Here is a 257,937-nt window from a genome sequence, read left to right on the forward strand (position 1 = left end):
AGCTGCAGAGGTGGCTCAGAGCTTCCGCGAATTAGAGGGCCAGGGGCTCTGGCCGCTGCAGAGCTCCAGGTCCTTTCAATCACTGCGGGAGCCCTGCTGCCACTACCCTGGAGTGGCTGGGCTTCAGCGGTGCTTTAAAGAGCCTGGGGCGCCCTGCAGTGGCAGGAGAACCAGGCACTTTAAATCCCCGGCAGCCAGGCTCCAGCGCTGATTTAAAGGGCCAGGGGCTACCTGCAGCGGCCCTTTAAATCAACGCCAAGGAAGCCGGTCCAGTCTGGCACGGCATACCAGCTTACTTTCACCTCTGATATGCAAACAAAGATTCAAGTTTTTTTCCAAATTAATTAATATCTCCCTAGTATCAATCATCATAGCAGGTGATTTTAATGCAGTGTTAAACCCTTCTTCAGACAAGTCAGGCTGGCACCAGCGTACTTAATCACATGCTAGAAACACTATAAAAGATTATATAGAAGAATTGGGGTTAAAAGATATATGGCCATTGCAGAACCCTACCATAAAGGAGTTTACTTCTCCCCCTTCCCACATATTCACAAATAGATTTCTGCCTGATGTCTATGAACCTGGTGGACACCATGCTTAATAATGAAATCAACTCTATGATGATGTCTGCTCATACACCAGTAATACTCCAATTTTCCCCTCCCAAGGCAAAATTTGAATTGGAAAGATGGAGATTGAATGCTCTTGTAAAGGTTTGTCTCAGCAGAAATTCTGTTTTTCTTCTAAACAAATGACACGTGAAATATCGTAGTCCACCCAATGGAATACTCTGAATGCTTTTTTTAGGAGCAGGATTGTTCCCTACTCAGTGGGTAGGGAGAAGGCTGGGCAGAGTCTGCCCCTGGAATTAACTGAGCAACTCCAAGCTACAAAATTAGAATGTGCAAACTATGCCCCCCCAAGAAAGTTTTAACAAATTAAGTATCTTCACTATGAAGCAAATAGACTGACTTCAACACAAGCCAAATTTATTCTTTTTAGACTCAAACACACTGGAAGTGGGGAAGAGAGCAGGGAATTCTTGCTTATATATTGAGAGAGGTTAAACATTCTGAACAGTATTACTCAAATCAGAACAAGGGCAGGTAATCAAAAGAGATCAATGATCAATTTTTTAAAATTCTACCAGGCTCTTTACAATAACAATTCACAACCTGATCCAGAAGACCTGAATAATTATATTCAAACTCTTAACCTCCCACAAATCTCAGAAAAGCAGCAGGCCAAGCTGGCTTTTCCTTTGTAATCAGAGGAAATAATCAAGGCCCTGAAGGAAACAAGTGAGGGCAAGACCTGACCCTGGTGCTGATGACCTATCGGTAGAATTCTATCAAACTTCCAAAGAAATTCTGGCCCCTAAGCAGTTATACATTTGCAAAGATGCCTTAAAAAAAAAAAAAAAGTATGTTACCTTCTATTATGAGGGAAGCCCTTATTACCATACTAATTATACTAAGTGAGAATGCACAAAAGCTTAACAGCTGTAGACACATCTTTCATTAATACTAATAAAAATGCTTTTAAAAAAATTAGCTAAAAAGCTTGAAAAAAGAGAGTGATATGCTTAACCCCAGTCAGCTAGGATTTATTAAAAAAATAATGTTATTGTATTCTACCACCACTCTAGAAATTCCCGTGCAATCATTTCATTTGATGCAGAGAAAGCTTTTGACAGAGTGAACTGGCAAAACCTGTTTCTTACCTGGGATAAATTTGGGTTGGGAAAATCCTTTATTTCATGGATAAACAGTTATATTCTAATCCAAACTCTTGTATCCTAACAAATAACACAACATCCTCCTCCCTGGATCTGTTTTAGGGAAGTAGACAGAGATGCCCCCTCTTCCCCTCCTGTTCAATCTGGCATTAGAACCACTTAAAAACACTAAGGTATTGAACGGCTCAAATCAGAGACTCAGGAGACAAAAATCCTTCTATATGTAGACAATGTCCTTTCCTCCTGTTTATTAAAAATCCAGCTCAATCCATTCCTAATATCCTACAAACAATAGATAACTTTGATATATTCTTTGGCTTGAAGATAAATTGGGATAAGTCAGAAGCAATGAAGAGCTCATTGGCTCTAGTTGGAAGAGCACCTTAGATCTCACACCAAAGACACTGCTTGTAGCTAATCCTAGAATATATATCAACGGATTAATTAATAAAAAAAGAAAATGAGTTATTTAAGAGGTTAAAGCAGGTGTAAACACATACACAAATGAGTTGCAATCAAGTTTCAAAAGCTAATAGAAGCATCTATAATAAATAAGCTCTATATGTCCTTTATGACTAACCCAGGGTAAGCAGCTGGGGATCCCTTACTTATACCTAGAGACCTTGCTGCTGAGTCTCCAAGCAGCACAAAGGTCTAGTTCCTTCTTGTTAGGGGTTTTTATCTCCCTCCCCCCCCATTGCTCTGAGCCACAAACTCAGCTGACAGGAGGAATTCACTTACATGACTCAACTTCAGGAGGCAGGTGGAATAGCAGAACAAACTCTTTTGTCTTTTTTAATGTCCCACAATAGCCAATGTGGCGTTATTGGCCTTTTCCTCTTGGGAAGGACATAACACCTTCTGTTGGAGATCAGCACTTCACACTCATTAATTCTCTCTCCTGTTTGATTTACACAGTTACAGAGATATACAAATGCTTAAATATTACCTTACAATATGGGATATAGATGTTGTAAGAGAGATTAATGCATGCAGTAACTCAAATATTCAATAAAGTCCAAACACATTTTTATAATCCTAATACCTATTTTAACAATACTAACACACAGATGAGCCAGAGTGATTCCAGCTGTATTTGTCAGTATTCAGGTCAGACATGGGGACTCTGCCTTGAGCTAGTACCTGGTCTGCCAGCATCACGATGGATGTTCTTCCTAGGATAATTTTTATTCTGAATTCCCTTCCTGTTGATAGTCCTCCCTTTTATTTTACCAAAATTGACAATATGTTCAGATCCTTCTTGTGGGGTGCTAGCAACAATCTCCTTAAAGCTCCCTATCAAAACAGGTGGGTTTAGATTTCCCAACTTTAAACTTTAGCATCAGGCAATAATTCTTAACCAAGCAACACAGTGGCTCATTCTCTCATGCTGCAGAGCCCCAGATTGGCTCCAGCTAGAGGCAGAATTGGTTGCTTCTTTTCCTGTTTCCATTGCACTGCACTCTGATTACTACTGATTCCCTAAAGAACAATTACCAACTATTGTGGCAGCCAGAAATACTTGGTGTACTATGTCTATTAAATTTAAAAATCACTCATTTCTACATACCAAGGCCTCTATCTGTGGTAACTTGAAACTCTGTACAGTAGGCAACCCCATCATTTGTCCAGGCTGCATTAGGAAAGGGATTTTGACCATCAGTCAATTTGTTGAAAATAATATCTTCCTCCTTTTTCGAAAATTAAATGAAAGGTTCAATCTAGAGACTAAGAAGGAGTGGAAATATATCCAATGTAAACATGCCATATCCCACCTATTTAGCCTCAATGCCTGTGCTACCCTGACCCACCTGAACTCCTTTCATTTCTCCAAATATTACAGATTGCAAAAAACCTATGGCAACACTATATACAGTCTTGGCCAGCAAATTTGAATTAAACACAGATTCCCTAAAAAAGAATTAGGAGGAAGACCTCGGCCAATTATTTTCTGCTAACCAATGGAAACACATTTTAACCTGTGCTCTGAACTGTTACTTGGATTTTTGTTTAAGATTCATCCATCAGAAAATTATATGGAGAATGCACTGGACCGTTCTCTGACTGTTCAAAACACATGCTGCTAAATCAGACAAATGTATGATTCAGCTTGTGCTAATTTAACCCATATGCTCTGGATACCCTAAAACCCCTATATCTGTATGTTTTGGGCAGAGCTTCATTGCAGAGTAAATTTCTCCCTAACAAATAAAATTGTGTGTTACAAGCTAAACATGTAATTTTAAACCTAATGGATGTTAACTGGAAGCCGAACAAATTTGGAAAACTTGCTCAACAGAGCAATAATAATTGCGAACAGATTAGTACTACAACAATTCAGAGTGGTAGTCATGTTACTCTGTATCAGCAAAAATAAGGAGTCCTCCTTATTTTTACTACAAAAATAGAAATCCAAATAGAGCCCAACAATTGAAGACTGGAGCATAGACACTGTAGGCTTGACCGCCCTGGAAAGAATGGAATATCATCACAAAAATATACAAAGAAAAATCCTTAGAATACGGGAAACTTTTCTGGAAGTATCTGAATGGTCCTATCAAAGGATGATAAAGGATGACCCAACACTCTCACAAGTCTTGGGAGACAGGCCAGTCCTTGCCTACAGACAGCCCCGCAACCTGAAGCAAATACTCACCAACAACCACATACCACACAACAGAACCACTAACCCAGGAACTTATCCTTGCAACAAAGCCCGTTGCCAATTGTGCCCACATATCTATTCAGGGGACACCATCACAGGGCCTAATAACATCAGCCACACTATCAGAGGCTCGTTCACCTGCACATCCACCAATGTGATATATGCCATCATGTGCCAGCAATGCCCCTCTGCCATGTACATTGGTCAAACTGGACAGTCTCTACGTAAAAGAATAAATGGACACAAATCAGATGTCAAGAATTATAACATTCATAAACCAGTCGGAGAACACTTCAATCTCTCTGGTCACGCAATCACAGACATGAAGGTCGCTATCTTAAAACAAAAAAACTTCAAATCCAGACTCCAGCGAGAAACTGCTGAATTGGAATTCATTTGCAAATTGGATACTATTAATTTAGGCTTAAATAGAGACTGGGAGTGGCTAAGTCATTATGCAAGGTAGCCTGTTTCCTCTTGGTTTTTCCTACCCCCCTCCCCCAGATGTTCTGGTTTAACTTGGATTTAAACTTGGAGAGTGGTCAGTTTAGATGAGCTATTACCAGCAGGAGAGTGAGTTTGTGTGTGTATGGGGGTGAGGGGGAAGTGAGAAAACCTGGATCTATGCAGGAAATAGCCCGACTTGATTATGTAAAGAGTTGTCACTTTGGATGGGCTAGCACCAGCAGGAGAGTGAATTTGTGTGGGGGGGTGGAGGGTGAGAAAACCTGGATTTGTGCTGGAAATGGCCCACCTGCTGATCACTTTAGATAAGCTATTACCAGCAGGACAGTGGGGTGGGAGGAGGTATTGTTTCATATTCTCTGTGTGTATATAAAGTCTGCTGCAGTTTCCACGGTACACATCTGATGAAGTGAGCTGTGGCTCACGAAAGCTCATGCTCAAATAAATTGGTTAGTCTCTAAGGTGCCACAAGTACTCCTTTTCTTTTTGCGAATACAGACTAACACGGCTGTTCCTCTGAAACCTATCAAATACATTCCCCAGCCAACCCCTCCTCTCTACCCACTTCCTTCCTTCCCCATCTCTATCCCTCTCCTCCGATTTTTGCCTCTACTCTTTATCTTTTTTCGAACTAGCTGGATTTCTAAAAACAAAAGTTGTTTCTTCCTAAACTTCTGTAATACCAAATAACTGATTTGCTTTGTAACCCGTCATATATAGCATTAAATGTTTCAGGTATAGCTAGGGTGAGCTAGCAAAGAGTTAATATATTATGAAGCGTTTAAGCATCGTTTGTTATGTTAGTTTTTCTTTACAGATTTTTAAAAGCTTAATAAAAAAGAAAATGTTTCGGCCCATTAGCCTGTTGCTAGGAGCAGAACCCCTAGAGCGGAACTTTTCAGTTCCACCTTAAAGCGGACAGGCTCAGCTGGCTTGACCGGGAAACGGAAGTGGTTGCCCCGGGAGGTCGGGGATTGAGGAGTAAGGTGACGTTTTCCAGGCTGAGTGGCGGCGCTGGCGCTCGCTGTGTTGTGAGCCCGAGCAGCGAGGGGCAGACGGGGTGAGAGAGAGGAGCGTGGCCCCCGCGGGCCCGGTCTGCACCGCGGCCTCTCTGGGCCCGCCGCCTCCCGCGGGACCGCTCTGCGCGTGTGCGCTCTGGTGAGTCCCGTGGGCGGCCGGGCTGGGAGTCCTGGACACGGGCCCGTTCTCATCCCCGAGCGCAGGTTCCCTCTGCGGTACCTCTCCCCGGCGCAGCCCGGCTGTCGGCCTCTCACCGCGCTCCCGGCGGCAGGGCCCTGCCGGTGAGCTCCCGTCTGGCCCGCGGTCACCGGCCGGGTCTGCCCCTGTCCCGCACTCTCCAGCCGGGGAAAGTCTCAAGCCGAGACTGAGGCGGGGTGTCGCCTGCCTGGCAGCCTGCGCAGATTCGAAGGAAGACACACATCGTTCCGGCCACCAGCCTGTCCCTGGTTCCGGCCCATCCCCGTAGCTCTCGGGCCGCGCTCTCGTTCTTAAGCGGTCCGGTTTCTGCTCTAAAGATCCACACAGAGTGGGGCGGGTGGGTGTCTGGTCTCCGCTTCTAGCAAAAATCCGGACCGTCACCTGTTTGTAACGGCAGGTAGGAAGGTTGGGTATAAACTTTCTTTTTTTGTGTCGCTGGTGTTCCAGACTAAATGTGGCTTTGTTGTATTATGCGAAATAATTTCTAGTTGGCCACTGATTTGTTCATAAAACCCTGCATGACTACTTATGTTTGCCATTCTGTATTTTAAAGTATTGACACATGTTCTTTCAGCAGTACCAAATATTTCTCATTAACCATACAACTTCGAATTGCGTTATGTATTTCTACAGAAAACAAAGCAGCAGAGAAGACTCCATAAATATCACCTTAAATAGATTGTATTCCATAGACTAGAAAACAATATTTTAATCCTTGGGATAAATTTAATCAGCCATGGGCACTAGTAAATAGGATATTTCGATGTTTACATATCAACATTTCTATGAGTGCTTTCTTAATCTCAGTACAACAATCAATCGTAACAACCCTGTTCCCTATGCTCGCTAACCCAAGAGTAGAAATTATTTGGGGCTTTCAAGCGTGCAGCGTGGTTCTCACCTGAAGGTTTATACTGCTGGATTTGAAACTACATTGTTTTGAAAGAGCCTGCATTTGTTATGCCTTGCAATGTGACTGGAAGATCATCTGCTCATTTAGACTTTGAGGGTGCTATGGAGGAGAGTTCTACTGTTGGAGATTATAACAATTTAAATTTAATGTGATATGTTTTCAGAGAGAACTACAAATTAAATTTTGTGAAAGGTTTTTTTACAGAATGCAAAACAAAAAATGTATTCATGATTTTTAAAATTACAGCTAGAAAAAAACAAAAAACCCAGAGAAACAAAGTGGGTGAGGTAATATCTTTTAATGGAACAACTTTTGTTGGTGAAAGAGACAAGCCTCCAAGCTACTCAGACATCTTCAGGTCTGAGAAAAGTACCTGGGGTTTGTCTACACTGAAGCGCTACAGCAGCTTTAAGTGTAGACATTACCTACCCCAACGGGAGAGATTCTCCCATCAGCGTAGGTAATCCACCTCCCCAAGAGGCAGTAGCTAGGTCAATGAAAGAATTCTTCACTTGACCTAGTGTTGTCTACACTGGGATTTAGGTCATCTTAACCACGCTGCTCAGGAGCGTGGATTTTTCAGCAGTCTTTCACTCATAATCTAAGAGACCATGTGAGGTCAAGTAGCCTGTTAACACTCTTGTAGTCATAGGAAAATAAAGGGGAGGGTTAGTGGGTACAGATTGTTGTAATAAGCCATAAATCCATTGTCCTTATTAAGACCATGAATTCATAACTAACAAAGTTATGAATTTAAGCGCCCAGGTTTATTTTTTAAAGGTGTTATGTGCAGATTTCCTTTGAAGATGAGGACTGAGAGGTCAGATATGGAGTGATGGTTTTGTGAAAAGTGTTCGCCCATGCGTGATTTTGTCTTTTATTATTTTCCTGCAGGAGTTCATTCACCCCCCTTTTTTGCCTGTGACTGCAAAGGCATTAACAGGCTACTTCACTGTAAATGTTCCCTGAGAATACGTGTTAACTACTTATGCCGAATAGTCTGTTCCACCTTGTTTTTAGCTGTGATACTATCTTTCTTAGACCTGAAGAAGAGCTCTGTGTAGCTTTAAAGCTTGTCTCTTTCACCAACAGAAGTTGACCCATTAGACGATATTACCTCACCCATCTTGTCTCTCAGATCTGTCTGTGCTACTGACCTATATCGGTATAATTACGTTGCACAGAAGTGTAAAAAATCCATAATCCTGAGCAACGTAGTTGTACTGACCTAGCCGTGTAGACAGCACTATATCGGTGAGTTTCTCCCATAGACATAGGCTGTGTCTACACTAGCACTTTTGTTGGTCAGAGATGTGGAAAAAAAGCCCCCCTGAATGACATAAGTTTCACCGACAGAAGCACCAGTGTGGACCGCTGTGTCTGCAGGAGATGTTCTCCCTCCGATATAGCTACCCCCGCTTCTTGGGGGTGGTTTAATTAGGCTGATGGGAGAGCTCTCTTCTTTTGGCATAGAGTGGCTACACAGGAGACCTTACAATGGCGCAGCTGCAGCAGTATAAGCTGTGCCACTGTAAGGTCTGTAGTAGACATAGCTGTTATCTCTCAAGGTGAATTAACTATGCTCACTGGAGAGCTCTCTCCCATCAGCATAGGGCGTCTTTATTAAAGTGCTACAGCAGTGCAGCTGCATCAGTGTAGCACTTTAAGTGTAGACTTGGACCAACACAGCTACAACAGAAAACGCTGTTTAAATAAACAGTCTCCTGCAATGTTTGTGACATTAAAGGGACTATTAACAAAAGTAGAGCAGACTTCGCTGATTTTCATGGTACAAGCTGTGAGAAATGCAAAAAAGAAACATGGTGAAAAGAGATCTGTATTTAACATTTTTTTTCCATTCTTAATAATCCAACATGTTGGTAACGTAAGCAAATAAATGTTTGCTTACAGTGTTACTTGAGTCCCTCGATTTGAGTGTTCACGTACGTGCCTAACTTTAAAGTGTATAAACTTTTACAAACATTTAAAAAAAAATCCCCATGAAGTTTTCCACTATAAAAGAATGAGTTGAGTAGTATTTTTTTACTAATACCAAGACTTTTTCAAAGAATTTTACAAAAGTAAATATTTGGATTCTCTACCATATGAGATACTTCCCTCTGAAAAATAGGTGTCTACTTTATGATGATGAAGAAGGAATAAAACAAGTTTATTAAAGTCTTCTTTCCCCATCTCATCTTTGTTAGTTGTATCCAAATTTCTGTGAAATATTCGCAAAAAGAAAAGGAGTACTTGTGGCACCTTAGAGACTAACCAATTTATTTGAGCATGAGCTTTCGTGAGCTACAGCTCACTTCATCGGACCTGAGCTGTAGCTCACGAAAGCTCATGCTCAAATAAATTGGTTAGTCTCTAAGGTGCCACAAGTACTCCTTTTCTTTTTGCGAATATAGACTAACACGGCTGTTACTCTGAAACCTGTGAAATATTCATGGTTTCTTTGAGCCTCGGATTCCTGTAGTATCATTAGACTTCAGCAGTTCCCAGCCCTTCTGTTGAAATGTGCTGTCTATGTTAATGGCTGGTAACTCGTGAGAGAATGGCAGTTGGAACTAAAAATGCTGAAGTTGAAATGTAGAGTCTTTTGGCCTCCCCATCCCCAGTTACTTAGCTGTGGGCTCACTGTAATGCTGTTACAAGCTGAGCCACTTGATTTCTTTAGTTTTTGTTTCGAATTTCTGTGGCAAAAATAACACTTTGTCAGGAAACAATGTGTAACATCTGCACTTGCAGATGTGCAGAATTCTGAAAGCTTATTTTAAATTCTATAAATATAAATGTGGTCATGAGTAGCCCCATCAAACCTGACATATAAAATAAAGCACTTGTGTAAATGTCTGCAGGATTGGGGCTTTGATTGCTAATAACAGTAAGCTATTAAAATGTAACTTTAAAAAGTAGATCTTTTCTATTTAAGATGTGGATTTCACAGAAGTTGGACAAGGAAAATAGTCTAGTCAAATTTTGAGTTGTACCTCTACCTGGCAGAATCAAAATCAGAAGGTGTATTGAAAGATGAGGGTTTACTCATCAAAACTGTGCTTTCCTATCTTATATACATGATTCAACTTTCACATGGCTTTTGTCATACTATTTTTCCTTCCTAGAGATTTCTTCTTGACAGGTTGTCAGATATATATTGTAAGGCAAGATTTATGATCTAATTCTGGTGTTTTCCTAGTGTCATTTGGCTCACTGAGGGAGATCTAGATTTGAACATGGGTCTCTTACTTGGTATATTTCTCTGGAACAATTTTTCACCTCAAAGTTTGAGTTTGTTCATATCCTCTTCTTCCTTGCCATAACTCAAATCTGGTTGTGACATCACAGCTAGTTGCTTGGAAATGCTCTAAAGAGAATTCTAGGACTTGAGATGAGAAATGAGCAGCAATAACAAACTCCAAAATAACCTGTTTTTCATGAAAGCGTCCTCAGGAAATGAGAAATTTAGACTGATACAGAGCAGCAAAACTATCTAAATAGTCTTAGAACAAAGCTGATTATGAGACAGACTTTCTTTTCCCACTATATAAACATCAAGATGACATCATGGTAATGTACCTCACCTAAAAATCAAAGACCTACTTACTTTTTCTTGTAACAGAATATTTCCTAAAATTAAAGCTTGTTTACCTTTTCTTAATGCTTTACAGATTGTTGTGTGAGATTTCTCTGAAGCCGCCAAAATGGTGTTAGCAGACCTTGGAAGAAAAATAACCTCAGCATTGCGCTCGCTGAGCAACGCTACAATTATCAATGAAGAGGTATGTAATATTTGTGTACATTATAGCTCTCATCATCGAGAAGGCAAAATATTACCATGATGGACTAGACTGGTCTTGCTTAAAAACTACTGGAATTTAGTCACCCCAAAGTCAATGGCCAAACTAACGCATCAGCTTGAAGATACCCCAATTATTTAATTTTAACTAAGTGTGCAAGGCATGGGCAGGGGATCAAACTGTCTTCCTAAGAGGAAATGAGCCAGGGAAGAAGGTAAGCAGCTGAAATCAAAGGAGTAAATGACAGAAATAAAAGAAACACATTAAGTTTGGGTCTGCCAGCTGGTAGAAGGTACTGAGGCACATCAGTAAGGGAGTATAAATCTTTTGCATCAACTTTGCTGGATAGAATTAATAATTTGTATGCTTAATAGTATATAAATTATTAATTCTGTGTTCTGAAGCTTATTTGGGTATCCTCTGTATGATTTTGGGTGACTTAGTAGTTACGGTGTATGTTTAACAAAACGTAGTTGAACAGGTCTCGTAGACATTAAGATCAGAAGGGTCCACTGTGATCATCTAGTCTGACCTCCTACACATTGCCCACCTACTCTTGAAATAGACCCCTAACCTCTTGCTGAGTTACTGACGTCCTCAAATCATGATTTAAAGACATCAAGTTACAGCGAATTCTCCATCACTGGTTTTAAACCTTCTTGTGACCCAGGCTTCAGAGGAAGCCATAAAACTCCCAGGTCTCTGCCAGTCAGACCTGGGGGAAAATTCCTTTCTGACCCTAAGTAGGTGATCAATTAGATTCTGAGCAAGTGGGCAAGACCCACCAGGCAAATGCTTGGGGAAGAATTCTCTGTAATAATGCAGAGCCTTCCCCGTTTAGTGTCCTATCTCCAGCCGTTGGGGATTTTTGCTACTGGCAGTCACTGATGGACCACATGCCATCATAGGCAGTCCCATCATACCATCTCCTCAAACTTAACAAGCTGAGTCTTGAAGCCAGTTCGGTTCTCTCTTCTCTTCTCCTCCTCCCTCATGCGTGCACACACACACACCTCCTGCTTCCCTTGGAAGGCTGTTCTAGAACTTCACTGCTCTGGTGGTTAGAAATCTTTGCCTAATGTTGAGTCTAAATTTGTTGATGGCCAGTTTGTATCTATTTGTTCTTGTGTCCACATTGGCACTTACCTTAAATAACTCATCTTCCTCCCTGGTATTTATCCCTGTGATGTATTTATAGAGCGCAATCATATCTCCCCTTGGCCACCTTTTGCTTAGGCTAAACAAGTCAAGTTCTTTGAGTCTCCTTTCATAAGGTAGATTTTCATTCCTCTGATCATCCTAGTAGCTCTTCTCTGCACCTGTTCCAGTTTGAATTCATCTTTCTTAAACATAGGAGACCAGAATTGCACAGAGTGTTCTAGATGAGGTCTCACCAGTGCCTGGTATGATGGTACTAACACTTTTCTGTCTCTGTTGGAAATACCTCACCTGATGCATCCTAGGACTGTGACTGCATTAGCCTTTTTTCAATGTAAATTTTTGGAATAATTGGTTAAGCATGCATCTATTACATATTGAAATAGAGTTAAACTTTTTCCCACCCAATAACAATCCAATAGCTTTTTTAATGTAAGTGCAGGTTCTTTTAGCAAAAAAGAAGTTAAACAGCTATTTCTTTAAAGTGACTGAATTACAGTGCTTGTGAAACTAATAACATTGCTATAGGCAGCCATAATGTAGCCAGGAGCTGTGTAAATTTTACATTGGCTGAAACTCTGGATCTTATTCCTTACTGCGTGGCACCTTTTTCATTAAACTTTTAAGTCTGAGCATTTTGTTAGATGACCAAAAAAGCCACAAGCCCATAATTTTGAGAGAGAGAGAAGGCGACAATGATTAAAAAACAATCCTGGCTTAGAAGGGAAGTGAAAGTTAAATAAAACAAATGGAAATAAGCGGAAGTTGATAGCAATGAATATGAATTAGAAGCTGTGAATAGCAGAAAACTGATGTAGGAAGCAGAAAGGACACAGACAGATATCTGTGGCCAGCAGAATTAAGGACAATAAGGAGTTTAATTATATTAGGTACAAAAGGAATCCTAACAATGGTATTGGTTCATTACTAGATGAAAATGATAGAATTGTCAATAATGCAGAAGAGACAGAAATGTTCAATAAATATTTCTGTTCTATATTTGAGAAGCTTGAAATAAATGCATTAGAAAGCAATAGGCCTCACACAATAGAATCAATAGCAAGTTATGATGTATTATGCATAAAGTAATATACGTAGGAGTAAGATGTATGTGTTTTTATGGTTAATTGAAGTAGGAGCAAGCTTAATGTATGTATCAGCTAAAATACAAAACCATATTGTATGCAAATCATTAAAAGGAAGTAGGAGTGAATATGTTTAAATCTTTAATATATGCAATGAAGTTAAATGTGTTTGAAGTGTTTTAAGATATGCTAGGTTAATATATGCTGCAAGAAAAGGCAAGTGGCTCTGACTGCAACATATGCACTCAAGTCAAATAGTCATAGCAATGTAGGAAACTGCATAAATTAGTAAAAGCAAACAATATTCTAATTTGGCCACTTGATAACTCCGAATTGAAAGTAAAGCTGGGCCCAGACCTTTAAATGTCAGCTGAAAACAGCTAAGCAGTGTGACAGAACTAACAAGGGTCTCCTAAGGGAGCCTCCTTGCTCTGTCTCCCCTACCAATCAATCTCCCGAAAGAATCGACGTGCCAACCGGCTCTGAGGCCCTGGCCAGGTCTCGTTCGGAGTGAAGGTCACCTTAGTCGGACTGTCTCGGACGAGGTGACGCGATTAGGTAAGCAAACCAGAAAAAACAGCTTTAAAGAAATAGAAAAACAATTAATCCTAGGTATAAAATAGCATGCAAATAAGAGAATAATAGAAGTCTTGAGTGCTTGAGTTGTGGTTAACCTATTCCTTTTTCTGCGTTGCAACAAATATTATAATACATAAAATATTACATAAAATTTGCCGTAGAATTGTATCAATAATTTCTCCGCATACCTTTGTAATGAAGAATTCCCTATAAATAAATATTCATTTTAATTTTCAACGAACAAACTTGGGTCCTCTTCTTGGTGATAGGTGAATAGTGATAACGAACCAAATTTAATTGTGAGCTACCTCTCAGGCTCATTCCACCTGACTGAGGGTAGGGGCAAGGCCCTTATCAGGGCTTCCCAGCAAATTCACCGTAGTGAATTTTCCTCTTACATGGCATAGTCGGCAGGATTTCCTTTTTCCGCCTTTATTCTCCAACTAGAGGGTGTGAGGTTTTTGTTCTTGTTCCTGATTTTACATATACAATTATAATGAAATATTTTAACGGAGTGACCTTTAAACAGGACTTTTCCTCTAGAGGACACCTGTATGTGTACATATCACCTCTGCCTTCCTGGGGTCGGTATATTTCATTATCTCACCTACAGGGTGAGGGAAATCATACTACAGGGGAAGAAGCAAGATGATGTATTCATATTATATGATGAAATACTTATAATTCAATCAGTAACTAAAGAGGATGTTAAACAGTAGCCAATAAAGACAGATGATTTTTAATCAGCAGGCTTGGATAATTTACAGGAGAATTAAAGAGCTGTTCAAAGAACTCTCTGGAACGTTATATTTTTTTCAATGAGTTTTGGAACACTGGAGAAGTTCCAAAGGACTGGAAAAAAGCTAACGTTGTTGTCAATACTTAAAGGGTAAATGGGATGATGATGGTAACTATAGGCTTCTCAGTTTGACAGGAATCCTGTGGCTTTTTTTTTCTTCTTCCTAAATGGCTGATACAGGACTCAGTTGATAAAGAATTAAAGTAGGGTAACTAATGCCAATCCAAACAACATGGTTTTATGGAAAATAGATCTTGTCAAACTAAATATCTTTTGATAATAGCATTGATGTAATATGGTTAATTTCTGTAGGTGTTTGATTTGGTACTGCACAATGTTTTGATTAAGAAACTAGAATGATACATAATCAGTGTGGCACACATTAAGTAGATTAAAACCTGGCTAACAGGACTCAAAATGTAATTGTAAACAGAAAGTAGCTATTGAGCAGATGTGTTTGTAGTGGCATTCCCTACTGAGCGTTTCTTGGTGCTATGCTATTTAACATTTTTATCAATGATCTGAAAAAAATAAAACCATCAGTGATAAAGTTTGCAAATGACCCAAAGATTGGAGGAGTGGTAAATAATGAAGAGGACAGCTCACTCATACAGAGAAATCTATATCTTGGTAAGCTGGGCACAAGCAAACAATATGTGTCTCAGTATGGCCAAATGTAAGGTTATACATCAAGGAACAAAGAATGTACGCCATAGATACAGGATGGGGGAACTCCAGAACTGGACACACTATTGCAGGGACTGGAAACAGTGACTCTGAAAAAGATTTCGTGTTATGGTGGATAAACAACTGAATATGTGCCCTCTGTGCAAAGCTGCATCCAAAAGAGCTAATGTGATCCTTACATGTGTAAAGAGGGGAATATCAAGTTAGAATAGAGGTTTCATTACCTCTGTACTTGGCACTGGTGCGACTGCTACTGTGAATATTGAATATGCAGTTCTGGTGGCTACGCTTAAGGATCAATTGGAGAGGGCTCAGAGAAGAGCCATGAGAATGATTCAAAACATGCCTTAGAGACTCAAGCAGCTCAGTCAATCTGGCTTAACAAAGAGAAGGTAAAGGATACATAAATATCTGCATGGGGAATAGAAATTTGGTGATAGAAGGGTCTTCAATCTAGGAGGTTTCTGTCTAGTTATAACAAGATCTAGTGGCTGGAATTTGAAGCTAGATAAATTCAGACTGGAAGTAAGGCCTCACTAACCATTGGAACAATTTACCAAAGTTGTGGTGGATTTATATCACTGTAAATCAAGATTGGATGTTTTTCTAAAATAGGGTTTGGTTTAACCACAGCTATTGGACTTAAAGCAGGAATTAATCCAGAGAATTCTGTGGCTGGTGTTTTGCGGAAATCCAGTTACATAATCACAATGATCCCTTCTGGCCTTACTCTTTATGAATAGTTTGCCAATTATCCTAAATTTTATCATGTGTTGTGTTGTTTTCTTTATATAACAAATTATCAGATTTGATTAAGACCATAAACTTTTCATCTTATCCCAAGCTTGTATCTGTCTGAAGATGTATAATACCTCAGACAAAATTCTCAAACCTGGGTGCTTAAGTTAGGCAGTTAAATAGGTAACCTGTTTTTTCCAGAGGGGCGAGCATCCATATCTCCTGTTTTCTCCAGTGAGAACTACAAGAGTTCAGTGTCTCAGAAAATCAGGCCCCTGAGAAAGCTGTGTAGAGTATGGATTAGTGGTAAAAATTTTAAATGCACCAACTCCTTAAAATTTAACCACCTTCTGAACTCTAGCCACCCTGGTTTGAAAACACTGGCCAAAGTGAATCATAGAATCATAGAATATCAGAGTTGGAAGGGACCTCAGGAGGTCATCTAGTCCAACCCCCGTGTGTGAATCATGGTGTACCTTCTTAATGAAATGTGCTTATTTTGGTTCTAGGGAATGCTTTTATTTATGGATGTTTGATGTTTGTTCTTCACTTTTGTCTGTGACTGGATACAAACTGTTCTTGTCAATCTCATTTCATCTGCTGTTTGTCATAACTATTTTATGCACATCTATAATTACTTTTACAGTACAATTCTTCCAATTAACTTGAGTTTACCTTTACATGAGGCTGAATTATCTCTTGTTATGAAATTATGGTAATTTCGCTGGTGAGGGGGAAGGAACACATTCTTTTAATATAGTAGAGTAAAAGTTGCATGATGATATAAACTGATCAGCTGTGCTTTTCATACCTGAATATTTTTTTTCATAGAACTACAGTAGAACCTCCATTATGAACACTTCGGGAATGGAGGTTTTTTGTAACTTTGAAATGTTCATAACTCTGAACAAAACCTTATGGTTGTGCTTTCAGAAGTTTACAACTGAACATTAACTTAATATAGCATTGAAACTTTACTATGGAGAAGGAAAATGCTGATTTTAATCATCTTAATTTAAATGAAACAAGCACAGAAAGGTTCCTTACTTGAAAAAAAGATGTCAAACTTTCCATTTTTTTTTTTTTAGTAGTTTGTTTAACACAACACTGTACCATATTTGTGGGTTTTTTTGTTTTTGGTCTCTGCTAATTGCATACTTCCAATTCTAAATGAGGTGTGAGGTTGACCGGTCAGATCATAATTCTGATGTTCGTAGTTCTGGGGTTCTACTGTAGTACTTTTGTTTTATTCCTGTGTTTACACAATTGAATCAAATATTTTTAATTTATAAATCGGTGTGTTCCAGTAAGACACCTCTAAAATCATCAACTTCCACTTCAAGGACTATCCATTCTGTCTGTGGTTTACATCAGATTCAAGGATTGCTTTAAGTATTAATTATTTTATGTTTACCGAACACTAAAACAAAAATGCCATTGTTTTCATGATACAGATATGAACAAACTTGATTTCTGTACAATCGTAAATTTTAAATGCCCTTTTTTTTTTTTTTTTTAAATCCTCCCAAAGGTTTTAAATGCTATGTTAAAAGAAGTATGTACGGCACTACTGGAAGCTGATGTTAACATTAAATTAGTGAAACAGCTGAGAGAAAATGTCAAGTAAGTCAAATAATCAAAATACATTAAATTGACTAGTTCTATTATGTTTGTATGGAGGTTGCAGACGAGTGAGATGTGTAGAGTAACTTACATGATGCCTTTTTAAAGGAACAAAAATACGTGATTTTCATTTAATTATTTTCCCCCATCATTCCACTTCTCCTTCACTAGAGAAATTTAGTCTGAGCATTTAAATGTCAGTGTCAATCCAGTTTTACCTAAGACCTCTTTCCTCAAGTTAACTAGTTGATGATGATGTTTTTCTAAAGAAGAAAATAGATTTTATATATGCTATCTGTTTTTATATCAAATTTAATATTTCATAAAGTTTCCATGAGAAGTAATGAGGTCAAATTAGACATTTTAGTGCAGTGAAACTCCTTCAGAGTTTAATTAGTTGGCCATACATCATACCTTTTAATAGTAACCATACTGATGCCTCTTAAGGTTTGCCTGTTTCATTCTGTATTTGATATAAATACAGAATGAAATACAAAGGTCTGTTTACATGTGACAGTACTGTTCAAATATGTTTAACTTTTAGTGTACTTTACTTGAGTTGCTCTCTAAAATAGTCAAGTATACTGGAAAGCTGGTAATCTACCCTAAATATGAGGATAATGTTTCTACTGTACGTTTCTTTATGTTTAAGAAAATATGGACAGTTCAAGACACTTAGAGAATGTAGGGCATTTTTGTCTGTTCATATAAACTAAGACATACTTATGATCCTCTTCTCAAGGTTTGCTTAAACTATACTGACATTCCTTATCTTGTTTTGATTTTATTTTAACAACTTTTAAAAACTTAGGTCTGCTATTGATCTTGAAGAGATGGCATCTGGTCTTAACAAAAGGAAAATGATTCAGCATGCTGTCTTTAAAGAACTTGTCAAGGTAAAACTGTATGAGATTTGCATATTTTTATTTTGGATTTTTATCTCTCTTTTTGTGTAAATAACCATCCAGTCCAAATAACAGTTCAGGTATGAACATACTGTACAAACATCTCACAGTTACAAAATCTGAGCTACTGTTATGTATTAAAATAGATTTGTGTTGGTAAACATTGTTCCTGTTTGGATACATCGCATTTACCTGTGCCAGGACATTAAATCCAAAGATGTTTAACATTGTTATTAAAAATAAAAAATCTATAACATTATTTTTTTTGAATTGTGATTGAACAACGGGGAAAAAAGTCTTAGTAACTAGAGAGATTAGAAAAATGGTTTCTGTATGAAATTGTTTCTGTTGAATTGTGAAAGAATGTAGGATTAGGTAACTGGAGTCCTTTCAAACTCTAGTGCTCACACAAGCTATTTCTGATTGTAACTGGAGCTTGAAAAATTTGTCCAACATCTACAAGGCTGAGAAATAAGACTATGAGCAAGTGGAAAAGAGCTGTTCTGCAATGCCCCCCAACCAAGCCACGCAGCAATTTAAAGGAATAAAGCAGTTGTGTATTGTTTTTATTCTTTAATTGACCGTATGTTACAATGTGTCTGTCTAATAAAATTTTTTAATGTAATCAACTAAATTTCTCTTGCTTTCTTAGGGTAGGTCTACACTTAAAACTCTGCGCTGAAGTGCTGTAGCACTTCAATGAAGATGTTACTACACCAACAGGAGGGCTTCTCACATAGGTGGATTATGTCGATTGGAGAAGCCCTCCTGTTGGCATAGCACTTTCTATACAGGGGTTAGGTTGGCATAATTGCATTGCTTATGTGTGTGGATTTTTCTCACCCATGTAACGATGTAGTTATACCGATGGTAAGTTGTTTATAGTGTTGATCTGGCCTTAGACATTTTCTCCCTTCCTGGCTTCACTCCACTTCTTTCTTTTTCCCCTCACTAGATCACTTTTTATATTATTCTTGCTGACTTCAAAGTTTCTTCCAGTTCTCTACTGTTTTCTGCTTCTCCTCCTCCTTTTTTCCCCTCCATTTTTTTCTCAACTTTTCTAACTTATCCCATCATTCTTTCTTGTTTACTCCCCTAGCATGTTTTTTGTTCCCATTTGCACATATTCCCTTCCTCCATCCACTTTTACGTAGGGTTTGATATTTTTACAAGACTCTTAACAACCTAATGTTACTAGCCAAAGACCAAGTGATAGGGAAGAGAGGGATAGAGGTATTGTTTGTGAAGAACACCTACATCAGAAACCAACACACCTCTGCTTCTGGGAAAGAAAAGGGTGCAATGATTTCTCCCTTATTGTTGTGGTGTCCTGGGATGCTGCTTGAGGGCATGGGGCTGGGCCTGGGTTCCATCTAGAAGACATCTGACAAATCTGAAGTATACAAATCCTCCCCAAGGCTGCAGGGGTAAGGAGCGTTCTTCCTCTGGGTACCTTCCTCCCACAACCTCTTGGCTGCTGCATATTGGGTATCGCTAGTAGTCTTACCCCTTTTGGTCTCCATTTGTGAGTTGTTGCCGTCGTTTAATAACTTCAGTGCCTGTTTGCACAGTTACTCAGCTTTTCCCAGCCAGAAGCATCAAAGTGAAATTAGCCAGATTCCTTTCAGTTTCACATCTCCCAAGAGGGCTTTGAGTAGAAGCAGCGAAAATTGATGTTTGTGTCTTGTTTTCACTTTGGAGCACATTAGCAAAGCTGTGAACGTCTGCAGACTCAGGAAGAGGGCACTGCATCAGTTAATTTTCTTCTCTTGCTTATAAGATAGAAACTGGAGCCATAAAAGTTATGTTTCTAACTCTTATTAAAAAGCTTAAATTCTGCACAAATTGGTTGTGGTTCTGTTGGTAAGCTTCCTACTTGCCATGGGTAGGTGGATTGTTCAAGCACTGACAGGTTTCTGCTATCAGCTGTGAATAGGGTGTTCCGTTTGTTTATAGGGTTATAAAGTCAAATTAGTCTTGTCTATCCTTTCTTTAGTCCATAACAGAAATCAGAATTCACCTTGATCGATTGGTCTATCAACCGTCTCAGAGAGCATGCCCATCACAACATGACATTTGTGGTGTTCTAGCCAGTCCTTCAGCCACCTGTTGGCCAGGTTGTCAGTGACACCACATACCTAAAAATCAGAATTAAAATTGTTTAAATATTTTGTTTCAAATTAAGCAAACTAAACCAAACAAATTTAAAATCTGAACTCAAGGAAATTTTGCGTGTATGTATTTAAGGACTAGCCAAATCTACCTTGACTTAGACCTGTGAAATGTGTAATTAATAGCAGTGCTCAATCAGTTAGCCTTTTAAAAGACCAAGTTCAGACACACAGTTGGGGTATGTAAGTCAAGCCACCCCTCTGCATAGGGACTTGGGTGAAGGTAGGAGCATAGTATGTCCTCTAACAATTCCACACTTCTGACGTTTAACTTTCTTTCATTTATTATTATGCTTTGTCTTACAGCTTGTAGATCCTGGAGTCAAAGCCTGGACACCAACTAAAGGAAAACAGAACATTATAATGTTTGTTGGGCTGCAGGGAAGTGGTAAAACCACAACATGTTCAAAGGTAAATTATACTGAATCCTTTTACAATATTTAGGCCTGATCTACACTGCAGCGGGGTGTGTGTGAATCGATCTAAGTTAGGCAACTTTAGCTATGTGAATAACATCGCTGAAGTTGACATACTTAGATCTACTCACCGCGGTGTCTTCACTGCGGTGAGTCGACCGCTGAGCGCTCTCCCGTCGACTCCGCCTGCGCCTCTCGCTCCAATGGAGTACCGGAGTCGACGGGAGAGCGCTCAGCGGTCGATTTATCACGTCTAGACTAGATGCGATAAATCGACCCCTGGGGGATCGATCACTGCCCATCGATCCTGCAGGTAATGTAGACAAGCCCTTAATAGAGAGAATAGTAAAAATTAAACTGTGTGAAACACAGATTTCTGTTAGATGTTACTGTTGGCTTGTGTACTTCCATGGTTATTAATATAGTTTGCTGAATACAAAATTTATTTACAAAATTCCTATTTAATACAAATATTATACAAATACAAAATTCCTATTTATATAAGAGACTTACTGCAGCAGAGATACAATCTCTGCAGAAAGTTTTTTCTACACAATTCATAATTTAAAAGAAATGATAAGAACATTAATTTATATTTGATGGGATTAAAGAGAGAAGAGAAACCTTGATAAATGAAAGTTGAAACCAGCCACCAGCTGATGAGATTTGGAAAGAAATCCCCCTCCCCCATGGCATGGGCAGGTTATTCCATAATTGTTCACTGAGTGGTGGTGGTTGTACCTTCTTCTGAATCATTGGGGTATTGGCTACTGTTGGAGATGGGGTACTAGACTAGATAGACCAGTGGTCTGATCTAGTTAGGTAATTCAGGTTCTGACAGAGGGACTGCATAGTGGAAGTGTTTTCTTTCTCTAATTGAGTCACCCTAATGTTCTCTGACATTTGCTTTGCACTGTTGCAGTTTATAGTGTCAGTGTTACAGTAAGGGGCAAATTGTTCCAGCTCTTATTAAAGTGTTTATGGAGTGGAGGAGATATATTTTTCTGAAATGGATACATGAAAAATAATTGACTACTGTCACATCTGAATGTTAATGGGGTAGAGTGGGATGAATGTATATAATGAGGGCTTTCATTTAACAAAGACAAGTATTTAAAGCAATGGGGCTCGCTTCAAAAGCTGTTCTGTTATCAGTTGAAAGGTTCAGGACCAAGCAACCAGTCTGCAGGATATTACATTGGTTGTTCACCTTTCCATTCTCCACATGTACTTTTACATATTGCTTGACCATCACTAGCTCAGGAAATAAAAATTACATGTCCCATTCCAAACCTGCCTAGTACATGATAAGGCAAAGCCAATGAGTCACAGGGTAGAAAAGTTTTGCTTTAAATACTAAATAAAGGCAATAACCTCTGATAATGCCTTACATTTTTACTGTCGCTAATACATGACCAAAGGTCTCTGGTTGCAGGCAGCGTGGTCCAGGAAAAGTGTCTTGACTCCTGTCATTTAGAAAATACCAGTACAGGACTTCAGTGACTTATTTAGCTTTTTTATAAATCTAACTTTCTATTTTTAAGAAAAGGATTTTTCATCACCTAAATCACTAAAATGCTTGGTATTGTAATCACATTTTGTATTTCCTTTTAACAGTTAGCCTACTATTACCAGAGGAAAGGTTGGAAGACATGTTTGATATGTGCAGACACATACAGAGCAGGTATTATGAGTGACTTTAAATAGGTTTGTTCCATTTTTTGCACACTTATACATTGCAGATGGTCCACTGACAATATTTCTATTTTACAGGTGCTTTTGACCAGCTAAAACAGAATGCAACAAAAGCAAGAATTCCATTTTATGGGAGGTACGCACCTTTGGTTTTGGGAACAGTTCAACTCATTCTATTGTTACACATTTGGAAAAGATATATAGGGGATCAGTGTGCTGTCAAACAGATTTTAACAAGAACAGAACCATTATAAAAGAGTAAGCTACTGACACATTCAGGTCTTCAGGGAGACATGCATACATCCTTTTTGATCTTCAGATACGTTAGAAAGCACTTAATCTCTATCCCCAAATATAAACAGTGATAGGAGGCTCACAATAAGATGGCAATTCTGTAGAGCAAAAAAAGTGGATCATTCTTCTGAATCATGCTTTGAATGAGTTCTCAGTGCTTTCCTATCTTGCTACTGTGTGCACACTGATGGAAGAATATAGATTTTAAACCTGCTTCAGCTCTATATCCGTAGAGCTGAGATAAGGCACAGTGTATAAATTATGCTTTTCAATGCAAGAGATGCCAAAGGAAAGAGGTTAGATATAAAATCTCCAGATGCTCTAACATATAAACAACCAGTACTCTCTAACTAAGAATGTCTACATCTAGAAATTTGGGATGGATTTGAAGTTACTTGATTGCATATATATGAGTTAATTAAAAGTTAGTTTCCTAAAAATAGATTCTTGGGATGGGGGTGCATGGACACAAAGTTATTTCATGTAATTTAGACATGTCTTTACCTTTTGAACAGTTACACAGAAATGGATCCTGTGATTATTGCCTCAGAAGGTGTTGAGAAATTTAAAAATGAAAACTTTGAGATAATCATTGTTGATACAAGTGGGCGTCACAAACAGGAAGACTCTTTGTTTGAAGAAATGTTACAAGTTGCCAATGCTATAGTGAGTAACTACTGAAAATGTAAAAATGGTTCTCAATTGTCTTTTGTTTTTATAGTCATTTGAATACAACATCACTATCCAAATGTTTTACATAGATGCTGTCTATTATAGAACATGTCAGGAGTTTCTGAAATATGGGGACAGTTCTGACCACTGTAACAGCAAGGATAAATGAAGTCTGAAACTTACTAGCCTTCAGTTGGTGAAAGTTCAGTAAAACTTCTTAATTTTAAACTGTTCTTCTGCTCATTTATATAATTAGTCATTGAATTAAAGTTGGCTTGCATATATCAAGGGACGTTATCACTTCAAACAATATGCTCTTTTCCTTGGTGATCTTTGCATACACAGATTAAAAGAAAAAAGACTGATGTGTATTTACAACATTACAGAAATTCTAGCAAATGTGCCTGGGTTTCTTCTGCCACTTCTTCACATGTCTGATTTATGTGAGATAGATGAGGTGATCATAGGTCATGCTGATGAACAAATGAATTTACGCTCTCACGTGGATTAAGGAACAGTCTTCATGAAGTAACAAAACTGACAGCCTCAGCTTGGTCACCAGACTTGGGATCAAATGGAAGATATTCTTTGGCATCTTTTATTAGTAAGCCTAATACTTAATAAGTGGAGTGTAGGAGGACAGCATGGACAAATATTGGCTTAACATTGCTCGGCATAAACAATAATGTTTACAAATATTTTAATAGTCCATATTAAGTAGAGGATTATAACTTGTGAAAAAATCCATTATTATAGCAAGTAGGCCATCTTTGGAAGTAAATATCCATAGTTTTCCTGAATTTTCTTCGGGGAATGAAGTGGAAAAAATGTATTTTCAAGTTGCTGTATTTCTTGCTTATTGTTCAGTCTTGATTCACTCTTGAAATACTTTCTAGATTTGTACCATTTCTTTAAAAATTTCAGTGTACTTAAAAGAGTCTACTACAGAACATAATACATAGATACAGAGTTAAGACCCGGAAATAACTCATGTTAATTTTTCCAGCAACCAGATAACATTGTTTACGTTATGGATGCCTCCATTGGTCAAGCTTGTGAAGCTCAGGCGAAGGCTTTCAAAGATAAAGTAGATGTAGCCTCTGTTATTGTGACAAAACTTGATGGCCATGCAAAAGGAGGTGGCGCTCTCAGTGCGTAAGTATTGTGTGGTAATGGGGTTTCAGTACTTTTGTAGCTGCATGTTATGTCTAAACTACCAGAAGAGTTGTTAAAGTTCTCTTGTTGTTTTTGTCACATGCAATTAGGTGTGCTGATTCTTAGCTCAGTGAGTAACACTGGCCTTGATGCAAACCACTTATGGCTTGATCCTGACTTCAGGGGGAGTTATGGGTGCTTTCAGTATCAGACTGTGGCACTTTTTGATATTATACATCTTTCTGTAAGCGTCAACTTGTTTTCTCAGGATAGTATCACTAGTCTCTCTGTACACTTGAGAGGGGTGTTAAGTTACTGTGAGTTTGTCTTCATACCCTTAAAAAAATTAAGATGCCTTACAGACATGGTTCAGGTGAAAAGATTGCTTCCCATTAAGAGTCTAAGATGACATACCCAAAAAAGATAAAACTGAAACTTCAGATTTTTGTGAGGCAATGCTGGATGAGACTCATATCAGTGGAATGCAAGTCAAATCTCTGAATGCTAAAAGTCCAGAAAATGGTCAAAGAACCCACTTATAAATTCCTCAGTTACATTATCTTTGATTCTGGGCTTCTGTCGAAAGCCAGGCAGCACAGCATCCTGAAACTGAAGCCAGTCCTAAAGTTATTAGAACACATCAGAAATATGATATCTAAGCATCTGTCTTTATACAGGCAGACATGACAAACACACTTGTGGAAATAATGGTTAGAAATTAGGTTGGTTATAGACACCATGGAAAATATTGGCAGACCAATCTGGTCTGTTTTTGATGCCAGCTCTTTAAGTCAGTGTCTGACTGAACTGAAAAGTTAAGATGCTTAAATGCCTATAAATATTCTGTTCTGTCAGTAAAAATAAAGTTGGCAGAAGACGAAGCATACTAGCCGGAAATAGACACTGAAGGTGAGAGCTGCACCTTGCAGGTCCTGGGCCATACTAATAAGATGACCAGGTGCCTTCTTTTTCCTTACACCCCACCTCTCCAGCTGCTGGGAATTCAGAGTGCAGAATTTCTAGCAGAGTGGTCCCTGCTCTAGAGTTTTGCCTTTCACATCTCTTGCTAGTAGGTGTCTGACCACCTTGAAGCTCCCACCTTCCTCTACTTTCTGGAAGGGAGAAGCTTTATCTGTCTCCCCATTTGGAAGCCTCCTGGCTGCTTTAAGATATGGAAGAAAAAGAGAGGTCTCCACGATTCTCCATTTTGTTGGCTGCTCCTCCATGAATAACTTAGGTACTTGCCTCTGTTGGCTTCCCAGCAGCAGGAAGAAATGGACAGGGTTAAGTTTTAGGTGCCCACAAAGTTCTGAATGTGAACAGTGAAACTGACCATCTTAATTTCCCATTAGTGGTGCTTGTTAAAGCTATCAGCAGTGGTACAGGCACTGAGTCTGTCTGAAGATTCAGGAATACATCTATTTAAAGTTTGTTCATATTTTGAAGGTTCTATTTATAATCATAGGGAATAGTAACTTTTTTTTTAAATATTACAAGCCTAAAATGATGACTTAAATCTCTGAGCTTATTAGGGAATGATTCCCAATTGCTACTGGCAAGTAGCTGTTTCAAATCCTGTATAGTGAAGCCTTTTGCACTGGTAGTTTGAGGAGATACTAGAATATTGCAGGCAAATAAAATCTCACTAGTGTCATTACATTCATTAATTTTAATATAATGGAGCAGAATTTGGGTCATATTGATTTTTTGTTTAGAGACAGTCTTATTACTTATACTTCATTGCAGAGTTGCTGCCACAAAAAGTCCTATCATTTTTATTGGTACTGGAGAGCACATAGATGACTTTGAACCATTCAAAACACAGCCTTTCATCAGCAAGCTCCTTGGTATGTACTATTTATAACTACAGACTACACAAGTGTTCTCAAAAATGTCACTGTCACAGAAAAAAATTGGAGCATAATTTTCCTCACAAATTTTGAAGAAGGCTTTCTGTTTTCCAGGTATGGGTGATATTGAAGGATTGATAGATAAAGTAAACGAATTAAAGTTGGATGATAACGAGGCACTCATAGAGAAGCTGAAACATGGTAAGCTAGTCCTCCCCCCCCAAAAAAATTATGTAACAGAGCTAACCTTTTGAGTAATCTTCAGTTTGTAGAAAATTTATTTGAAGTAACTATTCAACTTTTTTTTCCCTGTCATGGTAAACTAAGTAATTGAAAGAGAAATATAAATTTAAATCATACAGGTAAAAAAAAAAAAAAAATCCAGACTTCTCATGAACAGTTGAAATGTGAAAGTAAATGGATTGCTCCTCTGACATAGCGTTATTTGCATGCTTTCTCAACACAATTGCAATTTACCTAAGGTTCTTAAATGTGTTATGCAAAGTGAGATACAGCCAAATAATAGAAGAATATGCAGAAGAAGTATCTTTGCATCTGACACTATTTGGTTCTGTCTGTTCTCGTCATAAAGTGTAATCAGAGATGGGTGGGCAGGATCAGTCTACATAAAAATGTAATCGTGTGATCATCTTCACTAACCTTCCATTTCTGTTGTGCTTCAGGTCAGTTTACATTGAGAGATATGTATGAACAATTCCAAAACATCATGAAAATGGGACCCTTCAGTCAGATCTTGGTTAGTTATCCTGAAAATTTTCTATCCAAACTTCTCCAGCACTTTCTACAAAAATTGAAAATGAGTGAACTCTTTTTTGAATTTTAAGGAATTCTTCCCATTGAATAGCTGCCTGAAATGCTACCAGATAATTTTAATGGCTTCTAGTAAACATGAATAACTTGCCTTTTTCTGCATTTGAACATGTTCAAATTTGCTGAATAAAATATTTAAAATATATAGCGCTATCAATTTCACAGGTCACTCAAACAGTAGTCTCTTGTAATTTGCAAAACGGACACAATTAACTCTTTTAACTGTACTATTTTATAGGGTATGATCCCTGGTTTTGGAACAGATTTTATGAGTAAAGGCAATGAACAGGAATCAATGGCAAGGCTAAAGAAATTGATGACTATAATGGACAGTATGAATGATCAAGGTAAAACAAGTTCCAGTAATAGAAAGTTAAGAACAGTTACTTAAATAATTCATAGCTGTGTTCATTATTTTATTGGAACAAGTCAGGGAAACAAGTATTGGGGAGGGTGGGAAGAAACAGGAGAGTACTAATTTATCATGACAGGTTTTAGAGTATCAGCCGTGTTAGTCTGTATCCACAAAAAGAAAAGGAGTACTTGTGGCATCATAGAGACTAACAAATTTATTTGAGCATTTATTACTTACCTGATCACTCTCGTTACAGTGTGTATGGTAACACCCATTGTTTCATGTTCTCTGTATATATAAAATCTCCCCACTGTATTTTCCACTGCATGCATCCGATGAAGTGAGCTGTAGCTCATGAAAGCTTATGCTCAAATATATTTTAGTCTCTAAGATGCCACAAGTACTCCTTTTCTAATTTATCATGTTGTTCGTATAAATATCCATACATAACTGAAACAATTGGAAACAATCCAATGAAACAATTGGAAAACCCACAACAGAATTGAAGTGCACATAACATATAGGCTTTCAAAAATAAGACTGAGTAGAGGATCCAGATACTGCTTGATCCAAAGTACATTATTTGGAAGGGATATTTTATTACCTAGAGGAGATTTCTAAGCATACTTTTGCAGCTGGAGTAGACACAGTCCATACACTCATTATCTCTAATGACTGACAATCACTTCCTTAAAGTCATTGTCAGGGTAGAATTGCCTGCAAAAATGTCTGTGTGAGGTTGCATATTTATTATCTAATATCCGTATAAAACTTTATCTGTTTGCAAGTAAAAAGATTGTTTTCCACCTGTCAGACCCACCAGCTCACCCTGGTCTCTGGCACTCAGGTTGGTTTGTTTTCATCTTGCACATCAACATTAGTCATAGAAGCTTAACTGGCAGATTATGCCCTCAGTTATACCTGTGCAAACTGCAGTAGTCTTCAGTGGGATTGCACACATGTAGTTAGGGGCATAATTTGTTATGCAGAACATCTGTTGCTAATGGCGATGCACAAGAATAAAGGAAATCCAGCTTGAGTATCTAGTAGTTGGAAAAATTATAGAAATCATTGAGATACAATGTATATGGAAGTCCACTACCACTTACAGTCAATTTTCAGGGTAGAACCACACTTTAAAAATGAAAACAATTCTTAGTGACTGAGTTCTCATTAAAACCTGTATTACATCCAGATAATGTTAATAAGTTCACATACGATTAAGTATAAATATTTTGCATTGTTTTTAATCGCAGAACTAGATAGTACAGATGGTGCAAAGGTTTTCAGTAAACAACCAGGAAGAATCCAAAGAGTAGCAAGAGGTTCGGGTGTTTCTACCAGAGATGTACAGGAGCTTTTGACACAGTACACAAAGTTTGCACAGATGGTGAAAAAGATGGGAGGCATCAAGGGTCTTTTCAAAGGTAAGTAAAACATCCATCTATTTGGCAATTACTCAGCTGTAGGAAAGGCATTGTGGTGGTGGTCGCTAGTGGGAATAGGGCAAAAGATGAGGGGGTTTAAAAATGTAGTTTGAGGTCTGAGGGAGAAAAGGCAATAAGTGTGGCTGCAGAATGAAAGTGGGCTATGGCGCCTTCTGTTACTCTATGGACAGTTGAGTTACATAATGAGCCTAGATCAGAAATTGGTATTTCTGATTTGAAGTTAGTTAATAAAGGCAAAGTACTGTTAGTGTTCATTCAATGGAAGTGGACAAGATTGAGAAATCTGATTAATGAGGATTCCCTTCGGTCCCCAAATAATAAGGAAAAAAATCTTGATTTTTTTCCTATAATCTTTTATTGGTCAGAAACATCATTTACCAAACAGTTCCCAAGTCCTGTTTATAAGCTAATTTTTGCTCTACATGATAAATTCAACCCAGCTGTGACTGCTGCATGTAGATTCAATTTAAAGGGAAATTATTTTAGAGGAGTGCACCTGGAATTGCCATTCTGCTAACCCCTGGAAAATATTTTGAATAGCTTTATGTACATCTAAAATGTGTTCACTTTCATTTTATATAAAATTCTTTACTAGCTGTATTGCTGCTTATGCCAGTTATGTGACAGTTAACATGCAGTTGGCCAGAGAGATAAAGCACTCATGCCTTGTGAATTTAAGTGTGGAGTTCATGAACAGTTTCAGCCTGGCAGTAAAGATTTTCTGTTGATGAGGAGAAAACTCTCTCCGCTACAAATATACAGACTGCTGGTTTGTTTGTTTTTCCCACAAGTACTGCCAAACACATACAGATCATCAACCACTTAGCAGGTGGCAGCGTCACTTTTGATCATGGTTAACTTAAGCTGGTTTGAATCGAGCAACTAGAAGGGGGAAGCTTTTACATTATCAGTTTCCTGAGTAATGCATTTTTCTTGTCACTTTCTGTATTTAAGGAGGTGACATGTCAAAGAATGTAAATCCATCTCAAATGGCAAAACTGAACCAACAGATGGCAAAGATGATGGATCCAAGAGTTCTTCATCACATGGGTAAGTGTTACATTTTTGCAGTATAAACTAGGCAATTTGCAAGGAATTATGGGGGAGCATTTGACAGCATATTTCAGTGTTCCTTCTCTATCTCTCCTTTTAAAACCCACCTTAAATCTAGTCTTCAGTTGCCGATTTTCTCTGACCATCTACTCCCACTCACATACTACTTGGATTGAATATCCATCCAAACTAGACAATGAGCTCTTCTGGGCTATGCCTATTGTGTTTGTAAAGCACAGCTGAACACCTATGGTGCTGTGCATTAGTGGTGAAGTATGAGGTTTCTTTACCAAAAAGAGTTACTACTAATTGAATTGCCAGGCTAGTTACCTACCCAATACTCACTGACCTCTCTTCTCTAGGTGGGATGGCAGGATTGCAGTCAATGATGAGACAGTTTCAACAAGGTGCTGCTGGAAACATGAAAGGCATGATGGGATTCAATAATATGTAAAGAAGCCTTAATAAAAACTGACTTGGCTGAGGACTTTTGCTGTGACTTCTGTAAAAGGATTTGATTTCTTCCTTTTTACAGTGAGAGAGGAGTGTCGATGGGGGGTGAAGGAAGTGACCTTTTGAAACTTCTATTTGGGCTTCTCAAGAAGATTCTAAATTGATTTCTGGAAAACAGTTATATTTTTGCTTAGTTCCTTCCCATCAAAAGATGTTCTTAAGTTTAATAAATAAAAATCATGATGTAAAATTTTAATATGTAGAGACACTTTTTAATTGTTTGCATTAAATGGCAGCCATTATATTTGTAAACAAGCCAGATATTTGGTTAATAGTAACATAAAATGTCCCAAGAAATACGTTGTAAAATAAACTTAAATGGTTGTAAATGAAGGATGTGCTTATTTCTTTGATTTTTAAAACTATCACTAGGAATGCATCTTTTTATGCGATGTAGTGTAGATGGCCACTGCTCGCTGATAGCAGTACTTAAATAACAGTTACGAGAAAGATGATCAGAGGAAATATATGCCTTTGATATCCATGCATTTGAGGTGTTGAGTTGCCTGCAGACTGAAATTGGGGTGGAAGGGCTGCTCGTTAGTGTGCGTCTACCTCCTTTGCTGCGCGTTCTCAGAGACTGGTTTTGGGGGGAACTGCTGCTCCTTGCCGTAGACATCCTGTGCAGGATCTCACAAGCTTGCTTCTTATCTTTCCTCCTGTTTAGTAGATATAGGAGTCTGTTGAGAGGGTTATTGAGTTTCAAGTATCTTCAGTACACTCATGACATCTAACTTTGTGTTCATCTCACCAGACTCCTAATTAAGCAGTGTATTTTGCTGTGAGCATACACTGGTGCTCTTAATCTGCACTAAATGGAATTTAAAATATTGACCATAAAGCTCTAAATGGCCAGGGACTGATGAACTAGGAGACTACCTTTCTCCCAAAACAGTAGAACCCCATTTATTTGACCCTCCATTATGCGGCTCTGTGTATTAACCGAACAACCTGCCCACACAGGTCCAGAAGCGGGTGATCTCTCCATGCCCGCTAGATGGTGCTGCAGCCTTGCATTTTCCCATTCTCCAGATTATCTGATTAGATCGGATAAATGATGTTCTGCAGTGTCATACTGACACGGTGAGCAGGGGTGCTTGATCTGGAACTCCCTTTGTATAAAAGAGAAGGAATAGCTGGCAATTGTGTGAGGATCTTTTGGAACTTAATTGACTTTGGAACTTAATCCTCAACCATGGTCTGAAACGGGCAGAATCTACTGACCTTCGGGCATGCTTCAAAGTTCATCTATTATCCCTGACTTCTGGAGTCATGGAAGAATTTTTGAGGGGGTGGGAGAGAGGCGGCAAGGACAAACTTTTCAATATCTATTTTCTTTCTATCAATTGACTGGGAAGGGGGTGTTTGTATTAATTTCAGTGGAATATATGGGCCCAAAGAGTCAAAGGTGTTAATGTCACTGCCCAATGTTAAAGAGTGTTAAACAAGGCTTGGGGTTTGGTATACGGAAACATCAGCCTGCTTAGTACCACTGCAAATACCTTATTAAAAAATCTTTTAAAACTTTAATTAAAGATTCTGATTTACAGGCAAAAACATGAGACATTGAGTACAGCACTAAGAGGCCAATGAGGATTTGTTTACATTGTACAACTGTATTGTTCTGTTTCCCGAGGTGACAAGTGTCGTTTCTCCCAAGTGTGAAATCTGTAGTAAAACGTACCTTAACCTGTTCTTCCTCTTATTACCCTATTTACACTGGAGGTAAGTCAGTGAAAAACCATGTTGTGCTGAAACTAGGTCTCTGATTATGGAAGTATTTATAATGTAGACAGGGCCTTACAGTGAAAAGACAAAATGTTGACATTGAGCTGTGCAAGAGATTAATCAAGACTTCCTGCCAAGATTTGTAGGAAAGAATAGTATGCGAGGAAGCCGTCAATCTTATCAGCATGTGGGGAAGTGTTCGCTATACAGCAACAATGTTCATCTTTTTGTATGGTTTTGTCTAAAGTGTGACAGGCTCTTACATCCTGCTTTGAATGCTGGTGCTTGTAGTAATTGTGGCTTTACACACTCCATCTCTTCAAGTGTAGTCTGAGATATGCAGCCTAAACAGAATAGTAATAATCACCTAAATATTGTGCAAGTGTAACTAGGAATACATACAAACATAATTCCACTGCTCAGTCAATTTTCCACATCTTGTGGAGTATGTATTGTAGGAGGTGATATCAAAATTAGTTACAGCATGGGAGAATTAAATTCATAGTGGCCTTATATCATTTGTCCTTGCACATGAGACCATCTACAGCCCTTCTCACCTTTTTCCCATTTTAGTGGTTTTTGTGCTTCTGTGTAACATTTGGCATTCCTCTATCTGAACCCAGGAATGCTTTTCCTTCTACAAGCTTTAACTTTTTAGCATATATTCACATCTTCAGCTTCCCTTGCTCCCTGTTGGTAGTAGGATCCTTTTTGTGTGAAGAGGTTTCTCTTACTATCTCTCAGATCCTGGTCCTTTCCTGACATCTGTCTTGTCAAGTTGGCTTCTGAGCTTGCTCCCCCTCTGTTTTATAGCACCCACCATCTTTATCTCTGAGTATGAAATGGAAGTAGGGTTCTGTGTTGTATGTGGATTCCCTAAGTTGGTTGACTGTAATTTGGAAAGGCCCTTTATACAAAAAGAACAAAACTCGATTTCCTTTTCTCCTTTTTTTTTTTTTTTTAAGTAACAGGACCCAAATGAACTTCTGTGGATAAGGTTAATTTTTTGTAAAATTAGGATGATATATCATAGCAAAGATCTGTTTTGGGGACATGTCAGCCAATTGTCTCCTGAGAAAAATAAAGATACTTTGGGTGGGCTCTAATCCATACCCCCAAATGCGACATGTTCAGTATACACCTAGATGCTAAGGGCTTTGAGTGGATGATAAGAGGTTTGGGCAAAAACACATGGCAAGCCTACAGTGTAGACAAATCCAAAGAAAACTGATGCTGAGGAGTGTTGTTGACCCAGCTGACTGCAAGGCAAAGTGACAGGATGGGTTGGTTTTATACTATGGGGGGAATTCTGCATCAAAAAATTAAAAATTCTGCACACTATTTTAAAATTCTGCAAAATTCTTCATATTTTATTTGTCAAAATAACAATATAATCACACCAGTTTAAATTATTTTGGTAATTTATATCAAAATACATGTCAGCAAATATGTCTGTAACAAAATAGATGATAAAGATTCAGGAAATGTGTTTTGACAGATTCCATACAAGGTATAATAATACTGAACTGAGTAATAATTCATTTAAACTACAGAACAGAACCATATTTCCCATCCCCTCAGAAGCAATGCAAAGGCTTGTGGGGGAGGGAAGTAATTGGTGGGTGTGAACTTGGAGGGTTGTTGGATATGGGTAGGAAAAGTAAGGAAGGGGTTTGTTTTTCTTTTGAGGGGGAGTGATTGTAAAGGAGTTGGGGAGCTTCACCCATGCAGACCCTGGCTGACTCCTAACCTCTCCCATTCAGTCAGGGCACATCTGCTCCTGTCCACGTGTCCCTCCACCCCCACTCAGGCACCCACTCTCCCCATCCCATGTCTCTCTGCCCCCACAGCTAGCCCTCTCCCCATGTGTCCCTGTACCCCCTCATGTGTATCTGTGCCCCCACTCAGTCATCTCCCTTCCCCTTGTAGCTCTGCACCCTCTGCCTATGTGGCCCTGCATCTCCCTCACCCCTGTGGCTCCACTCCCATTCAGCCCTTGCCCCGGTCTATCCTCCCCCACTAGCCCTTATGATCCCCTGTCTGGCCCCCAGCCTGTCTCCCCATATTCCCTGTCTCCTGACCTGGCCTGACAGGTGCTGTGAAGAAGCCAATGCAGGCTCTTTCTCTTCCTTATCCTAGCTAGGACTGGCCAGGAGCGGCGGCTGAGTTCTAGCACCCCAGTGCCCTCTGGTGGGCAAAAGGAACTGTAGCAACTTTTCAGCAGAAGCTATTTTCTGGGGGAAAAAAATGCATGGCCCATGAAATATGCACACATGCAGTGGTGCAGAATTCCCCCAGGCGTATTTCTATTTATAGCTTTGACCTACAGTAATGATCTTGGCATTGTCAGCATAGTTCATATTCATGGGATGATTTAACTGGGAATTGGTCCTGCTTCGAGCAGGGGGTTGGACTAGATGACCTTCTGGGGTCCCTTCCAACCCTTATATTCTATGATTCAATGCATCAGATGTGTAGTATCTTAGTAAACTTGGCATGCAGTTCCTCAGTTGGAAACACTACATATTTTCCCTTTTCTGTCATCCCTCTGAGCGATCTTGTACAACTGTTCCTTTGTCTAAAAATAAATAAACAAACAAACGAACTACCTGTATCAAAACTATGGACACTTGTGTTACCATTTTACATGAGAGTAGTCCTGCAGTTGCACTGGTCTATTTTCAAATATCTGTAAAGGTATCGAACAAGTGACTCAAACTACCTATTCTGGTTCATTACAAACAGTGATCAAAATCAATGTAATCTATAAAATGTTGAAAAGGTAATCTGTTTTCTGTTTTAGCAACCAAAGACGATTCATATAACCATCTTCTCAACCAGAACTCTGTATGCAAGAGTTTAGATATAGAGTTGAATGCCCTTAATGAAAATGAAACATACAAAGAAGGAGTATATTGAACAGGAACAGAGGAGCATTGTACTTCTGTACAGGCCAATCCACAGAGACAAATGATTCGTTATTTCTATTTTCAACTCAATGCACAACTGTGGCTTTCTTACACTTTTACGGTTGTCTCAAATCTCAGTTACTGCCACTAGACAGTGACAGTCAGGTCAAGACACTGGTGAAATCTTCCAGCAGCAGCATGTGTAATAGGCGTTTCCTACCCTACTGGGTATGTGAACCGGTCTTCAAATAGACATACACATCACTGTGCACAAATTGCTAGTTCAGTCATGAAATGTAGGTGACTTCTTATCTTTTTATTTTTAATATAAGCTTTTGTTTTGAAATAAGAGTTTGTAATAATGGCATCAAGACATGAGCTGAAAAGTGATAAGTAAGTGGGCTATGAAAAGATACCTTTCCTTCTGGCAAGTGTAGTAGTTCACCGTTATAAAGAAGCTAAGACTCTTAGGCTGTTGAAGGAGGGAGCTTGTTATAGGGGGATGGAGAGGAAGTTATCCAGTGTTGGTTTAGTTCTTAAACATGACCTGCAAATGAGAATACACTGCGTCTGACTTGTATTGACTTCTCCATGATACAGCAGTTTAAAACTGGATCCTGTGAAATAATGGATCCTGAAAAGGGAGATGTGTAGGAGACACTGCTACAGTGCTGCCTCGACAGCCAAATTAATTTGCTGGCTCCATTGTCTGCAGTTCCTCCATGCATCCTCTTGTTGGGACCATGGTCCAGAGCCATACTCATGAAACTTAGTTACCCACCAGACATGGGGAAGCTCGGTGAAAGCACTGCACCTATAGAAGTCAGTAGTAGCAACTCCTACACCCCTTCCCCATGCAGAGCCCATCGTGCCCCTCCCTGCACCCTTTCTCCTCCCCTTCTTCCTCCCTATTCTGCACAAGGAGCATTTCTATTCTTTCTATTTATAAAGAAGGCCTGATATTTTAAAGAAGCAAAAAGACTTAAACCAATGTTTTGGTTGTGCGGTTCACCTTTCCATGGAGATTCTTGTAACTGTAGTGCATTGAAAGAACTACTAGAGAGCAAGGCAGCAGCACATTAAGTTGGTGAGTAGGTAATGTACAAAACTGGTTTATCTCTTTATACTCAGCTATTGCTAGAAGCATCTTGTCTAATTTGCATAAATTAGAGCAGCAGTTCTCAAATTGTGGGTTAGGACTCCATTTTAATGGGGGCATCAGGGTTGGTTGAGATTTGCTGAAGCCCAACCCCCACTGCCTGGAGCTGAAGCCTGAGGGCAATGAAGTTTGAGAACTCCTGGATTAGTTAAAATACATAACTTTATATTTCTACTGAATTCAAACTGATGGCCAGGACAGCTGAGAGTTTGCAAATAATGGACACCCTGAGAAAATTTGAGTCAGTAATGCCTAGTGACCTAAAAGTAGGCACCTCCCAAAAATAAACACTTGGAGATAAGTCATCTAGAATTTCAGGAGCATGGCCTCAAGATTCTGGCTAAGGGCAGGCAGCTGGAGGTTGTCAAGAATTTTATTTTAAAAGTAACTTTTGCAGACTTTTATTTCTTGCTAACTCTAGAACCTCTGTTAATATGACCGAGGTATGTGTTTTGTACATTTCTCTTATATTTTTATTAGAGAAGCGAAAGTCCATTAAAGGGGCTAGAGCGCCAGGCTTGGCAAGTCCAGTTCTTGAAGTGCTGGTCCCTGTGTGTATTCTATGGTAGGTATCCATGTGCTCCAGGCACCTTAGATTGGAGAACTCTTGCAAGCAGTGTCCATTGGTCTGCACCTGTGCCTTTACTCTCCCTGTGCTCTGCTCAGAGGATATAAGGGGTAGTGTAGACCAACTACTTCTCCAGTTCCTTGTTCCCACTGCATGGCCTGTGTTGGAATCTCCAGCGTCCAGAGCTTCTCCTTTCTTTTCAGCTTAATCCTTGTCTCCAAACCTATAAATATTTCAAAGTTTTATATAATTTTAGATCATTAGTGTAGATAGCGTTAATAGTCTTATTAGGATAACTAGTGAATAGTTGAATTTGTAATCCAGGGGGAAACTTCCCACCTCCCTGGTACAGGAATTAGCTTGTGCCCAGAATACCAGGCTTTGAAAACTCTCTCCCATCCCCAGTCTTTCTTAGTCAGCCTTTAGTCTCAGAGAAATGCATATCTCCACTGAGTACAGTATCTGTTGCCTTTTCCCCCCAGCCACAGCTGACAGACACAAGAACTCCAGCTTAAAAAGTACCTTCTGGAGAAAGCTGAGGCTTCAGTCAGACTCAGGCTGGGAGGACCTCCCTGTACATTGGCCAGAGTCATTGAGGAGCACGCTTCCTAACAGAATGTCTGATGCAGAAGCGGGAAAGGGCAAAGCCAGAGACTCTTCTTTGTGGTTTCCTCCTGAGAATGAGGGATACTTTCATAAGCACAAGAGCAGATCCCTGTTTAAGTCCACTTTGAAGAGGATAAATCCCTCCCTGAGCCTATCCAAGTTGGGTGAGTCTTTGCACCCAAGTTCTAAAGACTTGGAATGTCCTAAGCCTCAGAAGTATGGTAAGAAGGTGCACAGGAGCAAGGCTCTCCTGATACGGGACTTACCCCAGGCAGCATTACTGCCCATGCAACCATCCAGGTCAAGGGTCCAAGAACCACCAATAAATGACAAAGAGCACTAGACGGGAGACTCATATTGACAGTACTGCAATGACTCCAAATAGATCTGCCAGTCAAGAGTCTTCCCACATCAACTCTGATGGGACAGGCAGACAAGGCCCTGTGTGCACCACTCTGGAGGACATAATTGTTCTCTCAGATCTGCAATCTCCCCTGTTGCTGGGGCCAATCCTTACAAGGGAGATTTTGACCCCCCCCACCAGGAGACACAAACTCTGGGAAAAGAAGTCTAGCCCCCATACTGTCTACTAGCCATGACTTTCCTTCAAGGGAACTGACAGCACCACCAACTGAGCTGGATCTCACCTGCTTGTCATTGGGGAAAGCAGCTGCACTGGAGGAACCACCATCACCTCCACCAAGGGAATTTAGTCCAGCTAAGAGATTGAGAACTTCCTGGAACCAGCCTTATCCACCCAAACCAGGAAATGCAGGATCTGTGCAATTTAATAGAGTGTCATATCACCCCTCCCCTCCAAGACAACAACCAATACTTCCTCCTGAAGTCAGAAGAAAAGGGGAATGAGCCAGTTCCGCTGGTACCAATGAATCTCTCCTCATCTCCAGGTGAGGTGGCTGCTCCACGTCACCATCTCCTTTGGATGACCACAAACAATTCCAGAACCTGCTACAGAGGGTGGTGGAAGAGCTCCAAATTTCCTTTTGGAGGTCCCGGACACATGGTATCAGCTCTTGGACATCAGATCCAGCTAGATAGCACTTCCAGTGAATGAAACCATACTAGAAGTAGCAAGGGCTTCCTGGCATACACCGGCAACATGAGCCCCTATCCCCAAGAGGGCTGACAAGTGTTACTTCATCTTGGCAAAAGGAGTAGAGTTTTTATTTACCCACCCTACACAAATCTCCCTGGTTGTTCAGGCTGCCACTGTCATGTACTTCTGTACCAGATATGGACTGGTCACAGAGATTCTTCACACACAGCAGATGTGTTCATCATACCATCCTTTAATGCTCTGCCAGGTACGGCTGACATTCATTTAAATAAGATATGTTTTACAGTGCCACCTTGTGGCAGAACAGTATAATACAGTTTAGCATTCCATTATAGCCACAGAAAAATACAGGCAGCAGCACCCAAGAACCATCCCCACTGATAAAGAGGCCAAATGTCTGGGCCTTCTGAGGAGGAAGATATTTACATTTACTAGCCTCCAGTTTAGAATAGCAGACTATCAAAAGCTGTTGATATGATTAAATATGTTAAATATGATTTTCTAAATTATTCAAAGCTCCTAGATTTCAAAGACAAATTACCACAGCAGGACACGGCTCAGTTTCAGGGCCTTACTGATGAAGGCAAGCTGGTGGCCAGAACTTCATTACAGGCTGTGGTCAATGCCACCAATACAGCATCAAGATCAATGGCAACTGCCATTGAGATGGGCTGGGACTCATGGCTATACTCTTTACAGTGTTCCAGACATCACTGGGAAACTAGAGAGTACTGGCCCTTAGAGACCAGTCTTAAACAAAAAGACAGATAAGTCTTTGCACTCACTAAAAGACCCTAGGGCAATCTTCCACTCCCTGGTGTGTGTGTGTGTGTGTGTGTATATATATAGACACACACTGGCCCTGAAGAGGAAATGCCATAAGCAAACCAATGCCTGTGACTCAGCCATTTTACAATCCGTGCTGTTACGAAGCACATCGCAAATGACAGAAGATGCAAAGAACATGATACCCACCTCCTTCCACTTCAATAACATTAACCCGACTGTCTAAAAGATATTTGATGAGATGCTTGGGAGTTGCAAACCAATATTGATGCCATTGCCACCTCATCCTCAGGTCTCCTGTCATGGCCACCTAGCACTTTTTTCCTACAACTGGAAGGCACTAACAATGGACAAGTGGGTGCTGGATATCATCCATTCCAACTATACCATAGATTTTCTCCCCCCTTTCCCTCCAAAACTTCCTTCCCTGGTCCTCTTCAGGAATCACTCTCAGGAGATGATCCTCCTTCAAGAAATAGAACTCTCTCCTCCAGTGGGAAGCAGGAGCAAATACCTCTAACACCAGGGAAAAGGGGTGTATTCAATATATTTTCTAGTTCCCAAGAAGGAGGGAGGATAGAGACCCATTCTCAACCCGCAACAACTCAATATGTTTATTTGCAAACAAAAATTCTGCTTTGTTACACTGGCATTGATAAAACCAACTCTGGAAAAGGACACATGGTTCACAGCTCTTGATATGAAAGATACATACTTTCACATCGTTCACCCTTTCCAGAGAAGACTTCTCATGTTTGTGGTGGCTTCCAACCACTATTAATACAGGGCACTCCCATTCTGTCTAGCAACACAACCCAAGGTCTTCACTAAAGTGTTTTCAGTAACAGCAGCACAGCTCAGAAGGGGCAGCTCCATCATCTTCCCATATTTAGATGACTGGCTTCTCACAGGCAGGGCATGCCTAGAAATCCTGACATGCTGCATCTCTCAATATCCCTGGGAATCTGTGTAAACATGGAACAGTCTACCCTGATTCCAATGTAGACTACAGAATTAATAGGAGCAACTTTAGACTCAGTCAGGGTGAGGACTTCTCTCCCTATGCACAATAATATTGCTTAATATTTTCAGATTCTTATTAATTGTATGTTTTTAGTATGTTAGAAAATAGTGAATGATATATTGTTTATTTACAAAAAATAACTTTTTAGTCATGATTTGTATCAAGTTACATTAGGATGGTAAGTGAAATTTAATTAGACACACAAAACAGAATATAAACTTTATTTTTATTAAACAAAAGAAGCCCTTTAAACAGTACATGACCAGTTATGTCATACTTAAAAAGCTCGACCTCAAAACTTAGAAGTTTTTCCCCCGATTCTTCCTTTATATAGAAAAACAGCCTTTAATTCAAAGTTTTTGGTAGAGGCCCATGGATTCAGCATATTTATTTTTTATTTAACTGTGATAAGAGATAAGTTTATAATAAGTTTAGCCCTTAACATATTTTCTATTAATTCAGATTTAATTTTAAACAGATGTTTTAAAAGAAAAATTTATAATTTAAATAGAAACATTAAAAAAATAAAAAATCTGATTTTTAATTTTTTTTAAATTGTTTTTATCCACCCTGTAATCCTCCTCTGTGGCTTGCAAGCTTGGTTTTGAACAATATCTACACAAAGCAAACACAGCATGAACACCGTAGTGACAATTCCCATCAAAGTGTGAGTCTCAACTGACTTGCTGGAAAGCTCCAGGACAAGTGTGTGTCGGTATTCCTTTGCTATCCCTGACAAGATAATTATAGACACCTCCCTATTAGGCTGTGGGGCTCATGCAGCCCAGAGCTCTTAGATGCCACAGGAAACTAGAATGCATATAAATCTTCTGGAACGCAGAGCGGTCTAAGAAGCCTGCTGCAAAGCATTCTTACCATTCATCCAATTTCATTATAATCCTCTTAATATTGGACAATAAGACAACCGTATTCTACATAAACAAGCAGGAAGGAGTAAGATCCATGTCCCTGTGAATAGAAGCAGTCAACTTGTGGAATTGGTGCATCAGGAACCACATCATCCTATCAGCAGAGTACTTTCCAGGTATTTCATTGTCAATCACGAATGGGAGTTATACTGTTCTGTGGTAAACAGCATCTTCACGGAGTCGGGAACTCCCACTTTGTATCTGTTCACCTCCCAGGAGAACAGGAGAAGCAACACATATTGCTCCATAGGAGCCCAAGGCTGGTACTCCAGAGACAATGCTCTCCTACTCCCTTGAACAAACCACCTGAACTATGCCTTTCCTTCTGTTCCACTGCTACCTTGGGTTCTTTGGAAAATGCGACAGGACAGAGCACAAGTCATCCTCAAATGTCCCATGCAGTTCTGGTTACCAAGTCTCCTAGGAATATCAACCCATCAGCATCCAGCTCTTCCTGAATCTCTTGACTCAAGAGAACAGCAAGGTCAGTCATCTCACCTGGATGCTCTTCATCTCACTGCTTGGTATTTGGATGGGTGTCAAACCTAAAACATTCCTGCTCCAAAGCTGTACAACCCATTCTCAATAATAGCAGAAAGGACTCCACCCAAAAATGTTATCTAGCCAACTGGAAGAGTTTCTCTCTCTGGGCCCAGCAGAATCATGTGTCTCCAGAAACAGCAAGTATTCTCACTATCTTGGATTACCTCTTTAACTTCAAGATGATGGATCTTTCCCTTAGCTTGCTACAGGTTCACCTGATGGCAAACAACAAGTCACCCACCAATGGACTGATACTCTGACTTGACTCACCCAGTAATGTCTAGGTTCTTAAAAGAAGGAATAGGTGAACTTGGTGCCCTAATGGCAGACCCACCATACACAATATTCCATAAAGACACTTTCACTATGACTACACTCAAAACTGACCCATAAGTAGTTTTGGAATTTCACATAAATCAGATTATCAACTTACCTGTTTTGTTCCCAAAGCTCCATGCTTCCAGCAAGGAGAAGAGGCTTCATTCCCTCAATGTGAGGACAGCATTGGCATTTTACCTGCAAAGGACAAAACAGATGAGAGAATGCAGTTGTGGAATGAATCTGAAAACAAACTATTTCCTCACAAAGAATTTCTAAATGAATCTCTGGGCATATCCTGCTTTATCGGTTGGCACATCTGCCCCCTGACCAGCTACATAGGGTAAGGGGTCTGTAGCGAGGCGAAGACTCACTGGTGCAGTGCCTCCTGCTGGTCATCCAAGGAATTAGCTCTCCAGCAACAGAGCGCCTCCTCCTGGCTGGTGTCTCGCCTGCCACTGGCCCCTTACACCAGTATGTCATTCTGCTCCAGCAGTAGCCTCTCACTCTGTGGGGGTCCCCTCCCAGGGGAACCCCCAATCCTCTAAACCCACCTTGCTTCAGTGGCTACTGCCAGTCGTTATCTAGCCCCCACTCACTGGGGCAAACTGCAGTCTGTAAAGGCCACTCGTCACTGGCAAGGAGGTTAGGGCCTGCTGCCTTTGTCTAACCCCAGGCTGCCCCTCTGCAGCCCCAGTACGTTTCCTAGGCCTTCACCAAGGCCTGTGAGTTTACCAGGCTGGAACACCCCTTGCCCTTGCCCTTGCCCTTGCCCTTCTCTGGATATCCTCCTCTCAGGTAGCTAGCCCTTCCCACTTCAGGATTCCTTCAGCTCCTGGTCCACAGCCTCTTTTATCCAGGCCAGCTGTGGCCTGATTAAGCCAGCCACACCTGTGGCCAGCTATTCACTCAGCTGCTTTTCCCAGCTGCATATCCCCTGTTCTGCAGAAATGGGGCAGCTGCCCCACTACAGGTCACTCTATGAAAGCACAAGCATCCTCAGTAGCATCACTTCACAAGGCATCTTAGCTTGATATTTGCAAGGCAGCAACATGGAGTTCCATCCACACATCTACAAGACATTAGGTCTTGGGCCAAGCCTTCTCTATTGATGCATCCTTTTGGACAGCAGTTCTATTAGCAGTCATACCACCTACATCCTTGCAAACTCCTCCTCTCTGAAGTGCTGCTCATTAGTCACCCACAGTGGAATACACATAGGGACCAGCACTTGAAGAAGAAAGGGAATTTACTTACCATCTTGTAACTGGAGTTCTTCAAGATGTGTGGTCCATATCTGTATTCCACTACCTGCCCTCATTCTTCTCTGCTTTGGATCATGTCTGGATTCACCGTAGAGTAGGACCTTGAGAAGCGGTTGGTCTGAACTGTCCATTATGCCCTCAGAGTAGAGAATGAGGAGAGCATACAAACAGTGGAACACAGATAGGGACCAGACATCTTGAACAACCATTATAATTGGGTAAACTTCCCTTTTTCACTCTCTTCACAAATGGGTAGAGTACAGGCAGCTCTTATGTGAGCTTTGATCTCAAAGGATGAAAGAGTAACGCAGTTTCCATGGCATTCTTTTTTTAGCCTTTTTGCTGAGATTGCCAACACAGGAAGCAGTTGTAATGGTGGACAGACACCTGTTCATTAGCAACTGCATAATTAATTCATGTAGGCAACAAAACAGCTATTAAAGGGCATGGGTGCATGCAAGCATTTGGAGGATGTTGAATTCTTGATTTTCTAATAGCTGCCTTTCTACTCTCCATTGGGACTTTCAATACACTGCTAAATTAAAACACACTAACCTCCTGTGTTAGTGGGCACATTGGTGGAAGGCCAGGCAAAATGCTACTGTACAAGGGCTATGGTTATAGTACTGGCAGGGGGCAGCAAGCTGGCTGCTGACACCATCTGCTGAGCATAGCCAGGGTTTAAATTCTCAGAGATCATTTCCCAGAGGCTCCCCCACACTCCCTTGTTCGGGGCTCCTGGCTTCAGCTGTGGGGCGGGGGGTGGGTCTTGGGGCTTTAGCACTGTGGGGAGGGGGAGGGGGTGATGCTGGGTCTCAGGGCTTCAGCCCCGTGGGGGGCAGTGGGGCTCCTGCAGGTTTGAAAATATTTACTGGAGCTCCACTCCAGACAGCTCCAGCTGAATTTAAGCTCTGAGCATAGCTAATGCTTTTCTGAATGCATCCGATGAAGTGAGCCGTAGCTCATGAAAGCTTATGCTCAAATAACTTTGTTAGTCTCTAATGTGCCACAAGTCCTCCTTTTATTTTTGCGGATACAGACGAACACAACTGCTACTCTGAAACCTGTCATAATGTTTTTTTGTTAGCACTGACCTAAGTAGGATTTAAACTGGCAACGTAGAGGTGAAGTCATTTTTATTTTCCTATATAGGGCTCATCATAGTGTTTCTGTTCAGTTTTAAACTACACTACTTTATCTGAACAAAAACACTAGGGATTTTTATACTTTTGTTATCTGAAAGTCGAGGGAGCACTTAACAGTTGCTATAAATATAATCATTTGGGGTTTTCTTTCTTTCCCTAATTCAGTTTTACTCTCCTAGGGTATGTCTACACTACGGAATAAGGTCGAATTTATAGAAGTCGGTTTTTTAGAAATCAGTTTTATATATTCGAGTGTGTGTGTCCCCACAGAAAATGCTCTAAGTGCATTAAGTGCATTAACTCGGCGGAGCGCTTCCACAGTACCGAGGCTAGAGTCGACTTCCGGAGCGTTGCAATGTGGGTAGCTATCCCACAGTTCCCGCAGTCTCCGCTGCCCATTGGAATTCTGGGTTGAGATCCCAATGCCTGATGGGGCTAAAACATTGTCGCGGGTGGTTCTGGGTACATATCGTCAGGCCCCCGTTCCCTCCCTCCCTCCGTGAAAGCAAGGGCAGACAATCATTTCGCGCCTTTTTTCCTGAGTTACCTGTGCAGACGCCATACCACTGCAAGCATGGAGCCCGCTCAGGTAACCGTCACCCTATGTCTCCTGGGTGCTGGCAGACGCAGTACGGCATTGCTACACAGTAGCAGCAACCCCTTGCCTTGTGGCAGCAGACGGTACAGTACGACTGGTAGCCGTCATCGTCATGTCCGAGGTGCTCCTGGCCACGTTGGCTGGGAGCGCCTGGGCAGACATGGGTGCAGGGACTAAAATTGGAGTGACTTGACCAGGTCATTCTCTTTAGTCCTGCCTGCAGTCAGTCCTATTGAACCGTCTTATGGTGAGCGGGCAGGCGATACGGACTGCTAGCAGTCGTACTGTACCATCTTCTGCCGAGCAGCCATGAGATGTGGATGGCATGCAGTCCTTCTGCACCGTCTGCTGCCAGCCAAAGATGTAAAAGATAGATGGAGTGGGTCAAAACAAGAAATAGACCAGATTTGTTTTGTACTCATTTGCCTCCTCCCCTGTCTAGGGGACTCATTCCTCTAGGTCACACTGCAGTCACTCACAGAGAAGGTGCAGCGAGGTAAATCTAGGCATGTATCAGTCAGAGGCCAGGCTAACCTCCTTGTTCCAATAAGAACAATAACTTAGGTGCACCATTTCTTATTGGAACCCTCCGTGCAGTCCTGCCTGAAATACTCCTTGATGTACAGGCACCCCCTTTGTTGATTTTAGCTCCCTGAAGCCAACCCTGTAAGCCGTGTCGTCAGTCGCCCCTCCCTCCGTCAGAGCAACGGCAGACAATCGTTCCGCGCCTTTTTTCTGTGCGGACGCCATACCAAGGCAAGCATGGAGGCCGCTCAGCTCACTTTGGCAATTAGGAGCACATTAAACACCACATGCATTATCCAGCAGTATATGCAGCACCAGAACCTGGCAAAGCGATACCGGGCGAGGAGGCGACGTCAGCGCGGTCACGTGAGTGATCAGGACATGGACACAGATTTCTCTGAAAGCATGGGCCCTGCCAATGCATGCATCATGGTGCTAATGGGGCAGGTTCATGCTGTGGAACGCCGATTCTGGGCTCGGGAAACAAGCACAGACTGGTGGGACCGCATAGTGTTGCAGGTCTGGGACGATTCCCAGTGGCTGCGAAACTTTCGCATGCGTAAGGGCACTTTCATGGAACTTTGTGACTTGCTTTCCCCTGCCCTGAGGTGCATGAATACCAAGATGAGAGCAGCCCTCACAGTTGAGAAGCGAGTGGCGATAGCCCTGTGGAAGCTTGCAACGCCAGACAGCTACCGGTCAGTTGGGAATCAATTTGGAGTGGGCAAATCTACTGTGGGGGCTGCTGTGATGCAAGTAGCCCACGCAATCAAAGATCTGCTGATATCAAGGGTAGTGACCCTGGGAAATGTGCAGGTCATAGTGGATGGCTTTGCTGCAATGGGATTTCCTAACTGTGGTGGGGCTATAAACGGAACCCATATCCCTATCTTGGCACCGGAGCACCAAGCCGCCGAGTACATAAACCGCAAGGGGTACTTTTCGATAGTGCTGCAAGCTCTGGTGGATCACAAGGGACGTTTCACCAACATTAACGTGGGATGGCCGGGAAAGGTGCATGATGCTCGCATCTTCAGGAACTCTGGTCTGTTTCAAAAGCTGCAGGAAGGGCAGTTAGAAGAGCACAGGAGGGCGCGGTACGCATCAGAGAAGCTTTGAAAACCAGTTTCATGACTGGCCAGGCTACGGTGTGAAAGTTCTGTTTGTTTCTCCTTGATGAAACCCCCCGCCCCTTGGTTCACTCTACTTCCCTGTAAGCTAACCACCCGCCCCTCCTCCCTTCAATCACCGCTTGCAGAGGCAATAAAGTCATTGTTTCTTCACATTCATGCATTCTTTATTCATTCATCACACAAATAGGGGGATGACTACCAAGGTAGCCCAGGAGGGGTGGTAGAGGAGGGAAGGAAAATGCCACACAGCACTTTAAGCACAGCACTTTAAAAGTTTACAACTTTAAAATTTATTGAATGACAGCCTTCTTTTTTTTGGGCAATCCTCTGTGGTGGAGTGGCTGGTTGGCCGGAGGCCCCCCCACCGCGTTCTTGGGCGTCTGGGTGTGGAGGCTATGGAACTTGGGGAGGAGGGCGGTTGGTTACAGAGGGGCAGCAGTGGCAGTCTGTGCTCCAGCTGCCTTTGCTGCAGCTCAACCATACACTGGAGCATACTGGTTTGGTCCTGCAGCAGCCTCAGCATTGAATCCTGCCTCCTCTCATCACGCTGCCGTCACATTTGAGCTTCAGCCCTGTCTTCAGCCCACCACTTACTCTCTTCAGCCCGCCACCTCTCCTCCCGGTCATTTTGTGCTTTCCTGCACTCTGACATTATTTGCCTCCACACATTCGTCTGTGCTCTGTCAGTGTGGGAGGACAGCATGAGCTCAGAGAACATTTCATCGCGAGTGCGTTTTTTTTTCTTTCTAAGCTTCACTAGCCTCTGGGAAGGAGAAGATCCTGTGATCATTGAAACACATGCAGCTGGTGGAGAAAAAAAAAGGGACAGCGTTATTTAAAAAGACACATTTTATAAAACAGTGGCTACACTCTTTCAGGGTAAACCTTGCTGTTAACATTACATACATAGCACATGTGCTTTCGTTACAAGGTCGCATTTTGCCTCCTCCCACCGCGTGACTACCCCCTCAACCTTCCCCCCTCCCTGTGGCTAACAGCGGGGAACATTTCTGTTTAGCCACAGGCAAACAGCCCATCAGAAATGGGCTCCTCTGAGTGTCCCCTGAAGAAAAGCACTCTATTTCAACCAGGTGACCATGAATTATATCTCACTCTCCTGAGGATAACACAGAGAGATAAAGAACGGATGTTGTTTGAATGCCAGCAAACATACACTGCAATGCTTTGTTCTACAATGATTCCTGAGTACGTGTTACTGGCCTGGAGTGGTAAAGTGTCCTACCATGAAGGACGCAATAAGGCTGCCCTCCCCAGAAACCTTTTGCAAAGGCTTTAGGACTACATCTAGGAGAACCGCAAATGCCAGGGCAAAGTAATCCTTTCACATGCTTGCTTTTAAACCATGTATAGTATTTTAAAAGGTACACTCACCAGAGGTCCCTTCTCCGCCTGCTGGGTCCAGGAGGCAGCCTTGGGTGGGTTCGGGGGGTACTGGCTCCAGGTCTAGGGTGAGAAACAGTTCCTGGCTGTCGGGAAAACCGGTTTCTCCGCTTGCTTGCTGTGAGCTATCTACAACCTCCTCCTCCTCCTCATCTTCTTCGTCCCCAAAACCTGCTTCCGTATTGCCTCCATCTCCATTGAAGGAGTCAAACAACACGGCTGGGGTAGTGGTGGCTGAACCCCCTAAAATGGCATGCAGCTCATCATAGAAGCGGCATGTTTGGGGCTCTGACCCAGAGCGGCTGTTCGCCTCTCTGGTTTTCTGGTAGGCTTGCCTCAGCTCCTTCAGTTTCACGCGGCACTGCTTCGGGTCCCTGTTATGGCCTCTGTCCTTCATGCCCTGGGAGATTTTCACAAAGGTTTTGGCATTTCGAAAACTGGAACGGAGTTCTGATAGCACGGATTCCTCTCCCCAAACAGCGATCAGATCCCGTACCTCCCGTTCGGTCCATGCTGGAGCTCTTTTGCGATTCTGGGACTCCATCATGGTCACCTGTGCTGATGAGCTCTGCATGGTCACCTGCAGCTTGCCATGCTGGCCAAACAGGAAATGAGATTCAAAAGTTCGCGGTTCTTTTCCTGTCTACCTGGCCAGTGCATCTGAGTTGAGAGTGCTGTCCAGAGCGGTCACAATGGAGCACTCTGGGATAGCTCCCGGAGGCCAATACCATCGAATTGTGTCCACAGTACCCCAAATTCGAGCCGGCAACATCGATTTAAGCGCTAATCCACTTGTCAGGGGTGGAGTAAGGAAATCGATTTTAAGAGCCCTTTAAGTCGAAATAAAGGGCTTCATTGTGTGGACGGGTGCAGGTTTACATCGATTTAACGATGCCAAATTCAACCTAAAGTCCTAGTGTAGACCAGGGCTTAGTTCACTAGAAGTGGGTTCTGTGGAATAATACATCTTTAAAAAGGAGATAACAGCTCTTTTTAGAATTCACAACCAATCATTATGACCTAAATGGATCTCTGTTGTTGAATGCTCTACAATCCTATCCATTACTGACAGCAGAAATGCAGTCTTCCACCTAAGGTTATAGATACTGAAGAAAATTGTCAAGATTCTATCTCCTGCACCATTTCAAGCTGTTTGTTCCATTTTTATTTATTTGTTTACTCTTACAATGTACCCTTCTACAAAGCTTATGTAGGTTTGTACTACGTTTGGGGTCCTTGCCACATGTAATGAAGATCACTGTCTCTAAATATAGACAGCACAGCCCTTGTACTCTTCTCCCATGCCCACACATGAATTCTGTACAGTATGTGTGTGTGTAGGGAGTCAAAGTTCTCCTCCAGCCTCTCTTGCCTTTGTAGTAGTGGTGGTTGCAGCAGCTGTGCTCTTCCTTAAACCATCCTGTCTCAGTTACAGGGCTAGCTACACCTCAGTTGCTTTCCTGGTCTCTTTACATGCTGCCCCTCAGGTGTCAGGCTTTGTGCCTTTACCAGTCCTGGGGTAGAATTCCATAATTCTCCCTCTCCTAGACTGGGCAGTGGGCTACAGTATTCTGTGTATCAACAGTGCTTACCCAGTATCTCCATCTGAGCCCTGGTCTACACTACGGGGTTGGGTCAAATTTAGCCACGTTAGGTCGATTTTAAAATGAATGCGTCTACACAACCAACCTAAAGGACTCTTAAAATCGACTTCTGTACTCCTCCCCGGTGAGGGGAGTAGTGCTAAAATCGACCTTGCTGAGTCGAATTTGAGGTAGTGCAGACGCAATTTGAGGGTATTGGCCTCTGGGAGCTATCCCAGAGTGCTCCAATGTGACCACTCTGGACAGCACTTTGAACTCCAATGCACTAGCCAGGTACACAGGAAAAGCCCCGGGAAATTTTAAATTTCATTTCTTGTTTGGTCAGCGTGGCGAGCTCAGCAGCACAAGTGACCATGCAGTCCCCTCAGCGTCGCAAACGAGCTCCAGCATGGTTCGAAAGGGAGACACTGGAGCTGATTGCTGTATGGGGAGAAGCATCTGTGCAGGCCAAACTCCGATCAAAAAGAAGAAATGTGAATATATTTTCCAAAATCGCACAGGGCATGATGGAGAGAGGCTACAACAGGGACACACAGTAATGCCACGTAAAAGTTAAGGAACACAGGCAAGCCTACCAAAAGACAAAGGAGGCAAACGGTCACTCTGGGTCAGAGCCCCATACATGCTGCTTCTATGATCAGCTGCATGGCATTCTAGCGGGGGACCCTACCACCCCACCACTGTCCATGGACACCTGCAAGGGGGGAGTCTCACCCAACAGGAAGGAGGATTTTGTGGATGAGAAAGAGGAGGAGGAGGAGGAGAATGCACAGCAGGCAAGTGGTGAATCCATTCTCCCCAGCAGCCAGGACCTTTCTATCACCCTGGAGCCAATACCCTCCCAAGGCGGGATCCCTGACTCTGAAGCCGGAGAAGGCAGCTCTGGTGAGTGCACATTTGTAACTACAGTTCAGGGTTTAACAGTAATAGTGTTTAATGTTTGATTTGCCCTGAAGAATTGGGATGCATTTGCGGCCAGTACAGCCACTGGAAAAGTCTGTTAACGTGTCTGGGGATGGAGCGGGAATCCTCCAGGGACATCTCCATGAAGCTCTCCTGGAGACACTCTGAAAGCCTTTGCAGAAGGTTTCTGGGGAGGGCTGCCTTATTTCGTCCTCCACAGTAGGACACTTTACCGCGCCAAGCCAGTAGCAAGTAGTCTGGAATCATTCCAGCACAAAGCATGGCAGCGAATGGTCCTGGGTTTTGGTTGTATTCAAGCAACATTCGGTCTTTATCTTTCTGTGTTAGCCTCAGGAGAGTGATATCATTCATGGTCACCTGGTTGAAATAGGGGAATTTTTGTAAGGGAACAGTAAAAAGACCCCATTCATGCTGGGTTGTTTGCGCTTGGCTAAAAGGGATCATCCCAGAAAATAGCCACGTGGCGGAGGTGGGGGGAGGTATGTGCTGCACATCCACCTGAAAACTGCAGCCCCTCCTTTTAAATGTGAAACCCAAACGGCATTGTTTGCTATGGGAAAGGATGGTGCTGCAGTTTGAAACCATTCCCACATGGTATGAAGGCGTAAGAAGTCAACCCTGTGTACCAAAAGGCTTACTGTGGCTGCCTGGAAACCGAATTCTGTTACCCAGCTGTGTGTGATGTGTCTCCATACTGGCAGGTGCTCAATATAAAAGGCAAAATGTGACCTTGTACCTAAAGCACATGTGCTGTCTGCTGTGAATTGCTTGATTCACTGTGAAAGAGTCTCCCTTCTGTTCTCAGAAATGTATCATCTTAAATTTTACTCTCCCTTTTTATCGCCCCCCAGGTGCAAATGTTTCTATGCTCCCCCTATCATCTCCGTCTCTGAGGTTATCGCAGATTAGAAGGCAAAAAAACCGCACTCGCGATGACATGTTTTCCGAGCTCATGAAGTTGTCCTGCACTGATGGGGCACAGCTTAATGCATAGAGGCATTCAGTGGCAGAGGCCAGGAAAGCATTAAGTGAGCACGAAGAGCAGAGGCAGGAGGCGATGCTGAGGCTAATGGGGGAGCAAACGGACATGATGAGGCATCGGTTGGAACTGCAGGAAAGCCAACAAGAGCACAGACCCCCGCTGCATCCATTGTATAACTGCCTGCCTGCCTCCCCAAGTTCCATATCCTCCTCACCCAGACGCCCAAGAACGTGGGGGGGGGGGGAGGCTCCGGCCACTCCACTCCAGAGGATGGCCCAAGCAACAGAATTCAGAGTAGCAGCCCGTGAGAGTCTGTATCCGCAAAAAAACAGGAGTACTTGTGGCACCTTAGAGAATTACAAATTTATTACAGCATAAGATTTCGTGGGCTACCGCTCACTTCATCGGATGCATAGAATGGAACATAAAGTAAGAAGATATATGTATAAATACAGAGAAGGTGGAAGTTGCCATACAAACTGTGAGAAGCTAATTAGTTAAGATGAGCGATTATGAGCAGGAGAAAAAAACTTTTGTAGTGATAATCAAGATGGCCCATTTAGACAGTTGACAAGCAGGTGTGAGGATACTTAACATGGGGAAATAGATTCAATATGTGTAATGACCCAGCCACTCCCAGTCTCTATTCAAACCCAAGTTAATGGTATCTAGTTGGCAAATTAATTCAAGCTCAGCTGTTTCTCGTTGAAGTCTGTTTTTGAAGCTTTTCTGTTGCAAAATTGCCACCTTTAAATCTTTTACTGAGTGGCCAGAGAGGTTGAAGTGTTCTCCTACCGGTTTTTGAATGTTATGATTCCTGATGTCAGATTTGTGTCCATTTATTCTTTTGCATAGAGACTGTCTGGTTTGGCCAATGTACGTGGCAGAGGGGCATTGCTGGCACATGATGGCATTTATCACATTGGTAGATGTGCAGGTGAACGAGCCCCTGATGGCGTGGCTAATGTGATTAGGTCCAATGATGGTGTCACTTGAAGAAATATGTGGACAGAGTTGGCATCGGGCTTTGTTGCAAGCATAGGTTCCTGGGTTAGTGTTTTTGTTGTGTGGTGTGTGGTTGCTGGGGAGTATTTGCTTCAGGTTGGGGGACTGTCTGTAAGTGAGGTCTGGTCTGTCTCCCAAGATCTGTGAGAGTGAGGGATCATTTTTCAGGATAGGTTGTAAATCTGTGATGATGCGCTGGAGAGGTTTTAGTTGGGGGCTGAAGGTGACAGCTAGTGGCGTTTTGTTATTTTCTTTGTTAGGCTTGTCCTGTAGTAGGTGACTTCTGGGCAGAGGTGAAAGTAAGCTGGTACGCCCCTGTATGGCGTACCGGTAAGAGCTGGTGCGCCGTACCAGGACCGGCTTTCCGAGAGGGCAATTTAAAGCCCTGGGGTAGCAGCAGTGGGAGCCCCGGGGCCCTTTAAATCCCCAATGTAGCCCAGCCACCGCTACCCCAGGGCTCGGGCAGCAGGGCTCAGGCGGGGATTTAAAGGGCTCGGGGATTTAAGGCCCTGCCTCTTCCGGTTGAGGCCATGCCCCCTGCTCAGGACTCCGGCGTACCGGTAAGTCCTCTAACTTACTTTCACCCCTGCTTCTGGGTATTCTTCTGGCTCTGTCAATCTGTTTTTTCACTTCAGCAGGTGGGTATTGTAGTTTTAAGAATACTTGATAGAGATCTTGTAGGTGTCTGTCTCTGTCTGAGGGATTGGAGCAAATGCAGTTGTATCGTAGAGCTTGGCTGTGGACAATGGATCTTGTGGTGTGTCTTGGATGGAAGCTGGAGGCATGCAGGTAAGTATAACGGTCAGTAGGTTTCCGGTATAGGGTGGTGTTTATGTGACCATCGCTTATTAGCACTGTAGTGTCCAGGAAGTGGATCTTGTAGTTTTTCCCACACTACAAGAAGGATGTGTATAAATTGGTAAGAGTCCAGCGAAGGGCAACAAAAATGATTAAGGGTCTGGAACACATGACTTATGAGGAGAGGCTGAGGGAACTGGGATTGTTTAGTCTGCAGAAGAGAAGAATGAGGGGGGATTTGATAGCTGCTTTCAACTACCTGAGAGGTGGTTCCAGAGAGGATGGTTCTAGACTATTCTCAGTGGTGGAAGAGGACAGGACAAGGAGTAATGGTCTCAAGTTGCAGTGGGGGAGGTTTAGGTTGGATATTAGGAAAAACTTTTTCACTAGGAGAGTGGTGAAACACTGGAATGCGTTGCCTAGGGAGGTGGTGGAATCTCCTTCCTTAGAAGTTTTTAAGGTCAGACTGGACAAAGCCCTGGCTGGGATGATTTAATTGGGGATTGGTCCTGCTTTTGAGCAGGGGGTTGGACTAGATGACCTCCTGAGGTCCCTTCCAACCCTGATATTCTATGATTCTCTTGTGTGGACTGGTCCAGGCTGAGGTTGATGGTGGGATGGAAATTGTTGAAATCATGGTGGAATTCCTCAAGGGCTTCTTTTCCATGGGTCTAGATGATGAAGATGTCATCAATGTAGCGCAAGTAGAGCAGGGGGATTAGGGGATGAGAGCTGAGGAAGCGTTGTTCTAAGTCAGCCATAAAAATGTTGGCATACTGTGGGGCCATGCGAGTACCCATAGCAGTGCCGCTGATTTGAAGGTATACATTGTCCCCAAATGTGAAACAGTGATGGGTGAGGACAAAGTCACAAAGTTCAGCCACCAGGTTTGCTGTGACATTATCGGGGATACAGTTCCTGACGGCTTGTAGTCCATCTTTGTGTGGAATGTTGGGGTAGAGGGCTTCTACATCCATAGTGGCCAGGATGGTGTTTTCAGGAAGATCACCGATGGATTGTAGTTTCCTCAGGAAGTCAGTGGTGTCTCGAAGATAGCTGGGAGTGCTGGTAGCGTAGGGCGTGATGAGGGAGTCTACATAGCCAGACAATCCTGCTGTCAGGGTGCCAAAGCCGGAGATGATGGGGTGTCCAGGATTTCCAGGTTTATGGAACTTGGGTAGCAGATAGAATACTCCTCATCGGAGATCTAGGGGTGTTTCTGTGCGGATTTGTTCTTGTGCTTTTTTTTTATTCAAAATGTCTTTCAGGGCAGACCCGGGGTAACCCCTGGGGATCTGTCTTAGTTTAGTGTCTCTGGCCCTGTGAGAATTCGAATAGCAAAAAGATGAAAGATTTTCTTGTGACCTATTTTATCTTTTACATTTAGTCAATGAGATTACTTTCAGTCAATGAGATGAACTCACATTGCACATAGCATTTCCAAGGTGCGATAGGGCCATTCACCAATCCTTTGTCTTGTGATGTTCCTTAATAGCCTGTTTAATTTTGATAGGCCTCCTTAATGAGTGGAGGGGAGGATTTTCTTGCTTGGGTTCACAAGTTCAGAGCAAACATTTTAAAAGTTATAAAGCAAAACATACATGTTTCCTTATAGTACGGAATACAGACATTACAAGTGAGATTAATGCATGCAGCAACTTACAATCATTTCATAGAGTCTAAACACTAAATAAAGTCTTATTAGACTAATAACTATTTGGAACAAAATTAACAAACAGCTGAGCTGGTTTGGTTTCCAGCTATGAGTCTGTGTCACAGGGTCCCGGGCGCAACCTGGACTGTGGGATCACTGAGGCCCCCAAACCCACCAACCTGGCTGCCTGTCACAATGTGATGCTGATGTCAAGCTACAAGCTTCTGAAAGGTAGGGACACATTCGACTGAGTTCCATGAATGATCTCCCAGATGCTCATGAACCATCAATAGAGAAGCTCCAGCCAATTTCCCCCAGTGCACAGTTTTGCACCCCAGAACTGTACCGTCTTACATTGCTCAAGGTTCCCTTGGGCAGTGCAAGTTCATTAAACAATTTGCCACTCCCTCAGTGTGGAATGGACATACACTAGCCTTCATAATCTGAGCTGAGATTTCCCAAGCACTTCTAACAAAACATGCTGTTTTAGGTAAAATATAAAACAGATTTATTAACTACAGAAAGACAGATTTTAAGTGATTATAAGTGGTAGGCACAGAGATCAAAGTTGGTTACTTAAGAAATAAAAATAAATCAGCAGTCTAAATTTTACAGACTAAGCAGGATTTGAATCAAGCAGTGTCTCACCTTGACAGATGATGCAAGCAGGTTAAGGTTCCTCAATACACAGGCTAAGACTACCTTCCAGCCTGGGACCAAACTTCCCCAGTTCGAAGTCTTTGTCTTTCCAAAAAGAACAAGGAGTACTTGTGGCACCTTAGAGACTAACAAATTTATTTGGGCATAAGCTTTCGTGGGCTAAAACCCGCGTCATCAGATGCATCCAGGTGTTGATATGGGGGAGAGGCCAAGTGATGATGTCACTGTCTCTCTTTTTATTCCTTCTTCCAGCTGCTAGAAAAATCCTTGCTGTGATGTGGGGGTCAGTCAGTCTCCATTGGTCAAGCAGTACATACCTTCTTTAAGGAGCCTCTCGGATAGTGGTTTCTTTTTTTGACTGGCCATCAGCACTGTCTGGCCCTCCTTTGTTGTAACTGAAAGGCTGGCTGTGGGTGTTTCCCAACCTCACAACATATTTCAGTAGCACATATAGCAATACTTCATAACTTCACATACAACACTACATACAATGCAACAGGATATTAATGTTCAACAGATCAAGACTTTTAAAATGATGCCTCACAAGGCATAGTTTGTACAAAACATATCATAATCATATCTCAGTGGCAAAAATGGAGGTTCCAGGGTGTTTCTTTGAAGTACCGAGTGTCAACAGTCTGTCAGTGCTCAGCTGATGCCTACAGACTTGACAAGAGATGGCATCAGGTTTACCAGTGTCACGGGGGTTCTGGTCTCTCTGAGTGGAAGTGCGTACAGTAGATGCTCATTAGTAGCAACATACCTGTGCCCTTTTGCTATGTTGCACTCTACATTTTAAACATATGCTCTGTTCTGCATTTGTAGTCTGCTACCATATTGTATCAAGAACTAAAAGTATCGAGTTTTATTTTTATGTTTTAAGAACAATCAGACATCAACTATGACAACAAACAAAACCTCTTGCTCTTATTTGTAAACATTTTTGTACTTGTGCTTAACTATAATACTTTGTATGCACTGTAAGTTGCCCTGGATAAGGGTACCTGCTAAGCAAATAAATAATAATACTGTAATAACCTAAATTAATTATTCCATATCAAAGGGTATTCTATTTATACAGTAAATATGTATCAGCTGTGGGAGGTGGGTGGCGGTGGCTGTGGTGGGTCTGGCTGTGAAGGTGGGTGGTAGTGACTTCAAGTGGTCCAGCTGTGGGTGTGGGTTGCCTGGCTATGGGGGTGGGTTTCTGGCAGCAGAGGTCCTGGCTGTGGGGTCTGGCTGTTGGGATGGCAGCTGGGGGGGATGGTGGTGGTGGTGCATCTATGGGGGTCTCTGGAGGTGGTGGTGGGCTTGGCTGTGAGGGTGGGTCTCTGGCGGCGCGGGGGCTGACTGTGAGTGTGGTGGTGCGGGGCTTGGCTGTGAGGGTGGGTCTCTGCTTGGCAGCAGGGGTCCCGGCTACGGGGGCGGGTCTCTGGTGCCGGCGGGGGGGTGCTGACTGAGGGGGGGGGTCTCTGGCAGTGGGGGAGCCTGGCTCTGGGGGTGGGTCTCTGGCGGCGGGGCGAGGGTCCTGGGTTGAGTGATCTCTGGCGCGCGGGGAGGCCCGGCTATGGGGGGGGTCCTGCGTTCGGGGGATCCCTGGCGCGCGGCGCCCTGGCTGTGCAGCCGGGCCATATCCGGGGTTGCAGGGACGGACGCTGTTCCGCACCCCGCCGCAGGAGGTGCCAGGCCCAGCCGGTTGCTTGGCAACGGCCTCTCTCCCCGCCCTTGCGCCTCGGGGGTGCGTGCGGCGGGCGGGGCCGCTCGTGACCTCACTTCCCAGGGCCGGGCGGACTCCGCGCGCTGGCGGTGGTATGGAGCAGGGTCTCTCCGCTATCACCCTGTACTGCGCCTCCCCAGCCGGGACCGCATCCCCCGTTGCCCCCGGCGCTATGGAACAGGAGCAGGTGAGACCGGCTTCCCCAGGAGCTTAGGCACCGGCTGAGCCCTCATTCCCCGCCCCGCACAAGGGAGGGGCTGGCCGGGCCGGGCCCGGCCCGGCCACCTAACACCACCCCTGGGGGGGACTGGCCGGACCCTGTTCTCTGTTCTTCCGAGGGCCAGTGAGGCAGCTGCTGCTCGCCACAGAGGCTGCCCGGCCCCTAGGGGAGCAAAGGCGGGTGGCGTGGGTCCGTAGCCACAGCCAGGGGCCTGGGAGTCAGGACTCCTGGGTTCTTTTTCCAGCGCTTCCTGTGTGCGGTCCTCAGCAAATCACCTTTCCACGGCTCCATGGCCCGCCTGTCCCACCACAGGGTAGTGATTCCCTGCCCCGCAGGGCTGGCGTGGGAGCGGAGATCGTCAATGTTTGTAAAGTGCTTGGAGAGTCTTGGATAGAAGATGCTACATAACTGCACATTTTTTGTTTATTTTGATGGTAATAAAATAATAACCTCCCAAGCCCTAGACGTTACTTGCCTCTTCCTGTGGCTTAACACAGTTGTCAAATATATATAGACACAACATTGTTTTACCTTGTAATGTATAGCTTGAAGATCCTTTCTATGGCTTTTCCTCCCACCTTTAGAGAATTGGACCTCTTCCATAAATGATTGCTTCAATAACTTCATGATTGATTTGAAATATGGCTGTCCACTCTTGTCAAGGCTTATTTGAAACCCTACAGGGGATGGCTCTGTAGAGTTTAATAGGTGATGGCAAGTGGTCGGTAGGGTTGGATTGTGGGCAAAATATGTCTCTTGGATTTTGATTTAAGTGTGAGAAGCTCAGTATTTCTCCTAGCTTACATTTTGTTTTCTTGCTTGCCAAAGCAGCGCAACAGTTTACTACAATGTATGTCATGCTTTTGCTTCCTTCCCCCCCCCCCCCCCAAAATAGAACTTTAATTTGTTTTCACTCCATTTAGGTTGTGAACAAAGACTTTTTTCTGGCAAAACTAGCTAAACAGTGTAACTGGGTGGGGGTATGCAAGTGAAGTCAATGTAGTTTTTGGCTTTGGTATAATAATGACTGGCTGGTGGGATAGTGTTATCTTGTCAATTTTTTTTTAATCTCTTTCAACAGGGGGCAGCAGCATTGTGGAGGTGGTGGCCCCAAGTGTTACCTGATTCACAGGCCTTATCTTGCAAGCCCTCCAACATAGAATTCCCAGTGAATTCATTAAGAGTTCTGCACATGGAAGATTTTGCAGAATCCAGGCTCATGAGTAGCACTGGGGAAATTGGAAGCTTACTAGGTCTTCACCTGTCTCAGGTTTTATACTAGAATATTAATTGCTTCATTTTGTTCAGAGGGGACAGTGCTCCCTTTTTTTAAACACTTCAGACATCTGCACTGGCCCAGATTTCTTGTGTTTCTCTCAGTAAATAACGCCTGTTACAAATGAGTTTGATAAATTTTAAATTAAGACAGGTTTCAGCTTTCAGCAAGTTGTGGTGCTAACTTGGCAAGTGTATTGAGATATAGCCATCTTACATATAAAGGACATTACTTCTTAAAAATAGTCGTTAACCCGACAAATTTCCTTACCTCTGCTACTAGTGACATCTGAGATGACCAAAAGTGAACATTTACGCCCCCCCAAAGAAACCTAATATGCTCTTTTACTACTCCATGCTTTGTTTACTTTTTGCATTTCAGAGTTTCACTTTTATAGCCAGCCACTAGCTGTTTTCAGTTCTTGTGTTTTGATGGTTGCTGCCCTCAGTAGAAAACTTATTAAATTCAGTTGAAATGTTAAAAAAGATGCAAACCTCCCCCCAAAAACCCAACAACAAAAGAAAATAGGATCAATAAAGGCATTAGAAGGTAGTGTGTATGGAAATATTTCTCACTAAAGCCTGCCAACTTTTTCAGTGTTCCTTTAAGCTTCCTGATCTTTATTTCACTCTCATTTTAGATCTTTTGTCCTATACTGAGGCTTGTGTAGGTTGACAAGTTTTACCTGAAACAAAGTAAGGACGTTCTTTGGTACAGAATTTTTGAGGACTTCTGATCTGAACAAGTGATGAGGCTGATGGATTGAAAAGATTTGATGCACAGCCCTGGTTTACATATTACTTTTTTCTGTTGGCATTTTTCTTTAAATGTGTGAATTGAGTACATGTGAAACTGAGGAGGCCTTGTAGCACTGTCTTAGGTCAGTCATACTATAGCAGGTGCCATGGTAGCTTACTTGCAGCTCTGTTAAAGCACCCAAGTCTTCTATTATTATATATGTGTTCCAGTAACACCTAGGAGCCAGTCACGGATCCTGACCTATTGTGCTAGGCACTGTACAAGCCCAGAACAAAAAGCCCTGCCTAGGGTGACCAGATGTCCCGATTTTATAGGGACAGTCCCGATTTTGGGGTCTTTTTCTTATAGTCTTCTATTACCCACCATCCCATCCTGATTTTTCACACTTGCTGTCTGGTCACCCTATCCCTGCTGCAAATAGCTTACAATCTAGTATAAGACAGATGGATACAGACACAAGGAAACAATGAGATTGTATTGGTCAGCATAATAGGCAGCAGTTTCAGTGTGTCAGGAGCCTAACCATTGTCAAGATTTGTGCAGGTGTCATATTAAAGGAGGGATTTGAAAGAGCACAATGAAGTAGCTTCATAGATGTTTACAAGAAGCTGCTCCCAATTTTGTGGGATAGCATGGGAGAGAGCACAAAGATACTTGTTTGAAAACAAGTAAGGTGGAGAAGGCTGATGGAGCAGAGACAGGAGTTGACATCTTAATAAAGCATATGATAGATGATGGGGGCGGGAATAGGTTGAGAAGGGCCTTGAAGCTGAAGACAAATGCTGTGATTTGATGGAGAAGGGGGAGCCAGTGGTTGGATGCAGAGAGTGAGGTGATATGGTCAAAGTGATGAGCTGGGAGAATGATCTTTGCCTTAGCATTCTGAATGGATATGAGTGGGGGAGGATTGCATTTGTCAAGGCTGGAGCAGAGGTCATTATAGTGATCCAGACACAAGATGATGTGAGCTTGGGTGAGAGTTTTAGCTGTTTGGATGCATAGGAAGGGGTATATGTTGAAGATCACAAGCACAAAGAATTGCCAAGTCTTTATTGCTTCTGCTATTCTGTTCTTGGGCTACTGTTCTTAGCAAACTGCTGGTTGTGTGATGCTTTTATGAAGTGCACGAATGAGATGAGACTACTAAATTAATTTTTGCTTGTGATCCAATTTAAGATTTGAGCTCAGGTATGCCAATGGAAAAGCTAGTGTAATAATCCACTGGTATATTTAGCCCCTTCAAGGTGTACTAATTTAGTCTGAGTCACACTTCCCAAGTTCTTAAATTGTTTAGATACTGATTTCTTTGAGCTATGAACCTCTTAAGAATGGAATTTGAATAACACTAAAAGCAAACTACTGTGTTAATTAAATGTTAAGATTGTAGGATTTTTACTTTATAGATGTAGCAGTGCACAATGCTACATACATACATTTAAGGGTAGTGGAAAAGTGGAATTTAAACATAATAAATATCGAATCATTACAGTTTTACTGTAGGAGTAGCACAGACAAGTGCAGTTCCATTATTATAATTTCTATGGTGTATTGCATTGTCATTGTGTGGATATGTAACAAAGAGCTCTATTGTAACACATATACACAGGAGTTACAGTAAAGGCTACTGTGGAAACTATCTTAGAATTTACTGACTTCTATAATTTAATGCAATGTTAAGGTTTAGATCAGGGGTGGGAAAACTACGGCCCCGGGGGCAGCATCCGGCCCTCCAGATACTTTAAACTGGCCCTCGAGCTCCCGCTGGGGAGCAGGGTCCGGGGCTTGCCCTGCTCCGGCATGCCAGCTGGGAGCGGCGTTGGGGGCTGGCCCCACTCTGCATGGCTCCTGGAAGAGGCAGCATGTCCCCCCTCTGGCTCCTATGTGTATGTTACCCAAAATTGGGTCAGCTAGTAAGCTTAGGGAGGATTAATGACCCACCAGTGTTTGGCAGAAAGCAGCACGTTTATTATACTGTTAGCTAAGCCTCAAAAGAAGGGGTGGGAGAGGGTCTCATGCTCACAGACGCAGACTCACGCTCCCAGGACAGGCAGGGCACTGGAGATGTCAGGATCCTTTAAGGTAAGTGTCCCACAGCACAACGATGGACGGTGCGATGAAAGTAAGTCTTCCTGGGGCACAATGGCAAATCACTGGCCAGGCGGTCTGGGCGAAGGGCCTTCACAGGAGGTACAGGCTTGTGAGTGCACTCCTGAGCACATGGCCCCTTCCCCTTTTAAGGACCTGCTCCTCATGGCCTGCTACTAGATGTGACTTGGCCGTGTCTGGTTGGTCACACTCCACCTTGGACAGTGTCCATGCATTGGGTGTGTGAGCGCTGCCTAATTAGTCCCAGACACCTTGTCTACCTGGGAGCTGTTCAAAAGTGGGGGGGCAGGGGGAGGAAGAGAGATAACAGACCTTTTGAACATACAGGTTATACATAGCATACAGATCACTGCTGCTTCTACAACAGTGTAGGGGCAGCCAGGGGGCTTCATATGCTGCCCTTGCCCCAAGTGCCTAAAGACAGGGCAGCGTACAGAGTCGCCTGGCTGTGCCTCCATGTAGGAGCTGGAGAGGGGACATGCTGCTGCTTTTAGGAGCTGCTTGAGGTAAGCGCCGCCCAGAGCCTGCACCCCGACCCCCTCCTGCACCCCAACCCCCTGCCCCAATTCCCCCTCCCACCTGCCAAACCCCTCAGACCCAGCCTGGAACACCCTCTTGCACCCTGAACTCCTCATTTCTGGTCCCACCCCAGAGCCTGCACCCTAACCCCCAGTTTTGTGAGCATTCATGGTCTGCCATACAATTTCCATACCCAGATGTGGCCCTTGGGCCAAAAAGTTTGCCCACCTCTGTTTTAGATGTTAAGGTAATCTTTTAACTTTAATTAAAAGAAGCCAAAATAGAAAAGCTGTTTCAATAAATACTTTTTCAAATGCACCTGTGTAGTTTAATGTCTGATTCTCAAACAACTGAACAGGTTTTCTTCATTATTCAAAATAGATTACCTATGGGTTGAGAATTAGTAGGAGACCTCATTCATGAGTTGCCAGCTAGCCATTTTTATTCTAAGCATTTGTACCATTTGTAAGCACAGAGATGGGGAAAGGAGAAGAACAACAGTGGAAGAGCATCTGTGTATGTAGACTTTAGACTTACAGGGATTTACATTGTAAATTCTACTAGTTAATGTACAGCAAAACTGTTGAAAAAAATTTGATTTACTTCCTGGTGCTGCAGTGTGTTTTCAAATGACATTCATGTTGCTTTACAGATGCAGTATTTACTAGATCTCTTGTTTAAAGTAGTGAAGGGAATACATTCTTGGTAGATTCAAGTGATTTCATCCCTGACTTCATAATTGTATGGATTTGAAAGAACTGAAGCTAATCTTGAAGTAGCACAAGACAGTGAAGTTATACAAACTAAGCACTTTCACATTAAATATTTTGACATTAGAGACAGCATTTTCATAGGTTTTGACTTATCAAAGTTAAGCTGAGATCATACAACCTGAATGTAATCGTAAAAAAATAAATTGGTTTGTCTTCTCTTCTCCCCCACTTTTTTCCTTTGTCTGTTTAGACTGTAAAAATCTGTGGGATAGGGACTTGTCTTGCATGTCGGTGAAGCATTTAATACATTAGAACAGAATTTCAGTCTAAATGTTGTTTAAAATTTATATAATCATAGAAATGCAGGGCTTGTAAGGGACCTCGAGGTCATCTAGTCCAGCCCTTTGTGCTTAGACAGGACCAAGTATTCTTTCCTGGACCTTTCCTGACAAGTATTGTCTAACCTATTCTTAAAAACCTCTAATGACAGGGATTCCAAAACATCTCTTGAAACCTATCCCAGTGCTTTACTATCCTTATAGTTAAGTTTTTCCTAAAATCTAACCTGTCCCCCTTGCTGCAGATTAAGCTGATTACTTCTTGTCCTACCTTCAGTGGATATAGAGAATAATTGTTGTCTTCTTTATAATAGCCCTGAGTATATTTGAACATTATCAGGTCCCCCTATAGTCGTCTTTTCTCAAGGCTAAACATGCTCAATTTTTGTAACCTTTCCTCACAGGTCAGATTTTCTAAACTTTTTATCATGTGTTGCTGTCCTCTGGACTCTCTTGAATTTGTCCACATCTTTCTTTAAGTGAGGCGCCCAGAATGGGTGCAGTACTCAGCCTGAGGCCTCACCTGTGCCAAGTAGCACAGAAGAGTTACCTCCTGTGTCTTACATACGGGTGTGTATTACTTACTTACATAAATACTGATCAGTGCTTAAAATCCCAAAACATAGGGCACAGTCTTTTTATTCAACAGAATGTTACTGGTTAATTGTGAGGGGCTAGTTTAAGGATAACCCAAACTACACAAACTAACAGGAAGTGATCTTAGAAGGACAGGGATTTCTTATTGTGCCTTTACAGAGATAGGACAAACTTATTTATCCACAAATTTAACTTCCAGATCCTGGAATTTTGGGGAGTGGCTCTGGGAATTGGGATGCAGGATTCCAACATTTTCACTGAATATAACCCCCTTCCCCCCAACCCATTAGACTACTGCCGCTTTAATGTAATTGGTGTAAACTGTGCCACAAACATGCAAAGGAAAATTGACAACTGTTACAAACCAAATGCATAACTACTTGTTTAGCATAAGTAGTTAGAATATGTGCTAAGTGACCATTCAAGGCAGAGTGGCCCCTTAACGCATATGCAGTCATGGGAAGAAAAGAGGGAGGGTTAGTGGATTACAGATTGTAGTAATAAACCATAAATCCAGTGTCTGTCTACTTATGCTAAACAATTTGTTCCACCTGGCATTTAGCTGTGACACTTAGAGTATCTTTCCCAGACTGGAAGAAGAGCTCAGCGTGTCTCTAAAGCTTGTCTCTCTCACCAACAGAAATTGATCCAATAAAAGATATTACCTCACCCATCTTGTGTGTCTCATATCCTAGAACTGACACAGCTAAAATTATGCTGCATTAGCACTAATAAGCTTTATACTGCCAAGGCAGAAGAGATTTTATCTGTTCATGTTAAAGATATGAATCTTGTTTGTATCTGAAAGAATCCTCCAAACCACCTGATAGAAACTCGTCTTTTGTTCAGCCGCATTGTGACTGTAAGGATTTTTTGTTTTTTGAGCATTAGTATGGTGGTGAATATTTCTGTTGCTAGCTTTGGTTAATATTTTAAATAACTACTTTTTTTGTAGAGTAGAGGGACTCTCTCACAACATAATAGGCTGGATTTTTTTTCACTGTACAGAATGTTATGTTTTCTGTAAGCCTTTATGTATGTTGACATTTTTGTGTTCCATTCATGTAATTAACAAATAGTGTTCTAAATGTCACTGCTCAATCATAGAGACAAAGGTGGACCAACTCTTTACTTTACCCACCTTGTCTCTCTAATATCGTGGGACCAACACTGCATGCAACTGTTCAATCATATTGCTTTTTGTTGTATACCGTTCTTGTATGTTGCTCATATAGATTGCTAGCTCTTCATGTCAGAGACCTTGTCTTCCTGTCTCTAAAGGACCTAGTATGTTCCTTCTGTTGTGAAAATGTGTCTAAAACTTACAGATCTATGCAGTCCCATTAAGTGTATGGAAACTCATCTTCTTGCTGGCATCTTCTCTATACGTGTTGGGATTGAGGTGTTGAATTCAGGTTGTTGAGAAATAAAAGCAGCATGAAATTCCTTTCCACTGTTTGGTGGCATGTGTGTTGGAAGATATCTGCTTAACAATTAATTCTGATGGTACCGTAAAGTTCAGCTTTCTCTCTTTCTTTTATATGCTGTGATTTAGTTATTTCAGAATTATTTAGATTTACATTGTGTGTCAGTTTGATCTTTAGACTTGCCTGCTTTTCCAAATCTTTGGAGTTCATTTTCAAACTGATATCTGTTCTGGGATGGAAGTAATGTTATCATTGGGGATAGCAGTAAAAATCTGATCTTTGAAGACCATATTATTGGGTGAGTTTGAATGACTTGGAAACATAATTTTAAAAAAGGTGCTGTTAGTAGATTAGTTCTATTATCTGTAGCTGTGGTCTTGTGAGAGAAGCAAGGGGGCAAGATTTGAGATGTAAAAAATGTTTACTAAGTAGAACAGGGAAGTTTTTAACATCTATTTTGGGGGGAGGGGAAGTAAGAATAATAATGTAGATCATACACTTAACTATCTAGATTTAATATTTTTGATATCTGTATAAAAGGGAATTAGTTTAATCCAGAGTGGATAAAAATAGATTAAAACATTTTTTATTTAAATTGGACTTTTAAATTTAAAATTAAATATAGTTTGTTTTTTTTAATAAGCCTGTTTTCAGATTTGAAATTGACAATTTATGTTAAGGCCTAAGCTTATCTATTGAAATCATTTTTTTTTTGTATTTAATTTAAATATTAAGCAGTAATGTTTGCTGCCAGGTTTTAAAGAGAATCAAACCACTGAACTTGTTGAAGTCGCTGGATAAGCACCTGGTACCAGAATTTGTTGATGTGCTAAACCAGTGTTTGACAGCAATAGCCTTTTTCTGTAGGAGCAGAGAGAATATTCTCTTCATTTCAGCTTATTCAACTAGTTCAGTTCAGTGACTAGCTCATTAATACTTAAAGCCTGGTCTATACTGAGAAAATGAAGTTGGCTTAACTACGTTGCTCAGAGGAGTGAAAAATCCACACCCCCCCCCCGACCGGCGTAGGTAAGCCGACCGAATGCCCAGTGTAGATGGTGTTAGATTGACGGAAGAATTCTTCAGTTGGCCTAGGTACTGCCTCTTGGGGAGGTGGAGTGCCTGTGCTGATGGGAGAACCCCTCCCATCTGCGTAGGTAGTGTCTACACTGAAGCGCTACAGCAGCGCTGCTGCAGCAGCATTTCAAGTGTAGATGAGCCCTAAGATACCAATTGGGAGTTTGAAAAAGCTGAAAAGCTCATTTTCCTCTTCCAATATATGAATGAAAACTAAGTATGAGAGGATGAGATATACTGTTTCTATAATTTGGAAGGACATGGTGAGACCAGAAACAATCAGTTCAATTCACTAACTGCAGATAATAATTCCTAGTTTAATAAATCAGTTGATTCTTAAATGCAAAACATGTTTTGATAACATTTTTTTTCTAGTGTGCGGCAAATTTTAAGGAATTTTATTTAATAATAATTAATAATAAAAAATTAAAATGCTGTTTTGAGCTCTTTTAATTGCATATATTGCAAGTAAAAATAGTCTAGTAATTAAGTGTATAATTTGCTACTTTCTAACATAATAATGTAAAAAATAAGAAATCAAAATTAATTGAAATTGAGCTGTATAATTAAATAAATGTATATAGGCACAGTGTATCCTCCTGGTTTAAAAAAAAAAAATAAGCCTCAGATTTAGTGTAAAGTCTGTTTGCAAATCAACATGTTTTTATAGTTACCAGCCAATGAGAATCAACTATTTTTCTTTAGGAAAAGAACTAACAAGTACAAATACAAAACATGATTAAAATCAAGGTTGTATGGTTGCTGATTTAGGTCATGATGACAATTGGTTATTTAAATGGTTTTCATTTAAATCACTCTATCCTGATTTCATCCCCTACAACAGCATTTTTCAACGCGTGGGTTGTGACCCCTCCTCGGGGTAGGCCTGAAGGACTAAACTGTGTGTGTGTGTGTGAAAGGGGGAGACCATGGACAGGCCTTTCCATTGTTTTTCAGTGTGTCAACCTTAATTCTCATGGTTTTGAAGGATACCTTGCAAACATGAATTGAATGTTATGTGAAAGAGTTGTCTGCCTGAATTTGCAAAGAGCCTGAAACAGTTAAGAATTCTGACCTCCATTCATTTCAATGAGTGTTAACTCAGATGCCAATGATGATATTTTAAATGTCAACATTAAATATTTCATTGTTCACCAAAGCATGTAGAGAAAAGAAAGGATGTGCCATGTAGTGAAGATCTACACAATATAACTTGTAGTGATGGCAGGGTTGAAGTGAATGTGATTAATTTAGCTTTCTTGAAATGGAGAGCTCAGCTTTAATAAGTTTGGGAAATGCTACCTTACAGCTGCATCACTTGAAAAACAAACTCCACCTCAATTTTCAGAAAAGCTCTCAGTGATCTCTGCTACTTTAGATGAGCTGACAGATATTTGAAAGAACCAAGCCTCCAGTTTCACTGCTTGTCCTGCAGAAGCTTGTGTTTTTGAAACCATTATTTTCTTTGTTACAGCTGCACTCAAATGGCGATAGAGGCTTTGAGAATGTGGAACTGGGGATCATAGGAAAAAACAAGAAAATCCCAAGAAGGGTCATTCACTTTGCAAGTGGAGAAACCATGGAAGAATATAGCACAGATGAAGAAGATCCGGTGCAAGAAAAAAAAGACCTCTTGCCTTCTGTTGATCCTGTAGGTTTGTTACAGATAATTCTTTATTTCATTTGCCATTTACTGGAAAAGTGACAACCACTTTTTGCACTTGGAAGAAACAAAAATAATTATTGAATTCAAATCTGACTTCTATTTTATTTTAGCCAATTACAGTTAGGGATGTAAATAGGGTTTAAAAATAGTAACCATGTAACCTATTAAAATTCTATCGGTTAAACGGTTAACCGTTAAGGAGTTCACATAGGCGGGGAACTAGGGATGTGTGGGTGCTGTAGCACCCCCAGGTTTTGCACAGTGAGCAACTCCAGTATAATAAAAGGGAACAGTAGAGAACTTGGAAAAATAAAATAAAAAAATTGAGATGTTTCAGAAAATACCAAAAATATATTTTGAAGTATGTTGTTAGACTACATCAAGTTCAACATCTACATTTTAATTAAACTTTCCATATTTTCCTGATCCCCACTAATTCATGTTGGGTTGGAAGGGTAGAACACTGTCTTTAATACTTTGTCTTGAATAAGTTCACTGTGGTGTCAGTAACCCAGGAAGTATAGGTACACAGGAGGAGATACTTGCTTGTCTCAATCCATTGGAGTGTGTGCTACTATGCTTTAGCCACTGAGTGATGGCACATTGGAGGAACTAACCAGCCAACCATACCACTGTGTCAATACACCCATCACATCTTTAAAGAACTCCGACTCCAATGAAGAGCTTTACTAGTGGGGCTCCCACAAGGAGTATCCTGGTTTTGGTATGGGTATTCTGCTTGTTTCTTCCTGAAAAAGTGTTGTTGCCATAGGGTTTGGTTAATTAGAGGGTAGCTGTGGGAAGGGGCTGTAGATCACATTTCTCTTTTCCATGGGCTTTGAGTTAAACTAGGTGGGAAAGAGAGAAATTGTGGGTATGAGAGAGGCCAGGTTGGAAAACTGGAACTTCAGCAAAAGGGAAGAGGGTATGTGGGGAACAGAAATTGGGACAAACGCAAATTACAAGGGAAACTGTGGAGTTAATCCATAATGGATTTGTAGCTTTGAACTCTGTTATTGGGCTGAAGCTTATCTTCATTTGGGAAAGAGGAACATGAATATTGGCTGGAGTGGACAAAGGATGGGATAAGGAACAAAAACATGTAAAGCGTGCAACTTACTAAAAATGACAGTATATTAAGTAAAAGTGCTTTATTAAAGGGCAGTTCTTAGGCTTGCTCATATCCTGTTTGTTTAGGGAATCTGTGGGGAGCGCAGCATGAGTCACTCAGTACTGGCTAAGGAGGTCACAGATTTATGCCTGTATTCAAGTATTATTCTGAGTCAAAGTTATCCCCAACCACTCAGAATCTATCCTGGTCTTTCCCAATGCAAATCTCTCATTTAAATGTTCCCAACTATCCGCAATCAGCAGGAGGCCAGGCCAGGATGAATGATGGGACATTGTATGCAAGGCTAGGAGTACAGGTGAACTGCCTTCTCCTACATAAAGTACAAAAAGATTGTTTCCTTTTCAGTCCACTCCAGAAAGCCACTTCTTAGCGCATGATCCAAAGCCCACTGAAGTCAGTGAAAAGAGTCCCATGGAATTTAATGGGCTTTGGATAAGGCCTTTAAGAAAAGTACGTGGCCAGTACTTGTATTCCTTTGAATAGCACTCTCCCATCTGTACTGTGTTGAGGGAAGGCACTGGAGAGCCAGCTGTAGTGAGGGTACAGGCTACGTCTACACTAGAAACTTCAAAGCGCTGTCGCGGTAGCTCTCATGGCAGCGCTTTGAAGTGAGAGTGTGGTCACGCGTGAGCGCTGGGAGAGCGCTCTGGTAATCCACCTCCACGAGGGGAACAGCTCCGAGTGCTGGGAGCGCAGTTTCTAGTGCTCGGAGCCTGTCCACACTAGCGCTTTAAAGCACTCAAACTCGCTGCGCTTGGGGGTGATTTTCACACCCTTGAGCCAGCAAGTTAGAGCGCTATAAAATGTAAGCGTAGACAAGCCCAGAGACACACCACTCTACAAACTGACGTGTTCAAAGTACATTCAGAGATGCATGGTAGATGAAAATAGTGTGAAGAGTTCCTTTTCTTGCTTCCTGGTTACAGATTTGTATACACTAAGGAACATGAAGTGTGCCAAAGTTGAGATTGGTTCTCTTCACCCCCCCCCCCCCCCCCCAAATTACTATGTTATCCTTAGTTTTTTATTAACTTTTTTAATTAAAAGAATTCTGTGGCTTGTGGAGCACTGTTTGTTTTCACTCCTTTTTTTCTTTTATGAAAGAAGCTTCATTTTAACAACTTCAATAAAGGTAAACTCGACGAAGGGTTGCTATTATCTGAGGTATGTTTTCTGTATCCCAAATGAGTTGAGGACATACTAGTCCAAGCTGAGCTGTGATGTTTTTGCAAACAGCTGCTTTAAAAATGTTTTGTATTGTAGGATTTCTATACACACAAATAAATAGTCAGTTTGCTGGGACCAGCATGTCTACAACTCATTATCCCAGTTGGGGTACTAAAAACTATGTTGCAAATAATAGCAGCTTCTGGTCCAATTTACCTTATAGAACATTTAGTACTTTGGAAATTCTGCATCATAAAATTTTGGAGCCCAGCTGGTGTTGGCATCTTTACAGCTCCTCTACTGAGTTGTATACTTTCTCTGCAAAATAAAAAAACACTTTTTTTATATTGCAGAGAAAGTATAATTAAGCCAAAACACTTACTGAATGTTTTAGAACTAAACTGAAAATGACCACTTTCCCTTAGCTGACAAGCTTTAAGCTTAGATTTTCAAAGATTATCTGAAGAAATAGCCAAGTCCGAGGAAAGAAACTGTATCAACCCAGTCTCTCTAATTACCCCTTCCTACTCAAAACCCAGAACCAGTACTCCACTCTCATCCTCCTTGACTTACCAGCCACCTTTGACACCATCTCCCATCCTCTTTTCCTTGAAATATTGTCTTCCCTTGACTTCTCTGACTCTGTTTTCTCTGGGTTCTTCTACCTCTCTAATTGCTCCTTCAGCTTCTTGTTTCCAGAGGATCCTCCTAATTTCCCCCCTCCAACTTTGTGTGGTCCACAGGGCTCTCTCCTTGGTTCCCTTTTCTACTCTCTACACCTTATCTCTAGGTAATTTCATGAGTAAATTCAACTGCCACCTCTATGCTGATGACTTCCAGGCCTGCCACCTTCTGTCCTAACTAAAATCTCTGCCTGTCTCTGGCTTCTCTTCAATGATGTCTAATCATAAGGTCATGCTTAACATGGCTAAACCAGAGCTCTGAGTCTTCCCTCAAGCCCTCCCTGCTACTTTCTTTCTCGATCACTGTGGACTTGCACCTCTCTAGGTCCTCGTATCCAGAGTGTCTAAATCTTGCTGGTTTTTTTTCTGTGTATCATCTGTAAGATACATGGCATGTTCTATCCATCTACACAGCTAAAACTCTTATCCACGCTCACATCTTGTTTTACTACATTGTCCTTTTCTCTGGACTTGACAAATGCAATCTTGCTCTACCCATTCTGAATGCTTCTGCAAAGATCATTGTCCTAACCCATTGCTTTGACCATGATGCCTCTGTTTTGTATCCCTCCACTGGCTTTCCCTTCTCTATGCATCAAACATAAGCTGGCTTGTTTTTATTTTCAGGGCCCTTTGTGACGTTTCCCATCCTACCTGTTAACTCTCATTCACTGTCAAAATGTCAGCTCTCGCCTCCAATTGGCTCATGATGCTAGCCTCCATCACCCATTTGTTAAATTTTCAAACAAGCACCTTTGTTCATTCTCTCATGCTGCTGCTTATGCTTGGAAGGAGCTCCCCATAGAATCTTCAAAACTACCTCATTATTCTCCTCCAAAAATGTCCTTAATTTTTTTTGTTTCATATAAAAAGACTTAAGTGGTTAGGCTGCTGATGAGCTCAGGCCACGGTCTATCATACTGACTAATATTGTTTCCTTGTACTTCCTCATCTGTTTGCCTGTCTCTTGTTTGTAGCTTGATTACAAGTTGCTTAGAGCTGGGACATTCTTTTTGTTCTGTGTTTGTACAGCGCCTAGCAGAGTGGGGTCCTAGTCCATCATTAGGGTTCCCAGGCTCTACTACAATACGAATAGTAAATAAATCTGTGTCGGTCAGACAATAAAGTAAAAGCAAAGCCAAGGCCATGCATTGAGTGCACGAGGAAGTCAAAAATAAACTACCCCAAAATAATCATTGGTCTTAAAGATTTTTCAGCTCATGGAAGGAGGGAGTGGGGTGGGGAACCTACACTGTCTAAGTCCTTTACCATAATCTTCAAGGAGTTTGTTTAACTAAAACATTTTACGTTCTAAGCCAAGTAACACTGAAATTCTCTTGGAACGTATCAACAAAAATACAATACACTCCCCATCCTTAGACTCAACACACATTGTTGCTTTGCTTTGGGTAAATGATGTTAGGCTTCTTTTTGATCATTCAGTGTTAAAGTCGTTAGTCCATTACAGTCTGTAGTTACACTAGATTTGTTGGTCTTATTGTCATGACAGGTAGTTTGCTGCCATGTTGTCTCTCCAAAATAATCTGAATGTGTGGGGTTTCTTTTTTAAAAAAAAATAGGTGGGTCCACAATGTGTAGAACTCTTATTAAATGTCCTTTTGAGTCTTTTAGTTACTAGGGCTAATATTTCTTCAAGTGAGTGAGCTTCCTTACTACAATTCAACTTCCTTAGGAATAGAACTGTATACTACTACAGCTGAATATTCCTTGAGATGTTTGTAAATTTTAATTTTAGTTGCATCTTCCTTCTCTGTGTGAATTTAGATAGAGAGGGTATGTGTGTGTATTTAATAGAAATGAAACAAGATTTGCAACATTAATCACTCATTGCATCTTCTAATGCAAATCTGATAAATTCTATTAGAAGAACAAAGTACTTTTCCACCCCCATTCTCTCAGTCAAAGCACTGAGATTTCTTTGAGCATAGGGGATTGGAATGCACTGTCTCAATGCTTGTTAATAAGTCTTATTTTAAGTGCCATTTTTTCTAGTATTATTCAATACGTTTAAAGCTACTTCAGTTAGAGTAAGACTTTTATATAGAGAGAGCTATTCTGTGGTAATTCTGTTCATCTGACTCTGGAAGGTCTCTTAGTCACTTGCAAACTAGCTGTTCTCTATATCCTAGTTTGTATTGCTTTTGGGAACTTTTGGCACCTTTGGAAAATCCTACCCATGTAAACTAAGGGAGCAAGTAAAAAGAAAGGAAAGCAGGATTAATCCCTGTGTGTGTGTTTCCTTGTTCCCAGTGTTTCACTGTGAAAAAACATTTTTCTCTTTTCCTCTTGAATTAGCACAGAATAGCTTCTCTTTTGTCTTTCTCCCTCCTTTGAGACAGTTGAAGGAACAGTTTACCTTTTGGATTATGGGATACAGTGTTTCATATTGACTAGTTATGCTGGTTGTATTGAGGGCACAGTTTGTAACTGAAGCAGGGGCTCTGATAAATAACTCTGTTTTTTCCTAGAATCTTATTAAAACTTTTCATAGAGGTGGTCCTGACTTACTAAATTTGTTTAATTTTGCATTGTGGCAAGATAGTGGAAACTAGAAAATTATGTACATATCATTGAATTAAAAGTACTATTAAATTGTATCTGAATTTGCATTACTTCAATAGTACGTTAAAATACTTCTGCATTTGGTTTATTACATTCCTGTTACTTTGAGAAGTTCAGTTCCTTTTGGTATTTTTAAATGTTAAAGTAATGCTTCTAGCCGCTTGCTCGTTGCTAACCAGCAGCACTCTAAAATGGTTTGTCCTGTGCACTGTGTGAATGCCTTTTTCACCTTACCACGTTGTTTATCTGTATGGTGCCAACCATTACTCCCATTTATAGCAACATCCTTTCCAGCACTCTTCCTGACTAAACAGGCACAAACATGACTGACTACATTAGAAGGACTGCCAATTGAGTACTTAATTAACAAGCATAGGGTGCTTTTGTGTAGCTAGGACAGCAGCCTTTTCGCTTATGCTTGTCACCATAGCAGGACACTTCCTATAAGCCCTGCTAAAAATACATAGTGTCTGGATTCTCAGTTGGCAGTCAACAGAATGATGCAGGTAGTGTGAAAGACGGTCTTGTGTAAGCCAGAGGAACGTTCTATCAGATAAGCACTGAAATCTGGTAATCTGCATACAAACACAAAATGTCATTGTGATGCTTTGTCTTTAAACCATAGAGATTAGTTCTAAAACCTTTGATAGCTATATACATATTAAATAACATATAAAGCAAGAATTTTCACACTTGTTTTAAACAGCATTTGTCAGGAAGACTCGATTTAATCATGGATTTCTACATAAAAGTGCATTCTTGCTGGTTCTTTTAACTTTAATACATATTCTTCACAACTCAGATGTAGGTTTCATTTTTAGAAGGTACACACTATATACATTTTTAAAGTGATTTATTTTGAAAACTTTTCAGATTAGTTTTACAGCTATATCAGAAAATGAAAGATTGGTTATTTCATTTACCAAAGTTAATTGAAGCAGATAGTTCACCTCCCAATGACTTCATAAATATCCCCAATTCAACAGATTAATCATTAATATTTGGAGGATTTTCTTGTTCACTGGTGTGACTTCCTTTAAAACATCAGCAAACACATTTCTTGAATGGTTCACCCTTAGCTCTCAAGTTTGCTATAGTTGAAGGGATAATTGCTGGATGTCCATGTCATAGCCAACTTCTCTTCTTCAGCAGTTAAAGTTTGACCCTGGTACCAAGTATTGAGAATATTTGCAAGAAAATGAGCTGGAGATAGTGCTTGTCCCATTCGTGTTTTTGATGCTTGAAATTTAACTCTGTTGCATATTTCTCTTTAAGATCTCACTCAGTTTCTTCCAGATTTCAACAGTGTCAGCAATAAAACAGCTCTTTCCCTGCATTTTGTTCACGGCTATAGAAATAGGCTTCAGGGTACTCAGCATGTGTTCAACATTTCTCTTAAGCCCAATGTTGAGAACTTTGGCTGTGACAGTGCCATCTATTTTTTCACAATTTTGTTCACAAACTGTCATCAGATTAGGCCAGTTCTTGATATAGTGCCCAAAACAGTCCATTACTGAGTTCCATCGCACGTCTTGTGGGAGAGTTAGCTTAGTTCCTCCCACTTTTTTCAGAGCAGCTGCTGCAAAATGGTTGTTACGGAAGTATCTTGCAATTTCAACGGACTTAGCCTTTATTTCTGGTACACTGAAGTCTTTGTCTAGCAGGTGCATCAAATGAGCACTGCAACCGTACATTATTAGCTTGGGACTCTCTTCTAAATTTCTTCTCATTGTGGATACATTTGCAGCATTGTCTGTGACCAAGCTGCATACTAGACATTTGAGGTTTTTTCAGTTTGTTATAGCTTTTACTGCTGCTACTTGTAAGCATTCTGCTGTGTGTGCATTTCCTGATGTATCAATTGTTTCTTTAATGAAGACATTCCCTTCTTCTGTTGTCTCATAAGCACATACAACAGGATCGTTGTAGACATTGCTCAATCCATCAAGACTTAGGTTAACAATTTCACCCTCTAGAACTTTTGCACGCTGCTCGCTTTCTCTTTCACACACTTTATCCAGCAATTTGCCTGTGACATCTGCTTTGTTGGGTGGATTGTATCCTGGTCTTAATGACTGAACCATGTTAATGGTTAAGTGTGGGTTCTCAATCCTACGGAAAGGAGAGTTCGTTGCATAAACAAATTGCGCAATTTTTTCATCAATTACCTCTTTTTGTAATCCGCTGGTTCTTATCACAAACTTATCTATGGTTGTTTCTGGATGATGGAGATTTTTTTTTCTTTCTGCTACAGGTGATATACTATGGCTATGTGACATACATGATGTGACTGAAACACTATCATTGGCAGATAACTCTGAAACTATAGAAAATGATGGTGATCTTGAAGGTGGATGGTCTTCAGAATCCTGTATGTTGAGGATGGATTCTCTTAAACAAAATAAGTCAATGCAGTTATTTAATTATTATTACCATACTGCTCATTTAGTATTATTCATTGCATTCACTGACACTCAGTACTACTTTAAAGCTGAAATTGTAAAAGGAAGATCTGCCTGTTTTAAACTATTTATTTTTTATCACAACTGCATCTAAAATGATGTTACTCTATGGTACTAACTATATTTTTTGTTCAAACATGAGAATTCAAGAATAGTCCAGAAGGAAGACCAGCAGTCCTTAAGAAAGAAGTATGAAATAAAAAAGTTTACCAACCTGAAGATCCTGCAAGTTCAGACATGTTCCTTTCATCCTCTTCAACGCTGCTTCCTCCTGAGAAGGAACACTTCTCATGATGTTGTTTCATTCAGGCAACCAAGCCTTGCATTTCTTTGTTGCACTGTTTGCATTTTGCATGCATGCTTGTCTTACCCACAGGTAGAGGAACTTCATTAAAATATTCCCAAACTGGGTCTCTTTTATGGCCTGCTGCCATTATAGGTTTTCCCTTCTAGTGAGAGAATGGTATGGTAGATCTCAAATTAATGAAGGCTATGCTCAGAAACACCTTAAGACTTCTGGAATATGCTGCTCAAACAGTTACACTTTTGTTTCTACTGCCTGTGCCTCCCATCTCACGTTTATCTCCAGACATCTTCTCCTTGTCTAGGTCTGTTCCGCCCCCAACAATCTTTTATTCATTGAACTTTTTGAAACTTCTGCACTTTTAGAGAGAGGTAAGGGATTGACTCTATGTACACAAATTTGCAGAGGGACAATAGGGTTGAGGTCTGTTGTTTCTCGCCTCTATATATATATTATTTATTTTAAAACATTTTTGCTGTTAACAAGCATTTTATCTCTGGAGAACAAATCCACAGTTAGAGAACTGCAAAACTAAGCATCTCTGATGGTATCTTCTAGACTGAGCACTGAGTCCCATTGGGAGATAGAAAGATTAACCTAAATAATCTATACAGAAGCCCCTTGAACACCATAAGATTGAGTCCCTAATCCATGAACTATTGGAACTCATTTACAAAACTTTTCTTAAACATTACATGAATATATTGTCTCATACTATAGAATTAGAATTTATAATTGCTATTCCATGATGAGAGATCTTTGAGCTAGGTTTTTTCTCAAAAAAGCATTTTATCAAAAAAATCCGATTTTTATTGTTGTTTTCATTGTAAAATAGCGTCTGAAAATCCTTGCTAAGTAATCCATCATCTACATAGACTCTTTTGTCTGACCAGTGAAATTGTTGCACGCAAACTAGCGTTAGAGTAAGGGTGGTGATTAGTTGAGTTACTTTTGTCACAATGGACAAAGACTCTTGGCATGGAAGAGCTAAATGCTTTACAGTAGCTGAAAACCTCTGCTATTGCACAGGTGTAATTCATAATGTCAAAATGGCTGAGAACTTAAACTGGATGATACAGACTGCAAACCCCAGTGGTGATTGAATCTAGTGTTGTGAACAAAGAGCTCTCAACCATTCTTGTGGCTGTTTCCATCGCTTCACGCTGACTCAGCAGACATTGTAGGCTTCAGAGTGACCATTCTAGAGTCGTCTTTTATAGATAATGGTTCAGGTGTGTCTCAGTAAGAACTACCATTTTACTGGTACTATCCAGCAGAAAGACCCCTCTACTGACAGTTTCTTATTAAAAAACAAACCTCATTTGAATTCAGGAGCTGGAGATTTTCAAAGTTTTATTCAAGCAAACTCTATTATTTACGAGAAACATATCTGTTTTCTAGTTAATCATATAATTTGCCTTTTCACAACGGTCAAAGTCTCTAGCATTGTCATTAGAACTGGTTGGAAATTTTTTGATTTTTCTCCATTCCCCCTCCCCAACAAATTGTATGACCTAGAGGGATGCTCAGCCTTTCTCAGCAGGTTAGAAACCTAGACACAATGCCATGGGATTCCCAAATGCTCCTGAGGTTCTAGATAGTGACATCATCAATGTGTTCTGTATCCATTTGTCCTGAGGTTGCAATATTTCCATTGATGTGCATCTCTCCATAATCATTCATGTTTCTGTTACTTCTAGAGTAGACTGCTGCTAACGCTGTTCTGTGCTCTTGAAGACCACTTGCTGGATCTTATACTAACTGAAGCCAATAGCTAACTGACTTTGCAATACAAGCCACTTGAAGAATTTTTTGACTGCATTATATACTTCTTGGTGCAATTCAAGGTGCTGACTTGGATCTATAAAGCCCTCTAAGATTTGAATCCTGCCTGACTTAGACTGCCTCTCTCCCAGGGACTATCTTGACAACTGATCTTCTAATGGTCCTTGTGTATGAATGAAATGGAAATAGAAGCAGGGAATACTGGTGGAGAGAATTCTACTGGAATTCTGTTTTCCTAGCTGGTCAGAACTCAAGACCTTCAGCATAGTGTGTAAGGCCCATCTATTCATTTTCTCTGATGGAGTGGAGGGTTGAATTTCTTTTGAGGGGGAAGTATAAGCAATAAGACCTCTAGAAATGGCTAGTTTTATAGCCTGTGCAGTGACATCATGCTTTAAAGATCTAAAACCAGAATTAGTATAACTTTCTTAAAACCAAAGCACTGAGCTTAGTATTGACAAAGATAGACAAGGTGGCAGCTTTCTCTTCTGGATCTGTGTTCTTTGTAGGTTACTACACTTCATGTATTTACCACAATTTTATGGTCACAATGCTACTCTTACTAATTTTGTTATCATTACAGACTGCGCTTACCTGGGGACCCTACTTGTGGTTTCATATGCTAAGAGTTGCCACGTCAACCTTATCAGGTATTAGTTCACTTACTTTTTAAGGTAAACTACTCCAAAGAATATTAACTAGCTTTTTGAAAGCTTGTTACATGAAGTGTCACAACTGGGAGGTGACTTATTGGCCATTTGGAACATTCCAAAAGTCTGCCATGCATCTATATTTTGGTTGTGTAACTTTCCATCTCTTCGGTGCCAAGTTATTCATGTTGACAGAAAGAGATGTAATGAAAGAATAAACCAAAATCTCCCTCTTGCTAAATACTAATTTCCTCATCTGTGGCTTGCTAAGGAAACATTTGTTCAGGCGAGTTGTGAGACGTAATGAACCTGTCTTCCTGGGAAGAAATGTGCATGATCTGTCAGTTGTGTGTAGCACTTGGTCACCAATTGGTTGACTTACAAAACCAAGCTAGAATCAAAGCTGCTTTAGACACTTGCAGTTCGTGAGCATTTAATTGATGTGACATATGTCCTGATTTGGTTTAATAGGGAAATATTTTGATGTGCCACCAGACATATAAGAACTTCAGTAGAAGGATATGTGTAAAATAAAGTGTTTTCCAATCAAAGGCCATTAGATCTGTAAGCAAGTAAGTCTGTTTTCTATAGAACTTACCATCTACAGCAGTGATGTCTATAAATCACTGGTGTGACTTGGCCTGAAAAGAACGTTGTTGAGAGAGAGTCAGTATGCATAAGGTTTTAGTTCTTGTCATCTTGAGATTCTGAATATTGTGTTAAATATCTGTATTTACAGTATTTTTGAGATATTTGTTGGATTATCTAATAGCTAGCTTCTGATTTGCTCTTCCCGGAGAGGGTTTAGCAACAGAGCTAACAAGTTCATACTATCCAGTAAGCTTATTTTCCTGAAGAGTCCTGCAGATTTGATGTACATTCTCCTTGGTTTTTCATCCTCCTTGCCCTCAAGGCCCTATACTGCAGCAATCATTTTGGCCAAGGAATTGCCATGAGCATATCTATTCCACTCCCTTGTTAGAAGGGATGCTCTTGAGTAAAGTGATCTTAGCCCCTGGTGACTTATACTGAGAGAACTGAAATCAAACCCTTTTGATCTATGCAGCAGTGTATAGCACAGTGTAGTTAAAACACTGCTAGCCCAGAATCTACATATGTCAATACATACATTCTATAGCACATTCTACATACATACATATATGTATTTGTATGTATATGTAGTATATATACAAATACATATAATTATGTTCTATTTGCTGGCTGCAAACATCATTTACTACAAATACGTGTAATCTAACCATTATTTTACTTAGGCTTATTTTGTTCTGCTTTGGAATCTGTTAAAGCAAAAGTATTGAATTACAAAATTAAAAGTACTTCCTTTGCAGTGAAATTCTCACATTATTTGGTTCCTTTTATTAATTTTCTGTGTAGCTTCCAGTTTTGTCATTCATTCCTGCATTTTTGACTAGTTACCCACAGTTACTGGTAACATTAAATGTGTTAATGAATTAAAATATATAAAGGTACTGTATTTTAAACGCACTGAATTATCAACTTGTTCATTAAAGTGCAGTTTACTCTAAAACTAATGTAAAAATGGGCATTATGGGGTTCTGCTTCTATTTTCCATATTATATGTGCTCATTTGAAGATAATATACTTTTACCATGGGCCCTGGAAGTTGAGCTGGATTCTTTCCTTCTCACATATTGTTGCAGGTTATAAACATTCTGCTGACCAAACTCTGCCCTCTGACATTTATGCAATTGTGTGCAATGCCACTGAAAACACCATGAAAGTGGAACTGACTTGAACTTACTAAATAATATGCATAAGTAACAGAATCCATCTCTTTACCTAGCTAAGTTGGCCCTCCTATGAACAGCAGTAAACAGTAAATGTCACTAAATTGAGCAGTTATGACTGACTACACATGATGATCTTTTTGAGTAAGCAGCTGCTATCTTTTTGAAGTAGAACTGCTCTTAAAACGAAATCTAATGAATTCAGGTAAAGGCCTCTCGTTTTATTTTTAGTGTGTGACTTCCTTGGGGAAAAGATTGCATCCGTTTTGGGCATAAGTACACCAAAATACCAGTATGCCATTGATGAGTATTACAGGATGAAGAAGGAGGTGTGTCTTTCTTTACTATTATCTGTAGTATTTACTAAAGACAGCTCAATCCATTTGGCCTAAACCTCAGCCTTTTCTTTGAATCTTTTTCTTTTTAAAGCAGCTCTCTTCCCATATGCTTCCTCACCTTTAGACTCTTACCACTGGATTAGCAATTTCCAGACCTCTTAGTGAGTCCTGGTCACTGCTGTATTCCAGTCTCTTGCACAGTGCACTTTAAGGACAATTTGCAGATTGTGTGAGAGATGCATGTAGCGGTTATTGGACACTGACTGTATTCTTTAAAGAAATGGTGGAGGCTCAGTTTTTAATGTGCCTTTTTTAAATTGTCCTGTTTCGTACGGTTATTGTTACTCCTGAAAGAACAGCCTAACAAACAGTGAAACACTTTATACTGAAATCTTGCACTCACGATTTCAGAAATATTAAGTAACTTGTCTTTTAATGATCCTTAGGTGTTTTTCATTTGTCTTTATCAAGCTACTTAACTTGTCCCAACTTCCCTGCTTGTGTCCCTTGTTCCCCCTTTCCTATGATGTATCACAAAATTAATGGCTTGAACAAATGTCCTGTGTCTTTGCATTGGCTCCTCTTACCTAGACTATTTCTAGTATTTTAAAACGGTAAAACGTTTCATTCAAAATGACAAATTCCTGAAATTGAGGGTTGACATTTGAAAGCACATGCTGGGGGAAGGTATTTTATAACCAAGTAATGACTCCTGTTTGAACATCTTTTTAAAATGGGGAAAATGCAAACCGTCTTTGAAAAGTAATAGCCAGAAATATTACACATTATTGCTGTTGACAAGTAATTGGCTTATTAAGTCAAAGTTTATCTGTGTGTATCTCGTTTGTATGTGTAGAGAAAGTTCAGCCCTTCAACTTCATTTCTGAGAGGCGTGTGAAGTGATTCAGTGAAAATCAGTGAAGTGATTCTGAATGATTACTGGAATGGACCAGTGACTTGTAACTGATGTTTGCTTTGATTATTATGGCTGAACTATCAATGAAAGCAAACGTTTTTGTGAGTGCAGAGATGTGCTTGGATGCTTGTAATTGAAATTGATGTGTTCTTGCAAAAGGAGTTGTGAGGAATACAGGTTGCAGAAAGTATTGTATTTTGTGGACATTTTTTCTTAGGAGGAAGAGGAGGAGGAAGAAAACAAAATGTCAGAAGAGGCGGAGAGACGATATCAAGAGCAGCAGAGCAAGCCACAAGATGAGACTACTGTCCAGACAGACCAACCTGAGGCAACAGCATGTAATGCATTTGTGAATCTCAATTTTGAAACTGAGGGAGACTGCCAATCTGTTGCAGAAAGTAAACAAGACTTAACTACTGTCCCTACTTAAAATATAAGGTTCTGTATAATGCCAAAATTTTTAAATTGGCAGCAAAAGTGTGGGAAAAATCTTGCTATACTTTTCCAGTGGAATGTAACTCACTTAAAACTCTGGCCAGGAGAGAGCTAAATAATGTCTGTTCAGTCCACAGCTATCCTGCCAAACTGACATTTCTGTTAAAATAAAAATTTTGGACAACAAAAAAAATCAGTTGAGTATAAATTAAATATGCTAGACCTCTCATCTTTTTCTGCACAGTGTAGGTAAAAATGTCTCTAATCTTTTCCCTGAACATCTGGTGCCTGTCTGACACTTGTGGATTGAAGAAAGTGCTATTTTATACTTTTAAAAACCTATTTTGTATTTATAAAATCCTTATTGAGAATTAGCTCTCTCTGAATAGATTGTCTGACTAATTAGTGGCTTCACAAGGCATCTCAGTTCACAATAATGTCCTTATTTATTGTCACCATATTATGTATTTATTTTTTTAGACACTAGCTTTAACCTAGAGGTGTCTGAGTGCCTGTTGAAATAATTTCCTCTTTTTAAAAGGAGGTTGTAAGCACTATTAGAACTTGCTCAGCTAAAGCTACATCAATTGTGGAGATTAGCAGTGCTCAGACAACGAATTCTGTTGTCTAGGAAAGAACAGTATGAGCAGCAGCTGTGTGAAGCACATTCTCACTCCATTTATGAGAGACACTTCTCCTAGCCAGTTAAATACATAGTTTCAGTAGGTTCTAATAAGGTCCTAGGAAGTAAATTGAAATCTGATTCCTCGGCTTGAATTAAACACTCCAATTGTCAACATTTTAAAGACATAGGGTACCAATCTATAGCTAAAAGTGTGCTATTTGACTGTTTGGTCTACTCTAGAGCACTTATATGATGCTGTAGAGTCTCCATATTATTACTTGAATGGAATATTTGTGTATATCATGCAAAAATAACTTGCAAAAGAGAAATAGTTTATTTCCCGGCACTCATACCTGAGCCCTCTAGGTAGGGAAGGAAGGAACTGTAGTATTCCCCAAGCTCTTGCAGTGCAGAATGTTGGTAGGTAAATAAAATAGTGTATCGTTTCTGCTCCACCAGCATACATCATGTAATAATTTCAAATGAAAACCTTACTATCTTTAGGTGAGACTTCTAAAATTTAAGAAAACATTAGAAATCCCGAGTGAGATTCTCGTGGGCTGCAGCCCACAAGGGGAAAAGTTACCACCTTAAGGGCTTCCTGATTCTGGATACTTTTAGGGGACCGTCGGACCTGTGACAATCCTCTGGGGCTGTGGCCCTACCACAAATGCCTATAGCACTCTGAGCTTGCCTGCTGTGCCCCCTACCCTGGGACTTGTTTCAGATCCATTGCAGAACTACACAGGGTAGTTTTGTACTGTGCTTGTGCTGAGGGAATTCTTGCTCTGCCAGGTATGGGTCTTTTCTGGTCTCTTCATAGTGCTTCAGCAGCGGTCTTAATCAACTGTCCTTTTTTGCTTTGATGCTCTGTCCTTTGCCTCTTTTCAGCTTTTGATGAATGTAAATCAGCAACATCCTTAGCATTGAACATCTGCAAGAGGTAGCTTGAGTCAATTGTGAGTGAAACAAAGAACACATTGGTAATAGATGAACTGCTTAGAGCCTACATCATTTAAAATTGGTATTTGTTCAGGGCAAAAGCCTACAGTAACTTATGAATAAAATCTTTATTAATGGAGAGAAGGATGTTTTAGCTTTTTCTGCCAGAAATTTATCAACTGTGACTGCACTATTGTCTATTTTCTTGTACTTTCTGTTGCAGTGAGCAAGGAATGCTTACTGTCATCGTGTTTAAAGTTCTTTGTATAAAATGTATTACTCACTGTGCCTTAATACTTAATCCTTTCTTCAGTTTATGCACAATGTATGAAAGTGGTTACTTTAACATTTGCTGTAAATGCATATTACTGGTTATTTTATATTTAATATAATTTTGAACTTTACCTTGGCTCTGTTTTTCTTTGATAGTGTAGACCCAGCCCCTTTGTAGATGTGTGCATGGATCTGGGGTGCTTAAGTTACTCCGTGCTTTCAGAAGAGAACAATAAGATGCATGCCCACTAAGTCCATGTCCTCTTAAGGGCATCTATTTAGACACTGAAACTCCAAGGGTGTCTCACTTCCCCCAAGCCACAAAATGCACCTCGAGCTGAACTCTGCACCTATGTGTAATTGGGATGTTATACATTTCATCATCTGACTTGGGAGGCTTAGTACTACTTAGAGATAAATATGTATCAATCCAAGGGCAGCATTAAGTCATTTTAGCTTAAATCACCACATTTTGGAAGGAGTTATGTCTATAGCGATAGGGCAACGATAGTGAAAGCGTCTCTGTACTCAACTCAGCCTTCTGAGGTAATATACAGGAGTGAAAGTAGAGCCTTGTGTTGTATAAAAACTGTTCCAGTTTGACTCGTGGTATGATTTAATTAAACCAGTGAAAACCCTGCTGTACATACTTGCACTTAGCTTAACTCTATTAAGAAATTTATTTAAGCTAAGCAACAATAGACCACTCTTTAAATTGCTGTAAACCCCTCTGAAGATATACTAATATTGTTTTGAAACATTCAAGTTAAACCAGTGCAACTTTCTCATATTGACAAGACACCATTCACTTATGCCATTCAGTACTGTGTATGTCTACCACAGATGCTAGTGTGTGTGTTAACTGCTTATTCTCCCTCCTACTAAAATAAAAATTCAAACTTTTATTTATACAAAACCTTCATTTATAGTTGAATAATAGGGGGGGGGAGGAAACTCCATATTGCATACATAACATACTTAAGATTTTTTTTTCTTAACACTTAGTTGCTAGTGAACACTACATGTGACAGGTTTAAAAACTCTGACAGCAGTTAGACCAATCCCAAGATTCCTACTGGCTTCAGCAGTAGCAGAGACAGGCCAACACTGAGCATTTTTGGAAATCCCATCCTTAATATTCTACAGGTTTAATAAAACAAAATGTTGAAAGAGAAATGTTACTTGCTACTGTAGGTTGAAGAAAGATTCCAAACAGTCTCTTCAGCTTACTAGGATCAAACCACTGCCTCTTAAATAGCATGGTAGCTATTTTGGCTTCACCATTTGTCAATTTGATAATCCCTATACAAAGTTTTAATACCACCCATCTGGGGGAAGATGGAAGTGTCTCATCTGGATAAGGAATAGGCCTGCAGCTTCAGCGTTTGTGCACATTTAGGCACATCTCCATGAATACAGTGTATTCCTGTTATGTATCATCAATATCTGTAGTATTGTCATTATCACTTGCTACAAGAACCTCTCTGTTCTCATAGGTCCAGAAGCCATTCAGATCAATTAGAATGCTAGTAACAGTGTCTCCTTGGCTACTGTTGATTAAGTCTTGAAGGGAGATCTTGTACGGATCCTTAGGCTTCACCATATCAAAGATTTCATCCTAAGAAAGGAAAACCATAGAATTAAAAGGCACATTTATAAGCAAAATAGTGATTACTTTATCTACAGCATGTACGGAATGATCATTTGGGCAGTCTATGCCCCCCACTCATGAAGATTTGATCTAAAATAAGATTGCATCGTAAGTACAGAGTTGGTAGCTGAGTACACTGCCCTTCTAGTAAAGGTCTTACTCAGCCAGAGAGGCAGTATGGTGGGCTCAGAAAGGTAGCCTGAAGCCCTGCCTCTTTAAAAAACTACAACAAAATGCAAAGAAATCAGGTAAATCCCTACCTAATGTTATGGAATTTTCTCTTCATTAAACATGAGTCACTTGCAGTATTTCAAGACTTCTGAAACTAAATAGGGAACTGCTAGCTAATATTATGTTAGAATGGTATCAATAAGATGTAGTATGCTTTTAGTTACTGACAGTTCTCGAGGTAGAGCTATTTGATTTCTTTATCAGCAAGATAAACTTCCAATTATTGTCAAGCATCTAAAACCAAAGGCAAGGCTCCATTTGTGCTTATTGTAGGTACTTGCATCAGAAAAATCTAAGAGAAGTTGAGTACTAAAAACTTTGCTTTCAGCATAATTACACTTTAGAATGAAGGGGAATTTCCAAAGTCACATTACTAATGAGCTAACTTTGCCATGCTATAAAAAAATGATGATTTAACACCCCCACAAATACCCAGTGGCTACAATACTGTGCAAGTAAAATTTCAAATCTGTTTAACTCAAAAATTCCAGTTATGCACACACTTTACTTTCTATATTTAGGGAAAGCTAACCTTGACATCTTGAAAAGAAACTGGTTCTTGTCCATGGATTTTCATTTGTTCCTGAATAGCCTATAGGAAAAGAAAAGCTCAGTTTCAGAGCAGTAGAAACCTAAGAAACAAAACTGATAATTTAGTGTTCTACAGCTGCTCAGTACTAGATTTAAAAAAAATATTTTTAATTGTCTAAAAGAGACCAGGTGGGTCAGATCTTTTATTGGACCAACTTCTAGTGGTGAGAGACAAGCTTTCAAGCCACACAGAGCTCTTCTTCAGGTCAAAAGCTTTTCTGTCTCTCCAACAGAAGTTGGTCCGATAAAAGATATTACTTCACCCACCTTTACTCTCTAATATCCGGGGACCAACACAGCTACACTACATATTTAAAGAAAGAGATGTGAACCGGAGTGGCTGCAACCCATCCTTCCTTCCATGACTAGAGTGAGCAATCCAAATGATTAAAGCAACTGGAATTCTATCATCCACAAAGGCAGGATTAGATTAAGGTCAATCACTATGGGTATGTCTACACTGCGATTGGAAGCATGCACAGCAGAAGAAATGCAACCGGATAAATAGACATATGCTAGCTCTGTCTGAGCTAGTCTGGTAAAAATAGTATTGTGGCCATTGCAGCACAGGTGGCAGCATAGGCTAGCCACTCAACAAGTACCAGCCACCTAACGCTGGGTTGGTAGCCTGTGCCGCAACATCCACACTGCTATTTTTAGCATGCTAGTTCAAGCAGAGCTAGTGCAAGTCTGTTCACCCAGACAGGGAGACATGCTCCCTGATCCAGTGTAAACATACCCTATATGCCTGGGCCCTCAGCGTCTGGAGTGACATGATGAGCTCAGTCTTAACTTTCATTTAAAAAAAAAAAGTTTCTAACCCTCACAGATGCAACAAAAACATTGAAAATGTGACCCAAGTGTAATTGAGGCCTGCCTAGTCTGCAGATAGCCTAAAAGTGTGAAGTTCCCCATTCATCTTAGCTATGAAAGCACCTATCACGAAAATGAGGGACGTGGCTGAGGCAGGATCACAGGGGCCCCAATCCTGAAGGCCCCAGATTGCCTTAATTTGGTCCTGCACAAAGGCCACACTGCTAGTGACCTGGTAAGAGCACACGTAGGACATGTCCACATTTGAAATGCTAGAGCTGCACCCCTGCAGCTGGGCTGTTGTAGTGCTTCAGTATGGACACCATCTATGCTGACAGCAAGGGTTCTCCCTTTGGCATAGGTGATCCATCTTCCCAAGACGAAGTAGCTAAATCAACAGAAGAATTCTTCCATTGACTTAGCATTGTCTACATTGGGGCTCAGGTTTGCTTAACTATACCACTCAGGGGTGTGGATTTTTCCTGAGCAACATAGTCACGCTGACTTAACTCTTAGTGTAGAACAGGCCTTAATATTTTTCTCTGTAGCCCACTTTGATAAACGTAAGACAATAGATTTACTGCTGTGGATAAGAAAGACCAATTCAAAGTTTGATACTGACAATTGAAGGGCATTACTGACATTATTGCAAAAGCAGGGAGTGACCTGTATGGAGAAAGGGTGCAGATGACCACACAACCTAATAAAAATTTATTGTATTTATGTAGGATTTCTGAATACTAGATGTACCCCAATTGCCTGCCACCCCTCATTACAGAGGTGACTGCATTATAGTGGTACTGTACAAAGATTATATAGTTTGTAAAGTGTTTTGGGACAAAGGGTGTTACATAAACTATTATGCTGATTTAAATGTTTAGCTTCCACAGCAAAAAATACAACCGGTTCTGTATTTACTGAATGAAACCTTGCAGATTAAAGAAATGAATAATCTGAACAAAAAGCAATTTTGCAGTGTAAAATGTATTTGAACTTAACATCACATGGAACTACACCCTAGCACAGCCAATTTGAAGCAAAACACAGGTTTTTATTCTCTAGATTTTTTATTAGACAAAATTTGAGATAGCACTATACCTATTAAATTTAGAAACTCAGTGAATAAAGACAGTAATTCCTTGCCATAGGGGAGATTTCAACTGAGGCACAGAACGTGTTTCATTCACTACATAATTTTGTCCAAACATTGGAGTGGATCTATGTAAATTATACAGTAGGGGGGAAAAAAATAATCAGAAGATAAAGGACCGATCAATGTCTGTGACAGAGTTCTGTATCTATTTTCTATAGCAAGCTACTTTGAAAGATGGAACCTGGATTCTGGTTGGTTAAAATAATGCACAGCAGTAGCTAAACTAAACCACAAGATGGGAAGGGAAAGTCAGAATCTTTGTACAACGCACTAACAAATTTAGTAAGTTAATTAAATGAAGCCATACAACATGGTGATATCCTACCCAACAGTTAGCAACAGAAAACACATGGCACCAATAGGTTGAGGGAGTTCAACTTAAGGGCCTCATCAAATGTCCCCTGAAGTCAAGGAGAGTCTTTCCACTGATTTCAATAGGCATTGGATCAGACAGTGAGGACAGAGAACATGATGCACGGACTAGCAAAGAATGCCAATTCATGCAGATTTACCTTGTGAAATTGGCAATCATGCTTTATGCAATTTAAGAACTACTATAAGTGGTTTTCTGTCAAAACTGTCACCAAGTTCTTTTATTACAATTCTATGGCACCACCAGCAACAAGCCAATACTGAAGTGAACCTGTTTCACGCTCTGTACAGAATACAGCTCAGGCTGGATTCTGTACCAGCACCGCACTTACTGAAAAAGCTTTGAAACTGTTCCAGTGTTTATTTGGAAGACTTCTGTTGAAAGATCATGCTTTTCCAGAATGATATAACTGAAGTCACCATCAGTAAAGGCTTTTTGTTTAATAGACAGGAGGTTTATTATTGAACAACAGCAAAGGGCATAAGACTATAAATAAGACTTTATGAGCCATATCTGAATGCTTAATGAACTGAATGAATATGTACTTGTTCTTGATTTGGTTAGTGCAGGCTTGAGTACAGTGAAATGCAATTGATTTTAGAATCTTGGTACAAAATACCATGTGCAGATAAAGTTAGAATCACAAATATTTTTAGTTATCTGACACAACTGTTGCTGAAAAAGGATCTTATGCCTGAGAACAGGATCAGGCAAATAATTCCCTTTGACATCAATCAAAGCCAGGACTGACCCCCAAGCTATCAACACCAAAAATAATTGATAACTTTTCTTACTTACAGTCTATTTTCTGCAAATATAGGCACTGCATAAGTTTTCAAGGAGATTCAACCATGTGGAAAGATTGAAGGGAGAGTTGCAAGCCAAAGGGAGATAAAGTTACAGAAAAGTAAATTTGGAATTAGAGTAATTTTAATGACTTTTTTTTTTAATGGAAGCTTAACTATGGGAACCTTCCTCACAGCTAAATATTGAGAAAAATATTTATGATTCACAGAGCCTAAGAAAGTGCAATGAGTTATTAGTGTGCAATCTTGAAATGCTAGTTAATAAATGAAATGCTTGAAAATGCAAGTTAATAAACACAGGTCTGTCAGTTGGCATCACAGAGACTTTGTGGGATAATAAACATGACTGGAATATTGGTACAGAAGAGTACAGCTTGCTCAGGAAGGACAGGCAGGGGAATAAAGGGAGGAGGTGTTGCCTTATATATTAAAAATGTATATGCTTGGACTGAGGTTGAGATGGAAATAGGAGACAGACTTGTTGAAAGTCTCTGGATAAGGATAAAAGGGGTAAAAAACAAGGATGATGTCATGGTAGGGGTCTACTACAGACCACCTAACTAAGAAGAAGAGGTGGAGGAGGGTTTTTTAAAACAACTAACAAAATCATCCAAAGCACATGACTTGATGGTGATGGGTAAGGCTCCGTGTTTGTCATGGAGGTCACGGAAATCATGGATTCCATGATTTCTGCAGCAGCCCTGTGTAGCTGGCCCAGGAGCCACCTGAGCAGCTCAGGCAGCCCCCAGGTCAGTCACACTAGCTGCTCCTGGGGAAGTCTTGGGGCCCCCTGCCTCTCAGCAGCAGGAGTTTGGGGGGGGGAGGGGTTCCTTCCTTGCTCCATATGCTGCCTCTGCTGACAGCTGGGCACCGCCCCCGCAATGCTTCCCGAGGCTGCGTCCCCCTCCCCAGCACCTGCGGCACCTCCCGAGTCCTTCCCCTCAGTTTTAGTTAGGGGTATTTTTAGTAAAAGTCATGGACAGGTCACGGGCCGTGAATTTTTGTTTACTGCCCGTGACCTGTCCATGACTTTTACCAAAAATACCCGTGACTAAAACGTATCCTTAGTGATGGGGGACTTCAACTACCAGGCATCTGTTGGGAAAATAATACAGCAGGGCAAAGACTATTCAACAAGTTCTTGGAATATATTGGAGACAATTTTTTATTTCAGAAGGTGGAGAAAGCTACTAAGGGAGAGGCTGTTCTAGATTTGATTTTGACAAATAGGGAAGAACTGGTAGAGAATTTAAAAGTGAAAGGCAGCCTAAGTGAAAGTGATCATGAAATGGTAGAGTTCATGATTCTAAGTAGGAGGGAAAACAGCGACTTTATAGGTAAGTTCCCCTGGGAAGCAAGTTTAAGGGGAAAAACAGTTCAAGAGAGTTGGCAGTTTTTCAAAGCCACATTATTAAGGGCACAAGAGCAAACTATCCCACTGCATAGGAAAGATAGGAAGTATGGCAAGAGACCACGATGGCTTAACTAGGACATATTCAATGATCTAACTCAAAGAAGAGTCCTACATAAAGTGGAAACGAGGTCAAATTACGAAGGATGAATATAAACAAATAACACAGGTATGTAGGGACAAAATTAGAAAGACCAAGGCACAAAATGAAATTAAACTCGCTAGAGACATAAAGGGTAACAAGAAAACATTCTTCAAATACATTAGAAGCAAGAGGAAGACCAAGGACAAGGTAGGCCCATTACTCAATGAGGGGGGAAAAACAATAACAGAAAATGTGGAAAAGGCAGAAGTGCTAAATGACTTTTTTGTTTTGGTTTTATCACAAAGGTTAGCAGCGATTGGATGACTAACATAGTTAATGACAGTGAAAACGAGGTAGGATCAGAGGCTAATATAGGGAAAGAACAAGTTAAAAATTACTTAGACAAGTTAGATGTCTTCAAGTTACCAGGGCCTGATGAAATACATCCTAGAATACTCAAGCAACTGACTGAGGAGATATCTGAGCCATTAGTGATTATCTTTGAAAAGTCATGGAAGACTGGAGAAGGGCAAATATATTGCCAATCTATAAAAAGGAAAATAAGGACAACCTGGGGAATTACAGACCAGTCAGCTTAACTTCAGTACCCTGAAAGATAATGGAGCAAATCGTTAAGCAATCAATTTGCAAATACCCAGAAGATAATAAAGTGTTAAGTAAGAGTCAGCATGGATTTGTCAAGAACAAATTGTGTCAAACCAACCTAATCATAGAATCTTAGGGTTGGAAGAGACCTCAGGAGGTCATCTAGTCCAACCCCCTGCTCAAAGCAGGACCAATACCAACTAAATCATCCCAGCCAGGGCTTTGTCAAGCCGAGCCTTAAAAACCTCTAAGGATGGAGATTCCACCCTCCCTAGGTAACCCGTTCCAGTGCTTCACCACCCTCCTAGTGAAATAGTGTTTTCTAATATCCAACCTAGACCTCCCACACTGCAACTGGAGACCACTGCTCCTTGTTCTGTCATCTGCCACCACTCAGAACAGCTGAGTTCCATCCTCTTTGGAACCCCACTTCAGGTAGTTTAAGGCTGCTATCAAATCCCCCCTCACTCTTCTCTTCTGCAGACTACACAAGCCCAGTTCCCTCAGCCTCTCCTTGTAAGTCATGAGCCCCAGCCTCCTAATCATTTTCGTGCCCTCCTAATAGCTTTCTTTGACAGGGTAACAAGCCTCGTGGACAGGAAGCAGTAGATGTGGTATATCTTGACTTTAGGAAGGCTTCTGATACTGTCTCGCATGACCTTCTCATAAACAAACTAGGAAGATACAACCTAGATGTAGCTACTATAAGGTGGCTGCATAACTGGTTGGAAAATTGTTCCCAGAGAGTAGAGATCAGTGGTTCACAGTCAAGCTGGAAGGGCATAATGAGCGGGGTCCCATAGGGATCGGTTCTGGCTCTGGTTCTGTTCAATATCTTCAATGATTTTGATAATGGCATAGAGAGTACACTTATAAAGTTTGAGGATGATAACAAGCTGGGAGGGGTTGCAAGTACTTTGGAGGATAGAATTAAAATTCCAAATGATCTGGACAAACTGGAGAAATGGTCCGAAGTAAACAGGATGAAATTCAATAAGGACAAATGCAGAGTACTCCACTTAGGAAGGAACAATCAGTTGCACACATACAAAATGGGAAATGACTGCCTAGGAAGGAGTACTACAGAAAGGGATGTGGGGGGTCATAGTGGATCACAAGCTAAATATGAGTCAACAGCGTAACGCTGTTGCAAAAAAAGCAAACATTGTCCTGGGATGTATTAGCAGGAGTATGAGACATGAGAAGTAATTCTTCTGCTCTACTCCGCACTGATTAGGCCTCAACTGGAGTACTGTGTCCAGTTCTGGGCACCACATTTCAGGAAAGATGTGGACAAATTGGAGCAAATCCAGATAAGAGTAACAAAAATGATTAAAGGTCTAGAAAACATGACCAAGGAGGGAAGATTGAAAAAATTCGGTTTGTTTAGTCTGGAGAAGAGAAGATTGAGGGGGGACATGATAACAGTTTTCAAGTACATAAAAGGTTGTTACAAGGAAGAGGGAGAAAAATTATTCTCCTTAACCTCTGAGGATAGGATAAGAAGCAATGGGCTTAAATTGCGGAAAGGGAAGTTTAGGTTGGATATTAGGAAAAACTTCCTAATTGTCAGGGTGGTTAAGCACTAGAATAAATTGCCTAGGGAGGTTGTGGAATCTCCATAATTGGAGATTTTTAAAATCAAGTTAGAGAAACACCTGTCAGGGATGGTCTAGATAATACTTAGTCCTGCCATGAGTGCAGGGGACTGGACTAGATGACCTCTCGAGGTCCTTTCCAATCCTATGATTCTGTGATCTGCACATTAAATATAAAATCCCTTAAGTGACTGCAGAGAACTACCATTGCATTTTCTATTACTTATAATGAATTTTGAATCCTCTGAGGCACTGAAACTCTGTGTATTAAGAAATTAAGACCATCCCATACAGTTGTCTTTATTTTTTTACCTTGTAAGTACGTCTTCATTATACGGCAATTTCAACTATTGGAAAACCAAAATTATTTTCTATTGATTTATATTAAATCAAAGCAGTTTAGTTTCTAATGTAGGAAAGATGTTGAAAATGCCTTTTGAATTCTTTCCAAGTTTTAGAATGTGGGGTTTTAACATTTTAAATCTTTTTTCAAGTTGACAAAAACCTCACAGTGGGCATAGGTAATTTAAAGTGACCCCCTGCAGATTTGGAAATAGAAGCACAGAGACTATAACAACACACATATAGAGACTTACCCTAAAGAAATAATTCAGGGAAAAAACATTCAGGTATCCTTTGTTCTCTATATCAAGCAGTTTGAAAATATATTGTAGAGCTGCAGGTTCCTTTCTGTTTTCTAATGCAAGCACAAAGTCCAGGTAGGTCTTATAGTCCTAAAAGCAAATACAATCATGATTATTACAGTCATCTTTTTAAATTGATTTTGCAAGCAGGAACATTGTAATTGGTGGCTATTTCACTGCAGGGTAGCAGTTAGGTTTTTTTGGAAGACGACAACATGAAACAGAAAATAGTTGCTGCCACTGAAGTGAATGGAGGAGTTTGTTTCTATGATTTACTGAGGCAGCATACCCATACTTTTTCACTGACATTTTATTTGTAAACTAAGGAGTCTGTCCAGAAATCCAAATGAAACAGGCTATATACATTTAAACAATACTTGCTTATTACATCCTTAGATTGCCAAGCATAGTCCAGTTGGCTGAGATGGGAACCATATGACAAGATAGTTTCCACAAATTTCCTCCACTTCTAGTTAATAGTTTATAGCACTAAAATATTGATAGACTTGCCATTGGCTGAGAGTGGACCACATGACCAATGGACCTAAAACACAGGACTCTCAGAACAGGGTAACTAATGCTGCAGGACTTATAGGACCAAACAGACCCTAGGTTGAGACATTAAATATAGTAGAATTTGGATCATACTTTCTTTTTTTTCTGTTAGTGCCACTGCTTTGGTTTCTTGATCACAATGCAACAATTAACTATAGCTACCTACATACGTTACATATACACTGTATTTCTATGTATTCATCACAACCCTATCCACATTAGCTTAAAATTGGAGCCCCAGAACACAGACCACTAGGGTGAACTCACAATTAACTAAATTTGCATTTTATAAACCATCTCAACATAAACACAATGAACAGTGATACACTATAAATGAAGTGTTTCACGATAAAACAATATACACATACGTTTTCACTGATTGTCTTTGTCCATCCTAAGTCTTTAGTTTTAGTTTATAGGCTCCTCACTATTCACTCTCATAGCTGTAGGAGGCACACAGCAAAACCACCACAGTCTTCTGTCTCACATTAACTTCACAATGAGGTTTATTATTTAACTAGCTGCTGGATCAGCTCTCTAATGAACATTGTTCAGTTACTTGCCATTTGGATTTCATTCTTTGTTTAAAGAGAGAGAGCCAAAATCATTCGAGAAACATTCCTGCTTCTCCACATTTAGTTAACATTACTTCCTTCAGTTATTGGAGAGGAAAATTTATACTGGATTATCTTGGTTTGTTACAATGGTACCTCATCTCCTTTCACTAAAATATACTGGAATAACACATGCTTTTTGGTAATAATCAGATAATTATATTTTCTAAGCTTCTGCTCTGTTCTATTTGCAGAAGCAGGTACTAAATAAAATAGTCATATTACTTTAATTTGTTCTTTGATTTAAAGATAATGCTTATGCTAATATATCTATCATAGTTTTAGAACAGAACTTGCACATCGGAGTGCAAGCTAGAGATACACGATTACCATTTCTCCATCATAAGTCAGACATTCCTGGAAGACACGATCTAAAAATATATTGGTCAGAGTCCCTGTTCCATAGCGGGATAGTTCCTCTTTGCTGAGCATACCATTGTGATCTTTGTCAAGATTTAAATACTGGCCTAGGAAGAAAAAAATAGACTGAAAATACAATAAAATCTCCCTACATCATAGAAGAACTAAATTTTAATGTGACAACACACAGGAGTGCCAAGTTCATTTAATATATTTCACATTCTTTTGGATTAAATGTATAAGTAAAGTTATTAAATTACAATGTTCTAACTCCGTTAGAATATTTATAGTGCACCCTAAGCATATACAGAATGTAGAAAGACAAGGTCCCTGCCCCAAGACACTAACAGCATAAGTCAGATGAAGATGGTACATGGAATAGAACAAGCCTCAGAACAGAAATGGAGAGCAACAATGTAAGAAAGTTTAGTGGCAAAAGTGGTTTTAAAGAAGGAATGATAGGTGATTGGCACTCAAGGAGGAGGTTGTTTCTGGCGTAAAGAAGAGATGCACAGGTAAGAGTGGGAAGGGACATAGGCAGCAGTTAGGACAGAAGGTAGGGAAGAGTCTAAGGAGCATGAAGAGAGATGTAAGGGATAATGAATTTGAGGACCAAAATCATGAACATGATGCAGAAGGTGAGAGGGATGTAGTGAAAAGTGGAGGAAGCAGGAGAGGAAGATTATCTAAGCAGTGGGGTTTTACACAGATATGGGGACACAGAGGAAAGGTAATACTGAGTCTCTGACTAAATTATGCAAACTAGTGAATACAAATGACTGTGCATGTAAGAACATACCGTAAACCCTCAATGCAGACGGAGCAGAAAACCAATTTGTTTCTTGACTTTCTTTAGAAAGTTCTTCATCCCTTAACTAAATGAAAAGGAAGCGTACAGTTAGAATTCGGGAAGTGCAAAGTGAAATAACAAAACATGTCAAGAGATTTTTACCTCCAATAAGTCATCCAGAAAGCTGCAAGCTAAAATATCTTGTATCTTTATCTTGCCTGCAGGAAAAGAAAAAAAAAAAATCTGTAACACGGTCACCTAGTTACATATCAACCTGACCTTACTCACTTGAGAGGTTCCATTTACTTTAGTGGTACTGAGTGAATAAGGTTACCAGGATTGGGTCCTAAAGATTACCAGGAAAAACAATGCAAACGTTTTATCAATTATGCTTCCTAACCCCTCAAAAAGAGAATCAATAAAAAAGCTTATCACACAGACACAAGTTAAACAGTTAAATTTAAGGATCAAACACAAGTCATTTTTTTAAAAATACAAATTAGCTGTTACAGTGACAGCGTAAAACAAAGCCTGACATTTGTAAACTGTGTCTCAGTTCAAAAAGGAATCATTATGGAATTACACAATTTTAAAGACAGGAAGTTAGGATCAAAATTATGAGTGTTTATTACAGAGTCACAAGTGAAACAACTAGTGTTTGTCCATTTGTGAAAGTTATACGCCAGGTCTATAACAAAAACTTTTAACAGGACAGTAACATTGGTTGGGTGTGATTTTTTTCTTTAATACAACATTTTTTATACTTGTAAAAGGCCTAATGTAGGCGTAGTTTTAGTGCCAAAACAGTGGTTTTGCCAAAACAGCTTATTTTATTCAGTGAACTGGTATATGCTATACCAGCAAAAGCACTCTTTTGATGGTGTAAGCTCTGTCTACACTAGGAGGGTTTGCTGGTATAGCTATACCACAAACCTTTTCTAGTGTAGACTAGGCCAGAGATACTCAAAAATCCAACCAAGGAGAGGTATATCAGGCTGACAGTAAGATCTCTGGTTTGTGTTTTATGAGAAGAATTACTTGACAGAATACCATCAGAGCTGAGGTATTTGTTGTGCTGCACTTAACTGTAGTAGGGATTAATATAAAGCTAATCCTAGTTCATTTACTTTTGCAGCAATATGGCCCAACATATTATTTTTAATTTCTAAGCAAGTAGTCTGGAGTACAACACTGAGGTGGTATTTCATTAGGACTCGTTCTGACTCTGATCCTGCAATCTGATCTGTGCAGACACACCATTAAACTCATGCAGAACCCCGTAATCTTCAGTGGAGTTCAGTCCGCACAGATCAGATTGCAGGATTGGGGCCTATGAAAATATTTGTACAATGTTATGAAGATAGAAACAATTTCAGTATTCATATTTTAAAAGTAAAAACATTTCCACATATGTTTGAGAGTTTGAAAACATGAATTTACCTGTTCTGAGAGGGTCTAAAAAGAAGAAGAACTTTCTAACCGCAGTGCAGACATAGAACGAGTAAAATGATTTTTCTAAACCATCCAACTGTGGCAAAGTAGGGATAAGTTCCAAAATATAATTTTCTAAATCCTGCAAAATTAAAAAAGGAAAGAAAATATGCTTTGAGATTATAAACATTGCCATTGTTCAATTTAAATTAATTGTTTAAATTATTCTTTTGATTTACAAGTTTTATTTGTTGAAAATATCCTGCAGCAATATCACTGTACTGCTTGAGTTATTTAATTACCTAAAACCTCTCCCTTTCTTCCCATTTTTAAACCTGAGTTTGACCAATGATGATCTCTTCCTCTACAAATTTCAGAAATTTACTGCACCTAGTAAATTAGATGGTATTTTCAATAATTAGAGACTAATTAAAACCTCTATTCAGATGGCTTACACCATTGCCAGTAAAAGTGACAGGAGAAGAGCATGTGACAGTACAGGAGCAGTTTTTTTGGTTTCAAAATTAAAAGACACCAGGAACAACAGGAAGAATAGAGGGTGCTGAGACAGCGCTCCCTCATATGATGAAACATACATTTCTGTACACTTGAGGTTGTTTCTTCAAGATGAGCACCATGTAAAATGCATACCTGGCATTGTGACTGGCACTGGTCCATTAGTAAAATGGGGGGGAGGGGGAAATACATGTGAATATGTGGTAAACCAAATCTTTACCGAATGCCAGTGCACAATTATGGGGTCTGGATGTTCTTTTTGCTTAATATTCGATCACAGATTTGATTTGATTTTTTAAGACTGCTACATGTGTAAAGATAAAATAATCTGAATAGCATCTTCAGCTTTTACATCATCTCTTAATCAATAAATATAATAGAATATCAGTTATCTGAAATCTTAGTATTCAAACCTCCCTAATGAACTTCCAGTATGTCTCCCAAACTAGCGATTCTCTTGCCATTAAATCTCTATTACTCTGTATAAGCTCCTCTTTATCCAAACAATTTTGGTGTCACCCAAGATGTATGGACTATTGGGATCTTACTCTAATGTAGAAACATTAAAGTACAAGTCATCTTTATCCTCTCTGTTGATTTAAGCTACCCCAGATAAAGTACATTAAATTTACCAAGTGGGCAGTACTTACCGATTCTCTGAGGTAACCCTGTCCTGCCACATCATATAAACTGAGGCCTATTCTTGTCTGGTGAAGCCATACTGTAAAAAAGGATTTAGAATCAAGATATAGGATCCTTTTTTTGGGCAAAGAATAAATACTTAGTTAACACAGAGTTAAAGTTGACTGATAGTGCCTTGTACCCCTTCCAAACGTCAAATGCACCTATACTTAATCCTCTGAAAACTAGGAATTACAAGATATACACCAATTCTGCCCCACAACCTTTACCCTACCACCCGCATTAACAAGAGTCACTGGGGATATACTGTAAGTATGTTTCAGCCAAGGTTGCCCCACATGCAACTATGAGGAATGAATAAGTAAATGTGCCATTTTATGTGGTATGTTGTGTCCCATGGAATTGTATTCTCTAATTTATCGGCATGTACTTATTACTCCTGAGGGAATTCTGTGCCAAAAAATTAAAAATGTGTTTTTGAGTGATGGGTTTGATGAAAAATCTCAGCTCAGTTAACAAGGGCGTGCGCATCGTCCTCCACACATTGAGGGAGGGGCGGACTGGGTAATAAATTCATACTGGTCAAGTTTTGACCAGGGCAGGATGGTACAAATCCAGGTCCTAGGCTGGGGAGCTGCGGGTATTTTGGCTGGAGCCTATCTATTGTTGGTTCACGCAGTGACTGGCAGCGTATCCATGAACGCAGCTGGGTGTGACCCCGTCAGCGGATGTTGGTGTGAGCACAAGCTTGGAGGGCTTTGCAGCTTGTCACAAATCACAGTGTGAGAGGGAACCCAGGTTGCTAGAACAGAAGGCTCAGGTGTATCCCACTTCCAGGTGGCACCCTGGAGGGGACAGTCACAGGGATATGGCTCAAAGTGGGCAGAGTTACGACTGCAGTATGCCTGAATGGTGTGTGCCTGAACTCTGTGTTTCCTGGTTTGCAGAGGTTTAAGTGTACATGCATTTGATGTTCTGAAAGGATACAAGGTTCTGCAGGTCAACCTTAACTCTGTGTAAATGAAGTTTTTGGGCAGTGAATTTCTCTTGGTTTTTGAGGAAGTGGTGTTAGTAAGGAAGGTATGATTCAGGGGCACGAGGAGGCTTCCTCGGAACACCTCCCTACTATTTAGATACCACTTCTGCCCTCCTCCTGGCTCCTCCATGCTCTCAGTAGGGCTGGGAAGGTATGGGGAGAAAGGAAAGTTGTAGCTGATGGGCTGTGAGGAGCACATCTACCATCTGGAAGCAGTAAGGCAGAGTGGAGGGGAGTTCCAGATTCCACTCTGGGGGCTAATGTAAGGGGAAGGTGCTCTGCACAATCTTCTGCAACATAGGAGTGCAGAGGTGTGAAGGATTCATTCTTCTTAATAAGACACTTTCAGATTAATCAGAATATTCCCTGGAGAAGAATATAGCTTGACACAATAGCTTTGAGAGGTGTGAACTGATCTATTCACAAGAGGGTGCCACACAGACAACCTGCTTACACCGAAGTCGTAATGGAAGAAACCCCAAACTAACAAAAAAAGCTTGTTGCGGAACTCAGGGCTGGTCTACACTAGAAGTGCTACAGCAACACAGCTGCACTGATGCAGCTGCGCCACTGTAGCACATATAGTGAAGACGCTCTATGCCAACAGGAGACCTCTCATCACAAAGCCACCTCCACAAGAGGTGGTAGCTATATTGGCGAGAGAAGCTGACACATCTCTGTCCTCACTGGCGCTTAGGTCAGTGGCTTACTCACACCCCAGAACGACATAAGTTATACTGACATACGTGGTAATGTGTACAAGCCCTCGGTTGCTTAAAGAAAAGCATAAGGCATCTTAAATAGTTACGCATTCACTAGTTTTCCTTGTGTGGTGTCAAATCTGCAACAGTAACTTGGAACAGTCTTAGCAGGAAGGCAAGGTGTGAGTAAGCAGGAAGGCAAATGACTTTCAAAAGCTTTATTTCAAAGCCATAAGGAACCTGCTATTGATATTTCAGGAGTCTGAATCTTTTTTCCTATAAAACAATACTCAGGAAAAAAAGGTGGAACAGGAAAACAGGATTTGTAATCTAAGGGCCAGATATTGCTCCTGTTGAAGAGAACTGCAAGTGTCCTGTTAGACTTCAACAGGTGCAGGGCCATACACTAGGAATATAATACAACTTAAATACTCCTGAAAATAAAATGATCTTCAATATCACAGAAGAAATATCAACTCACCTTTTCTCATCACATAATTGAAGAACTGCATGATAGATATCCTTCCATAGGGATCATTGTGGAGTAATTTAGCAAAGACTTTTGCTGTAAAGAACTGCCTATGAAACACAAGAACGACAACACTAAGGCTTTGTCTACACTAAAGGCTTGAAATGTGACAGTTTCAATCTAGACACTACCTATGGAATGAATTCTTCCATCAACCTACTGCCGTCTACACTAGGGGTTAGGTCATCTTAACTAGGTCGCTCAGGGGTGTGGATTTTGCACACCCCTGAGTGACATAGCTGGGTCGATCTAACTTTTTACTGTAGACCAGGCCTCAGACTGTGCAAACCTAATATAATGACACCAGTTGACTGGCTGATCCAGCTACAGTATATAAAACAACTAACATTCTTCTGAATATTATTTCATGACAGGATAGGATATGTTATTTTTCTGGAAGTGGATAAAAATAATAGAAGACACTGGGCCAGATCTTAATCTCAGTCATGCTATCCAGGTGCCTCAGAAAATCTGTAACATGAATGAATTGCACAAGCAAAGTAAGAGATTTTAAGAGAGATGCGCAGTGCCATACAATGGATATAAGAGATCAGAAAATGAACCAGAATTTTCAGAGGTGCCTGATTTTCTACAACAAAAACAAAATATAAAATGTAATGTCCTGATACTGCAGTCGCTCCCTGTCCAATTTTCCTCATTGGTTTAAAGAGCAGTTTCCCACATTATAATATCAAACCCCTTGTTTCTATTTACAGAAAGTAAACTATGCACCACTTAACTAGGACAGCTCAGATTTAAGTTCAATAATGAACAGCATCAACTGCTGCTTAGTGGAGATGCCTTCTGATGATTTAATGGTCTTTTGTGTATTTCAATTCTAGTTAAATCTATTTACCCTTTTAGCAGCTTCCAAGTCCTTTTAACTAGGATGATGTATGAAGAAACTGTATGAACTGCCTGACTACTACTGCTCCTGACTATTTGTTTGCTCCTGCCAAACCAAGCAAACTAACTGGGCTGCTATGCTGGGTGTAAAAGAGAGGCTTCTGACACTGGAGAGGCACCATGTGAGCTCTGCAGTTTCCTGGACAGTAGCATTACTATTAGAATGGTATTTCTGTTTATAAGAACTTTCTCTTAATTAAAATGAAACAGGATCTACCAGGGGCATCTCAATCAAAAGGATCCTACCATGTCTGACATTAACTTTTTTGTAGGGGTGCAAATTGAAGAGTCCAGTGACAATTTTCTTATATAATACCATTTGCTCACCCTTAATTAAACTTCCTATAACTTTAAACAGTTACATAGCTTATAGCATTATGATCTTAAATAGCTGTTTAACTTTAGTAAGCATGAACTAGATGAAGGAGCCTTACTTGCACTTGGGTCCAGCTTTCTCACCAACTTTCAAGAAGCTCTCATAATTGATCATTGCTTCCTCCCCAACCATAGGTGATGTCTGATGTTTGTCCAGCAGAAACCATAAATTCTTAAAGGGGATTTAGATTTGGTTAGGGAAATATCACATAACAAATGTTAACATGCTCAGACAGGTTACTCATATCTAGGGCTCTTTGTCTGTCAAGATCGCGGAAGTCACGGATTTTGTGACTTTCCACGACCTCCATGACTTCTGCAGGGGCCAGTGTGGCTGACCCCAAGGCCGCCAAAGCAGCTAGCTCCAGGGCCAGCTGCTCAGGTGGCCCTTGGGACAGCCACACCAGCCGCTGCTGGAGAGGCCCCAGGGACAGCCACTGCTCCGGCGGACCACGGCAGTGGTCCTGGGGCAGATGGAGCAGCCGCGATCTGCGGCCCCCAGCAGCTGGTGCCACTGGACCCTTACCCACCCACTCCTATAATAGACCCATAACCTCTGGCTGAGTTACTGAAGTCCTCAAATCATGGTTTAAAGACTTAATGTTACAGAGAATCCACCACTTACACTAGTTTAAACCTGCAAGTGACTTGTGCCCCATGCTGCAGAGGAAGGCGAAAACCCCCTAGGGTCTCTGCCAATCTGACTCAGGGGAAAATTCCTTCCCGACCCCAAATATGGTGATCAGTTAGACCCTGAGCACATGGGCAAGACCCAGCAGCCAGACAACTGGGAAAGAATTCTCTATAGTAACTCAGATCCCTCCCCATCTTCTGTCCCATCACCAGCCATTGGAGATATTTGTGGCTCGCAGTCGCAGACCAGCTACATGCGATTGTAGGCAGTCTCATCAGACCATCCCCTCCATAAATTTACCAAGCTCAGTCTTGAAGCCAGTTAGTTTTCTTGCCCCCTCTGCTGCCCTTGGAAGGCTGTTCCAGAACTTCACTCCAACTCAACTCCGATGGTTAGATTAAGAAATGATACATTCTTAGTGCCTTCTTACCTGCAGCTCTTCATTATCTAACAGCTCTCTACTTTTTCTCTGTAGAAAGACTGCTCTAGATTCTTCTCTTAATTTCTGCAGTAAGACTTCATCCTCAGCTGGTAGCTAAAAATATCACAATGTTATTATTTGTATTGCATTCCTTAAGCCCCAATCATGATCAGGGTCCTGTTTTGCTAGGTGTTCTACAAGCACATCAGAATACAAGTTTCTGTCTTACAAAGAGTTTACAGTCTAATCTGTAACAATATGCAATCTACCAAAAAATAGGACAGAAGGAAGGGGGATGTTTTTATCGTGTATTATATATATCCTAAATATTTCCATAGTGATATTATAAACTTTGTAATATGAACTGGAATTATGTTTGCTATGGAGCCAAAACCACTGCAAGATCTCAGTTTCTGATCTCATGAAAGACAAACAACTGCAAAATGTCTCAAGTCACTGTCTCCTATTACTTCTTGGTTTATAGCCCAACTTTGATTGATGCATAAAAATACCTTTTCATATCTTTTGCATGGTATAACTATTGCCAAACATCTGACACTGAGCAATATCCTGGTCAATGTAACCTAAAATCCTTAATATAGTTCCTGTGAATTTACAAGCATTTTCAATGTGTAAATTTCATATTGCTGCTTCATTAAGTACTTTTGCAAACAGTACCCTCAGATGTATGCCATGGATGTTACTAGACCCTGAGGATGTATGGGATGTCAGTGCAATCTATATTTCAGTAAGAGCATCTTCAATCCCCAGCAATACTGTAATTAGGAAGATACTATTTTATATAATGGATACATATGTGAAAAAGTAGACCAAAATAGTTTTTACTGATTACTTAAAGGTCTAGGACAGACAATTCTATTTTTATTGTAAGGTTAATAATTCTTATTTCATTTTCTGGTAACTTTTTCCCCCCTGCTTTCAAGTTTATTACCTTTGGTAGGAAAAAAAGTATTAATTACTACTTTGCATTGAAGAGTCTGATTTTTTTTTTCAAATAATGAAGTGCTTCAAGAAAACTAACACAAATACAAGGCTGACATGAGCATTCTATGCTATAATACGAAGGGCGACTGTCAAAAAAACGTGGCTCTGGACTGACCACTGGTTTCTTTCTTACAGAGGTGAAGTGCTTGACCAACTCCTTCTGTTGGATAATATAAGCAACAACTCTACCCTTAGTCTACAAGACCAGTGACCCATCCTTTTGGCAAAATGAGTATCTTATTCATGGCTAATGAGACAGGAATGCAGAAAATAAAATAGAAAAGGTGGTTTCCAGATCACAGGGCTTGATATGACATTGTCATAGGGAGAGAGCGCTCAATCATTCATCCAAGAAAGGTTGGGAAGCGTAGAGAAAAAAAATCACACAATAGGCTGTTGTGACAAATGTATAACTATTGTCAAACTAATTGTGTGACACCTTCTGCAAATGCTCAGGAAACTAGGTAGGGACTTCACGATACTGGCATTCCAGGGTCATGAATTGCGTGTAAAGGTTGGAAAAGATGGGAAGTAGGCTTTCAAGTTTTGAAAAGAGAGAAAATACATATTTTATGTTGCTCAATGGCTAACGTAATTAACCAATTGTCTACAGCATTAGCAAACTATTTCATGGGTTAATAAGATCCTCCTCAGCAGCTGTATGAGATTCATTAAATCCACAACTAGAAGTGAAAAACACTCACAACACAGCTCTCACAAATTCTGACCCAATGTAGCTTTTGCTACTAAAATGCCAGTATTAAATAGGTAAAGTTTTTCTGCTTTGAGTGGTATATTCTTAGGTTTAAGTAGCTCTCGATATACCACTTACCCTGTAATAAAACCGTGGTATATTCATGTAGGATGTATTAACGCTTTTTCTTCCTCCTTTCCATTCCATGTAGTATTTTGTAAACAACTCCATTTCTTCATCCTTTAGCTCTTGTTCACTTTTTTTAGCTGCTTAACACAGAACAGAATATCTTACATTTTACCCCCAGGTAGACTGATTTTAACAAAGTGTTCGGTTAAAGGAAATCCATTTTGCTTTTATATAATTGCATTTTTTAACCACCAGTGTCACTATAATCTGTATAATCCGCAGAGGGCATCAAGTAAAAAGCATAAATGCCTGGAAAACAGCAGGCATACATCATGTTTGTCTGCTCCCTAAAGGCTTGCAGAAGACCCTCTCCGCTAACACCATGTGGTCGGAAAGCTTTGAGTGGAGGAGGGCAGGGCTGTGGCTGGCAAAGGCAGGGAGCAGCAAGTTCTCTGGTGCTAAGTGTTTAAATGTAATTCTGCTACAGCACTGAGTCACCTCTGAGTCTTAATATGCATTCACAAGGGAGGCCTTTGTGGCAACATGACTCCCTCAAGAGTAGCACTACTACTGGATGAGGCAAAGTAGGTGCAGGCTCCTACCATAGATGACCCAGAATCTGTGTGGCTGGCTTGGAGCCCAATTTCCCTGCAGATGCACACGTTCCTTAGGGTTTCAGGATCCTGTTTGTTTCATCATAAAGTGAAAGTCAAGGTTCTTGTGGTTTTTTCCCCTCACAGGAATAGTGCATGTTCTACATTTGCATTTAGCATAACTTTCTGCACATATCTAACTAAAGACTAATGAAAGCTTAGCAGTTGCTAAAACATATTTATATTAATTTAATCTATAATTTTTGCATTTACTATTTGTAGAAATTATAGATTAACTATCATGAAAAACTTGGCTTCAACCCCCACTTGTCTTTTGGGCTAGGACTATTTCTCCCTCTTTCTTCATGTCATTAATTGAAGAGAAATTACTGCTGTACATTGCACATGTATTTCTTTTTAATTAAAGTTTGTGTAGAACTAAGGGGGCTCCACTCCATTCCCATGCAGTATTTAAGCAAAGTTCAAAGTGTCAGAAACTATCTCTGGACATGTCTAAGTAATTGCTAATAAAGTGGTAAAATCTGATCTTTGAAGAAAACTGTAAGAATACCAACCTCCTCACTAATGTGAATTGGAAATAAAAAGCACTACATTTTATTCAGTTACAACTAAATAAAAGTACAAATTACTACACATTTATTTGAATTTATTCTTAATACAAAAGGTATGCAAATATACTAATTAGGCACTAAGATACCACAGCAAGGGGCTGGGTATATGTGCCTGAATACATTAGATAGGCATATCTCCTTGTCTATCAAAGATACCAACCAAGCTGAGGTCCTTGATATAAACAAAGGTTTGTCACTATTGTTCTAAAGCTGATTCTGTGGCCGTAAAAGCCTGCAAGTTGTTCCTGGGATTCATGCAATAGTTCAAGCTACATTCTACTTGGGGCCAAGTGTTTTTTTGAAAGTCATTTCTTTAGCTTGCATCAGTCAATGATATGGTATCGATTTCACTGTACACACTTTAACAGTATATTGTGGTGGGGAGAGAAAGAAAACATTACAAGCATACAGTGCAGACCCAAAAGCACTTGGACTTGGAATTTGCCTTCCCATCACCCTAGCACACTCTGTCCCTAACATGCAAGGTAAAACATCCTATGGGTAGCATCATTTTCAGCAGGAATGTTTTATGTGTCAAAGACGAGAGGGCTTTTTTAAACGCACAGAGCTGAAATGCGGTATGTGTGAGACCTTAGCTCTAGCTCCAGGTGTGGGCCTCGCAGTCCTGGAGGCATCTAATAAACTGGTTAGTCTCTAAGGTGCCACAAGTACTCCTTTTCTTTCTGCAAATACAGACTAACACGGCTGCTACTCTGAAACCTGTCAAATGGGCACAGAGAGCTCCAGTGGGGCTACACTAGACCTTCAGATGTGGTAGGTAGCAAATGTTAGCTAATGCCACACCCTAGACGAGGCCTGTGTGACCTCACCCCGATCTGCAGGGATCGGGCTCCAGGGCCTGTTCAGGCTTTACCCCTACCCCCACTGAGGCAGCCTACCGGGGCGGGACTGGCACCTACTAGTCACGGTGGTTTGTCACAAGGACGCCCGTCTGCACAGGGCGCTGGGCTCACGGCACTGAGGGCCCGAACAGAGACAGTTTGGGAGCGGCTGGTTCCAGGGCAGGGCCAGGCTGTCAGCACAGCCCCTGAGCTCCGCGCTGGATCGAGCCTAAGTCAGAGCCAGAGACGCTGCCGCCCTCTCTCTGTGGGACCCCGCCGCCTCTGCGCCCCCCTTCCCGCTCGCTCTATGTTTCCCGCGCACTCACGGCCGGTGCAGACGGCCAGCCGGCCCCGCAACGCCTGCTTCCACTCCATGCCCCACAACGCCCCGCCCCAACGGCCACACAGCCGGGTTACTGTTCCTCCACCATCTAACCACCATGCTAGGTGCGGGTACGAAGCTGCTAAGGGCCCTGGCAATTACTTCCGACGCCTGCGACCTCTCCCACACACTCCGTACGTCCCCGGCCGACTAAAGCGACTGGCGCTGACACCCTGCCCGTAACCAATATGGCGGCCACGGCCAACTAAGGCCGCTTTACTGTGCTCTGCTCTCATTGGATCCCTGTGATCACATGCGACACACGAGCACGCAGTCTGGACAGTGCTGAGCCTCATACAGAGCCCTGATTGGCGGAGGGACCGTGGACAGAGAGCAAGTCCAGAGGAAAAGCTCTTCCCTGCGTAGAGCGACTGGCCGGCGCGGCTCCGCCATTACGGGACCCGCCCCCTGCGGCGGTGAGTGGCATCCTCCAGAGCCGCTCCGCGCTGCGATACTGACACCGGCAGCGCCTCGCCTGAGACTGGTCCGCATGGGGAAGGCAGAAAAGGCATGGCCCGCAATTGGACCACAGAGACTACGTCCCCCGCCCCGGTGCGTGCTGCGCGCCCTGCACAGGCAGCCGGGTTGCACTGCATGCTGGGAGCTGCAGTTTTCAGCGTGCGGGCAGCAGTCGTCACGGGGGCCAGGGCACGTGAGGTGTGAGCTGCAGCGAACCGTCGCCCCGCTGCCAGGGGTAGGTGGCTCCCACGGGCTCCCGCTGAGTCCAAAGGAGGCCGCTGCCTGCGCTCTGGCTCTGGATGCGGCTGAGCCGGCCCAGCTTGTGCGGGGGGTCTTAGCCCCGCGGCTCACTGCAGCGTCTCGGGGCGGCTCGGGGTGCACGTCCCGGGGGGCAGCGATCCTCTCCCGGGTCTGCGGAGAGGACGCGCACGTTGTGCTGTTGCCACAGGCCCAAGCACTCAGCCCTCACTAGTCAGGCCCAGATACTGTGAGACTGGCTTGTCAGCGTGAGGTTGGAAACGTGCAGAGCTGCTGGAGTTAGGAAGTTATTGCTGTGATGGTTTTGCCTTTGGGTGCCCAGGCTTCACATTTTCCAGCTAGTCTCTATAATCGTGCTGGCTAGAAGCTTTTTTTAAAAGTGAAAGCTGAATCCCTTGCCTAATTACACCCCTTCAGCAGTGGGGGCTTTAAGACATACACCAAATAGCGTGAAACTTGTGATAAAAATCACAAGAGTTGGCAACAAAGGTCTCTCACAAGGATCCTTTCTGCCTCCTCCAAACGCATAAGAACAGTAATGGGTCAAACTAGTGGTCCATCTAGCACCAGTATCCTGTCTTGACCGGGGCCAATGCCAGGTGCTTCAGAGGGAATGAACAGAACAGGTAATCATCAAATGATGCATCCCCTGTTGCCCATTCTGGCCCACACACCCCTTCTCTTATGGTTACACTTGCTGGATCCCAGCTATCACTATCCTTTGTGTACTTTTTAGGAAATAATAGCTTACTGGGAGGTGCCCATATTAAAAAACTTGCTTGCAGAATGGTATTGTCTCCCTCCTGAGCTATGGTTATCACTGGGAAAGCAGGTTTTGTTTAAATGGTGAGAAAAATTAATCGTCCTTTATGTTTGCAGCATGTGAATGCCTGCCTTCCCGGATGTTTATCACAAGCTATAAGTCATGAGGGAGCTTTGGTAGAAGTCCCATGTTAAAATACTGGCAGTTTATCATTGGCTTCTAGGTAAGCAAATTTTGGGTGCCAGACCATAAAATAGGTTAGGTAGGTCACTTTTTTGGTTGTAAAAATGTAAACTGAATTGTAATGTTGAAGTTACTACTCTAGAGATGTAAGTACTAATAGTGTATTGTTTGTGGTCTGTTTTCTGTAGGTAATTTCCTGATCTGATTTGGATGAAAGCGGCAGAACAGCTCTTAGTTCTTAGGAAGTTCACATCGCTGCTCCCCATTTTTATAGCACATATTTATGATAAACCTTAAACAGCCTCAGCCGTTGAGCAGGCACAATAAAGTACAGAACCGTCAAGTCTTTTTCCTGGGAAGAGAGATGCTCCTTCACCCTTTGTATTAATAGTTTGGTAGTTTAAAATATTTCTTTCTTTGGTGATTGAAGGATTTTGCTATTTTTGTTTTAATGAGAGTCTTAAAAGCTCCCTTGTGACCTTTATTCAAAAACTTTCACCGCTTGACACCCCTTAAGACTTTTACTGTAAACTTCCTCACACAAACTTCACTTCCCACTAGATCTCTCCTGGGGAGTGTTCCCCGTATATGCATTCTCCTTATCATGGCTTTCTTCCTTCCCACTAGCTTCTTGGGTTTGCAGACTTTGGGGAAATACCACATGTTTTGGCCTGTTCCAAGGCACCAACAGCTGTTTGCTGTCATCTTCCAACTTCTGAACAGGGAACATGTTAAATGTTTCCCTTTTACTACCACTTCTCCATCTGCAGTACCAGTGGATCCCAAAGCAACTCATATGCTGTCTACTAAGACCAGATCTGAAGGTAGAAATGGAGAGGAGAGGGGGGGCAAAGACAGAACAGACACCTCTTCTCCTCATCCGTTTTCCCTGTTCTCTGCTGGAGCTGCCAAGAGGAGATCAAAGAATCAAGAGGAACTGCTCATGATATCTAAAAAGAATGGTATCCGGCCACCAGAAAAACCTTTGAGTGTGGCGGAATGGGAAGAGCTGAGGGGAGAATTTAAGGGAATTAGCAAGTTTGAAGATGTAATGCTAGAGCAAATGATCAAATGCAACAGCTCCATAGATGTGGCCAAGTCCTTGTTGTCTATGGTGGCAATGAGAAAAGGTGACATCAGTTATAATTTATTGGTCAAGTACCTGGCTCTGTGTGTCCGGCAGGAGCAGATGGCAGAAGTTTGTGATGTCTATGATATAATGAAAGTCAGATTTAAGACTTTAGAAACGGGGGCCTACAGCCTTCTGATCAAGGGGCTGAATGGTTCCGATCGGTGGAGAGAGGCCTTGTTGCTACTGGAAGAGATAAAAAAAGTCATGACCCCGTCAAAAGGGAACTATGGAAATTGTATCAAAGGGGCTCTCAATAACCAAGAAATAAACTTGGCATGTGAACTGTATCATGAAATGCTGGCTAAGGATTTGATACCAAACTTGGATACGCTGCAAGTCTTTTTTGATACTGGCAAATGTGTGAAGGATAATCAGTTAAAAAGTGAACTCTTAGGAATTCTCTTGTATCTGAGAGAAAATCAACTATATCCTGGAGAAGCTCTTATGCAAAGCATAAAGCTATGGTTTGAAAGGTAAATATTATTTCAAAAGCTGTTACTGGTTAATGGGAATTGACTCTGTGATCCATTAAGACCGAAGTCCAAAAGCCAGTGTAAATCCCTGAAACCTTTTATCATTTTATGTTGTTTTTCCTTTTTTTTTTAAAAAAAAAGCACTGTCATAATCTCTTTATTTCTACTGTAAGTAGAAAATTTTGCCAGGTCTGAATTTCCTATCACAATTTTTACCTTTTCATTTTGCATTTTTCGTATAGGGTATAGGTGTAGCATATTCTGATGAGTCCCACATTTTTGTCTTCACCAGTTCTCATCCTTGGTTTGTTATGTTTAATAGCAAATACTGAACGTTGATGAGTGTCAGAATTGCCTCTGATGTACTAGGGGAGAGAAGTGGTAAATTGTACAAAATTGAGACAGTTTTCCTCTCTGGTACAAGAAAACAGCAAATGCCATGAGAAAACAAATTCTGGCTCATTCCTTCTAATATGTGTTGGCTCAGAGGGTAACCAGAGTAATTTCAGTAGAAGGCCCTGAAGTCAGCAGATGTTAGTACACAAGAATGAGATCTGTACACACAAGAATGAGATCTGTTGAATAAGAAAGTGCAGTTTTTGCATAATTGCTTCTCAGAGCAGAACTGTAATTTTAAAAAAAAAATCTTGTTAGTGGGAATAAAAGAGGACAGCCTCATCATATTTTGGTCAGGGGGAAAGCCTGCTCATGTACAGAGTTGAGTTGATGGGAGGAAGGGTAATAGGGTTTCCTGTTTTCTCTTATCTTTCAAGACAGGTAAAGAACCTCATATATCATTGTGGCCAATGCAGTGTAGTGGTGTGTGTGTTGGCACTGTGATGATGCAGTGTCAAAAGGTCCCAATGCAAGCACTGCAGAGTCAAGTTGCAGTGACTTTGTGTGGGATCCATAAAGAGACTTAGGCCTTGTAATGCTTAGTGTCACAGTGCCTAATGTCTAGGCACAGGAACAACATGGTGATCCACGAAACCAAGTTATTTGCCTAGGCTCCCTATTCAGTGAATGGGGAGAGATGGTCACCTAAGAAGTGCAATCCATAAAAGCCAGCACTGGATGGAGGGCTAGTCGACAATGGCAATGTTAAAGCACTGCTGCAGCAGCACTTTAATGTGGCTCGTGTGGTCGCGGCAGAATGCTGGGAGACAGCTCTCCCAGCGTTCTAGAAAAACCACTTCCACGAGGGGCGTAGCTCCCAGCGCTAGGGCACTGTCTACACTGGCGCTTTACAGCACTGAAACTTGCTACACTCGGGGGTGTTTTTTCACACCTGAGCAAGAATGTTGCAGTTCTGTAAAGTGTCACTGTAGACAAGCCCTTGATTAGCCAGTTGGAGATGCTGATGACGGGGTGTGTGCTAAGCCCCACTCCTCTCTCAGAGAGAGGTTCCTAAATCTGGGCTGTAGGGAGGTGCCTATATCTGCTTAATGATGCATGGATGGGAACCAGCTACCTTGAGTTAGTGGGTTTAGGTGCCTAAGCCTTTTTTTTTTTTTAATTAATTAGGCACCTGCCTCACTACGTGCAAACTGGCCAGAGGAAGTGGTGCTGGTTCCCATGCCCACTTTATAACTTTTAGTCCAGTGGTTAGCACACTTGCCTGGGATATGGAAGACTCAGGTTCAATTCCCCACTCTCTGCCAGAGGGGAAGAAAGGATTTGAACAGCAGATCTGCTTTTCAGGACGGTGCTGTAACTCGTAAGCTATTGGGTATTCTGATGCGGGGCTAACTCAAACTCTCCTAAAAGAAAAGGAGTGCTTGTGGCACCTTAGAGACTAACAAATTTATTTGAGCATAAGCTTTCGGGAGCTACAGCTCGCTGTAGCTCCCGAAAGCTTATGCTCAAATAAATTTGTTAGTCTCTAAGGTGCCACAAGTACTACTCTTCTTTTTGCGAATACAGACTAACACGGCTGCTACTCTGAAACCTGTCAAACTCTCCTGTTGAAGCTGTTCCGCTTCAAAGAGTCATTGGAGCAGAGGGACTGGACCAAAGTATTCCACCTCCGGGGGGTGTGTGCTTTAACCATTGGACTGCAGAGTTTTTGTTCTCTCTCTCTGTCTCTGTCTGGCCCAAGGCCTGTTCCACTGTGGATAAATGCTTAAGTAGTCATATGTAGGGTGTTGCACATAAGCAGGTATAACAGATGAGCCTTCATATAATTTCTCCTTATATGTAAACAGTTATTATTTTTATTTCTAGATGCAGACCAGAAAAAAATCTCTTGGCTGTACTGTAGTTAAAAAAATGATGACACAGAAGTCTAACATTATTTATATTCTATATATTTTTGTTTTTAGTATTCCAGGAGAGAAATGGGAAGGACGCTTAACTACCATTAAAAATAGGTAAATACAATATTTTATGTAAAAACTTAATAAATAATGTGTTTGGTTTTTTTTGCCATGAACTTTACTTTGATAAAACAAAGCAAAAGGACTATTTCTATTCTGTCATTTCAAATTTCTTTTTGAAATAAATTCTTTGATCATAATTTCTAACACACACTTTTTGGCGGGTGTACAGGACTTCTCAAACCCCTGAGGTGATGCCATGGATCTGCAATCCCACCCCGACAGTGCCCTTAGGAAGACTCTGAACCTGACAGTGTATGTGTCTGGTGATGGGTTTATTTATTTTGAGTTAACTTTCAGGCAGGGTTCAAAGACAGGTCTAGGGATTGCTCTTAGCTGGGAGCTAATTAGGGCCTGCATCTTAAAGAGGGTCTGGGATACACCTGTAGCAGGAGGAGAAAGCTATTTTGTTGACTATAGTGGGAAGGAAATGAGCTGCTCTGTTTGTAGGGCTGTTTGTTTATTTACTGACTGTAAACCTGTATGGGAGGTGGTTAGGAGCCAGAGACCCTTGCCAAAATTATTATTTTGGTTTAAGTAAACTGTCCCTATGTAATTGCTCAGAACCTGGCCCTACCACAGAGATTTGCACACACAAAAATGTTAATTTGCAGTATGGACAAAATCAAGGAATTGCAAAGTATTTTCCTTCATAGACAATTTAGATACATATTTCTTCAAAATATAATATACAAATATTTGTAACTTTGTGAATGTGTCTTACATATTGTCAGTCTAATTTGAAGGCCAGATTTGTCTTTCATGTGTATTGGAATTGTGTCAAAGATAGGAACATCTTTGAGTTATATGCTGCTTAGGGTTTGTAATAAAAATAGAGTGTACAGGTGCTAACTCTTTAACATTTCTCTTAGCTTTTCTTAAATGTGAGTATGTATTGCATCTGCTGCTACTGAAGTCGGGGCGGGGGGGAGGGGAGGAAACATTGACTGCTGTGGGAGCAGGAGTGGGCTGCTGTAAAGTCTGATTTTCAGCATACAGGCTGCTTGTTTTCTTCCTCCTCTAGCTTCCTGGAGCTTGTAGCTTCTTCTAGTCCTGATAATCAGGAGCTTCAGACTTAGACACTTCTGACTATTAATTTTTCTTTGAGAGTTAGAAAGGCTGTTTGACTTCCCAAGGTCAGTTATGGAAAGCTCTAATTCTCTTCCACTTAGGGATTCCACATGGCAATTGGTATGCTGGATCCAAACATCAGCTTGTTAAGTCTGATGTTATCCCTACCACTCCAGAAAATAATTGAACAGTGCACCTAACTGTCAGGGAACGGTGTGTGTGGGAGAGAAAAAACGTTCTTTCCTAAACCATGCAGAGGTGTAATCAGCTTTAATTCCTGAGGGGAATGTATGCTACTTTTACCCTGCAGGACCCTGCATCCAACTGTGTGCTAAAAACAATGTTACCCTGAATTGTCACTGAAATTTACCTCATAGGAGGTTCGTTGGTTATGCTGCTCTTAGAACACCTACTCAGCAGGCTTTGGCTCTTGGGGAAACAATGTTATGAATTTGTTAAACAAAGCATAATGTGACTTTACTTTATTCTACGATTAGATCTTTCTAACTAATATAAAGTGATACTGGAAAAAGATTCAAGGTTTAAATATGCCAGCTGTAACAAAGTCTGTAAATGATAACTTTAATAATTTTGGTGGAGACTCAATAATTTTTGGGGTCTTTCTTGTGGGCTCTTAAATTGTGGAGTTTTAACAAGGTCGTTCTAATTTTTGCCTGTTGTATTTAGAATTATTTATCAGGAGTTTAGATTATTTAAATAGCCAGACATCTGATTAATATAGATGTGTGGCTTAGGCCTGTGATAGCAACCAGTGGGTTGAGTATGTGGAATGTATTAAAAGTTGCTCATTGTTAGTGTGTGAAGTCAGCAAATACACTGTCCGCACAGTAATTTATGCAATCTTGGAATATTTTTTGCTTATGGTCTGTGTTTTGATATAGACCAGAAGTCTGGTTGTTGTGCCAATTAGGTATTTGTGGTTGTGTTGGGTAAGAAATATACTTCGGCTCACTCTTCGCTTTTCTCTGTGCAAAAATCAGGGGAGAATGACTTGCTGTTTCTTAACATTTAAAGCTCAAAATCTATGGCAGTGTTCTAGGACTATGCAGATCAGAACTTCACAAATTGATTGATGTAAAAAAGAATGATCCCTCCTTCAGTTCAAAGCATGCACAGCTGGATGAATGTAAGCCTCTGAACAGAGCATCGTAGAGGGGAAAATGTGAAACATCAACATTCTACTTTGCATCTATGAAAAGACTTAAGTGAGAGGAGGCAAGGAAAAATCCTTTTGTCTGGCAGCCTGGAACAACCAAAGAACTGGTCAGGATAAATGACATTTTATGTACTGCCTACTGGACAACCTGCTGACTTGTACTTAAAAATCCTGGAGACAGTGGTTGGCATGTGCAATCTGAGGATGAAAACAGGTCTTCTACCTCATATTTTTTATAAAAGCCCTCAAAGTTTTCAGGGAGAGATCAGACATGATTAGCTTAGTTCCCCCTGTACCTACCTGGCCAAGCAACACTAAAGGGGGAATTAAGCAAAAAAAAAAGCTGATCCTTTGTTTCTTTATCCACTGCCACCTTTTACCAAAAAAGCTAAGGTTGGAATTGGTTGTAATTTTCATCCACAATCAGACATATAAGTTAGGTGGTTCACCAAGGATTTTTAAGAGTGTTAGATCATTAGTTTGTCTTTGAGGCAGGGATAGGCAACACAACTTAATTAAAAAACGTCAACAAAAACCTCATTCTGATTTCAAAGAAATTGGGGCAATCACATTTTAGTTGGGCAAATTAACTTGAGATCCGGGGTGTTCTTGTACATGGGGCATGGCTACACTTGCAGATGTAGAGTGCTTTTGAATTAAACCCGCCTTCGGAAAGCGCTGCAGTCTGTCCACATTTTTGGCACTTGCAGCAGCATTGGGAGTGGTGCATTATGGGCAGCTATCCCACAGAGTACCTCTTCCCATTCTGGCGCTGTGGCTTGTGGGAAGGGGGTGTAAGGGTGGGGCATTCTGGGTCCTGTCCCAACGCCCCGTGATGCATCGGTTCATATCCCGGAAATCCCTGTGCTTCTGTCCACATTTGGTGCCATCTTTCAACATTTTTTGTACTGCGTGCTCTGTCTTCCCTTTCGGTCTGCGGGAATGGAGCCCGAACTGCTGAGGAGTATGTTGATGAGTCTCGCAACACGTCCCGTTTGGCAGGCGAGTTATTCCTTATGAGCCAAGTGACAGTGAGGGCTCCGATGATATTGACTCGAGGAACGCATATGACACAAGTTTGTTTGTGGCATTCACGGACATGCTCACCACCATGGAATGCTGCTTTTGGGCTTGGGAAACAAGCACTGAGTGGTGGGATCACATCGTCATGCAAGTCTGGGATGACGAGCAGTGGCTACAGAACTTTTGGATGAAAAAAGCCACTTTCATGGGACTGTGTGAGGAGCTCGCCCCCACCCTACGGTGCAAGGACACGAGATTGAGAGCTGCCCTGACGGTGGAGAAGCGGCTAGCTATTGCAGTCTGGAAGCTGGAAACTCCAGACAGCTACCGATCGTTTGCTTACCAGTTTGGAGTGGGAAAGTCGACTGTTGGAATCGTGTTGATGTAAGTTTGTAGGGCCATTAACCGCATCCTGCTCAGAAGAACCATGACTCTGGGTAACATGCATGACGTTGTGGATGGCTTTGCACAAATGGGTTTCCCTACCTGCGGAGGGGCGATAGATGGCACACACATTCCAATTCTGGCACCAGCCCACCTAGCGTCCGAGTACGTTCATCGGAAGGGGTATTTCTCTATGGTTCTCCAGGCGCTTGTGGATCACCATGGATGTTTCATTGACATTAACGCAGGCTGGCCCGGAAAGGTGCATGACGCACGCATCTTTCGGAACACTGGCCTATTCAGGAAGCTGTAAGCCGGGACTTTTTTCCCAGACTAGAAGATCACCGTAGGGGAAGTTGAAATGCCCACTGTGCTCTGTGGAGACCCCGCTTACCCTTTAATGCCGTGGCTCCTGAAACCCTACACAGGGAGCCTTGAGAGCAGCAAGGAGCGGTTCAACAACAGGCTGAGCCGGTGCAGAATGACTGTGGAGTGTGCTTTTGGCTGTTTAAAGGGCTGTTGGCGCTGTCTGTATGGGAAGCTGGACCTGGCCGATGACAGCATCCCTGTGATTATATCCGCGTGCTGTACCCTTCATAACATTTGTGAAGAGAAGGGTGAACGATTCACTCAGGCATGGAACTCGGAGGTTCAACACCTGGAGGCTGAATTTGAACAGCCAGAGAGCAGGGCTATTAGAGGGGCCCAATGCAGGGCTGCAAGGATTAGGGATGCCTTGAGGGAGCAATTTGAGGCAGAAAGCCACCAGTAATGCCCTGTGCGGGAGTGAAGTGTAGTGGTTCCAATGTTAATAGGAATCTGTGTTTGCTACGTTGGCTTACAATGCCGGTTTCTTTCCTAGGCTAAGGTATCTTCTACTTTATGCAATAATAAAGAATGTTTTCAAAGCCAAAAAATCCATTTATTGAAAAGAAACACAACTACTTGGGAAACAGAAAGGGCAAGGGGTTGGGGTGGGGAACAGTACAATCACAGATTTGCGTATGTCCTGTTATCATAGTCAGCCTTCATGTCTGGAGTGCTGTACAATGAGTGCTGCACTTCAGGATGGCTATACTGCATGGTGATGGGGGTTGAGTGCAGTGAGTAAGGGTCATAGTTTTCAGGGCTGGGTGGTGAAGCTACAGATGATGGAGGCAGCTGGTGGCGGTAAGAACCCAGATGTTGGGGAAAGTGGGTTGGAGGTGACATGGGGGCACAAGGGAAAGAGTTTTGGGACAAGGGCTGCAGGAGGGGTGGGCGTGGTAGTGCTCCGCCTGCATGGCTACGAGCTCCTGGATAGAGTCCGCTTGGCACGCCATTATCAGCCGATCCATGCTTTGCTGCCAGAGCACCACGCTTTTATGTCAGTGCTCCTCATTCTGCTGGCGGATCCTCCTTTTACTGTCCCGCTACTCCTGCACTTTTTGATTTTCATTACTTGAATGCTGCATTACTTCATGCAACATGTCTTCCTTGCTTCTACGTGGCCTCTTTCTGATTCTTTGGAGTCTTCTGGCCGATGTTAACACGGACGGCTGAGATCTCAAGGTTGCATTTGTAAAGGCAAAATGCAACACTTAACAGGCAGCATTGTTCACACCAGACAGAGCAATGATTCCCCCATACTTAAGAGCAAGCACTGTCTACACAATAGCATAATTTGCCTGTCTCAAAGCGAGCGCACATAACCCATGGGAGCCCCAAAATGGTGAGTAAGCACAGGGTCAAGTGTGACTGATTGTTTCACGGCTGTACTGTCCTCTGGGTTTCTGTGCCTTGGAGAGAGCCAACTGTGGCAGGGGGCCCCCAATACTGAACACCATCCCCATATTTTCCACAGGAGTTCATCCTGGAAGATATCTCGCTGCTGAGGGTGACCTTGGAAGCAAAGGAGGGTCTTCTGCTGCAATGTGGCTTCCACCCTGGCCCATATGCAGCTTGCCTGTACGCAGCAACGGTCCCCTTGCCCCTCACAGCACAGTGTCGCGGACAAGTTAGCCTTACTGGGACAAGGACCACAGTGGCTCTCCCGAGAAACCTGCGCAAGCGCATTGCCCAAGTTCTGGATGAGACCTTTGAAGAGATCACTGAGGCCGATTACCGAGATGTGAGAGAGGACATCAATGCTGCATCTAGGCATGCATGCAGCCCTAACCCTCCTCGCCCCAAGAGCCCACACCGAATAACTTCCTTCCCAAAATAAAAGCCACTTACCGGGCACCTCCTCTGGTGTTTGTCCTTCACCAAGCACCAGCCGCCGCCACTGGCTACCTTCCTCCTGGCTTGAGAACAGCTCCTGGCCGCATGCATCTAGGGATTTCAGGGTGTCTTCCTCCGCCTCGGAACCCTCGGTCCCACTTTGCTCCTGCTCCTCCTCCTCCTCCCGCTTTGTTGAACTGGGCTCTGAAGTGTCCATGGTGGTACTCAGAGTGGAGGTGGAGTCGCACCCAAGTATTGTGTCCGGCTCTTTGTAGAAATGGCAGGTCGCGGGAGCAGCACCGGAGTGGCTGTTTGCCTCGCAGGCTTTGCGGTAGGCATTCCGCAGCTCCTTCACTTTAACGCTGCACTGCAGTGCGTCCCGGTCATGGCCCCTTTCCATCGTGTCCCTTGATATCGGCCCGAAGGTATCGTAATTCCTATGGCTGGAGCGCAGCTGGGACTGGACAGCTTCCTCCTCCCAAACACTGATGAGGTCCAGCATCTCACCATTGCTCCATACTGGGGATTGCCTGGTGTGTGGAGGCATGGTCACCTGGAAAGGTTTGCTGAGAGCACTCCACGCCTTGCTGAGCAAACAGGAAGGGGATTTTCAAAATTCCCAGAGAATTTAAAGGGTGGGTCTGACGGTTGGTCACCTGAGGGCAGGACAGTAGAGTTCAAAGTGATGACCAGAGTGGCTAGAACAGGCATTGTGGGGTACTTCTGAAGGCCGATCAGAGCTCACTAATAGACCAGGGCATCCACACTGGCGCTGCGACTCTCCAGCAGGGGCGCACAAAACGTTATTCTACTCGCCGAGGTGGAGTACCAGGAGCACTCTAGCCGCAGAGTCAGAGCGCTCTACGTGCCTTGCTAGTGTGGACGGGTAGTGAGCTAGTGCGTCCGGGGCTCCTTTAATGTGCTCTAACTCACAAGTGTGCCCATGGACTTGGGGGATTTTAAAATATTTTTTCCCAAGTATGGTATGTATTGAAAGAATGTGGAGAAACTGGAAAGGGTACAGAGATGAACAACAAAGATGATTAAAGGGATGGAATGCAAGCCATATGAGCAAAGGCTGAAGGAACTACGTATGTTTAGTTTGAAAAAGAGGAGATTAGGGCAGCCTTCAAATATTTGAAAGGCTACCATAAAAAAAGATGGAGAAAAGTTGCTCTCTTGCCACTGAGGGCAGGACAAGAGGCAATGGGTTCAAATGGCAGCATAGCAGATTTAGCTTAAATCTCTTGAAAAAACTTCATAACTGTAAGAACAGTAGGACAATGGAACAGACTGCGTAAGGAGATTGTGAAAGCTCCTTCACTGGAGGTTTTCAAAAGGAGGCTGAATAGTCATCTGTCTTGGATGATTTAGACCCAACAAATCTTGCATCTTGGCAGAGGTAATGACCCTTGCGATCCCTTCTAACCCTCTTATTCTTTGCCTGGAACATGCTTTACATGATACATCTCTAATGGATTTTGAGCTGCTCAGTATTTAATTTATAAATAGTGTATGTTGACCTGGTTATTGGGATGTTTACTATCTGAATATATCAGTTTAGTTTAATAGGGGGTAGCTGGCAAAATGGGATCTTTGCAGTGCCTTCCACATCTACACTGCTACATTGAGCAGTGCAGTGTCTCACTACCTCCTCTCTGCTGCCTCCTTCCTGCCAGAGCCTTTCCTTAGTGAAAGGCTCCTGCTGTGAGGAGTTGCCAGAATCTTTTCCTGATGCTTCCCACCCTGCCAGAGTCTCACCCCTGCACAGTCCAGGGCAGCAGGTTTGTATAACTTTTGGTGGTGCCCAGAATGGGTCCAAGTCCCGCCCCCCACACCTGCCTTGTAAGCCAATATATATTTTTTAAAATAATGTAAAAATGGCATGGAAACAGTAAGCATTTTAACAGTTGCCCTATATTGGACAATGTGGGGGGCTGTGGGCTCTGGCTGAGGGTGCAGGCTCTGGGGTGGGGCTGAGGATGAGGGGTGTGGGAGGGGCTCAGGGCTAGGGCAGAGAGTTGGGGTATGGGGCGATGAGAGCACTGGCTGGGGATGTGGGCTGTGGGAGGGGCTCAGGGCTAGGGCAGAGGGTTGGGGTGAGGAGGGGTGAGGGCTCTGGCTGGGGGTGTGAGCTCTGGGGTGGGGCTGGGGATGAGGACCCCAGGATGCAAGCAGGCTACCCCGGGGCCAGGGCCAGAGCCAGAGAGGAGGGCTCCACGGTCCCCCCAGCCCTCTCCCTACTGGCAGCAGAGAGCTCTCTCCCGCCTCTTCCCTTCCCCCACCCCCAGCAGCAGCACACTCACCCTGCACTGTCATTGCACATGCTCCTAGGGGCCGGGCCCCTCTTAGGGAGGTGGGCGGGGCATGGGGACGCTCCCCGGGAGGCGCGTGGACTGGCAGGCAGGACCAGGAGAGAGACCTGGCTCCAAACATTGATGGAGCCGGGCCCTGATTTTGCTGGAGCCCATATAACTCGCTGCCCCTGTGCACAGTTAAAAGTTCCAGCAGTGGGGAAAGACTATGTCAAAGCGGGAGTCAGCAAGGAAAGGCTCAGGTAGCTCAGTCAATGCTTTAGTCAATTTTAGGCTATTTCTGTGATCCCCTCTGTAGTATCTGATCATTTGAGTTTTTAATGTATTTTGTCTTTGCAACACACTTATGAGGCAGAAAAGTACAGATGGGGATAACTGAGATAGAGAAAGACTAAATGTATTTTCCAAGGTCACGGAGGAAGTTTGTGGTAGTGCTTGTAATTGAATGCTGTTCTCCCAAGCCACAGCGTAGGGCTGTAATCACTGGACCATCTTTCCTCTCCCTTCGCTACTAGGACCTCTGGCACAGAAATTGACCCCTAAATGTCCCCAAGGATCTGATCCAGAACCCACTGAAGTCAGTTGGAGCATTTCCATTGATTTCCATAGGTTTTGGATCTGGCCCAAACTGGGCACAAGTCATTTTCTGATTACTTATTTATTTTTTGTTTGCACAGAAAGAGGCATGCATAGTCAGTTAATAAATGAAAGTGAATTTTAACATATGGATCTTTTACAATTCTTATTCACACACATGCATACTTTGTTTGTGGTTTTATTACCGTTACAGTGGAAAATGTCCAGTTTGTAACCAAAACCTGGAATCTATTAATCTGAGCCAAGAAGAGTACAATGCACTCAAGGAAAAAATAATGAAAGATGTGATCCAGGGAACTGATACATTCAGGAAGACGACTCCTCAGGTAGGTCTCAAGGGCCTTCAGGTTTATTGACTGGAGAGTCAGAAGTGACTAATGTTTAATAGGTCTAAGAGCCATAATAATTTTTTTAACACTTAATTTTATATTAAGGATTTTTTTAAAAAGTTGTCATGCTAATACTATACATTTTCACTGATTTATAGTAAAATGTATTTGAGAATTCATTTCGACATTCTGCTTATAATCATATACATTTATTCTTAATCTCACTTATGATTTTGGTCCTTCAATTCCTTCAGTATATCTTTAATTTTTGTCTTAATCAGTAAGAAACTCACAAATATTTTAATAACCTGCCTACATTTTCTCCACAATTTAATAACATGAATCCAAGTGCTGAACTCTCCATTTCTCCCTTCACCCTCATAATTTTTCACATCTTTCTAGTTGGTCATTTGAGGAGAGGATACGTGGACTAGAATGATTACATTTTTAGTAGTAAATGTTAATAAATGTCAATTTCTTCCCCATCCAAAAACCAGTGGAAAATATTCCATGATTCATGAATGAAATTTTCAAAGGAGAAGTTTAAAAATACCTAGGTTGCCCTAGCAAAAAAGGGAAGTCTCTGCCATCTCATTAAATATTGTTTATTTCTGAAACTTATATTTATTAAATCTTGAATGCTGGATTTTTCAATAGTGCAATAGTTTAAGTCAAAACTAGGAAAAATATTTTAAAATAAACATCAATATTACCTATCAAAATTCACAAGAAATTAACACTAACCTCGCAGTCCTAAATTTACATGGGCTATAGTAATATATCATCTGCAGTGGGAACATCTTGCTTTGAACAGGGATCACTGCATAAATACAATACGTACAAATCATGGTCAAATGCTCTTCTTACGTTTTCTTTTTTTGCTTTGCTTTGCAAGTCCTTACTCATCATTATGTGTTGACTTTAGCAAACAAGCAGCCTGGATACTTAATGGAGTTGAAAGATAAAAGACCGCTAGATGGAGCCAGTGCCACATCTGAGAAATTTTGTTTGCTGACATTTAATAGTAACAAGATCAAACCATTATGAGAATGCTGGGCTTTGCTGTTGGTAGTGCCAGAGTTCAGCTCCAACCTCTGTAGCGGATAGCTCTGGTGATCTTTAGGGAGTACAGCAGCTCCAGCTCTCTAGCACTCTTGCAGGTGAAGAAGCCCTACCAAACCCAGGAGAGTGGGGCATTACGGGGCCCATCACTGGAGGGCTATCCATGTCTCCACTTACTACTTCATTCCTGCTGTCTTTCGTGGCACCACCTAAATCTTTGCCTCCCCACTGTTCATGCACATCATCAGAAAGGTCAGGGGTGGCATCCTGATTCCCCACAATACACTTGTCAGATTGGCACTTCCCCTGCTGGTGTTCAACAGAGAATTTATTGCATAGAGAAGCCATATAAAGAGCTGGGCTGATTCTTCATCTCCTGTATTGGTCTCAGGGACGAGTTCCCCACCCCTGTCATCCTGCCCCCAAGAGGATGGAGGGAATATATTGCAGATGATACTAAACTGGGAGGAGTGGTAGATATGCTGGAGGGGAGGGATAGGATACAGAAGGACCTAGACAAATTGGAGGATTGGGCCAAAAGAAATCTGATGAGGTTCGATGAGGTTCAATAAGGATAAGTGCAGGGTCCTGCACTTAGGATGGAAGAACCCAATGCACAGCTACAGACTAGGGACCGAATGGCTAGGCAGCAGTTCTGCGGAAAAGGACCTAGGGGTGACAGTGGATGAGAAGCTGGATATGAGTCAGCAGTGTGCCCTTGTTGCCAAGAAGGCCAATGGCATTTTGGGATGTATAAGTAGGGGCATAGCGAGCAGATTGAGGGACGTGATCGTTCCCCTCTATTCGACATTGGTGAGGCCTCATCTGGAGTACTGTGTCCAGTTTTGGGCCCCACACTTCAAGAAGGATGTGGATAAATTGGAGAGAGTCCAGCAAAGGGCAACAAAAATGATTAGGGGTCTGGAACACATGAGTTATGAGGAGAGGCTGAGGGAGCTGGGATTGTTTAGCCTGCAGAAGAGAAGAAAGAGGGGGGATTTGATAGCTGCTTTCAACTACCTGAAAGGGGGTTCCAAAGAGGATGGCTCTAGACTGTTCTCAATGGTATCAGATGACAGAACGAGGAGTAATGGTCTCAAGTTGCAGTGGGGGAGGTTTAGATTGGATATTAGGAAAAACTTTTTTACTAAGAGGGTGGTGAAACACTGGAATGCGTTACCTAGGGAGGTGGTAGAATCTCCTTCCTTAGAGGTTTTTAAGGTCAGGCTTGACAAAGCCCTGGCTGGGATGATTTAACTGGGATTTGGTCCTGCTTCGAGCCGGGGGTTGGACTAGATGACCTTCTGGGGTCCCTTCCAACCCTTATATTCTATGATTCTGTGATTCTAATAGAACTTGTCCCTAAACCCAGTATGCTGGCAAGAGCTGCTGGAAGAGGAGCTGAGCTGTTATCTACACACCTGTCACAGCTTCAGCTGTCAGTTCTCCCCTTCTCTTCTTCCTGTCCTTGCCAAGCCTCTTGTTGAATGGATTAGGGTGAAGCTGGAAGTACAGTTAACAGCTCAGCTAGGAAGCTTGTGCTCTCTGCTAGCAGTGTATAGATTGCCAGCTTTCTGTCATTCCATTCCGTAGTGCCAAAAAGAAGGTCTGATAACTTTTCATATTTCAGATTTTAGACCTCTGATGATACCATGCACTAGATGTCAACAAGAAGAGTCTAGCTATATAAGTTCCATGATTACCTTACTTACTGTTTCTTCCCTATTTGTGTACAGAAAAAGCATTAGATGTTTGAAACTTTTAAAACACCTAATTCTAGGGTACCCATTGTCTCTGAACCCCATTGTTCAAGTATCTTCATATTTTTCCCACAAAGTTTATCCTGGCTTCAGATTTATCCTCCCAACTTTCAAACTGATCTGACTTCTTTTGTGAATTTTACAGGGGCTACAGAATCAGCTTTAAAAAAATGTAGCAGCAACCTTAATATTGTCAAATGGCTACTGCTGCTCCATAGTACTAAAATTTAAACAAGAATTGGGAAGAATTGTTGCATGGTAACATGAGCAATACCACCTATTTTTTAGAATTCCTCAGAGAAATCCTGGTAAAGTAACGGGTTTATATTTCTCTGATTCCTTAACTAGTTAAGCTAATTTATGAAGTTTGTTTGGGTATGTTTATGTTGGAGCTGGGAGATGCAATTTTCAGCTTGAGTAGATGTACCCAGCCAGCCCTGATCCAGCTAGCATGATAAAACCAGAAGTATAGCTGCAGCAGAGTGATGGGCTGGCTGTCCTGAGTATGATCCCATCTGAGATCATGGAGCTAGCCCATCCCCTTACTCATGCTGCAGTGGCTACGCTTGTATTTTTAGCACAATAGCCCAATCAGAACTAGCACAGGTATGTCTGTTGGAGCAGGAAATTATACCTTGCTGCTCTGGTGTACAGCTCATACCCTTTGAGTCCCAGTTTGAGGCCTGTGGGGAATCAGGGTCTCTTTTGTCTCGTTAACCAGGTTACATCAATAGTACCTTACACCATGAGTGTTCCCTCTTGAGTCAGTGGAGCTACTGATGGGGTCCGGTGCTATTCCTTGGGAGGAAGGATATCCCTGTGCAGGCCTGGGAAATGGGGAATAAAAAATTGTTGGGAGTTAGACTAGATGACCCTTGTGACCCTTTCTAACCCTATGATTCTATTATCACGGTTCAGCTTCGAGTTTGGTTTAGTTGGTAACCTTCTTCCACTTGTTCTCCATGAATGCACAGCAGTTAGGGCCATATTCCCTATTTCCATTACCCACCCAGCTGGCTGCAGAACCATTTGGAGTATGTAGGAGAGGGAGAGCAGGTCACATATTGAACTACCCCCTGGCAGTGGGGGACCTAATTGAATAGTGTGCTAGGCCCCGGATTTGTTTGAACTAGCCCCGATACCAGGACTGTAATCTGCATTGGGAACCATTGTTGTTTCTGTACTGTCTTCATCTGTTGACTGCTAGTTGAAAATCTGTTCTATTGAATTTTCTATAGTGGTGAAGGCCTGCCAGTTGTTCTTACCATTGGCTAATAGAGGGAATACCACAGAGAATTGCAGGTTGATCATCTTTTCATTACTGTAGGCTGAGTAGGCCCTGGTCAAAATCCCGACATATCCTGACACTTAAAATCTCAATATCCCTCGAATACAACATTCATGTCATACATATCTGTGTGTGCACTTGTACAACTTTTTGTGCCCATTCTTGGGTGGGTTAGTCCACTACTATTTCTCATGTGGAAGTTTAGGCTGCACAGATGTCCCATCTGCTTCCTCCATTGTGGAGAGGGGAGGAAATCAGGCCACGCTGAATTTCCAGAATTTTCCTCTTTTTTGGGGGAGGTTTGGGCCACCTGGTCCCTGTATGTGGTTCTTTGCCTGGTTCTCCCTAAAACTGTCACCCCCTAAGGAACCAGAGGATCTTTGTGTCCCTAGTTGCTAGCGATGGGTGAGAGGATTGATAGGCAAGGGAGGAAATGGAAAGATTGTTGGGTTTATTTTTAGTCTATTTGTTTTGCCCTAGAGTGCTCTGCAGTTGTTGGCATGACTTATCCCTGCTTAAAGTAAAGCACTTCTTACTTGGTACTGACTTCAATCTAGAGTTCACTGTGAAAGCATTTGTCATCTTCCCTGCATTTATAATGACCTTCTCCCTAACCCCCAAAGTAACATGCCACTTTAGGACTACTTACAAAGCATCTATACCGTATTGAACTGAGTCTTTAGGGACAGTGTATACATCATTGTGGAGAAAGAATTAGAGACTATATTCTCAGTTTAAAAAATAGTCTACTTGGCTTTAAGCGTTGGTATAGTGAAAATAGCCCTTGCTTGTAAAATACACTGTGGAGTAACTCAAATCTGCTTTATTCACCTTTTCTCTCTTTCTTTATTCCCCTTTGCTGTTTGTACCTTTTGCTCATCCACTACTGCTCTTCTCTGACCTTCTCCCAATCCTGGTATTACTGGTGCAAATACTCCCTCCTTTTTTAATTGTCAAGACATATTGAACTGCCATCCTGTATCACACCACCTCCGTGATTTACTGTCTTATTATGAAACTCAGACAAGTTCAGAGAATAGGACACAGGCCTGGAAGGCAGGAAAACTCGGTTTTGTTTCTGATTCTGCTGTTAAGTTTTTGTGATCTTGCAGAAGTCCACTTATCTTTCTGTGTCTCAGTTTTTCCCACCTGCCTGATGGGCATAATGACACCTACTCATCTTTATAAAGTACTCAGAGATCTATGGTAGAAAAGAACTATATCAGGGCCAAGTATTGTTACTGCTGTTTTTTGTCTTATCTATATCTTTTGATATATTCCTTTTTCTTTTATTTCTCTGTAATCCTATTTATTTAAGCTATGAAACATACTGGAATAAAGTTTATATGAAAGATGATTGACTTCAGTGGTGCTGGCGTGTGTGCTGTACAGTTCACTTCACCTTGTAGTTCATATTAGAAATGTTAACACTCTTGAGTAAGCAGTCATGCTTATCTGTCATTTGAGTTGTTATACAATTAACACTTGAAACCCTATTATTAGTAGTAGTTGTCATAAGTAGGAAATTATTGACTGAATTTGAAGCTATAGTGATAGCTCTGTATGGCCCTGCAGGATTTTTTTAGCCAAATGAGTGTAATGTGCTCTGTAATGGCTTAGTGTGTTCTTTTTTTCTTTCTTTTTATGATCAAAATCGGGGTTCATACTATCTTCTTTCCAATTATTGGTCAATAACCAGAGCTTGAAAAACTTTTCAGGAAGCTTGTTTGTGAAAGCTCTGTGTGACAAAGTTCCTCCTCTGCCTTGGTGGGTCCTGCGCTTATTGGCAGATTTGCTCGCCTCAGAGGTTCACGGCAGCCCTCAGTTTGGTCACTTTCGTGGCTCAAATCTGCCATTCAGTCAGTTAGCCTCATCACTGGCCAGCATGGGGAAAGGAAGAAGTAGGAAGTTAGGGGAATGAAGGGAATCCAGGCCCGCCCTCTACTCCAGGTTCCAGCCCAGGGCCCTGTGGATTGCAGCTGTCTACAGTGGCTCCTGTAACAGCTGTGTGAAAGTTTGAGTTTGATTGGTCCAGTATCTTTCCATCGTGTGAAAACTAAAGTTACTATGTAAATATGCAGGCCGGCTTCTTAAGTGGAGTTGCCCATTGGAAGCACATTACACAAAAGGTTCAGTGTCTGAACTAGGTTCCAATAGGTTTAAGGGTGGAATTGAGAAAGTATTAGCATTAACCTATAAAGTTCTAAATTGTTTCGTAACTGGATGATAATCAGGAGGATGTGATTTTTAAGGGTCCAACCTCCCCATGGCCTTCCTTCCAACACCTTCTTTATTCTCACCACAGGACCTTCCTCCTGGTGTCTGATAATGCTTGTACTTCTCAATCTTCCAGTAGTCTGCCTTCTCACTCTCAGCTTCTTGCGCCTATTGCTCCCAGCTCCTCGCACGCAGGCCACAAACTGAAGTGAGATCCTTTTTAAACCCAGGTGCCCTGATTAGCTTGCCTGTCTTAATTGATTCTGGCAGCTTCTTGATTGGCTGCAGGTGTTCTAATCAGCCTGTCTGTCTTAATTGTTTCCAGAAAGTTCCTGATTGTTCTGGAGCCTTCCCTGTTGGGAAACGGGACCTCCCTCGCTTGCTCCTCAGCTATCTGCTTTCTATTCTTTCCTAAAGCCCCCTGGCCTGGATTTTTCTTACTTTGTGACCCTGCCTTAGTTTCCCCCCCCCCCCCCCCGACTGGGCCAGACGCTTTTTTGTTTTGTTTTGTTTTTTTGCCGTTTTTCTTTGCTGCCGTTTGAGTGCTGGTCGGCTGCCAGCTTGCCGCCGGCACCCTCCCCCCCCCCCCCCCACGCCTGCTCTCGGGCGCAGCTATTTGTCTTAGCTGAAACCCCTGGAGGAGGGGAGGGAAGATTGCCGACCCGCTATCCGGAGGGGGGAGTGGAAGCCCCCAGACCCAGCCGTTTTGCTGTCAGCTCGGAATTTCTTCTTATCTCTGCAACATTCTCGGCCTGCCGGAAGCCTTGGTACACAGCCAACAAAGCTGGAGAAGAAGATAGAGGACAGAGAAATCACCCAGGGAAGCTACAGATCATCGTGGAGGGGGCCGTAAGACTGAGTAATTCTTTGAATTATACTCTCGTGAGGGGGAGTTTGGCTGTGGTTTAATTGCGTTTGCGTGGCACAGGGGGTGTAGCACGGAGCTGCCCCCCGATCCATCGGTGCCCCCCCCTAACATTATTACAACTGTCACGGCCCCCCGCCGTCCATCCTTGCTGGCAACCTGCCATCTGCCTTCGGATCCAGCTGTTTGCTTTGAACTTTGCCTTTCGGACCGGACATAACAGGCAACCAAACGAGACTCTTTGGGCAAACGTGCGTGGGTCCACACCCATGCCCACCCGGACTGTTTACCCCACAGCTTGCCCCTATCACCGGACCCCGATTTCTGTTTTTCCCCCCTTCCAATCCAACCCATATGGTACCCCCCCCCGCCTGCAGCCCAGCAGGGAGGAGCAGTTAATCTGCTTCCCCCTCCTCCTTCTGGTGTCTCCCAGTCTCTCCCTGCTCACAATGGCGGGGAATGAGAGGGGCGAGGCCCCTCTAACAATATCAGTTGTCCCTACCCCCCTGCCCAACCCCCAAGGCCCCCCCCCCGCCACTGTTAAAACACCTGCCACCGCCCCCGCTGGGGCACCGGCAGCAGGAGGCACCGGGGCGATTACTGCCGCTGCTGCGTCCACCGCCCCCCCAGATTCTAGGAACCCCCCCCCCACTTGGCCGGAAAGGCCAGGGCGGGAAGAAAGGAAAGGGCCCCGCTAAAACCACTAGGCCCTCCATGGCAGGGGCTGCCCCCACCGCTGTGGCCTCGTCATCGACCATGGCGTCCCTCCCTGCTGTTCCCTCCACCAGCTCTGCGAACGTTCCTCCCCCGGCCCCCAGGACGTATGCCCGGGCGGTGGCAGGCTCCCCCCTGCCTGCCGCCTCGTCATCTCGCCCACCCACTGCCTCCGCTACCATCACCAGCAGCCGGGGCCCCTTCCCCACCTTGACCAGGAGGCATGGTGTCCGTTGCCTCCTGGTGCCCGCCTCGCCCCACGTGGAGACATACGTGCAGGCGTTGGCGAAGGTGGTAGGACCCACGGCTATTGTGGCGGCCTCCAAAATGTATGGGAAGGTTGTTTTTTTCTTAGCTTCGGAGACTGCCGCCCAGGAGGCGGTGGAGAGGGGCCTGGCGGTGGGGGGGGTGTTTGTCCCCCTAGAGCCGCTAGAAGACCTGGGCGTTCGCCTCGTCCTCACCTCCATTCCTCCCTTTTTACCCAATGCTGCCCTTTTACCCGCTCTCTCCACCCTGGGGAAACTTGTCTCTGTCATCAGCCCTCTCCCGTTGGGCTGCAAGGACCCCACCCTCCGTCATGTCCTTTCGTTCCGCCGGCAAGTGCAGCTTCTGCCGCCGGCAGTGGCGCGTGACGGAGAGGCGCTCGAGGGGTCCTTCCTAATCCCTTACCAAGGAGCCCGCTATCGGGTCTTTTACTCCACGGGAGAGGCCCGGTACTACCTCTGCCGCTCAGCGGGGCATCTCCACAGAGACTGCCCCTTGGCCCAGCGGGGAGGGGCACCCGGGACCCCCAAGACCCGGCAGGATATCGGCCCCGTCGTTGCCGACGCCCCTGGCCGCCCGGCACCTGAAACCAACCCTCCTCCTACTCGACCCGCTGCTGTTCCCGTCCGGGCCCAAGAAACACCTTCCCTACAACGCCCAGGCGAGCAAGGGAGTCCCACCCTTGCTATTACCAATCCGGTGGAGCCTATGGAGGAGGGTGTGGCAAAGATATTACCGAGTATAGGAGAGGGCCCGCCCCAAGGAGAACCCCCCGCCCCTCATGCTGCCTCACTGTTACCCCCTCGAACCCCTGAACCATCGCCTCTGCCCCACGACACGACCCCTGCTAACCAACCCCCAGACGATGTTATGGAGGGCTGGACCCTAGTCCAGGGGAAGCAAGGCAAGCGGAAGGCTTGAGCTCCACTGCACCCATCCGATGCGGAAGCCCCCCGGAAGACCAGGAAGGGAGGCACTGATATTGAGCCTTCCGCTACGGCCACGAGTGAGATCCATCCGCTGGTGTCGGGAGGGGAAGACAGACTGGCATTGGAGGGCAGAATCCCCCCTCCACGGGAGACCCTCCCCTCCAAGACCCCTGAGGAAGCTCCTTCTGCCCGGATACCACCCGAACCCCCCGCGAATCCCGAAGCGACTGTCGAGGCGGGCCCTAGAGGAGAGGCCCTCGGGGTAGCAGGAGTTGGCCTCTCCTCCGTGTATGCGGAGATTGAGGCCCTAGATTTGACCCCGGTCACCCAGGGAGAGGATGATCTACTGCCAGCTGGCCTCGATCTGGGCAACCTCACCCCAGCCCCCCTTTCCCCATGCTCCCTCCCCCTAATTGCCTTCCCGGGCGAGCACCCTGCAGAAGGTGGTCCACCACCTGATGCCATGGCCGCCAAGACCACCACGGAGCCAGCGCCTAGCGTCGCTGGGAGCCCCCTCCCTTACCCCTTAACCCTCGACTCTGCTCAGGAGGCACCTTCTTTTAGCTGCTCGCCTCCTGAAGCCCAGAGCCTTACCCCTGTCCCTGCCCAATTCACCTCCTTCTGCAATGCTATTGCTGCCCCTGGGGTTATTCTTTTCCTGCCTTTCGCAGATTCCCCCCAGGGAGCAGTCTTTGCACTTTCTAGTCAGACGCCCCGTCGGTGGTCCGCACCCTGCCTACCCGCCTTAGCGGACCACGAGGCTGCATTAAGAGCCCCACCAGGGAATACCCCGGAAATCGTAACCCCACCCCCCCATGAGCTGCGGTATGCACTACGGAAGTTCCTAGAACACATCCGTGGCGCCCGCAATAGGGTACAGCTGGCTCTTCGGCTATGGGGGGACTTTGATCAAATTCTTCAGGCCACAAGGGCCCTTATAAAGGAGGGCAGAGGGCAAAGAAAGCGCGGTGCTGCGGCCTATGAGCAGGCCCGCGGCTTCCGAAAAGATCTACTCATCCACGGGATGGGTCACGGGTTGCTGTGCAACCCGCTGGGGGCCACGAACACCCCCACCAATAAGAAACCCCCAGCCCTCCGCATGACGCCTCTCATTATTGCAACCTTGAACACCAGGGGCTGTAGGATGGCTCTCCGCAGGTCCCAGGTGCTCTCTTACCTTCAGGAAGGGGGGTACTCTGTAGCTTTCCTGCAGGAGACCCATATGGACCCGACCATCAAGGACAGGTGGCGGCTGGAGTGGGGGGACGGGGTATACTTTAGCCACTTCACGACTTGGCAAGCTGGAGTGGCGACCCTGTTCTCCCCCACCCTACAGCCTGAGGTGCTAGGGGTCACTGAGGCCGTGCCAGGCCACCTGCTGCACCTTCGAGTCCGTATGGAGGGGCTCGTAGTCAACCTTGTTAACATCTATGCCCCGCAAACGAGCCCAAAGCAGCCACAATTCTATAAGCGGGTGTCCGACTTTATCGGCACCCTAGATCCGCACGAGTGCTTAGTCCTGGGAGGGGACTTTAACACCACCCTCGAGGAACAGGACCGCTCAGGGGCCGAGCTGAGCCCAGCTGCCGCGAACATTCTCTGAGGAATAGTCGAACATCACTCCCTAGTGGATGTCTGGCGTGACCATCACCCAGATGACACTTCCACGTTCACTTTTGTCCGGGTGGAGGCCCATCGGTCACACCACTCTCGGTTGGACCGTATTTACTTATCCCGTTTCCATCTTTCACAGGCCCACTCCTCCACCATTCGACCGGCCCCATTCTCCGACCATCATTTAGCCACCATAACGGTCTCCCTCCGTGCAGAGAGACCGGGGCCGGCCTATTGGCACTTTAACAACAGCCTGTTGGAGGACGAGAGCTTCGTGACGTCCTTCCGGGAGTTTAAGCTGGCCTGGCGAGAGCAGTGGCGTGCCTTTCCCTCAGTGCGGTGATGGTGGGATCTAGGGAAGGTGCGCGCCAAGCTCTTCTGCCGTGACTACACTCGGGGCACCAGCCGACGGAGAAATGCGGTGATAGAGCAGTTGGAACGGGAGGTCTTAGAGATGGAGAGGCGCCTGGCCGCCAACCCCGAGGATCCGTCCCTCTGCGGAGTGTGCCGGGAGAAGCGGGAGGAGCTCCGGGCCCTCGAGGACCACCGGGCCCGAGGTGCCTTCGTTCGGTCCCGCATCCGCCTCCTTCGGGAGATGGACCGCGGCTCCTGCTTCTTCTATGCCCTGGAGAAAACGAGGGGGGCCAAGAAACACGTCACCTGCCTTCTAGTGGAAGACGGCACCCCCCTCACGGATCCGGAGGAGATGTGTGGGAGGGCCTGTGACTTCTACACAAGCCTTTTTTCCCCGGATCCGACCAATCCTGGCGCTTGCGGGGTGCTCTGGGAGGAACTCCCCACCGTCAGCGTAGGCGACTGAGACCGGCTAGAGCTGCCTCTCACCCTGGCCGAGTTCTCGGAAGCCCTCCGTCACATGCCCACCAATAAATCTCCGGGCATGGACGGGCTGACCGTGGAGTTTTACCGCGCGTTCTGGGACATCCTTGGCCCAGACCTAGTCACTGTCTGGGCTGAGTCCTTGCAGAGCGGGGTCCTCCCTCTGTCGTGCAGGCGAGCGATGCTTGCCTTGTTGCCGAAGAAGAGGGACCTCCGCAATTTACGAAACTGGCGTCCCGTCTCACTCCTTAGCACTGATTACAAAATCGTAGCGAAAGCAATCTCGCTGCGGCTAGGGTCCGTGATGGCGGATATGATCCACCCAGACCAGACCTATACTGTTCTGGGTCGCAGCATTTTTGACAACCTATTTCTAGTCCGAGACCTTTTGGAACTCGGGCGGAGAGATGGTCTGTCGTTCGCCCTCCTGTCTCTTGATCAGGAGAAGGTGTTCGGTAGAGTAGACCGCGGGTACCTCCTGGGCACTCTGCAGGGGTTTGGATTCGGACCTCAGTTTGTGAGTTTTCTCCGGGTGCTGTACGCTTCCGCGGAGTGTTTGGTTAGGTTCAACTGTACCCTGACCAAACCGGTCAGCTTCGGGCGAGGAGTGCGGCAGGGGTGCCCCCTCTCGGGCCAGCTGTATGCTCTGGCGATCGAGCCTTTCCTCTGTTTCCTCTGCAGGAGGTTGACAGGGTTGGTGCTGCGGGAGCCGGAGCTGTGGCTGGTCCTGTCGGCGTACGCTGATGATGTACTCCTCGTGGTCCAGGACCCGGGCCACTTGGCGCTAGTGGAGGCATGCCAGGCCATCTATTCGGCAGCCTCCTCCACCCGAGTCAACTGGGTCAAGAGCTCTGGCTTGGCAGTGGGGGACTGGCAGCAGGTAAGCTCCCTCCCACCCGCGCTTCAGACCATCCACTGGAGTGCGGGTCCACTGCTCTACCTTGCCGTTTACCTTTCCGCCACGCACCCTTCCCCGCCGGGGAACTGGCAAAATTTAGAGGGCGGGGTGATAGAGCGGATCTGGAAATGGACGAGGCTACTCCGATGTCTCTCCCTCCGAGGGAGAGCACTGGTGCTTAACCAACTAGTCCTGTCCACGCTCTGGTACCGGCTCAACACCCTGGCCCCGGCCCCGGCCCCGGGTTTCCTGACCCACCTCCAGAGATTGATTCTAGAGTTCTTTTGGTCAGGAATGCACTGGGCCCCTGTTGGAGTTCTTCATTTACCCCGAAGGAAAGGGCAGGGCCTGAAGTGTCTGTACACTCAGGTCCGCGTTTTCCGCCTCCAGGCCCTGCAGAGGCTCCTTTATAGTGCAGGTAGTTAGACGTGGAGCATATTGGCGCACGCCTTCTTATGCCGCTTCCAAGGGCTCCGATACGACCGGCAGCTCTTTTATCTTTGTCCGAGAGGTTTTCCGCGAGACCTCTCCGGGCTGCCGGTCTTCTACCAGGGCCTCCTCCGGACCTGGAAACTGTTTCTAATGACCAGGTCCGTGGCAGCCACCGTAGGAGCAGATCTCCTCACGGAGCCCCTGCTACACAATCCCCAACTCCATGTGCAGGTGTCGGAGTCCCGCTTGGTGCGCCAGAGGTTGGTCCTGGCGGAAGTCACGAGGGTCGGAGACCTCCTGGACTACAACTGGAGAGACTGGCTGGATCCCCTGACGCTCGCTCGGCGCATGGGGCTCTCCAGCCCTCGTACCCCCCCCGGCGCGTACTTCAGGAGGTGAAGGCCACCTTGACCCCCGCTGCTCGGGCTTATGTCAACCGAGCCTTGCGCGAGGGCGCACCCCGCCCATCCTCTACCCCAGGCCTGCCGGACCTTTCCATTGGGCCCCTACCCTGCCGATCCCAACAAACCCCTCACCCTTTCACTGCAAGCCGGCTGCATGAACTGCAGCCGGTCAGTTTTCAAATCGCACCACGGAAATATTTATACACACTCACGCTTCACACCCTTCACACTCACACCCTGGTGTCCCGCCCCGATACAAAGTGGCGGGACCTCCTGCCACCTTTGGAGGGTGAGCAACCTCGGTGGGCCAGCCTGTATTCCACCTTGGTCCCGAGGCCCGTCGGGGACATCAGTTGGCGGCTCCTTCATGGAGCTGTGAGCACGGGCGTGTTCCTGACACGGTTTACCCCCATCCTGGATACTTGCCCTTTTTGTAATGTGAGGGAAACCCTGGTGCACGTATATTTAGAGTGTGCCAGATTGCAGCCCCTTTTCCGGCTCCTCACAAATATTCTATTGCACTTTTGGCTTCATTTCTCCCCTCACCTTTTTATCTATACACTCCCCATCCGTGGCCCCACAAAATTGCGAGATCTCCTGGTCAACCTCCTCCTAGCCTTGGCTAAAACAGCCATTTATAAAACCAGAGAGGGGAGGTTGGCCTATGAAGCGTCCTGCGATTGTAGGGCCTTTTTCCGATCTTCAGTACATTCACGTATCCGGGCGGAGTTCCTCTGGGCGGCGTCCACTGACTCCCTTGATGCCTTTGAGGAGCGGTGGGCGTTGTCCAGGGTTCTCTGCTCGGTGACCCCATCCGGTTTCCTCCGTCTGACCCTTTGATTGGGGGAAAGAGTGAGAGACGCCAGCCCCAGCCGTTGCCACTGTGGATACCATCATTACTGTCATCTAGGAGGGGTCCTATAATACATAGGTGTCTACCCCCCCACTCCCAAACCGCCCACCCCGCAGCCGTGCCCATCTTGCCGGGCACTCTCAGGAGAGGGATAATCGGTGACACTGGGCGCGGCACTACGTAACTCGAGGGGGTGGAAGACCACGAGTGTCGAGGAAGCCCCCCCCGCTCTAGGCCACCAGGTAACTCAGGAGGGTGGAAGACCACGAGTGTCGAGGAAGCCCCCCCGCTCTGGGCCCAGGCTAGCCTGAACACTTCTCCCTCCTGAAAGCTGCAGTGTTATACCTTCTGTTTGCGTTGTTTTGTTGCATAGTTTGTTTTGTTTTCTTTGGTAACTCTTTGCAAGTGTTACACAATAAAATTCTTTTCTGTTTCAAAAAAAAAACAAACCAAACCTTCCCTGTTACCTTACCCAGGGAAAAGGGACCTACTTAACCTGGGGCTAATATAGCTGCCTTCTAGACCTAGGTCTGTGATTTGATACTTTGTATGTTATGAAGAATCATGTCTTATGTAAAACTGTAAAGTAAACATCTTTGTAAATAAGCCTTTTTATCTGAACACAATGACCACTCCCAATCTTACAACTTAATCTTTTCAGTATGAACGTGATGTAATAAAAACCATACTACTCTGGGGGGGGGGGGGGGGGATCACTCTCCTGTAGCCATCTGGCCTGACCCTGTCACATCTGACAAAGCACTTCGAGCTCTAGCAGGTTGTGAGAGGTTGGACCCTTAAAAATCACATCCTCCTGATTATCATCCAGTTACGAAACAATTTAGAACTTTATAGGTTAATGCTAATACTTTCTCAATTCCACTCTTAAACCTATTGGAACCTAGTTCAGACACTGAACCTTTTGTGTAATGTGCTTCCAATGGGTAACTCCACTTAAGAAGCTGGCCTGCATATTTACATAGTAACTTTAGTTTTCACATGATGGAAAGATACTGGACCAATCAAACTTAATCAATTTATAAGCACTTAGAGGATAATACAATTCTAAGAAATAGCCAGTGTTGATTTTTCAAGAAAAAATCATGCCAAACCAACCTAATTTCCTTCTTTGACAGGGTTACTGGCCTAGTGAATAGGAGGAAGCAGAAGACATGATATATCTTGATTTTTAGGAAGGTTTTTGATACAGTTTCATACAAGATTCTTATAAGCAAACTATGGAAATGTGGTCTTGATGTATTTTCTATGACATAGAATCATAGAATATCAGGGTTGGAAGGGACCTCAGGAGGTCATCTAGTTCAACCCCCTGCTCAAAAGCAGGACCAATCCCCAATTAAATCATCCCAGCCAGGGCTTTGTCAAGCCTGACCTTAAAAACTTCTAAGGAAGGAGATTCCACCAGCTCCCTAGGCAACGCATTCCAGTGTTTCACCACCCTCCTAGTGAAAAAGTTTTTCCTAATATCCAACCTAAACCTCCCCCACTGCAACTTGAGACCATTACTCCTTGTCCTGTCCTCTTCTACCACTGAGAATAGTCTAGAACCATCCTCTCTGGAACCACCTCTCAGGTAGTTGAAAGCAGCTATCAGATCCCCCCTCATTCTTCTCTTCTGCAGACTAAACAATTCCAGTTCCCTCAGCCTCTCCTCATAAGTCATGTGTTCCAGACCCCTAATCATTTTTGTTGCCCTTCGCTGGACTCTTTCCAATTTATCCACATCCTTCTTGTAGTGTGGGGCCCAAAACTGGACACAGTACTCCAGATGAGGCCTCACCAATGTTGAATAGAGGGGAAGGATCACGTCCCTCGATCTGCTGGCAATGCCCCTACTTATACATCCTAAAATGCCATTGTCCTTCTTGGCAACAAGGGCACACTGCTGACTCATATCCAGCTTCTCGTCCACTGTCACCCCTAGGTCCTTTTCCGCAGAACTGCTGCCTAGCCATTCGGTCCCTAGTCTGTAGCAGTGCATTGGGTTCTTCCGTCCTAAGTGCAGGACCCTGCACTTATCCTTATTGAACCTCATCAGATTTCTTTTGGCCCAATCCTCTAATTTGTCTAGGTCCCTCTGTATCCTATCCCTACCCTCCAGCATATCTACCACTCCTCCCAGTTTAGTATCATCCGCAAATTTGCTGAGAGTGCAATCCACACTATCCTCCAGATCATTTATGAAGATATTGAACAAAACCGGCCCCAGGACCGACCCCTGGGGCACTCCACTTGACACCGGCTGCCAACTAGACATTGAGCCATTGATCACTACCCGTTGAGCCCGACAATCTAGCCAACTTTCTACCCACCTTATAGTGCATTCATCCAGCCCATACTTCTTTAACTTGCTGACAAGACTACTGTGGGAGACCGTGTCAAAAGCTTTGCTAAAGTCAAGAAACAGTACATCCACTGCTTTCCCTTCATCCACAGAACCAGTAATCTCATCATAGAAGGCGATTAGATTAGTCAGGCATGACCTTCCCTTGGTGAATCCATGCTGACTGTTCCTGATCACTTTCCTCTCATGTAAGTGTTTCAGGATTGATTCTTTGAGGACCTGCTCCATGATTTTTCCAGGGACTGAGGTGAGGCTGACTGGTCTGTAGTTCCCAGGATCCTCCTTCTTCCCTTTTTTAAAGATTGGCACTACATTAGCCTTTTTCCAGTCATCCGGGACTTCCCCCATTCACCATGAGTTTTCAAAGATAATGGCCAATGGCTCTGCAATCACAGCTGCCAATTCCTTTAGCACTCTCGGATGCAACTTGTCCGGCCCCATGGACTTGTGCACATCCAGCTTTTCTAAATAGTCCCTAACCACCTCTTTCTCCACAGAGGGCTGGCCATCTATTCCCCATGTTGTGATGCCCAGCGCAGCAGTCTGGGAGCTGACCTTGTTCGTGAAGACAGAGGCAAAAAATGCATTGAGTACATTAGCTTTTTCCACATCCTCTGTCACTAGGTTGCCTCCCTCATTCATTAAGGGGCCCACACTTTCCTTGGCTTTCTTCTTGTTGCCAACATACCTGAAGAAACCCTTCTTGTTACTCTTGACATCTCTCGCTAGCTGCAGCTCCAGGTGCTATTTGGCCCTCCTGATTTCATTCCTACATGCCCGAGCAATATTTTTATACTCTTCCCTGCTCATATGTCCAACCTTCCACTTCTTGTAAGCTTCTTTTTTATGTTTAAGATCCGCTAGGATTTCACCGTTAAGCCAAGCTGGTCGCCTGCCATATTTACTATTCTTTCGACACATCGGGATGGTTTGTTCCTGTAACCTCAACAGGGATTCCTTGAAATACAGCCAGCTCTCCTGGACTCCTTTCCCCTTCATGTTAGTCCCCCAGGGGATCCTACCCATCCGTTCCCTGAGGGAGTTGAAGTCTGCTTTCCTGAAGTCCAGGGTCCGTATCCTGCTGCTTACCTTTCTTCCCTGTGTCAGGATCCTGAACTCAACCAACTCATGGTCGCAACTAGGTTGTGCATAGGTGCACAACTGGTTGAAAGATTATACTCAAAGAGCAGTTATCAGTGGTTCACTGTCAAACTGTGAGGGCATATCCAGTAGTATCCCACATGGTCATTCCTGGATCCGGTTCTATTCAATATTTTTGTTAATGATTTGGATATTGGAGTGGAGAGTATGCTTTAAAATTTGCAGATGATACCAAGTTGAAAGGGGTTGTAAGCCCTTTGGAGAGCAGGATTAAGGACCTTGAAAAATTGGAGAATTGGTCTGAATTCACCAAGATGAAATTCAGTAAAGATAAGTGCAGAGTACTTCACTTAGGAAGGAAAAATCAAATATACAACTAGAAAATGGGGAATAACTGGCAGAGTGGTTGTACTGCTGAAAAGGAATTTGGGATTATGGTGGATCATAAATTGAATATGAACCAACTATGTGATGCTGTTGTAACAAAGGCTACTATCATTCTGGAGTGTATTAACTTGAGTGTCCGTAACATATGGGAGGTAATTGTCCTGTTCTACTCAGCACTGGTGAAGCCTCGGCCTATTTGTGTCCAATTCTGGGCCCATACTTTAGGAAAGATGTGGACAAATTCAGGAGAGTCCAGAGGAGAACAACAAAAATGATAAAAGGTTTAGAAAAGCTGACCTATGAGGAAAGGCTAAAAAAGTACTGGGTATATTTAGTCTTGAGGAAAAAAGATTGAGGAGGGGCCTGATAAGTCCTCAGATATGCTAAGTGCTGTTATGTATAGGATGGTGATCAATTATTCTCCATGTCTGCTGATGGTAGGACAAGAAGTAATGGGGCTTAATCTGCAGCAAGAGAGAGACTTAAGTTAGATATTAGGAAAAGCTTTCTAACTATGAGGCTAGATAAGCTCTAGAATAGGCTTCCAAGGGGATTTGGAATCCCTGTTCCTGGAGGCTTTTAAGAACAAGTTGAACAAACGTCTGTGAGGGATGGTCTAGATTTACTTGGTCGTTCCTCAGTGCAGGATGCTTGACTTGATAACCTCTCAAGGTTCCTTCCATTCCTACATTTCTGTGATTCGGTTACTTTAAAGGGCAGCACTGTGTAGAGAACATTATATCTTTTGTCAAGGTCAGAGATGAGATTCATTATGGCAAAGTCTAGATTGGAGTATAACTAGGCACAGATGGAAAAAAGTGCTTTGGCATCCAGGAGCAGCCCAGGTTGTAATAAAATACTTAGAATATACACCAATATTACAAATGGTGGTCATACTACCTCTGACAGTGGCACTTCAATAGCTCTTCTGACTGCTTCCCCCAACCCACCAACATCATATCAGTCTTATTCAAAATGAGAACTAACCAAGTTTGTGTAGGCACTAGGTAATTTGTTCCACTGCACCATCTGGATCAGACTTGATAGAAACAAAGAGCTGGGCTTCATCAGCATATGGAGCACATTGCAGTCCATGTCTCCCTAATAACCAGTCCTCCAGTGACACCTCTTAGGACGAAGCTTTTTCCATACACATCAACTTCTGGTCCATAGTGTAAAAGGCTGCTAATAGATGTAAAATAATCAACCTGAACACTTCTTCATTTTCAGTTTCTGGGAGGAAATAATCAACTAGTGCCACCAGCACAATTTTTGTCTCATGCCCAAGCCTGTATCTGATAGAGCTCATGCAAATTTGAGGAATCCCAAAACTCTCATAGTTTTCTGGCTGCAACCTGCTCTATTACCTTTCCCAAAAAAGGGAGATTGGAAAGTGGTCAGTTGTTAAGATTGTTAATGTCAGGAGTTAGTTTCTTGAGCAGGGTCTTGCAGCATTGTCAAGAAAACTAACATCTCCTCTCCCCACAGGGAAACCCTGTTAATCTCTACTGACATGGCACCCAATACCTTCTCATTGGCCTTTACCACCTCAGAAGCCGAATAATTTAATGAGTGATCATGGTGTAAGGATGATGAATCCTTCAGCTCAAATGTATTGTCCAGACAGCAGACCCATTACTGTCTCAAGGACAATTTGAGAAGGGACGCCTCAGTGTCTTCAATAAAATATATCTGTGTATCTTTATCTGCTATCTCTGGGATTCTGTTTTTAAGTACAGCATTAAGCTACACTTAAAAAGAGATGTCCTGCTGCAGTTGAAGTCAGTGGCAAAATTCCCTTTGAGTTCAGTGGGAGAAGGATTGTCACCTTATAAAATGTCCAAAAATCTTCTAAAATGTCCAAATAACTTCTCCCAAGAAGAACTATTAATAATACCATTAATGTCATGAAAATGGTTTCTTGGGTGTACTGCAGGGGGTACTACGCAGAATAGTTGCATAGGCATGTTCTTAGTAACAGTCACATAGCAGTTTCCTGAGGGCATGGCTACACTGGAAACTTCAAAGCGCTGTTGGGGGAGCGCTCCCACGGCAGTGCTTTGAAGTGCAAGTGTGGTCGCGCTCCTGGTAATCCACCTCCACAAGGGGATTAGCTCCGAGCACTGGGAGCGTGGCTCCCAGCGCTCGGAGCCTGTGTACACTGGCACTTTAAAGCGCTCTGACTTGCTGCACTGGGGGGGGTGGAGAGGTGTGTGTATGTGTGATTTTTCACACCCCTGAGCCAGCAAATTAGAGTGCTATAAAATGTAAGTGTAGCCAAGCTCTAAGAAACAAAGTATACTTGTGTGGCTAGTTCTACTTTCCTTTTGTGCTAGAGATATGCAGGAGGTAATTGGAGGAGATTGATGACACGCGAGTTGATTGGGTTCATCTCGGAGACACACCTTAAACTGTAGTAACCTGCAGTACATATTTTCATGTTCCATAATCCGAGGGATTTCCCTGCATGTTTGTTGTCAGGTAATTACTCTTCCGAAGGTTTAAAATGTACTCTGATGATGCTGATATTTTCAATATATTGCTCAGGTTTATCAGTGACTAACTTGAAATATATTTCAGAATAGTGCGTGACATATCAGGAACTGAATACACGTAGAAGCCTCTATCTGCTGAAGGTTTTCTAGTGATTACATTACAAAAAGCTTTCCATTAAACACTAATTCAGAAATTCTGCTAAAATATGTGTAAATCCACTGACTTCAACTGAGTTTCTCTTTTTCCACATCAGCAGAAAAGAAAGCCGAATCTAGCACACTGCATTTGTTGGTGAAGGGGACATTGTCAACTTCCAAGCCACATTTTTGTCTGCAGTTGTTTTACTTGCTGTTGTTACAGGTTACAGCTGAGATTATTGTAACTGAAAGCAATGAGAGGAAAAATATTTTTTCTTTATTTTTGTAGTTTTCTTTCTCTATTTGACACCTTTTTGAGTGTAGTCATTTCTGTGTCTGTTTTCCTGTCTAATCAGTCAGTTTCCTCAGTTATTTGTGTGGATTTTTCACAAAGCACAACAGGAGAGAGAAAAACTTAAAACCACCCCACAAAACCCAAAATGGGTGATTGTAAAACTCCAAATAACGTCACTGGGGACTCCAGGTCACATGTAATCTGAAGCTACTTTTAAAAAACTGATTAGAATTCACACTGACAGCATCTTATACAACCTAGGGTGGTAGACAGTGTTACTTGCAGATGCTGCATGATCTAGTACAGGGGTTCTCAAATTGGGGGTCGTGAGCTGTCAGCCTCCACCCCAAACCCCGCTTTGCCTCCGGCATTTATAATGGTGTTAAATATATAAAAATGTGTGTTTTAATTTATAAGGGGGGTTGCCCTCAGAGGCTTGCTGTGTGAAAGGGGTCATTAATACAAAAGTTTGAGAACCACTGATCTAGTGCATGAATCTGGTAAAATTACAAAGCATTCCACAAAGACAGGGGTTCTCAGACTTTTGCACTGGAGACCCCTTTCACACAGCAAGCCTCTGAGGGCGACCCCCCCCATACATTAAAAACACTTTTTAATATATTTAACATCATTATAAATGCTGGAGGCAAAGTGGAGTTTGGGGTGGAGGCTGACAGCTCGCGACCCCCCATGTAATAACCTCGCAACCCCCTGAGGGATCCCAACCCCCTGCACAAAGACAATGCTGTGCCATTCCCATAGTTTCAAAAAGCCCTATTTAGTACAAAGCATCCCCTAATCTATGTAACTGCCATGTCCTATGGCTTGCTAACCTGTGCAGGAATGCAAATTCTAGGACTTGTGAAGCGAGAGGTGTGTGAAGGCTTTAGTAATCTGTTATTCACGACAGAGTTCCTCCTCTGTTAAATGCTACCAATCCCTGCGTGCAATGTTGTTGTAGCCATGTTGGTCCCACAGGATACTAGTGAGAGACAAGGTGGATGAGGTAATATCTTTTATTGGACAATCTTCTGTTGATGAGAGAAAACCTTCTGAGCTTACACAGAGCTCTTCTAGACAGGTCTGATTCAGGTATGATTTCCCTTTGGTTAGGAGAGTTGGAGAGATGCTCTTTGATCAGCCATTGGGTGACATTTCTGACATAGCAAAGTTCTCTATTTTACCTGCTTTAAAAGCTTTGTGTATGCCTTACAACCAGAGTAGTAAGCAAATATATCAACAAGAATCTCTTATTTAATGCTTTCCATTCAGAGATCTCAAAGCTGTTTACTAAAGAAGCTAAATAGCATTATTCCCATTTTGCTGATGGGGAAACCGAAGCACAGAGACGCAACGTATCGTGCTCATGGTTACACAGCTAGTCAATGGCACAGCTGGGAACGGAACACAAGTCTCCTATTTTCTTTTTAAATGAAATAAAAAAGCTGTACCTACCTGAAGTTTTGAAGCTTCTGTCAGATTTTGACTGACCTGCCTATTTTTGTCAAAAATGTTCAGTTTATACTGTGAGTTTAAGAGGGGTAGAAGCAGTGGAGTTTGTTCAATTGTAAGCAAAGAAAAATGTAATTGAAAGCATCTAGTACTATGTTACCGTCCCTTGAAGGTGTTGCAGCAAATATTTTATTAAAGATATCAAAGGCAGCAGATGATAGTAAAGTGAGAGGTTTAGGGTTTTTTGGTCCTTTTTTTTTTTTAAAAAAAGCTTAAAAAAATCCTATTAATTTAATTTTTTTTTTCTTTTCTCCTCTTTCTAGGAACTTGAAGAATTTCAAAACTTTGTAGAAAATCATCCTCCGTATGATATTGTGATAGATGGACTCAATGTTGCCAATGTTTCTAACAAAAGGAACCAGTCTCAAACTGTAAGTGCGGGTTAATTATTCATAAGGAGTTTCACTTTTCAGTACACTTAAGCTGAGCATAAAGCAATCAATGCCTTGTTTTATTACTTACCCTCTCTTGCAAGTGATCAGCAACGTTTTTGTAGCACATGTTAGAGAAATCTTTTGAGTTTGAATACTGAATATGTTAATGCAAATCAGTCAGGAGAAGATAATTATTGTAATGTATAGTACTAGAGAAGAGAACCCCTGCTGGTCAGTTTTCCTGTGTAGGCAGGAACTTGGTTGCAGTTTAAATCTATATCCTATACAAGAACTTTCTTTCACTTGCTGAAGATTCTCACAATCTCAGGCTTGATCTACACTTTGGTGTAGTTATGTCACTCAGGGGCGTGATAAAACGCACCCCTGACCAACATAGCTATGCTGACAAAATGTCTAGTTTCAGAGTGGTAGCCCTGATAGTCTGTGTCAGCAAAACCAATGAGAGTCCTTGTGGCACCTTAGAGACTGACAAATTCTATCAGCATAGCTAATGGACATGAGTGGCAGGTGAAGCTTCCCACAGCCCTGCCTCCTCTGGTGGTGCCCCCCACTGCTCTCAGCCCCCTCCCAATGGGGAGAGAGGGAGCTGAGGGCTCGGTCGGGGCCACAGTGGAGCTCATGACCCTGGTTGAAGCTCTTAGCCCAGAGTCCCTCTTTCGTTTTGTCCCTTCCACCGCAGCCCCCGTCCCCATTCCACCTCCACTCCACTTCTCCCTCCCCCCTTGAGGCCCTGCTGCATCCCCCGCTCACTCCTCTTCCCCCTCTGCCATCCCCACCCCGCCCCGCTGTGGCCCCAAGACCAGAAAAGCTCTGTGCTGTGGTGGAAGGAGATTTTTCCGGGGGCCCCAATTCCGCCCCTGTTTTCCCTTTCCCACCTGGCAGCGTAGCCTCCCCAGCCTCCATTATACACCGCCCATGCTAATGGAGGTGTTCCTACACTGACAAACGCCTTCTGTCGACATAAAAGACATCCACACTAGGGGGGCTGTACCAGCTTTTGAGCTCTGGGATTACAGTGAGAGCTCAGATCATTCTTTCCCTTCAGTGTGATTGTAATCTTGCTTTAGTGATAATTATTATAGAGAGCTCTTAGCTGTTTAGATTCTTTGTCAGGCAAATATTTGTTTAAAATTTTGAAAAAAAGTTCAGCTACTGGCACTACTTCTAAGGTTACATTTTAAGCTCTCAAGGTTTTAAAAGTAAAGCTGAGTTATAAAATGAGCTAGATATTGAAGGAAATAAGGCTGCATGCTATTTATAATAAACACAATTTTTGTGAAGTGCTTTTCAAATATCGTTGTGAGTGCTGCAGATAAGTACTATTAGTTTCATATTTAGAGATAAAAGCTGTTGAGGCAGGGAGATTTTGTAAGACTGCTTAAGACAATGAGGATGTTGGTGGAGTTACTAGCCCATGAATGGGGGGGTACTTTCCCAGTTAAGAAAGTAAAACAGGAAGTTTACAAGTTGTTTACTTGGGAACACACAGTGAAGGAAGTGTTGATTATCCTGGAAAAGTCCCGTGTGCTACTGCTGCACGTTTTTTGTTTTTGTTTTTATTTTTTATTTTAAATACAGAGTTCAGGACTGTATCTTCCACTTCCTCAAGCATAGGGATCCAGTTCCAGTGGATCTATCTTGGGTATGAGAAGGATGGGGAGGGAAGAGAGGGGACAGTGTTGGTTCATTAGCATTCTTCCTGAACTCCACTGAATGTCCTCTGGTGGAACTTCACATAGTCAGGGCTCTAAATGCTTTCTAGGAGCTGGAAGAAGTGGATTAGGGGGACTGGTCACTCTACAATATCATTACTGCTGAGCCCACTAGCTTTGACTCAGACATTTGATTGGGAGTTGTTAATACTTTAAGCAGTATTTTTGACTCAGACATTTGATTGGGAGTTGTTAATACTTTAAGCAGTATTGACCCCCTCTTGGTTCCCTCTGCAGCTGCTGCTGTGTAGCCAGAGGGGGACTTCAGGGGTCAGAATGCCAGGGAGGTCCAGCAAGGCAGTGTGGAGGGGCCAGCTTTCCACTTGAATGCTTCCCTGTCTGTGAATCTAGGGCTTCCCTTTCCAATAAGAACAGTCATACTGGGTCAGACCAAAGGTCCATCTAGCCCAGTATCCTGACTTCCGACAGTGGCCAATGCCAGGTGCCCCAGAGGGAATGAATAGAATAGGTATTCATCAAGTGATCCATCCCCTGTTGCCAATTCCCATCTTCTGGCAAACAGAGGCTAGGGACACTATACCTGCCCATCCTGGCTAATAGCCACTGATGGACCTATCCTCCATGAATTTAACTTGTTCTTTTTTGAACCCTGTTGTGGTCTTGGCCTTCACAACATCCTCTGGCAAGGAGTTCCACAGGTTGACTGTGCGTTGTATGGAAAAATACTTCCTTTTGTTTGTTTTAAACCCACTGCCTATTAAATTTCATTTGGTGACCCCTAGTTCTTATGTTATGAGAAGGAATAAATAACACTTTCGTATTTACTTTCTCCACAACAGTCTTGATTTTATAGACCTCAGTCTATCATATCCCCACTTAGTCATCTCTTTTTCCAGGCTGAAAAGTCCCAGTTTTATTCATCTCTCTTCATAAGGAAGCTGTTCCATACCCTTAATCATTTTTGTTGCCCTTTTCTGAACCTTTTCCAATTCTAATCTATCTTTTTTGAGATTGGGCAGCCACATCTGCACGTAGTATTCAAGATGTGGGCATACCATGGATTTATATAGAGGCAATATGATATTTTCTGTTTTATTATCTATCCCTTTCTTAATGATGCCCAACATTCCATTCGCTTTTTTGACTCCCGATACACACTGAGTGGATGTTTTCAGCGAACTATCCACAACTACTCCAAGATCTCTTTCTTGAGTGATAACAGCTAATTTAGACCCTATCATTTTATATGTATAGCTGCGATTATGTTTTCCAATGTGCATTACTTTGCATTTATCAACATTGAATTTCATCTGTAGTTTTGTTGCCCTGTCACCCAGTTTTGAGAGAGCCTTTTGTAGCTCTTCGCAGTCTGCCTGAGAGTTAACCATCTTTAATAGTTTTGTATCATCTGCAAATTTTGCCACCTGATTCTTTACCCCTTTTTCTGGATAATTTCTGAATATGTTGAATAGGACTGGACCCAGTACAGACCCCTGGGGGCAGCACTATTTACCTCTCTCTATTCTGAAAACTGACTATTTATTCCTACCCTTTGTTTCCTATCTTTTAACCAGTTACCAGTACATGAGATAACCTTCCCTATTATCCCATGACTGCTTACTTTGCTTAATAGCCTTTGGTGAGGGACCTTGTCAAAGGCTTTCTGAAAATCTAAATACACTATATCCACGATGTCTTTTGGTACAGATGCTGATTTAAATGATAGGTTACAGATGACAGTTAATAGTCCTGCAATTTCACATTTGAGTTCCTTCAGAACTCTTGGGTAAATACCATCTGGTCCTGGTGACTTATTACTGTTTAGTTTATCAGTTTGTTCCAAAACCTCTAATGACACCTCAATCTGGGACAGTTCCTCAGATTTGTTACCTAAAAAGAATGGCTCAGGTTTGGGAATCTCCCTCACATCCTCAACCATGAAGACTGATGCAAAGAATTCATTTAGTTTCTCTGCAATGGCCTTATCGTCCTTGAGTGCTCCTTTAACATTTTGATCGTCCAGTGGCCCCACTGGTTGTTTAGCAGGCTTCCTGCTTCTGATGTACTTAAAAGTTTTTTTGCTATTACTTTTTGAGTCTTTGGCTAGCTGTTCTTCAAATTCTTTTTTGGCCTTCCTAATTATATTTTTACACTTCATTTGCCAGAGTTTATGCACCTTTCTATTTTCCTCACTAGGATTTAACTTCCACTTTTGAAAGGATGCTTTTTTGCCTCTCACTGCTTCTTTTACTTTGTTTTTTAGCCATAGTGGCTCTTTTTTGGTTCTCTGACTGTTTTTTAATTTGGGGTATACATTTAAGTTGAGCCTCTGTTTTGATGTCTTTAAAAAGTTTTCATGCAGCTTGCAGGGATTTTACTTTTGGTGTACGTTTTAATTTCTGTTTAACTAACCTCCTCATTTTTGTGTAGTTCCCCTTTCTGAAATTTAATGTTACAGTGTTGGACCACTGTGATGTTTTTCCTGCCGCAGGGATGTTAAATTTAATGATATTATGGTCACTATTACCGAATGGTCCAATTATATTCACCTCTTGGACCTGATCCTGTGCTCCACTTAGCACTACATGAAGAATTGCCTCTCCTCTGGTGGGTTCCAGGACTAGCTGCTCCAAGAAGCAGTCATTTAAGGTGTCAAGAAACTTTATCTCTGCATCCCTTCCTGAGGTGATATGTACCCAGTCAATATGGGGATAGTTGAAATCCCCCATTATTATTGAGTTTTTTTTTAATTTTAATAGCTTCTCTAATCTCCCTGAGCATTTTACACTTACTATCACTATCCTGGTCAGATGGTCAATAATATATTCCTACTGTTATATTATTATTCAACAATGGAATTACTATTCATAGAGATTCTGCGGTACAGTTTGATTCATTTAAGATTTTTACTTCATTTGATTCTATGCTTTCTTTCACATATAGTGCCACTCCCCCACCAGCACGACCTGTTCTGTCCTTCTGATGTATTTTGTATCCTGATATTACTGTGTCCCATTAATTATCCTCATTCCACTAAGTTTCTGTGATGCCTATTATATCAATATCCTCATTTAATACAAGGCACTCTAGTTTGCCCATCCAATTATTTAGACTTCTAGCATTGGTATATAAGCACTTTAAAAACTTGTCACTTTTTAGCTGTCTCCCATTACATGATGTAATTTAATGAGACTTTCTGGATGGACAGTGGATCCCAAGTATCCATATGTTGGGAGAATGTGAATGTTACTTCCTTCTACTCAAGGGGACAGTTGCTTGGGTTCACCCCAGTCTTCTTGAGGGAAGGGATCATTTAGCCAGAGTACTAGGTTAATCATCTGAACCACTGTAGTTAATCATAGGCTGCTGCTGTTACTCATGCTTGGTCTACATTAGCAACGGAAGCTGGTATAACTGCATCACTCTAGGGTGTTGAAAATCCACATCCCTGAGCAATGCAGTTATACTGATCTAACTCCCGGTGTAGACAACGCTATTTTTACAGGAGGCTTCTCCTGTTGACATAGCTACTGACTCTCTGGGAGGTGGAGTACCTATGCCAACGGGAGAAGCCTTCCCGTTGTTAAGTATCAGAGGGGTAGCCGTGTTAGTCTGGATCTGTAAAAGCGGCAAAGAGTCCTGTGGTAACTTATAGACTAACAGACGTATTGGAGCATAAGCTTTCGTGGGTGAATACCCACTTCGTCAGATGCATGTAGTGGAAATTTCCAGATGCAGGTATAAATCTACAAGCAAGAATCAGGTTAGGGATAATGAGGTTAGTTCAGTCAGGGAGGATGAGGCCCTCTTCTAGCAGTTGAGGTGTGAACACCAAGGGAGGAGAAACTGCTTCTGTAGTTGGCTAGCCATTCACAGTCTTTGTTTAATCCTGAGCTGATGGTGTCAAATTTGCAAATGAACTGAAGCTCAGCAGTTTCTCTTTGAAGTCTGGTCCTGAAGTTTTTTTGCTGCAGGATGGCTACCTTTAAATCTGCTATTGGGTGTCCAGGGAGATTGAAGTTTTCTCCTACAGATTTTTGTATATTGCCATTCCTAATATCTGATGTGTGTCCATTTATCCTTTTACAAAGGGACTGTCCAGTCTGGCCGATGTACATAGCAGAGGGGCGTTGCTGGCACATGATGGTGTATATTACATTGATGAACATGCAGGTGAATGAACCGGTGATGGTGTGGCTGCTCTGGTTAGGTCCTGTGATGGTGTTGCAGGTGTAGATATGTGGGCAGAGTTGGCATCGAGGTTTGTTGCATGGATTGGTTCCTGAGTTAGTTACTATGGTGTGGGGTGTTGTTGCTGGTGAGAATATGGTTCAGGTTGGCGGGTTGTCTGTGGGTGAGGACTGGCCTGCCTCCCAAGGTGTGTGAAAGTGAGGGATCGTTGTCCAGGATCGGTTGTGGATCACTGATGATGTGTTGGAGAGGTTTTAGCTGAGGACTGTATGTGATGGCCAGAGGAATTCTGTTGGTTTCTTTCTTGTGCTTGTCTCACAGCAGGAGGCTTCTGGGTACATGTCTGGCTCTGTTGATCTGTTTCCTTATTTCCTTGTGCGGGTATCGTAGTTTTGAGAATGCTTGGTGTAGGTGTTGGTCTCTTTCTGAGGGGTTGGAGCAAATGCGGTTGTACCTCAGCGGTTGGCTGTAGGCAATGTATCGTGTGGTGTGTCCGGGTAGAAGCTGGAGTCATGAAGGTAGGCATAGCGGTCGGTGGGTTTTCGGTATAGGGTGGTGGTAACGTGACCGTCACTTATTTGCACCGTGGTGTCTAGGAAGTGGACCTCCCGTGTAGATTGGTCCAGGCTGAGGTTGATGGTGGGGTGGAAGGTGTTGAAATCGTGGTGGAATTCTTCCAGGGTTTCCTTCCCATGGGTCCAGATGATGAAGATGTCATCAGTGTAGCGTAGGTAGAGAAGGGGTGTGAGTGGACGAGAGCTGAGGAAGTGTTGTTCCAGGTCAGCCATAAAAATGTTGGCATATTGTGGAGCCATGCGGGTGCGCATAGTGGTGCCACTGGTCTGGAGGTATATATTGTCACCAAATTTGAAATAATTGTGCGTGAGGATAAAGTCACAGAGCTCAGCAACCAGTTGTGCTGTGGCATCATCAGGGATGCTGTTCCTGACAGCTTGTATTCCATCTGTGTGTGAGATGTTTGTGTAGAGAGCCTCTGCATCCATGGTGGCTAGGATGGTGTTTTCTGGAAGATCACCAATGCATTGTAGTTTTCTCAGGAAATCAGTGGTGTCACGGAGATAGCTGGGAGTGCTGGTGGTGTAGGGTCTGAGTAGAGAATCCATATATCCGGACAGTCCTTCAGTGAGAGTGCCAATGCCCGAGATGATGGGGCGTCCAGGATTTCCGGGTTTGTGGATCTTGGGTAGTAGATAGAATAGCCCTGGTCGGGGCTCTAAGGGTATGCTGATTTGTTCCTGTGTTAGTGTAGGGAGTGTCCTGAGTAGATGGTGCAGTTTCTTAGTGTATTTCCTCAGTGGGATCTGAGGAAAGTAGCCTCAGAAGAGAGCCTCATCCTCCCTCATTGAACTAACCTTGTTATCCCTAGCCTGATTCTTGCTTTCATATTTATACCTGCCTCTGGAAATTTCCACTACATGCATCTGATGAAGTGGGTATTCACCCATGAAACCTTATGTTCCAATACATCTGTTAGTCTATAAGGTGCCACAGGACTCTTTGCCGCTTCCAGTTGTTGTAGGTAGTGTCTTTATAGAAGCTCTACAGTGGCACAGCTGCAGCGCTGTACGTGTAGACCTACCTAGAATTTCTGCTTTCAAAAGAGTTTGAATCAGTAAGTTTGCTAGGTAAAATATTGAGTTAATTACTCCTGCAGTGCATTAGGGGATGCTTTCATGGCTTCAGTAGCCTACTGGCAGCACAGCACCCTACCAGACAGGAGAAGTTGAAGCTAATATTCTGAGCATGCACGCGCACATACAAAAAAAGAGAAGAAAAGCCCTGCAAAATGGAAAATAAATATTCCTCTTTTAGTTTTTTCCCTATTCTCAGCCTCTGACTTTTTAGGAAGCTTTAAAAATATTCTTTCTGATTTCTGGTTTTGTTCTTACTCTTAATCTATAAATTGATACTTTTATACCTGATGGCAAAGTCAGGTGCAGAGTCCACTATATAGAACAGGAAACGCTATGGGTGTGTTTTTATTGTAGAGTTAGTCTGGGCTAACCTAGCTCAGGTGGACCCAAATAGTTGAATCCACAATAGAATTGTACTAGCTCATGTTCTGGGAAGGATTTCTGGCCAGATATCCCATGGTTCTTAACTGTGCATTTAAGTGGTCTGCTCTATGAATTAATTCACAAGGTGCTTTCTCTATCTCTCATCTTGTTTGCTGTCTGTGGCAGTGGCATGAGAACAGTATTTTATGCAAATAACTTCCAAGGCAAGTAATTCATTATTAATACACAAAGTTCTGAAGTCAAAAGCAAATGGCATTTGGCAACAAGACAGTTTAATGAGTGTGTCATTAAGAAATTCAGTCTAGAAACCACAACGTGAATCATAATGCACCCAGTTGACTTCTCTGTCTTTCCATTTTTTTTCTATCCACTAAACATAAAATGTCATTTTTGGGTACATTTCCCCAGGGCCCCAGGATATTTCTGGGGCAGGCCCAGCCCTTGCACCATGTCAGGGTCATGTGCAGCATCACCTTGGAGTCTATGTCCCAGGCAGAGCACTGTAGGGTGATCTCCCATCTTTGTGCAGCCAGTGGCCCATGCTCCCCACTGCCATGCTGAAGCCTCCACGTTTATTTATTGACAAATAAAATATACAGAATTTTGCTGAATTTTAAAATATTGTGCTCAGCATTTTTATTTTTTCTTCACAGAATTTTTAATTTTTTGGCATAGAATTCCCTCTGGAATAATTTATAACCCTCTCCTCCCAAATCTGTCTGACATTACTGTATTCAGATTTTCAGCTCTTCAGACCATATCTTTTATTTTGTCTGGCACACTTTAGGTGCTCTGTAAATAATAGTGTGAGACATTGCTGTATGCAAGAAAAAGAATAGGATTCAAGTTACTACAAATGATCACCTTCGTGCATCCTCAGTCGTTATTTAAATGTTAATAGAATGTGTTTTTCCTGTCTGAGATTTTTGTAAGACTTTATATTTATATTTAGCGACTAAATATTTTACTACTGGATACTGTACTATTGCCAAAGAAGACCGCAGTTTACCCTTAAGTATTCATGTGATTAAACCCCAAAGCAGTGATACAAGGTTGCTCCCTTTTTCTGATTACCTAATGTCTGTAATTCCCTTCCAGCATTTGGTAGATGTCTTGGGAAATGAGTGCAATGTGTGGATGGGGGGGAATTTCTCTCTAGAACGGGATGGATAAAACAGCAAAAGTTGAGGAAATGACTAAATTAATTGCATTGTCATTCCTAACATATTTTGACATTTAGGAAATTTACATGAATAACTTTAAGTAGCCGCCAGACAGCTTATACCTTCATTGGGTCAGCATGTCAGCTGGGCAGCTGTATAGGAATGTTTTGGAGCAGTTTCTCCTGTGTGTTAGGCACTAGCAGCCTTCTCTTTTCACCAGTGTTTCTTCAACAAATGTGTATTGTGGCTATTGCAAAGAAAATTCCAGGAACAGGATTTAATTGTATACTCATGTTTTGGGAAGTTCTCTGGCACAGTACCATGAAACCAGCATTCATGCTGCTATGGATAAAGTGAACATGTACACAAGAGGCACAAAATGCAAAAATCCAGGCCTCCGTGTTACAAATGGCTCTACCTCCTTAACAACATGACTTGATCACTGTTAAAATCTTTCTCTAAATGAGCAAAGTCAATAACCCTTTTTAAACCATCAGCTACACGTTTGCCATCACGTCGCCCACTACGGTCTCATCTGCCATGCCAGGATGTTAGGGCGGAAACACTCTGGTGAGAGGAATGGATATCTGTTATAATCCCCAACCAGTCCCTCGTTGCTGACTCCACAATTTACCCGTCTGGTTTTGATCTGCCCTGTCGCCAATGGTTCCTGTTGAGCAGGTTCCAGACCAGGGCAAGATCTCTGTGCAGCTAACCAGTATCTCTGGGGCCTTCATGACAGCCCTTTGTGCAGCTGTGGTGCAACACAGACGATGACGCACATTGTCGATGAATGCCTGATGACGAGGTTCAGCAGTGCCTAGAACTGCATCACGCTGTTATACCAATAAAATAAAAACCAGCAGGATCTTATTAAAGGGAAAAAGGCAAAATACCACATTTATTGTGAATACTGAAAGAATCATAGTAAGCAATTAGTTATAGCTATAACATTCCATTCAATCTCATATTTATTCACACATTCATTCATACAAACACACACACACAGGTTCTGCAAGGTTGTTATCATAGTTACCAGCCTTAGAGTTGCTCATGCCAAGCCACTGGCCAGGTGGCCTGGACATGAGGAGGGAGCAGGGCCTTGTCAGATGCTCATCTGATGCTCCTGGAAGTTGGTTTGCAGAATCAGACCCCAAAGTTCTCACTTTCTAGAGTCCATTTTTATAGGAATTTCTTCCTTTGCCAGTCTATGGGAATTGCTTCATCATGCTGTTGCTGAATCAATCAGCAGATAGCACATTCCTGACGGTTCCGTGCTGCCAGATGTTATCTTGTTCTTTGGTTCTCCCATCCTTGAGGCTGTTGGGTGGATTCCAGTCTGCCCTCCGGGGGTCCTCTGGTTATTTCCACTTGATGCCTTCTTCAGCCGATGGACACTGGATTCTTAGGCTGGCTCCTCCCCGATCATTCAGTTGTTATTCACTCCAAGCATCCATTCACATACATCCTCTATCTCTATTTTAATCACAATTGTTAACAAAGCGAGATGAATACAACAAAAGGGCGGGGAGTCTCTGGGTGCTGTTTCTGTTGTTACAGAGTATTGCTTTGAGTCTCTCTCTGTGTGAGTAGTTGTTGTTACAAAGAATTGCTTTGAGAACAGACTGTCTTAGAATGTACTGAATTTGAGAACACAATTAGCAGCTTGCAAGTTTCACACATAGAGGGAGAGAGACAGTACCAAAAACCAAGAGACCTCTTAATTAGTGATACCCTGGAATTTAAACTATGGGGAATCATACTCATTTGTGATTTTAATACAGAACTTCTTTAATATGATCCAACAACGCCACTGAAGATGCCATAGCTTGGCTAGATGACTATGCACACACTAAATAAATAAATAACCCTTATGAAAAATTGCTGTTCTTTGTGTAAACAATGGAATAATCTCTTTATATAAAAAACTTTATTTGACTAGAAATAGAACATTCTCTGACTCTTATTGTTTGACGTAAAATGCTACACTTACAGATGTTTGAATAATTTCCTTATAGAACAGAGGTGGGCAAACTATGGCCCGTGGGCCACATCTGGCCCTGTGGGACTCTCCTGCCCGGCCCCTGAGCTCCTGGCCGGGGAAGCTAGTCCCTGGCCCCTCCCCTGCTGTTCCCCCTCCCCGCAGCCTCAGCTCACTGCCGGCACAATGCTCTAGGTGGCGAGGCTGCAAGCTCCTGGGGCAGCGCAGCTGCAGAGCCCTGCTTGACCTGGTGCTCTGTGCTGCGCAGCGCATGGCTGGCTCCAGCTGAGCGGCGCAGCTGCCTGTTCTGGTGCAGCCGTGCCACCAGTTTCCAGGCAGCATGGTAAGGGGGCAGGGAGCAGGGGGTGTTGAATAGAGAACAGGGGAGTTCGGGGTGGTGGTCAGGGGGCGGGGGTATGGATGGGGACGGGCAGTCAGAGGGTGGGGAACAGGGGAGTTGAATGGGGGCAGTCAGGGGCAGGTAAAAGGGGTGGTTGGATGGGGCAGGGGTCCCAGGAGGGCAGGCAGGAATGAGAGGAGGGGTTGGATGGGACGGCAGCGGGCACTCAGGGGCAGGGGGTCTGGGGGGCAGTCAGGGGACAGGGAGAAGGGGTGGTTGGATGGGGCAAGGGTCCTGGGGGGGCAGTCAGGAATGAGAGATGGGGTTGGATAAGGTGGTAGGGGGCAGTCAGGGGACAGAGAGCGGGGGGGATGGATGGGGCAGAGGTCCCGGGGGGCCATCAGTGAACAGGGGGGGTTGGATGGGGCACAGCCTCCCCTAACCGGTCCTCCATACAATTTCCAAAACCTGATGCGGCCCTCAGGCCAAAAAGTTTGCCCACCCCTGTTATAGAAGGACATCAGAGAATGTTTCTGGCTTTTGGATTATATGACATAGCTAATTTCTGGTCTCAAATTAAAAACAAACCCTCTGGCCACTCTTTTAAAAAAAGAAGTAGTAGTTTGTGCTGTATCTTTTGCAATTTTGTATGCATTGCCAACCACTTCAGTTCTAATGCTTTGCATAAAGCAAAGAGGCAAAACTTGCCTTGATGTCTCAGTGTTTATAAGCTGCTGTTAGGGCAACTCTTGGTTGTTTCTTGTACTAATACAAACATGGATATCTTCCCAGTTTGATTAGGAGAACCCTGCAAAGAGATGATTCATGCTGCATCACGGCTTTATTTCAATAATCCTTGTCTCCAGATCTGCCTAATAACGTAAATCCTTAGAGAGCACAATAGAATTTTGGCACTTGCAGTTGACACTGTGGTACCTCCTAACAGTGCCTTTACCTTTCACCTAGTAAAGATTAAGGATCAAGAGAAATTAGTAGTTTGCGTGCGTTGATTAGCAGAACAGAAACTAGTTGCATACATTTTAGAAATGTGTTCCTGGATGCTAATGCTATGCACTTTCTTATGTAAGTGTTCCTTGCAGGGGGGAGGCCAGCTGGAAGTTTCACTGCAGTATTGTGCGTTTACCCTGATGTGTGTCACTTGGCACTGGTCCTTAGAATTAGAGGAAATAGTGTTTAAAAAATTAGGAATAAATACTGAGAGATACTGGTTTCAGAGTGGTAGCCGTGTTAGTCTGTATCGGCAAAAACAACGAGGAGTCCTTGTGGCACCTTAGACACTAACAAATTTATTTGGGCATAAGCTTTCATGAGCTAAAACCCACTTCATTAGATGCATGGAGTGAAAAATACAGTAAGCTCTGTGTGTGTGTATGTGTGTATATATATGACAGGATGGGAGTTGCCTTACCAACTGGGGGGTTAGTGCTAATGAGGCCAATTCAATTAAGGTGGAAGTGGCCTATTCTCAACAGTTGATTACTTTTGTAATGCTAACGAGGCCAATGCAATCAAGGTGGATGTTGCCCATTTCCAACAGTTGACAGGAAAGTGTGAGTATCAGCAGAGGGAAAATTACTTTTTGTAGTGACCCATCCACTCCCAGTCTTTATTCAGGCTTAATTTGATGGGGTTCAGTTTGCAAATTAATTTGAGAGGTTTTAGTTGGGGGCTGTAGGTGACGGCTAGTGGCGTTCTGTTGCTTTCTTTGTTGGGCCTGTCCTGTAAATTAAAACCTCTCCAGCACATCATCAAGGATCTACAGCCTATCCTGAGGGATGATCCCTCATTCTCACAGACTGTGGGAGACAGCCTAGTCCTCACTTACAAACAGCCCCCAACCTGAAGCAAATACTCACCAGCAACTCAACACCACACAACAAAAACACTAATCCAGAAACCAATCCCTGCAACAAACCCCGTTGCCAACTCTGTCCGCATATCTATTCAAGGGACACAATCATAGGACCTAATCACATCAGCCACACCATCAGGGACTCGTCCATTTGCACATCTACCAATGTGATATATTCCAACATGTATCAGCAATGCCTCTCTGCCATGTACATTGGCCAAACCAGACAGTCTCTATGCAAAAGAATAAATAGACACAAATCAAACATCAAGAATTGTAACATTCAAAAACCAGTAGGAGAGCACTTCAATCTCCCTGAATGCTCAATAACAGACTTCAAAGTGGCAATTCTTCAACAAAAAAACTTCAAAAACAGACTTCAATGAGAAACTGTGGAACTGGAATTAATTTGCAAACTGGACACCATCAAATTAGGCCTGAATAAAGATTGGGAGTGGATGGATCACTACAAAAAGTAATTTTCCCTGTGCTGATACTCACACCTTCTTGTCAACTGTTGGAAATGCCTGTCATCCGCCTTGATTGCATTGGCCTCGTTAGCACTACAGAAGTAATCAACTGTTGAGACTAGGCCACTTCCACCTTACTTGAATTGGCCTTGTTAGCACTGACCCCCCACTTGGTACGGCAACTCCCATCTTTTCACATATATACTGCTTACTGTATTTTTCACTCCATGCATCTAATGAAGTGGCTTTTAGCCCACAAAGCTTATGCCCAGATAAATTTGTTCGTGTCTAAGGTGCAACAAGGACTCGTTGTTTTTGTGAGATACTGATCACACTCAACTCCTGTTTAAGTTGAGGGAAGCTGAGGGCACTTAGCACCTCACAGGATCATGCCCTTGGAGGGCCTAGGGAAAGAGAAAAAAATAAATATTTTTCTGCAGCCTACACAGTAGGAGGCAGGCAGAGTTACCCTTTCAGATAGTCCCTGGCTTTGGGAACGAAGCTAGGTAAAATTACTGAGGATTTGTCTAAACTAACACTTAGTTTGCAGCAAGCTATGGTGCAAATCTAGCCCATGCTTGCCCTGCTGTGCATTAAGTATCTGTGTGGACCCTCCTGCCATCCACTAAAGTTTTCTACTACTGCGCTTTGACCTATCACACTTAGAAACAGGAGAAGATCAAAGGGCACTAGGGCACTTTAACATGTGGCAGCAGGGTGCACATGAACATTTATGACAGGTTTCAGAGTAACAGCCGTGTTTAGTCTGTATTCGCAAAAAGAAAAGGAGTACTTGTGGCACCTCAGAGACCAACCAATTTATTGGAGCACGAGCTTTCGTGAGCTACAGCTCACTTCATCGGATGCATACCGTGGAAACTGCAGCAGACATTATATATACACAGAGAATATGAAACAATACCTCCTCCCACCCCACTCTCCTGCTGGTAATAGCTTATCGTTGGGGGGGGGGGTGAGAAAACCTGGATTTGTGCTGGAAATGGCCCACCTTGATTATCATACACATTGTAGGGAGAGTGGTCACTTTGGATAAGCTATTACCAGCAGGAGAGTGAGTTTGTGTGTGTGGTTTTTGGAGGGTGGTGGGGGGGTGAGAGAACCTGGATTTGTGCTGGAAATGGCCCACCTTGATTATCATACACATTTTAAAGAGAGTGGTCACTTTGGATGGGCTATTACCAGCAGGAGAGTGAGTTGGGGGGGGGGGGGGGGTGAGAAAACCTGGATTTGTGCTGGAAATGGCCCAACTTGATGATCACTTTAGATAAGCTATTACCAGCAGGAGAGTGGGGTGGGAGGAGGTATTGTTTCATGGTCTCTGTGTATATAATGTCTTCTGCAGTTTCCACAGTTTGCATCCGATGAAGTGAGCTGTAGCTCACGAAAGCTTATGCTTAAATAAATTGGTTAGTCTCTAAGGTGCCACAAGTACTCCTTTTCTTTTCATGAACATTTAGTGCATAGCAGGCTAGTGTGGGGGTAGATCTATACCTTAGCTTGCTGCAAACTAAGTGTTCACGTAGATAAACCCTAAGAAAACTACCAGACCCAAGGGTTTTTGTAAACATGCATTCCTATTACTTCATCTCATTATTTCAGGTGCCAGGTAAAGCTGAAAAGTATTGTGTACCACTGTGGAAACAGTATATTTATTTTAAAAAATAAAGGAAAAATGGTCAGAGTTGTCCCTGTTATTTGAGAAATTAAAGCAGAGAACTTCCCATTTTCCCCACCCCACCAAATACAGGTGGGAAGTCCATTCTCTGATTGGTTTCAGAGTAACAGCCGTGTTAGTCTGTATTCGCAAAAAGAAAAGGAGTACTTGTGGCACCTTAGAGACTATGATTTATTTGATCATAAGCTTTTGTGAGCTACAGCTCACTTCATCGGATGCATACTGTGGAAAATACAGGAGATGTTTTTATACATACAAACCATGAAAAAATGGGTGTTTATCACTACAAAAGGTTTTCTCTCCCCCCTCCCCACTCTCCTGCTGGTAATAGCTTATCTAAACGGATCACTCTCCTTACAATGTGTATGATAATCAAGTTGGGCCATTTCCAGCACAATTCCAGGTTTTCTCACCCTCCACCCCCCCCTCCCCAAACCCACTCTCCTGTTGGTAATAGCTTATCTAAAGTGATCACTCTCCTTACAATAAGAAAAGGAGTACTTGTGGCACCTTAGAGACTAACCAATTTATTTGAGCATGAGCTTTCGTGAGCTACAGCTCACTTCATCGGATGCATACCGTGGAAACTGCAGCAGACTTTATATATACACAGAGAATATGAAACAATACCTCCTCCCACCCCACTGTCCTGCTGGTAATAGCTTATCTAAAGTGATCATCAGGTTGGGCCATTTCCAGCACAAATCCAGGTTTTCTCCACCCCCCCACACAAATTCACTCTCCTGCTGGTGATAGCCCATCCAAAGTGACAACTCTTTACACAATGTGCATGATAATCAAGTTGGGCTATTTCCTGCACAAATCCAGGTTTTCTCACATCCCCCCCACCCCCATACACACACAAACTCACTCTCCTGCTGGTAATAGCTCATCCAAACTGACCACTCTCCAAGTTTAAATCCAAGTTAAACCAGAACTTCGGGGGGGAGGGGGTAGGAAAAAACAAGAGGAAACAGGCTACCTTGCATAATGACTTAGCCACTCCCGGTCTCTATTTAAGCCTAAATTAATAGTATCCAATTTGCAAATGAATTCCAATTCAGCAGTTTCTCGCTGGAGTCTGGATTTGAAGTTTTTTTGTTTTAAGATAGCGACCTTCATGTCTGTGATTGCGTGACCAGAGAGATTGAAGTGTTCTCCGACTGGTTTATGAATGTTATAATTCTTGACATCTGATTTGTGTCCATTTATTCTTTTATGTAGAGACTGTCCAGTTTGACCAATGTACATGGCAGAGGGGCATTGCTGGCACATGATGGCATATATCACATTGGTGGATGTGCAGGTGAACGAGCCTCTGATAGTGTGGCTGATGTTATTAGGCCCTGTGATGGTGTCCCCTGAATAGATATGTGGGCACAATTGGCAACGGGCTTTGGTGCAAGAATAAGTTCCTGGGTTAGTGGTTCTGTTGTGTGGTATGTGGTTGTTGGTGAGTATTTGCTTCAGGTTGCGGGGCTGTCTGTAGGCAAGGACTGGCCTGTCTCCCAAGATTTGTGAGAGTGTTGGGTCATCCTTTAGGATAGGTTGTAGATCCTTAATAATGCGTTGGAGGGGTTTTAGTTGGGGGCTGAAGGTGACGGCTAGTGGCGTTCTGTTATTTTTTTTGTTAGGCCTGTCCTGTAGTAGGTAACTTCTGGGTACTCTTCTGGCTCTATCAATCTGTTTCTTCACTTCAGCAGGTGGGTATTGTAGTTGTAAGAATGCTTGATAGAGATCTTGTAGGTGTTTGTCTCTGTCTGAGGGGTTGGAGCAAATGTGGTTGTATCGCAGAGCTTGGCTGTAGACGATGGATCGTGTGGTGTAGTCAGGGTGAAAGTTGGAGGCATGCAGGTAGGAGTAGCGGTCAGTAGGTTTCCGGTATAGGGTGGTGTTTATGTGACTATTGTTTATTAGCACTGTAGTGTCCAGGAAGTGGATCTCTTGTGTGGACTGGACCAGGCTGAGGTTGGTGGTGGGATGGAAATTGTTGAAATCATGGTGAAATTCCTCAAGGGCTTATTTTCCATGGGTCCAGATGATGAAGATGTCATCAATATAGCACAAGTAGAGTAGGGGCTTTAGGGGATGAGAGCTGAGGAAGCATTGTTCTAAATCAGCCATAAAAATGTTGGCATACTGTGGGGCCATGCGGGTACCCGTAGCAGTGCCGCTGATCTGAAGGTATACATTGTCCCCAAATGTGAAATAGTTATGGGTAAGGACAAAGTCACAAAATTCAGCCACCAGGTTAGCTGTGACATTATCGGGGATAGTGTTCTTGACGGCTTGTAGTCCATCTTTGTGTGGAATGTTGGTGTAGAGGGCTTCTACATCCATAGTGGCCAGGATGGTGTTATCAGGAAGATCACCGATGGATTGAAGTTTCCTCAGGAAGTCAGTGGTGTCTCGAAGGTAGCTGGGAGTGCTGGTAGCGTAGGGCCTGATGAGGGAGTCTACATAGCCAGACAATCCTGCTGTCAGGGTGCCAATGCCTGAGATGATGGGGCGCCCAGGATTTCCAGGTTTATGGATCTTGGGTAGTAGATAGAATATCCCAGGTCGGGGTTCCAGGGGTGTGTCTGTGCGGATTTGATCTTGTGCTTTTTCAGGGTATGATAATCAAGGTGGGCCATTTCCAGCACAAATCCAAGGTTTAACAAGAACGTCTGAGGAGGAAAAAACAAGGGGAAATAGGTTACCTTGCATAATGTCTTAGCCACTCCCAGTCTCTGATTGAGTTTCCTGACATTCAGAGGCAATGTCAGGCAATTTGGCATGGCCACTCTGTAAATCTCTTCTCTAAAATCAGAAAACCCAGTTGGGGCACTTCACTTGTGGCCTCCACCCTGTTAGGGTATGTCTGCACTACACAATAAGCCTGGGTCTGTGGGATCTGGGCTTGTGGACTTGGTGTTTCCAAGCCTGGGCTTCAGTATCCACACTTCATTGTAAACCTGGGTTTACAATTGCTGGACCCAGGTCTCGTGGCCATGCTAATGTGTCCATACTGCATTACGCAGACCTTCTGACTCAGGCCTGTGGCTTGAGCTGCAGCCACACTGCAAAATGATAGGGCTTGGATCTAACTCACAGTGGGACTTGGGCTCTAACCCATCTCTATAGCAGTGTCCTAGGAACCTTAGTGCTTGCTGACCTGTCAGGCTGATCTGTTGTGGCAGAAGGAAGGCTTGGGCTCAAACCTGAGTTAGAGCCCAGGCTTAGAATGCAGCGTAGCACACCTTAGACTATGCTTTCACTACTGCATTTGAAATCAACGGCAGCAAGTCTCAGCGTCTGGATCTGGAGACTCTGGCTCACAGGGTTCGTGCTACCATGATAAAAACAGCAGTGTAGATGTTGCAGCTCAGGCTCTGAAACCCACCCCCATCCCTGGGCTTTAGAACCCAAGCTCCAGCCCGAGCCCAAACATCTACACAGCTTGTTTTAGTGCCTCAGTGTGAGCCCAAGTCTGTAGACCCATGTACTGAGACTCACTGCTGTGGATTTTCAAACTGAGTGTACATGTCTATGGCTCAGGCTATGTCTACACTGCGCAACTCACAGCGGCACTACTGTGCCGCTGTAAGGTATGCAGTGTAGCCACTCTTTGTCAGCAAGAGAGAGTTCTCCCACCGACAAAATAAAACCACCCCCATCGAGGGGCGGTAGCTTTATCAGTGGGAGATCGTCTCCCGCTGACAAAGTGCTGTCCACACCGGTGCTTTTTGTTGGTAAAATTTTTGTCTGTCAGGGGTGTGTTTTTTCACACCCCTGACCGACAAAAGTTTTCCAATGGACATGTAGTGTAGAAATAGCCTGTGCCCAGCAACCCTATAGTCAGCCTGTATTTCTGCCTAAAACCCACTGTGATTAAATTGCTGATGTATTTATTAATCTCTCTGCCGTTCATTGACCTTAGCTTTTGTGTATGACAACAGCAAGATATCAAACTGTAAGATCAGAACAGGAATTCTCAGGCAGCCCCTTCAGGGCAGAAGTTATATTATATTGTATCTTTTGTACGTCAGTTTGGAGTTGAGTAAAGAAGACAGGAGTTGCCTTGATGAATCACTGATGAATAATCTCTGTTCCTATAGCAATACTTCATTGTTACTTGCAGTATATGACAAATAGATCTTCCAAACCTGGTCTGTAAAATCAGATATCAAATAAAGGATCCGCTGAACTGGATAAACATCACTCTTGCTATTTTAGTTCTCTTTTGATTAGTTAGAAACTGAAGGAAATTTTTTTTAACTTTCCTTGGGCAGCTAGATTAATTCAAGCAGATAGAGGCATAGTACTTCTACCCTGAGAACAGATGTGCTGGACCTCCTGATACAAAGCCTTGATTATAGTGAGCTGTGTTTCACCTTCATAAGTGGTTTGTAAGTGGCAACCCTTGCTATTGAGCAGTATTATTAAAATTCTGGGAGGCCGTCCACAAGAGCATATCCCTTTTACAAAATGGTCTGCAGAATGAAGAAGCTGAAGTATCCCTGTTTCACACAGGGTGCAAGATTATTCTGTCTAGTAAGACATTTTACTAGAATCAAATGGGGAATACTTTCCTTGGAGCCACCATGGAGATAAAATACACAGAATACTATGAACAATCACTTAATACATTCGCTCTTCTGAGGCAAGATTTTGTCAGTTATCTGAAGAGCAGGCAACATATTGGTTCATACTTCTGTGACTTGTCTATGGTTTTTTGGTTGTTTGGTGGTAGGAATGGAAAAAGAAACAAAAGATCTGGAAGCAAAACCAGTTATTTTCTGGCAACATTTCAAGACAAAAGGAACTGTAGGGCAGAATTTAAGATGACATGGACTCGGAGTCCAAATTGCGATTTGTCAGTCAAATTGTGAAATAAGAATTTTTACACAAAGAGATAATTAACAAAAGGCTCAGCCTAATGACGTGGTTAATCATTGTGGTTAACCCCAGTTTGACTACATTTGTTCTTTCACGCCAGACTGTTCTCTGCTTGGGATGTTATCATGGAGAATGCGCTCTTATACACAGATGATGGAATCAGTCTTAATTGGGGTTATTTAATGTGCAGACAGCTTTTAAATAAACTCCTGTTAAAATCAAATGAAGCCCCCAACTGCTCTAAATCCAAGTCTGTTCAGAAACTAAATATTATGTAATGTCAGGAACGAGAAAATTATTTACCTAGCTCCCATATGGATCTGGAAGGAAGAACTCAACCAAACTGAGATCTGTTTGCCATGAATATGGTCCTATTGAGAATGTATTAGCCTGAGACCGTGCAATGGTAATATAACCCCATATCTCAGATGTGGATTCTGAAAAATGAAAATTGTAAAAGTCAATTAATCACCATTAATAGACCATTCCAAATGAGTTCCTGCTCTGTATACTGATTATGAAAAATGATTATTCTTTCCAACATCTGTTTCATATACTTGGACCAGATTCACAGGTAATATGTAAGATGATGTAAATCTGACCACTTCTGTACTTTTAACAGATTCCCTTAAATCCACTTAAATACATTTTACCACCGTATATAGGAGCCTAAGTTGATGTAACTTAAACACCAAAGAGCCAAAAGACTGTGCATTTTAAATTAGTATGGAGTCTACTTGAATGTATACCTCCTTCCTTGCCACTAGTATCTAAATTACACCAGCTTAGGTTCCATTACATAGTGCTAGAAAGGGTACAAGTAAGTTTAAGGGAGTGTGGTAGAATTCTGGCTCTCAACCTTTCCATACTACTCTACCCTTTCAGGAGTCTGATTTGTCTTGTGCACCCCCCCAGGTTTCACCTCACTTAAAAACTCCTTCTTACAAAATCAGACATAAAAATACAAAAGTGTCACTGCGCACTATTAATGAAAAATTGTTGCTTTCTCATTTTTACCATATAATTATAAAATAAATCAATTGGAATAGAAATATTGTACTTTGTTTCAGTGTATAGTATATACAGCAGTATGAACAAGTCATTGTCTGTATGAAATTTTAGTTTGTACTGATTTTGCTAGTACTTTTTATGTAGCCTGTTGTAAAACTAGGCAAATATCTAGATGAGTTGATGTACCCTCTGGAAGACCTCTGCATACCTCTAGGGGTATGTGTACCCCTGGTTGAGAACCACTGTGCTAGAGTAAGGGAGCTGGTCTTATTTACACATCACCTCTGCATATGGGTTGTTGTCTCCAATATGCTGCTATGGTGACAGATTTTCAGTAATATTAACATTTATATATCTTCTCTTCTGCGATCTAAAATAACAACAATGTACAAAACTTCACAATATGTGTAAACAAAGCCCCCCTACTCATGTGCCCCTCCTTTAGTTTGTTCCTGTCCCCTGGCTGGGTCTTTGGATAGCTGTGACACAATATGGTGCATCATGATTGGGGAGGTATGGTCCACTGGATAGGGCATTGGACTGGAATGCTGGAGATCTGGGTTTTGTTCCTGTCTCAGTCACTAAACTACTGTCTGACCATGGGCAACTCACTTCACCCTCCTTCCTATTGTGTCTCTTGTTTATTTAGAGCCTCAGCTTGTTGCAGTAGGGACTATATTTTATTATGTGTTTATATAGCACCTACCACATTATGTCTCTGATCTCATTTGCGGACTCCAGGTGTACCATAATTCAAATAAATAATGGGGCATCACAGTGAAGAAGAAAATGGACAGCCATTGTGGGAGCTTTTTCATCTAAAAGACAAAACAAAATCAAAATTGTGCACATCCAAAGTTGTGAAGAGAGGAAGGGAGAAGGGGATATTGATTATATTGCTATATACACCTGGCACAGAGATTTAGTTTTTGTAATAGATTCAATATTTCAGAGATGGGGCAGGAGCTGAGAGAAACAGCTGATTTTTTTTAACATTGGTTTTCATATTATGCACCTGATACTTGTTCTCCTAAATGGTCGAAGTCAATCATTGCTAGTTTTCTCTCTATGAGGACCAAAATGACAACATAGAAATGGAACCTACTTTTCTCATTATCTCGTGCAACTGGCTCTTGAAAACCATGCTGAAATGCTTTCTAAGTATCTTTGTCTTGCTCATGGCTAATCTAATTAGCATAAGCATCTGGCAAATTTTGCATATTTTTCATTTTAATTGGGTTAGTTTCTTACAGAATAAAAGTTGTAATGGAGTTAATCTTTTTCCATTTTAGTTAAGTATAAGGAGGCAATTACAATAGTGTGTTTTAATTGACATTGAAATCGAATTAGTAGTACCTCAGTGTGGCCACAAGAGGGTAGTAAAGTTCTTGTATGTGCTGCAATAGTAATTCAGTATCAGTGTATTTAGAAAGAAATGAAAGCCTTCTTCACAGAGTGATGTGTTGTGACTTCGCAGTAGGTCAGGTTAAAACGGAAATAGATCTCTCATCCAGAGGGAGCTGTGGGTTTTGTTTTTTCTTAATCCAATTTAAACATAGTGTGAAATGGTATAAAATGTGAAATCATTAGGTGATTAGGAATTACAGGATTGAGCTTTATATACAAATTTACAATCAGCCTAAATTTAATAGTTACAAATCATAGTAAAATTCTTACCATGTGTGCTAGGAACTTTAGATGGTTCTGTTGCTGGGTATCAGGCAAAGAACAGGAGTGCTGAAGCAATAATACCAATATAAGCAACATAATAAAAAGCTGATAGCTATTTATGTCAATGTTTTGCCTCCTCAGACTTGCAGGAAAACCCACCACAAGGTATTCTGTCTCAGTAAACATTAACTTGTATGGATTTCCCCTCTATAATATATATGGAACAAACTTCCTGAAGAAGGGGCAAGGGGGGAGGTTTCCTTGGGGTAGCATGCAGCAGGTAAGACCTAAGCAACATGGCTCAAACAGAAGTAGAGAAACTGAGAGCACAGTCTGGAAGTACAGGTCAACCTTGCAGATGAGCCTTGCCTCTGTTGGCTCCCCTCATATCCAGGGGATTGTATTCATATTCTAGAGTGACCACTTTTGTGTGGCTACAAACCTCTCTATGGCATCATGCCAAGTACCAGGTTTAAAGCAAGATTGTTTCTACCAGGTCTTTGTGATAGGTTTTCTTGGTACCTGTAGTGGATCGTTTGTTCAGTCAGGAGGCCTAGTGGCCTTGGCCTTTGACTCCAGTCTCTCAGCCCACTGTGTCCTGGATCCCTTGCCTGTAACACTTTGTACAGCCTGCCTTGGGGCTCAGAGTATGGGAATCTAGGGTGTGTAGGGGAATCGAAGCCCTCCTGCGTTACCAGGTCTTGGCGCAGGGCCCTGAAGGTGTAACAGCATGGGGTGGCCAGAGGCTGGTCCACCTCCTGTGTACCTTCCTCTGGACCACTTCCTACCAATGCTTCTGTTTGGGATGTGACTGCTGTTGAGTTAAAGTCCTTTGCTTTAAACCCTGCAGTCTAGAGGTTAATGGGGGCAGCGCTCTGGTGTTGCTGTGCAGGGTTCTCTCCGTGTCTCTGGTAATATCAAAAAGGTCGGGGAGAAGACTCACAGCCAGATCTCAGCAGGGGCTGCTTCTCCTTCCATTGCCTAGCAGTACTCCTCCAGTAAATGGCTTCTCTCTTCCCAGGCTTCTGGAACCTTCTTTATACTGATCCTTTCTCCAGGAGTATGTTTGGCAGTGCTGACAGCCAGAGCTTTCCTGATCCAGTACTGCTCCAGCCCTTCCCCTGCCTCAGCCTTAGGTGTGGGATCTGTAAACCCCATCACAGTACTATTTGTATTTACTTCTTAAACTGCTACATGGTATTGTTTGAATGATTTTAGTGCATTACTATGTTTTTATGTCCTCACTTCGAGTTTTGTTTTATTTTGTAGCCATTATATTATACCCTTGGCTTGCATTTTGCCACACTAAAGCATAAACTACAATAGATTAATTGTTATTTGTATCACTGTAGCGCCTCAGAGCCCTAGTACTACAGATACTACAGATACCAGGTACTACAGATCTTGAACCTAGGCCCTCAGGGTTGTCAAGCAAGAGTCTTACCCTCTATTGTCATGCTGCAAGGTCAGATGTGGGAACTGCAGTTCATAGTGGCTAGGATGGATGTAGAAGCCCTCTACAACAGCATTCCACGCAATGATGGACTACAAGCCATCAGGAACAGTATCCCCGATAATGTCACGGCAAACCTGGTGGCTGAACTTTGTGACTTTGTCCTCACCCATCACTATTTCACATTTGGGGTCAACGTATACCTTCAAATCAGCGGCACTGCTATGGGTACCCACATGGCCCCACAGTATGCCAACATTTTTATGGCTGACTTAGAACAGCGCTTCCTCAGCTCTCGTCTCCTATTGCCCCTACTCTACTTGATCTACACTGATGACATCTTCATCATCTGGACCCATGGAAAAGAAGCCCTTGAAGAATTCCACCATGATTTCAACAAGGTCCATCCCCCAATCAACCTCAGCCTGGACCAGTCCACACAAGAGATCCACTTCCTGGACACTACAGCGCTAATAAGCGATGATCACATAAACACCACCCTATACCGGAAACCTACTGACCACTATACTTACCTGCATGCCTCCAGCTTTCATCAAGACCACACCACATGATCCATTGTCTACAGCCAAGCTCTATGATACAACCACATTTGCTCCAACCCCTCAGACAGAGACAAACACCTACAAGATCTCTATCAAGCGTTCTTACAACTACAATACCCACCTGCTGAAGTGAAGAAACAGACTGACAGAGCCAGAAGAGTACCCAGAAGTTACCTACTACAGGACAGGCCCAACAAAGAAAATAACAGAACGCCACTAGCTGTCACCTTCAGCCCCCAACTGAAACCTCTCCAATGCATCATCAAGGATCTACAACCTATCCTGAAGGACGACCCATCACTCTCACAAATCTTGGGAGACAGGCCAGTCCTTGCTTACAGACAGCCCCCCAACCTGAAGCAAATACTCAACAAATACTCAGCAACCACACAACAGAACCACTAACCCAGGAACCTATCCTTGCAACAAAGCCCGTTGCCAACTGTGTCCACATATCTGTTCAGGGGACATCGTCATAGGGCCTAGTCACATCAGCCACACTATCAGAGGCTTGTTCACCTGCACATCTACCAATGTGATATGTGCCAGCAATGCCCCTCTGCCATGTACATTGGCCAAACTGGACAGTCTCTGTAAAAGAATAAATGGACACAAATCAGATGTCAAGAATTATAACATTCAAAAACCAGTCGGAGAACACTTCAATCTCTCTGGTCACTCGATTACAGACCTAAAAGTGGCAATTCTTCAACAAAAAAACTTCAAAAACAGACTCCAACGAGAGTGCTGAATTGGAATTAATTTGCAAACTGGACACCATTAACTTAGGCTTGAATAAAGACTGGGAGTGGATGTGTCATTACACAAAGTAAAACTATTTCCCCATGTTTATTCTCCCTCCCCCCCAACATACTGTTCCTCACACATTCTTGTCAACTGCTGGAAATGGCCCACCTTGATTATCACTACAAAAGGTTTTTTTCTCTCCTGCTGGTAATAGCTCACGTTACCTGATCACTCTCCTTACAGTGTGTATTGTAACACCCATTGTTTCATGTTCTCTGTGTGTATAAAATCTCTCCACTGTATTTTCCACTGCATGCATCCGATGAAGTGAGCTGTAGCTCACGAAAGCTTATGCTCAAATAAATTGGTTAGTCTCTAAGGTGCCACAAGTACTCCTTTTCTTTTCACTCAATAGGTGCTATACTTTCCCCAGTGAAATGAATGGAAAAACTTCCACTGGCTCATTTCTGGTTAGATTGTGCCTACAGTGCAGATCTACTCAGAAAAGTGACTGTAAAAATGGTGGTTCTTTGAATGATCCACCCATATGTATTCCATACATGGGCACGTATGCACACCATGTGCTTGAGTCCAGAACTTTTTGCAGGCAGTGTCTGTTGGCCCACATGTGTGCCATAGCTCTCCTCATGCTCTGAACTGAGGGCATAAAGGGTGGTGCAGACTGATTCCTCTCCAGTTCCTTCTTACAGTTGCACGGTCTGAGCCGAATCTTCAGTGTCCTCAGCTACTTCCTATTGCATCATTTCAGTAAATATATTGTATATAGTTGTTTTAATAGTTATCTAATCTAATCTAATCTAGTGGTTCCCCCCTGCCCCAAGAAGACTAGGATTATGCTCAGGGTTCTGGGGGGGTCAAAAACAGTGTTTACTGCGATTGCTCCTTTTCTGTGAGTGACGAACATCAATGCTGCCTCTACTGCCTGGGTGAGCTCACATCTCAGTAAAGTGCAGTATCTGCCACTCCTTTCCCCCCAGAACTTGTGAGGGTCAAGAACTGAGTCTTAGGAAACATCTGATGGAGAAGGCAATGATACCCCAATCAGACCTGAGCTGGGGACTCACTTCTGTACTTTAGTCTCATCAAGCAGGCAGCTCCTCTCCAAGCACAAGCTTGGGAGCAGAGTCTAAGACTTCTAAGCCTAAAAAGAAGGCTTCCCATGAGAGTAAGGATCCCTCTTTGACCCCTTCAAAGTCAGGAGAGCATTTATCAGTTCCAATGGTTAAGGCTCTAGACAAACAGCCTGTGGGGCTCATGTCCACATCTAGAGCCAGTGGCATGCCTATAGCAGTATGGCTCGGATGGATCCAACTTCCACTCTGACCAGGGAAGCTCTGGTTCTGATGGCTCAACCAATGGACTCTCCCCACACTCCAGGACTGTTGGAGACCTATATCTCCCTGGAGGGCATCTTTCCTGTCCCCTATCATCATTCACCCCCTACTATTGTCTCTATTCCAGGATATTGTTACTCCAAAGAATGAGAATATCTCAAAGATGCAGTTATTCACCCATCCTATCTGCCAGCACTGTGTGCAGCAATCAGTATGGTCAATTCTGCCTATAGTCCAGGATTTGGCTTTTTCTTCAAAGACTTGGAAGCTCTACATGAGTCTCTGTGGTACCAGGTTAGAGGTGGCCCCAGACATAAGCCCTAGAAGATCAAGGTTCCACCAGATATGATTGGCCAAGGGACAGATGGTACTCTATGCCAAAGCTGGTTGATCCATCCTAATGGCACTATTGGAGGCCATGGGAGCTGTATCCCAGACACCTGGGAATGGTATATGAGCCCTGGTTACCATCGGCAGCCAAACCCAATTGACCCCATCAGAGTATTTGGAGGAAGAAGGCAAGCTGGATCCATTGGTTCCAGGAGTAATTTTATTGTAGACGCTAGCTAAAGTGGTTACTCCATCTTCTTCATCTCCACCTGATGACTTCAGGCAACAGGACTGTGGAGACCTGCATCCTTTTATTGAAGCCATATCATTCCTTTCCTCAGATTTTTGGAGACCACCGTACCCAATTTGCTGACAATGGGAGGTCCCTGACTACCAACAAATGGGTAATGGAAATTATTCATGGTCGCTATCTCATTGAGTTTCTGGCAACTCCTACCTGCAAACTCCCTTCCCAGTTCCTTTTCAGGGACTACTCTCAAGAGGAGGTTCTGACAGGAAGTGGACTCACATCTCCTCCTGGAAGCCACAGAAAGGGTTCCACCTCAACATGAAGGGAAAGGGTTGTACTCCCCTTACTTGTTGATTCCCAAAAAGAGTGAGGGATGAAGGCCGATTCTTGACCTATGATGACTGGCCATATTCATCTGAAAGCTAAAATTTTGTGTGATCTCCTGGGCATCAATAATTTCCTACCTAGAGGAGGGCACATGGTTTTTGGCTTTTGACATAAAAGATGCATAATTTCATGGAGACATTCACCCACCCCATAGGAAGTTCCTCAAGTTTCTCTTCGATCATGACCTTTACCAATTCAGAATCCTCCCCTTTTGACTGGCCACCGCACCCAGTCTACAAAGGTTTATTCAGTGGTGGCAGCTTGTATGAGAAGGGAGGGATTTACCATCTTCCCATACCTCGATGATTGATTTCTGACAGGTAGTTCCTATGAAGAAATCAAATGGGCAACCCAGTTTCTGCTCATCCCACAAGATCCATAAACTTCATAGGGGTGATGGACTCATCCATAGCAAAGGCTCGTGAAATTTCAGGCCAAAGGTGCTCTTATACGCCAAGTTGCTATCAGATCCCAGACTTCAGTCAGAACTGACCTTTCCCTCCTCGGCCAAGTGGCCTCATGCACACACATAATGCCATTTGTCAGGCGTTCCCTTTGTTGTCTGCAAACCTGGCTTCTCTCTGTGTACTCACCAGAGAGAGGCAACATCAAAGACAAGGTGACAGTTCAATCCAAGGTTTTGCACTCTTGTCTGGTGTACAAAGCTGAAGAAAGTTCAGGTGGGGATCCCTTTCCCTACACCGACTCCAGAGGCAGCCATCGTTTCTGATGCCTCCCTCTTAGGTTGGGGTGCTCATGTGGGCAATCATGCGGCGGCACAGGGCACCTGGACCACTCAGGAATCCAGAAGGCATATCAGTTTACTAGAACTCAGGGCAGTCTGTTGAACCTGCAACGCCTTCGTCCCACTCATGTGGTCCTGACGTGTTCAAGTAACATCAGACAACATGACAACCATATTCCATATAAACAAGCAGGGGGGAATTAGGTCCCGCCCTCTTCGAAAAGAGACAGTCAACCTCTGGAATTGGTGCATCGGCCATCACATAGCGCTTTCAGCAGCATATTTACCAGGATGCAGAATTCCCTAGCAGACAGTCCCAGCAAACATTTTTCCGTGAACCACGGATGGAAGATTAATAATTCGGTTCTTGACGAGGTCTTTACCTAATAGGGAATGCCGTCCTGGGATCTTTATGCCTGTCAGGCAAACAAGAAACATCTTCTGTACTGTACCAGAGCAGCCTTAGGCACGGGCTCGATGAGAGACCCCTCCTGATATCATGGTAGGATCACCTGAGATATGCCTTCTTTCCCATTCCCTTAATACCACAGATTTTATGCAAAATCTGTCCAGACAGAGCTTGAGTCATTCTTCTTGCAGCCAACTGGCTGAGACATTTGGTTTATGGATGTACTGAAGTTCTCAGCTCAGCCACGCATAAACATCCTGTTGTTAGTGCTGCAGAATGTTGCTAGTACTGCAGTGTTATTCCTGCTTGTGCGGCTGTTTTTTGGAGATCCTGTGTATTCAGCAGCAGCATAAAGTGCAGCAGGTCTTGGTGTTACTCCAAGAAACACTACAGGCTCAGTTCAGTGGCAAAGGCATTCAGTCAGGTTTATTGTCTACAGAGCATGGTACTAGTACCCTGGCTCAGTGGTTACAGGTACACCACTAACATGTGAATGCCCACGACAAGGTAATGGCTCAATCAACATAACATAATGCTTGTTAGAAGGCTTTCCCTTCACCTTCTCCTCTGGTTCTTGTCATGTAGACAGAAAGCAGAAGTCCGAAGTGCAGCCAATGCAATGTTTATTGGTGTTAGTTTCCAAGCAAGCATATTCCAAAGCCCTTCACACCAGTCAGGCTTATCTCTATATGCTGATAGAATCTGTTCCCCAGTGTTCCGTTCCCAGCTCTAATGCTGCAGAGTGTTTACCCCGTGTCCCCCTTCCCAGCTCTGACGCTGCAGATCGTTTACCCCATGTCCCTGTTCCCATTCCACCCCCCTTAGCAAACATGATTCCAATTTCCCTTCCCCCCCATTTTCTGTTTGGCCCCAGTTTGTATAGTAAAATTCTCAGCTATACCATAACCAGTCATTTTACTGAAATTTAACTAACCAATCCTAACATATTGTGACATAATTCTCTAACCTATTATATCCCACTACCCTAATTAATTTACGCCTAGCAAAATTAATTATACACCAGACAGATTAACAATTAGAGAACCAGACAGATTAACAATATAAAAGTGGTATCATAAAGATAAAACAATACAGAAATGAGGGTTTCACAACCACAACCATTGATAAGTGATTTCTTGCCAGAAAGGATGCTATCAAACTAAGTTTTCTTTAACCATCTTAAGATCTGTTTCTTTATCTGGTGGTGATGGGCACTATCAGGACAGGATTGTTTTCCTAACAGCCCAATACTACCTTATTTCAATGTGACTGGTTTGGAATGTGAGCATATAACTATATGCTTCCCAGCTTATGGCTGTCCCTGCTGCTTAGCCAAACAGGGCCTGAGAAGGCCCGTACACAGGCAGACTGTGATTTTGATTCTTTGTTTTTATACCTCTATGACTAACCAAGTGATAAAAATACACCTAAGTCCTTAAAGAATAGGCCTTTACAGGCAGGCCTGAATATCTGTATTGTAACAATGCTGTCCCCTGGGCTGGTACATAGAAGCCCTCCTTCCATTCTCCTTTTATACATTGATACAAACAACTTACGTATTCCATTCCATATAACTATCGTCCTTGTATCTGTTAGTTTGAACAAAACATCCTCGTCCATTATTCTGTCATTCCATCCTTATCTTATGAAGGGTCTGTGTGGCCCTGTACCATCTGTCAGGAATTTGTTTATGTAGTTACTTGAGAAAGCTGTGTGTTCCTGTACCATCCTATCAGGTCAGAAATGTGCTTACTTCGTTAGATAGTACCTAGTGCTATTATTCTAACAAGACCTATTTTGGTTTACTTCTAGCCAGGCCTACATCTTCCCTTGGATCATGTAGTGTGACATCATCTATGTCACAGGCCATTAATTTCACCTGGATACCCCTATATTGAGCCTTGTGAAGTTAGTTGGATTAAAACATTTCAGTTCTCAAGAAACTAAGCTGTTGTATGCCACAGGCCGAGAACAGATGAGATGGAGGTGCCACCAATGTCTGAAGCCCCTGCAATGGCAGGGAATTGAGTAGGTGAAATATGCCCAGATGATCTTAGCAGTAATCGATGCCCCATGCTACAGAGGAAGTCAGACCACTCCCCAAGGTCCCTACCAGTGTGACCTGGGAGAGAATTCCTTCCTGGCCCCAAAACTGGTGATCAGTTTCACCCTGAATATCTGAGTAAGATACATCAGCCAGGCATCTAAAAAGAGTGTTCTCTGTACCACCTCTGAGCATTAGTCCACCCTGTCTGGTGTCCCATCTCCAATGTGGCCAATCTCTGATGCTTCAGAGAAAGGTGACAAAAAAACAAGAACAAAAAAACACACAACAACCACCACCCAGAATACATTTGGCCAATTGTGCATCAGAGAAAATTTTTTTCCTGAACCCTGCCAGTGACCAGCTGAAACCCTGAAGCATGAGATTTGACTATATATTAATTGTCTTAATACAGAGCTGCAAGTGTATTGAGCATACTGAGGGCAATGCCACCAGTTCTCCTCTCCCCATGGTACACTGAGGACAGGATGATCAGAGGTACTCACAGACTCCAAGGCCAGAAAGGTCCACAGTGACCATCCAGCACAACCTCCCCCGCACAGACTGTAGATTTTTTTTTTTCCCCAGAAGGCATAACTTTTAGAAGATATATAATCTCATTGTAAAGACTCCAATTCATGGTTGACTCCACCACCTCTCTGGTAAGCCATTTCAATGTTCAGTTATCTTCACTGCTAGGAAATTGCATATTACTTCAAGGTTGAATTTGTCTAACTTGAACTTCCAACCACTGGATCTTGTTATGACTTTGTCTGCGAGGTTGAAAACCTGCCTGCTATCAGATCTCTCTTCCATGTGTAAGTGCTTGTACACTGTGATCAATTCATCTCTCAACCTTCTCTTTGATAAGATGAGTTAACTGATCTCCTGATGCCTCACATCATAAGGTTTGTTTTCCAGTCCCTGAATCATTTTTGTGGCCTTCTGTTGACCTCTCTCCGTCATTCCCACATCCTTCTTTAAATGTTCACACAAGAACTGGACACAGTATTCTTGTGTTGGTCTTACTAATGCTGTTCACAGAGGCAAGATCACTTCCTACTTCTACTCAATGTTCCCCTTTTTATACATGCAGGGGTCACATTACCACTTGTTGCCGCAGCATTGCAGTGACAGCTTATGTTGAGGCTATTATCTATGATGACCCTAAGTCCTTCTGTGAGTCACTGCTTTCCAAGAAGAATCTCCCATCCTGTAGGTACATAAGAATGGCCACACTGGGTCAGACCAAAGGTCCATCCAGCCCGGTATCCTGTCTACTGACAGTGGCCAAAGTCCAGGTGCCCCAGAGGGAGTGAACGTAACAGGTAATGATCAAGTGATCTCTCTCCTGCCATCCTTCTCCACCCTCTGACAAACAGAGGCTAGGTATAACTTATATTCTTGGTTCTCAGGTGTATTACCTAGCATTTGGCTGTATTAAAATGCATTATGTTGGATTGTGACAATTTAATCAGGTGATTCAGATAATTGTAACAGTAACCTGTCCTTATTATTTACTACCCCACCAATCTTTGTGTCATCTGCCAACTTAGCAGCAAATATTTTATACTACTGGCTAGATCATTGATAAAAATACTAAATATAGTGTTGAACAAGGATCTGCTAGAAACAGCCCCGCTCATTGATATTTCCCCCAAAACTACTACACTCTGGGATCCGTCTGAGACAGTTTTTAATCCATCTGACTTGTGCTCTGTTAATTTCATATAATACAATTTTAATCAAAATATCATGTGGTACTAAGTCAAATACCTTTTAAGAAATCCAAATATACTCTATTAGCACAGTTGCCTTTATCAACCAGCCCTGTAATCTTGTCCAAAAAAGACAACAGGTTTCTCTGACAAGATCTATGGTCCATGCTGTAATTTTTTTTAGCTTCTAATTCTTTATTGATGTCCTACATTGATCATTCTTTTATTTTGCCTGGGCCTGATGTTAGGCTAACTTATCTCTAACTCCCTGGGTCATCTCTTTTACCCTTTTGAAATATTGGAAATACATGAGCAGTCCTCCAATTCTTTAAATTTCCCTGGTTTTCCAAGATACGTTACAAATTAACATTAGTGGTTTAGAGAGCTCGTTAGTTCCTTTCAGACTGTTGGATGTAAGTTATTCAGGTCTGTTGATTTGAAAATGTTTAATTTTAGTATTTCTATTCCATCCACATCATCATGTGGGATGGGTACATCCTCATGCTGCATTCCAAATAGGTGACAGAAATATCTGTTGAACGTTTTTGCCTTTTCTATATCACTGTTTACGATTTTACCATCTACGTCTAGCAATGGTCCTACATCTGTCCTAGGGTTATTTGTTGTTGTTCTTAATGTGATTAAAAATGCCTTTGTACTATCTTTTGCCATATTAGCCATTAATATTTCAATGATCCTTTAGTTTCCCTCATCTGTCACCTAAATTTTTTAACTTGTAACTTATATTCATTTACTTCTTCTTTGGTTATCCTTATATATTAATTTTTTTAAACATTTTACTGCCACATCCTTTTAACAAGAATTTATTCTTGACAAGCATAACTTCTTTCATGTCTGTGGAATTGTGGCTTTTTGTGCCTCCAGTAGGGTGAACAATTCCCAATTTTAGTTAACACTTCCAAATTTAAATTTATATTCCCAGTTAATTATGCTGGCAATTGCTTTAAGCTTTGGAAAATTGGCCCCTGGTTAATGCCATCTTCTTTTTGCACAAAGTAAATGTAACCAGATCATGATCACTGGTACTTAAACAACTGCTAATTCTTAGGTCAATGGTTAACTTTTCTTTCTCTGTCAAAATGAGGTCCAATAATGAGTTACTGTGTGTTAGGTGCAGGACTTTCTGTGTTAAGGAATTATCATCTATTATTTTTAGAAACTCTAAAAAAGTTTTGTCACTGGTGACATGAGACATTATCTCAGACAGGCATGTACCCCCACACTTCCTGTTGGAAGCAGCATGTACTTGCCTGCCCTTCTCCCCTTTTCCTGTGTCCAGATTCCATCCTCCCACTCAAGAACTATCTCATATTATTTTATGATGAACTGATCATGTTTCTAGAATGTGATGGAAGTAGGTTCTATAAAAATAGGAATGTCCTGTGTCAAAAAAGTTCTCAAATGTGGCCTTGCAACATCTAAAACAAATGCTGGATTCATACAAAAAGCCACCACCCTCTCAGTCATGAAGTCAAAAGTCAGACAAGGGCACAGTACAGAAATTTCTTCACTGTGGTCAGAAAGGTATTCACATTTGTTCTGTATCTTCCCCTTTCTGCATGGGGGACAAGAAACTCTGTCAGCGTCCACTCACTGAGTTTCCTTCACATTTTTTTGTCGGGGTAGGGTCTGGGGCATGGCTAGCCCAGTAAGTCTGTCTGTCTCTCTCCTGTCCGCCCTTCCCAATGTCCTCCCCCATGGAAGTGGTCAGAGGTTCTGCTCCCCAAACCAGAGAAACCTGAGATCAACAGCAGCCAAGGCTACCTTCACTACCTTCCCTGCGCCTTTGCTCTGGCTCCCTCCTCCTCCCTGCCACTTGACAGCACAGCTTCTTCAGGGTTTGTGCTGCTAGGGTGTCCTCCACTATCCCTGAAATCCTTCTTAAGTTAGCACCAATAGAGTCAGTATTTACCTGCTAGAATCTTACAGGTTTGGTAAGGGAACAAGACCACAGAGGATAGCTATTCCTATTTCCCATCTCCTCAAGATATTCAGAACCCATTCCTCTGCAGAGGGGATTTTAGAGCAAGAGAAATAAGGGAACAGTTCTGTGAAGGTGGCACCATTCCTGTTTCAGATCCACCTGATTTTTGTCCATTCTGCTTGCAATTAAAGGAACAATATGGACTACTATTATTATTTGTATTACCATAGTGCCTTGGAACTCTATTCATGGACTAGGACCCCTTGTGCTAGGCACTGTACAAACAGAACAAAAAGACATAAAGTTCTTATAGATTTTGCCCTCCCTCCTGCCCTTTCAGAAAAACTCCCAGATCATAATAATATATATTTGATACAGCAGCCTGAATTATTCTCTTATCAACATATTTTTATGAAGAAGGTAAACAGTTCAGTGGTGTTTATATACTTGAATAATCCTGATTATTTCTTTACGTGCTCACCCGTTGTTCTTGTCTTTACAGCAGCATTTTAACGTTTTAAAATAATTTAAATGGGAACCTCATATTCCTGAAAGATTCCACATTGACAGCTCTAAAGACTGCAGTCTTTTCTCCATAGAACAAGCAGTATAAAATGAGTAGTTTAGGCTTGGCCTACACACAGTTTTTGTACTGATATAATTATGTTGGCTAAGGGTATGTATTTTTTTAATCAAAATATCTGTGCCAGTACCACCCCCTAATGTGGACACATTAAACTGGTATAAAAATGCCTCATGTGGGAGTAGCTTATTCTGCTTCCATTATGGGAATTGCTATACCAGGATAAAACATCTTAATACCAATATAACCGTGTCCAAGCTAGAAGGGGTTATATTGGTTAAATTTTGTTGGTATAGTTAAAGCAGTATAGCTTTTGTTTGCAGAAATACCTCAATTTCTATGCTGGTGCAGTCCTTAGGCAGTTTGCTGAAATTGCTCTCAAGGTGCCAGTTGTGGAAGTGACTTTTTTGTTATGTTGACCTCTGTCCACTGGGAAGTGAATGGAGACCAGAATTCAAGAGTTACAAAATAGGTAACTTTTCCATGTTTCAAAGCCTTCTTGAGCTAAGTGATTTTTGCCTCAGTGAGGGAGCAGCAGTTGAAGGAACCAAGTGTCTAGGAGCTGTAGCTTTAAAAGGAAGGTGTTAAAGAGTTGTCTTTTTTTTTTTTTTTTGACATTTTAGTTTGTGGTTGACACATATATTTTTAGTTCAACTTCAGACTTTCATACATCATAGACTAAAAGACTTTTCTGTTGGTTGGGCATCCCCAAAGGGCTTTTTAGAAGCATAGTTGCTTTAAGGGGAGGGATTTCTGCTTTCCATCCCAGCAAGTTTTCACTTCAGTAAGTTAGTTGCATTTCTCACAATTTCCACATGCTCCCTGCCTATCCCTTTCCTCACACCTAAAATGATAAGTAATGAGGTAAATATATGTTCTAAAATTGAATGCTACTCACTAGCTGCTGCTTTAGCATTAATGTGATATAAATGGCTAATGCAAAATACTCCTCAAACTGTATATACTTCAAGGTGTCTTTCACTTGGGTATTGCTCTTTCAGTATTCTGAGCTATGTTGTTATGGGAAAATGGAAAATCTTGCTTCCATGGAAATTGGAATGGGGAAAGGGAAAATCCAACAAACTCCTCTACCAGTGGGCTCCTCTGCCAGTGGTGCTCAGGCTTTCAGGTCCTTGGCTGTCTCAGATCTCCAGGCATAGACAATAAGCTGCAGATGTTACTAGTAGTGTAGTAGTGTGAACAGGTAGCATTGCACAATACAGGAATGGGATTGGAGTTCTCAGGAAAAAAAATTTGGTGACCTCAGATTGTAGCCACCAACTCTTGCTGGTGGCTGCTCTCACACTTTTCCCTAAAATACTTAATTAGCCCTAGGAAAACCAAATAAATATGCACTTATGTACATCCAAATTATTGTAATTTATTTATTGCTAGCTAGTAACTCTGTTGTGAAAAGTGATATTAACAAACGTACAAGTATCACTTTTCACAGCAGACTTAATCAGCCCTGGCAAGCCTGACAAATAAGCCCTAGTTGGAGGGTTGGGGAGGCAGTGGAGGGCCAGAGCCTAAGCCCCACAGCCAGAGCCCGAAGCCCCACAGCCAGAGGATGGGATCCAGGGACAGAGCCTGAAGCCATGTGGCCAGTGCCTGGGGCCTGCCACTGCGCAGCCAGAGCCCAGGACTGGAGCCTGAAGCCCTGCGGCGAGAGCCTGCTGCTCCGCACACCATTCCAGGGCTGAAGCCCAAAGTCTGAGCCCCATCACCTCTGTGAAGGTGGGTAACTCATTGGCTGCCTGCTCCTCCAGCGTTGTGCCCCAGGTGACTCCAGAGGGGGGCAGGGCCCAACCCCTGCTGCTGGCCCCAGCAACCAATACCAGGGCAGTGCATCCAGGAGCAAGAGGGATGGGGAGGGGTCTCTACTTTGCTCTCCCACCCATCACAGCCCAGGAGGCTGTGGCTGCAAGAAAAGCTCCTGGTGGCTGCATTTGAGAAATGCTCTAAGATGCACTGTCTGATACTAAATAATGTTGGCATGCAATCAGCGTTAACTTGTGATGGAATTTGTGTCAGATCTGATGCTGTTTTGAAAGGATCATATGTTACTTATAGTGGATATTACCTTAATCGTGGTCCCAACCCTCCCTGGTGAAAGCCCCAGCTCCCTTTTTCACATACTAGCGCTTGGTATGCATGAGGTGCGGAGGGACCTGGTTGTGATTTCACAGTAATATCCTATGAAATCTCTTACCTGTTCTTCCATTTCATATGATTTTCTTGGGCCCTTTGCACCAAAGCTTGTATCCATTTACTTCTCTCTTCAGGTAAAGGGGATCATATTTCCTTTTGTCTGTTCCCTAGTATGCATGTCAATGATATACAGCAAGTCTATCAGTTTTCTGCGTGAACATAAGGAGAATTGCACAGATCTTGTATAGTCTTTGAAAATGTATTTATTTGTGTAAAGGATTGGAAAACTCTTACCAGTATATTCACAAAATGAGTAAGAAATGCTTCCCATGTAAATGAGAGAACAATACTTGGTATGTAATCAAGTTTTTCCAAAGATGTAAAGTTTCCTATGAACCAGTTTATCTTTTACGGTAATTAGTTTTCCTTTTTCAATAAAAATGGAACTCAATTTTAAAAAACTACTAGTCATGATAGTATGTTATCTAGATATGCTAGATGTTATAAACAGATAATAATTCTTTGGTTCTGCTTACTTAATTTTTCAGGAGTATTTACAGCCAGGGGCAATGCCAAACCATAAAAAGAACAATGGTTGTTGCGATGAAGAATTTATTTTTAGAGGCAGTCTTTGTGTAGCTCCATATTTAACATTGGATGCATGGACAGCCACCGTGAATAGCAAAGAAGGAAAGTTGTGTAATAAATGTCTCTTGCATATTGCAGTCTGACTGTATACTGTGAGTTAATGATAAATTCACTGATCTGTTTGCTTTGATTCCAGTACAGTCCTACTTAGATCAGAATTAAATTGACCTTTTAAGCTGTAGTAACTTTAATAGAAGTAGTATGTCTGGGCTGTGGAGTTTTTTCATAACTCCAAATTTCTTTGAACTTAGGATATCTCAATAGAAGTGGAAGTTTAAAGAGCTTTGAAATGTCCTCTGGTTGCATCATGCCAGTGCCTGCAATAATGGTCATCTTCCTAGTTTAGATGGCACCTTTCCACAAAAAATAAAAGTACCTTCTGGGACTTTTTTTCAGCCGCAAAATGGATGGGAGGAAAAAGCCACTTAGTATCAGACAGAGAGGGTGACACTCTGCAGATGTATGCGTAGGCCAGTTGAGAGAGCTAAAATATTGATATCTTTTAAACCGTTGGTTTCAGTCTTACAAATCTAACTACTGGCCTGCACAAAGTTCTTTCTAATCTGTGGAAAAGATCACTATGCTTGTGATTTTACTTTCGTAACTCCCCCTCAAGATCCAGCTCACATCTTGGAATTTCAGTGTTTAATTGTAATTTGTGACCCATTAAAAAGTTGTGATACCGGCATAGCTGTATCTGGTTCACAAATCTTTCCCTATAACAACTAGCCTTTTACATTCTTTCCAAAATGGAAAGTGATACTGGAAACTCTCTTGAAGCCTTAACTCTAGTAGGTGCTACTATGCACCTGCTGCAATAAAATACTATAAGTGTGCAAACTTATACTGCCTGAGTTGTGTGAAATGCAAACAAGACTGGGCCTAAATTGAGAGAGGGGTTTTTTTGAGCTTTTAAATTTCATTTATTGTTAATATTTTAACACTGAAATCCTGACAGAATTCTGCAGGGTATGAAGGGATGATCTTTCAGTGGTGATGTTTCTGTTTAAACTGAAGTTCACAGTAACCACATGTTCCAGTTTTTGTATTTTTGTCCAAATTTATGTACACTTAAGGATGTCCCAGAGCTCCACCACCACCATCATGATATCACTCGGCTTTCAACTTTATTCACAGGCTGCTCTGCTATTAAGTCAATAGCAAAGGTCTCATTCACCTCCTTCTGTCGTGCAACAAATTGAACCTTCCTGTAGTCATTTGCTTCATAAACCTGTCCCGTGTGCCTATTAGGCAGAGAAATTATTAACAAATTGAAACCAGTCCGAGAGAATGAAGTTACCAAAAATGGTGACAGCGCTGATGGGAAAATTCTCCAATTTACAATCTGTGGCTCTGATAAAGGCAGCTTAGCTTCTCTGTGCTATAGGAAAAGTAACTGTAAATCCTTACACCTTTTCATTTTTACATAACTCACTTCATCAGGCCTCCTGGAGCTGATCATGTTCTGTGAAATGACATCCTATAAAGGGAAGCACAAAGGTGAAGTATTTGAAGTGCTTACTAATTGGTGCCAAGTATCACACAGGTAGAACCCTACCAAATTTACTGTCCATTTTGGTCAATTTCACCATCATAGGATTTAAAAAATAGTAAATTTAATTATTTCAGATATTTAAATCTAAAATTTCACAGTGTTGTAACTGTAGGGGTCCTGATCCAAAAGGAGATTGGGAGGTGGGGGTTTGCAAGGTTATTGTTTCGAGGTCCCGGTATTGCCACCCTTACTTCTGCCCTGCTGATGGCTGGGAGCCCAGCTCTGAAGGCAGCGCCGCCACCAGCAGCAGAACAGAAGTAAGGATGGCCTGGTATGGTATTGCCACCATTACTTCTGTGCGGCTGCCTTCATAGCTGGGTCCTCGGCCAGCAGCTGCCACTCTTTGACCGCCCAGCTCTCAAGGCAGCAGCGCAGAAGTAAGGGTGGCATGGTGTGGTATTGCCACCCTTATTTCTGTGCTGCTGCTGCTGGCTCAGTGATGCCTTCAGTGCTGGGTGCCTGGCCAGCAGCCACCACTCTCTGGCCACCCAGCTCTGAAGGCACCGCAGAAGTTAGGCACCGCGACCCCCCTACAATAACCTTGCAACCTCCCATAACCCCCTTTTGGGTCAGGACCCCCAGTTTGAGAAACTGGTGAAATCTGCATAGTATATGGCAAAAGTACACAAAAGACCAGATTTCATGGGGGAGACCAGATTTCATGGTCTGTGACACATTTTAGATGGCCATGAATTAGGTAGGGCCCTACACATAGGGAACAGTAAGAACATACAAAAGAAACAAAAAGTGCTGAAGAATCTGGGAATGAGAACAAAGGGTAGAATTGGTAAATGGAAGCTTTTGATCAACACAGCTCGTGTGCCTTGGACTTTGCCTACTTGCTATCCTTTTGATATAGACTCAAATGTCAGGGATGTGAAAGGTGTATTGTATCATCCAGTCAGTCTCCATGAAAAGGAGGATCAATATGTTAACTCTGTATAGCATTTCTGCAAAGGTCCAGTTATTGCAGGGGTGGGCAAACTTTTTGGCCCGAGGGCCACATCTGGGTGGGGAAATGGCTTGCAGAGCAGGGGGTTGGGGTGTGGGGGCGGAGTGTGAGGTGTGGGAGGGGGTGCGGTGTTCAGGAAGGGGCTCAGGGCAAGGGGTTGGGGAAGAGGAGGGGTGCGGGGTGTATGAAGGGGGTTAGGGTGCAGGAGGGGTGTGAAGTGCAGGAGGGGGCTCAGGGCAGGGGGTTAGGGTGCAGGAGGGGTATGAGGTGCAGGCAGGGGGTTGGGGTACAGGAGGGGGTGCAAGGTGCAGGCAGGGGGCTCAGGGCAGGGAGTTGGGGTGCAGGGTACAGGAGGGGTTCAGACTCCGGCCCAGCGCCACTTACCTGGAGTGGCTCTGGGGTGGCAGCGGCGTGCACCAGGGCCCCGGCCCTGCGCCGCACCACTCTGGGAAGTGGCCAACACCACATCCCTGTGCAACTCCTGGGAGTGGGGGACATGCAGAGGGCTCCACGTGTTTCCCTTGCCTGTGGGTACCTCCCCCAAAGCTCCCACTGGCTGCAGTAACCCGTTTCTGGCCAATAGGAGCTTTGGGGGAGATACCCACAGGCAAGAGCAGCATGCGCAGCTCTCTGCCCTGTCCCCCCACCCTCAGGGGCTGCAGGGACGTGGTGTGGCCGCTTCCCGGAGCGGCGTGGCGCCACAGGGGTGGCAATCCCATGGGCCGAATCCAAAGCCCCGAGGGGCCGGATCCAGCTCGTGGGCCGTAGTTTGCCCACCCATGAGTTATTGGTGTAAAACATAAGTGCTCAGGGGAGATCTACCAAAAGGCAAACGTCCAAATGTTATTAGTATACACCATACGTTTTCTTGAGAACTTGGTGGTTTTTTTGCAAGTTGTATAATCACAGCTATTAGGCCATGAACACTAATGGAAACAGTAATGTGTGGGGACTTGGTTACAACACTGTTATTCTGACAGTTAAAACATGGTTCATATGAAGACATTGAAAAGACTGGGATTGTTTACCTTAGAAGGGAGATGGATAAGAGGGTATATGATAAAAGTATATAAAATAATGAATGCTATAGAGAAAATAGCTCAGGAACTTCTGGTCTCCCTTTTTTGTAACTCAAGAACAAGGGGTCATTCAATGAAATTAAAAGGTGGCAAATTGAAAACTGAAAAAAAAATTTTCCCCCATACATTCTATAATTAGACGGTAGAAGTCACTGAAGCCAAGAATTTAGCAAGATTCAAAAAGGGACAGGACATTTATATGGATAACAAGAATATTCTGAGTAGTTATAATTAATTGATTATAACATTTTTGACTCTTGCTTCTATCTAACTATTAGAGGTCAGGATGAGACCTAATGTGGGGGAGCAGATTATTCCACATCTGCCTGCTGCATTGTAGAGTAAGGTACCTTACTCTATCGTTGTACCTTACTCTGAAGCATCTTTTACTGGCCAATGTCAAAGACAGGATACTGGACTAGATGAACCTTGGATCTCATCCAGTATGGCAGTTCTTATTTTCTGTTATGCGGTATAAATGAAAGTTAACAATGTTTCAATGATCTGCAATTCATGTTACTGTGATGTGCCAAGTCTTGAACCCAGGCCCATGAGTTCCCAGACAGCCATTGCATCCTGGCGTCCACCCAATGTCTGCTGAAACTTTGTGGGCCAAGAAGCTGGTAGGACTACAACCTCAGTCAAGGCACCAGCCTTGGGAGCCCTGATTGGATGATTGCTTGGCCCCACCAATTGGTTCAACTATGTTATTTAAGCCAGAAGCAGCACTGGAAGTTGTCTGAGCAACTAGGTCATTACCTGTTGTGGCTGCATTGGACCCTACTTGTGCCTGCTTCCTGCACCCAACACTGTTCCTGCTCCATTCCTGGCTTTTACCTCACCCTTGCGTTCACTCTTTTTCCCACCGTGCTCATGCTTTCCTCCTGTTCCTGAATTTACGCCTTGCTTCCAACCATCAGTTACCAGTCCTGGCTCTCACTCTGGCTTCTGACTCTGACTTGAACCTTGGCTATGGCATTTGGTATCTGACCGCAGCTCCGGTCCTCTAACTTTGATTCCTCGCTGTAACTCTGTCTTGGCCCCTGGCTCTGATAATCAGAGGTTGATGCTAATGCTGACCCTAGGCTTTGTTTCCCAGCCTGAATGCCTGCTCTGCCTACTAGACCTGACTCTTGCTCTGATTACTAGGCCAAACCACCTACATCCCGATAGTAACAGTTTACAGTCCAGCTGTGTCTGAGGCTGTAAGATAGCTCAAGGAGTAGGTGAAAAGATGATTGGGTTTATCTGTGCTGCAGTACAGAACCATATCTTAACTCCGAAGGGACTGCTGTGCCCCTGACATAGTTGTTCTTGGGTAAGTGGGCCCTTTGGGTTTTATAAGCCTAGTAAAGAGAACAAGGTGATTCAGGATTTGTAACTTCTTAAGTATTTGAATTTCCCTTCTCTATCTCCAAGTTAGGGGGGGAAACCCTGTTTGCTTAATTTATGGTATTGGCTTATAGATTGAACTCTTAGGGAAAAGCTAGTTTTTCGGGAAGGGAAAGGTTCAGGCTTTTCTGTTTCTTCCTGTTGTTAGAGAAGATTTAGTTGAATATTTTAAAAAGGTGACACTTTCTGGCGTACATATAGTATATCTAGAATAACTTTTAAATGTCTGCTCTTACAATGTTTGAGAAAAGGCAGTATTTCAATAAAATTATGCTTTTGTTCCTGAAGAGACTGCAGTGACACAGATTTTCAGCCTTGTTTCCAATAAATAATCTTCACAGAATTTTAAAATGGCAGTCTAAAATTGATCCAGTTTGGAACAAATGAGTATGTCAGGACGGTCACCTAATTTTCCTTTTTGTTTGAGTTATTTCCTAGATCATTGCTGTCAAAAACTGCATTCATTTCAGAGAGTGGCAAACGCTAATCTTAGAGCAAAAATCTGCTCCCTGCGCTGCATGGTAGACCTTGTCGCTGAAAGTCTGCTTTTCCTGCATGTGCACAATTCTCCAGACTATTAGCTCCTTTTGTAATTTGTTTCCTACTCTCTTCTCTGCTTTTCAACTTTAATTTCAGGGATAGGATTGAACCAAACCCAATCAATATCTGCAGAACCAAAACGTTTTTCCTTTAAATTAAGTTTCTATCAATTATGACAGTGCAGAGAAAACCTTCTAAATTTGACTTGATGAGTGGTTGTTTTACTAAATATGGAAACAAGTGGGCAGAAGCAATAGGGATGAGAAGAGTAAATATCATCAGTTGGATGATAACTCTGAATCCCAATGATGGTGACTCAAATGTCAATGCTGTTAACTGTTTCACAGTCAGGAACAGGGAACCTGATGGGAGGAGCTGATGGTACACACAAAAGAGCAAAATACTATAGTAGGGCCCTACCAAATTCATGGTCCATTTTGGTAAATTTCACGGTAATAGGATTTTAAAAATAGTAAATTTCATGGTTTCAGATATTTAAATCTGAAATTTTACAGTATTGTAATGGGGAAGGGGGTTGCAAGGCTATTGTAGGAGGTCACGGTATGGTCACCCTTACTTCTGCGCTGCTGCCTGCAGAGCTGGGCAGCTGCTGGCCGGGCACCCCGCTCTGAAGGCAGTGCCGCCACCAGCAGCAGCGCAGGTTGTCAAGGTTCCTTCCCCACTCTGAACGCTAGGGTACAGATGTGGGGACCTGCATGAAAATCTCCTAAGCTTACCTTTACCAGCTTAGTTTAAAACTTCCCCAAGGTACAAACTATTTTACCCTTTGCCCTTGGACTTCCACTGCCACCACCAAATGTTTATCTGGGTTTATTGGGAAAATGTTGTTTGGAAACATCTTTCCCCCCCAAAATCCTCCCAACCCTTGCACCCCACTTCCTGGGGAAGGTTTGGTAAAAATCCTCACCAATTTGCATAGGTGACCACCGACGCAAGCCCTTGGATCTTAGAACAATGAAAAAAGCATTCAGTTCTTGAAAAGAAACATTTTAATAGAAGAAACAGTAAAAAGAATCCCCTCTGTAAAATCAGGATGGTAAATACCTTACAGGGTAATTAGATTCAAAACATAGAGAATCCCTCTAGGCAAAACCTTAAGTTACAAAAAGACACACAGACAGGAATATTCATTCTATTCAGCACAACTTAATTTCTCAGCCATTTAAAGAAATCATAATCTAACACATCTCTAGCTAGATTACTTACTAAATTCTAAGACTCCATTACTGTTCTGTCCCCGGCAAAGGCATCACACAGACAGACACAGACCCTTTGTTTCTCTCCCTCCTCCCAGCTTTTGAAAGTATCTTGTCTCCTCATTGGTCATTTTGGTCAGGTGCCAGCGAGGTTACCTTTAGCTTCTTAACCCTTTACAGGTGAGAGGATTTTTCCTCTGGCCAGGAGGGATCTTAAAGGTTTTTACCCTTCCCTTTATATTTATGACACAGGTGCAATACCATATCATGCTACCCTCATTTCTGCATTGCTGCTGGTGGTGGCGTTGCCTTCAGAGCTGGGCTCCCAGTCAGCAGGCACAGAGCTTTCTGCAGCCGGGGGAGGTTCTCTGAGCTGGGTCTCACTTGGCCCCGGGAGTGGCCCGTGCAGGTGAAGTGGAAGTCCTATCCCTCCCCAGCCCATCTGGGATTAGCAGATCGAGTCCAGCACACAGTAGGAGATCCCAGTTGGTGTGCTCCCAGCCCTCCCCCTCCCTAGCTCCAGACCCAGTGCTCAGGAATTAAAGGGGTGTTGGGCTGGTTCTGTGTGTGTGTGACCACGGCACCTCCCTGACCGAGGGGCCCTGGGCAATTGCCCACTCGCCCATCTGTAAGGCCGGCCCTGCCCTCCCCCCCAAAGTGATAACCTCCCCTTATATCATGCCACCCTCACTTCTGTGCTGCGGCTGGTGGTGGTGCTGCCTTCAGAGCTGGGCTCCTGGCCAGTAGCTGCTGCTCTCCAGCTGCTCAGCTCGGTGAAATCTGGTTTCCTCTACAATAGCCAGATTTCACAGGGGAGACCAGATTTCATGGTCCATGGTGTGTTTTTCACAGCCATGAATTTGATAGGGCCCTAGCTATGAGCAATAGAGTATAAGGGAGTGAATATGAAAGCCAGGCAATGAGAAGAAAGAAGGTGCAGGTTTTTCAAAGAAAAAAAGGAGAGACAGTAATAAAATAGAAAGCAGTGCACAGATGAGAAAAATAAAATGTTATGGAGATGAACAGAGAGAATATGAGCAGGAAGAAGCAAAAAAAAAAAAAAAAAGGAAGTTGGGGGACAGAAAAAGACGCAAAATTTTAAGCTTAGTGAATTATATTTATTTATGCCCCTTTATTATCTTGCATTTCCCTAACTGATGTCCTTTGTGTGTAAAGGATGGAAAGGGACTGGATGACAATCCTGACTAGTGCTGGCTAATTTTGATTAGGGAAAATACCATGAAATTCCCTCTGGTAGGTGGAAAGAGATACAAATGTTGGCAACCTGTTGCTGAACCTCATCACAAGAAACTGGTCTGGTTTGTGCTTCATCTGCAGCAGAAGAGATTGGTAGCTGTTCAGAGTCCCTCACCCTCGTTAATTAAAACAAGCCTTTCAGTTCAGAAAGGCCCCAAAAATCAGCTTAAACCCCAAGCGATCTGTGAATCATCTCTATGTCATTTTATTGCTAGTTTATAAAAGGTTCTTGAAATATGTGCCAGCTAATTGTCTTGAGATACACAGTGTACTGGGAAATTACAAGATATAGCTCTCCTTTTAAGTTGGCATTATGTACAACAGAAATGACAGGTTAATAATTACTGCACCCAATGTGTGTGAGGCATATTTTTAATTTACTTGTAATTACTTGGTTGAGGAACATAATTAATGTGTTCTGCTTCTGTTAGAAGAACTTCTTATCTACAAATATCACCTCAGAGTTCTGTCACTGGCTTACTTTAGTTGCAACAGGATATGGTCCTTACTGTGTGGGTGTTCCTAAATTCTTCTTGTATTTCCAAATAGTGTACTGAGAGTTTAGGAATCTGGGTTCTACTGTAGCAATGAGTATCTTACTCAAAACCATTTTTACTTCTTTTCTAAAAAAGGAATTTGTGTTGTTTCTTTTCCATATCTCATCAGGGGGTGAGGGTGAGTACTTCTTTCTCACCCAGTATCTATGGTCCACACAGCCCCATTAAAGTCAGTAGGGTGACACAAGGCAGATAAGGGAGGGCAGGATTTGTTCCACTATGTGTGATGATGTCACAGAGGCTGATGCTCTTGAGCTGTTCTGTATGAAGCCAGTCAGGACTCTGGTGTAGCATGCTTTCACACTGTCACCAGTATCCCTTTTTACACCATGCACACTGTACTTCTTTATGTCCCAAATGAACAGAAAACTTTCCCTATATTGCTCCAGGGGACCCAAGGGTTGTGGCTCCCAGGATGACGCTCTTCTGCTGTCCTGGATGAACAATCTCAGATATGCCTTTCCTCCCATTCCCATGCTTCCACAAGTCGTAGGGAAGGTATGCTGAGACTGAGTCAAGGTCATTCTCCTAGCACCCAAGCAGTTCTAGTTCATGGAACTTCCAACAATGCCTGCCCATCTCCCACTCAGGATCCACCCATTCCCAGACTTCTTAACCCAGGAGAGGGTGGAAAATCAAGCACCGCAATCCGGGCTCACTCCACCTCACATCCTGGTGCTTGGATGGGTGTCAGAAGTAGAACACTCATGCTCGGCATCCCCCATTCAGGCTATCCTTAACCAAAGTAAAAAAGATTCTTCTAGAACCTGCTATCTGGCAAATGGAGATGCGTTTCAGCCTGGACACAACTCCACAACATTTTCCAGGCACCGCAAGCATCCCAATTGTCCTAAACTATCTCCTTTCCCTGGAGACCTCAGGTCTTTCTATTGTTGCAAATACACCTAGTCGCGATTAGTGCCTTCTTCCTTCTGGTAGAAGAACGCTCCATTTTTCTTCATTCATCTACAGTACGGTTTATGAAATGCCTAATCAGGACCTTCCCACCAGCAAACAAACCCACATCTCAATGGAACCTTAATCATCTCATGTCAAAACTCACAGGTCAGCCTTTCAAACCCATGGCATCATGTTCCATGACCCACCTGTTCATGAAAGTGGCATTCTTAATGGCTATCACTGTAGCCAGGGGGGTCAGCGAGTTTGAAGCCATCATGGCAGACCCTCCTTATACAGTTTTGCACAAAGAAAAGGTTTCTCTCTGACTACACCCCAAGTTTCTCTCCAGGATTGTTTCTGAGTTTCACATCAATCAAAGTATACATTTACCTGTATTCTTCCTGGAACCCCACGCTTCCACTGAAGACAAGAGACTTCACTTCCTCGAGGTCCAGTGTGCCCTGACATTCTACTTTCTGAGAACCAAACCCATTAGAAAATCACTGAGACTTTTGACTGCTAGAACGAAGAGATCTCACGGTCAAGCCATATCCTGCCAGAGGATTTCTAAATGGGTCTCAGGATGCATCCTTGAGTGCTACAAGGTAGCAAAAATCCATTCTCCTGGGAAGGTCACAGCTCACTACACATGAACAAAGGCTGCCTCCACGGCATCCCTATATGACACCTGGAGTTCTATCCATACCTTCATGACACATTATGTTTTAGTTCATGCCTCGGCTGCAGATGCAGTGGTGGATTCTGCAGCATTTCAGACATCTTTGCTACAAGCTTTCTCACAACTATCGCCAATCTTGCCAATCATCTACATGTGGAATACACATAGGGACCAGCACTCAAAGAAGAAATGGAGGTTACTTACTGTAACAGTAAATTCTTTGAGATGTGTAGTCCGTATCTGTATTCTACTACCCACCGTCTATCCCCTCTGCTTTGGATCCTGTGAGATTGCAGTAAGAGGAGGAACTAGAAAGGTATCGACTCTCACTGACTCTTATATCCTCGGTCAGGAGCGCAAGGGGATCTATGATGCGTGTTGTCAAGTGTCAGAGGGGTAGCCGTGTTAGTCTGTATCCACAAAAACAACAAGGAGTCCAGTGACACCTTAAAGACTAACACATTTATTTGGGCATAAGCTTTTAGTGGGTAAAAAACTTATGCGCAAATAAATGTGTTAGTCTTTAAGGTGCCACTGGACTCCTCGTTGTTTATGATGCATGTGCGGGCCAATGGACACAGCTTTAACGAATATCCAGACTCGTGTGCATGTGTACCCACCTGTGGAATACAGATAGGGATCACACATCTCAAAGAATTTATAGTAACCTCAATTTCTATAGACAGTTAACAAATGTAACTGTTTCTTTATCACTAGGTTACTGTAAACTGTTTTTATATAACACATTTTTTTGTGGATTGAGGTATGTGTTTGAATTAACTGCAGCTGAGCTATCAGAAAGACTAATCACGAGTTGTGTAACTAAAGAATGTTCTTTAGTCACATGTTGCTTGAACTGTTGTAACATTCTGAAAGCCTAGCATGCTTTTGGGTACTGTAAATAATAATAATATAACAAATGCTTAGATTAAATATTTGCTTTTTTAAAATCTCTAATTTTCTAAAAGAACATCTCTTTCTGGGGAAGGATAATTATGTTTTTTTGGTTAGATAGTTCCTGACCATCATATATCACATATGGGAAACTCACTCCTGTGTCTTATAGCTTAAGTCAACTCATAGAGAAGATGGAAGGGTAGAAGTATCTTGGTCTGTGTTGTATTCTAACATTGCTACTATTTCCCAAAAAATCCAATTGCAAAAACTCTGTACACATTTGAATTATATGCTAAATACCCTGAATAGGAAGGATCAAAGGAAGGGCATTCAGTAGAACCCTTCAAACCAGAGGAGCTCAGGCTTTGTGTTACCAAAGCCTAGCATGCCGGCTTGATAGAAACTTGAGTTTGGTGTCTAATTTAGCATGTATTGTCTTCACGTGTAGCAAAAATAATTGCAAACCTAAAGCTCCTTTTGGATGTGATTTCTTTTTTTTAGCTAATAATACAATTATTAGTAAATTAAATAAAATGTTTAAAAATAAAAATAAAAAAGCCTACCCTAAGCAGTTTTATCCCAAAAAGGGAGCAGTGCCAGAGAGTCCATAAAATCACAAGGGACTTTGCTATTTCTGTTGATTTTACATGGAAGGCTCTCCGATGCTACAGTGGTGTGGGCAGTTCTAAAACCTAAGATAGTAAGATAGATGGTTCTGATGAGAGATAAGGAAGGTGCAGCCAGAGTTAGTTGACAAAGTAAGGTGGGCTGAAGTAGCTCTCTAGGTTTGTCTATGCTAGGAAAATTTACCTGTTGTCAATAGGTGTTGGCAAGAAGTGCAGCTGACCTCTGCAGAACATAGCTGAACTGCAGGCATAGACTAGGACAAACTGTATCCAGCACTGTTTCAGGAACATGGTGAGCAGGTTTACTCTTTCAATTGAAGTCAGTGGGAAAATTTTTATTAAATTCAGTGAGAACAGGATCAGGCCTTTAAAGGTGAACTGCAGAGGTTTGATGAATTTTGAGCTAATCTTAGACTTCTGTGATAAATGCCCCTACTGCACAGTTTGCAGCATGGTAGAGGCATTTAGCACGGAAATCAGTGTTCAGTTTTACCTTTCATTGAAAATGTAATCCCCTCACCAGAAAAGTCTGCTGCATTTCCAGAGTGACAAAAGGTGCCTCAGAATGCATTCTTCTGTGACCTCATTAATACTGGAAGTTTTATACAAATACTGATTTTATTTCTTTCCCATCACTGTGTTATCTATGCACAGGATTTTCCATCTTTGTAATGATGCGCTCTGGATGTTTTTAGCAAACTTGGAAGCGTAGTGAATTTTCATGCAGGGAAAAATACTTCTCCCCCGCCCCAAACTAAGTTAAAACCTGTTCCTGAATTAGGCATAGACATTGGGTTAATTCAGCACTGATATGTAGGTTTAACACAAAATTTTTGAATCCATTCCAGTTCTCCTTTTAATATGAATTAGGATTGATTCTTCTGTTGAAAATAGATTAATCAAAGCCCGTCCCCTGGCCTTGTCCTCTTCCCCATCCAAATTGGTGTAAGGAAGTCAGAGCAGCATGACACCAGCCCTAATAAACATTTAAAAAAAAAAAAGAAAATTTCTCCAAAATTCTTGAGATTACAGATTCACCAAAAGGCAGGGATGACTTGATCATTTTCATCCTGTGCCAAAAAGTCTGGAAATCATTCCAATACTAAAATCACAATCTGTGATTGAGTGGTGCCTACGATTTTCTATTTATGTTGGCCACACAAGGGTCTGTAAAGTTTGTTATTTTCACAAGCATTCCTAATGAAATCAATCAAGTAAAAAGGGTGATGGAAAGTGGGTGGGTAATATAACAGAGCCTAGCCTTAACTGTGGGTGAAAGAAATGAAAACTAAACACCTTTACATAATGCTTAAAATTCTGATACAAAGTTCACAGTTAAAGCAAATACTTGACTCGTAATGACTCCCTTTATTGGGTTCTATCACGGTTGCAGTCCCATCTGTGCTGCAACTTGGAAAAGCCACAAGATGGTCCTCCAACACACTTAATATACTGTTCAGCTCTGCAGTGTAGCTGTAACAAAGTCATGTTTTAATTGTGTTATTGAATCACATGATTGCCTTGGACTTTAACAGGGTTCTGTCACGGTTGCAGTGCAGTCTGTGCTGCAGAATTCAGGCGTGCTGACCATGGTGGGATCTACAGTGTTTTAATACGCAGAACTTGCTATCATGGAACTACCATGTATGTAGAGTCAGCTAGCTCCACCAGACCCTCTCATGTTGTTTAAATGTAAGGGCAACACCCCAACCTCCTTACTGATTGTGGTGGGGGAACACTACCATATCTTTCTCCCTCTTCCTCCTCCCCGCCCCCCGTTATGTCTGTTTTTGATCATGGAGATAAGGTACACAATCTGTCTTATTGAACACCTTCTACTCATTGTAAATTAAAAACAAATAATACTAAAAAGTGAAGTAAATGTATCCCTTGTGGGAATCAAATACGAAACATACTGCGTTTTCACTCCCAGCCTCACAGTAGTGCTTGGGCATGTCTACACTACAAACTTTGGTTGATACAAGTTTTATTGCCACACAGCCGCCAAAGTTTGTATATCACTCAAATACGTGCATACTTGGCTGTCAGTGCTGCATGTGCTCTCCAGGAGTGTTTGTATTGATGTCAAGTGTAGTGCACCATGGGTAGGTATATCGGTTTGCCACATGCCACTATTTGGTACAATGCCTTTTGGGACATTTTTGCCCCCCGTTGGCCCAGTGCAGGGTTATTACAACCCATCACATTCGCATCTTTTAGACCACAGACTGTTCAGAAAGCTGCAAGCAGGGACCTACTTTTACGTCCAGCAAACTACCATTGGTGATACTGAAATGTCAGTAGAGTCTGAGGGACCCAGCCTACTCCTTGCTCCCTGCCTCATGAAGCTATACACCTCGTCAGCACCAAGGAAAAATTCAGCTGCTGGCTCAGTGGGTACAGAATGACAGTTGAATGTACTTTTAGTAGATTGATGGGACACTGTTATTGTTTACTCACTAGATTGGGTCTCAGTGAGAAAAATATTCCAGTGGTTATAGCTGCCTATAATAATAGCTGTCTTGCATAATATCTGTAAGGCAAAATGGGAAAAGCTTATGCCAGGGTGAAGGTGGAGTGGCTGTATGCTGAGTTTGACCAGCCAGACACAAGGGACATTACAAAAGCCCAACATGGAGCTATGCAGTTGAGGGAGGCTTTGAAAGAGCACTTTACTGTCAGTTGCAGTAGAGTGGCTGGAGTGTTCTCTGAGCTTGGCGCTTTGCATGCCACTAAAAACTGTGTGTGCTTCCAGTACATTTATAAACAGAACTGATTGTTTTCCTAAAGCTATGTATTCTGTGATGCTTGGTGTGCATTTAAAGTACTGTTTGCTTTCACTACTGCTATGCATTCTACAATATTTGTTGTGAACTCACAAAGATAATTTGATTCTGCAAAAACAGAACTTCACTGGGAAAACAGTGCGGAAGATCAACACGCAAAAAACCACACAGGCAATGTTAAATAAATGTTAAACATAAGTTAACAAGGTGAAAATTTTAGAATTAAAAAGGAAGTAAATATTTGACCACATGAGTAAATAAATGTAGTTTGTTGTGGCTACACATACGCTAACTGTGGTTTTCCTTACTGTCCCCCTGCATGGAGTAGTAGGTGTAAGGATGGCCTGTGGTGTCCCATGGTATGTATAACAAGCAGTGACCATGGAGTTCTTCAAGAACTGCAAAGGATGGAGAGTCTGGAATTTTTGGACCTGTAGGTCAACAAGGGTCTGTACCATTTGGGTTTGCTGCCTGAGGAGACTCCATTATGTCCCGGCACATTACCCACTCCTTGTCCTGCTGGGACTCCTGGGTCTTTCTTCTGCCCTCTTTTTTCCTTCTGCATCCTTTTGGTACCTATTGGAGAGGCCCTCCAAGCCCTTTGTTCAGTCTGATGCAGCAGTAGCTTGGAGGATCTCTCAGAATATAGCCTCCCTTATCCTCTTCTTTCTCATTTTCATCAGAGTCAGGTGTTCTCTGAGAATGAAGGGGGCACCCCTGCAGGCAGACTGCCAGAAGCTGCTAAAACCAGACAGGTGTGCCACTGGATTTACAGTCACAATGGAAAGGGAAAGATAAGTTTCAAAACTCCCTTCTCTTATTCCCATAAACACTTTTAATAAGAAATGCTTATTGACACTTCAGTTTTTTGAGTGCCTCTGCACAGTATTGTTCTCCAGTCCCAGCCCTGGGGAGTATGGCTGGCCAGGGGCAAGGGGGGGAGGATTTTCTGTTGTATGAAGCTATAAAATTTTGATCCCTGTTCCATAGGTATGAATATAAGGCAATGACCTAAATGTTAGCACTCTTTTCACCAGGCAGTGGTGATTTTAGCTGATATCTCACTCCCGAGGGTGACAAAAACACAGAGAATACAGCTGCTACTGACATCCAAAAGCTGCCCAGGTCTATATGCCACTAGCCTCTTTACTACAATAACGCCAGTCAAACACATCACAGAGTGGCATGAGAAACTGTCCTACCATGGAGGCAGAAATAAGGCAGCCATCGATAGAAACTTTTGGGAGAAAATTGCAAAGTATCTCCATGCAAGTTGCGTTGAGATCTCTCTAGAGGATACAAGGGGCATCCCTATGCACATAAACAAAGTGCTCCATGTGCCCGTCCACCTAACACTAATGGGGAAATGAAAAGCAGATGTCAACACTACCTCTGTTTCTTATACCACTACCAGTTCTCATATGAGTAAAACAATGAAAAGTTGATACCCTGGTTTTGTTAACTTGGGAAAGGATCAGGTACCATTTTTAAATTTAAATGTAAGGAAAAATGTATGCCCACATTTATTTAAGTTCGCTCCTCTTCATCAGGCTCAACCACACTCGCCTGGTGGGACAGACTAGACTCTGAAGGAGTCTCAAACAGGTCTTAACTCATGGCATGGCTGGAGTCCTCTGCCGCATCTTCCTTCTCCTCCTCCTCACAGTTCACAGCAAGGGTCTCTGTCTCGGGCTCCTCCAGAGTATCCACAGTGACCTGCGGAGTGCTGGTCGGGTCTCCACCAAGTATGGCATGCAGCTTGTTGTAGAAGTGCTAGGTCTGCCCCACAGGCCCAGGAGATCCAACACTTCCTGTTTACTCCAGGCAGGATCACATCTAGTACTTCTCTGTGTGCATGGAGCCAACATAGTCAGTTGGGCAGTTGCACACAACAAGGGTGAGCTGGTAGGCATGCTCATCAAATTGGGCAATTGGGAAGAGGCATTTCAAAAACACGTGGATGGCTTTAAAGAGGGGTGTGCCTCTGGTCTTTGTGACCCCTGAGCAGTGACCAGACAATTGTGACTAGGATGGTCACTGTCACAGGGAATGGGGCATTATGGGAGAGCTGCTGGAGGACTGTAAGGGTCAACACAGGTCATGCAGTGTCTATACTCACACTATATCGACCTAAGTAGGTCGACCATGACTCTACACCATTCAGAGGGATGATTTTACTCTGTCACTGTAGCAAGACATTTATATCAGCCAGAAACAAATTTAAGTGTAAACACACACACAAACAGATTGATGCAAGGTGACTTATGTCGACGTAACTTAGTAGCATAGGTCAGGCCTCAGTAATGCCACCAATGGCTGGGATCACTGCAGCGGTCTTTTTTATCAATTTCCACAACAGTAACATTGGGAAGGCTTGTACCGCTGCCCTATGACAACACACAAGTTATCGACTGTTAGCCATGGTCAGAATACCTGAAGGGATTTTTTTCTGCTTTTGTATGCCAGAGTTAGTAAGGCCTGCCAGAATGTTTAGAAGCCATCTGATGTGAATTATTAACAGCAAAGCTGTCTTCCCTTTGTGGTGATTTATTTCTTTGAGCTACACCTATCGAACAGGTGAGCCACGTTTGGCTGAGTCATTACACATCAGCTTTCCTGGAGAAGTATGTAGGGAAGTCCCACCTGACGAGTGTTCCCAATAATGTCCAGAGGAGGAAGGTTTTTATGCAAAGAACCTGACCTTTGAAAATATGACACACTGTACAGTGTGTGATGTAGTGATAAGAGCAGGTGATTAAAAGTCAGGATTTCAGGATTCTGTCACCTATTCTGCTAACTCATGGTATGAGTCATCCAACTTCTCTGTCTCATTATAAACCTCTGTAAAATGGGGAGATGATTATTTACTTCCTCCATAGGGGTGTTGTGAGGCTTAATGAATTAGGGTCTCATTTTCAAATGTGCTGAGCACACTCTGCTCCCACTGACTTCATTGTTACATTTGATCCATCGTTAAAGTGTCCAGAGTTATGACTACACTCCCCTTCTAAGCCCTTATTTTCAGGCCCTTATAATGTGTGAAAAAAATACCTTTTGCCCTGAAATTGTTCATACTTGTTCTCAACAGAAAAGTGACTTTAAAATATAAAAATCTTACTGCAATATTTTTAAAGGTTAAATTACCATTTCAGCTTTTTTCAGATGTATTATTTATGCTCAGAAAACTCAGTGCCCCCTCCCCTTTTTATTTGTCAGCTTCTCCTGGACTATGTAATCAAAGAGGATAAGTGCCTTTGATATGTTTGAACAAATCTGGTTTAGAAAAAATGTTTTATAAAGATTTATAAGTCATGGATTTGGGGGTTTTTTGTTTTTGTTTTTCTGCCATATGTAATGAACCCTTGCTGCATCACTACAAATACTGCAGATGTCAGAATCTAGGACCTCTCCACCAAAAACCAAGGCCTCTACCACTTGAACCATAGGAGAGCTCTTTTACTTGTGGGTAAATTATAGGCTGCTATTGTCACTGGGAGTCAGCCACTAGAGGGAAACAATGACTGCATACACTGAGCCAGAATCCTGTATGCTGTTTTCTGCTCACTTTCAGTAGCTCTAACTCTGTATCCTGATATGTTATCTGGAGTAGTGCACATTGAATAAATGCATGTGTGTAATCCTGCTTCTCCTAGAGAAAGAACTTAATAATGGTCAGAGATCAGAATTGGGAGCAGCCTTGACATATTTATTGACTGTTTGGAAGACTAAGTGAACAGTTGGACCCAGATCCTGCAATGACCTCTGTGCAGGCAGATTCCTGTGATTTTAGTGGGGCTCCAAGCAGGCACAGAGCTCATCCAAGCCTAATTTAGCAAAATATTTTGAACTCCAAATTGTTTAAATTGTTATAAAATGCTAAAGTTAAGGAGAAATTCAAGAAGGGTCTAATTAAACTCAGGGATTTGGCAGTGGCAAATGTAAATGTAATTTTCATAAATGAGAACAAATGCATACAGGGAAGAAACTTTTAATGTGATAAGCTCTGCACTAGCAGGATCCTCTCAGAGATAAAAATCCAGAAATCTTCATAAATAGCTCATTGAAAATGTCTGCCCAATGCATAGCAGCACTTGGAAAGGAATAATGTTGCTTTGAAATATGTAAAAGGGAATAGAAAGTAAGAATGAATTAAATTATGACATTGATAAAAGAGCTGTGTGCCTGTTCCTTAAGAACTGGGTTCAGGATCTGGCAGAGCATGTCTGTGGTTACGGAGCAGTGATTCAGAACTCTTTTGAATTCTTCTTTGCGCCACCAGTGACTTGCTGTGTGAACATGGACAAGTCTCTTTAACCTCTTCTTGCCTCATTTTCATCATCTGCAAAATGGAGATTATAATATGTATTTCTCAGGGATATTGTGTGACTTTATTGTTGAAAATTTGTAATATGCGCTGAGATCCTCAAATGAATGGTATGATATATTTGTGTAAGCCATCATTGTTTTATTTATTTTAATCATCTCCTTTCAAGAAACAGAGATTGCAGATGTTCAGCAAAGGGCAAGCAAACTGGTTAAGAGGCATGGTGCAGATTAACAACAATCACTGTTTGTGCCATCAGAAGCCGTACACCTGAAGACCAGCAAGAGATTCCATTCAACTAGGGAAAGGGTAATACGTACTAGAATGAGACCTACAAAATTTTATAGGTAGAATGAGAACTAACTGGTTCCTCCTTCTTACCGCGTTCTCAATATGAGAACAAAGGACGCTCAAAGAAACTAGATGGTAGCACATTTTTTAAAAAATAAGGAAACTCTTTATACAGCTTGTCCTTCCATGTGGGATTGGGTAACACAGAAATGCAGTCAGACAGGTAGTTTAGTAGGGTTTGTTGAGACTGGATAACACTTGTAATTAGAACAGGAGGACTTGTGGCAGCTTAGAGACTAACAAATTTATTAGAGCATAAGCTTTCGTGAGCTACAGGCCGCTTCATCGGAAACTTGTAATTATGCAAGCTAAGATGATGTAGGGAAAGCAATCCTAAATTTTCAGGGAATAAATTAATTGCCTGTAAATGCTAGGAAGTATTTTTTCTCCATGGCAATGCACAATTAGTTGGCTGAATTACAGGGTGCTTTCACCTTTCTCTGAAGCATCAGTTTCTGTCCACTGCTGGAGGTGGAATCCTAGATTTGATTGAATAACATGTCAAAGGCACTCACTGGTCAGGGCCGGTGTAACCATTTGGCAAACTAGGCGGCCACCTAGGGCGCCAAGATTTGGGGGCACCAAAAAGCGGTGTCCAAAAATTTTTTTTTACACTATTGCTCGCAGCAGGGGGATGGGCCCCTCCTAGCCGCATTAGCACCTACCTCTGTGGGCATCCTCTGCAACCGCGGGCCCCACCGCCTCCCTCTGCCATGCCCAACATCACTGCCCGCCCGCACCCCCACAGCCAGCCCGGAGCTGCTCCTCCCCAAGCCTCCGGGCTGCTGCATCGCTCCCTAGCCCTCTTCCTCCAGCTCTGGCAGTCCCAGACCCCCACCACAGCAGCGGCTGCTGCCCAAGGGCTGCCGACTGCAGATCGGAGCAGGTGACATCAGCCTGCCTGCAGCTGGCCCTATTGAGAGCAATGCAGTGGTGGGAGGGGGAGCAGGGGTGGGGGAAAGGAAGAGGAGATCATGGCCACCAGTCCACCTGTGGGGGTGGATCATGGCCCAGCCAGAGGATACAGGGTTAAAGAGTTGCAAAAGTGTAACCATCCTCAGCATGTGCCACCTTCCAAGCCTTCATCCCCATCCATCCCTGCAGCCCTGTGGAGCAGGTAAATAGAGCCCCATTTTGGGGAAACTGAGGCAGAGAACAGGGACGTGACTTGCCCAAGGTCACTGGGGGAGTCATTGTCAGAGTCCTGCTCTGAACACAGGGATTCTGGGGCAGCACACTGCAAATTTTCAGTGCAGAAACACAGCTGTCTTGAGCCCTTATGACTACAAGGAAAATCTTCCAAAGGTGATGGGCGTCTAGCTGACACAGTTCTGTCTGCCTGATTCTGCAGCCAGCCTGGGACAACAGCTCTAGGAAATGCCGCAGTAACTGTTAAGTCTAATTGCGACACCATCAGAGCCAGATTTTCATGTAACATAGGTGACCAGTTGCATGGTGCACAACCACTGCAAGTGTGCAAGCAACTCAGGTTAAGTGCAGTTGAACCCTGGGCAGGCTGCAACACCCAAGAGATTTTTGTTCTCCCACTAAATGACAGCAGATGCACCAGTAACGTTCCTAGGTAGAAGTTTAGTGACCACATTAGGGCCATATCCTCCCCACTCGCAGCATTGGGCCAACTGCCCCTCATCAGTTTCCTGATTGCTTGTATTGTTATTAATAGGAGATCTGCTGTGGATCGAGGGGTGTATATGGACCTGCCTTTGCAGGCTCAGTCCTGGCCCAGCATTCGAAATAAATTGCCTTGAGTTTCAGAAGTACTGAGAACCCTGGAGTTCCCACAGACATTGGGGGAACCGCAGGTGCTCAGCATCTCTGAAAATCAGGCCCAGAATGACACTGATGCCTCTGCCCTGGGCCACAGCTCTCTGAGTAAGGGGCTTCAGCAGCGATTGGTGTAGGGCAGAGTAAAGCAACCAGGACGGTCATGATGGAGGCTGGAACTCTGTCCTCGCCTCACACCTGTGGGGAAGACAAGCCTTCAGACACCTCCTCCTGCCTGCATTGCACTTTCCAGCCCAGGAGCAAGGAACCATTTCACACCTTAGCACTGGGGGGAGCTGAAGCCAAGAACAGGGAAGTAACTTGCCTGAATTCATCCAGTGAGTTGGTGCCAGGGTGGAGAATAGAAGCCAGATCCCGACTCTCAGCTCTGATCCCCAAAACAGCCCTTTCCAGATGCATGGGGGGTGTGGGGAGGCAGGAGGGACTCTAGCCATGTGCAGGAGACCCAAGGCCATTTATTTTCATTAAATATGTAGACTAAATAATGAAATTGATAAATTTTCAAGCGAAATGTGCATTAATTCTAATGAACAATGCCACATTATGCAGTATTCATTTTTGAAAGTTTATAATAAGCGATGCTCCGGGGAAGGGCGCAAGGTGGAAGTTTTGCCTAAGGCTCAAAATATCCTTGCACCGGCCCTGTCACTGGTCCTCACTGAGGTTAGTAAGGCTGTCAGTCTCAAGTTAACATGAAATGTTGTAGATGGAGAGGAATTGATGATGAGAGTTCTCAAGTGGCATGTGCGTGTGTGTGCCATTTTTTTAAATTGTCTTCCAAAGACTTCCTGCTGAATAGATTATCCAGCTGCATAGCTGATATTTGCACACTTAAGTGGTGTGACAACCCTTATACAAATTCTGCTGCATGGAATCTTATTACAAAAAGCACATTTGCGTTATGCAGTTACATGGAAGAGTAATTAGGTAACTTTACTATTTTTTAGATAACTGTTGGAATTATTTCACTGATCAAGAAAGGGTTTATTCATGCCTTTTTAAGCAAGGGACTTCTGCTGCTCTTTCCTTGTTACTTGTGCTATAATCTGTTTTCTTTATGACTAAAAGTAGTTTGATGATGTGTCTGATGTCTTCCTTTCTTGAGAAACAGTCAGGCGTGGGAGTATACTCAGTTAGGAAATCCCCCAGCACAAGTGTTGTGACTATGTATAGACCACCACAAATAAATGTCCAAGTCTAAAATTAGACACAAAGTATCCTTTAGTCAAGTAGTACCAAGAACAGGAGTGTTCAGGAGGAATCATGGTTTTTTAAATAGCAAAAATGCATTATTCTAGGGTTCAGGCATCATTTTAGTTTGTATGAATAAAGGTTAATTTTAATGGAATGTGGAGGGGGGCGCTATTGTGCATGAAGGATTTTTAATCACTCTTCTTATGGTAATGCCGCTTAATTTTCTTCTTATTGTGGTTAACTGTTAGTTTTTCCATTGCAAAACTGAAGCAATTTAATACTCATGCCTCCAAAATGTTTCCTCAAACACTTAAACTTTGTTTCCCTTATTCAGTGGAAGTAACTTCCACTTTAAAGTACAGAATCACTGGTGCCACTAAGATATGAGCTGTGTTCTGTGGGAGCAGAAAGTCCAAATGACTAGCATTTACAATCTAGTCACTCTCTTTATGATATTTAAAGACTTAAGTGGCCGGGATCTAGTTTCCCCAAGCCTTGTATACATTCGGGTGTAGCCCGAATTCAACAGTCTGTGGCCATTGCTGACCCCTAAGTGTAAACATGGACTTGGAAAGGTTTGCACTGATTGAGTTTATCATGTTTTACTCCTACTTCAAACGGGAGCAAACCCCAATACGTTCCATCATTGCAAATGCTGACACACTAAGGCCTTGTCTATACTACTGGGGTAAGTCGACCTAAATTACGCTACTCCAGCTACTTGAATAACATAGCTATAGTTGATGTAGCTTAGGTCGACTTACTACAGTGTCTACACCTGTCAACTTACCTTACTCCTCTCGTTCCAGTGGAGTACCGGAGTTGACCGGAGAGTGCTCTGCGGTCGATTTAGCAGGTCTTCACTGGAGCCACTACATTGACCCCCGCTGCATCGATCGCAGAAACATCTATCCCAGGGGTGGGCAAACGTTTTGGCCTACGGGCCACACCTGCATATGGAAATTGTATGGCGGGCCATGAATGCTCACGAAATTGGGGGCTGGGGTGTGGAAGGGGATGAGGATTCCGGCTGGCAATGCGGGCTCTGGGGTGGGGTTGGGGGTACAGGAGAGTGCTCCGGGCTGAGACCAAGGGGTTCAGAAGATGGAAGGGTGATCAGGGCTGGGGCAGGAGGTTGGAGCTCAGGAGGGAGTCAGGGGTGCAGGCTCCGGGCAGCCCCTTCTTCGCTGTCTCATTGGTGTCTCATGCTGAAATCAGTTGAGGCACTCTTCCTGTCAGCCCTTAGTTTTGAACTTGGTGGAGGGATCTGGTGGCTGGAAGTACTCCGTGGAGAGTCTATGACTGAAATATTTCTGGTCACCTCTTTTCAGCCAGCCCCCTCCTAGTCCATCAGAGTCCAATTTACATGGCTTAAGGGAACAGTACAAAGTCATGTACCTTTCCAGTCTAGCTTTCACAGTTATTGATGCTTCAGCCAGGAACATCCAATAAGCATCAAAAGGGTGGGATTTTCCACTCTTTGAAGGTTGTATATGTGTTTATATTTTAAAATTTTAATTTTTGTACAGTGGCTAGATGTTGCAGTGGTGAGCATCAAATCTACAAATAACACAAGACCCTAGAGTCCAACAAATTAGTTTATCATAATTCCAAAATACTGCATCAAAGCTTGGTCTTTCCTCATATAACATCTCAATGAAGGCAGAGTAAGGACTTTGTGTGAGGTAGAGAGGTGGAGTAAACTGAGAAAAACCTCAGGATTTGGTTTTTTTTCAAAGAGATGTAAAAACATATGCCAAGTATTACTTTTACTATTAAGCAGGGAGACAAAAAACTGTAGCCACCCCTCTCCACTACCAGATAAATGCCAACACCTTCGTAGTTTCATTTTGGGGTCAGAAACAAAAATGATTATCAATCAGTCAAGATGCTTCAGTTTACAGGGGAAAGTCCAGAGAACAGGAAAAGCTAAATGTGACGTACAAAGGATTTTTAAAATGGTCTTATGCTCCTCATGATGTATAAAGAAGACCTGAAAGTTGGGTGTTTGGGTTTGGGGATTTTTGTGGGAGGGAGGGATGGTGAAAGGGTTTGAAGGAGAAAATTTTAAAAAATGATTTTTTTTCATTAAAAGTCTGGTCTTGTTTTTTCAGGAAGCCTGTGTAAATGAGTAGAGAAAGTAGGATTATGACATCCCCTTGACACCAAGCAGGGTGAACCCTGGATAAATACAAGGAGATGTTTTTTTATTCAGACTGCATAAGGGGTTGTCTGCACAAGTTAAAGTGGTGCAAACTTCTGTGTAGACACACTTATTTGACTTTGAATGCCTTTTCTGAGTTTAGTTGAACCTGTTTCTCATTGACCAAGGGCTGGTCTACAAACAAACTTACACCAAAATGACTAAATTTGTTGTAATTTGCACCTTTTGTTATTTTGGTGCAAGTTCTGTGTGTGGACACTCTGATTTCAGAGTAAAAGTAAATTTACTTTTAAATACTCTAAATTTACATATGCAAGCTAAACCAACATAATTTAGGTTTAAACTGTTGTAAGTGTGTCTAATATAACTCAATCAGTTTAAAATTAAACTTTTATTTAAACCAGTAAAGCAGGCCCAAGTTTAAGTGAGTAAGGCATTGATTTATGCTAAATCAAAATAAGAAACTTGTATTTCAAAATAAGAATGTCCATACATAAACTTTTGAAACAAAATATTAAGAAGATGTTATTTAAAACCAGTTTAGTTATTCGGGTGGCAGTTTGTGTGTGGACCAACCTTAAGATTTGATAGTCTTAAGGCAAAAAACAAGCTGAAGGGAAAAAAATCCAACAACTCCACTCCCCAACCTTTCAGTCGTCTTGTACATTTAAAAAATAAAAAAAAAGCAAAAAGAAAGCACAAATCCATTTCCTTTTTCTCTTCAGATCACTTTTAAGAATAAGCTAGTTACATCAACTATAGAGTCGCTACCGTAGCTCTATCAAAAATGGAAAATTTGCTGTCTAGGATTACTCAGAAAATCTCTCTGCCATTCTCACGCTGCTGTGAGAGGCTTTACCCAAAGTCAGACTTCATTTCCTGAAAGCCATTGCATGCAGTTAATTCCACCACGTGGAAATACTTTGAGCACGTTTTATTAAAGCAATATAGCCTTGCCCTGAAGAATTCATTATTTTAAAAAAAGGGTTTTATGCATAATTAAAAGGCTGTGTGAACTGGTTAGTTAGGTTAAATTATGTTATTATATATATTATAGATTATGTTAAATAGGCATTTGAGTGGAAATGATGTAAATGGCAAAAAGAAGAGTTCTGTCTTCCTTTAAACTTTTGGCCTAAAATTTAAGAATCTCAAGTAGTATAAATCAGTACATTGGAGTAGCATTGACGTACAGCAGTTTAGGATCTGGCCCTATATTTTGTAACAATCAATTTTTAGAAAACCAACAAAAATATTTCCATTAAGATTTTTAATTTCTGTGGAAATGGTTTTAAGAAACCAAACATATTCTCTTTCAGTGTTTGCATCCCAAACATTGCAGCACCTGGCTTGTGCTGGAGAACCTGTGAGTGAAAGTGACTATAAAAAAGTGAAATAGACCAAACAATTACCCCTGTACAGTTGAGATATGCAAAAAGTAAACAACATAAATAGTGAGAAAATATAATTGAACTTTAAAATTATTTCAACTCTAATGTGTTATTAGGAACATAGATAAGGAAATTTGTTATTTAAAAATATATATAATCTGACAATATCCCTTTAGTGTAAACATTTTTACTTGTTTCTAAACTTTGTGTGTATGTGTGTGTGTGTGTGAGAGAGAGAGAGAGAGCATATCAGACAACTTACTTTATCTGTCATTTTATAGGCTAAAACCATATTGTTTAGTTATTGTCTAGCCATATTAGGAGCCATTTCTTTCAAGCAGAGGAAAGTAGACCCCATGCACGAAAAGAAATCTTGGATGTCTAGCGTGATCTCCTGCAAATGGCAGCCAACTCTGTCAGTCACTATTAAACTCCAGTGCTCCGCTCCAGCACCGAAACCCCCTCGGACCATCTTTAAACTTGGGCTTGTCTACACTTACAGCGCTGCACCAGTGCAGCTGTAGCGCTTAGTGAAGATACTATCTATGCCAATGGGAGTGCTTTACCCGATGGCATAGCTAGTCCACCTCCCCAAGATGCAGTAGCTATGGCAATGGGAGAAGCCCTCTCATTGACATAGCACTGTCTACACCAGGAGTTAGGTTGGTATAACCGCATCACTCAAGAGTGTGGGTACCAACACAGTTATACTGACATAAGTTTGTAGTCTAGACCAGGGCTCAGTGTACAGAGCCTTCACCCGCATCGTTCCAGTATTATAGCAGCAGCAGCTAGTAGAGCCAGCAGACAATAAACCATAAAACATGTTTGGCTCCCTTTCCCACTTCCATGGCTACTAAGTGAAACCTGTCTTCTCCCTATGGCAAAGGAGCCCTCTGAAGACAGTCACAAAGAGGAGGAGAGGGTGGGAGAAGAAACAAGAGGTGCGAAGAGGCAGGGGAGAGGGCTAGGGAGTCAGCAGTAGTAGAGGAAAAAATACTGACAGACTATGGAGGCAATAGCAACAAAGAATTAGGGAGCTTTCTTTCCTAAAGAATTTGTGTGTATAGTCTACAGGCAATGTGCTACAATCTCAGGAACTAATTTTCCTCCTTTTTTGGGCAATATGGTAATACTATTAATTTGCAGTCAATCCATATGTGTGTTCAGTGTACTTAGAGGATTAGGTTCTCTACCCTGTCCGATCTCTGCCTGGGTGCAATGGAGAGGGAAGGCCACAGGGAGCCAATTGTGGCTTCCTGATCCCCAGAGACCTGGCCCCAGCACAAGTTAAAATGGTACAGGTGCAGTTCTAACTTACACCTTTGGTGTACGGTCCCTCAAGTGGAGAATCTGGCATAGTGGTGACTTTTACCACCCTGGAATAGTGATTCATGCATTGGTTGATACTGGTCTTAATGATCCTTTCATCAACCCCTTCATACTTTTATAGTCTCTCTTCCTCTTTATAGAGCAGTACTGTCAGTTATACTTTGCAACCGCTGCAGTAGGTGGTGGTGCTACTGGAGCAGCACAGGCTAAACAATCAAGCCTTCCTCACTTCCTCGACTAAGGTCAAGGGCTTCACCTCTGCACCATTCCCAGTGTGAGAATCCCAAGGTGATTCAAGTCTTCCATTTGACTCTTACCTGTTGAGCTGTCCAGGGAGCTCTGCATCAATTCCCATGGATGTACTACAAGAATGGTGCGAAAGTTTAAAGCAGTTAATAACAGTACATTTTTCATTTTGTGTATGTGATTGATAATTAACACTCTTTAACAGGTTAGTTAATTTTTTTAAACTTAAAAATGAGAGTTTCCTACCTACTGCTGACCCTAGGAAAGATTCCTGGGAGACTGTCCAGGAAATGATAGGAGTCCCTTTACTAAAGACACAGAGAAAAAAATCTATGCCCTGTCACTCTTGTTTTTACAGCTAAAACAGTCTGTGCTCTTGCTTTGTTTCCTGCAGCTCCTTGATGTTGTCTTCCACCTGGCACAGCAGAATCTGCGGTTGCTTGTGCTGGGCCGCAAACACATGCTGACTGGATCTCATAGCTGGAAAAGGCACATTGTGGCTGCTATGCAGAAGAAAGCAGACTTCTTCTTTGCTGAAAATGTGTAAGTATTGAAGATGACTCAATTTACTGGAGGACAAAACTAGATTCATTTTTATTTTTAATTACTTAAACCAGCTAATTTTGTGACTTACTCCAGTACTATTTATTATTAAGCACTGACAGTTCTCAGCCCTATACATGCAAAAGAGAACAACATATTCCTTGCTCCATGGAGTTTACAGTCTAAATGGATAGAGAAAACAGATTAAAAATTGTGCTAAAATACAGAGCTCTCATAATGTACAGTCTTAGGGTATGTCTATACTGAAATAAAAGACCCACAGCTGGCCCGGGTCAGCCGTCTCGGGCTTTGGAGCAAAAAATTGCTGTGTAGATATTCCGGCTCAGGCTGGAGCCCAGGCTCCGGGACCCTCACCCTCATGGGGTCCCAAAGTTCAGGCTCCAGCCTGAGCCTTAATGTCTGCACAGCAATTTTACAGCCACACAGTCCGAACTTGGGCCAGCCACGGGTGTTTGAGTCCTATGTAGATGTACGCATATCAACAGGGTAGGAACCTTTAGATCCACAGGTAGATCTCTGCCAATTGAGCTAACAGATTAACTGACAGTGTAGATTGTCATCGTACATGTCAGTGGTTTCAACCTTTTTCATTTGTGGATCCCTACAAAATTTCGAAAGGAGGTACGAACCCCTTTGGAAATATTAGACATGATCTGTGGACCACCAACCCTTGCTCCCAGTCTCCTTGCTCAGCCAGACCCAGTCTTCCCCTTGTCTCCTTGTCCCAATCTACTTCCTCTGCCATCTCCTTCACTCCCTCTTCAGGTCTGGCTCTTATGTCCTCTGCATTTGAGTCAGGCTGCTGCTTCTTGCATGCTGCCTGGGTGCCAGCAGAGGGAGCACTGAGAGCATAGGACAGACAGTATCTCTGCTCCTAGTTCCTGTACCCAACACCACAGCAGCCCCTGGCAGCTAGGAGGAGCAATTTCATGGAAAGTCATACTTAGCTTCTGCAGCCCTGGGATTGAGCATGCCTAGTGTAGATGGAATCTAGAGAGAATTTAGCTGCCAAACTCTAACAAGTCTCTACTGAGCATGTGTGAACTAAGATTTCTCAAAAGTTCATAACTTGGCCAAATGGGGTTGTTTTTCATGGGAATAGGAAAAGGCACATCCCTGGCACAAAGATTCTCCCCTCCACCTGCTGAATTTAAGTCCCTGCTCCAGTTTGGAGGTGATAGAGAGTTTCTCAGCAAAATGGTTGTAATAATTTTTAACATGGGCAAAACTGCATTTTTTCTTAATTTTCTCAGAAGCAGATAAACCAATTTAGCTGAAATGTTAAAAAGAAAATACACTATCTAGCCTGAGCAGAAACCCAGCATGGAAAATTTCAGCCTGAATGGTTAAAGTTTGGCAAAGTTGTAAGCAACTGAAAACAGAATCTTGTAATGCAAAGTGTTAACTATAGACACACCTGCTGGCTCCACGTATAATAAATGTGCAGCACTTCTTCTGACATACATATTTTTAGATCCTTGGATGGAAAGTACTGTAGAATTGCAGAGCTGTTGTTATGTAATGGGGCTTTTCTCAGGGAAGGATAAAGTTTAACAAAAAATTAATGTCCCCTCCCCACATCTGTCTCATTTCAGTGAAGATAAAGTCGAGTATATTCTATGAAAAAATCTTAGCGTTTCTTGGGAATGAACCCACCCACAAGTCTATGAATCACAGAGTTACACTGTCTTATGCATGACACTAGAGACACTTTATCAGGTGCTCACATGAAATTATGGATCTGTATGGATGCAGTACAGTTTTGTGCAAGAGTGTGGGACCCCTGAAGACACAATCTGAATGTTAGTGCTTCTGTTCACGGTAGCAGTGTATTGTTAAATCACATGGGAAGTTGCCATTTTGTTACTTGCTGTGTTGTAGTGGGAAGGGAAAACATTCTTTCTACTAGGCAGCTAAATTTTAATTCCCTTCCGAACATTTGGATGCTTTGTGGTAAACAGGAAAAGGACCTTGTTTTAACAGAGAGCTTAGTGGTGATGGGAATTTGCAGTAATGATGATGAATAAAATTCAGCTGAATGCTTGATTCATTTCCTGCATCCTTTTAGTGCCCATGAGTGACGTCCGTCTTTACTCTTTGTGGTTTATTTAGGTCAGAAGATGACCCCTTCCTATTATATGCCACTCTTCACTCAGGCAGCCATTGTAAGTTTCTTACTAGAGACCTCCTGCGAGATCACAAGGCTTGTATTCCCGACAGTCTTACTCGATATCTGTTCTTTAAGTGGCAGCGTGGACACCAAATGGTGCTTTCCCACTACTGGCCAGGAAAGAGAATAAAATTTCAGGTAAGTTCTCTGCTCTCTTCAGAAAACATACAGAACATACTCATTAAATGCATAAAATATGAGCCACAACTAATAAAAAACTGTAGAAAAATTCTTATGAGGGCTAAGGGCAGAATGTGCATGGATGAGCACATAAGAGGCAGTGTGCTCAAAACTCCAGTTTCATTCTCAAACAGCACTTTTGCTCACAAAATGTGTGATTTGCCATTGTAGGCAAGAGGACTGATTAATAGACAAGAAAGTGACTCTTCAAGTGCATAAACATCTGTTTACCTGCACAGTTACTTGTTTGCCTTTACCGACCGTTTGGGTGAAATGTATCATAGGTGGACATACTTGAAAATTTTACCCTGAGGGTATGTCTACACTGCAATGTAAGTGTACCATTAGTGGGACTCGTGTTAGGGATTCATGGGCTTGAGTGTCTACATTGTATTTTAACCCTTTGTTAAGACTTTTCTAACCTGTGCTCAAACATAGGGCTCTGGTGTCCACACTGCAGTGCGCAGACCCAAATCAACCCTAGTAAAGTAAACTGTATCCCAGAATCCCTAGTGCCTCCCACCCCTGAAATGTTGCCGCTCTAAGCCTAGGACCATGGTGTACTGTGGGAAAACTTTACTGCCTGCCCTGCGCAATGCCAGGAAGCAGCTGGTTTTGCAGAAGTCTTGATCGGTTCGCTCTCCATTGCAAACCCAGGAGGCTCTCTGATAGCGTGCTTGTAGACCAGTGGATCAGAAGAGAATGGGTTAACAGTGACCTCAGCTGCTGCCATTTGCAAAGGAGGAGGTGGATTAAATTTTCAATAGAGTGGACTGAAGATTCTTGGGATAGAGAGGGCTAAAGAGGTTGTCCTATGGAATTGTGGGATATTTCCAGCTGACTCCCGGGATCCGAGTCAAATGGTGTCTACACTGCAGAGCAATAGGGTTTGGATCCTGGTTCCCAGCTCACCTCGAGCTTGGACCCTCCAGCCCTGCAGGGTCCTGGGACCCTGGGTCTGAGTCTCAGGTTAGTGCAATTGCAGTCATAGGCACCGACTCCGTGGGTGCTCTGGGGCTGGAGCATCCACAGGGAAAAATTGGTGGGTGCTCTGCACCCACTGGCAGCCAAGCTCCCCGCGTCGCCTTCCTCACCCCTGCTTACCTCCGCCTCCTCCCCTGAGCTCGCTGCATCCCCACTTCTCTCCCTAGTTTCCAGCTCTTCCCACCACAAAACAGCTGTTTCGTGGCGGCAAGCTCTGGGAGGCAGTGGGGAGGAGGGGGAACGTGGCGTGCTCGTGGAAGTGGCGGGGCCCGGGACGGGGATTTGGGGAAAGAGTCCAGTAGGGGCAGGGAAGGGGCAGAGTTGGGGCGGGGACTTTGGGGAAGGGGTTGGAATGGAGGCGGGGCAGGGGTGGAGGCAGGGCCAGGGTTGGGTGTCAACCGTCCACTGGCGCTGGGAAAAGTTGGCGCCTATGATTGCAGTGTATATGCAAGGGGGATTAGGCTTGAGTCTGGGCTCGAGACCGGGCTTACATTGCAATGTAGAGATACCCTTAGAGCCCTTCGTATCCTGCTTCCAAATTCTGCATTTTCTTGCATCTGTTATAAGCATGAAAAGAGATCATTCTCCTCTTCAATTCTTCTGTAAAGTGCATATTTTTAATCCTAAAATAGAATGCATTTTTAATTCCATTTTAAAGACGCGTTCACAGACAAATACAGATATTCAGTGCAGCAATGTTCTAAACAGGTAGGTTCACAGATAAATGTTGGTGCAGTAAAGAGATACGTTATATTAGTCAGGTATGCAATCAGTACACAGCTAAATGAGTGACGTCCTTCTGAGCATAGCATGCATAGTTTTGGCTGGAGGAAGTCACTTGCTGTTTCCTTGGTGAGACCAATAATAGAATACTGCATACAGTTATGGTGTCTACAGTTTAAAAAAAATGTTGAAAAATTGAGAATGAACTAAAGAGCCACAGAATCAATTCAAGGCCTGGAGAAAATGCCTCTCACTGAGAGAATTAAAAAGATTAGTTTATCAAAAGAAGATTGAGAGGTGATTTTATTACAGTATGTAAGTAGCTTCACAGGCAGAAAATACCGACTACTAAAGTGCTCTTTAATCTAACAGAGAAAGGACTAAAGTTAAAACCAGACAATTCAACTTAGAAATAAGGCACACATTTTTAAACAGTTAGGGTTGATTAACTATTGGAACAAACTACTAAGGAAATTGGTGGATTCTCTATCTCAGAGGTTGGCAACCTTCGGCACGCGGCCTATCAGGGTAATCCGCTGGCAGGCCGTGAGACATTTTGTTTACATTGACTGTCCGCAGGCACGGCCCCCGCCCAGCACCCAGTGGCCGTGGTTCTCCGCTTCCTGCAGCTCCCATTGCCGGGAACAGTGAACCACAGCTACTGGGAGCTATAGGGGGCCGTGCCTGCAGACAGTCAACTTAAACAAAATGTCTCGCGGCCTGCCAGTGGATTACCGTGATGGGCTGCATGCTGAAGGTTGCTGATCCCTGTTCTATCTCTTGATGTCTTCATATTACGATCAAATATTTAAAGGTACACAAACCAGAAAGATTCTGTGTAGAGAAAATATATTGAGAAGATGAGTCATTGTCCAGTGAGAAAGATCAAGTAAACTGTAGAAATCTTGAAGTCAACAAAGAGATTCCTGTGGTGGTGCTTTCTGAGTTCAACAGAATGTAGTTAGAGAAGAATACTAGGACTCTGTTAACATTTTGTATATGTATATTAACTGGGATTTATACACGTCTTAGGTGGGTTGGGTGCAAGGTTTACGAACAGAAATATCCAGTGTTGCTTGCAGTCAGACTACCTATTTACTTTAACATGCTCTGCTTTTTGTGTTTGCTGTTCTGCAAAACCATCCAACCATACTCCTGAGAAAGGGCAGGAAATGTCTGCTAGTCATTACAACATTTTTATTTTTTTTCCATTGAGCAAAGTCAATATAACATTTTTTTCTTGTCTTTACCCACAGCCTATTCTCACTTATGACACAGTGGTACAGACTACTGGTGACACTTGGCATATTCCCTATGATGAACAGCTGGTGGAAAGATATTCCTATGAAGTGCCAACAAAATGGCTTTGCCTTCAACGGAAATAATAAAGAATGCAGTTTTACAGACTAAAACTACAATTGTTTGCCACTGTCGCTAACAGGCAGAATCCAGTGATCATGCACAGTCATGGGATTAATACACCAAATATGAATCCTGCAGCTGACTAAATGTTCAGTAAACATAGTTCACCAAATTCATACCTACTATAACTCCATCAAAGTCAGTGGTGTTACAGTAGGGATGAATTTGGCCCATTACTTGCATCTTTGCTGATCAGAGTTAATTTTGCCCTGTAGTAAATAAAGAGATTTGTTGTAGCACCATTTATTAAGGTGATGAAGGGGTTAAGCACTAATATGGTCCACAGATCCTCCTAATAAATTTTAGCTTCTAAATTTCCAAAGATGTAAAATCTTGAACTTCTTTGTTATTTAAAATAATAGTTCATTTTTTAAATAAAAATTGATCATATTAGGGACTTCACTGTGGGCAATAATATGGCACAGTTGAATTTTGTATTGCCTCTTTCATAGAAACTTGAGTTAATTAGAAGACTGTAAAAGTGGTACAAATTACAGAAAAAGTGTTGTCAACCATTATCATTGCTTATTAACTATTTGTCTGACAGTTGTGAATCCTGTTTTTTCCATATCATCCTTATACGAGAAAGTCAGATGGAAATGCAATATTAATCTTTGTGGAAGGATCTGAAGAAAAATTCACTGTCAAGTTTTGTGGTATAAGAAAGCTGATGGGTCTCTTACCAAATGAAGTAGCTCTCACCTGGGCCACTCACAAACAGCCTTCCAGCATGCAAGTCACACCCTGAATGTATGTGTGTAACTGCAGCCTGCCATACACGCTTACACTCTTGCTTTCAACAGCCTTGGTTATACTGCAGGGTGTTGTCTAACTGCACTTCCCCAGTCTTAGATTTTCCACCAGAAATGTATGTCCTGTACTGCCCAGCCCTTTCCTGGACACTACAAGTTATATTAAGTCTGTTATTCCTTTAGCAGAATAATATGCCAACTTATTACTTCAAATAGTTATTCAAACAGTTCAATTTAAATACATTGGATTAGATAAAACAGTAAAACAAGTTTATTAACTACAAAGAGAGAGATTTTAAGTGAGTACAAATAATGAGGCATAAAGGTCAGAAACAGTTACAAGAAAAAATATAGATAAGACGTTTACTAATACCCAACTTCATAAACTATAGCAGATTCAAGCAAAGTTTCTCACCATATGCTTTCAGCAGTCTTACTGACCAAACTCTCCCACAGAGTCCAACAAATATTCCTTTGTCACTTCAGCTGTAGTGAATATGATGGGGGGAAGGGGTGTTCGTACCTCCTTTTTATAGTTTCAGTCCATCTCTTGAACACCATTTCCAGCTAGGCACCAGGAGACAAAAAGTCTATGAGGAAGGATGTTCCCTGCTGCTTTTTCCTCACCTCTTTGAGCTTTCTTTGCTCCCTGCTTGATAACTCTGTTTACTATTTAAATGCAAATTAAGCAGAGCACTCATTCCTTTGTTTAGGACAGACCTATTTGTTAACTTCTGTTTGAGCATGGCTGTGGGATTTGGAACATGGGAAACTACATGTTTTATCAGCATGATACTGACCAGCAAATTATGATTTTTCAAAAGATACCTTACATATAAGGCATACTTTGTACAAAGATTATTACAATAGTGTGTAGGGTGTGAACAAGGGATTCTATTAGCCTGATCAGAAGTTACATAGCTGCTGTTTTGGCACATCACCTGCATACAATTACTTCACACCCAACTGTGAACAAGTTTCTGAGGGATCTTGTCAGAGTTTTTCCTCCAATTAAAGAACTGCTCTTTTTGTGGGGGCCTTAACTTGGTTTTATCTGCCCTGATGTTCCCACCATTTGAACCCATTTTCTGAAAACTGCATTTTTAATTGCAATCACATCAGCAAGGGGAGCTGGTGACATACAGGCCTATATGGCAGACCCACCATATTTATTTTTTTATACAGACACGGTATATCTCTGCACGGGCAACTTGTCAAAAATTTCAGTCTCAACCAACAGAGTCATTTGGCCTTATTTTTCCTCAAGCCTTACTGTTCCAAGGAGAGGCTAACTTCAGCATTTTATTTGCAAAGGACTAAACCATTTAGACCCAGCTTTATGGGGATTGCCTGCCCCAATCTTTGCAGTTCACCCTAATTGAGTGTCCACAGCTGGCTCCCCACTAGAACCCTGGTCACAGTGTCTAAGCCACAAACTCTTCTCTTGATATCTATCCATAGAGATATTGCACCAGCTGCAGGAACCTTGGTCTATTTGGGACTGGATAATGACTTAACTTTTCACTGACTTTTGGAGGTGACAGCTCATATAAACAAATAAAACTCCATGCTTTGACTACTTCCAGCAGGTTGGAATGGGTGGGATTCCAAAAAACTAATGTTAAAATAATAAATTTGGAGATACCATAATAAATTTGGCGATACCAGTAAATGTCACCATTTGTTACTGAATATTTAAAGGGAAATCAAAGGGACTTAACTGAAATTAAATCTAAGGACCAAAATAAAATGATCTACCAGCAAAAGAGAATTTTCTTACAAAATGAGTACTGGAAGCTTTGGGGCTGTACCACGTAGTATGCTTCTGAGGGAATTCTGTGCCAAAAAAAATTCTGTGCACAATATTTTAAAATTCTGCAAATTGTATGTGTCAATAAATAAATGTGGAGGCTCCAGCATGGCAGTGGGGAGCACAGGCCACTGACTGCATGGAGACAGGAGATCACCTGCAGCCCCTCCTCCCCTGGGACAGGGACTTGGCAGTGAGGCTGCACTGGACCCTGACACAGTGCAAGGGCCAGGCCAGGCCTGCCCCAGAAACACCCTGGGTCCCTGCCTCTCTGCGCCAGGCATACTAGGTGTGAGTAGGCAAGTTCAGCCCAGCAGGATCCGAGTGTGGAGGGGCTTAGTGTGGGGGGTCCAGGTGGAGGGTGAGAGGGTTCTGTGTGGGGCAGTCTGGGTGTGGGTAGCTCAGTGGTGGATCTGGATGCACCGGGGTTCATTGAGGGGTTCTGGGTGCAGGGACAATGGGACTCTGCAGGGGGTCCAGGTGAAGGTGGTTGGAGCTCAGCAGGGGGAGTCGGTGTGGAGGGATGGGGCTTGGTGAGGGCATCTGGTTGAGGGGGATTTAGTGGGGGGGTCTGGGTGCAGCTGGTTGGGGCTCAGTGGGGTGGGAGTCTGGGTGCAGGGGCTTGTTGAGGTGGTCCAAGTGCAGGGGAGGTGAGGCTTATTGGGATGGGAGTTCTATGGGCCTGCTTAACAGGAGCCCCAGCTGCTGCTGCTGCCAAGAGGAAGCCATATACCAGGCTCCCCTCCCATTCCCCTATACCCTTTTCTTCCCTATCCCATCCCCCTTCACCACTGTTTCTTCCCCCTCGCCACTGTCACCTCCTCTCACTCCCACATTCCCCTGCCCTATCCCCCTCCACTCACTCCCACATCCCCCTTCCTTCCCAACTGCTTCTTCCTCCCACCCCACCCCCTTCCCCCATTTGCCCCACCCCTTCTTGTCCCACCGTGGGACTCTTATGAAGTTATTGTTAAAAAGTTCTTACATGTAGGAAGGATGAAAGTCTCCATTGTTTAGAAGATCAGCACAAGCCCCATGAGGAAGCTTGAACAGATTCTACTGTTCTTTAAATAGATTTTCAGTCTCCAGGAATGTCAATTTATCTGCCCCACAACCCATGTAGTGGGTTGCCTACATGGCAGCTGGGAAGTGTAATTCCCAGAGTGGGTGGATGGACACATGCTAGCTCTGTTCTAGAGCTAGCACCTAAAAGTAGCAGTGTGGCTGCAGGGACACAGATGGCTGCTTGGGCTAGTCCCCTGACTAACGGGGGTTAGGTGACATTGTACTTAGGTGATTAGCCTGACCTGTTGCCTCTGCCACTGTGGCTACACTGCTATTCTTAGGTGCTAACTTGAGCTGAGATTGGTAGTTCACTGCTGGCGATGATGACAGTGTTATCACAAATCTCATCTGTGGCTACGCATATGACTGAAGTACAAACCCTGATTGACTGTGAGCATAGGAAGTCTGTATCCATGATGTTTGAAGATACAGCTCTATGGCGCCTTTCATGAGCAGCCTGGAAACAATTTCATTGATCCCGCTCAAAACTGATGCATGCTGATCTTGTCAGAGACCACCAGTGAGTCCTGTCCTGAACCATTTGCTCAAGTTCTTTGGGATTAATTCCAGCCCATTGCAGACTGCTCTTCAGGCTGTCTTTGAAGTGCTTGTATGGACGACCAGGGGTGGCAAGTTATGTGGTGCCCGTGCTCGAGCAAATTCAGGAGCCGGGGGCCCAGCTGCACCAATGTTCGGGGCCGGGTGTCTCCCCAGCCCCAACTGCAGCCCCACATACCTCCCCCAGAGAGTCCCTTGGCCCCACCTGCTGCCCCTGTGTGCCTCCCCTGGAGCGTCCCTGCCTGCGCCCTGGGCAGCGAGCAGCTGCCCTGCCGCTCCATGCTGTGATCGCTCGCCAGCTGCTGCTGGCTACAAAAGGGAATGGTGTCGGTGGCAGGCTGAGGAGGAGAGGAGGCGAACATGTGATGGCAGCCCTCCCCCCCACACCCACACCCACCACAGGGGAGGCAAGGGGGTTTCCTGGACCTAAGAGGGGCCCGGCCTCTAAGAGCACATGCAGTGATGGTGCCAGGTGAGTGTGCTGCCGGGGGTGGTGGTGGTGAGGGGGGTCCCTCTCCCGGAGCTCGCTGCTGCCAGCGGGGAGTGGGCTGAGTCCCTCCCAAACCCCTCAGCCCCAGCCAGAGCCCTCACCCCCCCCGTGCCCCAACCCTCTGCCCCAGCCCTGAGCCCCCTCCCACACTCCAAACCCCTTGGCCCCACCCCATTAATTTTATGTGCACCAATATGCGGGGGGCACTTAGACCCGTTCTGGTCACCACCAAAAATTTACAAACCTGCCACCCCTGTGGACGACCCCTCTTTATTTTACCCTGCCTCAGCTCCCCCTACAAAATCTGTTTTGAAAGGTGGTGGTCTTTCATTCTGATGACATGTTTGGTCCACCTAAGTTGTACTCTCTGCAGCATTTCCTTGATGCTGGTTATGTTTGCTCTCTCAAGGACCTTAATGTTGGTTACTTTGTTCTGCTAGCGAATGCTCATTATTAAGCAGAAAGAGTGCATGTGAAATTGCTCAAGCTGTTTGATATGCCGTCTATAGAGATAGAGTTCATGGCTCAGAAACATACAGGAGAGATGTCAAAACTACTGCACTATTGATCTTCAGTTTGGTAGAGACGGATGTTGTGTTGGTTGAGGACTTTTGTTTGAAGTCAGCCAAGGGCCTGCCTAGCTTTACTGATTCTGAAGGCAATTTCCTTGTCAAGGGAACCGTCACTGGAGATGGTACTGCCCAGATACTTGAATGGATCCACATTTTTCAACTGTGTGCTTTGGGTGGAGATGGCTGATACTGGGGCATTGGCTAGCTTGAGCAGAGATAGTGCATGCACATGTACCCAAGATGGGAATTGCATCTCCTAGGTGTGTGTAGACGTACCCTATATTAACTAAAAAAATCAGACAGAAGCCTTCCTGTGTAGTTCTGATTTCCTGTGGCAGAACATGTGATTGTTATAAGACTTTGAGAGAGATGATGAGGACTGGACTAAAAAAATCTATTTTATTTCTTGGTTGGTATTTTGATATAAGAGCATGGAGTGAAGTTTGTTAACATGCTACATGGGCTGAGGTAACTGGTGGAGAAGCGCTCTGAATGGGGTATGTCATCCACCTTCTCATGCCCATTCGTACTGGGTAGCTCTTTATTTTTCTATCCATCGTGGGTCTGAATGAGATATTGAATCTTTGATCCAAAATACTTGAGTCATATAACCTACTGCCACAACTGCTTGGCAATCAGGCTGAATATTCAGTAATTCTCTCCATTTTCCCTTCCAACTGCTTTTCCAAAAGGAACAAAAAGATTCTGGAAGCTATCTACTTTAGCCCCATATATTTCCAATTTTCCAATACATTGCTGTATTTATATTTTTTCTCAGTGTGCCTATGGAGTGGGTTACTCTTACTATAGGGCAGCGGTTCTCAAACTGTGGATCAGGACCCCAAATTTCCAATACATTGCTGTATTTATATTTTTTCTCAGTGTGCCTATGGAGTGGGTTACTCTTACTATAGGGCAGCGGTTCTCAAACTGTGGATCAGGACCCCAAAATGGGTCACGACCCATTTTAATGGGTTTGCCAGGGCTGGCTTAGACTTGCTGGGGGCCGGGTCCAAAGCCCAAGCGTTTCAGCCCTGGGCGGCAAGGGTCAGGTTACAGGCCCCCTGCCTGGGGCTGAAGCCCTTGGGCTTTGGCTTTGGCCCTCTGGCCTGGGGTGGTGGGACTTTGGCTTTGCCCCCCTGCACTCAGGATGGTGGGGGTTGGGCAGGCTCAGGCTTTGGTCCCCCCTCCTAGGGTCGTGTAGTAATTTTTGTTGTCCGAAGGGGGTCGTGGTGCAATGAAGTTTGAGAACCCCTGCTATAGGGGACAGTGCCAGTGTATTTTAATGCACTGGGAGACTTTTTGTTCTCCTGTGATAAATTCAAGAAAGTAATTTTTTAAATGCATGAAATATACAACATGATCCAAACTGCAGATGCGAACATCCAGCATTTCACCAAAGAGACGTATCCCACCTAGTTCTATTATATTAAAAGGGCAATGGATATTAGAACATAGCTTTCCCAGCTCTTTTAATGACATAATTACAAAATAAAATAATAATTCCCAGCAGGAGAAATCCAATGCCAATAGAGGATTATGTTCATGGCTTTATGGTGGGGAATTTCCCTCTGTACTAGATACTGATATAGAGAATCAGAGTCTTTCAAATGTCTTGCGATATGATGATGCGGCTGTGGGAAAATATTGTCCAGAAATAAAAGCCCAAACTTCTATTCTGAGGTCAGTAGATTTTCTTCTTTTAACCTTAAATTAGACTCTTAAAAGAGAACTTGAAGGACGTATTTTATTACAAAAACAAATTCTTTAAAAATATTATTTTGAGATGTAGTTTTTATGTGAAAGAGTTTTTTCTGAGACCAAATATACTATATATATCTTAATTAAGATAAGATACGCCATGGTGGTGTGTTTTTAAAAAGACGGCAGAAACTACAGTGATCTCTAAAACTTCTTGCTCTTTCCTTTCTCTGTTAAAGTGAAAAAAAAATCCAAAATGTATTGCCTTCGAGCAATGCCTTCTACGTGCCTTTGAGCAATACATTTTCTTTCCGCATGCAAAAATGCATTGGATGCTGGGCATCTTACATTCCCTCTGAGCACATTTGCCTTGTCTGTCCTCTTTACATTCTGTCCATATTGTCTCCCCCTTCACACCCTTTCTGTTTGTTTTCCTTTGTTATGGGCGCAAGGGATTTTCTTGTTCTTTTACTCCTCCTGGTTGGATATTGATTCCCTCTCCCTCTCCCTTTTCTCTCTCAAACAAGTACATCTGCCTTTTAGGGGAGGTTGGCTGTAGGTGGTGTAGTTTGATGCACATCTGGTCTGAGCGCTGGACTGAGTACCGTCAGTGCAGAAACACTGGGGTCACAGTAGCCTTTTTGCTTAATCTTGTGCGGTGCTCAAATAATTCAGTGTGATTTTGTCTCTTGTGATTTTTGTCATGAGTTTTGCAATATTGGCTTTTCTTAAAGCCGGAGATCTTGGAGTCAGGGATTTACATAAGAATCTCAACTTTCATTTTGAAAAAGTTTCTAGCCCTCATGATTATAGAGTAAAAGCTTGAAATTGTGAACTCTAAAGTCTCAAACATACCAAAAAAAAAAAAAAAAACCCAGAAAGCAAATAAAAAGAGCCCATATATTATTTTTAAAATGTAAGATTTTTGAAACCAATCTTGGCTTTTTAGGAACCTATCTAATGATTTTTGATTGCTTGGGCTAGATAATACTGCTTCAGAGACAGAGGCCTGGAATGTGTTAAAAGTACATCTCAAAACCCTTTCAAGGTCAAAGGTGTTTGGTGTATTTGGAGAAGCATCCTTTTTTTACTTAAGGTGTATTTTTTAAGGTAATAAGTCAGAGGTGGGCAAACTATGGCCCGCGGGACCCTCCTGCCCGGCCCCTGAGCCCCTGACCTGGGAGGCTCACCCCCAGTCCCTGCCCCGCTGTTCCCCCTCCCCCGCAACCTCAGCTCATTGCACTGCTGGCGCAATGCTCTGGGCAGTGCAGCGGGGCTGTGAGCTCCTGGGGCAGCGCAGCTGCAGAGCCCAGCCTGATCCAGTGCTCTGTGCTGCACGGTAAAGGGGCAGGGAGCAGGGCAGGTTGGATAGAGGGCAGGGAAGTTCGGGGGAGTGGTCTGGGGGTGGTCAGAGGGCAGGGAACAGAGGGGTTGAATGGGGGCAGGGGTCGGGGGCAGTCAGGAATTGGGGGGGTTGGATGGGGCGGTGGGGGGCAGTCAGGGGACAGGGAGAAGGGGTGGTTGGATGGGGCAGGAGTCCCAGGGGGGCAGTAAGGAAGGAAAGGGGGGGTTGGATGGGGCGGCAGGGGTGCAGTCTGGCGCAGGAGTTCCGGGGGCAGTCAGGGGACAGAGAGAAGGGGTGGTTGGATGGGGAAGGGGTCCCAGGGGGGGCCGTCAGGGAACAGTGGGGGTTGGATGGGGCAGGAGCCCGGGGGCGGCTATCAGGGGGCAAGACGTGTCGGGGGGGGGGCGGATGGAGGGGCTGGGCCACGTCCCCCTCCCTTAACCGGCCCTCCATACAATTTTCGAAACCCGATGCGGCCCTCAGGCCAAAAAGTTTGCCCACCCCTGTAATAAGTGTAGCTGTAGCTATATTTGTGGCTACTCCTGGGAGGGAGAAGAGGTGGTCTGTTTGCAAAGATCCACCCACTTTTATAGTTAGAACAACATGTTCACAGTGAAAGTAGAATGGATCGAGGGTCATGCAACTTCCCAAACTGCTTTTCTCCACCTTGGGAGGGCCAGCATCCCAACTTGGCCTAGTTCAGGATTTTCCAAATTGTATACCACTGGTTGTATATTAGTTTGATGTTCCAGCCATCTGCTTCACACCAGTTCTTTTGGAAGGGGTAGGTGAACCAACATGACAGCTGCAGGCCTGATCTGTCACACAGTGCTCCTACAATGTAGGAACTGCACACTGGGGACATCTGCGTGGCCACTCTGTGAATCTTCAATATGCAACAGGGGCTGGGTGGCGGCGATAATTGCAACGGTGCAATCTTCTCCCGAGTCTGAGGACAGCTGGATTTGTTGGCCCTCAGTTTCTGAGACAGCTTTGCCCAGGTGAACACTGGTGTCCCACGCCTCATTGGCGAATTACATCATTAAACTTTTAAATATTGCAGCTTCCCAGCCAGTGGCCTGATGTGAACAGGTGGCGATGCTCCAACACCCAGGACAGGCTAGGTTAGACAGTGGTGGCAGCCCCATCTCCCTGCTGGCAGGAGGGGATGTTGCTGGTCACCCCCAGCCCTAACAGGGCCACCAGCAAAAGGTGCAGCCCCCCGGCGTGCCCTGTGCGCTTGGGGCAGGTGCAAAGGTCACAGCGACCCCCTGCCTGGGCAGGCAAGCGACAGCACCTCCAACACCTTGGAAAGAGGCCAGTAGAGCGCCTGCGCAGTGAAGGGCCGCTACCTCTCGTTTCGTTTGCATGCTCAGTATCAAAAGACCTCACGCTCCTGCGTCTGCGCAGTAGGCGGGGGTTTGTAGCTGCATGGGGGAGGGCAGGCTGTTGATTACACGCATGCGCAGAGGAGCGGACGCGTGCTGTCGAAGCGTGTCGCGACTATACGCGAGCTAGCGGCTCCTCGGCCCTGGCTCATCGATGGTGTGTTATTTGCGCCTGCGCAGAGGAGCACGTGCCCGCGTGCCCCGGAAGCACTCCCTGTCCCAGAGCGGCTCCCAGACTCAGGCTGGTGGGAACGGGCCTTGCACGCTGCGTTACCGGCCGGTCTCCTGCGCCGCTGCCGCCTTCCCCCCGCCATGTCCCGAGGTTCCAGCGCCGGCTTCGACCGCCACATCACTATCTTCTCCCCCGAGGGCCGCCTCTACCAAGTAGGTGAGTGTCCGGCACGGCAGCCGCCGACCTGCCCCGTCATGGTGCGGGCCGGGCCCTTGCCCCGGGCCTGGGCCCGCCCGGCTCCCGGGGCCCGCCTGTGCTTGTTGCTCCAGGGGCGCTCGGGTCTGACGCTGCCGAGATTGGGGAGACGCTGCCGCCGTTTCTCGGGGGGCGGCGAGGGGGGTTGCCACAGGGGCGGTGTCCCAGCGCGGACTGCACCGTCATGGGGGGCGGGAGCTCAGCATGGCCCTCCCCCCACCACCGCTCCTGGGGGGTGGGAGGCTGCAACGCGCTCCACGAGCTACCCCTACGCACAGCTAGCGGGGGAGCGTAACCAGCCCCCCAAAGTGCTTGCAGTCCCTCCCATCCCATCTTATAAATTTTATAAGCATACTCTCTACTCCATTAACGAAAATATTGAATAGTGCTGGATGCAGGACAGACCACTGTGGGACCCCCCTAGATAACGTTCCCCCAGTTTGACAGCAAACCATGGATCGTTGCATCTGATGAAGTGGGTTTTAGCCCATAAAAGCTTATGCCCAGATAAATTTGTTAGTCTCTAAGTACTAATAAGTACTACTTGTTTATTCTTTGCATAGTTTTCTCAGTTGTGTGTCCACATTATTGAAGTTTTAATCTGGACCACATTTCCCTAGTTTGCTTATGAGAATGTCATGGGGGACTGTGTCAAGAACCTTACTACAATTAGGATATATCATTCTCCCGCTTCTCCACTAGGTCAGTAAACCTGTCAAAGAAGGAAAATAGGTTGGTTTGATCTTGACAAATCCATGCTAATCATTACTTTAAACCCTATTCTCCAAATGCATATAAATTGATTGATTAATAATTTGTTCCAGTATCTTTCCAGGTATAGAAGTTAGGTTGACTGGTCTATAATTCCCTTAAAGTAATAAAAATAAATGGAGAATTTAGCATTCTAGGTTTGCTACATGATTACCTGAAGTAGTTGGGGGAAGGGAAGTAATGGAATGTGACTGGCTGCTCAAAAATAATATTCTTAATTAATCAGTTTTCAGGTTGACTCTTTGCTTTCTTGGATGGCCCATGAATGTTTGTTAGTTCCAAACACTTTTGTTGGCTGCCATACTAATAAAAAAAATGCAAACCACTGATTCGTGTAATGGTAGACTGTCCAGATACTTTTCATTCTAAAAGTGTTCTCAGATGTGCATTATCTTACTAGCAAACTTCTTATGTATTAGGGAGAATTGGGCAGTCTCTGGAATTCATTGCCAAGTCAAGAAGATTCTCTCTACTTTAGTATGTATACAATTATTTCCTGCAGTTATTATACTCTCAACCTGCCACAGTCCCCATCTCTCCAGGTAGAGAACTGGATTAGATGGGAGCACTGTTCTTAGGATCTAACTGTTATAGCACCTTCACGGGCTTGAAGCGTGGTGGTTGTATATGTTTATGCTTCTGAAATATTCTTAGCCTCCCACCATCCAGGGGATCAGAGACTTGGGAATTGACATGGCAGTGCAAAGCTCTCTCACTTGCCATACCCAAATTAATCAAATGCTGAATCCTGTTGGATTAGAAAAAACTGTGGTTCTGCATAAATAAAAAAAATACTGTTGCTGTGTAATAACTGAATTGGGACAATCTGAAAATAAAACTGTTTAATTTAGGATATAGATTTAACATAGGGACAAACAAATCAGTATGTGTAGTACAGTATGGCTTTTTTCCCCTCCCACTTTAGTCCCTTATAAATTCAAGTTGCTTAATATAATTATTCAAAATATACTTTAGTTTGTTAAATTAAATGTTGAAAACAATTGGGTAGCACATTGAATGTGACTGCGTGTGCTATAGGGAAGAGCTGACTTTAGGAAGAACTTTGTCTTTTACTTCCCAAAGCTGAGAAACTTGCTGCTGAAATGATGCATGGGTGCTTGGAGAAGGCAACAGTTCTTTTCAGAAGCACCCCTTGTTGCTGTTAACTTGCCTCAGTACTGGCATTCCTGTGTCTTCTATTGTGTCAGAATTACAAAGAGGAGGTTTCTTTCAAGTAGAATTTGTTGCATAGGTGTGCCTCAATTTCCCCTTTTCCCATTGTTGCGAAGTTCTGCATGCTGTGCAGAGCCTGCTGCAGTTTGAATACATATGCACAGTACCACTGAAATGCTGAAGGATGAAAGTCTGTATAAATGTCAAATACAGTACAGACTCATTTATCCGCGAATCTGCTTAACGTGTGGTAGTGCCATGCCTCCCAGTGCTACCTATTTAACACGTGGGACTCATTAACATGCGGTTCAGGAACTTGCTATATAGCGCTACAGATTTCCTCACTAATTCACTGACAGATCGATGAAGTGTGGAGCGGAAACGTGTTGTACATCTTTACAGATATTGGTAAAGACTTATCATGCATGCTTAGTCATTGTCACGTAGAGAGATATATAGTAATATATATACACACTACATTAGAAAATTTTAACCGTAGGCCTAATATAATGGTAGAGGGAAAGCATCAGCATTCCTACACTGTAGTAGAAAAGCTAGCTGCAATAGATAGAGTAAATAGCGGAGAAACCAAGCCGAAATTTCAAAAGATACTGGGATTGCCGAACCTTCTGAGGAGGACTAAAAACTGATCTAAACTGAACGGCTTTGTACAAAATATCGATTCTGCTGTGGGGCTTAAGCGAAAACGTGTGCGCTATTCAGCGAAACCAACAGACAGAGCCATGCACACGTGGTTTGCTCAGGAAAGGCTGAAAGGAATGCCGCTAAGTGGGCCAATTCTTCAACCCCAAGTGACAAAATTTGGAAATTTAACAGGGGATGAATCCTTCCAAGCCAGCAAGGGGTTTATAAGTCATTTTAAAAAGCGTCATGGCATAGCGCAAGTATTGATTTTTGGAGAAAGCCAATGAATCAGCCGTGAACGCATTTTATCTGCGGTGAATGATAGACTTCATAAGAAAAAAAAGCGCGAGACAAAAAGAGCACTAAACTGCTTTTTTTCCCTAAGGGAATCAGACACTTTTTTCAGCATGGCCCTCTTAACCCGCGGTCCGTTAACACGCGGTCGTGACGGCTTGACTCCCAACATCTGTGCATAAACGGGTCTGTACTGTACTATTGCAATAAAATTACTTAATTGGGACAAGTTAAATTGCAACAAAGGCTTTCTTCGGATATCTCCCTGGAAACTGAGGTAGCGCAATTTATAATGAATGCTTAATCAGAACATTATTAGCATAAATTTTGTTTACTAGTTATAAATTTACCTAGTGCCAAATAGTTAAGTAGTTGATAATTAGGTATTATGTAAATATGAATTTATAAGCTCTCATCTTTTAATACACAAGTTACCAAATAAAATCATGGGGAACTTACTTGTTAAGTGCTTAGGAGGCCATAGTCAACAGCAGTGTGGTTTAAGAGATGGAGCCAAATAATTCTAGATAATTGGACTTACAACTTCAGTTGTCGGTTTCTTCTATATAAATAAAATAATAAAATTCTTTTGGGGAATAAAGTCATTAATGCGATGTTAAGATCCAGAAAATGTTGAGGGACTGCTGAAAGCTCAACCTTTATTTCTGGGCCCCTTGTGATTTTCTTGTTATATGATCTCTGTCACAAATGGTTTGTTGATTAAGTGCTGTGTATGTAATATAACAAACAGGAATTGCTTATTCATTCTTACAGTAAATTACAGTACAGACTTGTTTTGATTTAATTTTAAGTCTGAATATCTAATCCTGTGGCTTTAAAATTATAACCATTTAGTTTCTTCAAGTGGAAAGGTTTTTTTTAACTTCAGTTTTTTACATAGCTTCAAAGTTAATGTTTTAACATTGAGCCATTTCAGTCAACCACTGAACTGCTTTTCCTTTATTTGGCTTGTTTTGCAGGTATTGCTGAGACTTAAAAATCAAGCCAGGCATGAGTACTTGGCACTGTAGTGTAGCTTACTATATAAAGTTTATAAGAAATTTTATTTTATACGCTATATTTAACATAACATCTTGAAGGTGGTAAAGTTATGGTTGAACTTTCAAACTTAAATCTGTATTTCCTGACTTGACTACCGGATTTTTTTTTTTATTAAACCTTAATGTTGCTTGTCTGCCCTCTAGCAGGGACGCAGAATTTCTTGTTTCAAATTTTAAAAGGGAGAGCAACAACATCTAATACTGTTCAGCACTCTAATTGAGCAGAGGAGAGTCAAGCTCGGTATATTTGTCCATTGAGACAAGCTGTTGCAAACAGAGGGCTTGGTCCCCAGTGGGATATATGTGTGTGGTGGGCTTGCAGCCTCTGCCCCCAAATATGATATTAGTGGCAATGGTACAAGTATTTCTGATTATATTTATATGTATCTTTCTAGAATATGCTTTTAAGGCTATAAACCAGGGTGGCCTTACATCAGTAGCTGTTCGTGGGAAAGATTGTGCAGTAATTGTAACACAGAAGAAAGTACCTGTAAGTAGAACAAACACACACAACCCTATTTCTGGAATGCAAATAGCAAATTTAGTGAAATTATCAGCCATGTGTCTGTGAATCAAACCAGTGGTTTTCAAACTGCAAGTCGCAACCCAGTACTGGTCACAGCGGCTCTGGTCAACACCACAGTCCAGGCCGTTAAAAGTCCAATCAGTGGTGCTGCCCGGCTAAGGCAGGCTAGTCCCTACCTGTTCTGACGCTGCGCCCTGGAGCGGGGGGGCCACAGGGCTCTGTGTGCTGCCGTGAGCACCGAATCCACACTCCCATTAACCGGGAACTGGCCAATGGGACCTGGGGAGGGTGGTGCCTATGAGCTGGACCAGCTGCTGGCCACTTCCAGGGCGCAGTGCGGTCTGCAATGCCAGGACAGGCAGGAAGCCTGCCTTAGCACCCCTGCTGCGCTGCTGACCGGGAGCCGCCTGAGGTAAGCCCGTGCCCAAATCCCGCACTCCAACCCCAGCCCTGAGCGCGCCCCCCCCAACCTGGAGCCCCCTCCTGTACCCCAAACCCCTCATCCCTGGCCCCACCCCAGAGCCCTGATCCTCTCCTGCACCCTAACCTCCTGCCCCCGTTCTGTTGGGTCGCGGGCATCAGTTTTCTTCAACTAGGTCGCCAGAAAAAAAAAGTGTGAAAACCACTGAATTAAACCATACCAGTTTGCCATTATGCCTGCCCTGACTTGCCTTCCTTTTGCTGCTCAAGCGTCTTCTCAGCACCCAATGCCACACCATATAGTTCCGTTATTGCAAAGCCCTGGGCCACCTGAGAATACATCTGTCTTTGAGGTGTAGGACTGTTTACCTGTGCATTTTTCCCAGTTCTGCTGTTCTGAAACCTTACCTGTAAAGCACTGTATCAGTGGTACAGAGAGGAAGACTTCAGTAAATGTCTGTCAGCACATTGGATGGAGTGACACAGCAATGCTGAGGAAGAGAAGCAGGCAAGCAGGGAAAAATTTAACTCCTAATTTGAAGAGCAGCAAACATACTAGGGGTTACTAAATCTTTGTCTAGGGATCTTCAAAATTGTCCTGGGGAAGAGGTTTCCATCTTCCTCCATTGCACCTCAGTGACTAATCTTTGATGGGGTCCCCTTCTTCCTTTGCTACCTCTTTGACTGATCACTGGAACATAGTAGTAGAAATTCTTCCCACATTTCTGCAGAACAAGATACTAGGAACTTATAGTGGAAATTCAGCAACTCTTTGCAAATGCAGTGTGATGTTGGAACTTTCCCCCTCTTTCCAAGCTGATAGTAGATAGTGGAGTGCTTGGAAGACCGTTTCCACTGTAATTTTCTGATTTCTGCCTCTTGTTGGCCTGAGGGCAGGTCTACACTTAAAATGCTGCATTGATGCAGCTGCACCACTTAAGTGAAGACACTCCTACACTGACGGGAGAAGCTTACCCATCAACACAGCACTGTTTGCATGGGGAGGTTATGGTCGGTATAACTGCATTGCTCAGGGGTGATGTTTTTCCCCTGTAGCGTAGACCTGGCCTCAGTGATCTGGTAATAATATATGGGTAAAGGACTATTGTTTCTTTTAAATTATTTCAGTATTTTTGTCTATTAGGACAAGTTATTGGATTCCAGCACAGTGACTCATTTATTCAGAATTACTGAAACTATTGGATGTGTAATGACAGGAATGACAGGTAATTAATTTACCTTCTGTTTAAATATCCAAATTTTTAAAATACTTTCTTTTATTACTTCATTTCATGTTATGTTGATGTTTACAAACTCCTGTAATCCAAAATTGGAGATGAGGCTTAAGAGATTTGCTATTTACAAACTGACAATTTATTTAAATAAATTTAGCACAGTGGGATCTTCCAGGATGGAGATTAGATTACTATCAACAGCATATCCAGCAATTCAATGTGGTGTGTTTTCAAGAACTTTCTCTAAACATTTTTATAGTGGAAGTAGTGCTTACTTTAGTGGAAGTAAATATTTTGTCTTTTATATTAGCTGACAGCAGGTCTCAGGTTCAGAGAGCCCGCTACGAGGCTGCTAACTGGAAATACAAGTATGGCTATGAGATCCCAGTGGACATGCTGTGTAAAAGGATTGCAGATATTTCTCAGGTCTACACACAAAATGCTGAAATGAGGCCTCTTGGTTGCTGTAAGTATAGTAAAGTGTACCAAATTGATAAATCTAAGATACAGATTTTTTTAAATTAAACATATGGGAACAAATTCTAACCAACTTTTCTAGATATGTAAAATGATATGGGCATAATGTAAAGAGTAGTGGTGACTAATGGTTAAAACAGCTGTTGGCATCTGGACTGGGATTATGTTGCTGTTTCTTCAATTGACTCGCCATATGAACTCAGGCAAACCATTTCACTTTGAGGAAGCCTAATTTAGTCAAAAAATGCTGTTGCAAGGAGGAGAAACGTTTTGGGAAACCTGCCTGCTCTCCTAGTGGGCTGCTTGCAGTCTGGGTTCCAGGGTCCATAGCTCCAGAGAGTAGCCCTTCCTTCAGGGACCCTGAAGTATCTGACTCCCTCACATGTATCAGGGAGCCTAGCAGCCCCTGGGACTTCTAGGCTCCCAGCTGTGCGGCAGGAAGGGCACCAGAGCGTGGAGCCTAGAAACCCTGAGTGTCTTGCTGTAAGTGTAGCCCCACCAGGCTAGGGCTTCCAGTCTCCCTGCTTGGACCTGGGAGCCTCACCTCTATCTGGGGCTGGGCTTCCAACTCCATAGCGGGGAGCCCGGAAGCCTAGAGAACCCAGCTCCAGCAGGGGCTCTAAGGGGGTTCTAGGATCCCTTCCACAGAGCTTGGAAATCCTGGGACTGGCTTACAGGGTCTGCAGCCCTCAAAAGTAGCCCCAACATGCAGACTTCCCTGGGGCCAGGGAGCAGAGCTGCAGACACTGGGAGCACTAGCAGAAGCTCAATTAAGTTTACATTCTTGTCAGTTTCACGAATTTTGTTCAGAAACACGGTCTTTTGGTGTTTCTGAAAGAAGTTTCTTGGTTTTGCTGAGAAATTTTGGCAAATTTGGTTTCATTCCTATGCGAAATAACCCCAATTTTAAAAAAACCTGAAAATTAGTGCAGACCAAAAATACAAGTTTCAGCCAGCTCTATTTATGGTGCTTAATCTGCTCAGAGTGTTCTGAGGTTTTAATTTACTGTTTTAAAATTGCATATTGAACGTATATACAATGGTAAATCTCAACTCCGCATCTGTTTATTACTTGTACTTAGCACATGCATAAAATTAGTAGTTCAGAGATCTTAAATCTGCACTGGTAAAGTCAGATGAGCATCTAAGATCTACAAGTTTAATTGTCTTTGAAGTTCTTTCTTTTTCTTCACTTTTTTAAATCTATGAAATTAAATAGAAATGTAATGCAGTGTGAGGCAATATTGTAAAGTTAAAATGTCAGTCAAAAATGTACAAGTTAAGGTTCCAGTGCTTTCATTAACTTGGCTATGCAACGTATTTGTAAGATTTCCTATTTTTTTTCCAGGTTAAATGTATGATTAAATTTATGACATTCTACAAAAAAAATAGTACAGGATGTGCTCTGCGGCTGACTTTTTAACCTTGTTACTGGCACCTTAACTTCTGTATTACCTGACCTTGTGGCTCTCTTGCAAAGTCAACACTGCATTGAATGAATGGTTTGTTTTGTGTGAGATAAAAACCTGGTTTGGTCTAAAATGAGGTACAGTTCCTAGAAATGAGGTGCAATTGAGCAGTATGTCACCTTAGTGATAAAGGGGAAATGTGAACCTCAGAATAATGGGGCTAGGTCCAAAAAGGTATTTAACTGTGCACTGTCCCGGTTCATACTAGAGGAGAGTCTACGTTCTAAAAATCAGAATCCCCAATCACATGGCACTTTGGTTATATCAAAAATTAAAATGTAAAGTTATTTTATTTATAGGCATGATACTGATTGGTATTGATGAAGAACATGGCCCTCAGGTATACAAGTGTGATCCTGCAGGTTACTATTGTGGGTTCAAGGCCACAGCTGCAGGAGTCAAACAAACAGAGTCAACCAGCTTTCTTGAAAAGAAAGTGAAGAAGAAATATGACTGGACGTTTGAACAGACAGTAGAGGTAAGCCAGAAGGGGAAAATCAAACTGAGCCAAAAGCGCTCTACTGCCTGTAGTGCTTGTGTAAAGGGTTATGATGCAAAGAAGTGTTTGTGTTTCCTCCTTTTGTTAGGTGCATTTTTTAATCAGTGTTTCATAAGGCTGTTCATATGCCCAAATGTCCCACCAGTGTATCAAAGATTCCTTGTAAAACACAAAAGTCGTACACATTGACATTAGAATGTTGTATTAGATGGCTTGTCACCATTTGCCCTCCAATATCTATATATAGTTGGCTTTGCCTTAAGGATTTTCTCAATGTTATTGTTTAGTTGTTGGATGTGTAATATTTTCCTTCCTTGTAAACTGACAAAAGCAGTGAAATCTAGTTTTGTTCCACCCTTCAAGTTCTTTTGACTATAGACAGTCTGTTTTTCCTTTTAGAAATAGGATTCTTATATTAGCACAAACTGAACTAAAGTCATTTACTTGTTATCAGCTTTCAGTGCTCCTGGCCTGTTACTGCAGAGTCGTCATTGCCATTTTAAGTGTGGTGGTTGCTCAGGATCCTGCATTGTGGAAGCCAGGAAATCCTGTCATCAGTTTGTAGTTGTCATATTGGATTTGCTGTCTGAGGAGCAAGTCACTGAAGATGGTTTTGAAGGCTTTTAAACCAACCTGCATGCTAGAAAGCACTTTAAAATAGGAGGTTACTATATTCTAGGAGGTTATGTAGCACCAGTGCTGACAGTTGGTGTTGTGGTGAGTGCAGATGCTTTTTGCAGCTGCAATGCTAGAATCATCTTGGTCAAGGATGCATCTCCTCTAATGGAGATGTATATCCATAGGGCTACCAGTAGAAGCCTTGATAGGAAGATAGTGACTTCCTGATCCTCCATATTTGGCCTGTTAGAGGGGCAAGGTACTAAAAGTGCAGTTATGCCAGAGATTATAGTGCTATTTTCAGCGAGGGAAGTGGTGAGTTTACTATGCATTTTAGGGCAGATTTTAAAATTACTTTCTGTAAGTCAGTTGAGGGTGTGCATGTGTGTGGGGGTTCCAGTTGTATTTTTCTTTCCTCTGAAACTGACCACAAAACAAGTAGCTCCTAAAAATAAGTTATGGAAGCTAATATGTCCCCATTGAACATCAGTCCCACTGCACTCTGATTTCTTGTACATGGATACTATTTATCCTGCTTTTCCACTGAAGGAAAGATGAAGGGCCAGGAAATCACCATGATCCTAGTACTACAGAGTGTGGCTGGGTATAGTAATGCACTGACTGACTGACTCCTGTGATACTCCATTCAGCAATTGTATGCCTGTTATTGCATATGTGTACATGTAGTAAGTATAATGCCAGCTATTATGGAAATCATCATTCAAGACACAGCCTTAATATGTAAACACTATCTTGTGTAAATTTTCCTTACTGTTTCAGCTAAACATAAGAGATTTGAGTTTAAACAATCCTCTTCATGATCCATCTATTTCTCCTATCTGATCTTGTGATACACCAAACACTGCAGTCACAAACTATAATAACCTTAAAATAAAATCCTCCACTGCAGGATTCAACAGGAGATGGCTTATTTAAATACAGATACATGTTTAGAAATGGAATTGAGAAGTTTAGCTAAATTGTTACGGTTTTTCTTCAAGTCTGCACTACTGTGTAAGCTTTTAAAAAGCTTTGTTAGCATTAGAACATGTTAACACTTTGCTTATATTCAGTTACAAATTACAGCCTTATAGGGACAATTAAACAGTCATAATTTTAACACCTAAAATTATTAGAGCTGAAAACTGGGGTTTTCAAAAGAGCATTAAGGGTGTTAGTTCAATGTGAGATGAATACCTAACTCCTTCAGACTCTTGAGTATCCCATCCAAAATAGTTGTCTCAAAAATAAAAATTATTTTGCCATTGTTTGCTGGCTTCTTGTGTATCACTCACATTGGGCAATTGAAGTAGATTGAGTCTATTCCTAGTCAGTTTCATATTCTGTTTTTAATGCATAGCACTGCAATGTTTTGGAAGCAAATGCTTGAAAGGAATGTTTAAATGCAAATAAGTTCCAGTTCCAATCAATTCATAGAAACACGTCTATTGGTGTCCTTTTTTTAATTTTGTAAAAATATCTTCACAAGCCTATATTTTGGGCCTATGTTGACCCCATTAAATGTTCCTTTTAAAATTTGAGTCAGCCATGATAAGTGACTCTGCTGAGCAAAACCAAGAAACCTGATGGCATCTTCATGCTTTTCCAGGATCCTAGTGAAAGCCTTTAAGTGATGTGTGTTTGATTAAAAAGATTCTTTCATAATCTGGCTTCTACTGGACCCTGTAATGAAGGCATAATACTACTACAACACATCAGTTTAGTGTTTCAGAAATTATTGCATTTCTATTTATTTTTCAGTTTAAATAACAAGATGATGCCTATCCAAGGCTCTAGTCACCTTAATGCACCATTAACAATACAATTAGATATCAGCAACATTAAAATCAATTCGGTCAGCTAGCCATCTACAAAAGATCTTTTCTGTCCCTTCATTGTTATGAGAAGCCTCAACATTACAGTTATGACTTCAGTGCAGGATTAAGTATGGAAAGAGGTTGAGAGAGAACACTTGTAACACATACCTTGGATAATTAGTAAAAACAGAAAAGGTAATAATCATGGTTAAGTGCAGTATTTCTTCCCCAATATGAGGGCATGTTATAAAAAAAGATCATAATGAAATAGAAACTGCACAAGTGACTTGTGTATCTGTTTGTGAAAAGCATGGTGGTGATTCCAAGTCCTCAAAAAAAAAAACAAAAAGAAGACAACCACCAATAAACCACCAAGGTAAAACTGGCTTGTAATTAAGATGTCTAGATTGTTTTCGGTTTTTTTGTTGGTGGTAAATGTGTTCTATTTCCAGCTCAAATCAAAAGATTTTAACCTTTGCATGGTAAACAACTTGTTGGATTTTCTTATCAGGAAATCCCAAGATACACTGATTATTAAGGGGGTCCTTATCTTGTAGATCATTTGCCTGGGGTGAAGAGAGAGAGCTGAATTTTGCAACAGAGCAATTTATGTTTGAAAATTTGGGAGTATGTGGGGGAGAGATGGAGTGATTTAATTTGAAATTGAAAGGTGGTAGCTCTTGAAAATGTTTTGAGTGCTCTTTCTTCAGTATTTCTTTTATCTAACTTTTACTTTTAGACAGGTATAACTTGCCTGTCTACTGTTCTGTCCATTGATTTCAAACCTTCGGAACTAGAAGTTGGAGTAGTTACAGTTGAAAATCCTAAATTCAGGTAAGTTAAATTACTGTAGTGGAACTTGGTGTGCTTTCTGGGTTATGAATGGCTAATTTTAACTCCCTCCCTTCATAAAGGTAGATTAAAATATAGATGGAAATGAAGACATGGGGGGGGAATGGCTTGCCACTTTCTAAATATTTGGGGTGTGGGGAGAGTTTGACTTCCTTTCAGATCACTTTTTGCAGTTGGGAACTGTGGTCCTACTTTAAGCTCTGACTAGACAGGAAGACTTTAAAAAAACAAACAAACATGTTTTTAAGCAGCACTTAATTAAAACATTAGCACCTAGTATAGGCTGGTACTGACTAGACATGGTCTACCATCCTCTTCCCTTTCCATTGACCATGATAACTAACATGTTCTAGAGGTGTTAAACCTTGTATATGCTAGGTGTTAAATGGTGTTTAACAACATAGCATCATAGAAATGTAGGGCTGGATGGGACTGTGAGAAGTCATCTTGTCCATCCTTCTCTTTCCATTCCCCCACCCCCCCCATGCTGAAGCCTAGACACTATCCCTGACAGGTGTTTGGAGGCTTTTAAGAATAGGCTGGAAGACGATGGGGATTCTGTAACCTCTCTTGGAAGCCTGGCCTATTGCTTATAGTTAGATTTTCATAATAAGTAAGTTAAACCTCCCTTGCTGCAGATTAAACCAATTACTTTTTGTCCTACCTTCAGTGGACATGGAGAACAGCTGATCACCTTCCTCTTTATAACAGTGTAGTGAAGGGAGACTTACCAACACAGCACCTCCTGCTGGTCATCTGGGAATTAGCTCTTTTCCAGTGTACAGAGCTCCCTCTGCAGGCCAGTGTCTTGCTTGCCACTGACCCCGTGTCCCTCCCAGATCCCAGTGCCCTTTACCTCAGGGTTCTGCCCACAGCACTAACCCCCTTACTCTGGGTCTCCCCTCCCTCTAAACCCATCTTGCCTCAGTGGCTACTGCCAGTCATCATCTAGACCCCGCTCACTGGGGCAAACTGCAGTCTGTAATAACCACTCATCATTGGCAAGGGGCTAACCCCAGCCTGCACCTCTGCAACCCTAATAACTGTGTAGGCCTTCACCAAGGCCTGGAGGTTTACCAGGCTCGAGCTCCCTTGCCCTATTCCCCAGCACTGCTCCAGTTCTGGCCCACACCCCTCTTATCAGGGCCAGCTGGGCCCTAATTGAGCTGGCCACAGCTGTGGCTGCTACTCCAATCAGCCTAGCTTGGCTGTTTTAACCCCTGTTCTTCAGGAGTGGGGCAGCTGCCCCACCACAAACAGCCCTTAACCTATTTGAAGATTGTTATCAAAAACCCCTCAGTCTTCTTTTCTCAAGGCTAAAAATGCCCAGTTCTTTTGAAGTTTCCTTAGAGCTCAGGTTTTCGTGTTTGTTGCTCTACTCTAGGCTGTCCCAGTTTATCCACATCTTTCTTAGTGTGGTGCCCAGAATTGGACACACTACTCCAGCTAAGGTGTCACCAGAGCCTAATTGAATAGGACATTTACCTCCTGTGTCTTTTATATAAGACATTCCTGTTGATACACCCCAGAATAATAGCTTTTTTCATAAGTGCCTCACGTTATCAGCTCATATTCAGTTTGTGATCCACTATAATGCCCAGATCCTTTTGTGCAGTACTACTGCCTGGCCAGTCATTCCCCATTTTGTATATGTGCATTTGATTTTTTTTCATCCTAAGCGTAGTACTTTTCCCTTGTCTTTATTGAATTTCATCTTGTTGATTTAGACCAATTCTCGTCCAATTTGTTGAGGTTGCTTTGAATTCTAATCCTACCCTCAAAAGTGCTAGCAACCCCCTCCCGGCCTGGTTTCATCTGCAGATTTTTATAAGCACATTCTCCACTCCATTATCCAAGTAATTAATAAAAATACTGAATATTGAACACAGTAATTGCAACGTGTTCACTAACATGCATTTTTTAAAAACACTTTTTCCTAATATAGAGAAGGTCTTTGAGTAAACCTTCTGAAGTAAATATCACTGAGATAACTCTTGCTCATTCTTGAAAAGTGGTGCCTTTGAAAAGTGGTGGTTAGGTTTATGGGTACATGCAACTTAAAATATAGATTAAATCAATGTTAGCTGCACCTTTTTCCTCCTCTCGATCTTTGAGTATACCCCTCCAGTTTTGAGTCTCTTGCCTTTACCTGTTGGGGTGTTGGATCTTTTGTCTTCACTTAATCTGGGGTGAAATACTGTGATTTTACAGCACCTTTTGCACTAACCATGATTACTCAGCAGGCCCAACTGGGTTGTGTGCCAGCAAGTCTTCCTTTCGGGAGCTGTGACCTCTGACCACTTGTGAACATAGGATCCAGATAGCTCTTTCAAAACAAATATTGTTTAATCTCAATAGTAGGAAGAAAGCATAGTAAGAGAACAGGGTTTTTAACACAAAAGGTCTACACGCATATTTATTTTAAATAAACTTAGGTAGGATGTAGTTTACCCCAAACTCTGCCCCCCTGGGTTGTGGAGTCTGTCTACCCAGTTGATAAACCTACTAATTCCTTTGTTATCTTTGCTCCTTGAGCCTAGTCAGACTGGCTTGGCCATCTTTTGGGAGGGGTATCTGGGCCAGACTTCAACAGAGTTGGTTTTCTGCATTGTCCATTAAGAGTCAGTAACTGGGATTGTCTAGAGCTATTACCCACTTTCTGGTTGCGTGCACTGCTTGTATAAATGCTTTGTAATCATACTATGCAACAGAATAACAATCCCAAACGAAGACTCTTGAATCAAACTGCATCTCCCCCCTTGCTTCTGTCTTAATTGGTCATGTAAATTAGAGATCTTTAGTCATAGCTGTGTGCTAATCTGAATTTAGAACAGGGGGAAATATTTTTAATTTGAATGTAAGCTTTTTCTGTTATTTGGCTGGAAGCTAAGTTGTAGTACTGGTCGCTTCAGAATCCATGACTGAAGTAATCAGGAATAATGAACTTGGTTTATAAATTTTATGTAAACTTGGCCAAGCCCTACCTGAAAATATATATTTAAAAAAATTATGGATGGCTCTACCTCTGTTGGAACTTTTTTCCAAACATGCTTTAAAGACACCCCCGTTAAGGACACTGTACTCCATTGGCAAAGCCAGCAAGCTTGTAAACGCTACAGGCCAAATAGCTCCATATCAAGTTTCTTATGAAGTCATTTGAAGATGGCTACGTTAAAGGCTGCATTTAGAATCACTGGGGGCTTTAGTATGTACCTAGGTTCAAGGAATACATTGGCTCTAGTTGTGAAACCAGTGGAACTTGTAAGCTCCCTAGATCAATTAGGTCTGGATTTCTTTCTTTCTCTTCCTTTAAAATTGACATCATTGCAACCTTAAGGGGAAATATCAAATACAGAGTCTGGAACTTCCAAAAGGGATAGTTGTTTTCACAGCACTAACCTGGCCATGGTGTACATATATCTTCTGTTCATGTTTACTTAGTTAAATTTAATGTATTTATTCTTTAATATTTAACCTGTGCAAGCATGGTATAACATCAGTTTTGGGGATTTCCTAACTTGAGTGCTTGTTAATGCAATATTAAGGGTGAAATAATGCTGGCTTTTTGCATTTAATACATTTTAGGAAAACTAAATGCAAGTTAGCTCAGTGTTAAATGGCACAGAAGATTCCCTCCTAACAGGACACCTACTGCCATGCTCCCCTTTTTGCTGCTGCCATTCAGGGGCCCATGCTAAGGCTTTGCCCTTGTATTCCCTGACAGTGGGTGTGTATGCTGCGGGAGGTGGGACTTCCATATTTGGTCATAGCCATCCTTTCAAGAAAAGAGGGCCAGAATTTGAATCCCCTTTGGAGTAATGGTCCTACTGATTGCTTTGGACCACTCTTATTTTTTTTCCCCACCCCAGTACATCATAGTAGCTACCTCATCAGCTTTGCAAGGGTATTACTAATGACTATATAATGACCTGTTCTGTCCCACCACTGTCACCGTTGCTCTCCAGGACCCTAGACTCTCTCCTGTTGGTTTTTCAAAAATAATCACCATGGCTCATTCATTGCTGTAGCAATTATTTTAAAAAGACAGAAGATGCAGCTGTACTACTTACATTTGTTTGTGGGGGCATTAAAGATGGAAGACAGTGGGTTAAGGGGAAGAATAAACAAAACTATTTCTGGAATGCTTTTTTTCCCCCTTTAGGATCCTTACAGAATCGGAGATTGATATGCACCTCGTAGCTCTAGCAGAGAGAGATTAACTAGTTTTCCTAGTCGCATTGACTGCTTCTGGCAAGGATGTTTGGTAAAAAGAAAACACTTATTAATGGCTCTGGATTATGGTTTGAAAATGGAATGTTATATGGTGTATTTTACTCTGTCCAAATAAAACAGGTTTTTGAAACCGTTTGGTGTTTGCTTTAATTTTCATACTTTGGTTAAAACAAGAGCTTGCTTTTTCAGTGTTGTGAAAACATAATTCAAAATATTTGATAGCTTGGAACACTTCTGCAGTAATTTGCCTCTTGCCTAATGGGTTCTTGAAGGAAAAAAGGTAATGAATTGATTCCCTAGGTTTGGCACAACTAACTTTTTGTGTCACTATTAACCCCAAATGCTTATTTTGGGCCATTAGTTCTGATTTTGTCTTGTAATATTTCTGTACGTTTCTGTAGTGCCATTCATTACAAACCTTTCATCGCTTCTGTAACCCAGTAACATAGTACCCTATTTTATAGATGGAAAATATGAAAACTGGAGAAGGTAAAGTAACTTGCCCAAGTTCATACAGTGATACAGCAACGAAGCTGAGTCCATTCCTCAGCCATTTGACCACACTGTTTTCAAGATCACACTTTTTCTTCAGAATAGATGCTGAATATAACAAAGGACAGCACCCTCCACCACAACGTTAGGTTTAGCATCCCCACAGTTAGAACTTTCTGTTGGGGAAAAGTACATAAATCATTAGATTTTTCGATTGAATTTGGCTGATTTAAGCCAAACTCCTTAAACTTCCTGATTTAAGGTGTTGGGCAACTGTGATGCTTCCCAGGGGTATCCAGGGTTGTGAGGCACCTCCCTACAACCTTCCCTTACCTGAGGATGTCTTGTCTGTGTCTATTTTGGGTCAGTTTCCCAGCACCACCGCCAGCCTCTGGCAGCACGAGCACTGCCTCCCAGATTGCTCCAGGCTTTTTGTCTGTCTCTCTTTTAGCACACACCAACCCAAGTCCTCCAAGTGTCCCTCTGGAGCGCCCAGCCCCTGATCCACTGAACGCTCTCAGAACGTCCAGATTCTGTGCTCCCAAAGGAATAATACATACCAACTTTCTAATTGCACCTCAGGATCAGCACTCCACTTAATTCAACATAGTGAAAACAAGAACTTGTTTATTAACAAAGATACATATGATAGCAAGTAAGATTGTGTAACCATTTTTTTCCAGTAAAACAATCACATGCTTTCCAAAGCATAAACTTAACTCACAAGACATTCCCCTGTCTCCTGTATACCCCAAGTCTCTTTCTCAGCATGTTCAACCAGGCTGGCTGAGATTTTCCTTCCCTTGTCTTTCCAGTTCGAAGGATAACAGGAATACCTCCGTACCTCCAGTTATACTTTACAAAAAATATGTTGTCTTTACTTGTCAACAGGATAACCCCTCTTGTTTTTTTTTTTCTTGCAGCACTTCTAGTCTATTCATTAGCATTTGACTCAATCGGCAAATAAAATTCCATTGTAAGATACACAAGGGTCAACCACTGAGAGAAGTGTCTCCCACCTCCTGTCTGCAGAAATTTGTCTCAATACCCACAGAGTGACCTGCCTTTAACAACAAGGCGTTGTGTATACTGAACACTATGTTCTCACTCCTTATGCATTATCTGCACATACATCTCATGCTGATTATGATGACTAGTGACACACATTCTTTCAATAGAACCGTACATGACCTCTTTTCGTGAACCATAGGGATCCATGTATCTCTCCCCTCTTCCAGTTGGTATCAAGAGGTCCTTGGTCACAGAAATGTAGATGCCATCAGAGCATCAGTTAGAGACTGGTAAAGTCTGAGACCAAGATTGTCTTTGGAAAGAGATTCACCCTCACTCCTCCAAAAGAACTGTCTTAAGGAGAAGGTTGAGAGGGGCAGAAACATCTTAAGATTTAAGGTGGGGACAAAATTCTCCTGGCTGTGGGGGAAGTTGTCTGAGCAGCAGAGGTGAGATGAGGAAGGCTGGGGGGGGGCAGGGAGGTGAGGGAAGTATGGGACCAAGAGTCCTGCTGTTGCTTGGAAGGATGAAAATCTGCTGGGAAGAACCCCAATCTGATTTAACTTTGCTCCTAGACCCTGCCTGGCACCCCCACTTGGGTTCTCAACACCCCACAAGCATTTGTGGGATTTAGGAATCTCCCTGCCTCCCAGTTCTCCACAATCTCTTGGACGTAAAGGGTGACTTTGCTGTAACATAAGCATTTGGGATTCTCGACTTCCCTGGTCAGATATAGAACCTTCTGCTCCTTGAACCAACAGATTTGCATCTTCTCTCACAGGTCACATGATGAGTGTTGCATGTGAGCTGTGAAAAGGAAAGAGACTTACCTTAAAAATGAAATGATTGTATCACTGTGTTGTCTCTGTAGACTACCTGATTCTAGGTCATGGTTTTGTGTTGAGCAGAGCACCTACCTTGCTGAGCTTTGTTGGAAGTCAGGCCATTGAGACCAACCCTGCTATTGGTTAACCACATCCACCTGGTAAATGAAATGACAAGGTTTTACTTTTCCAGTAAGCACTCTTGCTATAGATTAGGGTTTTTTAAGAAGGTATGTGTTAGAAGAATAGCAGGGGGAACGCAGAGGTGGATTGTGTAGACAGGCTTCTTTATTGCAGTACTTGTTCCCCTCAACCCAATTGTTGAGTAAGCACTGAGTTAATCACATCACACTCTTTTATCTAAGTTAATATGTAAATACCTATGTTTACTACAACACCCCCAAAACCCTTATTTAGTAATGTGAATGCCCATATACTGAATAAAATTATCCCTGCCCGTGTTTATAGCATTATGCATATTATACAGACACTTTTATCTTGAAGGTACATTTCTTTGCAGTAATTGTAGCCACAAGTTCCCTTAATCAGCAGTTCACAGGGGAGGGAGAAAGGGGCCATGACCCTGAGCTTGTTTATGTAGCTGGGAAAGGAAGGGGTAGGGAAGGACTGTTTTACACAAAGAGTATCCTTTAGACACCCACATTCCTTCTGCAGCTGCAACGCTTATCAATCCTTAACAAGTAGAAGGGAAGGGAAAAGGATGGCAACTTATCTATCAAGTGGAGAAGTAGTGCTTGCCTGTGCCTTTACTCCCTAATATCATGCCAGCACACCAGCGGTTTCCCAGGTCTTTACTTAACCCTTACTTATCCCAGCACTCCCCCACTCTCTTCAAAGAAGAGCCCAGGCGCCCCTCCTTCCCGCACACTGGATGGCAGGGCACTTGGGCTGGAGGCCCTGGCTTCAGTTAGCCCGATACCTTGGTCCACCGGTCATGCTTCGGGGAGAGAGAGAAGGCGGGTCACAAGAGGGGTAAGCCGTTGAATTTACAAGCATGACTTTTGGGGAGAGAGGCTAGGGCAGCACATAATCTTAAGCACCCCACGAATACAATTAGTACTACAATTAGTACGAATAACATCCCTACAACATGACTAATACGACTGAGAAGTGAATGAGTGTCCATTAAGTCTGTCTGAAGGGCACAGGCTACATCAGTCCAAGTACAATCAGCAGGCAGCTTAGTAGCTAGTTGGAAGGTATTCATTCCTCGAAGGGCCTGGGCTTCCAAGACCTGCGTTCGGCGTTGCTTGGCCTGAAGCTGCCCCTACAGTGTTCATGTGCTCATGTCAATATCATGAGCCCATTGAATATTTACAGAGAAACAGGATGTTGTCCAAACCAGCTCGACCACTTGGAATGGAATTGGGTAATGCACTGGTTTGATTGTCCACAGCAATGAATTCCACAGATCCATTTGTGCACTAAAGTCCCGATGGCAGCATGTAGATTTGTGTAATTGTGCCAGATGCTGGCACTTCTATTCCAAAGTGTTATATTACAGAATTGTGCACGCTTCCTGCAGAACACTCCATACCCCATATACTTTACACCCAATCGTTCACCCCTAGCACATGCCATTGGGTCTGCTCCTTTATGGCTATCGGGGAGGGGCACACTTAAATATTTTCTTTGGACAAAACAATTATTTAACTGAATTATTGTTTATTTTACACCATTGCATTTTTCCTATTTATTTCCTAGTGGTTCCCAGTGAGCTCCTTCTTTTCTTATTATTCCTATAGGGCTCATGGGGACCACCTTAGTTGCCATCTCATTCCAAGGTACCACTGCAACTATTACCCAGGTGCTAGCCTCTTAGTTGAGCATTCTGCATTCCCATACATACCTTCTACCCCCAAGTTAGCCTTTTGAAGCCATCCCCCACCCATGTCACAAGGTTTCCTGTTCATTGAGTTAAAGCAGGTTCACCTCTGCTGCCCTTTTCCATCCATTGCAATTGCAGATAGTTGCTGTGCCAGTAGTTCATTGATTTGTTGTTGAAGTTTTACATTTTGGCTTATTAGTTACTTAGTTACCCAATGGTTCCCCAGATTCCATACACCCAACCTTGTGGTTCCTACTGCCCATAGATCCCTTCTGCAGTGACAATTCCATGTGTATCCCCTTACCCACCAATTAAATTGTTGCTTCAATCCTTCTATGTGTGTGCTGCAGTTGGGGTGTACCCAGTCCACCCACCATTCTCTGGGTTGTACGACCCACCCATATAATGGACTGAAAGGACATACTGACGAGCTCTGGTTGCACCTGCTCCCACAGTGGTTCTCACATGTTCACCCATAAGGAAATATTTCCAGCTCCTTTGTGGGTCCACCTGTAAGATGCATGCAACAGAATTCCTTTTAACGCCCATTCTGTGCCTTTTTATTTGCATGTAATAAACCCATTTCTGTCCTCCATTTTCCATTCCCAATAGCAGCAAGCAAGGCTCCAACGGGTCAAAGACTAGGTAAGGAAACCTCCATTAAGGAACTGGGAATGGATGGTGTTCTCCTGGAATGGGGTACGTCATTTGATTCCCCCCCCCGATGGGTAGATCGAGCTCTCCAGGCAGGTTATACCATGCACTGACCTTTGCTGCTATATGCGTAATCCTCCTTGTATAATATTCACCAAAATAATGGTAATAACAAGACAAACAACACAACACACAACACAATTTTTTGTTGCGACAGTAGATCCAGGGTGTTCTGGGTTGTTCTTCCACTGGTGCCAGCTTCCCCACAGAGTGTCTGAAAAACAAAATAAACATTTCCCAGACCCTTGGTGGGGACAGATTATTGCCTAAAAAATACCCCTTCCTTTTACAAATCTTTCTGCTGAGTGCAGGAAAAACAGAAGAATTACCTTCATACTTTTGTTGTATAGGCAGACTAGGTTTTTACCCTTAAAGGGAAAGGGTGAATTATTCCACTGTTCATTTATGAGGTTGTGTACCTCAGTTTCCCCTTTTGTACAACATGACCAGGTTTGTAATGCTTTCTCTGCTGTGCCAAGCTTTAAGTTTATTCACAGGTAATAGCTGAGAGACAGTATTACCATGAGACTTTTGACATGAAATTTGCTTTCAATTACCATTTTTAACATGCTTAAAAATTTCCCCCCCAAAAATCATACACATTGTACATTGTTACGGGATTACTCACTAGCATTTATCCCAGGGTTTAACATTGTGACAGTTAGATTACTCAGAGCCAGCTTAAGGATCAGTGCTGTGCATCTCACCCCTGCTGTTGCTCCAGAGGGGCACTGTCTTTTAACTTGTTTTGTTCCCCTCCTGCAGTTCTTAGCTGCTATTTATTCCCCCCCCCCCAAAAAAAAAAAAAAAAAAGGATCCAGAATCTCTCTTCATTCTTTTAGTTCTGGCTGCCCTAGCCAGGAACATATTCTGTAATTTTTATTTTAAAAGATATTATACTTTATAAAAACATGGAAGTACCCAACGGGTTAAATGCTAAATACCAAAGCCACATCACACTAGCTGCCCCTGTCTAGCACAAGGGTCTGTCAGTGTTGCAACTTTGAATGAGAGATTCAAATGGAGTTTTAGTGGCATTGTTTTTTTTTTTAATTTAAAAAACAAAACAAAACCAATTTATTTTAAACCTACAAACTGGATTTTACAAACCATGAGTACTGGTTTAGGTCCTTAAAACCTTACATAATTACACAAAAAGATTCACACCCAAAAATTTTCCTTTGCCTATCCTTGTACCGCTTTCATTATTTTTTTTTATACAACTGTACCCAGATTACATTCCCATCTTGTACAATCAGAGACAGTCAAGTTTTAATGGAAACCCCTTATATTTCTTTAGTGATTTTGATTAACTTGTTTAATAGTCAAATAATATAGATCAGAGTATTTGGCTGCCTGCTGCCTGCAGCAGTCCTTCACAGACCATTTCTGTGGGGAAAGGGCCCATTTTCCTTCAGAATAGCTGTGAAGACCTGGGGACAAAAACATAGTGATGGTAGTAGCCACCTGACCCCCCCTTGTATAATTTGTTTAACGACCATGATTCCACCCAATGTGACGGTACCGAGTTGCACATATATTTACATTTACATACCTGGGTTTTAGTCTTAAACCACAAATTCCCCTTTTATAATACTACAACTGTTAACTCTTTAACATTTTTACAACCGTTACCATTTAACATTTCCACAACTCTCAACTGTTTACTTCCCTCCAAACTCCCCCCAAACTCTCTATTATTAATTTCTACAAAAGCTACTTGTAACTCTTCACTCACTTTAGATTATTCACTTGTGCATTCAATTCTTCAAGGTGGTACATTTTGCCTGTAATGACATAGCCACCCTGCAACACACAGCTGCCACACCCTGTGCTTCCTTTACCTTGGGATTATTTAAAAAAAGGCAGTAAAACATTTGTTTCCATGGTCGTCGATGGACCTTTTACTCTAAAAAATTTCAATGGAATGCAGCAGACCCTGTCCTGCTTTGTCCAAACAAGCTTTTTACTAAGTATCCAAAGTACCGTCCATTAAAACTTCAGAAAACCAAAAGTGTGAGAGGGGGAGAGAAATGGGGCCGGGGAACAATAATTTTGCTTTAAGGTGTCTACTTGACCCTTAGGGTCAGGTTCTTTGACATAAGACGATTAAAATTGTCCATAACTTTTCAGCCGTTCTGACTGCCAGCACACTGTGATGATTTACCCTGTGCTGTTCCTCAGCAATTTGCTGCAGAGTTTCCACTTTGCTTTTAAGACTGGTAACCTCCTCCCATAAACCTGATAGACCCTCACACAGAGCCTGCAACAAACAGCCTTTTTCTTATCCTGGGAGCACTTGGATACCAGGGAAGCTTCCACCCACCCCTGAATGGCTGGCCAATCCTGACGATCCCTGGTGTAGGGGGGCACATAAGGACCCCCCTATTTCCCCACCAGTTCATTAATAAACTCCTTAACCAGGGTTGCAGTAAAGGGCCTGTTCAACTTATTCATTGAATCCATGATGAGACATGGTGATCAGGCACGACTCTCCCCCGGGATTCTGTCCATGATGCCAGATGAAGAGCAGGGGGGACCCAGAGGTGGATTGAGTAGACGGGCTTCTTTATTGCAGTACTTGTTCCCCTTGACCCAATTGTCAAGTAAGCACTGAGTTAATCACATCACACTCTTTTATCTAAGTTAATATATAAATACCTACATTTACTACAACACCCCCAAAACCCTTATTTAGCAATATGAATGCCCATATACTGAATATAATTATCCCTGCCCCTGTTTACTGTTTACAGCATTACGCATATTATACAGACATTTTTACCTTGAAGATACATGTCTTTGCAGTAATTATAGCCACAAGTTCCCTTAATCAGCAGTTCACAGGGGAGGGAGGAAGGGGCCATGAACCCAAGCTCATTTATGTAGCTGGGAAAGGAAGGGAGGGGGGAGATAACACTGCTTTACAAAAGAATATCCTTTAGATCCCCACATTCCTTATGCAGCTGGAATGCTTATCAATCCTTAACAAGTAGAAGGGAAGGGAAAAGGATGGCAACTTATCTATCAAGCGGAGAAATAGTGCTTGCCTGTGCCTTTACTCCCTAATACCATGCCAGCACACCAGCGGTTTCCCAGGTCTTTACTTAAGCCTTACATATCCCAACAGTATGACTGTTGGTAGCTACTGCACTATAAGCTTCACCTACAACTTGCAACAAAGCTAGTGGATTCTGTGGTACTCTGGTACAGAACACTGACACTGTTGCAGAATTTCCGATCTTTAAAAGAATTTAAGGCCTGAAGGGATTATCTATCTGATCACCTGATAGCACAGGCCATTATATTTCAATCAGTTACCCTTGCATTGAGCCCAATAACTTGTTTGACCAAAGCATATCTTCCAGAAAGGCATCTAGTCTTGATTTGAAGACGTCAAAAGATAGTCTACCTTCTCTTTGTATCAGAGGGGTAGCCGTGTTAGTCTGGAGCTGTAAAAGTGGCAAAGAGTCCTGTGGCACCTTATAGACTAACAAACGTATTGGAGCATAAGCTTTCGTGGGTGAATACCCACTTCATCAGATGCATGTAGTGGAAATTTCCAGAGGCAGGTATAAATATGCAAGCAAGAATCAGGCTAGGGATAATGAGCTTAGTTCAATGAGGGAGGATGAGGCCCTCTTCTATCAGTTGAGGTGTGAACACCAAGGGAGGAGAAACTGCTTTTCTAGTTGGCTAGCCATTCACAGTCTTTGTTTAATTCTGAGCTGATGGTGTCAAATTTGTAAATGAACTGAAGCTCAGAAGTTTCTCTTTGAAGTCTGGTCCTGAAGTTTTTTTGCTGCAGGATGGCTACCTTTAAATCTGCTATTGGGTGTCCAGGGAGATTGAAGTGTTCTCCTACAGGTTTTTGTATAGTGCCATTCCTAATATCTGATTTGTGTCCATTTATCCTTTTACATAGGAACTGTCCAGTTTGGCTGATGTACATAGCAGAGGGGCATTGCTGGCACATGATGGCGTATATTACATTGGTGGACGGGCAGGTGAATGAACCGGTGATGGTGTGGCTGATCTGGTTAGGTCCTGTGATGGTGTCGCTGGTGTAGATATGTGGGCAGAGTTGGCATCGAAGTTTGTTGCATGGATTGGTTCCTGAGTTAGAGTTACTATGGTGCGGCGTGTAGTTGCTGGTGAGAATATGCTTCAGGTTGGCGGGTTGTCTGTGGCGAGGACTGGCCTGCCTCCCAAGGCCTGTGAAAGTGAGGGATTGTTGTCCGGGATGGGTTGTAGATCACTGATGATGCAATCATAGCAATCATAGAATATCAGAGTTAGAAGGGACCTCAGGCGGTCATCTAGTCCAACCCCCTGCTCAAGCCGGAACAGGGCACTTAACATATATTCCAGCACAGCCTTTGAAGCTGTGAAAGCACAGGTGTGCTGCTACAATGTGCCTCTGGGAACAGATACAACGATTAAGCTCACAGCAGGCAGAGGCCCTGTGACAGACATGACTCTTAGCCCCTACTAAATAGCATGATGCACACACACCAACATCCTAGGTGGGAAAATATTTACCCTGATAAAAGAAATGTCCAGTAGTCGAAACTTATTGTTTCTCTCCCTTGCAAGTGTAAACTACTCTTGCGAAAGCTGGCGTCACCCCGACAGACCAGCCTCAATTTGGCATAAGAAAGGAGAAAGAGAATAAAGGAGTACAGAGGTATAAGTAGGGGACCTACAGCACCATGATTTTTGAGTGCTTTTCACTATCTATCTGCTGGTCAGATAAGTGACAGCCTCCCAAGGCTTCTGCAGCTAAGAGGGTCCCTAAGCCTTGTCCCTTATTCGTCTTTCCGCGGAATTGAGTGACCGATCCTGGCTTGGCACCGCTGGAATCGAGAGATGCAAGGAGGGTAAGAAGCACCCACACCTGATCTCCTATCTTTAGTGTACACATATTTTGAAATAGAGCTCTGCGTTGGAGAGGGTTTAGTTGAGGACTGGATGTGATGGCCAGAGGAGTTCTGTTGGTTTCTTTCTTGGGCTGGTCTCGCAGCAGGAGGCTTCTGGGTACAAGTCTGGCTCTGTTGATCTGTTTTCTTATTTCCTCATGCAGGTATCATAGTTTTGAGAATGCTTGGCTTCTCTTTGTACTGTGTTCCAGTGGATGCCTTCATTGTTAAATATTTGTCTTATTTCTATTCTGAATTTGTCTGGATTCAGCTTCCAGCCACTGGTTCCTGTTATACCTTTTTCCACTCGATTAAAGAGCCATTTAGTAGCTGATATTTTCTCCCCATTAATGTACTTATCCATTGTAATCACATCACCTCTCAATCTGTTGTTGTTGGCTTTTTAGGTTGTGTCTACACAGCCTGTGGCTGCGAGCCTCCCAGCTCAGTTGACAGACTTGGGTTGGCTTCAAAGCCCAAGCTGCAACTTCCAGGTGCTGTCTACACAGCTTTTGTAGAGCACTAGCATGAGTCCCACCAACCTGAGTCTGTCAACGCAATTTCTTTCTATCTTCACCTTGGAAACAAAAGATGTATGATCATAGTATGACTTTTGAAGATTTCAGGCACTATTTAATGGAACAGATCTTTGCCCAGTTTGTAGCAGACAAAGCCAGACCACACTGTCTTATTGGAAAGCTTTCAGTGAAGATATTTACTTCCTTGTACAGGGAGTTAGTAAATTGATCCATGCTGATATTCACTCAACATGTTAATGGCATGACCAAATATATTGCATTCCCCTTTACCTCTCTCCCAAATATTTTGTGGCAAGCCTTGTTAATCTGATAACCTAAGTACCTACAATGAAAAAGTTTTGGTTGGGAGAGAAAATCCGTCATCTGCAATAGACACAATAGGAATTACTTGAGCAAAAAAATTTGCTTTAAAAAAGCAAACCAATCCTTTCTTGTAATACCTAAGACTTATTCTCAGAATGGGAATGTATCTTGCAGACTGAGTTATTAGACATAGCTACTAAATTTATATAGCTTGCTGACGTGTGGGAAGCAAAAGATTAGCACTGGATTTTTCTCTTACTGGACATAAAACAAAATCTGTTACTGTTCTGAGAACCCAAAATGACAGGTCACTGCCTGGCAAATATAATAGTCTCAGGCTCAGTGAAGCTTATCGTGTTAATATGTCAATATGTATGTTTTCTTGTAGCATAATTACCCTGATTATCTTGTATGGTTTTTTAGATGAGTTAGTTTTCATTTCAGTCATTTTCCAGACAGGACGTCATTAAAGTGTCATAGTTTGTTCCAGCTAATTCTGCAAGTACAGATTTGTTTTGTACTGTGTGTGTGCTGTAGTAGTCTAAATAACACTTGAATCAATGGAAAACATCCTGTCCAAAATCTCATAGGAATATGAACTGTGGTCATACTTGTATAAAATGTCAAAAGTAAAACTACAGAAACACCATAATTTGAAACCAGACACACTGGGCTAGATTTCTCTATGGAAGAAAAGGACTGAATAATTTTTTGGTCCTTCAATTTTTGCCTAAAGAATTGATTTCCATTTTGCTCTGCTTTTCTCTGTTTCTTGTGCCAATTCCCAAATTTCTGTAGATACATAAAAACAGCACCTCTGTTGTGTGCGAGGTGCATTAAGTGTTTAAAGGTACAATAGCTCAGTGGTTTGAGCATTGGCCTGCTAAACCCAGGGTTGTGAGTTCAATCCTTGAGGGGGCCATTTAGGGATCTGGGGCAAAAATTGGGGATTGGTCCTGCTTCAAGCAGGGGGTTGGACTAGATGACCTCCTGAGGTCCCTTCCAACCCTAACCTTCTATGATTCTAAGTACCTGTTCTAAGACTGTGTGACTGCTGTCCCTTTCACCTCATAGGCAAGTGTCCGTTAGCAGGGTTAGTGAGCAGCATTTCAAATAAACACGATACAGAACTGTTGTAAAATTAGCCTTCAAAATTTAAAAATAGTCACATCCTCCAGGTGACCACAATGCTCACTGAAGGCAATTTTTTTACACTGAGTTATTTTCAGTGACACCTACAACTTCCTCGCTCCCACTCAGAAAATAGATCTGAGCATCTCGATAGGTAGCTGAATGAGCACAGCTGCTCAACTTACAGTGACTGTCCAGAAAGCAAACAATGTTGGGGTGTACAAAAATGGGATAGAAACTAGCAAATGAAAATAATGAATATTTATAAATCAATGGCATGCCCTCACCTGGAATACCAGGTTCTGATAATCTCAAAAAGAACCTAGCAAGGGTCCAGAGACAGGTAACTAAAATTACCAGAGGCATGGACAGTCTTCAGTATGAGGAGAGAGTGGAAAAGATTGACTGTTTAAATTAAAGAGGATGTGAACGAGAAGTAACAGTGTAAAGAATGATAGAGAAGGTAAAACGGATCATCCTATTTATCCTTTCTGATGACACAACAGGCAAAAAAGGCGGTGTTTATGGAAGAAGGAATGAAGGGTATGACCCACAAAGCAAGTGAGATGCCTAAACTCCCTATGCGCAGTACCGCTGCGATCTTCAAAACTCCTGCCTGGCTGCACCCTCACCCCATAGGTGCCTACACTTGGCACCTAACTTTCTGCTGTAAAAGTTCTCTGAGTGCCCAACTTTTAGACTTTGGGGCATATACACTGCTGCCTCCCTTTAGGTGCCCAAGTGCCTATCTCCCACCTAAGCTCCAGAGTGATGCATGAACTGGTGAAGATAGACATTCAGCCACCTAAGTCATTTGTGGGGTCTGATCTGATAGGCAGCCTCTGAGCATTGTTACCAGATTTGCCTGTTACTTTGGGGTATGGTCATTTATTAGGGTTACTCTTTGGGAGCGGGGGGGGGGGAGGTATCTGTAATTCTACCAATGTACTGGTTGTGTCACTTGTGTTCTCATATGGAGCTCTACTTCTTGCTGCAAGTTCCCTCCAAATGGGGCTATTCTGCAGGACCTAAGTTCCCTGGGGCTGGGTTCTTCCAGCCCCAGAATCAGACGAACAGACACACACACGTTAACACAGCGCGTCTGAGAGGACCGGGTTAATCAGCACTCCCAAGCTAACCCCTTCTATGTCTCTGGACTCATCAGGCTGGCTCGAACAGCACCTCCAAGCTGCCCCCCTCATATGCCATGGGCACTGCACTGGAATAGAGCACGCCTGAGCAGACTGAGTCGAGCAGCACTTTCAATCTGCCACCCTTATATGCCCCTGGTCGAGCAGCACTTCCAAGCTGCCACCCTCATATGTTCCAGCTTCAGCATGTCCCGATCCCCACTTGCATGTTACAATTGTTCTGGTAGTAACCCACTTGATGAGCAAACCCCACAGGATTTTTGGGTGCTGCAGGGATCTTTTAGCTTAGGTCCGAGGAGCGTTGCTGCAGAGTGAATGAGGAAACCAAAAAACACCCACGAGGGGGAGAGAGAGAGAAGCAACTAGCTTAACCATGAAAGTTATTTATTGCCAGGTAATAACTATAGGGGAGCCAAACAAACAAAAAGTTATCATATTAAATCTAACTTAAATTTGATTATAAAAGTCAGGTTTAGAAAACTATAACTGATCACACAAGTCAGGGTCAGAAGGCTATACCTAGAGAGAGAGAGAGAGAGAGAGAGAGAGAGAGTTGGGTTCTCACCACTCCGAGAAGCTTGAATTTATCAGGGGTCCCAGGTGGTGGTAGTAGCTGAGGGACAGGCAGGATAGAGACAGGCAGAGCCCCCAGCATGATCCCTCAGGAGAAGATGAAGTCCCAATGGAACTGATGCAGAGAAACAACAATGGTTCAAGGGAGAACACTAGATTTGTTTATGCGTAAACAGAAGTCTCAAGGGAGTCTACCAAAGTTGTTTTGTTCAAGCCAGACAATAGGAACTGATCATTCCTGGCTATGGGCGGTGTTCCTTGGAGAGAGCTCACAAAGCAGTTAGGCAGCTTCACTATTTTGAATACCAGTAAAGGATTTATTACTAGAATTGGTCTGATAACTACTGAGCTGGGTGTGTGCAGGTGTGGGTTCATTAATATCTGGAGCAGAGATTCCCCCAGCATGCAGTGCTTCCCTGCTTTTCAGGTACCAGAGTTCCATGCGATTCTTGCCTTGTAATCTCTGTTCTCTATTCTGTATGCTAATGGAGATACCTCCTTGTCCCATCTTCGATGCAGATGAGGCTAGGGGAGTTTCCTTAATCCTGTCACCCTTATCTCAGGGGTTTAGGTTTGTCTCCCACTGCCTTTTCATTGCTTTTTGTAAATCTTTCTTCTGATTGGTTTTGGTTCAAGCAGAGGCTGGGGCACCTAACTCAT

The 257,937-nt window shown here is 42.8% G+C and overlaps 4 protein-coding genes across 15 annotated transcripts; 3 read left to right on the forward strand and 1 right to left on the reverse strand.

The window, feature by feature from the left end:
• The first annotated feature begins 5,826 nt into the window (after positions 1 to 5,826).
• LOC125639133 (signal recognition particle subunit SRP54) lies at positions 5,827 to 84,784 on the forward strand. 4 transcript variants are annotated; one of them, XM_075129758.1, is made up of 17 exons: positions 5,827 to 6,029; positions 10,677 to 10,787; positions 17,383 to 17,474; positions 18,286 to 18,370; positions 20,857 to 20,961; positions 22,584 to 22,650; positions 22,740 to 22,797; positions 23,471 to 23,621; positions 24,634 to 24,782; positions 26,529 to 26,629; positions 26,747 to 26,833; positions 27,316 to 27,389; positions 27,702 to 27,810; positions 29,075 to 29,245; positions 30,221 to 30,316; positions 81,356 to 81,453; positions 82,596 to 84,784. In XM_075129758.1, the coding sequence occupies exons 2-17, from the start codon at positions 10,710 to 10,712 to the stop codon at positions 82,806 to 82,808; spliced, it is 1,734 nt and encodes a 577-aa protein (XP_074985859.1). In that variant the 5' UTR covers positions 5,827 to 6,029; positions 10,677 to 10,709; the 3' UTR covers positions 82,809 to 84,784. The 4 variants fall into 4 exon arrangements, with proteins under 4 accessions (XP_074985859.1, XP_048711636.1, XP_048711637.1 ...); XM_048855679.2 differs by lacking the exons at positions 81,356 to 81,453; positions 82,596 to 84,784 and adding an exon at positions 30,682 to 31,165 and having other exon boundaries at positions 5,828 to 6,029; XM_048855680.2 differs by lacking the exons at positions 5,827 to 6,029; positions 81,356 to 81,453; positions 82,596 to 84,784 and adding exons at positions 6,067 to 6,486; positions 30,682 to 31,165.
• A 769-nt stretch (positions 84,785 to 85,553) lies between these two features.
• On the reverse strand, positions 85,554 to 108,622 carry PPP2R3C (protein phosphatase 2 regulatory subunit B''gamma). Of its 4 annotated transcripts, none has more exons than XM_048855683.2 (13): positions 108,505 to 108,622; positions 105,963 to 106,090; positions 104,135 to 104,239; positions 103,130 to 103,242; positions 101,742 to 101,839; positions 99,532 to 99,602; positions 98,375 to 98,507; positions 97,097 to 97,152; positions 96,944 to 97,019; positions 96,115 to 96,251; positions 94,568 to 94,705; positions 87,068 to 87,127; positions 85,554 to 86,271 (listed from the first exon to the last, which is right to left on the reverse strand). In XM_048855683.2, exons 2-13 carry the CDS (start codon positions 106,053 to 106,055, stop codon positions 86,083 to 86,085), a joined length of 1,269 nt encoding a protein of 422 aa, XP_048711640.1. In that variant the 5' UTR covers positions 106,056 to 106,090; positions 108,505 to 108,622; the 3' UTR covers positions 85,554 to 86,082. The 4 variants fall into 4 exon arrangements, with proteins under 4 accessions (XP_048711640.1, XP_048711639.2, XP_048711638.2 ...); XM_048855682.2 differs by lacking the exon at positions 108,505 to 108,622 and adding an exon at positions 108,347 to 108,496; XM_048855681.2 differs by lacking the exon at positions 108,505 to 108,622 and adding an exon at positions 108,347 to 108,490 and having other exon boundaries at positions 105,963 to 106,093.
• Positions 108,623 to 108,702: 80 nt separating this feature from the next.
• On the forward strand, positions 108,703 to 220,002 carry PRORP (protein only RNase P catalytic subunit). Of its 5 annotated transcripts, none has more exons than XM_048855677.2 (8): positions 108,703 to 108,818; positions 110,254 to 111,670; positions 113,992 to 114,039; positions 123,008 to 123,140; positions 145,837 to 145,944; positions 211,925 to 212,073; positions 214,207 to 214,402; positions 217,408 to 220,002. In XM_048855677.2, exons 2-8 carry the CDS (start codon positions 110,670 to 110,672, stop codon positions 217,534 to 217,536), a joined length of 1,764 nt encoding a protein of 587 aa, XP_048711634.2. In that variant the 5' UTR covers positions 108,703 to 108,818; positions 110,254 to 110,669; the 3' UTR covers positions 217,537 to 220,002. The 5 variants fall into 5 exon arrangements, with proteins under 5 accessions (XP_048711634.2, XP_048711630.2, XP_048711631.2 ...); XM_048855673.2 differs by having other exon boundaries at positions 108,732 to 108,954; XM_048855674.2 differs by lacking the exon at positions 108,703 to 108,818 and adding an exon at positions 108,961 to 109,096.
• Positions 220,003 to 227,372: 7,370 nt separating this feature from the next.
• Positions 227,373 to 243,901, forward strand: PSMA6 (proteasome 20S subunit alpha 6). Of its 2 annotated transcripts, none has more exons than XM_048853442.2 (7): positions 227,373 to 227,638; positions 232,021 to 232,115; positions 233,716 to 233,797; positions 234,117 to 234,272; positions 236,052 to 236,230; positions 239,426 to 239,520; positions 243,701 to 243,901. In XM_048853442.2, the coding sequence occupies exons 3-7, from the start codon at positions 233,782 to 233,784 to the stop codon at positions 243,756 to 243,758; spliced, it is 504 nt and encodes a 167-aa protein (XP_048709399.1). In that variant the 5' UTR covers positions 227,373 to 227,638; positions 232,021 to 232,115; positions 233,716 to 233,781; the 3' UTR covers positions 243,759 to 243,901. The 2 variants fall into 2 exon arrangements, with proteins under 2 accessions (XP_048709399.1, XP_048709398.1); XM_048853441.2 differs by having other exon boundaries at positions 227,445 to 227,642.
• The last annotated feature ends 14,036 nt before the right edge of the window (positions 243,902 to 257,937 follow it).

The sequence above is a fragment of the Caretta caretta genome, chromosome 6 (genome assembly GCF_965140235.1).
Source record: "Caretta caretta isolate rCarCar2 chromosome 6, rCarCar1.hap1, whole genome shotgun sequence".
NCBI lineage: Eukaryota > Metazoa > Chordata > Testudines > Cheloniidae > Caretta > Caretta caretta.

Coding starts and splice junctions, on each gene's coding strand:
- LOC125639133 (XM_075129758.1), top strand. CDS start 10,710: ATGGTGTTAGCAGACCTTGGAAGAAAAATAACCTCAGCATTGCGCTCG. Junction 26,630..26,746: donor TTTCATCAGCAAGCTCCTTG/GTATGTACTATT, acceptor TCTGTTTTCCAG/GTATGGGTGATATTGAAGGA. Junction 30,317..81,355: donor AAGAGTTCTTCATCACATGG/GTAAGTGTTACA, acceptor TTTTATTTTTAG/TGTGTGACTTCCTTGGGGAA.
- PPP2R3C (XM_048855681.2), bottom strand. CDS start 108,395: ATGGAGTGGAAGCAGGCGTTGCGGGGCCGGCTGGCCGTCTGCACCGGC. Junction 106,094..108,346: donor GCTGGCCGTCTGCACCGGCC/GTGAGTGCGCGG, acceptor TTCTGTGTTAAG/CAGCTAAAAAAAGTGAACAA. Junction 103,243..104,134: donor TAGATAATGAAGAGCTGCAG/GTAAGAAGGCAC, acceptor ATCCCCTTTAAG/AATTTATGGTTTCTGCTGGA.
- PRORP (XM_048855677.2), top strand. CDS start 110,670: ATGGCTTTCTTCCTTCCCACTAGCTTCTTGGGTTTGCAGACTTTGGGG. Junction 111,671..113,991: donor ATAAAGCTATGGTTTGAAAG/GTAAATATTATT, acceptor TTTTGTTTTTAG/TATTCCAGGAGAGAAATGGG. Junction 214,403..217,407: donor GAAAGAGAATAAAATTTCAG/GTAAGTTCTCTG, acceptor CTTTACCCACAG/CCTATTCTCACTTATGACAC.
- PSMA6 (XM_048853441.2), top strand. CDS start 227,567: ATGTCCCGAGGTTCCAGCGCCGGCTTCGACCGCCACATCACTATCTTC. Junction 227,643..232,020: donor GGGCCGCCTCTACCAAGTAG/GTGAGTGTCCGG, acceptor GTATCTTTCTAG/AATATGCTTTTAAGGCTATA. Junction 236,231..239,425: donor CGTTTGAACAGACAGTAGAG/GTAAGCCAGAAG, acceptor TTTTACTTTTAG/ACAGGTATAACTTGCCTGTC.